The sequence below is a fragment of the Phymastichus coffea genome, unplaced genomic scaffold, assembly GCF_024137745.1.
Source record: "Phymastichus coffea isolate CEN01 unplaced genomic scaffold, Cenicafe_Pcof_1.1 PCOF00048, whole genome shotgun sequence".
Lineage (NCBI taxonomy): Eukaryota > Metazoa > Arthropoda > Insecta > Hymenoptera > Eulophidae > Phymastichus > Phymastichus coffea.
This window is the reverse complement of record NW_026706859.1, coordinates 773,701-1,053,263: the sequence shown is the minus strand read 5'-3', so window position 1 is coordinate 1,053,263 and position 279,563 is coordinate 773,701. Positions and strand designations below refer to the sequence as shown.

At 41.7% G+C, this 279,563-nt stretch overlaps 1 protein-coding gene across 1 annotated transcript; it reads right to left on the bottom strand.

Annotated features, from left to right (window-relative positions):
• Window positions 1-44,399: 44,399 nt before the first annotated feature.
• LOC131665217 (uncharacterized) lies at window positions 44,400-163,571 on the bottom strand. The gene is made up of 4 exons (XM_058936961.1): window positions 163,507-163,571; window positions 156,144-156,258; window positions 50,724-50,852; window positions 44,400-44,570 (listed from the first exon to the last, which is right to left on the bottom strand). The coding sequence occupies exons 1-4, from the start codon at window positions 163,569-163,571 to the stop codon at window positions 44,400-44,402; spliced, it is 480 nt and encodes a 159-aa protein (XP_058792944.1).
• Between the last annotated feature and the right edge of the window lie 115,992 nt (window positions 163,572-279,563).

The following is a 279,563-nucleotide window of genomic DNA, read 5'->3' as shown; positions in this document are numbered from 1 at the left end:
CTTATTGTTTGAATCATAAAAAACCCCACAATAATTTGTTCTATGCCATTTGAATTATTGAAGTTTGGCTGTTATTAAATGAAAGGAAAACTCTAGACAGTCTCAATAACCCAAAGTGATAATTTGATAATTATCTATAAAGAGAAACATCTTATGTGTCGTACTCAACACATAAATTGTATAAAGCTTGTTGCACTATTTGCGTAAAAAAACACATCTTGCGTTAAGTTACGATATTAAAATATAGAATTTTGTAAGCGTATTATTGAGCAAGAGTTATTTTGAAATATGAATCTTTACAACTGCTTTTAACGAATTGATTTATGATTTAGAAATGGTAAACCTGGTTGATTTCGATATATTTAGAACGGTTATCGGTTTAATCGACCTAATATAGGTTTGAATAACAGATATTCAATATATAACTATAGATACATAAATGTGAAAGAAAACGATATATATGCGCGTTGAATAGATGAATTAGTGAGACCACCAGGTACCGATTACGTGGGATTGTTATCGCATACTCACATAATTATTCCTTAAACGTTTTTTCCCCTCAAATTCAATTATAATCAAAATTTTAATTGCATGAATAATTCATCGACCTTTTCCCCTATCGCTGACAAGACGGAGAGAGAGAGAAAGATTGGCGTGAGGCGCGAGCGCGCGTACGTTTAACCTTGGCCGCATCTCCGATCTCGCTAGCATGATTGCAAACTGCAGCGCGAGCCTGCTTCTCTGAAAGTCCGGCTCGCTGCAGCGCGCTCCCGTTAGGCGCTTTTACGAATCGGATCGTGGTGCAATTGCGCGCGGAATAATAATTTGTTTGCTTTAAAAATGACAAATGACAGTTTAAGTGCCTTGGCGTTTTCATTGAATGATAAATGCCGCTTAGCAAGAACACCCGATAAACTGTCTCGGTTCTTGAAATAGCTCAGTTGTGAAAAAATCATAAAATCGAATTTTAATCAATCGTAGGCGTGTATTGCGACATTGAACGGCCGATAGTTTCATGTATCAAGGAGTAAGAGAGCTGGAGATAATGAAATGTCATGAATCCGGCGTTTAAAGCTTATCTGCAAAGCGTAGTCTCGGCAGAAAGAAGCATTTTATAGTCGAGATTTCCCAAGAAGGATAGGAGAAGGAAAAGAAAATGGTAGCTGAAAGGCAGAAGCGCAGCGTGGCAGAGCGATGAATACGAGTGGCGTCGCCGTCGCTGTCTTATCATGCGGTGATCGCTCGAGTTGGGCAGTAGCAGCAGCAGCAGCAGCAGCAGCAGCAGCTATAGATTTGCCATGGCGATTCGAAGCAGGCGAGATTCTTTGACAGGTGCCGCGTCGCGCAATTACGCGAGAACGTTGACACGGGTCAGCGGAAAGCCGTATCGTATAAGGAAGCCCAGAAAAAGAAGAGGCCGAGGGCAACGAGAGACGACGGCTGAATCCGAGCGTCCGCGAGTACGAAAGCAAGCAGGATGCAAGCTGCCTTCTCACAGACAGCACCACTCACATTGCTTTCTGCAATTCTTTGCTATTCCTTGAATTGCACTTTTCACGTTCGAATTTGCTTGATCATTCCTGCTCTCGTACCTCCGAGACTCTTATAGAACACTTTCCTTCTGAACGATTCGGAAAGTTTAACATTTTATAATCAAAAAAGTTCTTGTTTCATATCATTAGCGTATTTCCAGTAAAAGATGGCAATATAATACCATTAAGAATGTCATTCATCACCGATTACAACGTTCTTGATGAGTTTCAAACTAATAATATGTGACGGATAATGTTTCAACGTAAATTCCGTACAGCCATTTATTTCGGTTGCACGAGAGGTTTGCGCCTCTAGTAGTAGCTGCAGAAAACACAAGTATAAATGGAACTTGAATGAAATTGACTTACTGACACGGACAATGATTTGCAGATAAAAAATGAAGGTGAAAATGGGGATGCTGCAAGCAGTTAGCCGTAAAATGTTGATCAACTAAAAGCCGAAGTGTGGGGTTGGCAAGTATATAGGATCGTTTGGGAAAGTCGAATAAAGTGGTGGCTAGTTTGCACTCGGGGAAGACGACATCTTTCGTAAATGAACGGCTTAAGAAGTCAATTCTCAGTAGAAGCTGAGTACGTCTAGGGCACATAAAACAAGCAACTAAAGAGCGATGAAGGTGGTAAGATAGCTGCAAGTAAGAATATCTGTTGCTGCTGCTACTCGTCGAGATTAGCAGCAACTCTGCAGGGCACGCGTGTAATGCCTTTGCGATACCGAGTATGCAGCGGAGCAGCAGCGGCAGCAACAGTAGCGGCAGCCCAGTAGCGAGCGGTAATGGGGCCGTAAAAGGCCTCCGCGCTCTCGCCTAATCAAAAGCGATTTTAACGAGCCGACGAGGACTCTTATAATACACCGCCACCGTAGCCGCTGCAACTACTCTCCCGCGCTTACAACTGTATTACTGCCATTGCGATTATACGACTGTTCGCGCGTAATAATACTGCAGGGCCAAGTGCTTTTATGACTGACCCTGAATTTTCAAGACTTCTTTAGATCCCTTCTTTATCTTTCCTTCTTACTGTTCGCGAAGATGCCTTCGAGATATTCGCTTCGATAGATCAACCGACAACTTTACAGGCGAGTACTACTGGGTGGCCTTTTCCTTTAAGCTATCAATATATCCAATTGATTTTTACATTTATCTAACGAACGATTTCAAGATTTATTTTTCATTTTTCCGCTAAATCTACCAATTAGCTTTATTCATCAAGTTGGCCGATGTTTCGGAGATATCAAGTATCCCCCTTAGCAAAACTCATGCAGAATAAAGACTTAGCTGGTTACAAAGTGAATAATAATTTTGACAACTAATTTCCATTTCTATATTTTCTGTAATGTGTATATATAATTTTATTAAATAATAGCATGATCTTTATAAAATTGTACTTTGTAAAATTATTAAATTATTAATTGACCTTTATAAAATTATATTCTTCAATGAAACTGAGAGTTAGCATGTATCAATGAAATTAAAATTTCGCATCTTGTTTAATAAATGATTTGTTTAATCACTTTTATTCAACTAATATACATTAAAAATTTGAAATTTCAATTCCATTTATTAAATTGTCAATTAAAATTGCATTGTGTCGTTAAATGATATTATTGTAACATGCGTAGAACTTTGTATGTTGTTAATTAATTAAACGTACTAGAAAACTTTATAATAGTACACATTGAGCCATCTCTCGAGAAAAGAGTTGAACTTGAACGTGCCCACCCACACATCTTAAAGCCAATCGCGCTTCCGGCCAATAGGGATCTTTCCGCTATTAGACGGTTCTAGCAAGCGAAAACTACAAAACACGTGAAAATTGTATCTCTATATCTACGGAGTACGCGCGTATCAACAAATAAAGATATGTTCACGTTCTTTGATTATGATTATAAAGATTATATTATTATTATATAAAGATATAATATATATTATTATATATATTATATTATATTATTATTATTATTATTATAAAGATTTCGCGTGCTAAAGCCATCTGACAACAGAAAGATCTTCGTTATAAATCGATATCCTTTTTCCGTAAAGCGTAATTTGAAAATTAGTTGTGTTTATTGAACCAGTTGCGATCAGACCATCTAATCAACTTCCAGATAAATTGACAGTAGCAAGAGAAGGGACGTTACCCCTTCAACTGATAACTAATAAGAGGTCACGCGTACATGGGCGAAGAACTGTCCGGCCTAATTTATAAAACGTCAATTTTTATATTTTATAATTGCAGAGGCGAGTCACGTTCAATATTTCTTAAAATCGTGCAAAGCTCTATTATAGAAGAACCAGCAACAACTGTGTCAGTAAGTTTCTCTTTTCTGTTCTTTAGTTAGTTAGCGAACGCACAACCTATCACAACAATTTCTTAATTCCTGCAATTGTCAGGATCAATATTAGCCTTAAGATTAGCTAAACTCGGTCCCTGCAAGTGTCTGGAATAGAGTGTCGTTGTAAGTTTGGTCTCTGCAAACGTCTGGGATAGAGCTACATTTACTAGGGAAAGTTAAGTTCCATAACCCATACCGCCAGGCTTTTTGGCTGATTAGCAAGACTACTCTGGTTCCGGTTTTATCACGCGAGAGTGCAGACTAACAGTAGTCTAATTAAACGTGTCGTCTTTTTTAACATCACAGATCTTTATAAATGCGCTATTATTTTTTATTTTACCTAAAATATTATGTGAGATGAAACGATCGATAAGTTGAACTAAAATTAGATATCTGGCAAGGGTATTTTTTCCGTGTGGTATTTTCATGCTATACGAGTATAAAGAAGTAAATGTACTTCTGTAACGAGCAAAGATTCGTTTCAATATTTCTGTCTTTGAATCATGTGTAGTATATAGCATAATTTTCCCAACAAATTAGGCAGAAGGAGAGTAAGAGGGCAAAAAATTGTCGGATAAATCCCTCTGGTGCAGCTACTCGTTTCTTCGGTTCGGTTGTTTGGCTCTCAGGCCAGCAGAAATTTTCCTTATTAGCTGAGCTCGGATTTCGCCTAATCCCACCACTAACTGCTCGCTGAGGGGCTCTCGCATCTCGTCGTTTTCTCTCTCTCTCTCTTTTTCCTTGCCTGGATTAAAAATAAGTAAGGTTGAATGATGGGGGAGAGCGATGTTTATGGCTTAAATACTTGAATTAGTTTGGCAAAGTTGGGCTTTTCACTGAAAATGCCGGCTCAGCTCTCCTCGGCATTTTCTTTGAATGTTTTCGTAGTATTAGCGGACAACTTGACTTTTGCTCGAAAATAATAAGCAGCAAATTGAACTGCGATGCATTTTGTCAAGAAGAATCGTCTATTGGCGAAATTATTTAATGGCTATTGAAAAAACTGGCGTGAGTGATTGATAATATTTAATGGAAGAGTCGAGCTTTTGCTGATAACCGAGCATCCTTACGGCGGTATATTTTCATTATTCGTGCAGAAAAGGGTATAATAATAAGTATAGCGCAACTTCGTTAGTGTTTGAGGAAAAAAGCAGGTCAGAATAATAACACCTCGAAGTCAAAAGCTGAAGTAACGCAGGCGAGTGCTCTCGACGTCTCTCTCTCTCTCTCTCTCTCTCTCTCTCTCTGACTCCTTGCTCGTCCTCGTTAAATGAAGCATTGCCAGCTCGCAAGAATCATCAGCCATTAGAAGTCTGCGCACTTTCGACCCTCCGAGAGAAGCAGCCCGAGATACACACACGTAGGCGCGCGCGGGCGCACACACACACACAACGCGGCGGGGCAAAGAGCGCGATTTATAAGGGCTGCGAGTAAGGCAAGAAAATTGTATACGCCCTGGTATAGAGAAGAGTTCCAAGCAACAACCCTTTGTGCTTTCTCGTTGCCTGGGCTGAATAATGCCCATGCCACTGCTGCTGCTGATGAGAAAACCAAGTGGGTTGGAGATATTGAAGTATTCGAGGTGGTGCGCGCTCTCTCACTCTCCTTTTCTCCGCTCCACGATGAAATACCTTCTGGCACGGTCTTTGATTTTTCGAACTTTATTAAATTGATGCGTTTATTATGAAGTCCTGTTGTGAAGTGCGAAGCGCATTGTTTTTTCTTCCTTTTCTTCCTTTTGCGGGACGAGCTTTCGTGCAATTTATTACAATCTCTCTACTGGACTGATCAAAGCCGAAGATTTTGTTAAAAAAAATCAAATTGAAAATTCCGTGCTACAAAAGAGTTTTCCTTTCCTATCGATACTCGAACGTTCAATAATTACGCTCAATTGATTAATCGTGCGCAACAAGGCTAATTAATTAATAATTTCCATCGGGATAAGTTCGAATTGGACGATGCCCTTTCATTTTCATCCGTCGCAATAAGACCAAATCAATCTCTTCTCCATCCGATTATCTCAAGAAATTTCCTTCCTCCACACTAAAATTCTCAAATTTGTAAGTTATTCATGTCCAACAAAGAAACACATGTCGATTCTCTTCCCGTTACGGTATATATCTTGGGCTCGAGCGTACGCTCGGTACATCAATCAGCGTACTCAATAAGCTCACTTATCCCAATACAAAAGATGAGCGCGATCTCTCTCTCTTTTGCCGACGAGTGGCATAGCCAATCCACTAAAATACAAATCAATTTGCCGAGCAACGTACGTCGAAGCCATAAATCATGCGCGCGTTTAGCTCATATCGAGCAGCAGCAGCAGCAGCAGCAGCAGCGACCGTACAAAAGAAAAGCGAAGAGCTTTCTCTCCGCGCACCGGGGGCCTCGAAGAAAAGGGTTAATTAATTTCATTGTAGCAGTGAGCGAGAGAGGTGGCTCTTCGCCATGTGCTCTCGGACACAAAGAAAGCCTGCAGTTTCCGAGGCGCGGTAATCAGAAGCGAAGGAGATCGATCGCACCTTACTTTCGCTCTAAAGAGATGGATTAGCACAGAGCTACGAGGATACGTACGTACGTGCGAGCGAAATTAATTATTGTATTAGAGCTACTAAGCGCGCAGCGCCCGAGTAGCGAGAGTCCGAGTCTTTTTGCTCGCAGCGGTGATAATTAATCAAATCGTCCTTAATATTGGCTGTACGCGAAAGAGAAAAGAGGATGCGAAGTGGGAGCAGCTACGTACACCGGAGTTTTCATGTTTAAATTAACCCGCGAGAGGGAGATGCACTGGCGCTGTTGCTGCTAGCTGGCGCGAGAATCAATCACTTTTCCGAGGGAGTATTATGAGCCCGTCAGCGAGTTAGTTATACATATCGCACGGCTGATAACGGATCGCTGTTGTGCTGTCGCTGCTCATGCGTCTTTTCACATAACTTCACGTCCTTCGCAAGTTAATTAGCATCCAATTTCCGTGTAACGACTCGCTTCCAAAACGAATGGTTCTAGTTAAATTCCAAGGCTGTCCCAGGGGCAGGAGCGGCATTGATAAAATTTGCACGCTTGTAAATTGAGCCCAACAAGGGGAAGCTTAAAAATTTACAAGCACGAAGGTGCGAAGTAAAGCTGTTCCTCTTTTCTTTTTCTTTCCTTTGTGCGTTTCGTTCGCGGTAAAATATACACGGCACGTCGTAAAATTCAAATCTCATATCCCGTTAGCGTAGCCCTGGCGAGCTACTCCCGATTTATAAACTGAAAATTATTACAAGAGCTCGTAATACACAGAGACACACGCGCTCGCCAGGGTTTATAACCGATAAATTCAATTCCTATTGAAAGCGCAGAGAGAGAGAGAGAGAGAGAGAGATAAGCGCTGCTCGTGGCTTCGCGCGCTATGAATTATCATACGTACATTCGGCTTTCGCCATGGGAAAACGGGAAAACTAGTCGAGCTACACATGCATGCACACATCTGCGCTAAAGTCTAGTCAAAACTCGCGGAATAATGTCCCAGGAGTGCACCTGGCGCTGCAAAAGCGTGCGCGCGTCGCGGCAAGAGGAAGACTTTTAAGGACGGCGAGCTACGGTATCAACGCGCGTACGCTTGCCGATGCTTACTGTATCGAGATCACTCGATGGGTCTTGTTCGTTGAAAAATTCCTTACAGGAGACCTATCATGCATTTAAAGACATACGTATCGAATTAATGAAATGACTACTCTCTTCACGACTACGCGTCAGCTAACGTAAATTAGAATGCAAATCGTCGCAAAGGCCTTTGAAGCAAGGCACTCGACTATTCCATCAGCTTGCAAGCTTGTAAATAGAAAGGTCAAAGGCAATCAATTTCCGATGGAAAATTCATGAACGGCTGATGTTAGGCGGTGCATTAAGCCACGCAGCATATTAGATTAGTGATTGCGCGAGGCACTTGGAAATCAGCACGCGGTGCAGCGGCGGCTTTCAAATATGAAAACTGTTCCCTCGCGCCACAAAGGTTTTGCAATGTTCAATCGCAATTACCGACCCGCCAGGCATCCAGCAGTTCGCTCGCCGAGAGCACTTTTTTGAATTAATTAGTAGCTGAACGCGCGTGTAACTATCTTGCGCGTTGCAGGCGCGCGCGTTCAATCGTTGGAAAATTCAAGTGTCGCGCCCGCCGCATTGCTCGCGTGTCGCGCGGCAATTACGGCCGCTTCGCAAGCTTATAAATATTTGTCGCGGGAGTACCCGTTAGCATTATGCTGCTTTCGCAGTCACATTGTGCGCCGCTCGAGTGTGCTATTGCGTATTTTCCTTGCCGCGAACTTTCGCGCGCGCCGCGGCGAAAGCTTCGCCGTTTAATCGCATCTCGTCGCTCGCATCAACCAGTTTATTTTCCAGGGCTTCGAGCTTCACGCTGCTCGCTGTCGATACTTGACGCGCGTCTACTTTCATTAGAGCGTTTTGCTCGGAATCCCACGGAAGATTGCATTTTCTTATTCCTTTCTTCGACGTTCAATGAGTAATAAATTTCATTTGTGTCACGCACAGTGCATAGATAAACTTGCGCTATATTTTGGGATTATGCAAATAACAGTCTCGTCGATACGGGTTTGCCCATAAACCTAGTCACGGAGGCTCGCGAGTGTATCGCTGCGGGGCGACCCCTCGTTCTCTCTCTCTCTCTCTCTCTCTCTCTCTCTCTCTCTCTCTCTCTCTCTCTCTTTCTCAAAATTGACAATTACATCGCGACTCTTCAGTCGACGGGGTTGGGTTTGGAATTCGCGCGTATACGAGGGTGCGGAGAACGGATCGCGTGCTGTGAAAAGAGGCTCCTTTTGGTAATCGCTGACGCGCCACCGACGGCGACGTCAATCTTGCTACTTTTGTCAATACCCAGCGAGAATTCAACTCTCTCCTGGCTCTTTTAAACTTCCATCAAAATTACATTCCATGCAAATCCTTGAAGAGAGCGATACCACGTTGAAATGGGCTGTCGGCAAGCTACTTTTTTCTTCTCGTCGGAGCTTTGATGTCGTTGCCGGCTGCGAAGCAGACTACTCATTTTATTTTGCGATCCGAGTATTTTTCGAATTGAATTTTCGTCGCCGTCATTGCCGAAGCGTTCAATTCGATTGAATGTCCTCTGAATCACCGTTCGAACGATGAATATTTGTCCGTGACGGAGCGATTCTCAGTAGCTGGATGGATCGTGCTCACAACTGCTTTCGAATATAAGTTAGCTCGAGAGAGAGAGAGAGAGAGAGAGAGAGAGAGAGAGAGAGAGAGAGAGAGAGAGAGAGAGAGAGAGAGAGAGAGAGAGAGAGAGAGAGAGAGATATTGCTCGTCGAGAGGCCAAAAAAGAAGGAAAGAAATACAAGAAAAGAATGTTGACAGAGGAGGTGCGGGCGCGCAAATTCTTCTGAAGTATGACTCCATTTGTGAGCGCTGAATAAGTATCTGGTGTCCCAATGACATAGCTTTTGTGTGTTGATGGCACTTGGCCGACATTTTGCCAGGGCAGCTATATAGAAGAGGGAGGGTAGCAAATAGCATTTGTGCTGTGGGGTGGCTCTCATTCTAAGAGAGAGAGAGAGAGAGAGAGAGAGAGAGAGAGAGAGAGAGAGAGAGAGATTCAACACGAAGAGCGAGAGACATAAATGGGGAGCAGTTCAAGGCATAGCGAGCGCTACAGGCGGTCGTTACTTTATCGTCGGGTTTTCGGGCTGAAAAACATCGTTACCGGCAAATGACGCAGAAACGAGCTAAGCTTCCCAAAAATGCCCGCCTCGCCGGCTTTCCATAAAGTACGCTCGCGCTGCGATGTCTTGCTTGCATGTGGGTGCGCGTGTGTACGATGTCCCGTCGTTATCGCCCGACAGAGACTTCCTCGCCCGATCATTTTGTATACCTTCTTCAACAAGTACTCCAAACAAAACGCGCGCTCTCTCTCTCTCTCTCTCTCTCTGCACTTGACTCCGCCTTTATTCCTTTTTTCTAGCGGCAAGTGGATTTTCGGTCGAATTGCCCGATAACCGAAAATGAAAATAGCCGGAATAAGAGGATAAGGCGTATATCTATAGCGTAATCCGTGCATCTGACCGTTAAGGCTTGCGCCTTATTGAAAAGTTGGCCGAGGCGACTGACTTTCTTTTTTTATCAGGCTTTTTTCTTTTTCTCCCCGGTTCCCGTATCAAGACGCGCATTAACATATTTCCCGGCCAGTCGGTACGCCGCGCGTTGCACGCGACAGTACAGAGATCTCTCTTCCTTTTGTGTCGCTTTTTTCCCTTATCCTCCCTTTTTTGCGGTCGCGGGCAATGGGGGTGATTTACGCGATGACTCGGTTATTCGATCTTCGGGCGAATAAAGAAAAATGCAGATGCCACTATGATGAATTGGATAAAAATCTTGAAATGTCCGTTGATTTATCGTTTTTCTCCTGACTTATCGGTACATGGGGATTGTTATTGAAAAGAAAAAAAAGATTATTCGGAAAACTTTCATACCGTTACAGTTTTTTTTTAGCTTTACCGAGAGAAAGATGAAACTCGTGTTTCCGAAGCCAGAGGCGTGAGTTCTACGCGTTTGGCTAACTTGACTTATTTATCGATCGAGTCGTCCTATCTAGCGCTAAATGAAAATACAGCTCGTCGCTGAGCCTGTAACCGATGAAGCTTGCAAGCCAGTTTTGCCGATGAAGCCAATCGACTTTAAGCTTTGTGCGGATGCATAATATTCTCTCGGCGAATACTTTGGAGGTGAAAGCCGCCGGCGGAAGTTTTTTTGTTATGCTTTATAAGGCTCCTATATGGTGCACGCAAAAATAATGGCAATAGTTTTCCCGGAAGCGAAAAAGTGCAATAGAGCGGACTCGCACGGCGAACAATATGTTTGTCGAAAAGAGTGGCGCGCGTCACGGGCGAGACTTGCGCTCTGCTCAAATTCACAGAATGCCTGGGAAACTTGGCCGAGGTTTGATTATGTAGACGAGCGCGCGAGATTTCCTTCGCTGTATATGCACACTGCGGAGAGCGTGCAGTGCTACAACCGCATATTCTTCAGTTTTCGTATGATATCGGTGTGTAGCAGCGAGTGGTAATGGTGATATAGAGCGAGTATCGTACGGCAGCGGCGGCAATCCGGAATTTGAAATTATGATTTGTTTCGGCTACATAATAACATTCTGATTTAAATACTATTACGTAAGACGTAAATGGCGCTGCGGTCTATATGCAAACTCGTTTCGGGAGCGTATCTCGTAAATCTAAAAGATCACGATTGCCGTTCGCTGAGAGAGGGCATTTGTCGATGATAAAACTGTAACATTTTTCTAGAACTGCCTGCGAGAGTTATTCGCTAAATATTATATCAATATAATCTGTACGAGATAAAGTAAAAGGAAGCAAGCTTGTATCAAAAAGAGTATATCTTCGGTCGGCGGGCCAGCGACGAGTCTTTATCGAGGTTTTTCACTTCATAAATTCGCAGCACGAGCGGCAGGGAGAAAACGGCTGTATAGCGCGCTTCACTAAGAAGCCTCTCTCGCGATGTAAGCGTGTGTACGTAGCAGCTGACCATTGCCGATAGCAGGTTATATTTTCCGGCAGCGCCACTGACGACGTGAACGAACTCTCGGATACAGGCGCACACGTAGACAGGGTCGAAAAAACCCAAGTACGAAAAAAGAGAGAGAGAGAAAAAAAGCAAAAAAAAAAAAAAAATAAAAAAAGAAAACGGAAAAGAGACGGGAGAAAAAGCGGTGAAGCTGCTGCTACACGATTTCTTTACATATTCAAACGCGATATTTCAGCGGAAGAGTGGCTAGTGGGCCAAAGGCCACTTGGCTCTTATTCCTCTACTAGTCGAAGAAAAACAGCGGCCAAGCGCTCTGGAAGGGTAAATATGCTTGCAGTCTCTGTACATATACCGCGTAGCACCCAAGCTAATATAGATCGGGGATTGGACGATATATGCGTTCTCTCTTTTGCACTGATGTATGTGCCGCGATTTCCAAGTCCCTCTTTTGCCAATAGAGTGAGAACAAAAAATTGCTCCCTGTACTCGTTCCTGTATTAATCATGTCTTCGTTCGTTAGACTTTTTCTGATTTTTGCTCTTTTATCGCAATCTTTAGCACTAAATTATTATTTTTTTTATTTAAGGAAAAGAAAACGCGTACATATATTATCTTAAGAAATTTCTGATTTACAGTAAAAACATTTCTCGAAACAAGTAAATATTTTATTCCCTATTCGCAATGATCACCGGTAATTATTTATGTATCTGACCGCAAACGCGGAGAGAAAGTCGTGAAAAATGTGTGTAATGATTTTGGAATGGGGCGCAACGTTATAAAGCGATAAAGCGGATGCGAGGGCGCGAGTACAGCAACGCGAGGTTGAATGGTGTGTTATCGGCTTGGCTTTTGGATGAAAAGTCCCAATCAGCATCCAACAGCATCTGATAATTGTTTAAACTCGTGAATCAGTACGAGCGAGCGAGAGCGGCTTATACGAGTGAATTCGGAGCTTAATTAGATTTGCTGTTCTTCCGCGGTATTATACAGCCAGCAGCAACTCACCGCACACACGCCTATACATAGTACGCTGGGATGAAATCGACAGAGAGAGAGAGTGAGAGAGAGAGAGAGAGTGAGAGAGAGAGAGAGTGAGAGAGAGAGAGAGAGGGCCATGGCGCCGGCGTTCTCTTTCTCATTATCTCTATTATATTAGCTCCACTATGCTACGTGCGGGGCTATTTTGCACGATTATTGATGACGGGTGCGTCCCAGCTGCGTTTATCGCATTATTTATTCGGGCGCGCAAGCGCAGCCCGCTAATCGCGTCCGATGATGGCGACAATAAATCGACGTTTTCTTTATAACATAAAGCCAAGCAAGCCATTAACCAGCGGATGGCTGCTTTGTACCCGATGGTAATTTGGTTTAATAAGCGCTTCCAACGTAAAACACTGTTGCGCCTGCTGAAAAATTCTTGTGATTAATCATTTTGCCCCCCCCCCCCCCTCATTCTGACGCTCTACTTCTTCATTTTGCCGCTACGACGACGACCGAAAATTTATGCTCTCTTGATTAACATACTCGGTTAACAGGTAATTCGATGAAGTCGCAAGCTGCTCGAGTAAAGTCTATTGCCAATCAAAGCGCCTCGTTCAGTAATTCACACTTCTTTTTCTCACCCTGCCTGCTCGTAAACAAAAACTGTTAAAACGGTTAGTCGGTAGGCACTAATTTTCGAGAGGCACTATCGCGAGCTGGCGAGGCAGGGCGTTAATTTGATAATAAAGTTTTTCATGCCAGATTAATTGCCTCAAAATTAATTCTAACGTATACATAACTGCCGTATATCATTTGCACATCGCCTAGCAGCTCAATCTGATTTATAATCGCGCCTTTATATCAATATTCATGTTCGTACTGTGTAAAGCGTTATTAATGACAATGAACGCGATATTTTTTCAACCTCATTATTATACTGTTGTATAAGATTGTGGTTTTTGCAGAAACGTGACATGTGATCGATATTCCTCAATCGGTATAATTAGTAATTATTATTTTAGACAAAATGTGTTACGAGAAAGCTCGTTTAGTCATGGAAACTTTGGAATTCTATACTTGTTCTGTACTCACTTTATAAAAGAAAGTAATTCCTTTTCTACGAAATTAACTGTCGGATTTACAGTTCATTCATTACAGGCGACTTGTTTACGAGCAATTCAAAAACGAGCAAATCTCAGCCAGGTACAAACAAGTGTAAGCTGGTGACTGAAGGTCGAAGGGGGATGAAGAGACGGCGATTGGCGCGCGACTGCTGTCCACCGCCACCACCACCATCGCCGCCAGTCAGGGGCGGACGGTCCCATTAAAAGTTCCTAATGGTCAATTTCCAGTCAAATACACTCGAACGGTGTTGGGCGGCAGGCCGTCGCACCACCACGAGATCAATATTAAAGCGGTCGAACGCGCTTAACGAGACGCGAATCTAGTTGCGAGTCAAGCAGGGAGAGAGTGTCACGCGAGCATGGGCTGATGATATGTATTTTTATCCGCTTTTCCGACAGCTTCACGGACTCAATGTGCATGCGTTTGAAATGGCTATGTTCGTATACAGGGAGGGCCATTTCAATCGATCCACTCAGATTTCTCTGCTTAGTTAAAATTTAGTGAAAAAAGTTTCAGACCAAAGTTGCTGGAATCTGAGGGAGATATATTGTGATCACCCTGTCTGTGATTGTGAAGGTCATCTTTAAGGTCATTTTAAAGCTAATTTTGTTTTTTTAAATAAAAACCCCTACTTTTAACCCCGGATTTGTCAAGAGCGGGAAATTCTACATTCAGATGGGGTAATAGTGGTTCAGGTTATCCCCCCGTCCTTCCCAATGTTACGTAGATGCTGTTCAATTTCTTTCTTAATTTTTCCACCTGAATTACTAAGAAAGAGTAAGGTTTAATGGAAAATGTTTGAAACCTTAGTTGTTGGAATTTGAGGGGAATATGTTATGGTGATTTCAAAGTCATCTTTAGAGTCAATTCACAGTCAATTTTTTTTAATAGAAACCATCACGCCAATTACGTGAATTTACAATTTAGGAACTAAAAAATTTCAATTGGTTGTTGAGTTATTGTGGTATTGTATTTGATTGTACTAAGTTTTAAAGGAAAAAAGTAGATTATATTGTAAATTGAACAAATGTCAGCAAGTACAAAACCCAAAGATAACAAAAAACGTAAATTTCATATAAGGATGGTCACAGGATCTAGATCTACAAAATACTATTAAGATAAATGTTCTAATTCATTTCCTACTTGCTTAATCTAAAGAAATATGAATTTTTCTTACGAAATTGTTTACTATTCTTCATAAAACTTTGCGAGGGATGTTTCTGCTAGTTAGTCATAGTTTTTCTATTATATTTTCCCTTATATTGGATTCGTGTTCGAATATTACATATTTCAAATAACCGCACAAATACAAATTTGAAGAGGTCAGACTTTTGATGACCTTGCAAGCCATAGCATCGATTCGTATGAGCCAAACCAACGATTATGATAGTGGTTGCTTAATTACTTTCGATTTCATCTATAATTATGTGTTGTAACTCTAAACTCCATCCATTTAAATTCATATATATATGCAATATACATTCACTACATACATTTACATACAAGTTCAGCAACTTTGATCTAGAATATTTCTTACTAATTCTTACTTTTTTCAGATTATAGGAGAGGAAAGATTAAGAAAAAAATAAGTTTTCACGAACTTCGAGTGGGGAAAAGGTCACATGGATCACTATGATACCTCATCTGAACGTAAAATTTCCCGCTCTTTTCAAACTAAGGGTCAAAGGTAGGGGTTTTTTTGAAGAGGCAAGCTTGACCTTGAAATGAACTTGAAGATGGCTCCAAGTTCACAGTCGCGGTGACCACGAAATGACTCCCTCAGATTTCAGCAATTTTGGTTTGCAACATTTTTTACTAAACCTTACCTAAACGGAGAAATCTGGGTGGGTCGATAAAAATAGCCCACCCTATATATGCGAAGATGATTTGGACGGAAGTTTGAAATTTCGTTTGTCATTAGTGGCGAAATTTCCGATGCTGGTGCGCTCACGCTACGTAGCTATTGAAAAGTTAGACCCGTCCTGTTTCATCAAGTTTTAATCCAGTTACCAAGGGATTTCCAACCTTTTGCCAGAGCCTCTTCATTTGCTCATCAAGTTCTTTGCTCAGTTTGCAGACACAGACCTTCTAAAAATAATAAATGAAGAAACAGACAACTGACAGTTTAAAGTTTCATTGTTCAGTTTACGCTTAGAATATTAAGGCAAGCGCTTTTTAACTCTTCGTCGTTGTTATCATCCCTTTTTTTAACAGCCATTTTCGGCGCGTCCTCTTTTTCCGTATGAAAAGGCTTTTATCAATCATTCATACATTTTTACTCTGCAATTTCATATGAAAAGAATTCAACAGCAGCAGTAGGATCAGGCCGTCGCATATAACATTTTCCCGGGAATGAAATATCCAAAAATTGCTCGTTCTCTCTTTTATTTTCTATTCATGCGTTTTTCAGCTCTCTCTTTCTCACTCGACCAATGGGCAATCCTTTTTTATCATTCCCCTCTCTATCAGCGGTGCTCACTCCGTCAGTCAATGCGAACTGCGAACGTTCGTATGTGTGTGGGAATTTTTTTTTTCATACTTCTCGCTTTTCGTGCGGACGATCCTCCGGCTGATGTCCGTATATATGTAGGGAGATTCTGTGTGGCGCGGCAACTCGTCTCTCTGATAAGCCAGCAACCGATGAAAGTTTCGATTGAATTTGACAGGGCGCAAAATTGTTCCGTGTACAAATGCCGTAAGCGCGAGCCGCGTGCCTCGCCGATGAAAGCTCTTTTGTATTTATGGAATCATCGAACTCGGATTTTCGAGGTTACCATTTCTTTTATTTTTCGCTTCGTGTTTTTTTTTCTCTCTGATGTCGTCCACTGTCGACGTGACGTTCGATTGAAAGCTTAATTCATATCGAAAAGAGGACGCGTGCGCTTTGTACATATAGCATATTTATTATGTATTGGATCGGACGAGTGAAGAGGTCTTTTAGCAATATTAAAATTGCATATTGAATTTTATGTTTGAACTTGATGAATGGAAATTTAATTATTTGAAACCAGGCATTTCGCGTGAAAAGCTTCGTTTCATGCGCGAGTAGATGTATAGCTTTCGTGGTTATGAAAATTAAAAATTCTCAATTGAATTTACAGTGATGTATTACGAAATTCGCTGACAGCTGAAAAATAATCACTCTAAGAAATATTTTTACGATAAGATCGCGCGGAGAGATGGAGAGGAATAGAAAGAGAGAGAGGGAGAGAGAGAGAGAGAGAGAGAGAGAGCGAGCGACGAGCTCAAAACAAGCTTAACGAAGCTTTCAGACACGTGTAACGTTGCACATACGTCGGTTTATCCTGTAGACACGTGCGCGCACAGCAAGCTACTGCTTTGTGAAATTTAACATCGCACAGTTACGTCAGTGACATAGCACGTACGCAGTTCAATGCTTTACTATGGGAAGAGATTTTACTAAAACATTGCGTTATTTCTTATGCATGTATTTTATGCATTAATTCGATGAATAAGAAAAAGGATTTGGCATTAAAATGAGTATGACGGAAATGTATAGAATGACTTTCTGAAATATTGAGCATTTATGAAGGAAAGGAGCGCATTTATTTTTATCACTAGAGCATATTACGGAATAAAAAAAAATATTTTTCAATGCACTTCTTTTTAAACTTCAAATTCGTTTATAAATTAATTTTTATGTTATTGGCCGAATTTATGAACGGGATTCGTATTAGAAAATTCAATTTCGAAACACGAGCCTACAGTTTATATGTATATAATACCTCGCATAGATGAGTAGAAAGCCAAACTGATGAAAGTGTTATGATACAAGATAGAAAAACACGAGCAGAAAAGCTCGGAGATTTTGGACGTGCAAAAAGTGCAAAGAAAAAAAGAAGCTTCTCTCGTGGCTGGGTGTTGGACGGTCGCTCATACGCGGGCAACGGCCGCGGCGTTACTTGAGAAAAAGAGAGAGAAAAAGAGAGAAAGAGAGAGAGAGAGAGGGCTCTTATAGCTCAGCAGGTTCAACGTACAGACAGTGGCAACAACCCCCAATGCCCTTCGTCCTCCCGCGCGCCCCCGTCGAAGGCCGAAGGCCCCGTCTTCTCTCTCTCTCTCTCTCTCTCTCTCTCTCTCTCTCTCTCTCTCTCTCTCTTTCTCTCTCTCTCTCTTCTGGCAGCGAGCGCGCGAGTATATGCATGGAAACAGCCAGGGGTGGCTGACTTCGCGCCCTCCTTCCTTCTCTTTACCTCTCGGCGACGACGGCGACGCCTCGCTCGCTTGTCAAAAGCGCCCGATGCTCTGCGCTTCGGTGCTCGTTTTCTTTGCTGATTTAGGCTCTGTTTGATGGATCCTCGACGACGACGCGCTTTACTGATCGGCTTGTTTTCTCACAGGCCCATCAACACGCTCAAGGTAGCTGTCTGCGGCGACGTTTTTTTTTTGTTTATTGAAAGGTTTACGACGAGAGGGTTATTGATTGCTGTATACTTACGGGAGTGATTTCATTTTTAATTATACATTGGCTAGATATTGTCTCTCCTATTAATTTAAAATAAATCATCTATGAAAGATTCAAATAAAGTAAGTAATTAACTTTAAAGAACATATAAATTATGTATTTTAAAAGCCAACTGATATTTGGACTAACACCCTGTGAACTTGATTTAATTCACCAGAAACTTTTTAATTATTATGAACGATAATGACATGTAAATTAGCTCGAGCCAATAAATTTTGTTGCAACAAAGCACAGCCATCTGTGAGACACAATTAAAATAATACAAGATCTATTATAACTGAAATTAGTCATTTAAAAATTTGGAGAAAGTACAATGTTGCAAGAAAGTGTAAATTGACAAACGCACTTCAATAGATAGCGTTGAATTTAAAGTTACTGTAATAGTGAGCTTTCGACGTGTTTTAGATTTTTGCCGCAGATATAGAAATTTTATCGATAAATCAATATAATTGAGTGAGAGCAATCAAGAAAAATCATAATATCGGCAACTTGAACCAACCCTGATCCTCGCAGTCGTAGCAAATGCAATATTAATCAGAGAGAACCGGCAACTTGTCTGGTTGGTAATTCGTGCGATCGCGCCAGCATCCTTCGGAGAACGAGTGAGAGCACTCGACTCTTTAATCGGCGCAGTAGTCGAATTACTCGGATGGGCCACAACTTTTGGGATAGCCAAGTCGAATTGCCCTGCTCACTCTCAAACGCAGATGAGCAAGGGAGAGGAAGGGAGCAATCTAAAGAAAGGCGTCGACCTCAGCGCGCGCGAGAAAATCGTGAGAGTAAGACTTGGCTGTTGGATCCATAAAATTCATGAGATATATATGTGCGCAAGGGCGAGCGAAAGCAGTGCTAAGAGCCCCGGAAACGCGAGATTTTATATTCGTGTGGCTTGGCTGCTTCTGCTTGAGAGAGTGCAGGGTTATATTCCACTAGAAGTGAGAGAGAGAGAGAGGGAGAGATAGTGGTGTGGCAGCAGCAGCAGCAGCAGCAGCAGTCACGGGTAGCTCTACTGGTTTCTTAATTAGTTTCCATAATTTAACTTCGTTAATTAAGAGACCGCCAGTAACTGCCTCATGGAATAACGCGCGCGGCCGAGACATTCTTTCCGAGTATACACTTTGTAACGTCTGCTTTCCTCTTTACGCCGCTTTGCACAAGTCCTCGCTAATTTTTCTTTTCTTTTTGCTTCGCTTTTTTCCAGCTGCATGTACGCTTTTTCGCTCTACATTTGCACTCTGTGAATGTGCGAATCAGTGCCATTCGCGCATTACTTTCAATTGGCCACGCTTCCCGACTGCAATTAGGATTATCAGAAAACAACTTGACTCGTAAAAAATACGATTATCGTGATGTTCGAGTACGAATGTTTCATCTATATAGTTGTTTTTTTTTCAGCACATTCATCCATTCCACCAGTAGTATAATCGACGGACAGCTGTGTATTTTATTTCGTGCGATTTTTATACGAAAGCAGAGCAATAACTAGAGCTGCAGAGCGCGCAAGTGATATGGATGTCCATAAAAAACACATGTCATTACTGCGCTGCAAAAGTCGTTTAAGAAGACAAATGATACGTTCGCAGTTGTATGGGCGCAAGAAAACGCAATTTATGTCGGGGAATAGGCAAAAATAAAGGGCGCGCGGAAACTAGAGAGCCTACAATTCACGTAATCGTATTCAATCAAAAACTTTTCTCAGTTTAGCCTGAAATGTTGAAGTGCTAAACCCACTCACGTAGCCAGATGAAAAAGCGTCGTAATCGAAAGGTCCAAAGTTAAGGCATTCGTTGGGAGCCCTTTGACGTCAAGGAATTAAGCCGAAGAAACGCATTGGAATATAACGCGAAAGCGCGACGTCGACGGAAAAAAACAGAGCGTTACTATTCCGTTTTTAAAGGCAAAGTTTTTTTTTCTGTTTCTCTCGGTTGGCGTGACCGCGCCGCGTCTTATTTTCTTTGCGCGCGGCGCAAGTGGGCTTCGCTCCCTTCCGCGTCGATCCCTTCAGAAATTGCGAATTACTTATTCCCACTCGGCTGCCTCGAACACGTCGTTATCTGGCCGTAGGGGCGAGGGGTAAGCTGCGAATTAACCTTGCAGTGTCTTTCAAAGTTTCATAAATCTTGAAAGGAGCGCGGGCAGCAGTTGGCTTCGAATCGAGCGAGTGAGTGAGAGAGAGAGAGAGAGAGAGAAAGAAAGCCGCTTATTTTTTCAGAGGGGAAAAGTCATTCGAGCGAACCAGAAGTGGCTTGTACGTGAAAGTGGCGCAACGATTGGATAAATTAGAAAAAGTTGAGAGTGCCATGCTGCTCTGAATTTAAATTGTGTCAGTTTGGAACATAATTACGTAAATGCTATTTTCAATATAACTTAAAACTGCGAATTTGCTAATTTTTGCAAAAGTTATAGAAACGTTATCTCCTTCTAATTGTTATAACTAAATTATATATCAGTAATATGCATGTAATCGTTACAAGTCGTTTGCCATGTGAAAATACTTGTTGAATAATTAGTTAGACAAGTCAACATGGAATTTCTCCACGAATACTAGTAATGTACATATCCCAAAGAATTTAAATATGCTGAACACGAATTCGTCTTTGAAATTGTTCTATCACACTTTCGAGATATCCTAACCTAACAGTGTAAAAAAACACGTTTTTTTGGCTATATTTGAGCTTTTACTACATCACGAGGACATTTTTTTTTTCTTAAAACGACTCATACCATCTAAAAGTACCCTTACCCTTCAAAATCCATTTTTCAGATTTGAAATACCTTTTTTTTCATCAAAACACTAAGGCTCTCAACTATCCTGAAAAAAACTGTCAAGAGAGAGCGCACTCGAAATGTCAACCGAAAATAGAAGAAACTTCCGACTATCCTAAAAAGGACTGCCGAGAATATTGCACTTGATTGCCAGTGGAAACGCTGAAATTAACCACTACTTCAATGATTCGATTGACAGTTGTAGTGCTGAAATCTCCAACTACACTGAAAGAGGCAAATGAGCGAAAGCGTTGCTTATATCATGTAAAATCGGATTTGCCTGTGCTGGGGTTATCGAGGGGTTATTCAGGGGTATGCGGAAGGTATTAATCAGAGGGTATGAAAGTGGGGTTAAACAGGGGCTATGCAAATGGTGTTAATCAGGGGCTATGCAAGTAGTATTAATTAGGGGGTATGCGAGAGGATCAGGGGGGACTTAGGGGGTATTCCAGTGGAGGTCATCAGAGGGTAGTCAGAGGCTATGCAAATGGTGTTAATCAGGGGGTATGCTAGTGGGGTAAATCAAGGTGTATTCAGGGGCTATACAAGTGGAGTTAATCAGAGGGTATGAGCGGAGTTAAGCATGAAATATGCAAGTGGAGTTAATCAGGAGGTATTTAAGTGGAATTAATCAGCAAGTATGAGTAAACGATATACTTGGATTCTAGGATCCAATAAATATACGTTTAACTTTTTTCAGATTTTTTCTTGAATAACGGCGATTTGACCTTCAAACGACCTTGAACTTGACGTGATAGGTCAAATGACCATGGATTCGTGATCAGAGATTCAAAAAAACCTTTATATATCCTTACAATGTCAACTATAAGGTCTGGTGCATCAGCTAAAATAAAATAATGAAATGTGCGATGTTAAGATACCACTAAAATACTTAACTTCAATTGACGATATCTCAATGAAAAAACTATATTCCTAATCTGAAAAATGGATTTTGAAGGGTAAGAGTTGTATTTTTATATGGTATGAGTGGTTTATAGAAATAAGAATTTTCTCGTGTGTAGTAAAAGTTCAAATATAGTGAAAAAACGTTTTTTGCACTTTTAGGTTAGGTCATCTCGAAAGTGAGACGTGATAGAGCAATTTCGAGGCCGGATTCGTGTTCAGTGCATCAAAATCCTTTGGGATACATTACTGGTATTCTTGGAATAAAAAAAGTCTTTTATTTTACAGACATGTTATTATTCGTGCGATTTCAAAGAATAGGGCACCTTATTAGAAGACCTCAACGTCCAAGACAGTATACTAATGAAAATAAAGGATTATTCAATATTAAAAAAATATAAAGAACAAAAAACCACCCGGTTTTGATAATATTACAGGAAAATGATTAAAAAGCTACCTACTATAGCAACAAGATATTTAACCATTATTTTTAATGCATGTCTTCGTCTGTGTTATTTTCTCACTCAATAGAAAATGTCAGAGATTATTTTGATTCCTAAACCTGGTAAAGTAACTGAACTAGTGACGTCATATAGACCGATTAGTCTTTTGCCTGTATTATAACAATTTTTGAAAAAATAATTTTAGCAGGAATTAACACAATAATAATAAATAGAAAACTTATCTCAGACGATCAGTTTGGTTTCAGATGCAACTACTCCACGATAAAATAAGTAAACAGAATAGTATCAGCTGCAAGGTAATCTATAAAAAAAAACAATATTGCACCTGCATATTCCTTGACGTCGACCAGGCTTTTGATAGAGTATGGCATAAATGTCTTCTACATAAATTAGAAAAAAGATATTTCCCACAAAAACACTATGAATTACTTAAGTTATATCTACAAAGATAGGGAATTTCAAGTTAAAATAAATTAAAAAAAAACATCAAAAAGATAGATAATAATAGCAGGAGTACCGCAACGTAGTGTATTAGGACCAACACTGTACTTATTATTCACCGATGATCTGCCAAAATATCCAAACATCATGACAGCAACATACGCAGACAACACAGCCATTGTCACATCACACTTGGAAGTAAAAATTGTAACAGAAACGATACAAAATTATATAAATAATTATCTACACAACTGGCTAAATTCATGGAGAATTAAAGTAAAGAAAGTAAATCAACACATACAAATTTTACATTTAGGAAAAACATCTGACCACCTATTAAACTCAACGACAAATACATACCACAAAGCAGTCATATGAAGTATTTGGGAATTCATTTAGACTAGAGGCTTACGTGGAAAGAGCATATATTGAGAAAACGTAAACAACTAGGACCGAAATAAAGAAAAATGTACTGGCTCATTCGAAAAAAATCAGAGCTTACTACAGAAAATAAAATACTGCTCTACAAAACGATAATTAAACCAATCTGGACTTACGGAATTCAATTATGGGTTGACACTTCAAACTCAAACATTGAAATCCTAGAAAGATTCCAATCTAAAGAATTAAAAAATATCATACGGGCCCCATGGTTTGTACCAAATGACATCATCACGAATGACCTACAAATATCATCAGTAAAAGAAATCAAAACGTTTTATGAAAAATACAACACTAGATTGAAAAATTATTCAAACAAACTTATTAGCAAACTTCTCACGACAACGATCACTACTACCAAACTAAAGAAACATAAACTAATCAATATACAATAAAACCAAAATTAATAAAATTTAATACACAAAAATCAAAAATAAAAAAAATATTCACTTGCGTATTATATTTTAAACTTTGTTAATTTTCATAATAACAAACACATTTACTTATTGTCTCATTTCCATAGATAGATTGCAAATAAACTTGGAATAAATAAAAAAAATTCGCTCGATTTAAAATGCAGATGTTAGTTTTAGAAAGTCGTGACATAGCTAAAGGAGGTGTTTCGACACTGACTACTTTAATGTAGTGTAAATAAGCACTTTAGAAATTATAGACGAGACCAAAGTATTCGATTTCAATCTCACACGCCCCACAAGATATATAGGTACGCGTTCGATTGGACCGTGAGTGGATTGAAATCGGCCATCTGCTCTTGTATATGGGCCCGAGTATATCCGAAGAGAAGGAAAAAAAGTACAGCATGCAGGAAAGATTAGAAAACTGTACCAGCATGACACAACTTCCGCATGATTGCCTTTATTACTATAATTGTCGTTGGCATGGCTACGCTGCGCTATGCTCGCTCATTCTCGGCATACATACGATAGAAAAATGACCGAGGATCAGATGGGTATATAGATGCATTGAACGATTGCGGCGTACGCCTTTTCGCCTGAAACCACCCCCTAACTAATAGACTCAATTATGTCTCTCGGCGAGTGGTACTTCCCTCTCCTCCCCCTATTGCGTTCGTCTTTGTACGCCACTGGCGAGTAATGAGCCGCACACTCTCTCCTGCCCACGGAAAGCCGATAATTTCGCTAAATCGTTCAATTTGTCGCTGGACGTGCTACAGATTTATTTTGGAAAAAAAGGAAACATCGCAACCACACCCTACTCGACTATTCCTTTTCTTCGTCTGCTTTCCCTTTCTCTGCGACGCCAAGTGCCCAGGACGAGTTCCCTTTTTTACTGCTTGAAGGAAAGTCGCCCTGCTTTTTATTGCTTACTTTGCATTTCTTTCCACCTCACTAAGAGTGAATTTGGCAGTTTTAACGCGATTAATTCTATTGGCTCGAGCAACTTTTTATTTCAATCAAGATAATAAAGCGCAGCCGTTGACGTACTTTTCTAATGGGCTCCTATAATTTTACCAAGATACTTTAACAGAATGTAAATGTGTTTATTCTCATGTTTTTTAATCACATCATTTTTACCTTCAATTTGTTTTTGTAATAATAAAACAAATAGTAATGTAAATTGACATTACAGTCTGTATAAAATAATTAATAGAAAACTCATATTTGATTAATGACATGCTTAATATTCAGATGAGTTATTTTTTTGCTAATGAGAGAAAACCAATCTAACTTAGACTCCATTTAGTAACGACACAATTATTGTTTGTTGAAGTTTATATCTATCTATTTATTACTCATTATTTAGTTGAATGATTGTGTATCCTTTACGCATCTGTTATTAATACTACAAATCTTTCGTTGTCGTTCATGTCACTGTGATTCAATGCATTTGTTCAAATGAAAGCTAATACATACGTATAACAATAAAAAGTATTTTTGTCATAGATTTATGAAAACACAAATACTCTGGCAGTTTGAAATATGACTGTTATTTTCTTCCAATTTCTACGTTTCAAGAAAAGACAAATCAAGTGTCTAAATTATATTTTGCCATAGTTACAAGTCGCTGTTGATTAGCCAGATCGGACTTGATTATTTTCTCCGCTGAGACTGCAGCCTCGCCGCATCTTCGATTTCTCGTTGCTGGCAAAACGAGCAAGAGGAAGAAAGGAAGGAAGAGCCAAAACGCGTCGTCGACGAGGCACCAGCGTAACGAATTAACAGCGATGCACCCTCGTTCTTCTGTTTTGGGGGCCAGCCAGGGAAAAAGAGAAAAGCCGATATTGTCACATTCGTTACGAGGTTCTCCAGGCAGTGTTACGAAGTGCAAGCGTGATGCTTGAAGGGGTTATTCCGCTTTTTTCCTTAACACACATGCCTCATTGCACCCTGATCGATCTCTTCTAATGGAGAAGATATGTTCTCGGTACATCTGCTTTGCTTCTTTATTCTTGCTTGCTCTGTCGATATCCCATGTATCGTCGTTGAAAATTTATTGTGACAAGAAAGTCTGCTCGTTATTTTATGAAGCTGCTGTGAAAGAAAAAAAGTGAAATTTTTCGACAGAAATTTTCTCCGATGAACTTCTTGGATATTTAGCTTTTCCAATGCTATTTTGATTCGAATATTAATGTATGTACAACGGAACGTTAGATTATGTCATAAAATATAGCGATTTCGCTCGCTATATCCTGTTGAGTATTTGATCTGCTATATCTATATATTAATCTGATATGTCAGACCAATATATACGTACACATATAATATGTCAAGATCTATATCAGATGTTTCAACATTAGTTAAATCAATTGTTAAAGAAGTACATTACAAGTTAAGCAAATATTATTAACTTTTTCAGCTCATTTTTATACTGTAAATCTACAAATCTTTGCCATTACTTGAAAAATGTATTATCAGTATCATCGACACTATTTCAAGACCAGAAATACCTTGTTTTTGAAGCTTGAAGCTTTCGCATATCGGCAGTCGTCCTTTGTCGGATCGCTCGTAAATTTGTGTACAACAGCGCAGTCGAACAGCGTCAGTATTTGAAGCCGCGAACTTAAAACTGCTGGCTCAAGTTCGTTGGTCTGTTAGCTGAATGTTGTCGATACATATAGCGAGTGTCGGCGCCTTGGTAAAACACGCAGATGATATATACACGCTGTGGCAGGTTCGCGCGACGTTTTCTCGTTCTCCTTCGCTGCTGGCCGGCAGTGGCTTGCGAGCGCCCGAGTCAATGAACATTGGCTTTACGATCAATCTATCGGGAATCCGGAGGATTACGGCTGGCGAGTTGCAGCAGCAGCAGCAGCAGCAGCAGCTCAGGTGGTGCGGCGAAAGATGAAAGATATCTGCTCGTGCTATGGCTGGACTCTATACTCTCTCGAAGGATTATATTGCTCGCTGCTGGCTTTTATGGGCTTCGACTATAAACTCGAGCGCGCGAGCGCGCAACGTTGCTGCTGCTGCGGGAGATTTTTCCCGCGGCGCTGATTTTCAAAGGTGACTCGCGTACTCTCCACGAGAGCCGCGAGACGAGGGCGTCTTCACTCATCTTATTTCTTTTTCGCTCTTTCTCTCTCTCTCTCTCTCTCTCTCTCTCTCTTTCTCTCTCGCAGGCGAGAACGAGCGGGAGCTTGCAGCTCTGTAATACTCCTCCTCGTTGGCACATTAGTGGCATTATTATAGCTCCCGCAGATTATCGCACACCAGCGGTAATTGTCAGGTCGTTATACGGGAGGCTGTGCTACTGCCATCCGCGAGCGCAGGTCGCTTCTTTAATGGCATTACCGGCACAATAAAAAATGCAATCTTTCCCCGGCTCCGTGGCCGTAAATTTTGAAATCGAGAGCGTGCGCGGCCGCTACCGCGTTTACGCTGATGTGCCGCTGCCACGCGGCTAATAAATGCCCTCTTTTATGTATATGCCAATTTTCCTCGCAAAACCTCCCCCCCCCCATTTCTCGCCTACCAACTTAAGAGATTTATGCCGCTCTATGTGCTTTACTTTCATGGGAATATATCCGGCTTGCAGGCTTTTTTTTCCAATTCACTTTAAAGCCTCATGATTCTAAGAAGCTCTAGTCGTTTAATTTTTTGATCAAGCTCCGGACGCACTATAAAAAATTTCACTTGTAGTTAGTGATATCAGTCGCTGATAGAATGTCCCCCTACACGCACACACGCACACAAAAGAAAGTACCGATTAATGCTCAGAATACGTAATTTGTTATTCGAAATGAGTAAGTTTCTCAAGTTAAGTAGCACATTTACCGAATGAGAACTGCCATCTATTGGATCGATGAAGAACGTTCACCTACGGAATCATCGATTAATTCTATAATTATCTATTGAAATACATTTAATTGTATCTATTGTTCCATTGCATCCTTTGTACAGAAAAATATAGTTAGCATATGACGATTAACGCTGCAAAGATGTATTAATTTACACTACAGATCCTATAAGAAACGCTTCCGTGCAATCGATTGCTTGTACGGCTTACCGAAAAAAGTACTCAAGGGTGTTTATCCAAGCAGAAGCCGTTTCCCGACGAAGCCATCGCGTTGCAGCTCCCGGTCGTAGCGCTAGAATTTACGTTTGCGCGTTACATTAGCGGTACAACGTTAAAATCCTAATCCGAGCATACGAGTGAGCACTCCTCTCCGTATCCTTTTTTCGCTTGCCTCGTGGCGCAGGCGCGCGTGATATTGCGCGGAAGCGCCGCGTTTATCGTGCTAATAAAGTAGCGTCGACGACGGGCGCGCGCGCGCGGGCATAAGAAACCACGGGAACAACGTCGAAAAAAGGAAAAGAAAAAAGAAAAAAAAAAAGGAAACGCGGTCCTCCTCCTTTAATTGCCCTAAACGCTCGCTCGCGCCCGTTAAATCGCGAGCGTATATGCTTTTTCACTCGTAAAACCCACGCCGCTGCGCGATACAGCCTGTTTATTATGAGCTTTCTCGCTCTCTCTCTCTCTCTCTCTCTCTCTATCTCTCCATCTCCTTTTATTAAGTTATTGCGCGCGCTTTTGCAATTAATAATAGCGCGCTGTATATATAACCAAGTGAGATTCAGTTGCGTTGCGCCTTCTCTTTTATGGACTTGCGCACAGATTAAAGTCGTTTCTTGTAATTAGAGTTCTAAAACGCGTCTCGCCGGGCATCTACGCCATTTTATTAACAAACCCAACGTTTATTGCAATGCTAAAATATGATATGCTGTTATCTTTGGCTGCAATTGCTGCTTTCGCTTCATTGAATCCCCGGATGAATTGTAACTACTCGCTGATTATTCAGTGATTTGCTCTGATATTTTGCCATCGCGAAGTAGAGAACGTGAAAATTTAGTTCGAAAATATTAATCATCGAAGGTTACATCTTTAACTTCGTGGCTTGTAACGTAGCCGCCTGCATTGTACGGATACTAGTCTGAGCCACGGGTATCCACGGTCGAAAGATCAATGCTGTGCGCATCGGCGAGCAGCTGATAAAAGCAATTTCATTACAAGCTGTAACTTCACGGCGCTGCGTCCGCGGTTGTAGGGTCTGTCCGTTTATACATCCATATTGCGATGGCGTGTCTCCTTATTGGTGCTGCGCCTGCACTTTATATATACATCCGCCGATAAATCAAAGTACTTTTGTGAAGTAGCAGCGAATTCGGAGATTACCTCGACTGAGAGAGAGAGAGAGAGAGAGAGAGAGAGAGAGAGAGAGAGAGAAGGCCACCTGCGCGACGTAATGATGATTAACGAGACAATCTCGGGGTTATTAGGAGCTACGTGCACTTTTTCGCCCCCTTTTCCGCTCGCGCGCGCGTCTTTTCTTCGGCTTCTCTCGGACAGATAATAATAGAATATTACTGGTGTCCGCTTCCAGGGATGATGCATGGCCGTTGTCACAGAGACTGGTGCCGTCGTACTGCTGTGTAGGTACCTACACGCAGCAGTTCGGTATTGTCGTCCATGTGCGTAGCCGGAGATGACGCTTGATTAATACGATTAGTGTCAGCGTGGCTCCCTAATGTCAAGCGCTGCCACGTGACGCATCTTGATGCTGCACTTGGTAGCCGTGTGTGCTTTACTATCCTGCTTCTCTATCCTTCGCTAGTACAGTATTCCAAATCCATTTATACTAGCCTCATTACCGCTACTTTTCTAATGTTTGCTCATTTCAAATTTTTCATTATCGCAATACGGATTTACTGCAAGGGATAAGTCGCTAGACACAATCAGTCAATCTATAATTGTCTAACAATAATTTAAGACGAATGTTAATGATACAATAAACGGAAATTTAATTAATAAAATCAAAATGAATTTTCATCATTTATAAGTTAGTGAATCTGTTTTCTTTTGGGATAAGCGACTATCTATCGGATTTTAGTCGAACTACATTTCTCAAATCAAACATTCGGTTTTTATAATAATTCTTTAGTAATAATACATCACAAATCTGTTTTACTCTTTGACATTGCCAAATTAAAATTCTTAGTGGTATTTACATTTTTTTTCAAAATTAACGCAGGGTAGTTGTGAGAAGCTTTGCAACGCACATATACTGCCTGTGAATAAATATATCAAAGCGTGTCCACGATTAACGCAAAATCTCGATTAAACCTCCTTCATTTATCATTGCCTCTCAGCTCTGTGTAACCAGAGAAATATCGTTTCCCATTGACAGCTGAATAGTCGGGTGAAGCCTGTTTCTCGCGGGCGTGACAGAAGAGAGAGAGAGAGAGAGAGAGAGAGAGAGTGAAGTCGCAGCATTCGCTTGAAAAAGTATTTCCTCTTGTATGCAAATGCTACCGGACGAGAATCGCATTAGTGACGAGCCGTCTGTTGACGGATTGATCGATAATCGAAGAGTTGATCGTATGAGCCAATAAATTTCGGGGCTGGCGTCGAGCGATTTGCTAATGACTGTCCTTAGAATACAGAGAGAGAGAGAGAGAGAGAGAGAGAGAGAGAGAGAGAGAGAGAGAGAGAGAGAGAGTGAGAGAGAGAGAGAGAGGCGAAATAGTCGGGAGCTCTAGGCATGAGTAATGAGTAATGAACGGAATTTTGTACTATCGAGTATTTCTACAAGTATGAAGCGTGTATTTAGTGTACCCCACTGTAGGGATGATTTAATCGTACACGTCCGTTCTTATTGTCGTTGTTTATTTACGTAAAGTGAAATAGGAATTGTTGTTGAACAATTAAGGGAAATATAGAGATAATATTGGCGTGACACTAAAAGCAAATTTAGCAAAATTTTTCTAGTCAATGGGTATAGAGAAACGTGTTTTTAGTTTACATACAATCTAACATGCACCAACGAACTTTATTCAATCCAATTCAATTCCATTATATTCCATTTCGATGAACGAAACGCGTCGATTGGAAAAAAAGTTGAAAAAGCGGGACACACCATTTTCAATACATCATTGAAAATAATTCGTTCAATTACGATAGATGAACGCAGAATATCAATAACAGAATGATTTCACAAAAGAACAGGAAGACTTCGTGTGCGATTGACTATTTGATTTGAAAATTCAATTTGAAAAGATTGGTAGCGGCAAAAGCGCTGGAGAGCCTTAAATCCCGTGAAATATTTGATGTGCAACAAATGGCATTTCGTATGAAATTCATGACGCAATATAACACTGCGATCTGCTCTATATAGCACCGAAGTATACCTTTATTTATTTACTTATTTTGTTTTTTTTTTGCGAACTCACTTGCATTTCTATCATTATATATACTCGTACGGCAGCAGAGAAAAAAAGCAGCACACGAATGTCAAGTCCCTGGAGTGCGCGCACTGCGAACATTATCGATGCGATTTAAAGCGCAAACGATACTAGACCAATATGCCGGAAATTGGATTGGCCTGGAACCAAACTTCAATCGAGTTCACGTCACTTAGGCGAGATAGAACTACAGGGAGAGAGAGAGAGAGAGAGAGAGGAGAGAGAGACGTCAGGTTGTTGACTTGTATAGTATTTATACGTTTTCGCGTGGTCTGTATGCGAGAACACAGATTTTATCAATGTATTTTATCGGTAAATCTAGTGACACGCATGTTTCCTTGATTTTTGATAATTTACTTTTTTTAGTTGACTGTGTATATCATGCTCGGTAAATACGCTTTTCATCGATTTATTTATAATTATATTTTAACCACCCGATCCCGCGCTAATGTGATTTACTACTTACTATTTTATAGAATAATTTAGTTTGTTCTGTTTTAGTTAAAGCGCTAATTTAGTATAATTTTACGGAAATGAATTAATAATACTTTAATCGTATATTTATATTTAGTATGAAATGTACGATACGATAGAATTAATCATCATTTAAAATATATCAACTAAATTCTAAGTGGTAAATCGTCGATATGTAAAAGAATAATTAAAATCGTGCAAATGCTGGCTAAGAATGTCTGGAGGTAGAAAGTAATACATCATATTTGCGTTGTAATATACATTACTGTATATTTGTTTTTATGAACTTATTTTTTATAATCCAGAAGAGATAGTCTAACGAAGTAAGCGCGAAACTCTGGGCATGAATAGCGAGTAATCTAGAGAGAGCCCGTGGGATTCAGTGGAACAGGGTGCACAACGAGCGAGCGCAAGAGCGCATATTCTCAGATATGTTTTTCGCCTCACTGCACTTGCGAGTGCTCTACTCGCGTTTGTTGCGCGCCAAGCAGCGACGGTCCTCTCTCGTTGCGGAATATTTGCATTTCACGAGGGAGAGGCAGAGAGGACCACAAAGACAGGCAAAAAAAAGAAAAAGGAAAAAGAGAGAGGCAGAACGAAAAAACAAGAAGCTCCGTTGCGGCGAGGTTTCCGCCAAGTTTTCGCGCATAATTTACCAACCTTCGCCGAAGAGCGCAAACTTTAATATAACTTCGGCTGGGACTACCCGCCAGCAGCTCAATTAAGGAAGGACTGCGGAAAAAGCAACCAATCTATTTACGACAGGTATAGACGCGACGCTTGATGTTGGAAACGACGTTAACGCGAAAAACAATCAAGGTGGAAATGAATTTTTTATTAGAGGTGAAACTTTTGTATTTTCAATCGACCTTGTACCTTTGTGAACTTTAATTTTCTGTTGGCATATTTGAATGCTTATTAAAATAATTAGCTGCAATGTATTGTTTTGGAAATATACGTAGCAAAGTTTAAATTAATTTTTAATCGTGTTCGTTAAATAGTTTATTATTTGAAAGGTGAAGATCAATTTATTCTTGATTTGATTGATACGGACATTAGAAAATTAACGATGTGAAATGGAGGAGTCAAACAAACAACTTCACACGCTGTCAAATTAAGATTATTATTTTTGTTATATAAATTTAATTCTGACGCGATTTATGAACTCCATTATGAATCATTCGAATAGTTTTATTCAGTCAAAAGACAAAAAACGAAAACACATCAGTAACCACCAGGATTGATAGATGTCACTGCAGATAAGTAATTCCAACACAAAATTTTTTGCAGTAAATAGGTTGCATCAGACAAATGTAATGAACACATCTTAAGAGGCATCTACAGGCCAAATAATGTTCACATCTTACATATCGCGATTGGCTTTTATTATCGTCAGGATGGAGATTCTAGAATGATTCACAAAGAATGAGCAGAATAAAAATTGTTTCGATAAAAACCCTATGAGTAAGCAGCATAAATGCTTTCTCCGCGGGAAAAGCATCGCGCAAAAGGTCGAGACGAAAAAATAGAGTAAGAGGGCAAAGGGGGAGAAAATAAAGCCGTCGCTGGCCAGGCGGGAAATGCAATTAGCCCTCGAACGCGCGCGACGATGGTGGTCGGGTCAGTTGGAGCGGGCGGCGCGCGCTCTTGAGAGAGGGAATTTGGCCGGGGACGCCGGATATCGCACGCGATGACTCCGGTAATCAATGCGATTTCTTCCAAGTTCCCTTCGCTGGCGCTGCTGCTACTGCTGCCGCTACTCTCGCCATTTTACTTTGCTCAGGCCGAACTTTTACCCTCTTCGTCAGCACTCCTCGAATTACGCCCGAGCAGTACCGCAAGGCTGCCTCTAATATCCTACCTTTTGCCGGGGATTTAATACACTTTCCAGCTGCAGTAGACCTTTCTTAAATCTGTTAGCGGATTTCAACCCCTCCCCACTTCACCCCTACTAACTTTCTGCGTGACACTTTGCTTTTTAATGCCCCAACTTAACTTGTTGCTCTCATTTGTATAATTGAAACTGGCGTTAAACTTCCGGCTGACGTCTTCCTCTAATTATCAAAAACTCTAGAATAAGTAGATAATATTGCAAGGAATTAAAAGTACACATATTGTAGCTTAAGTCTGATAAGGGATTAAGTCATTTATCTAGACAAAGTTTTAGCAAGTCCAACTTACTGTCAGCAGTTGACCATGTCTGACCGTAAGTGGATACTACTACTTGTTTTCCAGCACAATTCATCGAAGCTCAACGTCGTTTTAAAAAAATTCTAATTTTCGTTGAAATTAAACTAAGATTTAATAAGACCGAAGGAAAAAGAAACTCTTACAAAAAGACAATTAAGAAACATGAAATATTTTTCTGTCAAGTTTTGATGCAGAAAGAATGAGCGTGCGAGAGGGAGAAAAGTTCGTTAATTCGGTCATTATTGCAGCAAGTCTTGCATAAAAAATAAACCGATTATAATAAATTGTCAAAGGAAAAAAATACAGATGACAAACAACATCCGCTAATACGAGAATAAGAAAATATTTCACAAAGCTGTCTTTTGTCGAAGTTCATGCGCGAGGCCTGGTAAATTTTGAGCATTCGATAAAACCGACGACGGCTGAGTCGTTAGAAAGAACATACCTGGAAGCTTTATTATTTATCACAGCGAGTACTATGTTTAAATTAGATTGTTTTTTTTCCGTCTGCCTTAATAAAAATTAAAGAAGTTCTCGCGTAAAGAGGTTCGGCTGGCCTCCTCTTTCGACTAATTAGATCGCGGAGGAGGAGATAAGAAGTGTTTGCGCGCGTACGTGTGCTCCGATAAATCCTTTTTCTTTCAATTTCCATCAAACGAACAAGCTAGCTTCTCCGAGCTTTCTAACTCGACAAATGCTCGAGCAAGTGCTTTTCAATTCCCGCCTCGGCCTTTTTCCTTCTTCAACCTTCGCGAGCTTTTCTCTCTCTCTCTCTCTCTCTCTCTCTCTCTCTCGTACTCGCGCATTATACATTGCCAGGGGGCTAACAGATTTATATAAGCGTGCATACGGCCAGCTGAAATATCCGATGGGTATTTATGTGTACGGATTCAGTCTGTGGCTATGATTTTTTACCAGCGTGGAAGCCGAGCTATTTCAAAAGATTTCGTTTTTTCATCAACATCCGTTCGGGACTTCTCTGTGTGCATTGATGGAAAATTAATTTAATCTTTATCAATCGTGCTGTGATTTGATTTTGATGCCACAACAATGAATAACTTGAAAATGAATACCTCATGCGATATTTGATTCCACGTATTTTGTTGGAGTTTATTTCAAGTTTTCGTAGAACGATCAAATAATCATTACGACAACGCCATTGCAAACATCGAGCTATATTAATTTTCCCTGTTAAATCCATTAATTATTCACAAATAAGCATTGCGCCCTCTACTCGCAGTTTTACGAAAGCTTACTGGTTTGTTGTGCCGCGTTGTACCAGATAATTATCATAATTACCAGTACTCGTAACGAATCGAGAGAAAAGGTCGAAGTATGCGTTGAATGCAACCACGTAAAAGAAAATGGACAGAGAAGATGAAACGAGCCAAATTTTTTATTAGTGAGTATCCATTAGGTCGGAAGGCAAACGAGTTGTACTAATAAAAACTTGTCTGTCGAAAGCTGCAATCGGTAGCGGTTAAAGTTCATTTGCGTAATTAATTATAATAATTAAAGGGCGTTAGCCAAGTGCAAAAGAAACCGAAACTGCAGGCGAACTCATTGACGCAAAGTGAAATCATTAAGGGGAGTGCAGCGTGCGCACGTAAAACACCCGGAGAACCTAGCAGTGTTTTGTTAAAGACGCTCCCCGGAATCAATAAAATCCTCTGGCTTAAAGGCTTTTCTATGTGTTGGTGCATTATCAATCACTCGTGCGCGCGGGCAGGCAGGGGAAAAGCGCCGCAAGCTTTAATGTACAAACGTCCTTGGTTGCCGCGCCCGCGCCACGACGTCCTGCCCTCTTGCAATTTCTCTTTCGCGTTTCAACCTCCTTTCTCTTTCTTTCTCATTCCATCCTTCGGCCGCGCGAGTCTTTTTTCGCTTTCATTCGATCCGACCCCTGGGAGAGAAGAAAACGAGACGAGATCACTAGCGTTTCTTCAAGGGTACGTCGCCGTATCGTCCTCTCTTCGTCTTCTTTCTATTTTCTCTGTCTCTCTCCCTCTCTCTCTCTCTCTCTCTCTCTCTCTCTCGTTCTCAACGATACGCTTTTAACTCTGCGAAAATTCACCTTCTTTTTACCTCCTTTTCTCCGGCTTACGAGATATTCTCAATTGATTTGGGGAGAATAAATTCGATTCGTGGAAAGGAGTAAGTATATCCGATATTAGAAAAGTTTTATTGCCTCTTTGTTGTGGTTGTCAGACTGTCGTAAGCGAAAAAAAACTACTTGTAACTGGTGCGGATGATTTTTCTTTATTCGATCGTTACGGCGTTTCTTTTGTGCTATTAACCTTATCTTCCGACGAATAAGCTAGACGTGTATCTTGATAACTACATCCACGTATGATGTTTTGCAAGTATAAAATAAATATAAGTAGATTTCATTTGAATTTTTTTATTTGAAAACACACAAGATAGTTATTTGCACACAACTTGTAATCATGCCTTACGTTAACAAATATAAACAATCGGTTATTTTCATATACAGAGCTTAATGTATTACAAATTGCTAAATAAATGGAACTTCTATTTTTTATATCAAAACATTAAAAGCTACGTCAGATACAGAGTCATCTGTTGTAAATGGATTAAAAGATTTTGTTAAAATTATTCTTTAATGAGACCTTTAAATGATTCTTTTGATTGAACCTATATTTCAGAACCAACGATACTTCAAATGAAGTGAGCATTCGAACGATGAACTTTCATTTAAATAAGCAGCAAAATGTAATAAGCAGTTCCAGTGTTACAGTCGATGTGTAACGGAGTCAATATAATTTATCGATTTGTTTTAATATCCATTTCTAAATAATATTGAGTATCTAGAAAATGGAATGATATTTGAGTGGGCAAGAGATATTAATAAGCTTTGTTAACGTAATAAATGTAAGAAATATAGAATTTGGAACTCGATAATCTTGTTAGCACGAAATTTACATGAAGTAACGAATGCAATAGGAGACTAATCAGACAAAGTTAACAGGGCCATAGGCAAAACAAATAAAATGTCCGATGTAAGTTGATGTAAAGCAGCAGAGACAAAAGTGAGGTTGACTTTGTGAAATTGAGCGCAAAATCGGCAAGAAGAGGCAAGGGACGAAGAGAGAGAGAGAGAGAGAGAGAGAGAGAGAGAGAGAGAGAGAGAGAGAGAGAGAGAGAGAGTTTGTGTGTTTGTCGGTGTCAAAGGCTCAATGCAAGACAAATAGCACCGGCGAAATTTGCGCTGCAGGTCGAGATTAGAAGTGGCTGAGCAAGCTACTTCTTCGTTTCTGTGTTATTGGCGCCGCTAATTATGTGTGCGGAGTCTCGCTCTCTTGCTTGCGCGTCTTATATAGCGATAGACAAACTCGGCGGAGCCGGGCAAACAGCGAGCGAGCCGGGGCGAATGATCGACGCGCGAGCTGCACCAAGCCGACTTCCTGCCGAACGCCTTGCCTGATGAACGACTCTGCCAACGAAAGGTGCGCAAACATTTCATCCCTGGCGTTAGCGGCGCCCGCCAGCCCCGGACGACCAGCCATAGAAGTTTAGAGAAGGGTCATTCGAGCTGCCTGCTTCTTTTCGATAATTGGAAAACTTGCCTTATTGATCGCCTTCCCAGTTACAGCTCATTCGCCATGCAACTCATCCTTGCTTTCCTACCTCTGACACGATCTTCTTGCAATCATTACCGACAATACGCAAGATCCACGTAGTCGAATCGAACGCTTATTCAAGTACTTTGTACACGAAATTGTGTCTTTGTACTGATATTGTGTCTGCACTACTAGCTGTTTTCCTAAATATTTTTACTGTGCCACCTGAAGTATGCGATTTTTATTCAAACATCTGACGCATGCAATATTCGAACGAAGAGACATTGCAATCCATCGACTTATCCTCAGCCTGTCGAATAAATATAATATTCTAGAAATATGTTCTTCATTACTGATGTCGCTAACGTTTGAAACAGGATGTCTTATGAGTAAAACACTTATTTTTACCAATATAAGATCTTAACGATTACTCCGAAAACGGCAAGACTCTGCGCAACGATGCCATTAGTACAGCATAGACTTACCCTTCTTACGAGAGCACGTCGTTTTGGCAAACAGTGAAAGTTTAAATTAATTTCGGGGTAATTTCCGCAGGGAGCAGAAGCACTTCCTCATCTATCCCCATGCTTGCGTTATCAGGGGAAAAACAATCGTAAAAAGGGACTGTCAACTGCCACGCGGCGAAGGCGGAAACAGGCAAATACAGGAGGATATACCACCAAGATACTTCACTTGTGAGAACTTAAGAATGCTAGCGCCTTTCTTTATTTATGTTTTAGTCTTCGATTTTCCAATATCTTACCTTAACAATAAGGCAAATAAAGAATGAGTGAGCAATATTTTTGGCGATGGTATCAGTAGATGTATTCAAAATTTTAGTTACGTCTGACTTAGGCTTTATTGATATTCGATCGAGTATAAATATCTTTACTGAATGTATTTGTTGACACTTATAGCTACTTTAAAGACACAACGTATCACAGAAACTCTCAACTTATTTATCCAAATACTTGTACGAAGTAGTCTTAGATGGTAATTAGTTCTTGCTATTTCTATCATATAAAACTGTTGAACTTCGTGAATACCGCTTGGGATTATTGTGTCATGAAGTTAATACTCGTACTTCACTCGAAAATACTGAAACTCAGCGTCTAGTTCAGATCGGCAAAGTCTTTTCCTTTTGTTTTGTCACTCTCGAGGCAAGAAATCAAAGCGAGAAGCGGTAACGCGAGGCACAAAGGATTTTCCACTCTCTCAGTCTTTTTTTTCCTACGAGTCTTTCTTTCTGCAAGGGGGAAAACGACGTAGGGAGCGCAGCTACACATACAGCGCGGCCCGGATGAAGGACCGGGTCAAGAGAAAGGACGGATCAATTATCCGTCGAGGATCGCGAAGGGCTCGCCTATTTCATTCTTCTTGCTCTCTCTCTCTCTCTCTCTCTCCGCTCGCGTCTACTACGATTCCGCTCTACTTACACAAAGAGCGCGCGTGCATGCGTACTTGTCTGGCCCTGCAGTTGATCGCGGAAAATCCGTTACGCGATACACAATGCTTTCTCTTCTTTTCTTACATTGCTGCCACGTGCGTGCGTGCCACGATCGCTTCACCCTATCTTCTTCGCGCGACAACACTTTTTCCTTTCTTCTACTGGAGATTTGTGTGTGTCTCTCTCCCTCTCTCTCTCTCTCTCTCTCTCTCTCTTTATCTGTCTCCTGTTTTCACATTGCTCTGATTCAATTTTCCGTGCTATTCATCGCTGTACTACGTAAAAAGATATTCTTTTACCCACTCGTATATGATACTTTTATTTTTGGAAGACTTCGTATTTTACGAAATGCTTTGGTCTGTTAGTTGATTTTTTTACCAGGTATATGATGAATACAGCTTGTTTAGTTTTACTTGAAACAGAAACAACGAAATAACAAATTCCCAAGATTATACCTTAGCATATGTGTATTCATTACGTTATAAAAAGTTGGTTGATTCAGTACTATAATGCGATGTGATGAAACTGATAAAGCATTTATTTTTCATTAAATCATTGTGAGTGACGTTTGATAACAAATTGCTTGTTAATTTGTCATAAATCATTGAAAATCATATTGAATAAAAAAATATTATAAAATTATATCGTGGTTTTGGCTTTTCATTTTTATCGAGTCTCGTAGTTTCAGAATCGAAGCAACTTATAAATATTTATCAAAATAACTTGGTTTTCGAATAATCAATAAAATGTAATAAGGTGAAACTATTCGCGTAGTTATATACCAGTCGTAAGTAGCAAACTATTTTTGTTCTCTAATTGTATTTTGTACCTACACATTTTATCGATCTGGAGATGTACATAAGTGAATATAAAAAACTTGTACCATCTTAGTAGCAATTTGTAAGCTAATTCGACATGGTAGTAACAAAATCAATAAAATCCCTATTGTACAAATCTGTTGGACTGTTGTGCTTTCAGTGAAATAGATTTTATTAATTAATTTTTGGCGTAGGAGGCTCTATCTCTCGGCGCAGGAAGAGAGAGAGAGAGAGATAGAGGGTTATTTCTATATTTCGCTTTTGCCGCCTTGATCCCCAGTTGTGTGATCGTGCACACAGGTTGAGGGAATAGAAATACATCTAAGTTGGGCAAGCTATAGCTCTTCTAATCTGGATCAGCTGAGATGAAGTAATGGGCAGAGAGCGAGATGGCGTGAGCACAAGCATCCAAATACAAGTGCGCTCTCTCTCTCTCTCTCTCTCTCTCTCTCTCCCTTTGCCGCCAATCTGTATATATCTGTATAGTGGCTAGCGTCCTTTCGACGAGAGCTCGAATTTCATTTTCACTGTTGCATTCTCGAGTGGCAGTACAGCCGAATGTAAGCTCTCCCCCCTGCTCTGCTCGCAACGCAATATACCAGTTTTTCTTTCTCTTTGTGCCAATCGCGCGGATTCGTCGACTGCAAGCGCAGCTGCTGCGCTCGCGCGTGCAAATTTCTCTCGGGAAATGTCCAAGTACGAAGCTTTTTCGGTCTCTACTTTGGTCTTTTCAGCAATTTGCTCGGCCATGCAGGCACGCTTTACTCTCTCTTTCTCTCTTTCTCTTTCGATGATTTGTGACGGACGATTCTAGCGGAGTTTTTGAAGGCCTTCGATCGAATACCGTATGATATTCTTATTCGTAAGCTTCGGTATTTTCGTATACACGATCGGAACATTGAATGGTTCATATTGTATTTCTTGGGAATCGATTTCAGGTGGGCAGCGACAATGGTGGCACGGTCTCTAATTGGATCGATACCTTTGCTGGCATACCTCAAGGCTCGTCATTGAGCTCCTTTATTCTTCGCTACATTTACTAATGATCTGCCCTTCGTGTTGCTCTTCTCTTGATGTTTTTAATCAATGCCGATGATGATGTGACAGCCATCTTCCACTGGGTACTGGCCAATGACCTTAATTAACTAGTGTTGAACCTAGGCTTCGCATCCAGCCTAGCCCTCGTTAACTTTGCCGAGCTCCCACGCGTCTCTATCGGTCATGCTTAACTAGAATGCGCCACTGAATCGAAAAATCTCGGCATTTGGATGAATTCACAACCTATGCTAGAAAAAAAAACGCGTATCTCGTATGCGTCAGAAAATCTATCGAACGCTCCCGCAGCTTCGTCCCCACGAACATGCGTTAAGTTTCCAAGTCCGTGAAACCCTCGCGCGAGCTTTTGTACTACCTTTACTACTTCAAGCTACCAAAAATGCTGGTACTCGTTTGGTACTTGGCGAAAATAGATCATTCCACGGATTGTCGCAAGCAACTAATCCTTCGTGAATTTCACTCTACGTATCTTGACTCTACCTCTATCTCCGGGTAATCGATGCACTCTTTTCTTTGTCTTGTACTACTACGCGTTGCTTAGTCGTCTTCTCATATGCGCATCATACAATCTCTTGTCTATTTCGTATTTCAGCTCTGCTCTTTATTTTACTGTATTTATTGTAATGTACTATGTATTAATTAATACGATAACATTTATATATTATATTTGTTGCCTTGTAGAACTTTCAGGCGAAATAAATCACATCTATCTATCTCTCTGCTATAAAATTTTACCGCTTGCTGTCTCTGTGCATTTATGTGCTGCCCCTTCACACGTATTTGCTTAATTACATTTCTACTGCGACTTTCATTACGACATTGAATGATGAAGTATTCACTTGTTGAAAAATGATTGATATACCGCTCGTAAATTTTAATTTTTTCTGTCCTACACTATGTGTAATAATTATAAACGTCTATCGATTGAAATTCACCAAAAAGGCATGCAGCGGAGAAAAAAATTAATAACAATACGTTATATGACTATTCACAATAAGCTGCAATTACAGCTTGTGAAGCTTCAATTACTTGGTTCTCGATCTCATCCATTTTCCACGAAACCTCAGCTACAGAGTACAATGCAGTAAAGCGAGAGTGCAACGTAATTCGAACAGAAGACACGAATGTCCTCCGCTGCGAATCGAGACACAGCGGTCGCGTAACTGCAAAAGTGCGTAGGTCACTCCGTGACGAATAGCCTATTTCATAAATAACGCGCTTCGCGGTGGCGTCGCGCCAGCACGCGTGGGATGTCGCCGCGGGATGAGCCATTGCTGCAAGCGCAACGAGAGGGTAATGTGAAAATTCGCGACGGCGCGCAGGCATACGGCGCCGATATTGTTTTCCGGCGAGCGGGTAATCTGGGCCAAGCCAGAAAACATTTCACACCGGTGGCGCGAGAGGATCGCTGTTGGATTAATCCTCGCCCGCGAAACCTATTACACGTGGCGAGCGTGCTCGCAAGCCTCTACGTATATGCGTACATGAACGTATAGTCACGGTGAAATATGATCGTAAGCCAAGGAGAGAGAGAGAGAGAGAGGGAATGTACCATTAACCATCGTTTCTTGCGAGGCTTGGTTCGCGAGTGGTAGTAGCGCGCATTATGTGTACAGATGCGCGCGGCAGCGGCAACCCTAAGGGGGGACTCCTATGCGCGCGCGCGCGCGCGTGTATATGTATATTATGAGTTGCGAGCTGCCGTTGCCGCGGCTGCTGCTGTTGGCGTGCTAATGTTGCCGCCTCTCGCGTGGCTTTTTCTTCTTTTTTTTTTTCTTTTACCATTCGCGTAGCTGCTTTACATTTCGTTTTTGTCTTTCGACGACGCTGACTGATGCCCGCGCGAACCTACCACTTGCAGGACGGCGCGCGCGCACAGAGAAATTTAATTTATGAATCGCGCGAGAGCGCAAGGAGGGGAAGTTTAATGATATGAATTACCTTGGTTGTTTGTTGGTAAACTAATCCGACATTAATTGTGGCCCGCGTGCCTGCGGAACGCCAGCACTTTGTCATCGAATTCATTTCGATGTCATTTCCTACGGCGGCAAGATTGATGAACTTTTTAATTTATTCGATCGTTTTATTACTTACAGGATGTGGAGCAATTTTATTTCTTCGGTTCGCGCGACAACGCATAAACTTACAAAACATTGATAAGATATATCGGACGCGATACGTACAATAATTTTCACGAGCGTTAAATAACGCTCATCAATTATTGAGTAAGCACCATTAATACCATAAATTTCATTCTCTTCCGCCTAGCGAATTCAATTCAAATTTATACCGGCAATCTTATTATTCACACTTTCTCTCTCTGCATGCAAGTTATTAATATCAATGTAAACTTACGCAACAATAGATTATTTTCTATACGGATTTACTTTTCTATTGAACTTCTTGACGATTTCACCTTTATTCGTAGATGCGCTCATCAACGCACATTTTCTTGTTAAATTATTACGTGATAATTGCCACAGGCATTGAGGCCAGATCTTCCTTCCGCGACTCGCATATATGTGTAACGAGTGAAACGATGGATGATTTGGTCCGCTAATCAGTGCTGACACGTGGATTGCAATTTTTTAACAAGCTACGCACGAAGCGTGCGACGTTTATTTATCTGCGTGCTCTGTAAACGAAAGCACGTATGCAGCGGAGAGACGCCAGAGCGACAATGCATCAACATCAAGTCGGAGATTGAGATTTTGCATTCGGGAAGTAGGAAAGAAAGGAGGAAGAGAGAGAGAGAGAGAGAGAACGTGCGAGTATAGCACAGGCGCATCGTCGTCGTCGTCGTCGTCGTCGTCGTCGTCGTCGTCGTCGTCGTGATCGTCACCCGGTGCGAGCCTGTATACGACGCAAATCTCTTCATTCCCCTCTCTCGTTCCTTTTGAATTTATAGCCCTGGGGCTCGCTCGCTCGCACGTCGACCCTATCTATACGCGCTACGGCCAACTTTCGCATACTTTTCCTCTCTCTCTTTCTTCCGGCTGCTGACGTTCTGCTTGATGCCTGCCCTTTTCTTCCTTTTACTACTTGCACGTTTTTACCGCTTACTTTCATTCCATTACCTTTCCATTTGCATTTTTTTTTTCGTCTTCTTTTTTCTTACAGGCCGGATGCCCAGCGCAGCAGGCTTTTTTCGCTCTTTGATCAATGCTACTTTTCGATTAACTTTCAGATCAAGATTGAAAGGTCAGTTTTTTCGTTACTTATCTGCAAACGAAGTGATTGTTTCGGTGGGATTTCTTATTTTGTGTCTTGAGGCTAAAGGCGTAAAGATTCGATTGGTGTACGTAGAAATTTCTCGGCGGGGCACGAACGCCGACGAGGTCTCGCGTCACATGCTCCGTGCATTATGTGTCAGTCGGGCGAAAGACGCGTCGCGGGATCTTTTTGCCGTCAAGTGCCACTAGCGATTCTGCGCTTGTGCGCCAGGGGAGGCCGAAATTTATTTTGTACCTTGAGCGCCCGCGTATCGAAATTCGCTTTTCGACGCCCCTTTGGCGCCCCGCAGCCAGAGCACCGTCTTCTCTCGTATCATCTTTCACATTATATTGAAATTTCTAGCTGTTGCGTCGTACAGATCGCTTTCTCCCTCATACTTTTCTTATATTAAAACTGAGTTACGATTATAATTCACCCTGGAAATTAATGTGTAATATGGCTCGCACGCGTTATTTTCTCTTTTCAGGGGACGAATATCGAGAGCTTTCACACTTTGAACTTTTAGTAATGGCACGAGATGATATTTTTTAACGGTAATGTGATAAAATTTATTGCATACACTTTCGAAATGGGCGTTTTCATGTCCGGAATAAGGCTGTCAATTTCAATAAAAGTGAAATGGTGATTCAAGTGTAAGAGATTAACAAGATGAAACACCTACAATTTAATCTATATTTTATATGCCTCCATGTTCGTATTAAATTGTTATTGAATGCGTAGCTATTCCAACACATATTGAATATATACTTTAAATAAAGAAGCTACAAGTGTACGGGCAGAAGAACCGAAAAAAGGAAGAGCTTTGTGTACGATAACGAAAAAAAGCCACTCACCGATGCACGATGTTTTTGGAGTGCATGTGCTGCAGACCATCCGCCAGCTGGCGAGCATAACATCTCGCGCTGACTTCGTCGAGGCGACCGCCCGGCTGGCTTCTTACGTGGGAGCCGAGGTCACCGCCTGTCGCAAGCTCCGTCACGAGGTAGTACACGGCACCGCACTGTTGGATTCAGCATTTAAACCATGAATTATTATGGCTGATGCGGTTTCAATACATTTTGAGGATAATTGTCTTGCGGATTAACTAGTTCACTTGACCTAATTTCAAAATCAGAATCAACTTAATCGTAAAATATATATTTGGAATAATTGTTCTTTTTTGGTCATAATATTATCGAGCAACTATCACGATTTCATAATTACTTTGTATATTTGATGCTTTTAACGTCTGTAATTAAATGAAATCACTTTTTCGTTTAATCTTCGCTAAGTGTACATTCAATACTTAAAGTATTTGTAAATATGAGATATATAATGAGCAATAAATTATATTTAACATAATATTTATAAAAAATAGCCTACTCAAGTGTATTATTGCTTAATTTTCTGGACAATTCTCTAATTAGTGGAAACTTGAAACTTTCAGCTATACCTCATTGAATTTTAACGTATAATTTATTTTGATGAAATAACAGGTTATTTGAAACTACCACCGAGATAAATGATAATTATATTCAATTTTATTCACTGATTTCATTGTAATTCACATAACATTCCTGTATAAAAGATAAAGATATTTTTTAAGCTCGCATACGTATATTGCATATGAACTAGTAGTAACGCTGTTCGTTAAGTCGGACTGGATTAGAACACTCTGGACAAGTTATATTATACCCCAGTGTAACCTAGATTTACCGATTTTTTTGTAACTTATATCGCTTTCTTTAAACTTTATAAAAATATGAAAGATTATGTATGGTCAAATTAGTTTCGCTATGTGAACCTTGCAAAAAATATTGTTCTATTCGTTTTCATTTCTGATGTTTCTTTGTTATCCTTACTAAGTGATTCACTCTCCATATTGTACAATAAATAATAATGGTAGAGTAAACCTAAAACATTTTAGTTTATTCTATCATCTTTCTTATCCTATTACTAATTCAAAGACAAAACTGTGAGAGTTCGGATAAATCAAAATAACAAGTTCATTTTTACTGACTATTAGTTTAATTAATCAATTAAATTCATTATTTCGCATCATGGTATTTAATCGGCGGGAGTGTCGTTTTTTATACATTTTGTATAAACTTATTATTCCGCATTTTTTTCAATTTCTTCATTAAACGAAAGCTGTAACTGCTACCATCATGTAGACGTATCTTAGCACCTTCTCAATAAAACAATCTTGAATGCTATGTCAATTAATTACATTCAAGATAAACATAGGTCTCTGAAAATGCGGTACAAAATTAAAATTGTCGTTAATATTACATATAAGAATGTATCTGTCGTGTTGATTGCGATTTATGAATTTCTTTCAATGCATTTAATAATATATTGTTGAGTTTGATAATTATTTTGGTAATAATAGATTATTTTATTGCGATAATATCGCAACACAGAAAAAACATTTTTATTAATTAGTTAAAATTAACTTTTTTCTATATTTTTCGTTGAGAAAATGAAATTTATATATACTCTAGTATTGTGTTGAAGTTTATCGCATGTTTATTTTTCAAATTTAACAATGAAAAATAATATACCTTATTTCTTTGAGTAATATTATAGATACGTATAGGTTTTCACAGATGCTAACGAAAGCCAATCTTTACTTACAAGTATCAGCACTTTACTCTGTAGCAATATATCTCGTGGGACGTCAAAATTGTACATGTAAAAAAGATCCCTTCATATCACAATGGAACAACGATGACATGAATATGATATGAAATGGGGGTTCAGTCGTCATTCTAACATCGTTATTACTCGATTGTTATTTGCTAAAATTTACTGTTCTGCTTCTTTGCATCTATTCAACTCGACCGTATAAAAGAATATCTAACTTTGTAAGCATCCTGTCTCATATTTTATAGAAGCAGTCTTGTATATATATATATATATATATATATATATATATATATATATATATATATATATATATATATATATTTTATATATATATATATATATATATATATATATAAAATATAATAAAACTTGTTATACGTAATATTTATTTAATGGAAGTCGATGAAAATAATAATTTCTTTTGAGTAGGAAAAACTCAAGCTTAATTAATGCTTTTGCAATTGAGTTTAATTCTAGCGTATCTTGCTTCTGGGAAATCCGACTATTAGCTCTTGTTTGCTCGTCAAACAAGAGCTTGATATAGAATATCACCGAGCGTCGAAGAATGGCAATAGGGTGAGACAAAAGCTCGATTGTTAAAGGGTTAACTAGGCTTACAGCTATTCTTTGATAGCAGTTTCAATGGCATCACGAAGAACCTATCATATTTTAATTAAAGAAAAAATTAGTTGTTAACATAATTTTTTTTCATGAAAATTTATTATCGAATGAATCGCCATTCTTAATTTTAAAAAACTTGTATATATATTCTTGACCTTGCTAAAGCTTTAGACACAGTAGACTATAAAATTTTAGGACAACTAGGACCACTGCTTTTTATAATCTACATAAATGATATACCATTATTTCAACTGGAGAAAATTGAGCATTAATCAACTTATCACTCAACATTCACAAAATAACTTACATTGAATTTGGTACCAATTGCAATAGTACACCAATAAATTCAAAAATTAATATACAAGATAAAAGAATAAACAGAGTGCACAATACAAAATATCTAGCTGTGACGACTAAACACAAAATGAAATGGGACCTACATTTACTACATTTGTACAAGAAAATCAAATATACCTTTATATTCTACAAATCATTAAAAATTAGAAGCATAGAAATATTAAGAACCTTTCAGTATTGTTATTGTTATTGTCATTGTTACTTCAAGAAGTACGTCCACGTGGAATGCTACAGAGGTAAACTAAGTACCTGTACACATTAGTCTTCGTTCCCTATAGTCGTGAATATGCAGACTACCTCCTCGATCATTTTTTAAATGGTGTAGGAGGATAAAGTTTAACACGCATCATGACAGTAGTATGCACTATTCAATAGTGTTTACTCCTACGCAAAAATTGCACGGGGAGGAACTTATTTAGGGTGAATAAAAAAGACTACAAAACTTACAAACTAGATTACTTAAAATAGTACATAAAAACCACTTTATAGTAGTTAAAAACCTAATTAATATTGAACAAACTTTTTTTTCAAATCTCTATTATACTATTATGAAGAACTATCCCAAACATTCAATAATAAAAACTATATGCATATAATAGCTTACAGGACCCCAAAAGAATAAGAAAAATAAGTTTTAAAAATAGTTATAATATAAGGACATTATAACAAACTATCAAATGAACTCTAGATAGTTGAAAACAAAAATAACAATGAAATATCAAAGATGAATAAAAAAATCCTAACAGGTGTAATACTATAAACTAATATTTTGTTAAAAGCTTTATGTTCTACATCAGAATCTACAATAAATACAAATCTGTGGAAACTGTTTTTGACATAATAGATAATAATTGAACGTAAATTCAATTGAAAGAAACTTATATAATTATTAAATAGAAAGTTCAACGGAAATTCATATCTTTCAGTGAAAGTCTATAAGTATACAAATTATTCAGTCAAAATACTGTTAGATAATAGGGCCTGTACATGTGAACGTGAAAATTCCAACTTATATCACAATAGGTTTCATTCAAGATTAATATTAGACAATTATAATAAAATGTAATCAAAAGCCATCGATGCATTGAACAAAATAATCATATTTGCAAATGAAGTTATTGAATCAACGAAGCGACAATATTAATAAAAAAAAGCAGAATGACTACAATGAACTCTATTGCAAAGATTACAAACTAATAAAATTTACAAAGCTTTATATTCTAAATTCTAACAACAAATAATAATATTCTTCAAAAACTATAAACCTATCAAAACTATTTTTAACGTAATTGAGAAAAAATCTGAAGAAAACAATATCAAGGCAAAAGTGACTAAAGCAGAGTTTGTTTCTAAACAATCAATCCAGCATCCAGACTGTATTCAGATGACATACAGGAACATAAGCTATTTTTAAAATAGAAAAATACTACTCTATGATAGAGACACGAAATGAAAACAAATTTTTTTTAGCTCGGTGTATTTACTAAAATTATAATCAAAATACAGAGATCTAATAGTTATTGATGATATAGTTTTTACGTCTTTTTGCAAACGTAACTCAATTTTACAATAATAAATAATTTTTTCACACTATAGAGTAACATATGTAGTTGGACTTATTCGTGTAGTAAAAATTAATCACGTAGAAAAGATCATTTATATATTATTTATTTTTTTAAAGAAACGGAAGTGATCGAGGGTGTTACTATACTACAGCTAGTGTTGTACAAATGTTAATCAGATTCTGGTGAAGAAAATAACAGTCCAATAATTCGTTATTTGCTTGACATTTTTTCTTTTAATTTTAAGTTTCTAATTATAGTCCAGATCAGCGGACATGAAACTATTTTCTTTGCTGCATGATAATTTTTTTCTAATATATGTGTATAGTTATTGCAATTACGTAATTTATATATACTACTCTGCTTAATAAATAAATATATTTCGTTTGTTAGGTTTTACGAAAATAGATGTAGTTAACGAAATACTATAAATCGTATGATATTCATGACCTTTCGCAACAAAAGGCATGATGTACGTAAGAGTCCTTTTGAAGTTTTAAAGTACCAAGGGAATCCCCGTTACATATTGAATGTACAATTTTTCATGGAAATCAAACGCTATCCTGCAGTTTAATAGTCTTGATGGAAGTTATGAAAGTTGAAACTTTCTTGCACGACTTCATCCACGTGCAAGCTGAAGTATAACTGGAAATTCATACTTCGCGTTAACGCCCCCTTTACTTCGCTTTATACGTACGGGTCTTGGCAAGCATACGATTACCTATGAAGCTTTTGACCTCCTCTTTCAAATTTACCTTTCTCATGGTAATATTTTTGAACATATGTAAATTACAAAATTGATGATTTTGAGCTACTTTAGAACTTTCGAATAGAGACAAATGTTGGAGTATTACAATTGAATTCGATACTATGTCTTTGAGAATGGTTTTAAAAAATGAAGTTAAAAAATTTTGCTGTCATCTACATCTGAAGATTTCACTAAAACTGCTTCCATCGGGTAACTTTGTTGTCCCTTTGTCGCAAATCGCATTGCTATGCCCGTACACAGTTAAGTCGAGACGATTGAAGTCTAGTTTACACCAGGAGAATTCGCACCCTTGCACCCCAATATCGAGTCTGACAACAAGAGCAGACTATTAGAGTAACACGGAAGGGTTGAATATTTTTAATTACAACAAAAGTAACACTCTCGTTACTTGGGGAAAAGAGGGTCAGATGAAAAGGGCAAACGCAAGTAAAAGCTGTTGCGCCATTGTCCACGAGCGTATATACATATGTGCGCGAGCGAGTGAAAATGAAAAAGGGAAATAGAGGTGATTTTTCTCTGTCTCGCTCTATCCGCCAGTCCGTCGGTCCTCCTATCGTACAAAAACAATGGGGAAAAGGAGAACACGAGGGAGGACAAAAAAACGGCTTTTTAACGTGTATCCCCATCACGCTTTGGCGCTCACCCGTGTATAGTATGGGACAGAGAGAAGGGGAGAGAGAGAAAAAAAATGCGCAAGAGATAGATTTTTTTCGCCCGCATTTTTCAGTTTGTTCCGTGTCGGATACGTGGAATTGACAAAACTCGCCGTTCAAAGCTTGCAAAAACGTCAAAGCTAATTAATGCGAGCTTTTGTTTGATTTGCCTCTTTGCATTTTACGTTTTTTCTTTTGATTCGTATTTGCGAATCACTCGAATTGCGCCAAAGCTTGTTGCCTTTTAATTTAGCCGTGCACAGCAGTAATTTTCGATGAATTTAAATATAATTTGATATCTACATTAAAATTATAATCTAGAGAAACAATCTTTTAAGTGCAGAAATTGGGTTACGAGTACACAATAATATTTAACTACATCTCGAAATATGTAATTAACTTGAACAATGCATATGACGTCGACGCGACAGAGTTCTCAGAAATCTCAAACCGCTAAAGGCAAATAGTTAAAATATGCAATAAAGAAGGTACGTGTGAGTTCAAAGACGCTAATAATAAACTTGAATATGAACTTGAATATTGACAGTAAATGTTTGACTTACTTGGATAGTCTCGTACAGTCGAATGATATTTGGGTGATTTAATTTAGACAGTAGTTTTGCTTCTCTGTAAAGGTTCTTCAGCACGTATTTTTGTAATATTTTATTCGTGTCTATAATCTTCACAGCGACCTAAAACAGCAACAATTTTTCAATTTAAATACTTGAATTAACTGGACTCGGTTTTGATATAAAACCTGATCAAATAAAACAATTGGTAGAATATGTGATCGTGATTGTTATGAACAGACGAGACATAGATTGTCTACTGAAAAATCATTCTTAACGAAGATAACTTTTTTTTAAAAGAAAAAAATTATATTGTGGTAAATATTTGCTGTTGATTTTCCGATTTATGCTTCTGAAATCATATAGAGTCGTTTTATATGTATTCTGTTGCATCTGTTTACGTTGAAAAATGTTTTCGTCACCAATTTTCTTCACAAATATAACATATCACGATGTTCGGTGTTTGCACATGTGAATATATTTTGTCAAATTAACCAGCCGAGATAGACGTTGGTCATAGGTCTGTATAAATAGTTTAGAGTTTTCATTTTGTAAGTATGCTACTTTATACTAATAGATAGCCAAATAAAACACAAAAATATATTCATTTTAAATAATGATGGATCGACTGGCTGTGTCAATTAGGGGTGCACTTCACTTGTAATTTTAGAAGTTAAAAAATAGAAGGTCTATTCATCTCTCGTATGCAAGCTCTTTTCAATCCAACTAATTTGATTTTGTTGAACGGATCGATCGTTTGATTAAACAAAAGCTATTTGATACTTTGATCAATGATAATGTATATGTTTACAATGCATTTATTCAATAAAACACACAAAACTAGCTAAGAATGCGTCCGAATCCTTCTCGACGATGGAATAATGGATTATAAACATTGAGACTTTGTTAGTTTCACTGTTTTTCAAATATGCATTTAGATGTAATAGATTGCATCTAAATGCATATTTGAAAAAATGTGCAAAATGACAATTTAATATATAAGTAACGCATGGATTGACAAGGCTAATAAACCTCACGATAAAATTCAGATCATTACTGTGCGATATAGCTCCCATTAAAAAGACCGATGATTTTCATCTTTTCTTATCTGAATATTTGAAGTACTTTTATTCTGGATAGCAGAAATACGTTTTCACATTATCATGTAATAAAAATTGCATGCAAATATCCTATTACCAAGGGATTAATAAGCTTAAATGCATTAAGGGAGAAGAAGAGAAAGAGAGAGGGAGAGAGAGAGGGAGAGAGGGAGCGGGTAACACGTGAAACGCGAATTTAATACTTGAAAGTATTAGGATCGAAAAAGCTGGGTTTGCAAGTTTTTAAGGCACATATGGCGTGGTCGGAATCACGCATTCATCACTTAAATAATTGAGCCAGAGCTGACTTGCGCGCGTGCGCGGGGAAGAGTTCGCGAACTGCGCCGTGGTAGCGTACACGCTCGAGTCTTTCGTTGATCGCGCCGCGACGAACTAAGTGATAACACCCAGGAGGAGGAGGAGGGAGTCTTCGGCAAGTGGAACTCGCTTTGACATACGGCCGACCTAACGAGAGATAGAGAGATAGATCGAGCTTTGATATCATGCAGCTCTCAACCCTTTTGAGCGCGATTAATATTTCAAGCTGCGATCGTAGAAGAATAGATTAAAGCCATCTCCACAGGGTACATTTTGGTGAGCTCTCTGTCACATCGTGAAGATTCTTTTTAATCGCCACACAAAGCTCAGTCATATCGATAGATTTGCAAAAGTATTCGTTGTGCGACCGTGCAAGATTTATCAGAGCCATGAATGCGTGGCAATATTAATGATCGATGAGGTCGTGCGCAGAACGTGTCGCAGAGGCAGAACTCTGTCCCTCTCTCTCTCTTTCTCTCTCTCTCTTTCTCTCGGTAGCACGTTTCACGTGCAAATGTTTCGCGGTTAAAGCTCGCGGGGACGTGATTTAGACTTCGGGACATCCGATGCTTGACATGCTAATGATTTCCACGACGTGACGGATGTACTTATTCAAGTTGCACAAATCATTGCTGATGTACGAACCTTCATTGGGCTACACGTGAGTTGGGGTGGCAGAGTGCGTTTACGCGCGCTCTCCTCTCTGTGTACCCGCCTATTTGCAAGTCTTTGGTAAGCCGAGAATTTACAACGCTTCCCCCCTCCACTTCCCCAACGCGGATTAATTATTACTCGCGGACGATTTGTAACTCGCGTAGTTATACGACAATAAATTCAGCGTCGCCTTGATTTACACGTTAGGTACATCTGCGTTCTCCATTAATTTGGTTCTACGCACTCGAATCTTGACTTTTGAGCGCTGAGCGTTGACAAGGTTGGTGCTTTGTTTATTTTTATTTTGCCCGAGTAAATCAAGGTATTTTGATTGGAGCACACGTCAAATGAGCCATGAAGTAAATCACAACGTAGCGTGGTGAAATAAAGCACGATAAATCGCTGCTCGTAATGAGGTGATTATTGGCAACGTATTAACGACTTGATCACGGTGCATGCAGCACGCGGATGCACGCAGCTATCATTTAAAAAGCAAGCGTATATATGTATGTATGTATATATATATATATATATATATATATATATATATATATATAAAGCAGTCGGCTTCGTATATTACGTTGACTTTCTTCGACGGCCCTCGAGCGCCTTCCGGGCTTCTCACTGGGCTTCCCTTGTTCTTTTTGCCTCGAAGACTCTCTCAGCGGCACAGCGCGTCGACGCGACGACGAGGATCGGCTTTTACGAGCCAGCGACTTGATTGCAGTACAATTAAATGCTGTGGTTGGCAATGAGCTCGATCAATTGAGCCGCGATTCATACCGTGGGAGAGCGTCGGGGCGTTTTGTCTCGAGGGGACCTCTTGGAAAATCCACTTATGCATATATAGTAGGACTCGATGGTTATTAGTGGAGCAACGGGAGTTCACTCGACAGTAGCGCCGACGACGACGTGCTCGGCCACACCCGCGTCTCTCTATGATAAGACATCAAATTGATATATACGCCTTAGGCATAATTAGCGGCTGTTCCGTCCTCGCACGCGAAAAGTCTGTTTAGGTGCTATTAATCAATGGCCAGCTGTATACAGTTGCGTAATTGGATGCGTGCGCCAATGCTGCCAGCGTTTCCCAATATTTCTTCCTGTCCGTTCTTCGTGCACCGCTTTTGGTTGGTTCTGTATTCATACTTTTTTAGTAGTCTCTAATAGTACTGATCAATTGGAAATAAATACGCAGTAATACTTAGTACAGCTAAGGATTTCTTATTTACAACGATATTATTTGTATATCGAATTTTTTATCGCATTTCAAATATTATACTTTAATTTTATAGGGCAATACGAATTTACTAAAGATAGTTTCGATAAATAAATAAAATACATTTTATCAGCTTTTTACTTATGTATAATAAATATGTTTGATTGATTCACGATTTGATCTCCTAATTAAGTGTCTTTCAAGCTATCACTCCTTTTCTCTATTATTATTTAACTGGAATCAAAGCTTTAAGTCAATTTCTTGTAAATAATCAAGTGTAAAAGTAAAACTTATATTAGTTCGGCAATAAAAAATACATATCTCGTTTGTATTTAGTTATGTACGTGTGTCACTCTCTGATGATATAAGCTGTCATTTTATCGGATTGAAAACGTTTTGAATATATCCGGAATATCTTGTAATAATTTTTTAAATAGCTTGTAAGATTCACTTAGGTTGAAATAAAATTCATTTAATGAATTTATTAGAGATCGATGAAAACCAAACAGTTGTTATTTATTCATTAACTACAGTACAGAAGTGATCGTGACTGTGAATGCACTCGTTAAAGCAAGAAATGCAACACGAGGTTTTGGAACATTTGACGAAACTCGCTGGCTCGCACGTTAAAACGATGCATCCGATAATGCGAGTATCGGGCAAAGTTCTCTCTTCAAGCTCTTCTCGCGCCCGAAATTTTCGGCTACTGTTGCTGAGCGACGCCGCCCTTCTCTCTTCGTCTCGACTCGACGTATTGGCAGAACGAACTTTACGCCGACACGCCGCTGATACATTATAGACCATCTGCCGCAACGCTCGAATTCGCAAAGTACTTACTCATGCCGCTGCTTCCTCGCTCATCCTTTCTCTCTGTTTGTATCCGTTTATCGACGTTTCCACTTTCTCAAACTAAATAAGATTATTCTATTTGTAAATAATTATCTAAGCGTTTTATTGCATTTGATTTATTTTTGTCACTGTAATCATATTTCGATTCAGATCAGTCAATCGTTATCAAGTAGTAAAGGAACTAGATATCCTTGAAAATTTCTATAGATTACCATTTGCATCAGAACAAAGAAACTCTTCACTTAAAATGAGCATTATAACAGTGAAACAATGCAGTTCACTTCAATAACTTTTATTTTAGTATACTCGTATTTCCAATCATTTTCGTATTTATAAGTCAAAATTGAATCTGTTTGCGACAATGATATTTGACTAAATAAATATCGCCGTATAATATAGTTAAAAAGTAACAAAATTCGGGGTCGTCCAAACTATTTCACACAAAGAAACAATTAAAATTCATGAGATGAATGGAAATCGGCAGCTGTCGCTATATAATTCGGCAGATCGGAGTGTTTAGGTCGGCGAAGTTTTCGAAATTAAAGCCACGCGCGAAAGGTAGGTCAACAGCAGTCGAGATTCCAATTGATCGAGGAACATCTGCGAGGCACGCCGCAGAAAGACAACGTAACCAACCAACAGCAGCAACAGCCGGCTGTAGGTAGAGGCGAATTCAAAATCGTCGAGTGGAGAGAACCCGGAAACGCAGCGCCTGAGGGCCTCATCTCGACTAATGATTTATCGGGTGAACTCTGAGACGAAAACAAGCAGGCACAAAATCTCGCGGCTTCGACACATACACACTCAGGCATGCACACCTCAACGTATAATCTTCGTCGAGAGAGAGAGAGAGAGAGAGAGAGAGAGAGAGAGAGAGAGAGAGAGAGAGAGTGAGAGAGAGAGAGAGAGAGGCTTTTTCGCGTGCCACGGCCCTACAACTAAATTGCACCTTACGGATGACACGCTCACGATTTATCGTTAATACCAGGAAGGTGATTCGGCTGCGTTGCGGATGTACGTGGGAGACAGAGAGAAATAGCTCAAGTGTCCTGCTTTATTGCTTTTTTTACATGCTAGTTTTTTCAAGTGCCATCGATATTCTGTCACTTCTGTTCTAGTAAATTAATTATTGTTTTTTCAAGTGATATCACTCATTATAAAAAGGCTTGCCAATAAAATGCTATTTTCGTGCATTTTTTCAAATTATCTCTCCAATTTACTTTTGGACATAAGTTACAACACCTGCGTTCTGCATAAGCTAGTTCATAGATTTTAAGATAAAAAATGGTCGCGTCAATTTACCGATTTTTAAATTTCTCGAAGCTTACACCATTGTTGGTAATCGAAAGTTACTAAACAATTTTGATAGAGGGATGCTTAAACTAGATCAACTACAAACGAATTTACTGAGAAAACTATATATTATTGCTGGTATTGCAGGTCGATTTACGTCAATTCTGCCTAACACGATGAATCGTAGTAAATGGATTCTCACGAAAATAGTTAGATATATCCGAATTAAACGGTCACCGAAAAACACTGATTTAATAAATAGAAGCAATCACCATTCATTATTCAATTGGCGAATATTTGTCAGCCTCTTTAGGAACTGAAATGTATTTTTTATTAACAAATTTGTTTACAATGAAACATCATAAAAGTTATCAAGAAAACAGACTATATCAATTCTACACATGTATCGGTAAGCCTTAGCTTTTTCGTTAAATTGTAGTCATAAGGCTAGGGGAGACCTGAGCAAGACGGACACCTTACATTTTTTATAAGAGACAAAAGAAATGGAAGTAAATAAATAAAAATTCATTTATCATATTTTTAACGTCAAACAGGCATAACAACAAACAACATTGACAGCCCTGTAAATTATTTATAAATTAACACAATAAATTGATAAAAAATTAATTAAATTTTAAAAGCTTCAAAAATTGCTGGATACTTTAAGAAAATATATTAGATGAAAATAAATAATCTTTTTGTTATTTTTAAAGTAAAATAGACTATAAATAATTGATAAGATGCATGTGAAAAATTCTTTAAACAAATAAATTAATATTGTTTGGTAAATCAAATTGCAAAATTTTCCAAATAAATAAATAAACGAAAAAAATTTCAATTTTAGCGATGCCCATCTTGCCCGGGACCGTCTTGCCCAGTACAGGCAAAAAAACTTTTAAGGTTATAAATGAAGTAAAAAAGAAGATAATTAGAATTCGAGTTTACGGATGGGTTAAATATAAGTAAATACTACGTAAATATTAAGTATAACCTTATACTATTTTTAATATGTTTAAATTATTTGGTCGAATAAATAATACACTTTGATACGTGACAAAAATCATAAGCCAGCCGACAAAAGTAAACTATGTCGTTTAGACTCAATGTTATCATCGAGAGTACCGTGCATATACTGAAATTCCTATCATAATACAGAGAATATTCGCTATAACTGATTCCCAAATAATAGGCTATGTCCGTATTGCCAAGAGTATCCGTCTTACTCAGTTCTCCCTTACATTGTTAAAGTATGTCTAATTGTACATTATTAGTCTAAAAATAAATTTGCACATGTTCAGTCTTATAAGAAATGAAATCATACTAATTCATATTAAATGCACGTCATAGTTTGTAAAATGCATTGTACTTTCTACTGAGAGTAAACATAGACTGGACATAAAAAGAAGTAACTGATCAAAAAAACAGAAAGAAAAAAACAGCATGAAAGTCATTATTCACGGGCAAAATTTTTAAAATAACAATGTTATCAAAATGGAAAGATTGATAGGATAATAATATGGTCCTGTCGATAAGACTTGCGACTTTGTTTTGTTTTTATTTCGTATGATTTAGCGTGATTTCATTTCATAACAGACTAAATATATTTAGTCTTGGAACAATAGTGTACCATTTCATACTGAGATAATGTAGCCTTATGATTATATGAAAAATGTTAATCTTACCGTATTTACGTATGTATAATTGATATAGTCTGTTTATTTTCTTGATAACTTTTATAATTACATTATACGATTTAGTTCCTGGAAAGACTGAGAGACATTCATCAGCGAAACGTTGAATAATGAATGATGGTTATTTATTAAATCAGTGTTTATTAGGTGAGCTCCTAATTCGGATGTATCTAACTAATTTCACATGCAAAGTATGTAGGGAAAGAAAAATAAACCTGCATCCATATGGCTTACCCTTATCCAATCTAGCTAACTACATATGAATACAATGCGTCGATTAAAAAGTTTGAAACAATTTGAATAACCAGCAATTGGTAAAGAAGCATCTCTTAGGTCGCCAATTGTTTTCGTACAAAGACCGTAATAAAGAAGTTATTATCGAGTCCGGCAAGACAAAGTGGAATAAAGAAAGGGGAGCACGGGCAAGATCCCGCTTATTTTCCGAAGAAACGAGAATAAGAAAGTTTGCAAAGAGATTTTGTGTTCGGTTAACCGAGAGAGTCGTAGCGGCGGCAGCACCACGGATATAAGAAAAATAAAGGCACAGGCGTGCACAAGCCGCGGAGGCGAAGGAAGGGAACGAGATGGAAGCAGCGTATAGAATTCGCCAAGGCAGCAATCTGCAGGAAAGCTGCTCGACGCTCGATCCCGGGGTTTTACCGACGCTCTTTTTCCTTTGATGTGAAGGCGAGCGAGGAGTGCCAGCAGAGAACCCCGGAGGCGGTAATTCGCGCGCAGCTCCAAAGCATTGAAGTATCTAGGGCTTTTGTAGTCGCAGATTCAAGAGCTGGTGCTGCGTGCGCTTCTCGCCACCGACGCTCTGGCTAGGCGAGTCCGATATAGTCTAGTCATTTTATCATTTAGTCGCTAAGATCCAAGCTATACCTTCTCGCTCAACGCTTGCAAATAAATTCTCGATGTAATACCACTGGAAGCTTTAAAAGGACTGGATTCCTCTTGCCTAGCTTCCGTCACAAGTCCGACTTGAACGTGCACGTTCTACTTTCCCAAAGCTTTTCAACTCATAATTCTCTTTGATATTTTTGTTCTGCCGCCTCCATGTCAACAGATGACCGCGCGATCTCTTGAAATTTCACGTTTATTTCACTCTCGTGCTTCTTCCAAAGAGCCGTGATCTCCGACAGATCGCATATCATTAGCGAGAGGCGCCGGCGAGCTTTGATCTTTTGCCGCGAGGTATACACACAAAGTTGCACTCTCTCTCTCTCTCTCTCTCTCGTGTCTGTATCTGGCAACGTGTGTGAGCGCTCGCCGAGAAGGGCTCGTATATACCTTGACAATCCACCGACAAAATGATTTGTGACTTTCTGTCGCTCAGATACAAGATACTAATTCTTAGAGGAAGTCAAGGATTGCCGACACTGTTGAACATCCAGCTACTGTCTGTCAATTTCTGCACTGTCTCGTTTCATACTCATTTTTCATTTATTGCGGAGATTAATAGTTTCAGCATATTTGTAATTAATCTTATTTATGACTAGTTTAAACTTTTCTTTACATTTTGCTTTCGGTTAAACTGCTTGTTTTGTAAAATAAATTGCTTGAATGATAACGTTGCAATTAAAATATGCGATACCTGTAAGCTCTATACGAATGAGCGACGGTTTTGGTAACGCTTGAATGTCAGTGTCAGCGTTGAATTGGACTGACTGTTGTTTTAATTCAAATTCGTGTTCTATTTTTCTACAGTGCTTTCAAATTTTCATAATAAATAAATTTATATTTAATTTTGGTCAAATTGCATCAATAGCGTCTGGTAATTATATTTACATATAACAATCATTTGTTCTAAATACGGTAGCGATACTGTGATTACTATATTACGTAAAAGTATTGTAAATCGACCTGCTTTACTAGAGAGGATCGAGAAAACTGTTCACCTAGCGGGTAACAAATGAACCGACAACTATAATCAGCAATATTCTGTAGTTGTTAGTGTGCGAGACTAATCGAGTTGATCGTAGGGTAATCTGAAACGATGAAAATTGAACGAATGTTTAAATGTTACAATGAGTCAGTTGACTGTTGACGCCTTCAGCGTACAACTACCGGTGATTTTGAAAGCTTTTGCGAGTGGCATCACTCGATTCGAAATCACGATGGCATAGCATGCACATAGCAGCAAGGGGGAGAGCCAGCGGTTTTACGAAAACCCGTGGGAGGAGTGTGGAGGGGGACAGGGGTGGAGAAGTCGAGGGTAATATCGTTTATCAGGTGCGCGTGCATCACGTATTCGCAATTTTCTTTCTCTCTCGCACACATCTTTCACATCTGGCCAAATCAAATTATACGCCGAATGCCTCGCGCCGCAATTCGCAGATGGAAAGCTGATTAAAAAGCTTGTTAACGGAGCCGCCCGATTGCACACGGGGAATTTACTGGAAATTAGGACTTGCGATGAAATATTCCATCGCGTGCGCGGTGCGTACTCTGCCTTCATTTTTCAATAACGCTGCACTAGAAGGAGAAGGGGAGTAGTTGCGTTAATGAGGCTGCATTTGAAAATTATGCGATGCGTGTTTGGCGGAGAATGTGGGTGCGCGAAGGTAGAGAATAGGAATTTAATTTTCATTCCGCCAGTCCGCTTTTTTGCATAGCTTCGCGGTCGACTTGACAGCAATTGCAATCCATTTCGCGCAATTGATGGCGATTTTAATTCAAGGAAGACATTTTTCCTGCTCGCATAAAAAGCGCGAATTAAGTCCATTTCCGTAGAGAGTATATGTAGGATAGTGCTCGTTTATTACGGGCATTAAAATAGAGGAGACATGCGAAAGAATTCCACCAAGTAAAACGGGATTTAGGCAGCTCCGCGCTCCGCTGGCAAAGTTTGCTTGGGTTAAATGAATTTGGCTCGGTTGATAACGGAATTTATCGTCAGACTATATACAATGTCCTTTCGGCTACGTGCGCGACGCGCGCACAAGGAGGAAGAAGAGGAAAGGAGGCGCAGCGCACGAGCGCAACGCGACGGAATTTTTTTAAAAAGAGCAAAAGTTTCGCTTCGGATAAACGTGATCCAGTGTTTATGCTTCCGGTCACCGCAAAAAAAAAAAAGAGAGAGAGAGAGAGAGAGAGAGAGAGAGAGAGAGAGAGAGAGAGAGAGAGAGAGAGAGAGAAAGAGAGAGGCAGAAAAGATATCGTGCTGCGGCGGATTCGTTTGCTGTGTCACGGAATCCATATCTTCATCGATAAAAGTCGAAGAACTTTGCGCCGGGCATGCTACATAAATTTGCGCAATAAGTTCACGAGGTAACCCGGCATAAATACGTCGGAGGAGAGGGGCTGGTCCTTGCTTGCAGATACCGATTTTTATCACGACCATGTCGAAACTTATTATAATACGGCGTCAAGCGTACGCCGCTGCCGTGTTGTGACCCTCTCGTGTGTCTCTGAAATCTAGCGAGCTGATGGCAATAAGTCATTGCTGCGGCTTATCGATCGATGCTTAAGGAACAACCTGGCAAACCGTATTTCAAACTTTCCCCCCCTCCATCGTGCTCGAATTATGAAATTCGAATAATTTATATAATCAAAGTTTAGCACAAGATTGCAGTGCAGCGGACCACATATACGTAACGAACGAGTATGTAATGTCGCTCGTAGACAGTAGACGAAGGGCGAGCAACCGTTCTATCAGCATGGATCGCGTTCAAACGAAAATGGACAAGTAAGAAGGTTTGACGTAGCAAAAGCACACACGTAGGTAATACATGTACGACGTAATCTGTCAGCACGAAATTATCACACGCGAAGCCGAAAGAAGAGCCAGGCGCCGGGGCTTAGGGTCGAACAGTTAATAACCGCGCGTATCGCGCGCACAACGGCAACGGCACTTGAGCGTATAATCGAGGTGGTTTTGTCGCGCGTGGCCGCGAATGAGTAGTCTCGCGATAATATGTCTAGTGTGCCGCCACGTATATATCCTCGCTACCCGCATATATTCGCCTCCTCCGAGCGAATGTTTCTAGTATGCGTATTCATCCGAGCGAATTGCGGCTTAAAGCTCCAACGGACAGAGTTTCTGTATGTTTTGCCGGGAGTCCGCATATGGACAGTTTTGCCACCTTGTATATACAAGCATCGAGCTTCTATGTATGTGCAGCTATAGAACTTTGCTCTCTCTCTCTCTCTCTCTCTCTCTCTCTCTCTCTCTCTCTCTTTCTCTCTTACCGCTGACGCACGAGCGTGTGTGTACGTGTTGTGCCGAGGCGCTTAAGCTTTTCCGCAAACACTCGTCTGTATTGACAATGGCTATAATGATGGCGTTTCAATCGAAAGTTTTCATTAAAAATCACTGGGTAAATTGCAAGCGAAATCCTGCCTAGGTGCCGGTAGGTTTCAGGATATACGCGCCGCGTGCCTTTTTTTGTTTGCACTAACGAAAACTGTTGGGTTGGCGAGCGACTTTTATTGCGCACGGGAAAATATTCATTTTCCACTCAACGCGGTTGCCGTTATTCGTGCGCCTGTGTGTAAACTCGCTGATTAATTTTCCCAAGCGAGTTTGAAATTTCACGCAAATATATGTGATGAAAGCTCGCGTGCTGCATTCTCCGCCATCAATTTTGCTGCGCCGGTATACATGAAGCGCGTTCATACAGAGAGGATTTATATTCTCTAGCTGGGCGAATGGATATTAGAATTGGTTAGCGGGCAAGTTTTTGATTTGCACTCGTGCCGAACGCGAATGGATTTTCAATTTGGAAAGTGTAACGATGAGGAAAATAATGGGCAAAAAAAATATTTGGCTCGCTTTGATTCTACAGATGCGATGCAGCGAAACATTCGGCAACGAATGTTTGGCTTGCGCAATGAAAAGGCCCGCTGTGAAAGTTGTGTTTTGCAAAAAAAGAAAACTCTTGAAATTACAGTCTACTACACATGATGTTTGCATATGCATCCACCAACAAATAGCAACACGCAACATTGCCAGTTCCATAACATCCTGCATTGATATGACGAATGTTTCAATGGCTTTTCACATGGTGATAGAATTTGCTGAAAGCGGAAGTTAACTGCAGTCGATGGATTTCTAAGCTCGCAATGAAAGGTCTTGGAGTGATGCATACGCGCATCTAGCGAGAACGTGGAATGAGCGTTTGCCCGAACAATTCCGCGAGAATGTACGGTAAGTCGACGCAGACGGAGCGTGCGCGTCTAGCCGCGACGACTTAAGTCGAATATATGTTTGTACAGGTTCGTACAAGTGGAAGCCAGCGAGCTTGGCTACTCGCTGCAGCAGCGGCAAACGCGTACGCACGACGGTCCTACCTACATGCCCCAGCTGAATGAGCATTACGTTCAGCGAAGATGTGCGTATATACGTGCGCGCGCTCTCGAGGGTTGCCTGGCGCGAGAGGAGTATATTGCCGGGCTATACAGTAAGACAGAAGAGCGCGAGCGAGCATGCCAAAAGCCCCCCGAGACATAGACTCGAGATCGTGAGCTCGCAACCAACCAAACTTCGTGCAAGCCCGCGCCGCCGTGACTCGCAACTCCGATACGTGTAGATACACGCTTTACCACCTCTGTTGACATTCTACGTGCATTACCAGTCTATTTATATTGACTCTTGCCGTATGTCTGACTAGTTACCAGTGCTAATTTCGAGTAAATGCTTGCACAGGTCAAAATTTGGTAGGAGTTTCCGGAACTTCGACAACACGATATACGTCCGGGTTTTCCCTTCTACTCGTAGTTTCAGTGGAGAATTGTACGTCTTGGAAGCTTGTGCGATCGTTTTGTCATGCCTTGCTCCGACATATCGGGATAATAATGAAATTATGCTAATCTTGACCTGGAAAGCCTTCAAATTAAGTAACGAAAAGGAAGAAAAATTACATTTTTCTTCGCCTCTCGAAGAAAAATGTAAAAGATAGCTTTCAATATATATATAAAGCTTGAAGCGCTTAAAAATTCACGAGACGGCTCGCGTAAGTGGCAGCGATTCCGCGCGTGCTATCGAGGCGCTATTCGAATTTCGGCGCGTCCCTGGGGCTTATAAGACGGACGTCGAAGTACCTGCGGAATCAGCACTTTCAAGAGCACACGTCTTTCTCCGTGCTGCTCCGCAGATAAGGGGGAGAACACACTCGCCCCGCGAGCATAAGACGACGGTTGCTTCGTCGAAATCATTAATTTGCAAATCAGCAAAGTTTGTACTTCGAAACTGTCTTGCGCACTTTTATTGAGATAACTTCCTAGTTAGATAACTTATTATGTTTTTAGTTATCGGTGCAAAGATTATATTCATAGGAAAACTTTTAATACGCTTTGGGAATAACGATAATTAAATTAACGATTGAGAGTAATGCGGCAAACAACTGAAAATTCAGTGTAATGTGTTCGGTAATGCATCACAAAAAATATTCGAAATTTGCATACAATGACGAGGACAGATTTATTTTTCGAAGACCGTACAGCAAAAACAGGAATATTAAAACTGTAGATATTTCTGTACAATAATATGAATTCATTGATTTTACTGCAGAAAGATTTGCTGTTTTGATAAAACAACGATAATCTTACTTTATATAGAAAAATAATCCATAAAAGATGAAGACTCGTTAAGAAAGCCATACACGTGAAAAGATTTGATGTACCGATTGAAAATTGAAAGATTCTTTGAGATTCAGATAAGGCTGACGGCTCTGAGTTCATTCAACTATCCATATGGTATTTACCCTTTCAATAAACCTCAACAGTTAGCGCAGGCAGTGCCGTAAGTACCACCAAAATAATCTTAATGCACTCTTATTAAATAAAGCGCGCTTAAGTGGATGAAGGAAGAAAAAATAAGGGGGAAAGCGACCCTTTTTAGGCGAGACCGCTGTGGATCGGTCTTGCCCGACAAGTATTGGGCAAACATTTCCAAGCGCTTCCGATTATAGCGAGCGGCGTAGGCGCGCGCGCGCGCCTAGCGGTGCCAGCCGAAAAAGAGATATTCGTGCTGAGAAAAAAAAAAAAAGAAGCGTATCGGGCGTGGAGTGCGTCCCGGTCAGAGAGAAAGCGGGATGAAGGAGCGGGGCGTTGTGAAAAGACGGCTTTGCGCTCGGGCAAAGGACGTGCAGGGGGCGGTTCGCGATGTGTTCGGGTACTTAGGTAAATACATAATGCGAGAGGCCGGCAGAGAGAGAGAGAGAGAGACAGCAGCAGCAACACAGCAGTCGTTTGTCGTGAAAAGTGGACCGTGGCGCGTGTCCGAGAGAGAGAGAGAGAAATAGATTTCGCCTAGGGAGCCGTCGAAAAAGCAAATTTCCGGACTACGCCGAGGGGTGTGAGCGGCCTTCTGCTAAATATTTTTTCTCCACGCGCCATGCGCACGGAGCCGCGTGATGGGCATTCGACGGTGAAGGAAAAATGCTCGCTGCGCTTCTGCGAGGATTACGATTCGCTTGATTTTATTTTGGCTGAGAGGCTTCAGGAAATTGGTTACCGATACTTGTCGATTTCAGCTGAATCACCGATGTGCGTTAGGCTTATGAAAAGATTAGATCGATTGTTCAGTTCTACACACCTTTCAGATGTGCTTACTAATTGTGAAGACCGGGGGACAGCGATAGATGGCGCGTGAAGTTCGCTTAGCAGTCGGCGCTAGATTGCTTGTCTTGTCCTCGTTCGATCTGGATCATGAATCGCGCTGTTGTCATAAATAATCAATTCATTGTTGTCAGAGTTCAATAAAACTCTATTTGTCAACGATCAATTCTCTGTTAGTTAATTCGAATATTACATATGTATATTTGTGAGCTAGCGCATTAAAGCAAAGTGGTTTTAAGTGCTCTCAAACTTGAGATATTGAATTTTATATTAAAGTAAAGAGTTTTATATTTGACATCTCGCCTACCCGTGCTTCTTTTTTTGGTTTTTCTTTTTATTCGGTTTTGACGGATTTCTCAATCACGTCAGCAATTTATTGGAAACCAAACAACAGTAGATATGTAGCGTTCTTGAAAGATACTGATTATCGGATTACAAGCGCAATTTAAATTTCTAGTATCCTGTTTATCGATGCTATGAAAAAAGGAATAAAGCTAAACCAAGCGAATTATACTTAGTCGACAATCAACAACTGTTCTAACAAGACGATGCCACTCACTGCACTTATCTATAAGTAAGCTCAATCAACATTCATATATGTTTGCATCTTGTACATCCATTGTTGTTTGGTTTCCAATAAGTTTCTAAAGTAGTCAATTCAAATAGTTGTCCAATTCACCAACGAGACGTCAACTAATGTTTAACTGACCTCAATTATTATCTTTAAAATCGAGTAAAAAAAATCCTTGACTTATAAATATTCAGCTTAAAAATTTATCTCGGCTTATTCATTGCTTTACATAATTTATAATTCTATATATTAGAAACGTCATCTGATAACGATATAGCTAATTAATATTTTTTTCAACTGATTAAAATATAGTTGTGATTGTTATACCGAAATGAATATTTTTTTAAACTTGAATGAAAAATTTCAATGAAAAAATTCCATTTTTATTGAAAAAAAAACGATCGACCTTATCCATTGAAATTGCAAAAGCAGAGAGGTAGCATCGATAAAAAGAAAAAAGCAAATGTATGCAATGCATGCATGACCCGCGCTGGACCCCTAAACTCTATGCGTCACATCACGTTTTTCGAAGGAGTCGACCGCTCGTGTTTGCGTGATGTGTGCATGTATGTATACACCTTTTAGGACTTCCCCGCGTATGCATAGAGCAGCGGGCGATTTTTCAAAGTGCGAATTTCTATGCGGGACTCAATGGACCGCACCACTCATTGTGAGAGCTGTTGAATTTATGGGCCTGTAATTTATCGCGCCTAGGATTTTGGCGTGGTTACGCTTTAGGTTTACGTGCCCTGCTTCATTAGAGTGAAAAAGCGCCTTTTTCCCTCGTACATGCTATACACATCCGATTTTTTTTCTTAAGAGCTGTCGTTTGCTTAGTTTTTTTTTGCTAGGGTGTCCATCGTGCCTCGAGCGGTCACTTCATGTACGAATGCTATGGTAATTTAATAAAAGCAATGGAGTGTATTTTCCTTTTTTCGCCTGGCACTTCCAATTATGATAAATAGGTGGTCATAAACAACGTCTACTTTCTAAAAAGAGCGCGTTGAAAGGTTTTTTTACTCGAATCACTAAGGGTACTTCGCGTTTTCAGAATTTCAGAAGAAGACATGAGGTTTTACGAAGAACAAACATCAGGATTCTTTTGCAGCATCAGAATTGAATGAAATACATGCGTGATGAGCGAAAAAAATAAAGGGTACCAATGAGCGAACTTTTCTGACATCAAATATTTGCTCGCACATTACATTGCTGTAAGAATAGATGCGTCCTAAGCAAACGAATCCAAATCTCATAACGCATTTGCACTCATGTGTGCATAAAACGTGACTTTAGCAAGGATTCAAATAAAATAAATGTCGAAGAATTACAATCGTATCATCTTGGTTCTTCGCATTCTTATTTATGTAGTTCAGGAATAAATCTAGCAGAGAATTCTTTAAACAAACATATATTCCGATTTTCCCTTGATATATTATATAAAGTTCAAAATTCAAAGTGAATAGCGCAGTTGCAGAAGTAATAAAATATAACATTTATGGATATTTCGCGCACAATCCGACTGCAAAAAGCGTCCCAGTATGAGCTTTTCATAGCAACACTCGCGGTCAGGCCAAACACCTCATACGTTCTATTTCAGTATCACTGCCTGTTGTATGACAGCCGGCACTTCGGTACCGACATCGATATTATGTTCAGAATCGTTAGCGTAGCAGTCTGGTCCGTAATGAATTTAAGCCTATCGCGCATCGAAAAATCAGAAAAGTCAGGTCGTTTTCGATCGAAGATAAATGACAACGACGGAAACGGAAACGAAAGACAAAAGACAAAAAGAGCAAAGCGTATTCACACGACAAAACTACCTCTGGCTTTAATTTCGTAATGATAGTTTATGGTGCTTTATTGGTGCGCCTGCATGCCCTGTACTTCGCGCTTAAGTGCTGGATTTATCGTCCATCGCAGGTGCGCGACGTCGCATGCAAGCTCTCTCTCTCTCTCTCTCTCTCTCTCTCTCTTTTTGCTTCTGCCGTTGTTAGTTTGCAAATTGTGCTGTGTTCTCGCGAAATTGCCGAGAATTTCGTTTGTCCGTGGCCATTTATTTATCGCTTGGTGCAACTTGTTTTCAGGCATATTTATTTTGGTCATATCAGTCGCCGCAAACGCACAGTTCCAATGTTCTTTTTTTTCAAAAGCAGCGCGGATGATTTGTATGCGTGACAAATTGATATGGCGGGAAGAAAGGAAGTAAATGCGACGCTTCGCATGTGTAGATTATTAGGAAACACTCGAGCTATAAATAAGTGCTCTCGATAAATTCAAGCAACATGTCGAAGTGAAAAGGGTCGAATGCTGGCGCAGCTATGGAAGGCTGCGTAATGCTCGTAGCAGTGAAAAATACGTTCATATGCGCAAAGCGAGAGAAAGCGCGTGCCACCCCCAACCGAATGTTTTGAAATAAATCGAAACCGCCTGTTTCCAAGAGCCACTCGCACGAACGGAAGCGATCCTAATTATCGCTCGCACGCGCGTTGCTCCCCTCCCTGTATCGCGTATTCTCAACCCCCTTTCAATTTTCAGATTTCAACGTCCTGTATACCGACAGTTTCTGGCTAAATTATGGCGCTTTTCAATTACCAGTTGCATTTCCATGAGCCGTAAAATCTTTATCGACGATTTGAGAAATAGTTTGAACTAATTGGTAGCAGGACACGAGAGTTGCATGGGGGGAGTGCATCGCCGTGCAAGCGAATGTACGATCGAGGCCAGTGGGTCAGTGGGTTAAATTTGTTTTGAATACGCGCATCACTGCCGAATTGGCTCACTCCTATTTGCGCGCGTCCTCGAGTGCGAGTAGACGCGCAGTGTATTTACACTCTACTCGATACTGCATTTCACCGTGTCACGTTGACGAACACAAAGCGGATGGAGGTATGATTTTTAGTCAATAAAAATGGCCCGACCGCGTAGATAAAGGCATTATAACTGGCTGAATGAACACAAAGCGAGTTTTTCTCTCTGACTTTCCGCGTCCGCTTTTCTTCCCTTTCACGCGACAACTCGAATTTAAATCCCTCTTGTTGCTCAGCAATCTCCATCCCCTTTGCTTCTTTTTTATCTGCAGCGCACGGCTACAGCCCCTCTCGTTTCTCGTTTTCTCTCAGTGCAGTCTCCCTCGGCAAAAATGTCAGCCCGCGCGCGTGCAGGAGAAAGCCAGGTGCAGTCGACGAAGCGGAACCGAACGGCCACGAGTGAAACTAATCACGACATACAGGGGTGCGTACACGCGCTCGCGCATCGCGTCTTTTCCATTTTTAAATGCGACTGTGGCAAGCTGTTTCACCGACCTGATGGCTTGGCTGATGGGCTATTTACCGACACAGGTGATAATCGACCTAATGTTCAAGTATTTCAACTGGAACCGAGTGGCCAGTACGCTATTGCACCGTACATAGGCTTGAGTGCACAAGGGGCTACTATACTATCAACTGCTGTGTGCACGCAGCTCTGGGAAATGCCTGGACGCTGTTGCTTGCTTTTCCGGGTTTGCGCTGCTGACGGAGCTTTCGACACTTGTGGCAGTGAGGCTGTTGCTCGGGACGCGCCGGTCGAGGGTTCGTTTGTATACTGTCCCAGTGAGAGATAGACTTTCATGTGCGTCATTTGTCAAATGCCCGATTCATTGCTCGCTGTACTTGCTTCTCATATTTTTTTTTACCTGGTGTCGCGTCATTCGATTCTTGCTGCTCAGTCATCGGGAATTCATTTTCTTTGCATTCCTGCGCTCAGATATTCTCAGCAAAAGAAATAATATCATAGATTGATTTTTGGAATTTATTTTCATTTGCAGTATGTACAATTTGGGGAGCATTGTTTTAATCTAAAGATTTTCTGACTTAAACGGTACCATGCAACGACAATAATTCAATAACTTATTAAATATCATAGAATGACATATGCGATTAATCAACAATACGAATATATTTATTCAGTCGACTGCGCGTCGTGCGGTAAAACAAGACGCACGCACACTTATAGATAGTCACGGTCATTTCTTTGCGGAGGTGTGTGTGTGGAAAAAACATATATATATATATATATATATATATATATATACTATTAATTAATTGTTCATGTGTAAAAAATTAGGAAAGTTAGGAAAAACGTTTCATATCTGAAATAAAAATAAGACACTCGATGCAGAGTTTCAAAAACTAGCTTGAGTTGTCGCACCAATCCAACAATTTTCTAAAAATCATTAGAACATATCGCGCAACGACTTTTCATTTTGGCATAACAATGTGCTCGACGTGTTTGCAGCTGCGCATTGAATCCATCGAGGAACGAGCGCGCGTATAGCGAGTCGTCATACGGAAGTATACGGTGGTCGGGTCGTGCGCTCTTAAGCCGCATTAAGAGAGCATGTCTCTTCGAGTCAGGTCACGTGCGCGCAAGCGAGCGAACAAGCGAAATATTTGACAGCTTCGAATTACCGGAACTGACGTATGGGCGCATGCAAATTTTTGCCCGTCGCCACGTATAGAGTTACACGTGGTCCGAGTGGAAGGCGCCAAGCGGGGCTTACGTAACACGCGCCAATTCCTCATACGTTAAACCACCTCGTCAATTGTCCATTCTCCGCAAGCAACAATTAGAGCACGGCAAATTCTTTTCTCAACGTTAACGCTATTCGGTGATGGCGAGTGGAGCATATTTACATGCAGAGAGAGAGAGAGAGAGAGAGTGTGCGAGAGAGGCTTGTTATGCTAATCCTCATCGCTCTCTGCATACAAGCTCTGCGCGGGGGCTGCCGCTCGCCTAATTAATGGACAAAACGAGCGAGCGGTAAGTGCTTATACCATGCGCTATCGGATTATGAATGGATTGTGCATGAATCGCGCGCGTTAATTAACATTTTGGAGATGAGTATAGGCTGCTGCTGCTCCTGCATTGTTACAGAAAATTCGGAACAATTTAGATATTGTCTACTTATGGATATGGCGCGCGCGTTCGCTCATGCGTATGAACACCGATAATCATAATGCCAATATTACCCAATCAATCGTCTCTTTGGCCGATAACTAATGTGCTTTCGATTTTCGCGAAATACCAATTTGGTGTAACAACATCGCGTTCGCGTTGATTTACAAGCTGGTCTTCTTAAAAATATGCAGAAAACGCGAGGCAACAATGCAATGATAAAAAGTAACGCGACATCGGCGGCAAACCAGTCTAAAGCTCTACTTAATAAATATCATTGCCAGGATTTTACTTTTACGTGGCCTGTTATTGTGCCAGTGTAGTATACGCGGGGCATTTGTATATTTACCGCATCTCTCTTATGCTCGCTCGCTCGCCCGTCCCGTGGAGAATAAAACAGTAAATTGTATTCAGCCGACGAGGCGACTTTCGACGACGCTAAGGTTTGCGACGCTTGTGTACAGTGAAAAGGAAGAGAGAGAGAAAGAGAGAGAGAGAGAAAACAGCAAGCACCACCGTCGTCTTGCACGTCATGCCTCTTGCCTCCTTCTCTTACTCCGGCACCGATGTTTTTCTTGTCGCTTGCAATTTCCTATCAAAGAGAGCAAAGATGAGACGTTCGCCTGATATTGGACATTTTTATCTCGCTTAGATTTTTCTTGCTCCTTCTCTTTCTTTACTGTCTGGCGTTTCCTCGATCTGTGCGTACGTTTATTTCATGATTTTTATGGACTTGTATTGGCATTGAGATATACAATTGTATTTGAGGCGTGTTTTAACTGGATTGTATATTTATGCATTACAAACATGTGCATAAATAGCAGCGGGGTAAGCAGACGGACGGTTTACGCACGTCACTGATCTCTCACGAGGCACTCGGCAACAAATGTATGTAAAACAGCAAAACAAGTCACGCACCAATTATCAAAACTTATCATTTTCTAGATTACATTATACAATTTGCAAACTGTACTATATCGGTATCAATAATTGCGACTGCGCGTGCACACTGTCAAATTCTATCACGCTGTTGCTCCCGTAGCGAGCCAAAAAGCAAATCCACGCGCATCGAGCGCTCACGCGTATATGAGAGAATCGGTCGGGCAATAACTCAGCGAGCATCGAGCGGCAAGTATAGCACGAAGCCCGGTAGCCGCGAAGATAGGTATAAGTCGCTCATCTCTCGATCGATCATCGCTCGATATCAGAAAACATAAAAAAAAAACAACAAAAAATGGTTTTACTTGCGATTCATGGCAAATTCCGTTATTGTCGGTAGTGGCCTAGTGGCAGCGGTAGTAGTAGTAGTAGTCGCATAAAAGCCGAGTGGCGCAACTATTACGCGAGCAAGAGAGAAAGAGAGGCGGAAGCAATATATCGTAGCGAGGAGCGTGGAAATCTACTCGCTCGGCGATTGTATCGAATTGCATCGGTGAACTGGGGGTTCTCTCTCGCATAGGTCGAATCGCGCTCTCGCTCTCGCACTCACGCTGTCCCCCTCGGCTACCCCATTGATTTCACATGCTTAGCACCCTTGTCTCCCCTCCCCTCGCAATCTTTCCTCCCATACCGTCCCGATAGCGCGCGGTGTTCTTTCTCTTTCTCTCGCGAGCGACCCCCCTTTTTTCTCTCTTCCTTTATTCGGCTTTTCCCGCAGTTTCCCTTCTCTCTTTATCTCCCTCGCTCGCTGCTCCACCTATATATGTGTGTGTGTGCGTGTGTGTGTGTGTGTGTGTGCGTGCGTGTGCGTTTCATCGCGGCACGCTCTGCATTTTTCTCTTTGTTGTGAAGGATAGCTGCGCCACGACTCGAGGGCTGTTGCTCTCGCTAGCTGTCAGCCTGTGTGTGAATCTTCTTACGTTTCTTTTATCCTCTTTGTTGTCCCCGCGGAGCTTGCGCTTATATTAAGCTTACATTTTTCTCGTAATTAAATTCAGTCAATCAGCATGGATTTTTTTCCATCGACCCCCCCCCCTCTCTCTATATATGTGCTTCCTCTTCACATTCTAATTGTTCAGGACCTCTCTTGTCGACAATGCGGTTTTATATCCCCGCGGGTGTGCAGTATGAAGGGATGAATTCGTAGCGACTGTGTACCGATGCCGAATGGATGGTCTTTTTTCTTTGCAATTTATTATCACTCGCGTGGTAAGTGATTATTGCGAAATTTTATCGAATTGGTAGCCAACATGTAATTCGAGAGAAAAGATCTACATTTTTATCGTTTGGTACCTATTTCAATTAGTATAATATTACTCGGTTATTTGCTAGATGTTCTGATGCATTGTCTGAGTAAACTAGTACGTTATTCATTAACAGCTTTTCATCGCATAATTTTTTTCAAAACACTATTTCATGGTATTAAGTGACTGTGCGTAACGTAGTTCACCTAAAAGTTTTCGTTGTCATTATACAATAATCCAAGAACTTCAGCATGAGAATGCTGTGAAAATTTATGGAATAATGAATTCAGTATAGACCGTAAAAGTAAATGTGGCGTAGGAAAGTTGAAAGGTACGAAATAATACAACGCCATATTTTGCTAATTACCAAGGTTATTAATTAACGATTGGCTCATTTTTCTCACCTTATCGAAATAATTCAAAGAATATTCATTTGTAACACTGGTTATCATCAAAGTATAAATAAACTTTTATTTCACATTTTTCGTTCGTAGTTCAGCAGCACATCATTTGCACGTTTGCGTTTACTGACTGACATACTGAATAAAATTAATGTTATCCCCTCTTCGCTTTTATCTGGTGAAAACATTCAGTGCAAGTATAAATATATCCGATGAAAACGTAATTTTCAAAATGAGTAAACATTATAATTGGCATTAATGCAGTTTTCGATGAGTTTAGCATTAGGAAAATATTTTGATAAGTCTTTTTTGTGAAAATCGATCCACAGTATCCGAATAGAGTAGCTAATTACACTGACTAATACGCCAGGATGAATCAAATCCCAGGAGCGTGTGGCTTGGGAGTCTACGGGTTGCGTTTCCTGTTTACGCTTGGAAAGAGCTGCTCATCGTGATTCGTGCGCTCGCTCGCTGCATTCACCCTACACCCAGCGCCGCTCAACCTGTATAGCAACCAATATTCGCCTCTTTTCAAATTCATCGATTCTCGAGAAACTAAAGAAGCCATTATATTACACGCGCCGAACAGAGAGAGAGAGAGAGAGAGAGAGAGAGAGAGAGAGAGAGAGAGAGAGAGGGAGAAAGAGGGAGAGAGGGAGAAAGTGAGCGGCGGTATATCCCGAAAACCGGGTATTCATCGTGCTAAAGCCGCCATGAATTACGAGAGCAGAGCAGAGAGAGAGAGAGAGAGAGAGAGAGAGAGAGAGAGAGAGAGAGAAAGCCAACAGCGTATGTATAAATATTGATTCTAACGCGCTCACCATTCAATGCGCGCTGGAATTATATCGGCTCTGAAAAATCGGGAATTCAATGTTCGAGAGCCCGATAAAAAAGGAAGGGAACGCTGAAAAAAAGGGTTTTGATGCGCGCACCCCATTTCGATAAGTGTTTGCTGCCGTGCGAGCGTGGCAAGAGAAGTTTAATGTGAATGGTTTTCCTCCACAGTAGGTAGGGGACGACGTTCATGTCGAAAATGTTCATTAAGCGAGCGATGCAGTGCGCATAATAGATCTTTTGTAAGTTTGGTCAATGCTTAATGACGATTTAATTGAATTTTTCACGGAGGGCGCGGTCAGTGACGTTTTGATTTTCATCTGTTTTTGGGGACAAACACGTATCGCGACGAAACGTCATCGCAGGTGAAATGGTATTTTTCGCGAGTCATGGAGTTTTTGTCGATTCATTCCTGACGCTCCATCCGCGACGGCAATTGAATGCGATTTCAAGCTAGAAATATTCATGGTTTGTGCAGACTAAAGTGGAGTCTCGTACAATAGGGTAGGCTCTTGTATTGTAGTATTTTTTATAGAGCTTCTACAAATTCGTTCAACCGAATAAATACTATCGATATGACTATATATTTGACGTTTATTATGATTGAAAAGCCTTTGTTAAAGGTATATTATTGTATATTATTTATAATGTGAAATGTACGGTAATATAACGATTTATATAAATATTTCAATATGACATTTCTCGGAGAAAACCGCGTGTAAATACCTTTTACACGTCAATTTAATGTGAAAATTTTTATAACGGAACTGTGAATAATGAAGTATAAAAATAATTTTTTACATATACATAACTCAAAAATATTTTTTAACCAACATCGCAGTAATTCCAAATACGCGAAACATAAATATTTATGTGTCAATAAAAATGGTCATTAATAACAGAAAAAGCCATTACGTTAGCGGGAAACCATCCGATGCCATATCGTTACTTTTTTTTACCATAATCGTTTAGTGGTCATAAAAGCATCACTTCAACACGGATAACAAAAAAAAATCCCATCAGAGTGACAAATTATGTTTGACCAGACGCAAGTGAGTCTACGTGAAAAAAGGCTATCAAGATAAAGTCTGTACACATTCACGGAGCGGGCAATATATATATATATATTAAGTGTGTGTGTGTGTGTGTATACGTATACATCTAGCTACTCCGAGTTTTCGCCGGCGAACCAGAGATGTCACTAGGCTTAGCAAATTGGGGGATTTTGGCGCTTATTACATTTACACAAACACGCGTGTGTGCGCAAATGTACGCTGAATACAGGAAATACGTACACACCAGAAGGACGTCATATGCATATAATACAAAAGGCAAAGCTATAAGTTATCAATGGCGGCTTTCGGCGAAAAAGATATTGGAGCATTAGTACCAACTGCGTCATCCGTGCATAAGCGCCCGATTTCCAGGCAGCGGTTGGAACTTTTTAATGCGAGGCGGGAAAGGCAAAAAGGTCAATGTGTATATGGGAGAGCGAAGCAACAAATGTGCAGCGCCGCGGCGAGAAGCGCAGCGCGCCTTGTGTGCCGCGCGCGCTGTCGATAAATTAGGCAAATATGGGCGGGATGTTGTTATTGGTATGTTAATGCGGAATGGCTTTCGGGGACGGTGCACGCAGCGTGACCGCCAGGCGACAGCGTGCAGTCCCGCGCGTTATTTATTACTAATTATGCTGGCTTTGTCGAGGGAAATCTATCCTGCCTATCTCGCATAATAGATTCCTCGGCTTTTTGCCGTAGCGCCGTTTGCCTAATTTTCCGATTAGAATTGCCATGCTGACGTCGTTAGTTCTCGGCTGCGTGCAGGAAAGAGTTCGGTGTGAATCCAGGTCCTTTGGGCGCAACGCGTCGGCTTGAAATAAAAAATAATAGTAAAATGAAGTGCATTGAAATTCAAAAAGGGCCGCCGTGTAGTTACCGTTTTGGTATGCGCCTGTAGGTGCACACTGATAAATATTCTTTTAACAACGCCAACGGATTATATTCGATTCAACGCGTACCCACGTGCATCCAAAAACAAAAACAAAATCACAACCTGCTCTAATCTTCTTTTTTACGCCGTAAGGTGCGAATGAACGATGTATATCTGGTGGATTTTTTTAATGCGATTTGGACTGACTATTTCTTTTTTTTAGTAGGGGGACGTGATTATAATCTCTCCCTGCTATAGCCGCAGCTTCTTTTTTCAACGTAATACGTAGCTGCAGGTAGGATTATCAATTATTTTTACGTACTCAGGGCAAATGTGCTTCGGGTGAAAGAAAGAGCTCGTCTAATGGCATTAAAAAGCCGAATAAGAAAAGTAAACTCGCACTAATGACATAATACCTACACTGTCCTGGGCTAATGTGAAAATCAAGTTGCCGATTTTATTAGCGAGTCGTACGTATAGGCCACTGCTAGAAAAATGGAAGATAATTTTTCTTTAAAAACCGACCGAAGCTTCATTGCAAGGTTTGGCGATGCAGTAATGAGAGGCACACACGTTGTCAGTAGAAGTAGACCACCCTGGAAGGTTCAGGATCGCAGGTTAATGGAAAAATCAATTTCGCGCGAAACTAGAAAGGCTCAGACCGTCATCAAGGCAACGAACGTGTCTGCGCGTGGAGAAAAAGAGTGTCGAGAGTCGCTTCTCTTTTTTTCTACTTTTTTTTTTACGTGCGAGTATTTCTCATGTGTGCGCGTGTCGTGTTCCCAGAACTATAGAAGGAGATCGCGCCGCCCGAGCTTGACGAGCATCGCCATCAGACCACTTTGTCGGCGAGTTTATTATTCATAACTCTGTGCGAGCTCGCTGTCGCTGCATGTACGACGGCAGCGCGGGTCCTGCGCCCGCTCTATTTTCGGGTTTTGGCTGTGTTTGTTTTCGGAAGCGATATACGCGTACCCCGTGCTAATGAGATATTTTGGATGCATCGAGCTGCACTCGTAAAACTGAGGCTACCCCGTTGAGGAATTTTGTGCTTGTTGCCGAGGCCTGCTGTGTGTAGATTGCCGGCGGAGCCTTTTTGCGAGTCCAAAGTTTCTTTTTCCCGCGCGCAAGGTCTGCAAACATTTTTGGACTTGCGCGTGAAAGATACGATTACTATTTTACTGATGCGCGTTCATCCGAGAAATGGATTCCGATACGTGCAAAACCGTTCGCGTTATTCGCGCGGAATCTTATTAAAGCCGTGAAATTTAGTTTATCTGGGGACTGATAGGATAGGAGAATCCATTGACAATGAGATGATTCCATTGTGACTTTGATGTCTGTTGTGCTCGTGAAAATGAAATACCGTTCGTCGCGCGAAAGCAAACGAAGTACGTACTGCGCTATCGCGCGATGAAAAGCTCGAGGGCGAAGTGACAAAAGGGATGCGCGCGGGGACGGTCGCAGACACGCGCACGAAGCTTTCGTGAATGTAATTGCGAAAATTAGTGGAATTTCGGCCGAGAAGCGTCCGACCGCGAGAACAAACAGCATTCTCGAGCGGGCAAGTTTAATTAGCGGACGGACGCTCTTTGATTAATAACGTTTAAGCGCGTGTTTTATTGAGGCAGCGTGGGGGCGCGTGTGCGCTGCTTTTCTTTTTCTAATATCAAATATTGCGCCGCGCAGTCGAATAACGTGTCTCGACTGTCTTTCTTCGTTCTGCGTGCGTCAGTTTTCCACTTTATGGCCGAGACAGAGCGAGAGAGAGAGAGAGAGAGAGAGAGGGAGCATAAATTAATTTTTTGCCCGGCATTGCCGCGAACCTTAAAAAGCAGTGCAAACGGGAAAAAACTTTAAAGTATATTGCCACGGTTTATCTCGTTGGATAAAAATATACGCGCTTTAGTAATGACGCGCTGTCGGCTCAGCTTCATACTTACTTTACTCGCACCGAGGAAATTATATTTGCTTGCTACTGAGATAGAATAAACATAGAATCATTTTCATTCCAGTCCACAGTCACTGTTCGAGTTTCTTTCAAACAAGTATGCTTAAAAAAGTAGCTTGGATAAGACAACTAATATTATCTTGTAAACGTTTGTAAGTCCACGGAAAATTTGCCTCTGCAACGTATACATAGAACGACAATTTATTCGAAAGTACCGATCGATAAAATTCTCGAGCCGTCAGTGCGCGCGCGCGCGCACGCTGGGTGATTGATACAGCTGCGCGATTTGGAGTGATTTACGATAGAAACAGTAAGTAGCGCGTCAAGAAAAAAAGTCAAGAATTTTTCTCACCTCCTTCTCTCTCGCTCTCATAAAAAATAAAAGGAGTTGAATGTAAATCAAGGTCTAAGTAAATCTTGACTAGCGCGGCCAGTGTGACGGCATACACAAGATGTTTATCGCGATTGGAGAGTATACGTATGACGAGTTAGAAGAGGGCGATCAAAGCACAACGTAGGCAGTAAGATAACATTCGGTCGTGAGAAAAGCGAATGTGTAACAACGATTCAGCGCGAGTGTCGCCTAGACCCACACACCGCCGCTGACAGACTTACGACAGAGAGAGAGAGAGAGAGAGAGAGAGAGAACTGCGCGACGTGCTACTGCTGATTGACAGCCAAAGTGACAGCTCCTTTCAGCTTGGCGCGCGACTTTCTTTGACGATCTCTCTACGAGGCATTAATGACACACGCGAAATTTACTGATCTGTCTCGCGCACGACACCGATATCGCTTACACGCCGACAGTAGTAGTCTATTTTCGGCGGGCGCGCGCGAATTGCACCGGCAGTAGCCGAGCTTCTAAAGTTTTCGCTCTATCTTTCGTCTTGTTACGAGCGACAGTTGCCGCTCGTTGCCTGCTTGGTATTTGCCTCCGCTTCGGGATGAATTATTGCGACGATGCTCTGTATATGCACGACGGGTTTCGCATTATTTTTTCCCTTCCGCTTTTGCGTTTCGCTTTTCGTTCAGGTATACAACCACCCTCGGACGTCCCGTTCGCGATATCGCGGACGCGGCCAGCTAGCGCGCGCCGTTTGCCGAGCGAAAATTCACAAATCCAGTCGAGTGTCGTTATACTTGACGTGCGGCCTCCGAGAGTTTGTTACTCTTGCACATGGACTATGCGTATTCCCAGCTGTGGTGCGCGACTGCTGCCCTTTTATTGCCTCGCAGCTCGCGACGAACTGCTGTGATCTACCGGCAAACGCGATCGCTTATCTGGATCTGCATTTGACTTGGCAGAGGCGAAATAGGCGGCTGCAACTGAATTTGTTGGCGCGAACTATTTTTTGGAATTTCGTACAGCACCGCGCAGTTTGATCGATTAAAGCCAACAAATCGATTCACGATATAGCGTCGAATTTCGGACTCGCAACTCGGCCATTTTAACAGCCCTAGCTAGAAGTGGTAAAGCCCAAGATAACAAAGAAGAAATAAACGAAAGCTCTTACGCGGACCAATGACGCATCTCCCACGTTTTGCACAGAAAGGTAAGCAGTTTCACACAGCGGGTCCTCGGTCCCGAAAATGACCTACAATCACGATCTTCATTCTCTCTCTCTTGACGAGAATATTTTCTTTCTCTTCTGCAGATTACAATCGAGCGTCGCGCGCTACGCACAGCTACAGTTGCGGGCGCGAACGTGACGGCGATCTATCTGACCGATATCAACTGCGCGGAACAGATAAGACTCGCAGATGGACAATTTGACGTAAACACACAGCATGCGAGCACGAAAGCGTTTGGGGTGCGATTGTAGCTTTTATACGGGAGAAGAGAGAGCGTTTGTCGTAAATTCATTGGCTAATTTGTCGAGCTTCTGATCGAGCGGATTACGACCTGTCCGCGAGTTTATATAGCTTTTCCCTCTCGCATACCTCATTTATATCGGTCTTTGATGCTCGTTAGACGCCGCGCTAGCTGGATGCTTTTATGATGGAGAAGATTAGCGATCAACTTATTGCAGTTTGAGCTCTTCTGTTCTCTCTCTTTTTCTGTTCTTGTCCCCCGCGCGGGGGTCAAAGGCGCCGTATATACACGAGAGACAAGTGTGTACGAAGAATTTCCAATGGCCACGTCTGCACAATGTCTTGATCCTATTATCAAAAGTAAAAAGTTTAAGCCGCTTACGGACTTTTCTCGGCATTGTTATAAACTGGATGTATGTGCGAATGCGGAAGTTTGTGCATTCTTGCGAACTAATCTATTATTTGCCCAGTGCCGAGAAGGCCGGCGGCGCACTATATTGTAAATCCAACCCAACAAATGAAAGCGCAGCCGTTGCTGCGGGTTATTCATTCGCGTGCATTATCGTCGCAACTTTCCAACGAATGTAGCAGTTCCACGATACATCGGACAATTTGATGGATTAATCCATGTGTGGCAACAAATTATACGTGCTAAATCCACGTGCGAACGCGACGCGACGCCGACGACATCATCATCATCATCATCATCATCATCATAATCGCCTAACAATCGCGCATTGTCGCCCAAGTTGGGAATCATCAATTGCGAGGGAAAAACCGACGACACGCGGTAATCCTACGGCCTCGGCGCAATATTCTGGAAATTCATCGGTAAAGTCCGGTGTAAATAGGCGCTGTAGACAATAATCGGGAAGGACGTCGCGTTTGAGATTGATGGATCGAGCGACAGAAGAATAAGCATTCCTAGGTATTGCGTTGGTGTGATCATTAGGCACTTCGTTCGATCATTGTGCATTGCGCCGAAGTGGGCGTGTTTCGCCTCGGCAGACCGACTACTTTTTCCACGCCGAGACAGAGACGTTGACACGTGCGCTCAGAGCTACTTGCAATTTGTCTTTCAATTAATGGAAATTGTTCACGCGTCAGTCAGAACATGCCTGGACAAAAGATGCGCGAGAAAAGTCAATTAGTGGCATCTGTACGGCCGTGGTCAATAAATAACGATTACAGCATAGAGTACATTAAAAAGAAAGCTCACGAGCCCACACACGTTAAGAGAGAGAGAGAGAGAGAGAGAGAGAGTGAGAAAGAAAGCGTGCAAAACTCGATAAAGCTCACTTGAGAACTGTGAAGCGAGTATGTATTCAAAATCTCACACTGGCCGTAGCGGCACCCATAAATCGAGCAAATCGATAAAGTAATTTCTCGCGCTAATACTCTCTAACACTACTTTCCCCCTAAATTTCAGTAACACTGTCTTTGTTCTCGCCTGTACGATTTACAATGACACGTAACACTAGTCCGTAGACTCCTTTGGCCGATCCACATGTATTTTTTTTCTCTTTCTTTGGCTCTTCAACCGACTTGTTTTCCGCGGCTGTAATGCCGGCTCGTTAACCGATTCTCTCTTGGAGGATGTGCAGTGCGCTATAAGTATCGCTACGGCGCGGATTTAGCGAAAGCGGCGCCGGTGATCGCAATCAGTGAGCTATTGAAATGGCGCCCAGCTTATATGCGCGCGCGGCTATCAGAGCACACTCTTCTTTTGCGTTCGTTTAGAGAGCGAAAGAGAGGCTTTTTAGCTTGCAATTGCCAGTGTATATGAAGGGAAGCCGGATGCCAGCGTTAACTTCGGCTCTTCTGCTCTTCTCTTTCCCCGTGTGTATCGCTGATTTATGTATATTGCTCGACCGATAAATAGAATCCAGCGTGATGAGGGTATTTATCTATATCAACGCGAGCGCAAACCTCGATGAGCCTTAGCGGGGACAATGATACGCTTTTCTCAGATTTACGACATATTCCGCAACAACGTGTGCGCCACGTGTCTTTGGCACGAGCATACTGGAAATACGGAGATAATGCCTAAGCTCGCTAATCGCGTTAGACTCGCCGCTCATTGATTTACCGCTTTCAAATTTTTATCCAATAACGCCGCGCCGAAGGACTAAATTTACGCTGGTGACTTGTTTTTCATTCACACGGCTCCAAAAATAACCAGATTTCAAAACAAATCATCTTCATTAGCTTACAAATTGCATGAGATCCCGTACGCTGATTCATCAAAGCTAAAGACGCATTGCAACATCAAACGTCGAGAGAGAAAGGCTCTTGGAATTTTTAACGACTGTTTAAACGTTAAGCTCCGATTGCACTTGTTTATGCTAGCGTGAACCCTTTTTCTGAAGCTCGCGCAGCATCGAGACGTAAATTTCCCGAACCTAAATCTAGATGGAAAAAAGAGGATCGTAGCCCCGTGAGAAGCGACCTGCTTTGATCCCACAATTGGAGCAAGTTAAGTTCCGATTTTATCCTTGCAGTGTTTCCACACATCCATACGTACGTGCGCGCGCGCACACACAAAAGCTCGGGAAGCGCTGCTACGGAATTTAAACGAGCGAACCCGCTTATTACGCTCACACAGGAAAGGCTGTGTGTGCGAGGGCGAAGCGGAAAAAGTCCCCGGGAGCAATTACAAAAATAGCCCGAGTTTTGTCGGCGAGCCCATATGGCTAACGTTACGCTTCGCGAGAAAAAACATCGTAATTAAGACTTTTGCCTGCATCTTTCGCGCTCTGCTCTCGCTGCATAAGTGGCCTTTTTTATTATTTATCGTGCCGCTTCAAATATTCTGCGCTAAATTAAAATTTGCGTAAACTTCCGGGCACCGTGCCGTTTATGAGCTTTTTTTCGAAATTGAATTGCGCATGAGATGTTCAAATCGACTTTCTACACAAAGTTCAGAAAGAACATTTTTATTTTTATGTATACGTAAGTTCTGCGAGTCTTTAGTTTTTGCTGTTGAAAAACTAACTAAACAAAACAAATAGTAAGAAATTACTTTTGGGCTTGGTTCGGGCTATTATGTTTGGCATAAAAAGTGACATTTTTGTAAATTAAAATCGTATTGATCAACATATTTAAAAGAAAGAAGTTTTGTACAAAGCAAACAAATTTATGTTAACGTAAGTACGATGTGTTATTGATATGAATATCAGTAAGGCAATTTTTACAGTAACGTTCAGTGCTTTCAAACTGAAGTTCATGAAGTGACATCTGACGAGAATCTTAATATATATTGCTATGAACTAGCACGTTATGAGTTTTCAAGTAATTTATATTCATTCAAACTTTTCTTTAGATTTCCCTCCAAATTTGAAAATAAGTTCCTTTTATCGTAACCTACCCAGCAGGAAAAAATTTAATATAAATCTATGGAGGCAGCTATTTCAAAACAAGATATTCATCTTCACATTTTACTTTTTTATCACATGTCAAATAGATTCAGTTAATTTCCGCGGTACATTTCGTTAGATTGTAAACTTAAAGATTCTGGTATTGATTGAAAAGTTATTGCTATTAACATTTCTCCCACTGTGCTAATAGTATACCTGTACAACGGTATAGTCTGCACATAAGTTTATAACATATTATGCTTTTGTTAATTTTTTCATCTTTTCCAAACAGTTATTTCATGTTTTAATAACTATATGTTGTCTTCGAACAACGTCGATAATTTTGACGAAAATAAGCTTTCTAAGGTAACGGTTTTAAGATTGCACGAAATACCTATTTTATTTGAGGTATCTGCTATCTCACAGTAACCTAAAGCACGTTTTTCGGAGTGACATTTCCTGTTTAATATTACAAATCACGATATGAGTCGGCAGAAATTGAAAGAGTGGATAATGAATATTTGATTAGCAGTAAAAGTAGATAATTTATAAATTCTTTTGAAATACCCCGTTAAATCCGAGTGTGAGATTAAATAATTCGCAAGAATTAAGAAGTGTCAGCTGTTTTTGCGAACATCATTAAGAAGAAAAAAAAAAGAATAGAGTATTAATAGCTTGCATGGCAATTCATCAGACTGACTTGAAGAATCGTCTTCTTAACGATGCTACAAAAATCCATCACAGTCGTAAACGCGAAACACTAAATGCGCGTAAAATGTCAAGTTGACGATCGTAACGATGAGCGTAACACATCTGCGAACTTTTCAGCTGCTGTATTGATCTGTTTAGCAGTCTATTTCTTTTGTTTTTCTGCAATTCTTATTTCAACGAGTGAAAATTTGGAAGCGCAAATCCGAGCGAGAGCGATTTACAAAAGACGACACGTGTGTCTTGTATGTACAAGAAAGAAGAGCGATTAAGGCAATAGCTTCATTAGAACTTGCAGCGTTGCATTGGTAGTTATACATGGGAGAGCGAGAGTGAGAAAGAGAGAGAGAGAGAGAGAGAGGGAGAGAGGAACGAAAAGAGAGCGAGGGCGAGGCGTACAACATAAATCTCGATGATTAGCTGCCCGGGAAACGAGGCGTGGAGTCCTTCGCACTGCATGTCTTTTGCCCTTTCTCCTCGCGTTTCGATTTTTTTCTTTTTGATACGATGTGACTAATACTTCTTCTCTCCTTTCCATCTTCTTTTACTACTGTGACTTATACTACTGACGGGCCTGTACATGGCTACTATTCTACATGAAAGACGCTTTGATTTAAATCGTCGGCTTTAAAGAGTTGCTAGGCGCATACATCGTATTTTAGTGCACAGTACTGTTACTACCATTATTATTATTATTATTATTATTATTATTATTATTATTATTATTATTATTATTATTATTATTATTATTAGATTTCTCACTCAAAAAAATATTAGAATTCCTTGGTAATAAATATTTACCGAACGAATTATTTTCTATCACATACATATCTTCATGTTCTTCTAGATAAATAATAAGTAGATATATTTCAATCAACATCAAATATGAGTTTATGCATGTGAATTATTTGATCATCAATTAAATGTTTATACGACATTCATTTACACGGTCAGCGCAGCATAACAAATATATAATATTCTATTTATGCGTTAAATATTTTCACGTAACGTCTACAAATTTGATGAACTTTTCAAGTTAAATATGTATGCTACGGCACTTAATGTATTGACATTATTTTTTTATAAAATATTAAATTTTTTTCTTCTGAATGTATTAATTTCCTTTTAATTTTCATATTCTGAATATAATTGAATAAAATCATAGCAAACTCATGCGTTGAAATTCGAATGCTTCAATTTTTTCATTCATAAAAAATACATCGAACACTCTTCTCAAAGTTTAAAAGCGGTAACAGCCTATTTCTTATGGATGGCATCATTTATACACGCTTAAATGAATGAGTTCACCATGAATAAAAAAAGATGTTGAGAACAATTGTATGAAATTATCGCCAAATCCCAGCAATTATAAGAGATTTGAAAATATAGAAAGAGACTGATGTATGAATGTATGAATAAGTATACTCACAGTTACGTCTGTTTAAGCTTGTCGATGCCAAAGCATACGCGAGCGTTCGATCAGATCGTGCTCCGGAAGCCAGCAAGTTGTGAGTGGCGTGGCAGCGAGACGGAGGTAGAGAGTGCGAGAGAGTGAGAGAGAGAGAGCGAGAGAGAGAGAGAGGACGAAAGCTCGAAGCTGAAAGGAGGCCTTCTCAAGCTGGTGCAGCGCTAATTAACTGAGGCGCTCACACACTGGGGAGTACGGAGCAGCAGCAGCACGTATGTGCTACTAGCGTGCAATGGCGGTGGCGGCGGCAAGCGAGGAAAGGAGCTTTCGAGCTTAGATCATTCTTCACTTGACGCTTGTAGCTCAGTTCATAAAGCTTGCCAGCAGCGAAGACTTGCTCGAGCTTAAGTCCTCTTTCCCCAGCTAGGAATTTCCTTTGACACGGGCTGTGCGAATTTCGCTCGCATTCCCTCCCTCCCCTTCGCTCCTCTCGCTCTCTCCCAAGAGGAGGCCAAATTTCCTTCATGGTTATTAAAGCATCGAGTATTAATGGATCCCATTGAAACTTACAGGCAGTACGCTGCATAATTAATTTCCCTGCCTACCGAGCCGCAGCCGCAGCCGCCGCCACCGACGACGACTTACCAAGCTCTGCTCGCTCTCGTACGTAGCCAAAAAGCCAAGCTTTCTAAAGCCTTTTCTTCTAGCAGCCGGCAGCCGCGAGCTTGCTCCCAAGCTTCCTTTTTCAGTTGATTAATTTTTTAATGGATCGCCTCGGCCGCGCCACTCGAGGCATTAGCTATTAATGTTCGCCGTTTAGTCATTGAATGGAAGCAATTAAGGGTTTCGCTCTGAACCTTGTTCAATGTGCTTTTAAAGTGGTCCCACCACAAATGAACGCTAAGGCCTTACATTTTCTCATATAACCTCGGCTGCTGCGCTATCTCAACTCAAATACATTTGTCCCCCTTTTAGAACTTCCTTTCTACAATTCTTGGCAGGTTATAAACATTAAAGAGACGCAAAGTATGCCAACGTTTTCTTTTGTCATTGTACATAAAATGAAGATATTAAAAATGTATGTAAACACTGAAACCGTGAGGTAGATTGATATAGCGTCTACTAACCGAATTATTGGAATCTCTATGTGCAGTTTCAAATGCATAGAATTTCGAGCTGCGTAACGATACTGCGACGTCGAAAGCAATTTAAACAGTCAATATGTAACCCACTTCTCGAAATACATTTTTAAAAAATGATCATAGACTTAGTTTAGAAGTAGAGATTTGTGAAAATAAATCGCTACATCCCGTGTAATTCGTTCCAACCCTATGAATGTAAGGTACTCAATCCCAAAATATACATCATCTCTATTTCCCGAAAGCGCGGTGGCATGACAATGATTAAGGGCACAAAACTCTAAAATACATAATGTATAAGACTCGTGAGTCAGTTTACATCAATTGCAGAAATGAACAACGAATTCCAAGTCATTTCCGAAATCTCTTTCTCTCTCTCTCTCTTGCTCTCTTGGAGCTGTAGTGAAAGCCATTTTTCTCGAAATCTCTGGACGTGTGCTCTCCACCCTTATACGCCCACTCGTCCCTCGTAACCCACAAAAGCCAAATTTTTCAGCGTCCGCAGACGGTCGTTTGGAAATCAGGACCAATTTTTCACCCTTACAATACGATAACAAGCTGCATCTCATTTCTTACAAATCCTCATTCAGCACTTTATCCGCAAAGTAGAAGAAGGTAAACATATCGTAGTTTAAATTTCATAAAGTAGTGGCTGAACGAGAAGCTTGGACGACGTCATTGTTAATGCATGGCTTGTTGTGATCGCCTCCCATAACGCATCAATCCTCGAGTCCGTCGCGACGATCCCCAAAGGGATTCTCTCTGTACAGGGGAGAGTGAGGTGTGATGCGGTTACTGTATGCCTGTATATGCCTTAGGTGTCTTGTCCAATGCCTGCTCATGCTCATCTGTCATTCGTCGCTACGTTCACGCCTATGGCATTGTTTCCATCGACCTTCTCCCGCTTTTCTATACTTTTTCTTTGTTTTCTTTGTTCTCTGTCTATGTTTTTTGGTGTCATCTGGCGATCGATCGATACGCCAGGCAATCCTTTGACATACTTCCTTGTACAATACTTGCTGCTTTTAAAACCGATCAAATTTTATTTTTGAATTGAATGACCAATAACTTTGAATAGCTCATTGCCAAAATTAATCAAGATATATTTATCCTTCTTCTGCTTACTCGCATAATGTACAAGGTTCTTTCTCTTGAATCATTCAATAGTTTCCGCCTTCTCATTATCATATTGTACGCAAACGCTCGTGGAGAATGTTACAGATAAATCATACGGCGTTCTTCTTTTATCAATAAATTGTCCTTGTTTTACTTGCAGGTAAAAATTCACATAGCGAATGTCGCCGGGATCATGCACATTATACGAATGGGAGGGCGAGAGAAGCGATATATTCAAAGACAAAAACCCTTTAGCTACAGAATAAAGCTCCATTTAACTTTTCCGCAGTAAAACTCCCGACTTTTGCACAGAGAAATAAACGTCCCATGAGCGCCCGAGTGCTCGACCTTTGTTCGCTCGCTACACCACCCCCTGTAAGTATCAGCCGCTATAACGGCAAGCTCGCGACGCATATATAGCCTTCGTACAATAAAGTGGCTTAAAACGCCACACCCCCTCCCCCCTTCCAAGCGAATACGTAGGCGTCGCGGTCGAAAAGCGATTTTCCCTTTTTATACTCCCTCCACATGTCCATGGCATGCGCCTATGTAAATCCCTACGTAAGATCTGGGTTATTTGGTCATCGAGATGAGCGTATCAATGGGGTGGTACGTGGCGGCGTTTACATGGGTACATATTCGACCAAAGCACATCACGACTGCTGCCGCATAACAAAGCCTCGTTTCTGACCTTTTCAGCGCATCCAGTGTAGATTTCCAATGGAATATAACCGCAGGAACCTGGTTTTCTATATATACGCGCTTGTATCGGTCTAAATTTGACATGGAAAGCTAGCGATGGTGTGTATATACGCGAAAAGCCAGCGAGCGAGAGAGTGCGAGAGTTTGACAGAGTCGGAAGGGGGCGAACGTATATATATATATATATATATATATGTGTGTGTATGTGTGTGTGTGTGTATGGCAAACGAGTGCGCGAGTGAGCGAATGGTTGATCCTTGGAAACTATCGGAGAGCGTCCACGGCATAGTCTCTTATCTGCATAACCGTGTTTACATGCGCGCACAGCACACCGCCCCATTTACATGTCGGCCATGTTGCGGATCAAGTCCATCCGGTCATCCGAGCAACTTGAGCTTTGAATGGTCTAGCGAAAATACGAGCCCTACTCTCGTCCGCTCACTCGCGGCTGCCTCTCTCTGGCTTTGGAATTTTAAATTAGCGCTCGATTGCCACCGTGTTACTACGGCCGCTCCCCTGCTATATACAGCTCCAAAAGGATTTTGACCGACCAAGGGGCAAGTAATATCGAGCATGCCGATTATATTGCCAAGAGGCAAGATATTATTTCGGCTCGCTTTCTTCTTTTTTCACGATGAGTTTTAGATTTGGCTTTGTTTGAAAGAGTTTTTTGTTAGTAACGAATCACTTATTGCTCGTAGGGCATTCGGTGTCGAGCACAACTCTGTCTACAATAACTGACGGTAGATATACATATGCGAAGTTTGAAGAAGCAGCCTGGTATCAGTCTATCAGTTTGCTGACAATGGAATTGCTAGCTCTAATTATATCAAGGCTTCTCAGAGGAAAGAAAAGCGAGTTAAGTGACCCGCGCAGGCATATAGAAGTTGAAGGACAATTAATGCCAGCTACACGGCACTCGAGGCAATTGCAGCACGCTAAGATTTTATCGTCAGGAGGAAAAAGCGAAAGGTCGCGCGATTGGCATCATTAGCGATGACAGTTCGAGAGGCGTCAGATCGTTCGAGCCCATCGGTCTTTCTTTTGATCGCGCGTGTCCGCCCGTAATTCCTTTGACAAGCGCCAAACTGGTTCTCTTTCTCGTCGCACCCTTGCAGCGTGCTGTAAAACGTGGAGGGGCGCACGAGGCCATGTGTTGTAAGAGCGGCTAACAGCTTGGACTTTACGGAGACAATATATTCGTGGGCGGACGACAACGACTCGAGTTAGATAAGAAGCGCGGGATTTTCGACGGTCGACGAGGGTGGTGACACGAGGCTTTTGCCGTATTTTTTTTTTCTTTTCAGAGATTTCAAAAAGAAAACCACGCGGGAGATTCGCATCTCTTGGACGATAGCTGCGCGCAGTCAAACGACAACTTTAAAGTCCGTGCGTGAGGCGAAGCTTTACGATTCGAGGAAAATCGCATTTCACCGATAAGATTGCCCCGCGGGTATTCTCTTGTTTCTTAATCCACGACACTTTTCTTTATTTGGCAGCTATATCCTCCAGTGCGCGTGCGCCTTACAGAGAAGGGTGTCGTCCACTGCCGATCGGCGTTAGGATGTGCTTGATAAATATTTGAAAAACGTTGCATGCATACCTTCGCGTATGTTAGAACAATCGTATAAAAATCGTCAATGTGGAGCGTAAAGCACGAAAACGGCGAAGAGCGATTATACTGGCATGGTGAAGCACGCACAGCAATCTGAAAGGTTGAAGAAAAAGCCTTGACAAATATTTTACGCGTTTTGAGCTAAGCCGAGTAGAGAGTTGCATCGACTGTGGTGTCGTACGAGTGGCAAGTCTGTTGCGGCTGTTGACTAATTAATGTTTCGCCATCTAGTGCCAAGGTGACAAAACCAAATAACGCGATTATTCCTTTCTAAAAGCACACTCGATCAAGCGCTCAGAGAAGCATCGCGTTTTGTGTGCCAACGATCAAATTGGAAAAGTGAGCTTAATGGAACACACCTCGCCGGAGGCGTTTAGACGAGGCAAATTAGCATGTCTATTGGCGCGACGCGCGCGCGAGGTTGCCTAATTAAAAGTATCGTGTGAAAAGTTGGCCGAGCGGTATGAAAAGCGATCTGCGTGAGAATGAGTCAGGCGAGTTCGATCGTGCGCGGCTGAAGCGATCCGTAATCGGCGCGCGGGCGCCTCTCCTTCGCTATACCTGCCGATCTTAATCTTGATCGCGGGGCGGCATTAAATCTGTCTCAATCAAGCGAGCGAGCGGGCCGCGATATAAGGACGAGCCTGGCGCGGATGATTTAGCGCGCACGGTAGCTAGACGGAGCGCTCGGCTGCCGTGTAATTTCCGAGTCGTTTTTCGCGCCGACCTACGTATTCGTTGCGAGCCGTGCGTGCACACGCGGTTATCACGCCCGTAATGTATGCGATCGCGTCTACGCGCGAGTGCCGTGCATATGCATGGGAGGCCTTTCGAAAGTGATTTTCAACGGTATCTCGCCACGGCTACCGACCGCGCCACGTAAGATCTGGGAGGAGAGTTTAGCCGGGATTTATTTCGAGAGCCACTTATCGAGGCTTGCCGCGCTTGATGCGCCGTCAAGCGTATGGCTCCACGTCGAATCCCGAGTTATATTAGAGTTATATCTCGCACGGCACACGGGGACTCGGCGATACTTTGCCATTCTCAAGCTAATTACTTATCGCGGAAAATCACCGGATTATTTATCGAGAGCCGTGATAGCGCGGCAATTTGCGAGCTTAACGGGATGGCGCAATTGCCGGCTGCACAACACGCCACGATTCGCAGTGGCTGTAAGCGTCTTCTTTTTTCTTTGCGCGGCCGACGAGAAAGGAAAAGAGAACTGTAATTGATTACATCAGCTTCTTTGAGCAAACGAAACCTTTTAGCCTGGCTAATTATGTAAGGAAAGAAAGAGAGAAGCCCTGTCTCATTAGGATTATGAGACGCGCGCGCGCGCGCAGCGAGGCAAGCCCTCCGCATACAATAGAGCCATTTAATCGGCTAAAAAGAAAGAAAAGCCCGAAAGATTTTCCAGGCGAAGAAGCACGAATTGCCGCTCGCTCGCGCAACCGAAAGCGAAATACGTATACACGCGTGTATAGACGGTCGCACGAAAGAAAGAGATGAATGTGCACGAGAGGCCGGGGTAGCGGGGCGCGGAATCGAGGAATCAAGCCTACCGGCGAAATAATGAAATTGCCGAAGGAAAAAGGCGCGCATGTATATCGCTCTGCCAATGATGAGATCTCGGCGAGCGCGCGCGTGCACGTGGCTTGTAACGTAAGTAGCAGACCGCGCGCGAGAGCCATGTGCCGCCGCTGCCGCCGGCGCAAAAGAACAGTGTTGTACGGTTTGTCCATTAGGCGAAATGACGGCGATAGGGTAGCCGCGGCTATTGAAATCGCCGGACTGCAAAGTGCGATCGCACGGGGCTGCGAGAGCAATAATAGTAATAGAATTCTAATGTCAGGGAGGCGATCTCGGGGCCGGGACTCCGTAGGTACAGGCAGAGATGAAGCCGCGATATTAAGTAGTCATCGGGTGATTTGCATCCGCGGTGCGTGCGCGCGGGCTCCTCGGGACTAACGAGTGAGCGAGCTCAAACTGATGGCTGCGCATAACGCGCGGAATAAAGCCACCGGCGGAAGCTGATGGGCAACGCTGATAGAGCACGCGGTTCGGCTACGCGACCTCGCTCCGAAGCTCAATCGACGACAGACGGACGAAAAAGCGCAAGATGAGCCATGAATGTATGATGCTTTCTAGCGAGCCTGCGGCACGCAAGCGAGTGACTGACGTATCTCACTCGTCTACTCGTGCGTCCAATGAACAAATTTTCGCCGAGGTTCATCCCAAATCTAGAAATTACATCTCAAGAGGACGTTACTCCACTAAAAACACAATGATAATTTCAACGTGTTGTAAATAACGATTGATGGACAATCATTTAAAACAATAAACTCTCTTTTTAATTTACTGCGTGTGTAGGCCACTTGGTGGCCGTAACAGATTTTTTTTTTAAAGTTCGAACGCAATAGCGTCCCACTATTTATAACTGATGAAAAAAACAAAGAATTTACGGAATTCCCTTTGTAAAATCTTGAATGAATCGGAATGCCAGATGTTTATTTTGCTCAAATTTATATATCTATACTCAGTTTTACTATTATGTTCAGAGCCGTAACTAGCGCGACATTAATGCAGATACATTTTAACGATAATGGCAGCACTGTCACGAAATATATTAGCGCGAGATTATCGAGCATAGTATTAATAGATTAGTAAGCGTGGCTTACTGGCAGTATCACGTTTGCTCTCTCTCTCTCTCGCCATATCGGTAATTAACGAAACTCGCGCGCGAGCAGTACAGCGACAAACCCGTAGTTCACGCCTGATCCCGGTTAATCTAATGCTACACGTTATCCACGTGCAGGAGTTAGGATGCCGAGATACACGACTGCATTTATCATGGTTATAGGCTGCGCTGCTACTCCGCGCGCTCAGTAAGGTCTAACGAGTGTCAGATTTGATCTCTCCGCGACGACGACGGCGGAGGCCTATTATTCATCGATCACTCATGCGAGCTCAATATTCTGATTTATCCTCTCTCCGCCTCCCTTTACGTGCCTACATTAACGTCCTACGTGCGAGATGTCGAATCCGCTATGATATAGCGTTGCTCCCGTCCCTCTCTCCGCGCCTTTTTTTTCGATCGCGGGCTGCACACTCATTTATAAGTGAAATTACGCAAGATGTCTTAGCGTAATAAGATGCAGCAGCCCTACCACCTCCCCCCCTTTCCAAGACATCGGCCAATCTGATATCCATCCGCGCACGATTGCGATGCGCGCACGCGCGATTATTGAAAATTCGATTCGACGCGCGGATGCATCATTCGCTCATTTATTTCTCGAAAAAAAAAACCTTTTCAATATGCGCTCGCGTGCTTCTTATTTACGACGACTCAACTTTTATGATGCCGTACTTTATTGCCTTCGGGATTTTCATCGCGGATAACGAGCTTTATCAAGATGAAATTGCCAAGAAGTCCCGAACAAAGAGGCAGTTTTAATTAAATGCTCGTATTTGTTGGTACTCTCAGCGGTCGAACTCCTCATAGCAGGTCGCTCTCTGTGTTTTCTCTTTCCTCTTCCGAGGGGTGAAAAGCTTAATGAAGGGATGAACGGTAGTTGGATTTGACGTAAATATACGCGGATAGCCCATTGTTTCGCCCTAATCTCGTGTCTCGATCTCCGCGTGTAGGCAAACGGCTCATTATGGACCATTGGATAAATCTTGTGGGTGACCGTAAAGGAAAAAATCGATGAAATTGCGTTTATCGCGAGCAAAACAATGAGAGCGACCCCCTATGGTTACTCGAGCGGCAGATTAGCGACAAATCAAACGTTATTTGATCCTCTCTTGACTTGCCGAGTCGCGCGCGCGCGCGTACGCCGGACTGCTGCTCACAGCCCCATACAATAGAAATTGCCTCTGTGCCTGTGTGCACGCGCGCGTCGGTGTGTACGCAACACGGAAAACTAACGTGTCACGTGCTTCAGAGTACCTCCTGCTAACGACGGAGATAGAAGCAACTCTAGGTTTTCGCGATGAGATTGACTTTCAAGGTTTTTTTTCAAGCCTAATCGAGCATAAAATTAACTGGCAACGATTCAAAGTTCATGCGTGCAACTTTTGCTCGTTGCTTAATCGCAATCGCATTTACATCTGTGCTGCCTTTAAAGAGAGTGAGAAATGTTTTTATGCAATTTTAAAAATGGGAATGAGCGATTACAAATTATGTGCATTAATTGTCTCCCGTCAAACATTTCACATGTTTCTTTGATACATCAGAATATATACATCAAATTTAAGTTGACTATTCAATTGCTTTGCATAAAAGTCTCGTACGAGTTATTATCTAACTTTACTGGGCATCGTGAAAGAAATACCGTTATAAGCCTGTGCATGACAGCTCAATAAGAGGACTATATGATTGTTGGCGTTTCAATGTCTGCTCTTGGCTTGCTAACATGATTAACTTTTCCGCAATGAGTACATTGCAAAAGTACAGTCCATCAATTCAATCTTATGCTTTTTATTTTTTATGCTGCTTGTTAAAAAAATCTGATATTCAATTTGTTTTGCGATTGAGCGCAAACTGTTTAGCGTTCAATGCCACATCTTTTTTATAATATGCCATTTGCCAGCTCGTATAATAGACACATTATAGTGTACAAAATTATACAGTTTCGCAGTGATAAAAGCCATGTGCTATGAAAGAAACCCTTTATCGATAAATTTATATGTTCTATTTTATGAAATAATACAAAATTTATACCGATACATTGCGAGCGAGCTTGGTAACGATGTGAGACAATTACCGCACAAATGACTCCACTGCGTATGTCGAGCTCGTAAAGCCGTCTGTGTAAATAAAAGGGGTCAGCGGCTGGTGAAAAAAAAACATAACGACGTCCTTTTTTTACCCGTTTTTACCCCAAAAATACATAAAAACGTCGGCGCATACGTGAAAATATAATTCGGGGCTGCAGCAATTTCCAACTTTTTTGTCCACACAAGTTTACGGTAATTTAGAGGCTATACAATTTGCTCAATTGTTATAGTACACCCCGGTCGTAGCAAGTCGCTTACTGATACACGACGGTTGTCAGGCGCAGGAAAAAAAGTGTCACAGTTGACTCGGAAAATTCGGACACTAAAAAAGAGGGGGCCACAAAGCGCAATAGAGACGTAATTGTAGATGAAAAAAATGGAGGCAAAGAAAGAAAGAAAAAGAAAGAGAAGGAGGGAGAGAGAGAGAGAGAGAGAGAGAGAGAGAGAGAGAGAGAGAGAGAGAGAGAGAGAGAGAGACAACACGCGCAACAGTGTGGTCACGTGGCGAAATTACGAGCATCGTATTTTCCAGAAGAGGAAGCGCCGGCTTTTCGCGGAAAATAATTATCCTGCGAGAGTCGTATTTTCGTGCGGTCGTGCGTCGAGGAGTCACAATGGTCCACCCCTCTCCTTGTTCATTGTATAGATGTCACGTGTGTTGTGCAGCTTTCGGATCCCACACACCCTTCATATATACGTAAAGAGCCGCCACGTGGCGACGTCTGTTGCTGTCACACCTTCTTCTCGACTGTGGGTCCTGGGAACCGCGGGACCTACTGTTAATGCCCCAACTCCCAGACCGATAATTAAGTCTTTGATTTCGGCTGTGACTCACGAACGTTCGTGCGTCTGTCGCTGTTTTTTTCGTCCTCTATATCGTTGGGGTGTAACGACGGTGTTGTGTATCGCTTCTACATATGCTGTAATTTTTTAATTTGTTAGATCAAAAGGAGAATATATGTTGAGGTTGAAGTTGTAATTATACGATGCTATATTTTTACTACTTGGGTTCTGTGATGCAAATATAAGAACATTATGCGATGGACCACGCAGATAATTAAAGATTTGTGTAGATTACTGATGAAAAAATTATTTTTCGAACAAATCGATAATGGAAGCATCGAACAATTGATTCGCGTCTGCGCGCGAATTCTATCTCTAGTAAATCGCGGAATCTCAGAGAAGATATGATTTATAAACTGACCGGAGCTCTTCAATAATTAATATCGATGATTAATCGACAGTACAGTTTGTGCCTTCAAGCCTATAAAATTCTTTTGCACGCTCGAACGAAAAGCAAATAAAACGCGACAGTTGTGTATTATCTTGACAAATGGACGGCAAATGGCGCAAAAACGCCAGTCAGTCGGTGTATATATATATGGGCTTTACGAACTTTCCTCTGCATCAAATCAAACATATAGTCAGAATGACACATTTTCCATGGAAAGCCGCACGCAGGTCGTGCAGTATGCGGGCGCCAACCCCTTTTCTCTCGTTTTTCTGAATGACGGGTGAGACTATAACGACGTCGATTTTCGATGGCTGACCGTGTGGGGCGGTTCCGAAGGGGGTGAGCGGAGAAAACGAGAACGAGCGGCCTCACAGATTCGTCGACCGCGTCGTTAAAGCTGAACGGCAGGTTGGCCATCTACTTATTTTTCAATTAAACCGACAATTAATCACGCGTTTTTCTCTCTGTACCTGCAAACTTCCGTATCTTTGCTTCTCCTTTGCTCTCTCTTTCCCTCTCTCTGCGTGCCAAGTCGTAGCTAGCTGCAGTGATATCGGAAAGGGTGGCAACCAGAGGACTTTTAATGAAGATTAAGCGAGGCATTGGCCTTTTTTCCGTGAACGGAAGTGTTTTCTCGTTCTTTCGACGGCGCTGCGTACAATCGGCAAACCGCGCGGTTACGGAAAACTTGTGAGACGCCAAAAGTTGCTGGCTACAAATCATCAAGCTGTCCAAGAGAGAGACAGAGAGAGAGAGAGAGAGAGAGAGAGAGCGCCTCGTTACCCTTTGGCTTCGGGCTTTGGGAGGAAAGGGACGATGATGCAGCTCAGCGCGCACTGCGCAAGGGAAGACAAACAAGAATTGGCAGTTTTGAAAAATGAACTGGAAATATTTCGAGGTCGTCGCTGCAGAGGCGTGAAGCCAGTTTACCGCAGTCCGCGTATGTATACACGCGTTTACCCGATAGCTGTTGCAGCGTCATTCTGTCAATTAGCCGCGCGTGTAGTGGATACGCTGCTACCGCTGCTTCTGCTGCGTCGAGCTTCGAATTTATGGCTGGTTCGATTCAAGACGAAAACAAGTGCGCGCCCGCCACTGCTTTTCTGTTATTGTCCAAATTGGCCTTTCGCACAAGTGACAAGCTATTCCGCTCAATACGATCATAAGAGTTTCTGAGCAATAAATTTTATAGTATACAGAGAATATGATTTGGGGCACACGCGAACCACTTGGTATTTCGATATTGTTTGTCATTGAAAAATGTGTATATTTATCGTTCTCTGCCGTGGCTATGTTGCATTTATCACTTGTACGTTTCTTATTTTTAGTACCAGTAAGTGAAGATATATTCGATCTAACCTGTCATCCGAAGCATGTATGATTCGGTAAAAGGACAATCCAACAAATGAACCAACTCGTACGAATAAATGTAATAAAACCGAAGTCGTATTGATGTGATATTTCGAAAAGTGGCGGTCATAAATCTCGTAAAAGCGAGCAGGATAACAATGGACACTGCAGAGAGAAGAATTTAATTAGAAAAAATGCACTCTCTTTTCTCGCAGCAGATACATCGAGCGAGCAAACACGATAGGCGCGCGCGCGTCGAGTAGCTTGGGCTTAGGGTGCGGGCATTCATCATCCTGACATTTATCATGATGATCCTCTCTTTCTCGACGAGGAACCTCGGGCGACAAACTCGCCTGTTTACCGAATGCTTTTGCGATTATTGGGGACATATCGTGGAGATATATTGGCACATCGCTTGAACCGAACCAACAGAGCTTTCTCTCGCTCCCTTTTCATCATAACGCTGCACTCTCGCTCATCTTCTCTCGTAATTTCTCTCGTGCGTTATGTCGGCGTGTGTATTGCGATGCCAAGGCCGTGACACGACACAACGCAGGAGTGTAATAAGGAAACACAGCTGACAGTGGTGCGTACGTATATGTATTATATTGGCCAAAAGCAATTATGAGGCTTGCTGTCGTGGTCTCCGGAGTGCACGATTTCCAGATATCGGGCATTTCGGGCGCTCTTCTCTTCTCGTCGCCTCGTGTCCGGGGCAAATGCCAACTCGCGCAATTACCTCGACCCCAGCGGACGCAAAAATTGTACAACGGTTTTGAACGCGAGCTTGAGCTTGCAGGCAAGCATTTCCGGACTTTGTTCGAAATGGTAGGTTGCGCGCTCGTTTAACTGCCTATTTTGCTGCCATCGCAACTGTTCTCGCGACAGTTTGGCCGTGCGGCAACGAAAGCTCGATTACCAGTTTAAAGGCTTTCAATGAGCTTTATCAGAGTTCATGTGTAATACGGCCGAGGCAGAGGCGACTTTGTCATTGTCAAACTGTTATAATCGCGCCGCCCTCTCCTTTGACATTCCGTTCGGAATTCATTTGTCGAACGGAAGTTTTGCTTGTTGCTATTACAGCTCTGATTACATGTCCGATCGGTCAAGCTCGCGTGTAAATTTCGTTTAGAACTTGTTTACACAATTAAATTCAATTATCCATGAAAATTATACGAATCCTCGATTGCGCGCGCTTACAAACTGTAAAGAGTTTCAATTCGTTCGAATTTCAGGCTCGCTCCACCGAGTTCCGGACAAAATTAAGCTTTCGCGCGTCACGTATAATCCAAGATCGATTGTATTGCTTCAGCAAAGCAGCGTGTTTACATTTTGAGACCAAAAATTAACTGCAACTGTAAATTTCATTCAATTACCAACGTTAGAGTAACGTAATTATCGAAAGCTACATCGGGGCTGTAGCTGTAGCAACAGCGCATAAATCAGCTTGACCTACATCCGCATTACACGACTTTCCTGCTTACGCATAAGCGATCTCGCGTCACGGGGTGTGTCCCAAAGTGAAATTACGCGCGTTGACCATTGTCGCGCACAGACAAACGAGAAAAAAACAAGAAGCCTCACCAGCCATTCGTACAGGCAAAAACAACATCAGAAGAAAGAAAGAGAGAGAGAGAGAGAGAGAGAGAAAAGTCGATGCCGTATAATCGCATTGGTCCCTGGATGAACGTGAATTCTTTCCGCAACACACAGTGAGCGACACGAGTGAAATTTATGTGTTGGAGGGTCCGGCCCCATCACATAGGTGACCTCTCAACGGACCTTAGCGCGCGGACCCCGCTAAACTTATCGAGCGAAACGCTCATTATTTTCTCTAGGCTTTCTCTTCTTTTTTTGTGCGTTGGATCTTTCCTAATTCGAGAAGAAGCCCGACGCGAATAAGCGTGGCGTCCTTCAACACAATCGCTATGCACGTGCGGCGCAGAGCTGCACGCTATAGATATACGTGCAATAATTGCTCGGTACTGGCGCGGCTGTAGCGACATGAAATTGGATCTTCGTGCGTAAGCGCGATGTATATAATAAACGTGAATTTGGGCTGAAGCTGACCGATTTATAGACGTAATTTATTGGTCCACTGGGGGCTTATTACGTGACGTTTCTAGGATATACAATTCGATGCCGACTTTCCTGCGGCCGGATACGCGATGCTTGTGTATGCGGCTCCCACGGCAACTGCATTTTGCATTGGACGCTACACTCCCCAATTCTACCGCGACTTTGATATTTACATGCGTATCGATATCGAAATACATGCTGATGCCTGCGCCAGCCAATTTCTAATCTCGGTTGCTATCCATGCGCGAACGCGCGACAATTCGCGCGCATCCTACATTTTCCAAGGACCTGCACTTTGCGTGATATGTCGACTACTTTCCGCGAAAGTTCATGCTCAGCAAAGCCAACTCTCTGTCACTCTGTCATCGTCTTTCATTTTACCAATGCTGAATCCAAGAAAAGTATGCGTTTCTTACAAACACAATTTGGGGACTGCTATTACGATAACTTTATGTCTTAAATCAGTCCTTGTTGCGTTACACAAATTTGTCGCATGGCCAAGTCAATGATTATTTTCAAAACTGATCAACGTGACTTTTCAATTGTTTGGGCAATTAGCGGAATGGAAAATGAAATGGAAACCCGGCACAATTGCAAAATATTTTAGTGTAGAAGCAGAATATCAAACAGATATGCCATTCAATTAACCTAGTTTCAATTATTTGCCAGCCGATCACAAAACTGTTATTTCAATTTTAGTTGGCAAAGCGCCCTTGGTATTTAAATAAACAGCTGTGTACACGTAATTGCCGCATCGCTGCGTAGAGGTAATCGCATAGCAATGAGCTTTGAGTAAATATTCTCGTGGTGTTCCGAGAGTAGTAAATCTATATTTATCGGCGAAATAGAAAAAGAAATAATGGTTTCTCTTTCCTCTTTTACCCATGAACTTTCCCAAAGCACACGCTCACAACGATGCGATACACGATAGAATCCTTTGTGACGAAATCGTTATAAATACTGTCGTTTGTAAACTAAATATAAACACTGAGCGTTGCCTCTGGTTACCCCCTTCAAATACACTTCACGCGTTAACTCATGTTTGTGGCAACTGCGCAATTGGATTCAAAGAGAAAGTGATCATCTCTTGTGGCTTGCTTTTTTGGTGAGCAAACGTTCTCATCTGAGTATTGTGCGCATATAGAAACTTATTTTTGTCAACAGTTTTAATTATAGTACTTTGATATATTAGGCAAGTTATTACTAACTGTACTAATTGCACGTAGGTTGGATTATTGCGAAAACAATTTTCAAATCATCAATGCAGGGCCATTACATCAATCTCATCATATTTAAAATTTGTTATGACTAGCGTTATTTAGCGCGCTTCGGGCTCTGGTTTTGTTTTTTTCTTATTCATTACAATATTTGTATCACGCAATAATAAATTTACTCAATAGCAGTGGTTCTCTACAGCTTCGGTATTACGTTAGTATTACATTTCAACATCACATATTGCCTTGTTCAAAACACTCATGAACAATCTTGAAATTGAGTATTCTAATAATTAATTTCCTTTTCCCATATTGCTCTCGCTTTAAAAAAATTAAAAAGTAATTGCATCCATTTTATTCTATTCATTTTTTCTCTTTTCCAATCTCGTTTTAAGACGACATTAATTTTACAGATGCTAATGAAATTATCGATTCGTACTAATTATTCTGGCGTAATTTGAAAAATTAAATTCTTATTTTTTTTACACGATTTATTAACAGCATATTTCCATTTTTGCAGATTATTATCCACGTTGATTATTCATACATTGAATCTACTGCTGAAATATAAATCTCACACTTCTACGATATGTAATTTTTGCGCTCTTTTATCGTATCAACCAATCACTATGCTGCATGTCGACGACTCATCAGTTTTTTAAGATAAGAATGAAAAATAGTTGTACTTTTCTATTTCATATTTCTTTTGTACTATTATTTTTATTTTGCTACAATTACAGACCACACTAAATGTTATTACGATGAAAGTTTCAGTTCAAATGAAGGAAATGTTTCAATCAATTGGTCTATTTAATATTAAATGAATTATAAGTATGGCCCAACTGTCATCACTATAATTATTCTAAATTGAAATTTTTAATTTACACACGTTGAAAATGTGTATGATACTTTTTCATATAAATAATAAATTTATTTAACTTACGGGAAATTACGACCGAATTTGAAACTACATGAATATAAAAGTACATTTTAGACTGTCAAACTTCTGAAATTGTTAAACGACGAGTGCTCACAATTAAAAATGTCTTTTCGTGAGTATTTATTTTAAATAAATTCGATGATGTTTGATAAATTATGTATAATAACAAATTTGACTTTAAAATGCAATGAAAAGGTTATTTTGTAAATTATTCTACAATAAATGTATCAGCGAATTAGAGTTATTTTAAATTCCCGTTGAAATATTTACTATTGATTCAAGTGACCAATATATTTCGCTGTCAGTGTCAGCACCTCGTGCGAAAACACGATTTCGTCGCAGAAGCGCGGGCAGTACAACTTATTGCAGTAATGGGAGAATCCCGCGACGGCAGCCCCAATGAAAAACAAAAATAAAGAGGAGCAAGTCACTACTTGGCTCCCTCGAGTTGACAAAGACGCCACGACGAAAAAGAGGATGAGTACAACGACTGCTTAAAACATACAACGTAGAGGAGAAGAGGGAGTCAGCACGTGGCGTTGCATCAGCGTCGGTGAAAATGTCCACAAGGGGATTTGCCAGTAGAAAAAAAACAAAACAAAAGAAAGACAAAAAGCACAAGAGTTCGTCGACTGTCATCTGGATGGCAAGTGGTCTGACCATTTATGTCAAACGGCCAGGGAGAGTAAGAAGCACTTGACATAATATAACCGCGCGTTACCCGCAAACTTAAAGCTCCGGAGTGGAGCGCAAGAAGCGTTCTACTGACACTTACTCGTGCCAAGAATACGTCGCGTTGCCTTTTTAAGGATTAATTTTATGGGGCGTGCTGCACTCGCCGATAAGTAGTTGTTTTCAGTGATGGATTGTTTCGAAAATATAATTTAAACTGATTTATTACGCATTCAAGTGCTTTTCTTTTTGCACATTCAATCCTAATAAAATACTTAATGTATCATTGAGCTTTATCTTGAAGACGTGTTTAGTGTCGAAATCAACTGTATCTATCGAGTTGTATGACTTAGATATTTCAATTATTATTACGTAAACTTACAAAAATCTTGTCGCGATGGAATATTTGATCATTTAATTTTCATTTTAATAAAATAAATCTGAAAGATTACATAAAATGAATTCAAATTTCAATTCCAAATTCAGCAAATCAGAATATTCATGTTTAAACAGCCTATTCGCTTGTCCTAGGTGTTAGACTCGTTCACTTTGTTCTAATTACCAGGGACACTAATAAATAATAAAGTGGACACATTTCGAATCTATATTTATTTCAATGCATTGAATTTGAATCTGAAGTTAGAATATATGAAATACTTTTCATTTATTTTATTATTATATACTTTTCTAAGGTATAAGATCTACAGGAGAAAATTATTTACTACATTATTGTTTTTGCCACCTAGTATTGTTGATATAAAATGTTTACATAAATACTCTTGAAAATTTTGTGGTCTAAGACACAGTGAAATAACTTTTCCACTTATAATTCCATACATTTAGAACGACTTTTCAAAAGATTATATTTACTATATTTACATTAATTATTATATTTAAATTATTTTTTGTTCCCAAAGAAATGTTATCAGTTTTTCCTGATTCAAACAGTAATAAAGCAACGATCGAAAGCGATTGACAAATTTAACTTAAATTAGTACAATCTTATGAAATAATATAAAGCAAAATTGTACATACAAACGTATGTAATCTAAAAATTTTTATTCATTTTTAGTTAAGAGAGGGCTCGTACAATAATTCAGCTTTAAATAATCTTTACTGTGTTGTGATATTGCAGTTATTTCTATTAGACAGCAAAGAATTTCGGTAATGAATACGTTTAACAATGAACTGAATCTGTATCAATTTACCATATACAGAAATTGTGAAAATACTCTTAAAAAGCAAAATATATTCCTTCAAGAGTTAATAGCAAACGCACCTTTTGTTAACATTATAGAAAGGAATATGACAGGTAATCAATCAATGACCATAGCAATTCATGATCCTAGAGTATCAAGTTTACTATTTATAGTTTGGAATTTCCGTTTAGATTTGAAAGTATAAACGCCACATTTGGCATTATCATAAAACTCATGCAAATTCAAAGCAGATCAAAATATTAGCTAGTACTTTTCAACTAATTTTATGACATTTCGGAAAAAGACTTAAAAAATTGTTTAGTGTTTGAAGTTTCTTGAATCTTCCGTATTATACTTGGGTAATGATGAAATTTACTATTCAATTTATGTCCCGTTTTCATATTGAATGAATGTAAGACTTTGTAATTTTAGTAGTAACATATTTCCTAATGAACTGCATAATTTTCAAAAATATCAAAATGATGGTTTTTTTTATCTTTTTACAACCTTTCTTTATTACACGGGTTGATAACATAATTAGCATAAAAGAAGCTGGGACAGATTTTTTTTTGGGAGAGCTATTGATAACTTCAAGCGCGAATCTTCAACAGAATTTTTAAATATATACAAAAATAATTATTGTCAATTTATTTGTGTATTTCTTCATACAAAACGATATACCATTTTAGTGTTTTCAAATAAAGAGACGAGTAAAAAATATACCATAATTTGTCTTTCTTCTGTTGTTCCTTTTATGTGTATCGATTTTATAATTCAATAATGAAAATTATGCGTTGTTAAAAATATTTTAGTGTGATTCAAAGATCTTTTTTTTCGTGTAAATTTTCCTTGTAGATAGGTAGGAAAATAGTTTCTCATATTATTATTTATTATTTAATTGTTACTTTGAGTAAATAACATGCAAAATGGATGATTCGTTATTTACAAACTGTTGTTACTAAGATGAAAAATGAAAGTTAGAAAAAGTCTCACTATTTGAACTTATAGATCGTTTAAATAAAGCAGTTATATGATAGATATATTTATTCTATAAAATTGCCCGACTTAAATAATATCAAATGTAATTTCACAAGCTCTTTCATAGTAATCAATCGAATGCGCAGCATAATGAAATTCTTATTTACGACTTCACTCCCCCTCACGGTATTATAATTCCGAGGCTCATATATAACGTAATTATAAGCGCGCTGTTCACAATGACAGCAGTGGTAGCATACTGCAATTCGAATGGCAATTAAACGCGTGTCGTTAGTAGCAATGTAGGGCAAAAAGGTATCAGCGTCAACGCGTGCACGCGCGCTTCACCCTTTGCCACACATAATCGCGTGGGATGATGCACGGTGATTCTATGGAAATGATTGGGCGGTATAAAGACAAATTAAACTTGACAGCAGTCAAGGAGCAGCCAATATCACGCTTCTAATGTCAGAATTATGCTGATACGCGTAGTTCTTTGTGCGAGTTCCGTACACAAAAGTACGCGTAAAGCCTGTAGCACTAATAAATTGGTGACGCGTCAAGTTTAGCTCGTCACTGCTGCTTTTCCATCAATTGTGCACGCGCGCCTCTCTCGCTCCTCTTAATGGTCCTTTGTGCGCGTGTTTTTCCGAAAAGCCCCGGGCCTTTCGCTCAAAAGTCAGTCTCTCGTTTTCTGTCATTTGTCAAGACACTCGCTGCACGCGTCTCGTGCCATTCCGAATCATTTATTTTTCGGCTAGTTCTTCACGAAAATCCCGGGTAATACGCCCAAATAACGCGAGCAGCAAAAGCCAAATCGCCTCTGCACGCGTAGTTAGGTGCCGCGCGGATTTTTCATTGTCGTCGATGAGCGCAACAAGAAAGAAGAAGGAAAAAAAAAACGGAAAGGAAGAAAAGCCTACGCTCCTAATGGCATTTTACTCGATTACACTTGTTACAAATCGACGACCTCCGAGCGCTTTTTTTTATTCTTTCCTCGCCCCTCGTGTGAGACGAGTTCCCCTGCGGCCTTTTTCTTTCTATTTACTTGTTCTCTTCTCGCAGATGCAACAGCCGCGCTGTCTCCCTATTCCCGTGTGTGTGTGTGTGTGTGTGTGTGTGTGCGTGTGCGTGTCTTACACGCGACGAGATTCCACATTTCCGTGATTGCGCGATTCCACTGGGAGGTGTGCCTGTGCGCCTGTACCTTATGGCCGCGCGCTCCAGTTTTATTGCGCGACAGCAGGCGCGTGTAACGAGTTCTAATTGGGATGCGCGCATCGAGTGAGCGCGTGCCGCTTTTATGTCTCGCATTGACAAGCTGCCTCGTCACTCGATCGCTGCTCGATCATCTGGCCTTTGAAAAATTCAGACTATTGCGCGGGGGACGGACCTTGATGTGTCGTTGTGATGTCGACTTCGTAATTCTGATTAGAAAAATCTTTTTCAGTCGAGTTATCCTACTTTATTTTTATTATTTAGCTATTACTTATTGCCAATGGATAAAACTAATTGGATAAAACTAATTACTCTTTGTCTCTGCGTATCAACATTATATATTTATAAGGATTTAATTTTTCTGGAGTAAGTTTCTGTTTTTTATACCGTTATCATATTCTGACGCTTGCAGAGTACTATGAAAAATATTCCGTAAGTATGTAAATCTATGAGAATTTACGTTGAACTTGTCGAAAATTAAATTTTTTACCTTTTGTAGAGAGACAATGGTAGTCTTCTTGCTTACAATTCCAATACATTTATGAAGGAACGAGCCTTATGAAGAATGTGATTGATAATATGTATTATGTTGGCTTCGAAGGCGCGTGGGATTAAATTTTTATTATGTAGAAGCATATTTATTTGTTGGAAATTGCTTTACCACGAAGTTATTACGTACTATAATTAATGAAGCCTTAAATGGTTCTGCCAATCATCATGTAAAATTTAATAACTACTTTTATCCAAGTACCACAAATGCTGAAAATATCGTCCTTTAAATAGATAAAAAATTACTTGTAAATATAAACAACGTAAAAGACTTTAAAATATGTGAAAGACATTTCACACCTCTTAATTTACGAATTTTTACACCTCAGCCATTTCAGAAGCCGAATCTCTACTACCCCTGTACGAATAATAATGCAAAGCAGTACAATGGCTAAGGCATTCGGAAAGGTAGGCACGTATTCCCAGAAAGTCGCTTGTCAAATCGATTAAATTCAAGCGTCCAAGAGAAAACGACAGAGGCCCCCGTGAAAAATCGTTGCGCTTTCTGATTCTAGGGCCCCTATCAAGCCCTTTCATGCTCGATTGTACGCTCACAATGTTTTTTGGCCTATTTGCAATCTGTAATGTGGTCGTGCACTAATGCCTGTAGAATTGTCAGGCTTCTTTCAGGTTGATTTCCTCCGATGAGAAATTACTAGGTAAAAACATAGAAAAACTTGCTTTACTGTATCATTAGACAAACTAAGCCAATTGCGCTACTTGATTGATTACTCTTGGATGTTTGCTACTCGTGCAATCAAGAATACTGATCTTTCATTCAGTAATTCCTTTCCGTACATGTACATACGATGACTGTATTTAATAAATAATTACTAGAATTAAAGGAATTCGTGAAGCCAACTTTCTACAATTGAGCAAAGCAATGCATGCCAACATTAAAAGACAATTATATGGATGATACTGTAATACGTCAAGTGTTTCAAGTCTAGGGTCCTCCATATTTTAAATCTACATAAAATTTATGATCGGCTGATAATTGTTTTTATGAACATTTGAAAGCACTAACGGTGATGAAATTAAATTTTTGCCTGTTACACTGCTTCACACAAACGAAATTAGTTGAACGCAGACCTCAAAGTCACCGGGTTTCTTAGAGAGTCAAAGAAAATAGAAAGAAAGTGCTCTCGAGAATACTAAAGTGAGCGAGCGATGAACAAAAATATAAGAGAGCCACAAAGTAAGTACAAAGAGGACTTGCTTTTGAGCATAGGCAAGCTCTGCTCCCGCTGTTCCCCCTCCTTCTCCAAGAGTGGCACAGCAGCGACTCTTGGCCGAACGATAAGGGCCGAGATTAGGCACGCGCCGTGTCCTTCGTAATGAGCCACGTGGAATGCAGCACGACCCGCGCGCACAAAAGTGTGCTCGAGAGCGCCTTACGCGGGTGCGAGCATTGCCTCCGTACTCTCTACGTATATACTTATAATTCTCTTTTTTCCTTTCGGGACGCGCGCAGGCAGCGAATATCGCATGGGCAATCTCCCCCCCCCCCCCCCTATCTCTCTCTTTAGCGCGTAACGAATTCGAGATATTCAATAATTCAGCGCTCGACCTTGATATACGTGACTTCGATTTTATTAGCGATATGCGTCGAATTCATTTGTACGGTCCTCCCCGCGAGCTAGTCGTTACCTTTTCTCCTCCGCTCGATAGGAATGACGGATAAATTATGAAGATTTTATCGCGGCAGAGCTTACGACTTGTTTTCAGAAAAATTTCATTTCGGAGACAGCTGCTGTTTACGCCCCGGATTAGACGACGACAAGCTCTTTGTGGATTCATTTACGGATGGCGTTGAAAGTAATAATGTCGGCTTAAATGCGCGCTTTTGATGAATCTTAATGGAAATTTGGTTACGAAACAATGATGTAGGCTTGGAGTGAAAGTAAAGGATATATCAGCAGTTGTTAGTGTTAGTTCAATCGCACGAAGTTGAGCACGAAGCTGAGCACACGAAATGTACCGTCAAAATAGTGACTTGGTAATGTAACGAAATATCTAACGAAAACTCGATACTCTGAGCTGGCTTGAATTTCCTACCGGGGATCTGCCTAGTGAAAGAGGCGGAGAAGAGAGAAAAGAATGAAAAAAAAATGTCAACTTTTTTATCGGCCGGTGAATGAAAGACAGAGTTCGTCGACCCTCTATAAAAGTTCCAGCACTCGATTTTATATGGGTCGCTGGGGCCGACACAGATGGCTAGCATGCAAATTGAACCTGGGGGCCTTGTCAAGTTTCAAGAGAGCTACCGAACGTGACAGTGTCAAGCGTTAACAGTTGGGAGGGCAATAGATCGAATTATGCGTCGCGTGCTTTCCTCGTACGCTGTTCTATAAAAAAATTTTACGATCTTAAACTGAATTAATTGTCTCCAGATTTGACGAAGGAGGAGAAAGTCGCGTGCGAGCGCAGTAGAATCAGCGGTTCGCGCTAAAATCACGTAGTAAGCATATGAATCTCCCGGTCCTCTTTGTTATACATTTTATTGCTTCAGCCGTAAAAGTCTTTGAAATATTACTCTCTGCGGTTCAAAGGATTAAATACTGAACTAGATTTGTGGCCACATCCAATTTAAATAAAATACAAATTAAAATTGTGTGATCTAAGTAGAGAATCATGCAGATCACGTTTTACGTATAAATAACACGAATGATAGGGTTTTTCATTTCAGAAGATAATTTATAATTTCTTTTGTACTGTCTTGTCTACGCACAGACTTGAATATGTCGATGGTCTCCCTCTGATTTTCAAATTTGGATATCTCATAGAGCAATTTAAATAAAACACGTTTGTATTAAAAATGTAGAAACATTGTATCTAATTATTGGTGTTATTGGTGTTATTCATGAAATCTAGTAGGCAAAAGTTGTGAAACACTCGATCAAAGTCTATGTCCAAACACACCGGTAGGCGCCAATAATAACGATAACATTCTCATATTTGTTGAGCGCGAATGAACTTGACTGACGAAGCCTTACCGTGGAAGACAACCGATTGAAAACGATCTCAGCGAGCGGTTCGAATAATCATTATGGTAATTAAGCTGTTCGCGAGCCATCCAATGTGGAGAGCTAGCGCAGATGGCGCAAAGGTAACTTACTAATCATCGCACACTGCGGACGAGTGGATACGAGGGCACGCGTGCACACGGTACATCGCGCGTAACGAGTCCACGTATAGTTGTCTCCACTCGCCAGCACAGCGCAGCTAGAGAGAGAGGGGGGGGGAAGCAAGCGAGAGATTATAATTCCTCGTGTTGCGCTTCGCGCGGGCGGGAGAGGGGAGACGACGTATGCCTTACGGACATGCATCGCGAGTGCACTTCCAGGGTGTAGTTCGCACTGCCCATGTTGCTGCTCGGATTTACTTTTGAAAATGGAAGTAACTGATAGGGCCTCCTACATTACCCTACCGATTTTCTTTCGAGTAGGCGCGTGGTTGTGCGCGCGCTTGACTCTTCTTTCTCCGTTTCCGTGATTCCGGCGAGATTATAAATGGCACTCTTTCGCAAAAAGCGTGTTTTAAGTATTGCCAATGATGCGCTTGAAAACGCTGTCAACAATGCATGGTTATATCCGCAATGAAGAATTGGCCGACAAGTTTTTGCAATACGCGCAAAGCGCAGATCAGATATATGCCACGTTGCCCTTATTCATTTTCGTTAAATCCGACGTTAAATCCGAATCAACTGTCAGGACGTCCCAGAGTTATGAAAAAAGGTATGCTTTCGGATCGGATTAGCGGGCGCGCATGAATTTCGAGGGACTATAGATTTGCACGCAAAACTGCTCCATCATTGTTCAGCATTCAGTTTTCTCTTCGCAAATTCAATCGGGTTATTTTCGTATCCCGCCAATTTGAAAGATTCCGAGTATGGTCTATTATTTCAAGCAGTCGACCTGAATTCGACATCTTCTGAGTTTCCTCGCGAGATACCGTTAAATAACGCATTTTGTTCAACAGAAAAAATAACCAAAAATACAACCATTTTATTAATATCAGTATTTACAGCTTAAAATAATAAAATATTTTTATTCCATTAATATCAATGTTTATACAAATGTGTCTATTACAACCTAAAATACGTCTCCCATTAAACAAATTAACTAAATCAATAGCTTCACAGGGGGCTCATGTTTTTTGTATGAATATATCATCAGGAATTTAAACACTAGGCGTCGACTGCAACTGAAACGAGAATGAAAAAAAAGCTCGGCTCTCACTCTCTCACGCTGGCGATTTACATAACTTCCTAATGGTTCATTGCGGTGGTAAAATATCGTATGCACATGGGTACAATGCATCCAAGCGTAGCGTATGTGGCGCACCGAGAAGACAAAAAATTGCCCCCTCCGAGCAATTATCAGCTTGTCTTTTTTTCCAATGACGCCCGAGCTTCGTACCGAGGCAAAACGACGAACGGAACCTCGTGAAAAAAAAAAAAAAATACAAGCTTCAAGTGAAATACGGTGAAAAAGAAGAGGCGAGGGCAATCGTGCTCTGGCGCGAGCATTCCCATACTTATCAGCCTGGGAGAAGGAGAGGAGGTAAAAAAGGATCGCGCCGAGTTGTCTCTCATTGTGCCAAAAATAATGCTTCGATTCGTCTTATTTCCGAGTTGCCGCGCGGTGCCCATTAATCAAGCTCGGCTTTACTGCGCGTCGGGCGCTCGCCGAGCTCGCGGCATCAGCTGAAAGCCATCGCACGGCGCTCGTCGCGCGCGATACTGCGCAGTTGGGTGCGCGCGCGCAATCGCGAAACGCAAGGGAAGAGCAAGGAGGCGACGTACGCGCGCGTATACGTCGCGAGGAAGCGTGACACACTGGGCAAACTCTCGGGGATTCCCCTTTGCGCTCGGCTATACTTGTGCGCGCGCGCGAATGTTGCCATTAGAATTAGATAAATATAGCCGGCGCGCTGCGTGTCCCGTGTGCTCTCGTCTCTTACGCTGCTGCTTGTTTTTTTCTTCTTCCACGTGCTGGCAGGTTGCAGTGCCACGGTACGAGAGCGCGCGTGCATCCAAGGGCCCTTTGTTGACGTTCACCCTCCCCACAGGCAGGCCAGGATAGTGTTTTCTTCTGGGGCGTTCTCTCCTTCTCTCTCGGCAATCTAATTCTTCCGTTACGCCATGCAAATCGAGGGTGCGAGCGCTAATTGTGGGAAATTTACGTAGGAGACTCGTTCGATGAGTCGGTTTTTTTCGTTCTTTTTTATTTTTTTGCCTTGCCTTGCCTCTGCTTTGCGGCTGCTGTGTAAACAGCATCAGCGCGAGACGAGTTTATTCAGTGACGTATAAATTTCAATTCGAGAAGATCGATAACGTGGACTTTTTGCAGCTGTGACGACCAAGATAAAAGGCAGCATTGGGATTGCTAATGGTTTTATTGCCGCGAATGAAACGCATTGTACGACGCTAGGCCCATTATGGCTTTAATACTAGCTCGCAACACCCATTTACGTCGGTAGACGCGCTCGCATCGTCGTCTACGGCCGAAGGAGCTCCGACACACCTTGAGCGTGTGCCGCGCACGCGCACGAGCAGCGTGCGCCCCTATAAAGAAAACATTGAAAGCGCAGCGGCGACAATATTATCGATGGCTTTGATACTTCTCGCCGGGACGCCGCGCGGCATCGAACGCTAACTTTTACTGTCAACGCCCCCCGTAGGCGACGGAGTAATGTACAGACGCACAATGCGAGTAATAGGAGCGACGACTGCTCTAAGGCCGAGAGACCAATTTTAAGAGCTCCATAACTTCGCGTCTTGGAAAACGCGACAGCTGTCCCTTTGGCCCTATACGCGCGCATCGCGACGACGCGTGTCACCGACGTTCAATCTCATTCTCGTACGCTACGTCTTCGTGCTCGCTTATTTCCCTGCCCTGCAATATGTCTCTCTTTCTCCACGCGCGTTTTCCTCGGCTTCTTTCGAACGCTGCGCCTTGGCCTCTTTTATTTAGCCTAGAATCTCGGTATTGTGTGCTGCTATTTGTGTACATCACGTTATTCAAGTGGAAATAAAGATACAAATTACGATACCTTTTCCAAATGCGACCAATAATTTTATTAACTTTCGTATTCTTTCTAATTCATTGAGGCTATAGAAAAAATTACATGTTTTCTTTACATTTTTCTCAGCTTTTCTTATTTATTATAGTTAGCAAAACAAGCAGCAGCGTAATTATGCAACAGAAAGTTATTAATTTTATAGTTTATCAAACAAAATATTTCAGAGTGGTTGTTTTAACAATGTCCAACAATGAAGTTTTAACAGAATATCACTTGCAGCGAAGGTTAATTCTGAAAGGATTAACAATTTAACTCCTTTGAAAGTTATGATCATACTAATTTACAACAATGTGATTCACAACGCAATAAATACGACTCGAAAGCTGCTGTTAATCAACAAAATACAATTTTGCTGTTTATGAGTGAAAAATATCGTACACAATTCATTGACAAATATATCGGATAGCTGTATGGATGGAACCAAATGCCAAGAAAGAGTGAAGATGTAGAATGTTATACGGAATTAAAAGTCGCAAGCAACTATAAAATTATTAGTCTACGGAGAAGAGAAGGTAGCGTTGTGAAAGCAAATAGTATGGTTACGTATATTTAGTCGAAAAATATTGACTCTAAAAATGTTCTCGCGGTTTCCGTTATTAGACATTACTCTCTTTCGTTACGCTCGCGCGCTCGGGTCATTTATCCCGCGGGGAGCGTAAGCCGCAGCAGCATCGCGCCGAGTGATTCACGTGTGTATTCACGTGATGTTGCTGTGCTACTGCCTCAGCCGCAGCGGCGCACGACCAATGGGAATAAAGGAGAGGGAGAGAGCTTGCGCGCTAAAAGTGGCCCTACGGCGTGCGCGGCTATCTGGCGTGCGCTCGCGCGCGACTCCCGATTGCCATCGCTCGGCCAATTAGGGAAAACCCGCGATCCAAATAGTCCGGCGCCTGGATACCGATGCGTCCGCTGGGCTGCGCGACTCCCGCGCGCATATTCACGATTGGCAAACGAGTGGCGCTTTTACGACGCGGCTCGCGGACTCGTCTGCCGCATGTGCGCGCACCAAGTTCCAACTCGAAAGCGAGCGCGAGGAGAAAAAGTTGATCGAGCTTCCGTACGGTCGTCGCGAATCAATTGATGCCAGCGCAGTTATTAATTACCATCCGCGCGCGTTATCGCCTAATGTTTGAGATAAGAGAGCTAACGGGCGGTCAGGCAGTAAAGCGGCATCGCTGAAATTTATAACCGTGTAGGTTGCAAAAACATCCGAGCCATAAAGGCAAGCTTTAGCACACCGCGCCAAGTGCAGTTTATCACAGGCGTAGGTTCAGTAACCGTTAGGCTGCCACTCCAGATACACACATATACACCGACGTGTAACAGTAGCAGTGGCAAACTGGAAAAAGGGAGCGATGATGTATGAATTGCGGGAAACCGGCGAGCCAAGCGCAGTACGCAGAGAGAAAGAGCGCTTTCACCTCGGGGCCTTCGAAAATCCCGACGGTGCGATCTTATCTGGTATTCGCGCGTGAGATCGTGTAAAGGCGTCGGGAGGCCTAATTATCCGCGGCAAAACATGATAGCCGTCGTCGCCCATATTCACTTGTCGTAACGCAACTTTCCACGGAACAGAGAAGCGATGCCGGGAGAAAAAAGTTCGATAAATTCTGCCCTACACCCAACAATAGCCTCTAATCGCTTCGAGTGCATGTACACGCGGATCGGGTAAAGTGCAAGATAAATGTGAGAACGATCACCTCCGCGTCCCTGTACGTACACGCCTTGGCAGTTTTATCGTGACCGAAAAATCAAGAAGCGCATATATGTGTTTAGCTGAGCTGCTGATTTATCAAATATAAATGTGAAAGTCCAAGTGAACGCGCGGAGGTAGAGGAAAACTCGATACAAACGCGTACGACGTGTACATAACCGCCGCTCTTATCTAGCATTGATATTCCATTGTTATCGACGCGATATTCCATTGTTACCGTTCTATCGGGCTTTTGAAGAATCCCATTTGGCGGCGAGCTAAGATGAAAGAGAGCCAGGCTGACGTCGTCGATACCTTTTGCGAAATACATAGATGCATGCACGTCCCATGCGAGAACGCGAGAATATACGACTTACAGCCTGATCATGTTTGCGTATGATTGTTATGGGATTTTTTCCTTTTTTTGTCCGCCTTGGATTTCATCTCCGTTGCGCAATCTTTATATTGTCTTATTGAAGTCTCTCTCTCTCTCGGCAAATTGCAAAAGCAGCAGAAATAGGAGCCTCGTTTGCGAATAACTAATGGAATGGATTTTTCTTTTGCAAAAAAATTTTAGTTCGCGTATTATTATAAAGAATTTTTGCAATACAACCAATTGAATATGACGTTACACAAAGCACGAGAAATATTTCAATTTAACGTTTGGCTTCTGCATTCATACGCACTATTATTGAGGAATCGTATAACGAGGTATTTACTCAACAAGCATCACTGAAAATCCAACTAATTTTAGATACTTGAGAACTGACTAAAGTAATAAAAATTTCTTCTACTCGGCCATAAAAATAGGTTACGAGCGAGCTAAGTTGCGAATATCATTAAGCTGTGATGTTAATGGTCTTTGGATGTTTTAGCATGTCAGATAACACGTAATAAATGTGCTGCTTGACGATTGCGGAAGTTATTTCAACTTGATCAGATTTAATGCGGTAGACATTAAAATCCTTGCGAGCTATTATAAGAAGACACGCAGATTGTTTGAAAATGAAAAGATAGTGAAAATCTTCAAGAACGGGGGAGAGAATAAAAGCGCCGCGATGGTTCAATGAGCAAGTGATCTTCTGCCGACTTCCGCGGGCGGTTCAGCATTAATCGCGTGCACTACCGTCGTCGCTCGCCGGGGGTTCGCCGACCGTAATCAAGGAAGCCACGCGAACAAAAAAGGAAAAGAAAGCGAAAGTATATTTAAAGGGACGAAGCATTTTTGCCCGCTACGAGAAACATCACAGCCTCTCCCCCTATACGTTCGAACCACAACGCATGGAGGTTTATTCTTTGCTCAGCAAAAGTCTCATTAAAACGCTCCATCAGCGCATCTTTAATATCAAGCTGCGGCATTAAGGGACTTCCTGATGACCCCCTTTTTTCATCTCCTCGATAATAACCGCTAATAATTCGTCGGCTGCCCGCGGGGGTGTACCTTTGTTCCCGAAATCCGCGCGCGAAGCGAGCGTCCCTTTCACCTTTTCCGGCTGCCGCGCAGTAGCAGCAGCAACGACCGCGTCTGCGCCACCAGTCTTTTTATGGTTGCGCGCCGGGCGCAGAGTCCCGCGATCCCGCACGCCTTCATTGTTATTGAAATGAGCAAAAAATTAGAGCCTATCTGTCAAGGATCTATTGTGATCGCCTAACAATTTTTTTATTTTATTGTATTATTATGTATAGTCACGATGACTGTTGACAATTGCGATGCGTTATTGGCTCACTTTTAATCGGTTGGATCTAGGCCACTTCCACATGAAATACTTGAATTTTCTTCCTTTGTGAAATCAGTACGTGAACTTCTCCACACGCTCGCTTCTTTAAGCTTGACAAGTGATACATGAGTATGACGTAATAGCAGCATTATAAAATAAGTGTAGGCAGGTTCAAGTAAAATATAACAGTTGACAGTAGTTTGCCGTCAGAACTACTGGCTGACTTGTACAATCACGAAATTATAAAAAGAATATTACAAATCACTACAAGTCATTGTGAATCATTAAAATATTTTATGAGTACATACAATTGAATCAAGTTCAAATTTGCAACCCCACAGTTGATGACGTTATAAATATTTTTTATCGTAAAATTTAGGCTCAAATTTATTAGATTTTAAATCAATTTTAAATCGGTTTAACAGTTAGTATTGTGAATAACTTTATTAATCGAGTGTAGAGGTAAAATGGTTTGCCTCTATGCTTTATTTGTAATTAGAATTCTCCAATATTTTTCTTACTTGCATTCATCACGTTTACTTTGAAACGCTTTAATCCAATTACTTTCATATTATCTAAAATATTATTTTTGATACGACTATTTTTATTTAGAGAAAGATAAAATCTTGTAGTATTGAAAAATGCAAGCCTCGGTCGTATAAAATTATATTATTCTTATGTATACTACCCCTAAAAATAGATGCTATAAAAATTTATCTCTAAATTTTTCTGACGTGCCATGCGTTTGAATACCGCTGACATGAAAAGTGAACGAAAATACGTAAAAATTTCATACAACTTTTCATTGTATTTCTGATGTTTTGTCTAGCCTGACACCTACTTGGCATATGTTGCAGCAGCATTTGGTAGCGGAGCACGTAATATAGGTACAAAAGAAGCGGAGCATTTGGTCAAAATGCGGAAACCCCGTGGCGCGAAAAATATAGGTAATATAAACACGTCACGAAATGAATGAAAAACTAGATGTTTTTCAAGTTTCATGATTGATAGTACCGATAACCTGTACATGATCAGGTGAGAATATGAATGTGAAAAATGATGTTCACTACTGAAGTACTTATGCTATTTCACGCTTTAACGACAACTGAAATTAAAATGATTTGTTTGTGTCAGAATGATAAAAGGGCGTAAAAAGTTTGATGATACATTTATTGAATATTAGGGATAAAATCAATAACTTGGATGCTAAAAATAAAATCTTACTGTTTATTTCCAAAATTAACCCAATACTCAGTTGTACTTATAAGCTGATTATTGGTAACTCAGTAATTAACTCTGTTGCTTCTGGTTCGTTGTATATTTATTTTATTATTTATTTTTGCATAATATGTGTGTTTATTGAAAATAAGCGGATTTTTTCAACAAATATTCTCTCATTCAATATTTCCGACTAATAGCTGTTAAAAAAATCAACTGTACGATTGTGAAGAATTGCCATATATATATGCAAAATGAACGCTGCCAAAAATGTGAAATTAAAAATTCTTATATATATATATACACGTCTAAGGAAATCTTTTATATAAAGCAAAGACGCCGCAAGGCAAAAGATGCTAGCTCGTCCTTTTTTCCCCACTCCTTTTATGATCGCTGACTATGGAATCTATTTATAAGAGGTCAACCATTATCAAAGAGAAGCCTCATACCTTTACTTCCAATCAAAAGACATGCCTGATTTTTTTTCAAAGAAGCATAAAATTTATATTTAATAAAAGAAACAATAGATCATTTTAACACTTGAAATCAATTAAAGAGACGTTCATAATGTAGTTATACGTCGTAGTTATGAATCAGAGTCGATGACAAAGGGCATGTTTTCATTGACTGTAAGCTACCGCTTTTTATTATTTGCATTTTATTTATGCATATGCACAAAAGAAAACATATATACAAGGGCACGATACGGGAGAGAGATGCATTGTACCATCCACACATTTGTGGACTACCTCGACTTATCACGCGCCACTGAACGGACAAAAAAAGCAGCTTCAGACATAAACTAGAAAAACAACAACACACCGGCTTTGCGAGCGTGTGTATGCGTTGTCTCGTAGCGCGTTGGAAATTCGAACGATTTCACGCTCGTTTAACAACTGCATTTTCCATTTTTTCCGCCAAAAGTCTCTGGCTTTGTCTCCGTAGCTATTCTCTCACTCTCCGAATGGAAGATGCTAGGCATAATTTAATTTACAATTCCAATTCGATTCTTTTCCACGCAATTTTCCGCGTACGATATTTTTTTATCATCCACCATCACTCGTCACACAAAACGCGCGTGCTGCTTTATATTTCCAGTGCAATCAGCATTCGACATTTTTTGCGCCTACTCCCCCCCCCCCCCCCTCTTCACAATTCCGACCACCCTGCTATTTTGCTTTTCGCTTTTTTTCTGCTCTCTCGTCTCGCTCTCTCCGTCGTTTTTTCATTATTTCGCGTTGAATAAACGCGTCCCACTGGCGGGACATGTGGCAGGTTTACGAGCACGAGAGAGCGAGAGCCTTTAGGTCTTTGGAGCACTCGTGCGCGTTCTCTCTCTCTCTCTCTCTCTCTCTCTCTCTCTCTCTCTCTCTCTCTCTCTCTCTCTCTCTCTCTCTTTCGCACACGCACAAACGTTCCGCTGACGGCTGTTAAAAAGCAAAGCTCTAGCGGGTGACGAAACAGGGACACTACACGAGGAGTGGCTATTGTCTGAGAGTGTGCGTGCTCTTAGCTGGATACTACCGGTTCTCTCTCTCTCTCTCTCTCTCTCTCTCTCTCTCTCTCTCTCTCTCTCTCTCTCTCCATGCTATACAGAACCATACGTGACAGCTGGCTTCAGGGCTATTTAAATGGCATACGCGGAACACCGGGCATTCTAAGGCTGCTCTCTGCGGAGGTGTATCGAGAAATGCGGAGATAGATATCGCTCGGGCGATGAAACGAGCCTAAACCGTCATATACGATCAACTGGCGAGTACCAGCTGACAGCGCGTTCAAATTCAGATCGTGTCTTGGACCGATCACACGGACCGTTTGAAAAGCAATTTATTTTTTTTATTGTTATTTTTAACATAAGATTAATATTTGGATTCTTCATTTAGAAATTAATCCATTTTGGCTAGCTATTATATTGTAAAAAAAAAATCATTAATTCGAAGCTTCAGTTGTACCTCTAGATACTGATCAATCACATTGGTCCATATCTGCAAGCACTGGTTTTAAAATAAAAGTAAGGTTTTCCATTTATCTTTTTCTTTCATTTTTTCAAATTTCCTCTTAAATAGATTTATAAGATTCTCTGGACTTGTTCTATATCTTAACACAATCTATTATTTCCAATTTTTCTGATTAATAATATAAGTTTAAAGCACTGTTTAAATACTAAATCTACTGTTTAAATACTGTTTAAATATAAATTTATTTAATAATAAATCGATAGAGTGGAAATATAGAATTTATAATTTGCTCTGATTGTATTCAAAATTATTTGAAGTATTAATGATTATTTTGAAATCCAAGTTTAGTACCGTTCAATATAGTTTATTGATGCACTTACTTTTGAAATAAATAGATGCATTTACTTGCTTTGCCCGAGCTGTAGTACGAAAGCATTAACTCAAAAGACAGCGAATAATTATTATCATATCATTGTTTTCATTTCATTTATTAAAGACTAGACGTCGTACAATCGATACATAATAAGTAAAAATATCCTAGCAAATTGAGTGATTATATTTATATGCCTATATCAGTTTATACATGGATATAATGTTTAGAACTTTATATTCATTCGACAGATGGGGCATCGTTGTTTCTGACATTCAAGAAAGAGTTAAAACTACATGGATAGTTCTTATTTTTGTTAGTTGGCTTTTGTAATAATTTGAAATCTTATAGTTAGTTAATTTCGTTAATTTCACTTTTCAATTTGGCTCTTTATATAACTCTGTTAATTGATATATTTAACCAAATAGTTTGAGCAGATAATCAATAATTTATCACTGGAAATATGTTGAAAAGAAATAAACAAGCGAAAATTGGAAGAAAGTGTACGAGTGTTGGAAAGGGACGATGGACGATTATAAATATAGCACGATCGTGTACTAATCGCTTAGATTCTCACGATTGAATATTCTTGTACAGGCGCGTTCCGGTCCTCCTATGGACTGGTGAGCTGGCAAACATAATGTTATCGAATCATCGTCGTATATTCGTTCTCCAAAGACGAGACGCGCTCGGTCTGCTGCTCCGCTACGCGATGTAAATCACGAGGTAGCTCAGGTGAGAGATAGGCGTTTTCAGGCGCACAAACGTATCTGATGCGGTGCCATTATGTCGATACACGCGCGCGAGACTCTGGAGCACATCTGACGTGGGAGAAGGAGAAATTCATCCAGCCAAGATTGCGCTTGGAAACCTCGATTGCTTTTTAATTACCACTCGAGTTAGTTTCGAGAACGGCGCTGCAATTATCCCTGGACTATTGTACCATTGTTAACGTTGTGTTAGGCATATCGCGGCTGCTTTCTGACAATTTTACGTGTTGGCTCAGTATATAGACGCTCCGTTGCCCAGTCCGTAGCATTGTCCTGCACTTTTTCGGCTCATTGTTTTGCTTGCGGTTTTTTTTTGACATTTATGTAGAAGAAATTTCCTAACGCCAACTCGATTTCGTAGCCAATGTGGAAAGTTGCGAAATCTCCAACTATATATTTCTTCATTATAGAGCCGCAATAATAAGCTTCCAGTGGCAACAGCTTCTGACACTCGCTACCGCGTGCTGGGTAAAACTATAAAAATAAGATTCTTGAAGACTAAAATTTGCATATAAATTAGAAAATGTTACAGTGCACGTAGACACAGATTTTTGCTTTTATTGTCAGAGGCAGGCAAAAAAGGAAATTTTAATACCACGCTTCATAAGTTTTACGCACGAGTATATATACGGGCGCTGTAAGAAAGCGCGAGCGCAAGCTTTGATAGGCGAATTCGAAAAAGCATTGTGCGCCGTATAAATATGGAAATTCAAGCTGAGCTAGAGAGAGAATGGAAAAGCCCTCCCCACGGTCGTATCGTAATTTCCTTCGTTTCTGTCTCCTGCCGCGCAGTGCACGTAGCACCTTTCTCTCTTCTCCAGCTTCTTCCCGCGGCAACAACACCGTAACATTTAGCCAAACTTTACGAACCGCGATTATTGCACCCCAAGCTTCTCCGCGCGCGTATACACAAGTATTTTATGACGTAGAGCGGATTTTTCGGTGTGCAAAGACCTTTGCCGTGACTTACATAAAGGTGGAAAATCACCGAAACGGAATCGAGTGTAGTGGGATTAGGAAAAGCACGTAGGCTGCAACAGATAGGAAAATATAAGAACAAGGAAAAGAAGAGAAGCTTCTCCCGTTTCCTTCTCCGCTTTGTTTGCAACCTTTACGCTAGATTTAGCTGGGTAGTACAGCAATGTTTACGTGTCCTACAGTTTACATCGATCATTCAAGTCCGAAAATACATTTTAACTTCATAAATAATTTCGAGAATAGATTCAATCGTTTCTTTTCCATTCCTCTGTCCATCTTAGAAACTCTTTCGTCTATTTGTAGTATTGTAACTGTATTATTACAACTACTTTAGACTGATAAGAGTGTCTTACTTAACAGTCGTGCTTGTGAATCCTGTAAAAATTCATAAGACTATAGGTTGAATTAACATGCAGGGGAAAAGTAAATGAAGACAGTACAAACCATGAGATGTAAGCAGACGCGTGAAAAGGGAAAAAATGTAAAAGCACAGCCAAACGTGAAAGTAATAACAGAGTGGGATGAGGTACTGGGTGAATCCCCATATAGCAGGGGAGAATCGTGAAAGAAGCGAAAGAAAGACGTTCAAAAGAGACGTGAAGAGTGAACGTGCATTTGAAAAGAGAGAAAGAGAGAGAGTCGAGAGTGAGCGCATTGAAGGGAGAATGAGGGAGAGCCGAGCTGACGGGATTGTGACAAGGAGAATGAAGGAGAACGAGAGAGCGGGCGAAGAAAAAGAAAAACCGGATAAGGAGGTGCGCAGACCGTGCTCTTGACGCATTTTCCGCCTAGATATCTTGAAAGCCGAAAATATCAAGCAGCGAACAGCAGCGTGTGGCCATTAAAAATGTATAAAATAATTTCTCGCTTGGAAATAACTCTCAAGAGCTGCGGAGCGCTAAGATCTTGAGAGACGTTACATAATTTTTTACGAGGGGAAAAAAGATACGACACGAGGGAATTAATTAATGTAATTAGCAATAGCAGTTTCGGTTAGGATTTTTAATCTCGTTGATGTTACTTCAGTTTTTATAAACATATGAAGCTTTCATGACAATTATACCATTTGTCTGGTACAACTGTCACGCTTTAGAACAAGTTAGTTACTCAGAAAAAGTTTTAACTGAGAAAACATTATTATGCAATACACATGGAAAATCCACGCGTTCCAATATAAAAAAGTTACACCCACGTCAAACTTGTAAACTACGGCTAGAAAAAACGAAAAAAACGATCGGGTAGCCCTTCCAGATGTATAGACACTACAGTGAGATTGAAAAATCAAAACATGAAAAATGTGTGGTACACCTCCGCACCCTCGGCTAAGCTTGTATTATATGCATACAATTTACGGATGACATAGGAGAGAGAGAGAGAAACTAAAAATGAAACAGTGCCGGGATATACGTGCACAACCCCTCGATTCTGACTCCTCTATCTATCCATGCATCTCTGCGCCAATCGAAAAAGCGCCGAGGGTGATCCTGGAATTCGGCCACGGACGTACGCATACGTAAGTTGGGAATGAATCAGTATATCACTGGATGGACGCTGATCGCGATACGTTTTCCGGGAAATTAATCCGATGAAGCAGAGAGAAAGCGTGCAGGGCGACTAGCAAATTCATCATGCTATCCGATCACCAGCGAAACGCCGAAATATCTAGAGGGTCTATATGGGTGATACGCCCATTTATGCATTGGCAGTATGTCTTGTTTGTAACAAGTGCGCCTGATTCGGTAAACAGGAGTGGCAGTAGCAGCAGAGAAAAAGAAAAAAAAACGTCAGAGGGTAGAGAGCTAGTGCCGGGGATTCGAGGTAAATAGTCCGAAAAATTGGTAGTTTGCTTTTTTGCTGTCTGGACATAATGGCTTGTACGACAAATTTCGTACATGATTGGAGTGGATTTTCCGCAGATGAATTGACATTTTTTTCTCTTCGCAAGCTTGGAGACAGAAATATGGCAGGTCATTGGGGGCTGCTTGATTTTTATTTGATAAATTACAAGTGTCTTCAAACAAACATTTGCCTATCTATTGCCAGGCTAAATATTAATGATGCAAAGTGGAAGCTGTATTGCGAAACGTTCTGTTCCATTTAATCTTATTTATGTTCGCTTTGAACGTTAATATGAATATTGAATCCAATATACGATTGGATAATCTAGAGCAAAAGGTTGTTAATCATAAAAATAGCTAGTTGAAGCACACCATGATCTTCAAGTACTCGTAGTTATTTTTGTTGCTTATACACACTCACAATAATGGAATTCATGGAAAGGTTGTTTGCAGAAAAAAAATTCATTAACGACGTTGATCCTCAGTACAGACACGTTTATTAAATTATACACGACCTTTGAAAATATGTCAATTATATTAAATGGCGAGTGACCAGGACATCTAAAAAAGGACACTAACGACATGAAAACAGTAAATGGTTGTCTTTTGACGTAAGATAATTTTCATTCTTCTGTCACAACGATTTTTTCTCATTTTTTCACATTGCAATAACATTATTCAAAAAGTTTTTTTTCTCCATAGAGATACCTAATTGCAATCGTTGAAAATAGGATGATGTATAAGCACAGACATGAGATTGTATTGACCTCGGACTCCAATTGCCATCAAAAAAGTTTAATGATATCGTTCAACATAGTAATAATAAGTGGAAATAATTTTGTTGTATCTGTTGAGTGAAAAATTGTTAAATTTAGCTTTCATTCTTTTAGCTTGTTAATAAGAATGAATCATAAAAGTTTCTATGCTCAAAATGATCCAGATAGTTAAGTAATTTTATAAGCACCTTACCACAAAGTTAATTATTAGGAGTGAGGAGTGGTGTAACGCATGAATTGCAATAGCGGTTCAAAAATATATTGTAGTAGTATGGAATCACTTGTAAATAATTGTGCCCTAAACTGTAGATACGGCAGCTCATTATTCGTTAGCGACAAGCTTGAAACTCATAAAATAACTTTGAAAGGCTCAAGTGGAAAGAGCGTGGCAAGGCGCAAGCAGGATTTTCGAGAAATGGTAGAATCGCAGTTAGAGAAACGAGAGAAGTTGTCGGTAAAGGGGTGGTCGCTCGCTGGCGAGTTTCCGCGCGTGCAAGTTTTGCTGGAACAGCGTCAAGATGCCGGGGAGCCTTGGTCGCGCGGTTGGAGGTGGAACGAATCTGCGTCGATCGCGCAAGCTGCCGCCGCCGCCGCCGTTGCCGCAGCGTAGCGTGCAGCTCGCGTTAATTGCTCGTGGCGAGAGTGGGCTTTCACGCAGAATCGGCTTGCGTCGTGCAGGTAATTACAAGGGGGCCGATTGTCGCACGAATTCGGCTGGCGCTGCTGCTGGCCTCGCGCGATATTTATGCGCATGGCGAAATACCAAACGGCCTGGAAACAGCTGACGTTTACGGCCAGCTTCACAGCCGCTGCCACTGTGTGCGTACCTATAGCAAAGCCATATTCAAGATTTTCGAGAGGCAAACCACCCAAGCCCACTCGCTCGCTCTCCTCGCTCTGCTCGCCTATATAGCGATTCGAGTGGATCAACGCCGATTAACGACCATTCTCCAATCTGGCCATCCGCGCGCTCGTTGTGAAAGGGATGGCTGAGCATTCGAGTGCCTGCCTCGGCGATTTCCGATGCTTATTTCCTCAACTACCCGCCAGTCAATTATTATTCACGTGCACTTTCGTTCACTGAGCACAATAACAATCACCTCGTTACGCGCGCGTATTTCAATTTTTCTATTTATCCCATTTTTTTTCGTCGCTGATTCGTTAAACATATGCAGCTGGACCTTGAACATCCGTTGCTTTCACCGTGAGACAACGTACTCACACCGTTACTATTTCGTTTCCAATTGTTTTTCCAACTATTCGGTTCTAATGTTTTGTATTCAGTGTTATCAATTTTCATTTAGTTAGTATATTTTTCTACTGTAGAACTTTTTCATCCCTTTATTAAACGTTCAAGTATTTCCAAAAATTTATTTTTTATGATAATATATTTCCACGAATATTTCTTCTCTGTGTCGTAATTTCCGAAAATATTGTTAAGCCATTGGGGCGTAATTGTCGAATTTAATGGGTCGCAAAGAGAAACTGAAATCGATTTTGCGGTTTCCTCTATTTCGTATTTCATACTTTTAAAACTCCAAACAAGCGTATTCTTTCCCATCCCCCTCTATGAAAAAAAGCGTTGGGAATGACAATATTATTCATAAAATATTAGCGTTACATATTCGATTGGAATTAGTCATTAAAGTCATCGTAAAGAACGTCAATAACAATAACTGTAAAGTACGTAGCGTGAGTTTTCCCAAAATCCTTGTCATTTCGACAAAAGCGGGCAAGCGAGCGTGACGAAAGATCGTGCGCGCGAAAAAAGGGCGGAGAAACCGTTTGGAGCATCCGCGCGCGGCGTTTCGTGTCCTTTGAGGTAAGGAAAAATTGCCCCATTCGGATCCATGCGAATACTATCTTTCTATGGGTGTACGTTGCGTACACACACACCATGCGCCGTGGCTCCCTACCGCAAGAGCTGCTGCACGTGGCAACGCGTCATATAATAATAACAGGCATTGGGGAGACGACGACGAGGACGCGCAAAAAAATGGACACCATAGAAAATTCAAGTTTATGTTGCAATTCGATGGGAAATTGTACTCGGTCGCTCTTTCGATGCTACACTATGGTGTAGCTAAAGCTATAGCTAAATCAAGATGGTTGTACTTTTTTTTATATTTATCACTTATATCACCAATGATTATATAAAAACAAATTCAAAAATAATTTGGAGGAAACTGTTGTTTCAAAGATTACATTCTTGATATAAACTAATGTAGGTTATAGTGTTACATAAAAAATACAAGTTTAGAAGAGGATCACGTGTGCTCGCATGGCGAGACGTGGCGACTTGGTATAAAAGTACAGTATGTAAAACAAACAGGATGTAATTAGTCAAAGGATGGTAGTTATAAGATATATAAGAGTTCGAATTTGTATAATAAAATCGGTAGTAGCCCGTGGGTGAGTGCACATAAAATTGTGAGAATTGTAAGTTCAAGGCCACGTGTTCGAGTCCCGGTTCCGCTAATTTGTATATTAATTTTAAGATTTTATTCATACGTAACACATGTACCAATTATAAAACTTGGTACATGTGTTAATGTTAATGTTAAATTTTATGTTAAATTTTATGCTTCAATGATGTCCTTTCCGTGTACTTTCAAATCTTCTGATTTTCTTAGTCTACGTGAAACACAATTTCGATATAATTCTAAACGCGGCAATAAAATTGATACTTTCATTATACATGTATGTAAAATCAAATTTTATGTTATACATTTTACTACCATTTATGATTTACTAAATCACTAATCTTTATGAAGAACAAAATTAAAACGATAATTATCACAACAAGAAGAAGCTACAAAATAATTTCTTTCGTTAAACATACTCGCAACGACATGTACAAATTGACTTCATCACAAATTTTTAGTTATCGACGTTGATGGAATTCTACCAAACTATGTAAACGATTTAATATCAATAATATGTTTAATAAAAAATAAATTATAAAATCTTTCAATATCTATTGGTATTAATCTGTACAACTTTCTCGAAGAACAACTTTAAAAACTACGAATTCAACAGTCAATCAACCTTTTACAGTAAATTTCTCAACTTCATCCCCCTCTCCCCTCACGAGAGCTGAAAATTAGTATTGCATCACTCACGTATTCGAAAACTTTAGGATTTTTATGACCGCGATATCTCATCATAATAACCTATGATAAATCATCATTTCAAGTTCAAAGGGAAAAGTGCGCACAGTGAGCAATGAGCACAAAGCGGAAATTTATTGAAACGCGCGCAATTATTATTTCTAAATGACCCGTCGAGGGGTGTATTACGCGAGGAGTTTGTTTTCTCTGTGTTGAAACTTGGGCACCCCAACGCCCGTATCCTTTCCCGGCTTACCCCATTTCGCACTCGCTCTCTCAAAAAGTTTCTCCGTCAGTTGTACCGTCGCATTTCCCAAAATCATTAGGACCGAGTGCGCAGTTGCCTGTTGCCTCCCCTTATCTCGGCACCTTACCTCCAGCGCGTTCAACACGTTGAATCATCGCCTTCCCCGCATTTTTTTTTGTGCCGCGCGCTGTCGTCGCGCAGACAGCAGGGTGGGAAAGAAAACAAAAGTAGCAGGCACTTAGCGCTAAAGGCTTAGCGATTCGATTCACGTAGACACGGGCACGAGCGCCACGTCGATATATATCTCGAGCTTGCTTATACTTTTATTCGAGAAATATGATTTAGCGCTGCCGATAAATCCTGGCAAGCCATGCGGGCCCCTCGCGCGCGAGAACATGTGGCGCTCGCTCGGATTAACATTGCCACCTTGTATATAAGCAATCGTCGACGCGCATACGCGTCGCAAACAATGATCCTCGCGATGAAAGCGAGAAAGAGAACAAAAAAAATCAGGGACGACTTGTTACTCATTGCACCAGCCACTAAATACCACCCTAGTTTTTTTCTCTTTTTTTCATTACGCGCAGACTGAGGATTAAGAGTAATTTTTTTTTATCCCGCGATGCAGGGGGAGATTGCTCCTGGGGTGTAGTTAATTTTCTTATGTATGTGCAAATGAATTACCATATGTTAATAGAATATTGGTATGCAATGATTATCTGGTATTTGATAAGGTTTACTCTGCAACTGCGCAGTCACATAAATTCGGATTTGTCTTGTCTTAGCGGTCAGCCAGTTCGATGAATTCTAAAAGCTTTTTTTCAGATATATGGACAATTCTTCGCTAATTCAAACAGGTTAAAAAATCAAATCACCAATTTTGTTCAAAGTTGGTAAATTTGTTACCTATACAGAGGTCAACATCTGTGCAGAATTTTAGATCAAAATATTGATAAGGGGCCGACTTATCAAAAACAAATATTGGACTTTTTTTTATTAATTCGATTTCTCGGAGACTAGTAAAGATATGGACATGATTCTTTTTTTAAAAGACGCGGAAAGAGTTTCACTTTTAATATATAAATAGTAAAATACCAAATCATTTATTTATGTCATTGTTATAAACAATTTTTTCAAAAAATCGACGATATCTCAAAAAACGATTTTTTTTTTCTTTTAACTTTTGCACCATCGTGTTCCTTGTCATTTTTTACATAAGAAACCGTTGAGAAAATCAAGTGTCCGCTATTAGGATTATGACAGCACTAAAATGAAACGAACCGCGCGCTAGCCGCTCGAACGTCCGCTACTCGCGCGGTTCCAACGTTGCTTGCTGCAATTGCCTTTAACGAATAAATAATTTCATATTCTATCAGTCTATATGTATTTATTTAAATAATATATAAATTTATTGTTTAAATAAGTAATGTAAATGAACTATTTTTTTATACAATCTGATATAATATTGAAATTAAATATTTACTCTCTGCGTTTGATCGGGCTTGAGACCGGTACATATTACGAAGCGGCCGCATTAAAAATGTTTTTTTATCGGACCCACACCATAATACTCTTAATAAGTTATTTACAAGTAATTTGTTCTAACCTATTTTCTACCATATATTTTTGAATATACGTCATTCTCACGTCCGATCAAACGCACAGAGCAAATGTTTCATTCAATGTTGTGTCAGATTGTACAAAACAATAGTTCATTTATATTACTTATATTAAGTACGTTATATTAAGTAAATAAGTCATTAAATTTAATTTAAATTTACATTACTTATTTAAACAATAAATTTATATATTATTTAAATAAATACATATAGACTGATAGAATATGAAATTATTTATTCGTTAAAGGCAATTGCAGCAAGCAACGTTGGAACCGCGCGAGTAGCGGACGTTCGAGCGGCTAGCGCGCGGTTCGTTTCATTTTAGTGCTGTCATAATCCTAATAGCGGACACTTGATTTTCTCAACGGTTTCTTATGTAAAAAATGACAAGGAACACGATGGTGCAAAAATTAAAAGAAAAAAAATATCGTTTTTTGAGATATCGTCGATTTTTTGAAAAAATTGTTTATAACAATGACATAAATAAATAATTTGCTATTTTACTATTTATATTTTAAAAGTGAAACTCTTTCCGCGTCTTTTAAAAAAAGAATCATGTACATATCTTTACTAGTCTCCGAGAAATCGAATTAATAAAAAAAAGTTCAATATTTTTTCAACAGTTGATAAGTCGGCCCCTTATCAATATTTTGAACTAAAAGATGTTGACCTCTGTATAGGTAACAAGTCTACCAACTTTGAACAAAATTGGTGATTTGATGTTTTAAACTGTTTGAAATAGCCAAGAATTGCCCAGATTTGAAGGAAGAGAAAACTACGAAAAGAGCATTCTCATGAAATAATTGCGAGAAAATTTGCAATGTCGTGATATCGTGATAATAATAGCAGCTCAATATCGTGATAATAATAGCAGCGTAATGAAATCATCATAAAGTTCAACTAACCTGAAAACAAGTAATTATAGTTTGTTTCCAACAGTAGAGCAAAAGCTCGACTTTATTTTCTATTTAATTACCGTTGATGAAAAATTTTCGGCAAGAGCGAATTAGAAGTTAGAGAGAGAGAGAGAGAGAGAGAGAGAGAGAAAAAAAAGAGAGAAAGCATGCAAGGGAGATCGCACGAAAAGTCAGACTAATCTCTCCAATCGGGATAGGCAAACACACGCGAGGGTTAACGAATCGCTAATAAATATAAATCGACGTCTGTCGAGCTACTCTCCTCTCTCTCTCTCTCTTTTTTTTCTATCTGTCGGTGACGAGGGCGCGCGTTTACGCCCCAACGAATCATCGGCTAACTTTTTTCCCCATTCTACGCTCTTTCTCTTGGCGGATTGCTACTTTTTTTTATCTCGCGATCTAGCCAGGCGCAGTGTACACACGTGTACAGAGGGCAGTCGTCGGCCGGCTTCCCAATTCCATTAGCGAGATGGACGAGAAAGAGAGAGAGAGAGAGAGAGAGAGAGAGAGAGAGAGAGAGAGAGAGAGAGAGAGAGAGAGAGAGAGAGAGAGCGAGGGAGTGAGAAAGAGACAAGTGTGCTGGAAAACAAAATGAATGCAGTGTGGGTAGCGCTTGTTCGCTAGGGCCTCCACCTTCCCCACCCCCATGCTCTCTCTCCCTGTCTCTCTCTCTCTCTCGTTCGTTCTCTTTACCTTCCTCTACAGCAGGCTATTTTTTCAATTTTTTCGTTCACCTGGCTCTCGCATTGATACACTTCTCCGCTCTCGTGTATGAAGCGTGTAATTCGCGCACACAATAGGGAGATGGTCGAGCGAATAACAAAAAAAGGCTTCGGAACTCGCGTTGATTCTAACTGTAGAAAAAAAATGCGCCATACGCGGACGAGGAGCGGGCGTGCGGCCCGAGGAGAAGGACAGAAAAAAAGACAAGCGCCCAATGTACGTATATCTTTTGTATGTGCGCGCTTGCACGTTTTTGAGCATTGTACCGGGGCATCGGGCTCTCGTTAATCAATTTACAGCCGACGTGTTCTGTCTGGACTCTCGAACGGTGTGCGCGCGCGCGCCTGCGCTCTCCTGTTCAATCGACAGATTGTTAACAGACTGAAAAAGCTCGCCGTTGACCTGCTACGCTTATACAAGTGCGCGCTCGCGCCCTTCTACAACCTTTTATTCCCTAAGAGTTGTTTAAAAAATCCAACGAATTCTTCTTCCTCTCAATACATTCGGTACCTGAAAAATTTAATCGTACGCGTAAACTCAATATTCGGATTTATGGTTTCGCGATCCAGTTTCATTGTTTTTATTTACAATTGAATTACAATTAGTTTCTCTACGCGATTCAATTTCTTTATCATCACAAGTTGTTAGAAAGTCCATTGAGTTTGTCACATCTTGGTTGATTAAAATATCGTGGCCGTTTCCCGATTTGATGAAATAAAGCGTTTATTTGACAAAACTCAAGTAACCATCAAACGCAATGCCACTATATTCTGAATAAAAACTTACAGAACCAATTCTCATTCACAGGTTATTAAAGGTTACTGAACAACGTTTCTCGTTGATATATATGTACAATGAGATCAACCGCCGCGTAGTAAATAAATATGTAAACTATTTCATAATAATCTACTTTCGTTTCTATAACATACTTTTCTCATCTTAGTAGCAGAGTAAAAAAAAACATCGTCAAATTTAAAAGATACGGGAGCTTGGGGTAAAACTTATATCACGCATCTACAAGCACACGAGGTCTCAAGAGTGATGTTATAGCGTAGCCATCAACGAATGTGAAACGAACGTAAAGAAGATCTTAAGAGTGGTCTTTAATCTCGCACATACGTACGTATAGCCAGTACTAGTGCTTTCTCATCCTCCCGCTGGATGACGTGTATTCGCAGAGGGCTGGAGTGAGAGTATCCTCCGGGGAAATACGCTTAGAAGGGGAGTCTCATACACACATTTCTGCAACCTTAAGGGCTTGAAGAATGCACTAGTAGTACGGCGTATGGACATTCACAATTCAGCGATACGAAACGACATATAGCACTGGCCTGAAATTGTGTCAAAATTCGTCGTGCCAAACAAAAAGAACTTGCTTACGATTTTTTTTTTCTTACTCTCGTTTACTGGCGATATATGTATTTTTTCCCTTTACTTTTTAGAGGGGTTCTGTGAAAGCAGAAGAGAGACCCTAACGAGGTGAGAAACAAGCCGTCAAATTAACGAATGCTCGAGTGCTATACGTGCGGTATATGTAAGAGGCTACGCTCTTTTCTTCTTCTTCTTCTTCGCAGCAGCAGCAGCAGTAACCTCGACGTTGAGCGCGAGCGCAGGAATGTTAATCAGGCAACGCTCTCGTGGAATAAATCTCCGGGATTGTTGGACGCCCTGGCGCTTTGCAATTTTTACGCAATTTTTTTCTTCGCCCCGCGCGGAATTGCGCGCACTGCTATAAATGGAGTGAGAGAGCAAGAAAAGGGGAGAAAAAAATAGGAAAAGTAGGAAAAAAGGAGACTGATGATTCGAATTTCCTTGCAAAACAGTGGCTTTCTTATGTTGATTGCGGTCGCATTAGAATCGCCAATTGGATAATTTTGAGATTTTAAATGAGTCACTTTGTATGATAATGAGGATCTTTCTCTGAGTGTATTCTCACGCTCAAAGTTATTCTGCGACACTTTTTCTATTGAGTATCATTTTCATTCTTTTTAGCGTTGTCTTTCACCCGTTAGTTTATCTATTTTCGCAATTAATTGAAGCTTACGCTGTTTTAATGAAAAAAAATTGATATGTATGTTAATTACTTTAGGATCCGCGATGATTCGAATATGAGAAAATAATAATATCCATTGTCGAAAAGCTTTATAACTGGAAGTAAAGTTACAGTTCACTAAGCACAGAATCTTTTCCGCTTGGCGTTTCAGTGAAATTGGATCGGTAGGCCAAGTATAAGAAAAGGAAGGGTAGGTTTTCTCTTGCCGAGCAAGCGAGGGGTGAAACGAGGAGTACAGCGTGCGCGCGCGCGCTCCTCGTGGATTCACTCAGTGTAACTCTCGCACCTGACTTCCTTCTGCTCGCTGTCGAGTTTCCCTCGCGGTCACCTATTCCCTTCATCTCGCATCCCTAGAGGAATATGTTATTAGGCCTTCAGGATTATGTACTTCTCCGCTAAGAAGCAGCGTGGAGAGAGGCTTATATATAAGGGTGAGGGGGGGGGGCGGACAAGAGTTGCTACAAGTACTGAAACTCTCGCTCAGTTAGTTGGCACGACCAAAGGGATGCATAACAATGTAGGTATTTCCAGCGAGATAGAGAGAGAGAGAGTAATTTTATCTACACGAGTGAAGCAACATTTGCAAGTGCAGGAAAAACGTACAGTTATCCAAACTATTTTGAAGACTTGAATGATTACTAATTCTATGCATTATTCAGTCCTTCCATGGCGTAACGCTCCCTGCGTGCAAATTGAACGGAGAACAAGCAAAAACTAAGGACCACTTCCTCGCGAGCAATAAGGGCAAGGAGCTATTTGCAATAAATAGTCGAGCTCCCGTCAGGCTGCGTAGTGCTAAGAAGTAGCGGTGAGCGCGCATTGCGTACACGCGCATCTCGCAATATGGCGCGGCAGGAGCGTAACGCGGGCGCGCTGCTGCAGCGGCAGCAGTAACAATACTGCCGTGGACAGATGTGTGTCCGCGCCAGAAATGTCAATCAGCACGGAGTGTCGGGGCCCTTGATCAACGTTTTGTTTCGGCTCAGCCGAGTGGACAGGTATACCGCGCTCGGGGAAACACAATCCCACGCGAAGGCCTTCTCTTCCGCTCGGTCCGATCGCCTATTACATTATGCTTTGCGCTTTGCTCAGCGAGTCGCGAGCTCGGTGGCCTTTCTTTGCGCGAGCTTAAGCGGATTTGATCCAGGCTGCGTTGCCGTTGATCAATCCGCGGCGCGCGCGCGCTTGTTTCGTTGGTCGCGGGCGCGAGCTTCTATGTTTACGCCCGACAAGCGGAGCGCACGTACGCCGAGAATGACTGGCACTACGGTGATTGCATTTGTTGCGTGGGGATAAATGTACCGCGGTGCGCAGTCGTTAGAGTCTGCATACATGCGCGTGGGTCACCGCAGCCAGCAGGTTAGGTCCTAAATTACCAACCGTCGCTACGAGAATTATTTGTTAAGTAAACTTAGCATTCGACTAACCTTATACCTCTTTTCGATGGTGCGCAAATGATCAATAGTATCCTAATTTCATTTCATTGTGAGGATTCACTCTAATACTTTAGAAAGGTACAATTTCTTTCAACTTTCTATTAAGATTATCAATTTCAATCTTTTCTTCAACTATAAATTTCCTATCATTATATTATCTGCTTGACACGCAAGCTACCAACAGTGAATGAAATTCTAGAAAAAAAAGACATCCTTTATTCTGTGCTCAAGGATTTTGAAGAAGGATTTATAGTACATTACCTAACTAATGCGGAAAAGTAGATTCTTGTCTCGTATGAGGTATACGCTCGAGCGAAGCGTGGTTGGAAAGGCACACGAGACGAGAATCTTTCCCAGACATGTTATATATATGTAGGGTATTTTTCAAAACAACGCGTGGAAAGCACCACTTTGACCGTACATTTTTCGCCGAGCGTGTAGTTGATAAATTAAATTAAAAAGGTAGACGGTTTCAACAATGAGGAAAGGAGTTGAAACGTAAAGCAAAAGGGTTATAACATCAAGGTTAGACAAATATATAAGAACAACTGGGTCCATTGATTTCGTGACTCGATTAAGGTTTACCTAAAAAAAGAAGGGACGATGAAGGAAAGACGGGAGGGAGGAGGGAGATTCAGGGTCAGAGAGGGAGAAAAAGGAGAAAAGATGGGAGAGAACTATGCGGAGGGGTGAAATAAAATAGAGACGATGGTATGTGCGGGAGAGTAAAGCGTCTGACTGCCGGCAGCAGAAAATTGCCTGTATTTTTTCGCCGGGACACATTCGCGACAGCTTTATTGCCGAAACAATCAATATATCGTAGAAAAGTGCGTGCAGATAATGTCCAGGATGGTTATTGCCTTGGACTCTCTCCCTCTCTCTCTCTCTCTCGCGCGCTCGCGCTCTCTCCTTCTTTGAACCATATATCAGCCTTGAGTAAATTGCTGCTTGTCCCGATTAGACGCGTTTAGATTTGGTTTACGGCAATTATGTCTCGATGAATCTTACATTGATTTTAATGTTCATAAGAGAAAATAGTTAAGACTCCCAAAATCGAAATGCTACTTGAAGGTAAAACTATAACGTAGGAATGTATAAAAAGTTGAATTCATATTTTCCGCGAAGAAAATACATCATGGGAAGACGCACAGTCTCGCCGAAAAGTTTGCCTCATATTTTTTAATACGTAATTTATGGGTGTTTATTCAAGGTCATATCTTCGCTCGGCAGATACAAACACATAGAAGAGAAAAAAAAGAAGATTCCTCCGTATAGCATAAAGGTAGTTCGATAACCGTTTACGAGTGTTCTGTCCTCGGTTCTGGCAGAAGACGAAGGGAGGTTAGTTATTGCCGTCAGAATTAAATTGTCTCCATGGGTTGTGAGGCTCCCTCTTTCTTGAGATTCTAGCGCGCACGCGCGTGTAAGTGTGTGCGTGTGCGTGCGTGCGCGCGTGCGTGTGCACGTATGTGTGTGTGTGACAGAGAGAGAGAGAGAAAGAGCAAGTGAGCTGCTTTTTACCCTCGTTGTGTATCGTGGCAGGAGACGGTTTTAAAGGCAGAAAATGCAATTTACGACGCGGCCAGAATCAATGCGCAAGAGACTGTATGTGTGTGTGTTCGTGGACGCGCGCGTGTGTGCACGTGTTGGCGACTTTCGATCCATGCTATCTTGACAGAAAAAGGGAGGAAGCCTAAAGTGGAACGTATATATTTTTCGATGTTTCAAGGCGCTTCAGAGTGAAGAGGAGTTTCGTTAAGGTTTCAACGTGATTCGAATTTGGACTCTTCAGTTAACTTTTAAGGATTAATGTCGAATGTGAATCATGATATTTTCTAAAGAAGAATCCAAGCGTATTTTATCGACAGATATGGAAAGAAAATTATTTATAAATTATAAATGGCAAGAAAATCTGGGCGAGCTCGCACGCTTTAGTTTGGCGTTTAATCAAATGTTTCCCATGTGCAGAAATACACACTTAGCGGCGCAGCAGCACCAATGATAATCAGTTTATCCCCTTTGCCACGCCAGTCGGTATAACCAGCTTTCCCAATCCGTTGGAGTGTTTTTCCACGGCGGCAAATGTGACTCTATTTATTCACCTATCAGGGTCGGAGTTATTTATACTCGATTACTTAATTCGGAAGCTAAACAGAAAGCGGCTGCGAGACGTAAGATTGCGCGTCAGTCCTTCACAAATTTTCTTGTCCCCCTTTACTCGTCCATAAGCGATTGTATATACATCTCTCTGTTTTCCTCTCTCAGGTTGGGAGCACATCTGCGCGCAAATACAATGGGGTCGAAGATGTCGAGATGCGGGTCACGTGGCGAGTGTAGTGCCGCCGCAGTTATGCGTGGCCCGTGTCGTGCCAGCGCCACTACCAATTGGAGCCCCTCATTGCAATTGACCTACCCCTCTCGTCCCTCGTCACTCGCGGGATATGAATGAGACAGCCTTAGCTCACAGTATTCGACGGGATAAAAAAAATAATATTTGCCATTTTTCTGGAGTCAAGTGTATACTTTGTCCCAAGTAGGCTTCGCCGAATATAAATGAGGGAAAATAGGATGAGTTTAGGTATAAGAAAAGATAAGAAGGAGAAAAAAAATTTATTTTCGGTTGAAGAACTTCATTACGCGGGGGTGACTCGCGGATAAGCGAGTCTCGTGAACTTTTGCAAGTAATATCAGTAGATAAGCTAGGAAGGCTCATTGGCTACGGCATCATTGTGATGTCGTATTTGTGATGTCGTTTCCGAAATCACACCTGATATGTATGCGTAAGATCGGTGTTTGAATTTCGGAGATAAAGCTTGTTAAGAAATGTTGTCTCTCACGTTGAAGCGTGCAAAGCTATTCTTGTATTGGTGATTTTAATAGCCGCTTACTCTATGTAAATAATTGTATTAAGAATTTCGTAATTTTCAGCTGTCAAATACGATCATTTGACTCATGGAATTTCTACGTACTGGTTAACTATAAATCATTAAATATAGTACGTAGTACTTGGCGTATGAACAAGTGAATCGGCGATCAAAAATTTTTTAGGACCTAATGCCATACAAGCTTGCGAGTTCCTACACAGTGATCCGAAATCTTCTCCGGTAGATCTACGCACCAATTTTACGCATACATTAGATGTGATTTCAGATACGACTTCAGATAACAAATTGATATTTACTGATATCAACGCGTTCAGCTTAAAAGTATGTTTCTTAATGTTTTTTGACTGCTATAAATTACATGAACATTGAAAAGTTCGAATAGCAAGTGGGGATGAAGAGTCAAAAGATAGAGAAACTGTAAAAGAGATGTATAAGGAGACAGATTGATTAACAGGGTCTTATGGTCTTCCAACTGGCAAAGCTCCAATAATCACCTAGAAGCCATACCAGTTAATCCTGAACTAATTCTTGGCGTGGTCGGGAATTCTTACCAAGCAGCTAACTCGCGCCAAACTGTATCTTCATTCAACTTGAAAATCTCTTGTTTGTTTTTGCATCAGTATCTATCTTTTCTATTTATGTTCATTTGTTTCTATTTAGACTTAATCTCATCTATTGCTCTCTCTTCTTGCTATATATTTTTTAATTATTTTAGAAATCGATTTTGATGAATATTTTAAACAAAAGTACATTTTGTAAACGTTACTATAAAATCAACATTCTTTCAATTAATTTTCCTTGCTGAATTGAATTTTCTAAAGCGAACATGAATGTTGACCATTCAATTAATTATCCGAAACAAGGAAACGTTAGTCACCAGTATTTTTCCAATTTTAGAAACACGCAGAGCTGAGTAAAGAGAGGAATGAGCAAAGCGGATAGAAGAGAAAAAAAGGGAGACATAGCTGGTGTGCGAGCATTCGATTGATCAGAGTTTTAATCGAGGACGACATTGGCGTCCTCCAGCTGGCGTCGGAATGTCATAGAGAAAATCGCCGTACTCATCGAAACCCGAGGGGACCGAAACAGTTCCACAAGGGAGAGGCGAAACTCATTAGGGGAGGCTGTTAAGTCATCCATAGCACTTGTCGATCGTGCGCGCGGAGAGAGAAGGGAAAAGAGCGTGCTCGCGCGACTTTCTCCTAGATTAACCCATTCAAAAGTCTCGTCGGTTGGAAATTGGCGCTTTTTTATCTTCCGAGATTTTTTAATATGCCCCAATTCCTTAATCAGTCGTGTTAATTAACGTCATTATTATTCAACCCATCGGAATTACCAATAAAAAACTTGATCAGATTTTTTATTGTTAATTTTGTATACTTTATTCGATTGATAAACTTCTCCACGAAATAAAACGTTCAACTAGAATTTTCACTGAAATTTTCTGTAGCCAAGGCCATCCATCAATTTTGCCTTCAATTAGACGCGTCGCTCGAAATAAATTCCATCCAATGAATTGCAAGCTTGTGTGCTTGCGGCAAACAAAGAACGGGGAAAAAGTAGGACGACGCACGTCGACCGCGTATATGGCATCACTATTACCAACCACACAAAGAAGCTTCTCCACCCGCTCCTTCCCCGAGAGAAATGGCAAAGCTCCCGTGGCCATACATACTGACACGGGCGCACGCAACTGAATCTCACGTTTTGTCCCAATCGCGGCAAGGACGCAACAAATAAAGGCGTTAGTATTGATCCCCGAAAAATTAATGAGGAAATCAGAGACTGGAACGATGGCGGAACAAGGAGAAATCTTTTCCCAACTGCCATTTGTCGGTTGGCTCCCCGATCGCATCTTCCTCCTATGAGATCGCGCCGCTGCCGCGAACGACGAACGTCCTCCTTTTTCATCTCTCTTTCTTGGTCATGTAGCTCATTCCTCTCGTTAATTTACTCGCGACGTTTGCCTACCCAGAACAAATGCTGCAGGCTTCGCGCTCACGACACTTTGCCAAACAAACTGCCCGCCCTTGCTTCGCCTCGGGACTTTTAGCTGTGGAGGCTGACTTGGCACTGTTCTTGCGGGAGGTGAGCTCGTGCCAGGGGTCGATGCTTGATTGATCGTCCAATGCGTTGATAAATACATGGCAAGGATACATGGTATCCTCAAACTGAATTAGACATTTATTTTTTATATCCGTCGATAGCGTTAAAACAACTATGTAACTTTTTAGTATTGCAACTATAATAGATTCAAATTCAAACCATTCCTTTCAACATAGAAACATTTCTATAACGAAAGATATGCATTTTATTGGAATTCCAAGTCGTTATGCACTTTTACAAACTCATATGGACACGAACTGTCGCAGAGACGAGTAAGCACAGACGCAGTTTTGACCTGCATTCTTATCGCATTCCTCCGACCCATCGACCCTCGAAGCTGAACTCAATTTGACACTTTCAGCTTAATTCGAAGTATCTAGCCGAACCGCTAAGCTAATTACAGCCTTTAGGCATTGACATCAAACGTGCGCACTTTCAGTAATTTATAAACATACTAAACAAATATTATCTGCATAAAGTTTTGGAACATTTGTTCATAACTAACAATAATAAGAACAAAAAAATCGAAATAATCTACAAATAGATACGTAATTGCATAACGTATTTTTGTTGATGGATCGTAAGAAAGGTGTAGATAATGGCGAAGAATCTTAGATGGGAAATCTCAATATCTGGAATTGTTCACGGCCTTTTAAGAAAATAAACAAAATCATAGTCTTTTATTGCGATGACAATCTAGCGAGTGACTCGTAGACAGCGTCTTTTAATAGTCATCACGGGGGTAATCGCTGTTAGAGTAAATGGCTTTATGCAAAGTGCAAAGCTTTCCCGAAAAGCGAGTAGTCCATTGAGCGCAAAGCAGGAGCTCGAAAGAGAGAGGGGGGGGGGAGGAAGGGGTAGAAGCAACCCTCGTCAGCGAGTCAGGGCGAAAGCGATGTTTACGCAAATCCATGCAAAAAGTAAACGGCCAGAGCAAGATACCGATCGCCGGAAAGCTCATTCAATCCGGACTCGAGAAAACTTTCCAAGCGCGACAATGGCGCTAAGGGCTGGGCTCTCTGCACTGCACTTTAACGAGGTTTTCAAATCCCCAACCCTTACCCCCCTCTGCTCACCTTCTATTCGTACGATCTCATCTAAAGCCCGTGTATGTGTGCGTCTACTTTGCATTATTAAATATTGTTGCGTCATCGCGCATGGATCAACAACGCCGCCACTCATGCGAGAGAAGGGTGGGTGAGTGACGCGCTCTCTCTCACTCTCTCTCTCTCTCTTTCTCTTTCTGTTTGACCTACAGGGCGATATGAATCGGCTTATCTAATGCTGATATCATTCCAAGGTATCTCTACTCCGTTCGATTTTGCGTAAGCGATGAATAATTTATAATACATCTTTTTTAATAAAGAACAGATTTACAGAGATGATAATTTCAATTTGCCGATAGACGGTGGATCCTTCAAATTACCGACTTCTAAAAATCTTTTCAATGAGTTTTCGTTGTTACTTCTATTTATTTTTCTGGCGTGGAATGAAACGTACACTTTATCGCGTTCAAGTTTCACCTCTCCCACATAAATTAGGAAATAATGTGGGAAAGATGAATATACGTTGGTAACGTGGAACTTCCGTAATTTGATGACGACCTAAACCTATAAATATGCATTGTGCTTAAAGTTGCGCGCACGCGCGTACCACTTTTTGCCACGGAATAATACGCGAAATCCACGTCTCGTTGATGCCATTATTACTTTCTCTCTCCGCGTGATATCCATTGTATGCGAGGCACCGGTTGAATTTTCGGCGGGAAACACGTGGCGATGAATGGCTGCTGCGCCAGAGAGAGAGAGAGTGAAGGCGGCGATATATAGTAGATTCGTTTCAATGAATCATCTGCCTATGACAGCTCTTGCTTTCCCATATGTAGATATTATACACACGTACACAATGGCTCTCTCCCCATTGACGTTCGCTCTTTTGGCGTTGGAAAAACGGAAAGGGAGGAGGGGGCGTGGGGGATGCTCGAAAACGTATACTACTGGCCTTTCGAGCAAGAAAATTCTACTCTTGTCGCCGACAGAATGGCGCGCTCATCCTTGCAATTGTGCGCTCGCGAGGGGGTGGAGCAGAAGCTAGAAGGGTCAAAGAAGAGAGAGAAAGAGAAAGGAGAAGATGGAGCACGAGCGCAGGCCTCGTTGCGGACTGAGAATAGAAGAAATGGCGCGCAGACGAGGATGCTGCACGCGCATAAAAAGAAAGATTGCCAAGAGTGGACTCTTCAGACTGACAGGGGAATAGAATTTTCGCGAGACGATGGGCCAAGAAAAAACGAGAGAGGATACGAGCAGAGCACAGCTGAGAAAAGCTTATATTTTGTTTTTCGAGGAACGAGATTTGATTTAGCGCGACTTCGTGCGCAAAAGTTCTAATGAAATGAAATGTTAAATACGACGTCGGCCGTGCAAAATTTGACGTGCCAATGAGCTTTTTATTTCAGTCACTGAAGTAACTTATATTAATCAGCTAATATGTTTTATTGGTATATTACTTTGTAAAGTAAAAAGTCAAAATTCGCGTTCACATGTATTTCACGTTTGTTTACGTAATGTACATAAGCTTAGTGTCGATAAATACGAAAATAGGTTCCTCTTCTAATTTCCCAGTACAATGCCCACACCCTACATCTCGTTACTGGTCTATTGCGGTCCGCGTGGCTTCACTTCTCCGCGATAAACATCGACCACATATCAGAAGCTCATACTCTACTATATGGGTTTACACATGCGGAAAATCCCCGCGGGGAAAGAGAGAGCGAAAGAGAGAGAGAGAGGAGAGAGAGAGAGAGAGAGAGAGTGAGCAGAGCCTTTGAATATGCGTGCATATTTTGTACGAGTTGAGTGTGCATATATTGTTGCTCGAGCTTCTCCCTTTTGTTGTTACACGATCTTCCGCTACGCTGCGGAAGCCGCAGCGCCAGTCTCGCACTTTCGCAATATTGGAAAACGTTTCACCCGGAAAAAAGTAGCTGTTACAATTTTCAATAAATTTCGTGTTTTAGCCGCTACAGCTGCTATTTACTTCAATTTGTATACAAGTAAGCATGAAGAAATAAGTTTACCGACGATCACGTGAAAATTTATAATGATTTATATTTACATTTTTTCGAGATCAATGGAGCATGTAATAACTTACACATAATTTAGTTTTCTCATATGCATAACACTTACCAAAATGTTTTTAAGTGTTGAAACTCCGATTGAGTGCGATATTTTAAATTAAGATCTACATAAACATGAATTGTTTGTTTATGAATACATTTATCATGAAAATAAAAATATTTGCCTATTCCAAAAAATATATATTCATTGCCAATAAGAGAATAATCAGAGTCGTAGTCTATGCTAAAAAAATAAGGGAGCGATTTCAATTCTAATTTTACAAAATGATCGTAAGTTATAGTTGAGTAAAGCCAAAAAAAGTGTAGGAGCCAAGACGATACTTTAGCAAGAGACTTTTTTTCGTGTGTTCGCGATTATGTTATCGATGGGGCCAACGTCGTCGCCCCCGTCACCCCATAGAGTTATGGTTTTGAAAATCAGACGATATGGATCATGGCCTCGTCGTATTTTTGCGCTTTACAAGAAAGTTCGGTTAGGGCACTTTTAAAAGAACGAAATTTATTCTTTGAAGGGTAAATCCAAAGGGACTACTTTTTATCGGCTTTATTGCACTTTAATTTCTTACCAGCATATATCAATCGTAAAAACCAGCAAGGGAGAGATTTCCGTTTTATTAAAATTTAATGAGTAACATATAATCCGAAAAAAGCGTGACAGTTACAGTATTAGTGTAGTAAAATTTTCATGAATTTTTATAAATATAAATGTATTTTGATGAAGTTTTATGAAATATAAAAATTTTAATGAATGTTATAGCACTTTTTCGGAGTCATACGGTATTATTTCAATGATTGATTTTCCACACACACACACGCGCACACACACACACACACACACACACACACACACACTTTTACAGACAAAATTGACATTAGAATGTTTAGTTGTCATAGAAACAAAAGTTCAAAAAAAAATGAAAATAAACAATCGAGCAAGCAAGCGCTCAAATGAAAATCAATTAATTGTCTACGTCGAGTGAAACGATTAATACGTGAAAACTAAATGTTTTTTGTTAATTTATAATAAATTGGGGTTTCGTGACACAAGTCTTTTCCTAAAATGCTGCAATTTATGTATTATTAATTCTTATTATTTTCGCACATGCACTATAGATTTTGAAACCAAATAGTAAAAATAGTATAAATGCTTCTTCATTTTATATTACGTAAGACTTAGAGCAAATAACTTATGTGTTCATAAGACTATGCTTTGAGGTGTAAATGAGTACCCTTGGTTATAATTCCTTCAATTTTTTGTTAGGCGAATGAATTAGTTATTAATTATTTCTACTCAAAGGCTCTAAACATTTCAATTTCCAGCATCTAATGTGGTACTTAATAAAAATTCATCAGGATACCTGATAATTTCATAACGGCGTACTCTAAATACCACAATACAATGACAACCTACGCGTATATATACCTAGAGTACGTGTTGCGTCAACAAACCTTTCGTTTTAGACGGAATTTCCCAGCATGAGGTGCGAATGCTTTTAAAACTTAGCAAGAAAATTACCAAACGTAGCAACAATAAAATATCAAAACTTAACGATCAAGGAAATTCCTATTGTCCATGCTAGGGAGTCCGACAGAAACTTGGAAAAATTAGTAACGGGCTGTTGAATAGAGCAAATGGATCTTAGCAGTTCGAGTGTTGAACTGATAGGGAAAGCGAGCGAAAAGCCGTCTGTTGAAGACGGCGAACAAGAATAAAGATAATCAAGTTGAAGATTGACAATGCGCTTTAGTAAATTATAGTTTTACAAGCTAAAGGCGCAAAAGCAGATCAAATTAGCAAACGCTGCTATACAAAATAACAAAGGTCAAAACGAGCATGAGCAGATTTGCGTGTTTGAGTGCTCAGAACTGAATGGTCTCTCCCTAGAAAAATTGTTCTCTTTTCCCCTTTCCATTACTGTGACGTCTAACGTGGGCGTTGCAATCTAAGCCCAAACATTCTCTTAACCGACTTTTCCGCCATTTCTCTTCTTTTCTCCAGTTCTCCCTCGGCCCGCCTTGGCCCGTTTTCGTGCGGATTTATCCCCTCCCTCGCTTCGCCGTCAGTTCGTTAGCGACCTCGGATCAACTTTATGTCGATTCCGAGACAGGAACCCATACTCTGAAACTGTTTGATGGTCAAAGCAGCCTCGAAAACGGTTCCCGAGGTAACGATCAGACCTCGGAAAGAGTTCTTCAGTTGGGGCATACAGCACAAGTCTGCTTTTTGGTGGCAGCCTGCCTGTAAGATAGCAGCGCGAGAGAAGGAGACCTGTCGCCAAAATCGATTTATTTGATCACAATTAAAATCGTTCGCAGATCGCACACGTTACAAGTTTCTTAGTGTAGTTTTATTTAACCTAGTATAATGTAGCACTTTATTTTATGTTTTTTCTGTTATTTATTACATTATTTGAATCTTTTACGTACCAACTCGAAGATTCTAATGAATACGAATAAGTCGTGCTGTTTAAAATAGACTACATACATCGATATTCATTAATGAATCAAAATAGAACTTTCACCCATTTTTTCACAGGAACCGATGAACTTTTACTTATTTCAATATAAATTATCCAAAAGATTAATTCAAGCTAAGATCGATAAAGCTATTATACTATTATACAACACTAAACTCTACATACTCAATAGTACACACACACACACACACACACATACATGATTATACCATCAATCGTATATTAGTATGAGTAATAGGTTTAACATCTTGTACTTTTTGTTGCCTCTATGAGAGTATCCATGAATATTCTTCAAATTTAAAGAGGTTAATATTCTGATAATTAGTTTCCATTGCTCACACACTTCTTAATTTACAACTTACAAAAGATAAAAATACGTTCTTCTCTATTTTATTCTATTCACATTCTTTATTTTTCTATCAAATTTTCATACGACAATCATTTCAGTGTCACAGGTGGTTATAAAATTAACGATCTGTAATGATAATTTCAAAACTTATCGTTTTATATTTTCAAAACGATTTATTAACGGCATATTTTCATTCTAAATTATAATTTATTGCTGAAATATAAATCTCACACCCCAAGATATTTATAAAAATATTTCAAAGTATACTGGATGTCGGCGAATCGTGTTTTTTAAGATAAGTTGACATCGCGTGCAACTTAAATTTACAACTTAAAGCACAGAAAAAACTTGCTTGTGACATTCAGTATTAATTCTGCCGCACGCTCTCTCTGTCTCTGTCTGTCTGTCTCTCTCTTTCTCTCTCTCTCTCTCTCTCTTTCTCTCTATTCTTTCTTTCGAACGCTAGTCTTGCGACTTATCATAAATTTGCAAACGCTCGAATATCAAGTGCCGAATGTTTTCGCGCTTGTTTCTCTAATCGCTACTACGTGCCAAAAGACTCTTTTTTTCGGCTACTTGTGCAGATAATACAAACTAGAATGAAAAAAAAAGAAGAGAGGGGAAAAAAATTAAGTTGTTTTGGTGGCGATTATGACGACACGCTCGATTTTATGACTTGATGATTCGGGACTCGGGGCACCGAGATTGATGATGATCGATCATCCATGCGTCCGTTGCTATTGTTTCGGGGCCTTTTTCTTTTAATAACGCGGCTGCTTACCTCGTGTGCCGTCCGTTGTTGATCGTATCTATCCGGGAACCATCCGTAATAGCGTCCGCCCCGATGCTTGAGATGTTGTTCGGCATCAGCTCTGCGCCGCACCCACAAAACTAGTGTGACACGACATGCACCAATCGGCCAGTCGCTGGAAACCTGCTCGAAGGCTAATGGCGGAACTTATGTCCGTAAATTCCACGTTGCATTGACTTCACGTCAAACTCAGATTTCCTAGCCAATCATGAGCTTGTTCATATTCTTTTCGATACAGACAGGAAAGATTAATTCATAAATCTGACGATGACAAATTTATCAATAGCTGATGTCACACAATGCATACACATACAAATTACAGTATAAATATCATAGTCAATTAGTCTTCTTTCTTCTCTCTTCTATTAGTTATTGGTGATCTTGGTCCCGTAATCCATGAAGGCGTTTAAAATTTCCATTAAACTCCTCAGAATACTCAGAGCTATCGTAAGCAAATTAGTTCTGCTAAATTCTAACTATTTCAATGCCGACATGGTCTTAGTTGGGAGAGCATCTTTGGAACAAAATACTAGTGGTACAACCTTCACAAAGTTCACTAGCCCTTTTAGCTCTAGTTAGATTTTTATTTGCCATTTGTGCGTTGTTTGCATCTGGTGTTGGGAGTTGCCTTTGCCCAGGTTGAATCAGTGCAGGTATTCTAAGGTTAATACGAAGGTGCTGCAATAAAAGTACCGAGTTGCGATAATCCCTATCTATTGTGTTATCCCCGTCCTGGAGCCAGTTTGCTAAATGATTGGCATCTTTTTTAAATGCTTTATAAAGAATTTTGGCATCATTATTACGATCGTCAAGAAAATGAAGTTTGAAAATAGTCGGAATATAGTCATTTGAGGTGTAAGGTTTATTTTGACTAGGATAAATACCTAGCATAACATAAACAATTATTTATTTATCATAGCTCAACCTTATCATAATCTTAATAAAACAGTATTATACAACAACAACAAAATCGAACGCTCTTATACAAACAAGTTTACAATGTAGTGATCTGTTTCCATTTAACGATACGCATCTTTTTTAACAGAAGGCCGGTCGAAATCAAAACAACAAGTATGTGAAAGAATCACAATGCGCAGTGAATCGTGACACAGTACTTAGCTTCGGCTAACGAGTGAGACGATCGCCAGCTGCTTGCCCAGATGCTATTATCAAATCTCCCCTTGAAGTATGATGATACGTCGCCTCATCGGTGCGAAAGTATCAAACTCAGGATGATGCAAGGTAAATACTCGGCGTCAATAACGGTCCATAGGCCTTGGAGTCTCGCAATGACCCGTGGATGGGAGCAATGATGAGGCCAACAACGAGCAAAGACGTGGAAGCCTCACAGGCAAGTGTCCAAGCGTTCGCTCAAGAAAAGCTGCGACTCTCCACTCTCTCAGTCGGATTCGACGCATTGATTAGCATAATACTTACAATTAGATTATTCGCCGAGAGAGGAGCACGCACACATCAGAATTAGAAGTACATGTGTATGGCGCGGAGACTTGAACATCGATTCACATCGTTACAGAAGTTCCTATGAGGGTTGCTTTTAATACATGTCTATTTTTGTAAATAAAGTATGATTATCACAATACACGAATGTCAGAATTTTTGGATATGTACGAATATGTGCTGTCAACTATAGTTCTTACTTTCTTTTCAATAGGGTGAGATTTGTAGAGCTTATTTGTATAATCTGTTACAAGCTATTCTATAAATTGATGTCTAGTTAATGAAAAAACCCTGATTATTTCTAGAACCGATCATTGTGGTTATAATGTTTTGACATATTTAATGACTGAACTGACATTTTAACTAATAGACTGATTAGAAATAATTTTTTAAAATTATTACTCAATCCCTAACTTATCTTATACAGAAAAATCAATAAATCTTTCTTGTAAATGTCTCTCAATTTTTCGTTTTGTACTACGAGATCACAAAATGTTAAAAGTTCTTTTAACTTTTGTTTATTGATAAGTGATAAGTATTCAAAATCATAATCAGTTTTACCCCTTTTTGTCCCTATGGTTACCCTATTTGCTCCTTCTTGTTGTTGATTTTTATATTTGTATTTTGTTTCTTCTTTTTGCCCCCTTTCGCCTGTAAGTTAAAGCCTGTTCATATTGTAAGAATAATAAAATAGCAAGTAGCTTGACACTAATGAAAAATTTTTGTGCAAATAAATTGTGAAGTTGTTGACACACGAAATTTTTGTTTGTGAATGCGCCAAAAATAGAACTCCATGACTTTCATGCGGGAGGTCTAGGTTGAATTTCCTGCAGGTATCAACAGCCTTTTTTCAAAAAACATGCGTGTTAAAATTAATACTATGTTTCTGGTTGTTCGGAATCTATCTTAAACGATAGAACTTCAGTTACCTGGAGGATTGGCGTCCTCTGGTTATTTATAAGGGGTTTATGCTAGAAATTATGTAGTTGCAAGTAATAACTGCTTTAGAACGTGGTAATTAGATGAATCTTGATGGTTCAAAAGAGGATGCCAATAGCTAAAAGAGGTACTAAAAAGGAAAACATATCTTCGCACATTACGGTAATGTGAGTGAGGCATCTTAAAGGCCCGAGAAGTGCATATGACGAACAGATTAATTGAAACTAATTATTCGCTGTTCGAAAAAGTCGTTGATAATTCTATTAACTTTTCCTGTCACACTTTCATTATTTAATAATTATAAATTGCTCTAAAGTTGTTACATCGTGTTATCGGATAATCTATTTTTAAATAGTGAAACATAACTGCTACAAATATGGAATAGTAAGTTGTCGAGCTATGTGTTTGAGCGTTTTTAAAAAGTACTCCATAACATTCCCACTACAATGCATTATAGAGCACATTTATTTTAGTTGTGATTTTTTTGTTTTTATTAATGTTATAAATTATTATAACAAAAAATTATCTAAACGACTGCTCATTTCTTTAATATAGCCCTTTTTTCGTTGTAGATAATTATTTCCATAATTTCAACTTTTGTAATATAGATTTTTACAATTCTACTTTTTATTATTTCTATGTATCTTTCTTTTTAATTTTTAACAAATCTCTCATAATTTTTTACTGTAATTTCCATTTTAACTGAATTTCCATCCATTTCATCATTAGCATACATCGTAAAGATAATTTTATATCAGCGTAACTAGCATCGTAAGTCCTCAACAAGTGGAGCTTCGACCCAATAACCATCATCCTCAATAACACCCTTCGAATTTTGTGGTTGGGCAGGCGTTTTGAGCTGGCAAAGTATATAGGCCAAGAGCAATACATCCGAGGGCATAAAAATATCAAGCACACTATGGATTTCATAAACCCACGTGGGTGCGTGCACTGGCAAATAAGTTAGGCTTTCGAGGTATAGAAAAGGCTCTTGTTAATCGCAATTTTTATGAATTTGTATGGTCCAGAAACTCGGGGGAGTTTAGCGATCGTAAAATCTCCGACCACACGCATATAACCATTCACATAGAGTATTAGTTCGTTCATTGGTTGTGCGGTTTGGGCAAAGTTTCAGTTTATTATCCAGCTTATGCATTATTTATTTATTATTGCAATAAAATGATGGCGTTAAATAGACTATATGATGTAGCATAGACTAATTGATCCGTATATTCTGAAGCTCGTGTACGCGCTTATTTTAGTATTAAAAGGGAGAGCTTACTAATTTCCGTTTTTACGACTTACACCATTTGCGATCATACGTTACCCGGATTTTGTCCGGCATTTTCTTTCTTTTTTTTCATTCTTTTATTTTTTGTTTCGTTGTTTGTGGTTACATAGGGAGACACTTTTATATGCTTTTTATGTGTTGCTTGATAGAATTTTTTCGTCAGTCCTGTGAGTTTGATTGGACGTGTGCATGTAATAATATTTTTACGATTTTAAGACGTTGCGCTTTTACATTTTGCGTAATTGGAAAAGTTCTCGAGGGGCCGAAAGTTGGGGAAATTATTATGTAAGAGAATACTATTTTTATATAAATATAAAAAAAGAAATGTTGGAATTTTATTATCAAATTTTTTTGCGAATAAAAGTTTGGGAATAATGCTTGGATAAGATGAAATAGAGAATGTAGCGTTAACATCAGGCCGTGTAAATCTTGTTGAAGCATCGAATCATTTGCATTAGCAAGTACATTTCTACAAAATATCACGACAATTAGCGCGAAATCGACGGTAGAACATTCTCGTACGAGCAACATTGCCAACATCGCTACGGATAGTAGCTGCGAGGGGACCCAACGCGTTCTCGCCAAGATACGAGTGCCAAAGGGCAAGGGATGCCATATCCTTGGGAGCCGCTGTTCGTTAATTATAAAACGGAAAGAGCTCTCGAGAGACTGCTCAACTCTATAGGATTGACCGAACTCGTATCAGCGTACGATTACTTTTTTTTGTCATAAGAAAATTAACGAGTTAGCAGAAGCAAGGAACGAAATTGCAAGCTTTGAGAGCTTGATTACCCTACGAGTACAATTAATTAGCATTACAATTTCTAGCTTTGCAGTTAGCGAGCCACTAAAAGTCAAGTAGATTCAGACAGCGCAACAGACTTTGTATTGATTCGTTTTAATCAATTTCTCTGCGTAATTCTCAACATTCCGCCGCGAGCCTCGTTGATTACGTCAAAGCTTAATTTGATTATGCAGATACGATTTCAGAATACTGTATCGCGTTTCCTCGACAAAGTGTCACGTTTCAATGGAATTTCAACGTACAATGTATATTTAACAGAAATTCCTTAGTTTACGTTTTACAATTATTTATTAATTATACGATCGATTCACTTCCGAGATCTGTATTTTTTCAGCAACTAAAGAAAGCTATAGTGCATTGATATTTTAGCAAGAGACTTCGATCAGAGCACAGGAAACAGGAGCCAATTCAATTACACCGTCGAATTCAATATTGCCTAGTAGCTTAGTAGGATGGGGTATATCGGCATACGAACCCAGCAAACAAGAGTGTGTGCTTTTACGTATGTATGTATGTAAGTGCAGGCTTTCGAGTTATCCCGGAAAAAAACTCGACTCGATTTTCATTCGCTGCAGGCTCGGCATTATGTATGTATCCATGTGGGTAGACATGTACGTGAGCATAATACCGCTCGCATTCATTGTGTCAATTCCTATTTTTTTCTCCTCCTTTTATCATACGAACGAACGTTGAATCAATTTTTCCATCTGCCGTTTCATTCAATCAGAGCATAAATGATTTTTTGTCTTTTCATTCCGTTAGGATGTTGAATGTAATTAGAATTATAATTAAATCAATGTGTATACTTTATTTTGTGAAAGAGTAGCTTAGCCCACTTTTATATATTTCACTGAATGGCAATCATAAGCATACGATTTCACATTCACCTGTTTTCAGTTAAACCGTGAGTTTTTAATTTTTTTCAAACTATTAATGTGTCGGATATTAAGATGTTTACTTAATTGATTTTATGTGTTCTAATAAATTAAATTAATTAAAATAAATGCCAAATAAATATAAAAAGTTTAATAATATTTTTAATTTCAACATTTTAAATATATACTTAAATCAAATAAGTAATATTTGTAGTCCTCTATTTATTAGTAAGAATAAAAACCACAATATAAGTGAGTTTATTTACTAGATTAACATGAAATTATAAATAATATCACTTATCATCTTTTAATGCTGCTTGCGATATTTTTAATGCTAAAAAGGACTGGATTCGCTTTCAATAGACATCGACTTTCATTGTAACAGACCGCTCTTTCGAAAATAAAGCTCAGTAAATTTTGACAATCAGGGCAATCCACTGTTAATAATTTACATAATTTAAGGAGGTTCAAGAGAGTCAGCTGTGGGAGCTATGCGGAACGACTCCTCTGACCGCGCGATCTGCTCCACTCGTTGCGCATCGCCCTGTATAATCTACAAACTCGAGTTTCCATTCACATTTTAATTGATAAGTTACAAGTTTCAATGGTGACCTTAGCTTAAACTTTGGATTTAGATTCTACAATAATTATTATACAGGTATGTACGTTTTTTAAAGATCTGTTCATGTTTTCTAAATATACACTCTATCACGTTTGATGCCGTTTTTTCCATATGAGCTCATGTGTAAGAGGTGAACTTCGTGATTACTTTTCTTTAAAATTTCGACGGTAATAAATATTTTAAAAAATTTAGAGACCTTCCAATTACTCTAACCTATCATAGTTTTTAATTTTATCACGATCTGTAAATTTTGATATATATCCGAAACCTCTACTGAGAAAAGTGTTGTAATATAATTTACTACATAGGTAACAAAAATTACTATTTCATTAAGGAAAACGTGAACATCTGCGATGTCTAGGTATTTTTACTATTTTAAATAGTAATTTCTGTGTTGTGTGAAAAGGAGATGCTAGGATAAATTTTACTATATAAAATAGCAAATTTTATTACGCAGAAAACAATTTTTACTACTACGACAGAAAAAGGCAGATCTTTATATTTACCTATTAAAGCCTAATTAAGTAATTAACCTAAGCTAAGACTTATGATTAGTACATAGTAGTTCAAGTAAATTCGCTGATGGGGAGAAAGATTTTTTATTCGAAAAATTTCGCCAGTGACTAGGTCTCGAACCCACGACTTTCGCTTTACCAGCCAGACACCTTACTGATTGAGCTATCACTGCTTCAATGTGTATATATAGAAAGGCTGTAACTATTCTTTCAGTCAATGTTATTGGAAGTCTTTTTTATTTTTTATTAAATATTTAACGAATATTGCTCGGACACGTCTCGCCGCTTGTGTTATAAAGATAAGCACTAGTTGCACACGAATATACAACTAAGTATATATAATTTTGTCCAGAAAATGCGACAAAATTATCAGCCGAAAATAAGAAAAAGTCATTCATTACCGTGCACTCACTTTATATTAATCATTCAATGTAATACTTGAATTATTGTCATAAGTTCATTACTGCAACGGTTTTGCCGGTAATGGCTTGCCGCTGTTAGGTTAGTAAACAACGTTAACAGTGACCTGTCGCAACAGTGGCGCCGCCATTAGAAGTCTGAAATCTTCCAGCAGTAGATTTTATTATATAAAGTAGGAAAAATCATGACTCCTAGGCAGCGCTTTTAGAAGATATAATTTTTACTATTTTATATAGTAAAAACTTTCGATACAATAGTAAAAGTTATTAAGTAAAGAGTAAAAATTATTATGTTGGTAGTAATAATAACTATATAAAATAATACATTTTCTTGAATTAATTTTTACTATGTAATATAATAATTTTTATTAATGTATTTATACTTTTTCCATGATATTTTGATAAAATTTATTAAATATGTAGCGATATCTGTTATATATGTCAGATGTCCACGTTTTCCTTAACTAAATAGTAATTTTATCTATGCATATTGTAAATAATACTACAACATTTTTCTCAGTGTCCTTAACCCACAATATAGAAGAATCTTGTAGAGTAAAAAATACTGGTTGCCTTTCTTGACATAAAGGTGTATTCGACAATTTCGATCACCCTGTTATTTTGCTTTTCGACCACTTTCTTGGAATTATTTTAGATTATCAGATATGTTTTAAAAATCATATAGATTAGCTTGAGAAAAAAAGCTTAAAAAGTCACTAAAATTATCAAATTTCTGTGAGAAAAGTGATGAGAATTTCAATCTTAGCACCTTGTTATCCTTACACAAAAGTTTTGGGTGATCCATTTTAGACTAGGGCTGTTTCGTATACTATTCGCCTCAAACTGAACTTACTCATGAACTAGAGGAAATTTAATATCTAGGAATTAGATTAACTTTTGGATATTAGAATAGTATTTGAATCAATATATTATACTCTGAATCGAAATTAGTTTCAATCAGATATAGGACGAAATATGTATGTCTCAACTATCTACATGAAATAATGTCAAATAAAAATCTGATAGATCACGATCATGAAACATATCAATAAATAAACCAACGAGTTGAGAAGCAAGTGCAAATTTTGGGAGCGCTTTGTAATTAAATATACTAAAAAAATCTACGTTAATTAATGATAATAGAATATTCTTAGACAAACACTACTATCTATATGAATACCATCATCAAATTCTTATTGACAACATTGATATCGATGTCAAGTTCGGCAATGTTGTAACTCCATCAACAAACCCTAATGCAGAGCTTGAAAAACTCAAGGATAGGCGAAATCCATATTTCATATTCACAGACGGTAGAGCAAGTCTGACAACTCGATGTTGGTAGTCAGTGCCTGCATTGGCAAAGATTTAAATATTGAAATAAGTAAAAACGTTGAAAACTGGGCAACCATCTTCACAGCCGGTGCATTGCGATACACGAAGCAATTAAATTAGCTTTTTGTTGTTTTAACAGAGATGCTTATATCTTCACTAACTCCTTTATTATTGTCACTAAAAAATCTCAGTTTTAGCATCAAAACGAGTCCAAATATTTAAAAAATGTAAAAATTAATTTCCGATTTTAAGTAAAAAAGACCATCCAATTTCATCCTTGAACGTTTTTGGATCCGTTCATCATATACTGGAATAAGAATCGGCAATGACAAAGCTGACATGATGCTAAAAATGTTTCTATAAATGTACCTTACGACTTCTCAAAAATATTATATATCTACTTACAGTAGTATTTAACAAATAATTTATAGTCTCTATTCGCGAACTTATATGCACTGAGAAATCCAGTAAAAATATACATTTTCTCTAAAATTTTCGTAATGAGAAAAACAAGTCTTAGTTTACAAATATCAATCTCTTTCGGATAATTATAGGAACTATCAATTGGTGTGAATCTAGACATTACAACTAGCTTATTCACTATCTCGTATCCATCTAAAAATTGTAGCAACTGCGAATGCGGATAGAAAATTCAAGACTTACAATTTAACCACATTCTCTGGCAATTTGTAATGTGTAAGCAATAGTACTCAAAATTGATGAAAAAACTTCGTAAACAAAAAATGTTCCTCTCCATAAGTAGTACGATAACAGCCGAAATGTGCACCAACATGTATAATTTTTTCTCTACTTGAAAACTCCAAACATCAATTTTAACTGACAATGTAAACCAACGTAATGTATTAAAATCTGTATATATCGGAATATTTTTGTACTATGTGAAATTAACCTCGTAATTAGATACTAATTGTCTAAATAAAAAAATGGTATAATCTATTACCATTCAAGTTGTTGAATTTAACTGATTAAATTTTTTCTCTCGCTCTTTATTTATTCACTTCAATTTATTTTAAGATTTGCACGAGGACAGTTGGTTCATCGTTGATTTAAATAGTGATGAGTGCTAACATACGTGTGCCATATGGCTTTTTTCTTTCGTCTGTCTATAGTATTGCACGGTACAATCAATATATACGTAAATAGCTGTCTTAAAAAGAAAATTAAGACGTGGTCGACGAACGTTCGAGAACAATCGATAAATATCTACATTTCTATTTGAAAAAAATACTTGTTTTTCATCAAAATAATCTTTCACGCTGAATTTGCAAGGGTCGTTAGTGAAATGAGCAAAGAAAAGTCAAAGATCAGTGCCACGCGCGCGCAATTGTCGTAACTAGACGGTGAATAAGAGATGAGCATAGACTGGGAGGAGGGTAGCTCGTCGCGCAAAAAGTATAACTAATCCTCGTGTCGCAGTAACGTGGGCTTGTATACGAAAGGCACGGGGATGGCAAAGTGTAAGTAACGAGGGGTGACAATGGCGAAGAACGGGGAAAATCTTCAGCAAGAAGCATCCCCGTACATTACGAAGCAGTGCGCGGAGACGGAAGAGAAAGAGAGAGAGAGAGAGAGAGAGAGAGAGAGAGAGAGAGAGAGAGGAGTTGCCGCGGCATTGCTTCATAATGCGTTTCTGCTCCTTCCTCCGCTGTCTTCTTATCTCACGTAATCCGTCTTGTTACTGCTCTTTGCCTTTTTATGTCGCGCGCTAGACAATGGACGCAGTCGCGCATCAGAGCTCAATTTTTGTTCTCTCCTTCCTAGATTATTCGTTTATTCATTCCGAGAACCATCGGTTCAGTTTGCTTTTTTTTTACGGTGCTGATGAAGATTATGAGAAAAAGAAAATGGTTCATCAGGCGATAACGAAGTTTTGCGAAAGGACGACGGCACAAAGAGCTGCTCTCGTATATAATACGCAGTTGTATCCCGAAGGATTAATCAGCGTGCGTTGCTAGTTAATCATGAAATTCCCGTTTTCTGGTTAGCAGGGCTCGACCGCGGGGAGAGCTGACCAAAGGAGACGCGTGTCCGCTCGCTCCTCTAATCCCTTTTCTACGCAATTCCCAAATCGTTTCTCATGTTTGTGCACGGACACACGGGGACTCATACTGTGTCACGGGCATGCGCCATTTACCTTTGCCTTTCGCCTGATCGACTTGTGCGAGCGTGCCCCCCTCGACCTGCATCTTTCTAAGCCATTAGCCAATCTGCACGCACAGCTTTGCCTATTTGTATTACCTCTTTCACGTCGAAAATCCATTGTTTCTTCGCGCTGCTCTCTCCGATCTCAATTTACTTACCCATGCAGATTGAACGTGAGTTGTACCTTGGATTTTATAAATCTGACAGATGTCGCGAGGCAGATGAACGTTGATGATCGCGTAAAAAAGAGACTGCGTAATTCGACTGGCAGCACTGAAAATAATAAAACCGTGAGATCATCAAGCTAAAATCGTAAGCGAAGATCTTTAGATGTCTTTGAAGTAGAGAATGAAATGTCTATAGGGCGTATTGGACAATGGAGAGAACGAGCGAGCGCGGAAAAGACGCGAGAAGGAAAGCACAATGAAAAAGAGCAATTAAAATGCAAAAAAGAGCGAGATTTATTCGTTTGCACGGAGCGAGAGCGCGCAGAGGTGGCGTATATATACTCGAGCACACGGGCCACTCGGTCTCTTGATATTCAAGCGCCTTTCATGTCCCTCGTACCCTCGTTGATTATCAAATGCGAGAAGGGGCTTCGGGAGGTGAGCGAGCGCGTGCACGCGTAGCACTCGCCAGTGTAATAATCATTCTCATTCGCCTTTCGATTCTTTGTGCTCGCTATGCTGCCAGTAGACCGCGGTAAAACCTAGCCGTCTTGCGTCCCTGTGTGTCCCTACGTAAACGTGTCTCTCTCTCTCTCTCTCTCTCTCTCTCTCTCTCTCTCTCTCTCTCTCTCTCTATTCGCACATCATACCCTTTTCTCGAAAAAGCTTTTATTCGCCTCTAGTGGATTTATCTGAATCTTATCTAGGTTAAAGCCACAGAAATTCTACGAAGCCTCTTCGACGCATTGAAACTTCTATGGTGGGATGAATTATACCGTGCAGTGTGCCAGATTTAATTATATATATAACTGGCACGTTTTGATTGACATTATTTCTCAAGTTAAAGCATTGACACATACGTCACCGATCGTTTCTATTCCTTATTAACAGCGCTTAGCAAGTTTACATAAAAATGGTATACTTATTGTGTTGAATTATTGAATGGCTCGATCTGTGATAAATCTAGACAATTAGATCTACCATTTCAAGGCAGTGATTTCGTGCCATCTTCTCAATTACGGATGAATTAAACTAATGAGTCATTGATATTACTTAAAATTGATTAGCGCACTGTGACGCTACTGTAGTTCAGTGCTACGACATAGTCAAACGAAGTGAGTTGTAATTTAAAATTTATTTCCGACGGGTGCAGACAATGAATATAAGTAAGTAGCTTGATCGCGGTGTAAAAAGTGAACTCGTGGATTTTAATCAAAATTATGTAGTCCGACGCCTCGGGGAGTGAACTTCCAAGGGAGTCAGAAGAGGAAAAGAGAATAAAAGTTTATCGACTTCGCATGCGCGCGAACGTGGATTAAGAAACTTTTCGAGCGATCGTTTTCGCGACGACGACCTGTCTCGAACAATCGCGCGTAATGTGTTCCGTCTCGCCAGAAAAATCGCGGTACTACCTTCTTATCCAACGGACTTCTTTTTTTTTCTTTTTTTCAAAGAAGATCTTTTGCCGTCGTGTCTTTTCTCTTCTTTCGCTTTTGCTCCTCGTTCGTTGCAATCTCGATTAGGAAACGGAAAGAGCTTTTTTTTCCGTTACTTTTATTTTAACAGCAGGTTCATGAGGAAAAAAAGACTATTTGGTCGCTAAAACTTGTATGGTTTTATTGTTGAATGTTAGGGGTACTTGGATTCAAGACCTTTCAAAGTTCGAAATTATCCCCTTGAGGCACTAAAAAACGACAGTTTCGTACACAACTTCAGAGCCAATAAACCTTTTCGAAATTTAAACTTTTTCGAAGTTTTAATTTGTTTTTAAGATTTTCGTTAAGAAACAAAAGTCGCTTGAAAATTGAAAAAATGATACAGCAGTTGGTTAAAAATTGATTCAACCATTGTAGAAAGATTCATGAGAAACTTATCCGTGGTTAATTGATGAAAAAATAAAATGAATCACAACCCTTAGAAATATTGGAGTTAATATCGAGTTACTCTGAGTAGACTCATATAAGTCTTGTTTCACTGTTATACATAAAAAAGGTAAGTCAAATGAAATTGGCTGAGCTTTCACAGAGAGAGAGAGCTTTTTTGCGGCAAGCGCTTACTCTCGAACAAATGTCTATCTTAGTAGAGCCAGAGCCTGGGATCTCGGTCTCTCATTTTTTAGATAAATACGGCGTTTTGTCAGGCGGGAGTTAGCCTCGAGAACCGAGGCGTGGAAACGGCGTGGAAACGGCGTGCATACGCGTGCGAAAAGTTAAAGGTGATTTTGAGCGATTTGAAAGTGGATGGCGAGATGAGTACTCGGCCTTGGCAGCTGTAGAACGAGACGAGGGCGGGGGTAATTTGGAGATGGAGTCTCGCGCGCGCGCGCGTGTGCCACGTTAGCAAGCCCCTTTGGTCCTCTCTCGGGCCGGCAATGCTGCATACGGGCAGAGTCGGGGATACGTGTATATAGCGCGAGGCATGGTAATGCAATCCTCGTTAGTCTGCGCGGGGCTCTCTGGAGGCAGAGTGAGATCGACTTATAGTTAGCGTTTGACGACTCGAGCGTGATCCGAATGCGCGAAGATCGCAGCAGCACGTGGTGGCCGCAGGGCAAGTGTCCGTGCAGCGACCAATTAAGAAAGAGTTACGTGACGCCCACGAGCCGAGCTCCAGCCAAATTGATCGACTTTTCGCAATCGGAGCGCGCTCCGACTTGTGGGAGAACGCTCGCGTGCGTGCTCGTGTGCGCCTTTGCCGTGATTTGTTTCCAGGGGGATTTCTCGTTATAATGTGCGCAGACTTGATACTTGGCTCGCTTTTTTCCTCCTCTTCTCCCTCTTTCCACACAGGCACGGAGACTGCCAGCCGTAAATATCCGCTCCAACAGAGTCATAATATTGCGAAACAATAGATGTATTAGACGACTGCTTTGCTGCTGTCGGCTTATAATCGATGCTCGACCATTACTCGAATAATTGAAATAAATGGTGACGAGGGCACGCCACCGCTGCTCTCCTATCCATATGCCAAATGCAAATTTACCATTACATTTCTGCGGGGGTTTAACTGTATAATCAATTGCGAGATTTTCAATTTGTCTTTCCTCTTTTTTGTGCGTCACGTAATCTAGCAACTTCTGCGAGCAGGAGGACTGTTTGTCTTCGATCAAGTTGTTGAATACTTCCTTTCGCAATAACACGATTCCTTATAATGAATCCTTATTATTTTTTGCTGCAAAGTAGTGCAGCGGCAGCAATTGAAATAATAGTTTCAAGTTTCTGCACGAATGCACTCTTGCTGGCTGGATTTCGCCTCAATTATTTGCTCCTACGAGAAAAAAAAGCATAAAAATCAAAATTACACAGGGGGAGAGAAAAACGATCGAATATAAAAATTTCAATCAACCTCTTACTCGCTGCAGGCACGAAACTCACCGCAAAGTTAAACGTACCGTTGAATTTATTTTCGCGGGCGATAGACTGTGCCTGATTCAACGATCGGTTAACACGTAACACCCGTATAAATAACCGCGATAGACGATTTCTGAAAAAGAAAAGAAAAAAGAAAAAGAAAGACAACAACAACAACATCAGCAACGAGAAAAAAGGCGGCATTCGCGCTCGGCAGAAAATGAAACGGAATAACACGAGGGACGATACGTAAAATTTTTATAGAGAAATAGCACGTTGTTGGCAAAAAGAATCTTTCGCTTTCTCCAACGGTTCGTTCATTTTTTCAGGCAGTGTTGATAGAGCAATAGCGGCAAAAAAAGGCTGTAAAACCGATAGTGTTCATTCGGTCGCCTCTATTTACAATTGTTTTTCCGACGAAACTATCTCGATCATGCAGTAATATTACACTTTCGATCGAAATACAATATTTACAATGTTATGTTGCAATTTGAAAGCAGCCGCGAATAATCGTGCAAGTTATTTTCTCGAACCGGTAATCGCATGACTTTTCTTCTTATCGTCAACGGCGAGAGGGATCCGGATGAGTTTTCTCTCTCGCTCTCTTCTGATCTCATTTAAAACTTTACGCGTTTAGCCTCGTTATGTGCCTATCACAAGGGCAGTGACGAGGATGACGTGGATACGTTCTCCTTAATTATGCGCACAAGAAGCTTTTCTCGCCATTGACAAGCGGCATTACTTTAAAGGGCTTTAATTTAGTAATTTGTGCTGCAAAGAGTTGAAAACGAGAACGAGAACGATGCGAAAGCAGCGTTAATGATCCGAGGAACAGTTCTCCACTCGAGACTTGCTAGGTCACCACTTACAATTAGCGGAATCAAAGCTTCAAATGCGAGTGAAAAGTGGTTTTATTTATGATTTTGTTTCTAAAGAAAACCATCATACCGTTTGTCATAACTAACTTTGTATACGTAGGTTCGTTCCGTCTAATAACAGTTATTACTGATAAAAAAAAAATTCGTTTATTATCTAATCACGACATTAATGATTCCCCTGTAAATTGCTAAAAATAACAACTATCTGAACGCATCGTATTTCATTAGTGCATAAAGCTTTTGTGAAGCCAATTGAAGTTCAAAAAATGCAATACACTGTGTTCATTATGTTTATCGCGTAGCATGATCGCATAATAATACGACGTAAAAGAGCATGCAAAAGATGCAAGAGAACCGAGATAGGATAGAGCAAACGCAATGAAATGAAAGAGAGGAAATGACGAGGAGAAAAGAAACTAAGGAAGGAGGAGAGAGAGAGAGAGAGAGAGAGAGAGAGGAAGGTAAATGCGTGTTTAGCGGCGCAGTTAATGCGCCAATTAACTACCCTCTTAAATGTCCCATTGAATGCCGTCGCTCCGAGTCTCATGCTAATTTATTTATACTCCTCCGAGTATAATCTCTGCAGCGCTTTTCATTTTTTTTTAAAACGTAGGTAGAACGCACTATTGTAGCTGCATCTCGCCAAGAGCTGTTTATCTTCGGTCCGATATCAATCTCCCATTCATCAGCGTTTCAAGCCGCGCGCACAGCTTTTTCTATCTGCCCCCGCGTATCTAAATGAACGCTTCTTTTGTTTTCGCAATTAGCGCTTTAGCTATACGCGACTTTTCAGATGAAACTTGCCATTTTTTAGGTCGCCGTCGCCTTATCCCATTCCACCATTTCACCGATGTGACTGATCGGACGAATGACTGGTCTTCCAAACGAACCTCAGTCGAGATCACACGATCGATCAATCTGATTCGATGCATACAGAAACGCCTGAGAAACTGGTTTTTCATTGATTTTAAAGCTCCGACGAAACTTGTTGCAGTGTACAGGCAAACAAGCCATCTAAATATTGAAATTTTGCGCAGTCTCCGCAATCTTGGCGCTGTCCGTAGATGAAACGCGCGGAAAAAAGTTTGACAATGAAGAAACAGCTTGGCTGCGCTCCTCAATGCAAACAACTGGGCAAAGTAAGAAAAATATTTGACAAGTCACACTTTCAAAGTAATTAGGCGGCGCACGAAATCCCTGGGCCCTCCGCGGCTAAACTATTTCGTCTTTGGCAAATATTTGCCGCTCTCGCGTTCTCGACAAATGAGCTAAGTTTAAGCCGGCGGAATAAACATCTCTCGACTGCGCGCGCGCCGCTCGTAATAAATTGCCGCTCTCTTTTCCCTTAAAAGCCCCAAAAACTTTTGCTCGTCAGCGCCGGGCTCGGCGCAACAACAGCGCCCGACATTTCCTCGGCGCGCGCAAACAAATTCCGCGCCCGTAGCAATTGACAACGGCCACAATTTACGCTCATCTTGGCTTTCTACGTTGTTGAGCTTGCGTCTTTGAGGCGACTGTGTGAGCGTTTAACCGCCAAGTTAGTGTACAGTTTCTCCATTCTCTATCGCGCGGATAAGTTTCGCGTGTCGCGCCGGCTGCCGCGTACGCGGCGCGCCAACCGACAGTGTAAAGTCGAGCTTCGCGCGCGAGCTACGTCGTACTTGGCGGAATTACTATTCAAACGTCAAAGGAGTTGCTGCTGCTGCTTCTCCTGCTGCTCTGCGTAAGAAGGCTCTATTATCTTGCTATCTTGATGGAGAATGCGATATCTGCTTTAGCTGTGATAATGAACTTTGTTAGACGAGCGCTACCAAGTTTGATGTTTGACTAGAATAGAAACTTTGATAACTTCTTGATTTCAGCGCATCAAAATGCTCTTGTTAAAAATCCTACTTAACTTGAAACCGCTGGCAAGAAATAATCGATAAACCATAAGCGTGCCGTATGCCGAGCGTGCTCTACGTAAAATCCTGGTTCCATCATAAATCAGAGGCGTCGCCTTCGATCGGTGGCGCACCCACTTGACGCGGCTGGCATTACGGTTGCGAGATGTACAGCGCGCAGCATATCTGGCTTTCGCAGCTCGACACACGTGCACGCATATGTTTGCCCAAGGATAAAGGGAGGGGGGAGGGGGGTGAATCGCCGAAATTAGAATCGCTCGCGGGCTTCGGGGTTTGATTGGCACGTATAGGCAGTTAAGGGGTTAGCAGGCCAGCGCCGCGCGATTTGGGTATCTGGGTTTTTCGGCTTTGCATGAAAGAGCAAGGCCGAAGGGGGAGCATACTTTTCTCGTAAAAGCTCGCGAGTCCAAATAAAAAAGGGCTAGGGGCAAAGGTTTACGTCGACTCTTTTGTATATATTGTAATGCATCGCAGGCTACTCGACTCTCCCAGCTGCTGCCAGGATACTCCCACTATGCATATATATATATATATATATATATATATATATGCTATCCGTTATACTGTGGCTGCGGCTGTTGCTCGTCGTCGATCGCTCTCCAGGTATATACCGTTATGTCGTTGATCCTTTTCTTCCGTATTGTCTGTTGATCGATGCTCGCTTTGCGCTTGAATGCTCAATCGAGTATTTTCGAAAGTCTATATCTTCGCGGTCGATGTTATTACCGTGATATTTCGGGTTAATCTTGAATTTACGTTTTTTAATTAACATTTTTCAACATAAAATATGCAACACTTTCACGTGGAAGTTGATTAGCCATTTTTTCAATTGGTTTCGTATGGGCGATGTCATCCAAAATAAATTAATAATTTTAGTTTATGTGCAATTTATTAATAGTTTGTTAATAGTTTACTATTATTGTTTTAAAGTTCCACACTGCATGTACTTTCTTCGAAAAAAAAAGAGTATTATATTTTAATAAGCACGAAGAGAATAGCATACATTATTTTTATCGTCGCCTGATAAACACATTAAACCAATGTAAATAGAAGACATCGTGTTGTATTGGAAGTAGAAGTAAAATTAAATCAATGATGTCGCTGCAATTTTCATTTACAATTTTAATAATCAGACCAATGAGATTTTCCGTAACATCATTATTTCTACTTTATACACTTATTTTACTATTTATGAACTATTAGTGAGTAATACGCCACGTACTTTTCCAGATGAACAAGAATTTTGACGTCATTGTATACTAGGACTTCGGTGGTAATGAATGTCATTGGTGACTTTATATTTTAAATATATAATAATTATCGTTAAAATTTGAATTATGTTCTGTTGCACTATATGTATGAATACTGTACTGCAATGATACATACATTGCATGCAATATAATATGATTTACAAACAATATGAGTGATGATATAAAAACAATGAATTAGAAATTCAGGCAATTAAAGTTTTTTGGAATTGAAGAAACTTTTTTTAATAACGGTTTTTACTCGTACAATTATATTCATAGTAAATGTAAATATGCTGTTTGAATACTTTGTTAAAAGCAAAGATTTACTACACTAACATCTCAGTAAGTATAGATTATCACAAAATTTGTCGAGCGAGAGTAAGAATTAGACCAGAAAGAAATTAGTAATTTCTATTGGTATTAAAAATGTGCAAAATTTATTTTATAGGAAACTAGGCGGTATATCGAATAGTTCTCGACAATGTGTTTGATCGTGGAAATCTGAGTGTCAAAATAAACTATTTATAAAATCAAATGCAAGTATACATATAAATCTTGTTTCTATTTTTTAAATAAAAATTCTGTGCAATCATGTAACATTAATTACAGTGTACGCTAAACTGATAGAAATAAATGAATAAACTGAAAACTTCTTAAAAATACAATGCGCCAATTGTATAAAAATTAATTAATTATTAATTGTTTCAGAAAGGTGCGCAATCGTCATCGAACATTTGCAAGATTGAATTGATGGTTACGTAAGCGAACGTTGTTTTCATGTCAAAATCTAATTTGACGTAACCCGAGTAAGAGATTTAACAGTACCGGTAGGTGTAGCATAGCTCGTTGTCGTCGAAGCCGATCAATTGACGTCCGTTCGAGCACACACAACTGCACGCGATGCACACACAATCGCGCATGATGTAGCGTGCCCCGTAAGTGTATTTATCGAAGAATCTACAGTGACGACGAGCCGAAGCCACTCCAACTACGTTTACGTGCCTACGTCGACGGATTAGCCTCGTCGCATTTAGGGGCTTCACTTCTACGTATGCTAATGCTAAGCGGTATGTATTTTTCTTTGCTCCAGCTTATGCTCTTTTACCTCGCTCTTTCCCTCTCGCTTACTCGCTTCTTTCTTTCCTTTTTTTCTTACATATCATTTACGAAGTCTTCGCATTTTTTTTGTTAAATCGCATATTTCGGGTTTATTTTCGTGATTCTTTAAAGTATAATATTTTCATCTCGAAACGTTATCGACGTTATCACTTGCACATATTAGTAAAGCTTATTGTAATCATAAATTTTTATTCTTGTATACAATTAACTATTTTTTCTTACTCCTTTGCCTTCACCATTATCGAGTTAATTAATTCATAGCATTGGTAATCTATTCTAATTCCAAGTTTGTTGTAAAATAACAATATAAATTTATACAATTGGTAATGATTTGGCTTTATTGCAATTTTGTCATTCACAAGCGACGTATATAGCGTATGCCTCGTACCTTTTATTCATTCTTTTTGACTCGTGTGAGGTGCTTTCTCATTGTGAGAGAATAGCAACGGCCGAGAAAAGTTCGACTCTACGCGGCTAGACATAAGTCTCAAGTGTTGCGGAAGAGACTATTTTGCGTGCAATTTGAAAAATAAGGTGTACTTCTTTCGGTTTTCACTCGCGCGCACCAAGCACAATAAGGAGGAAGGCGCCTCTGTAGTAGCGTTTTTGAAATAATAGGCCCTTGAATCGCAAGCAACGTCGCGCGATTCTCGTCAAACCTGGCATTTGAAATATTCTACAGGCCTCGCGTGAAACGAGGGCTTGTTGCTAACCGTGAAATTGCTCTTTTAGTTACAATTTTTCACTTGCTAACGTTGTGCTTCGTGCCATCGAGGTAAGCAAGGCAATTTTACTATACAGAAAGCGTAAGAAATCAAAATTATGTCCGCATTTGAGAATAAAACCAATTTTTAGCTTATCAAGTTCAATATATTTATAATGCACGTCATTCAATTGAAGTTACTATATGCATTAATTCGTAACATAACGAATTTAGTTAGTACGCATATGTGACGTATTACGAAAAAGAAAACAAATGATTTTAGCAGGATTATACTGTCTCGCCAAAATAAGTTGTGACTATCGGTGTCGAGCGAGACAGTATTATTAAATGAAAGCACGAAAAAAGAGGACACTCGTGCTGCGGGGAATTAAAAATTGACGTGGTTTTTTGTCGGGCACGAAGCAATCTCGTTGAATGCGATGTAATAACGTGTAATGCTTAGGCCATATAGACGAAGGAATAGAGCGAGAAAGAGAGACAGAGAGAGGGAGAGAGAGAAAGGCAAACCCAAACGGAAACTGCTTGAACTTTGGAGTAAAAATTACCCCTATCATTCACGACGTCGAGAACTCGACCCCACGACTACGACGACACATATCTCTCTCTCTCTCTCTCTCTCTCTCTCTCTCTCTCTCTCTCTCTCTCTCTCTTTCTCTAACCCTTCGTACTGCGAGCTTGGCGCACGTGTGCTATTAGCTAAGTAGAACGATAAGCCTTACGTGGAAATTCTAATGAATTTCTCAGCTAATTCTCAAGTTCTCTCTCGAGACTTTAACAACCGTTCGCTCGGTCACGAGTCGCCCGATTACTTCCTCGTCCATTTTACCTGCATATATGCATTGTCGTTCGGTCGATTGTCGCAATGGTGTCCGTCGAATATAAAATTTATTTGAAATACTTGCAGCTCGAGGATTGTCTTTGGTGATCCTCATTGCAGATTGAAATCACGCCGGTACACAGGGAGTCAATGGAGTACGCAATCTTTGCGATAAAAAATTCAAGTGTAGACTGAGATCCTCGCTCGCGCGCGCGTACCTTCATATTTCTCAATTTCTTCAAAGGCTACATCATTCAGCACCTCCAGAGCTCGACGAGCGAGCCTATTATCTGAAATTGACTGTCCGTGCGCAGACTACTGCGTCTCCTATGAATTAGCGCGTGGGGGCTAGTTCAAAAGCTCGACTTTGGGGGCAAAATTATAGCACTAATGGTGAGAATTAGAGTGCCCTCTCTCTCTCTCTCTCTCTCTCTCTCTCTCTCTCTCTCTCTCTCTCTCTCTCTCTCTCTCTCTCTGCTGTAATCCGTCTCTGACTATTTGGAATTGGACGGAAGCAACATCTCATGCTCATTAGGTTCTACGCTATAGTGTAGCGCGCTGCGCATCTACGTGCTCATATCTCTCGCTGAGAGAAGTAAGGGACATCGGAGCTGTGTGTATATATAGATAATCACAGTGCAATTTCAAGGTGGCAAATTAACAAGCAGTTCAAGTGCTCTCGACTCTCTTACATTGTAATGGTTATACCGTAACCATTCGTCCTCGTCAAAGCTGTAGGGATCACTTCAAACTTGTGCTTTCGCATTATCTAGAGCTTTCGCTTTATCCCCGTTTTGTATAATACTTCCTACAGTTCGGAGCGATGCCTTAAGTTTCATTCATAGGATTAATTCATCGCTTATTAAGTTTTCTAAATTATTTTACTAGTTTTATACGCAAAGTTGTTTTATGTATTTAGATAAAGATTTCGGATATACAACTGAGTTAACGAAGAAAAAAAATGTAATCGCATTATACTGTACTAAACTGGCAGTAAAAAGCTCAAAACTGTTTTAACTTGTTATGTGTCACGCGTATACTTGGATTGCGAGCGCAAAACTCGCTAGCCTATACTCGAGTATAACGAGGTTCGTGTTAACCTTCTTAGTTTCATCACGGTATTGCACCCAATGGAGTTTGTGTAGATGTGTAGTATGCTAATCGACGGTAATAAGCTTATGTATTTAATGCGTTGGTCGAGCAACCTACGCTATCCATTAAAAGCGTCTTTCTCTCTCTCTCTCTGCCCGAAAACTAAACTAATTTACAGCTCGCCAGAAAAAATAATAATCCAAAGAAGCGATAAGTTTATTATTACACTGAAGCTGCTTAGCGAGGCTTGGATAGGATTCAGCTGGAGATCCGTTATTATGCCGATTGCATTTATCGAGATGTAAAATGTAAGATTGAAAAAGCAACGCGTAGGTAGATATGTTTACGAGATAGATCTGGGTAGAAGTGTGCAAAGTAGTCTGGGGCGCGCGCGCATCGGAAGTTTTCGCACGTCTCAAACGGCGGATTTATCTCGGCGGCAGCAGCTCTCTCGATTCAGAAACAAATTTCAAATCTATTCAAATCGCGCGCTTGAAAGCCCGCTACGATACCGCATGCACGCCGTATATATAGACGGCAGTAGCTTTATCACGCCACTTGGCTTCTTCGCTCTCTCGCTCTCTTGCGTCTGTTCCTCGCTCTTCTATTTTTCTCCCTCTATCTTACTGGCGGCCAATCTGGCGAGAATTTGCATGAAGCCCTTTGGCGCAACCCCTCTCCAACCTAATGTAGACGCGTTGGAACGAGCCCAGGGAGATGAAATATTCATTTAATTATGACGGATTAAAATATAGATAGCGAGCGTTGCTTCACGCGCTCGTGCTATCCTTTTGCGAGGTTAATTGGCTTCAAGGGCGCTAAGTTACTCGCGATGTCTACGTCCTCGATATTATACCGACTGCCCGCTAATCGATGGACGGCTGTGTCGTACGAGTCGCCGTGTCAGTCACAGCAAATGTCGAGCTGGTCGTTGTCGTTCAGACTGAGCGTAGATTAGACAGCTTCGGCGATTGTTTTCTTGGGACCGTGAACGAAGTCGCAATTCGCACGTCGACTGACGTTTCCTCGCTCTTCTGTATTATTCACAATATTACATTTTTTCACGATAAACTTTCTTATTAAAATTGTATGTGACGGGCGCACGTGGTGGTTGTAAAACGTTGCCGTCAGATGCGCTGTGAAATAGGCATTGTACATAAATCATAATCGAGTATCAGGACAAGATTAGAGCTAGTGAATCAATTCGATGCAACACACACGTTGCACGCTCAGCCTCGCGTTAAATATGCTAATCGGCAACCTTTTCATTTTAATAATCTCGCTGTATACGTAATACCGCGCCGCGTAAATTGGCTCGTGCGAATGCTTTATGGAAATAAGACGTCATGATTTGTGCATCCGTAATATGGTTTCAGTATCGAGTATAATTGAAAACAAACCTTCACGATTACGAAAGACGTTCAAGAGTCAAATTACCTCTGACGGAAATTTCTCTCGTCGGAATATTCAGAAAAAGCAGGGATTCAAAGGCTGCCGCTCGCGGCGGGCCTCCCAAAAGATGCTCGCGCCTCCCAACGCGAAAGCCGTAATACGCGCCATGAGCGGCGCGTCGACAGATTTTTCTTCCTCCATAGCGCGAAAGAAAGTCTAAACATGAGCATCCATAAGCAGCAGCAGCAGCAGCAGCAGCAGCAGCAGCATCAGCAGCAGCAGTGACCCCGATATCTCGAAGAAAGAAGCGGCCTATTCCAAAAATACGCGCCTCTCCTTTGATTTATAACGAAGCTTGGTGTACACGCGCGCTCGACTGCAGCGCCGCGCCGTGACACGTGTGCGAGCAGCGACGAGTTTAGTCAATGCAGCGAACGCGCGGTTCTCCTTTGAGATGTCAAAAGGCGCCTCAATGAGCATTTATCTTGGAGGCATATACGAGTCGCGTGTCTGTGTGCGCACGCGCGATCGACGTACATCGCGTTGCGGACGTCATTAATTAAGAGTGGGCCAGGTTTCCCCTCTGCCCACGGCGTCGCACTGTAAGGTCGCTTGGCTGTCACATGCATTAGGCGTATTATCGAAGGGTGCGCATATACATACATACAGAGAGAGAGAGAGAGAGAGAGAGAGAGAGAGATGGAGGGTTCGCCGCGAACAAACCTCGTGCATGCGTTTATGTATATGGATGCGCGCATTGTCGTCGACGAGGGGAGAGAGCAAAAGTCGCTCTGTCAGGGACGAAACAGCCATGGCGAAGGACGAGCGTCGAAAAAAGAAGGAAAAAAAGTGAAAAACCTTCATCTCGTCACTTTCTTACGTGATGCGACGACAACGCATTGTTGGACCTAGACACACTTGTTGACTTGCGAGCCGAATCGCCCTGGCACTCCTGTCTCATAAAATAAGTTATCCTTGACAGATTGAATTCACGACATACTGTGCTGTGCCTGTGTGCCTGTGTGAGGTATATATCTGTTGAATTTTCTGGGAGTTCACTAATGATGATGTCTCACGTCGTCTCTCTTTCTCTCTCTCTCTCCTCTCTTAGCAATCATTCATTTATCACTCGACACAAAGTACTTTCCATTTTCTTTGTTAATCGAATTGACATTATACTTTCGAGATGAAAGTCGAGGAACAGCGGATGCTGTTAGTGAACTACGTAGTTTGCGTGAATTCTCAAATTGCTCGTCTGCTAAAAAAACAAATAAGACAATTGGCTTTCAAGTCAGAATCCACCATGAAAGCTTGATGCTTTCGCGAATCGTTTCAAAGAAACGGAAATTCCGGTCAAGAGTGGCATTTGGAATAACGATATATGCCATTTGTTGCATGCGAGGGGTGCGCGTGAGAAATAAATGGAGAGAGCAATATAAGAAAACCCCGAAATTCGTCAATCAGCGGAGGTGACGCTGTTTGACGATGAATGTGGTACGTATATGGATGCACTTTGTGTCGGCATCGAAGTGAACAGTCAGTTTGCCGCCACCCCTCCTTGGGCCACTACGCACGCAGTGGAGAGTAGAGTGAATAATAACAGCTCAGCAATAAAGTATCGAAAGTGCGGAATCATTAATTTTCACTCAAGCTGTACTCGACAATTACGGGAATATATCCCTGGGGATGCCAAGAAGAATGAGGAGAGCGACCGAAAAGTCTCGTCAACGACGCGCCCTAATTAACTATTCTTCATTAATATCACTTAACTTTTTCCAGATCCCAAGGGTAACTGCTGCGGAGAGCTTGCGCTTTCCCGCGTATTCATTTTTCACATTTGGGATCAGCGCTGAACGCGCGCTTACTCGGCTCTTCGTCTCTCCTTTCCTTGCGCACTTTTTCCCAGTCGTCTTGTGGATCCGCCGTCGAGGAGCGCCATCTGAACTAGGCACACGTGCACGCTCGTGACGAACAATCGAGCCCGATTCGGTCACCGCGGCAGACGCAGCGCCAGTACCGTTTCGCCCGATGAAGAACAGTTTCGCGGCGAGTTAATTTGCAAATGAATTCACTTTCTTTGCCGTTTGTTTCCACGCACGCAGGCGCCGCGAGCAACGACATGGCTGACGTTCGTACATGTCGCGTGTCGTCGGTATCGATGCCCGATAAACGGCACGACGTTCATGCAAACTGCTCGAGCGCTCTTCAAATACGTCAATATTTCATGCATTTGGGGAAACGCCGCTGTAAAATTACAGGGTAGTAAAAATAAAGAAGCTCGATTCAAAGAAGAGAAAGAACTGAGAACTAGGCGTGTGTGATGTCTGGCTGGCGCAGGAAGAGGCAATTTTCGCAAGATGTCTTTTAAATCCGTGTTATTTTCGAAGCTCGTACAAGACGTCGACAAGTACGAGGTATCGCTAAAATCTAAAAATATACCGTCTCAGTATATGTGCGCGAGCGAGAAAGAGAGTGGAAGCGAAAGAGAAGCCGCAGCGTAATGCTCTCACATTCTTCTCTTTTTACGCCCTTTTTCAGCCCTGTCTCCTCATCTTTTTTTATTTCCATCCTCTCGTTTCGCGTCCCTTCGCAGTCTCTCTCGCTCATTCCGCCGAAGCCGCGCCTTTCCTCCTCTTGTCACATCGGCAACCCCGTACATTTCTGTCACCTAGCAACGTATTATCGATCACCATCATGGCCAAGCACTTAATAATAATATTTGCAGTCCATTAAAATTTCAAGCTTAATCCCCCCAATGAGATTTGACTAATGCTCATCAAACATATTATTCCTGTTGTTTGGAATATTAAAACGATAGTCCATTTAATTACCTAATCAACAGTTACTTTTTCAGCAATTAATTTCCTTCCAAGCTATTATAATGTAAACGAGATTCTATTTTCAAAATTACAGTTTCCAACAAACTATGTAACAAAGTATGCTTGATTGCTCGGTAGAGTATAGCGAGAAAAAAGTCCTGAAATATAACGCTTTATTACGTTTATCACGCTATGTTAGGTATCAAGTAACAAATTACTTTAGCCGTTTTATCTGAAAAGGCCTAAACGAATAAGGGGTTAGTATAAGTATATTGGTGAGGCGACACGGCAAGGGTCAACCCGCATAGCAGAGAGGACGAGAAAAAAAACTAACGAAACCAAGGCTAGAGTTGTTTTGAAAATAACCCTTGCCCATAATGGTGGTGAATTAGCAACACCCTTTCTGTCCCTCTCTCTCTTTTTATCCGTTCGATCTCTATATACTTCCTCAGCGTTTCCCCCCTTCGGTTTTTGCCTGACGAGAGTTTTGCTCCTCGGAAAGATCTACTCCCCCGAAAAAATTTTTATCCGCGCATCACCTTTAAATTACTACGGATTAGCTCAGGGTTTTACGAGCAAGTTTTTTTTTTTTTTTTTTTTTTAATACCGAGAGAGCAACAATCGCGTGACGAGAAGCTTTGACGCCACGCCGGCTGCTGGATTAGATACCTTTTTTGCATTTGCGCGCCTATCCTACCCGAGGGAAGGGGGGAGACATCCGAAATTTATAGCCATTTCGACGCACGAAGCGCGTACACGTATGTATGTGCTCGGCTGTTGCTCCCGTCACTTTTCCATTATCCCTTAGACATCGCTCAAAATTGAAACACGGAGAAAATAGATACACCCTTCGTACCCTCATTGTAATGAATTGTAATTGTAATTCCATCCTAAATGTAGTTGCTGACTGAGCATCGAATTTAGATGCATATGTTCAGCACTTTAATTTCAAGTATAAAATTTGATACCGCCACCTCTCGAACTTTTAAAATACTACCTATTGCAGATGCTATGCACTAAAATATGTATTTATGCTGTGTGTGCATGTTTGGTTGTTCCCGTAAAATACAGATGGAATAGAAAAGAGCTAGCCTATGTTTCAAAACTCGCGAGCAATATATTTACACTTGCCATCAGCGCGTTTTCTATTTGCAGTATTCTTAACGTTTGATAGATAACCCCATTACAGCATCTGTTCGATGTTATTTTTTTTGCGCTCTCTTGCTTTTATTTTCTGCCACTTCTTACAATTTATGATTATCGCTGTACGCGCGCCCGAGCAGCCTGTGAGCTCCAATATTGACCATATTGACCTTGTTGAAATGAATGTATACGGGCTCGCACACGTTAAAGGTAATATTCCAAACGAAATGGGGGTTGAAACTTTCTGTGCGTTGTGTATATACGCAAATTTTGTGAATCCACATTCATTCTTTTATTGCACTTTGTTATTTATGTGTGTGCACTGGAGTCATCCAGAACGACAATAATAGCCAACAGAAATGAAGTTCCACGTCGGGATATATGTATATAGAGATTGTTCATGATATTTATTATACACTATGATATAGAAGAGCGATTGAAACATTCGGAATTTCAAAATGAATTGAATATCCGGACACGCGTGCATAATTTACGATATTGATGCAAAGAGCGTTCAAAGTTATCGTATAGTATGTCATTGCTATAGAGAACATTTTCCGTGAGCATTCCAAATTATGTGAATTGTTGAAAACAGAATTCATGCTCGCACCGCTATTCTAATTTCCGTGCTGTTTTACATTCCACGAGAAGAGCTTTCTAATGTGAATTATCTTTTTCATAATTATCTTTTAGATCCACTTTACCCGAGGCTTTCCAGCACACATTCTTCTTGGTTACCCTTGTGTAAGAAATTTCTTGCATTATTTGGTTTCCAACCAAATCGTTTTCCTCGCGTTAAATCTCTCTTTTACTAACATTCTAGCGTTGTAATAATATTAGCCGAGTTTCTCTTTTAATTGTAAAATTGTTTCAAACCTACAATGATGTTTATGAGAATTTTAATAGTAGAAAAGTTAATTATACCTAATTGCCTGTGCAATAGTGCAATAGTTTCATTATTCAATGAAACGATGATAAAAGCAGCAGAAATAAAACATTTTATACTAGCATTGGTCGAGTAGAAATTTATCGTTATTGCAATAATTAACGAGTTGGGCACAAGAGAGCTACCGAAAAGCAATTGGCCACTCACTCGGCGCGTGCTGCTGCAAACATTAATTAAGTCAATCAAATGTATATACACGTTTCGGCGCTTGAACATAAAAATAAAATAAAAAAAAAAAAAAAAAAAAAAAAAAATACAGAAAAACAAGATAAGACATGTTTATGGTCTCGCGTGTAGCTTTTAACTGGAAAGTATCTTTTCGTGTCGATTCAATTTATATTTACGGTATTTTCATGCATTACAACCGCTCGTAATAATTGTTTGTATTTTATCACCAATGTACACGTGAACGGCATTAATTTTCCAACTATTTCCGAGAGCTTATACAACCGGTAGAACAATTGATACAGCGCAGTAAGCTTTAACGCTGAGTTATTTACGAAAAACAATCTCATGGCTATATTAAACAAATTATCAGTTATACTATGGAACGTGAAATCACGTGAAAAGCAAGTATAGCAAGGCCAAAGGATGGCCAGAAACAAACGTAAGTCGAGCAACTAAAGCTCGGAGCAGCGTCGCCGGGGCGGTATTAGGAAACAGAAGGATATATATGGGGGACGAGAAGAGGAAGGACTGGTTTAATTTCGGTAATCCAAATGCGTTTTGCCGTGGCTTCCGAGAGAGAATTTATAGGAAGACGCTAAATGGGCATGGCGAAACGTACGAGAATCTACTATTTTCCCCGCGCACAATCAAATCGATAAAATGAGAGAGAAGTACAAGAGTGTCGAATATTGAATCAGCGAATTCGAGGAACCATGAGAATTGCAAACCAGGAGCGAATGGAGATTATTAGGAGTTAGTTGACTTCTACGAATGCATTTGTAGCTAAGCCGAAACGACATGAATTAGGGAGATCGATCGAGTCATCGTCGTTGATTGCCGCGCAGAAAATCTTTTCCAAGAAGTTTGAATGTTCGATCGCATCAAAGTGCTCTATCAAATTTAAAAGAGAGAAATCAAAACGGGCTGGGTGATATCGCAGGCAGAGCCATATATTTGGCGGAAGCGAGCAGCGGAACGGTGGTACATTAATTGCGGCGGTTATCCGAGTACATAATTCCTTATTCGCAAGAGTAGCCGAGAGTTGGGGCGAGGCATTGTAGTCGCGGCGAAGACTACCAAGTCAGAGGAGCTGCAGCAGCAAAGCGAGAGAAGAACTGGTTTACCTCGGGTAATCCCGCGGCTGTTTCTCCCACAGGATCTACAGATAAGGAGAGCAGCAAGCGGTAGCCACGATAACTTTGAGAGAGAGAGAGAGAGAGAGAGAGAGTGGGACGCAGGTGGCCATTTGAACCGCGACTGGCACTAACTGCCACTTGGTTTTGCTCCTGTGCCCGCGCGCCTTGTCTAATTTTTATAGGCACAAGGACACACAAGCGAGCACTTGTACGATTTACGGGCAGCCCGACCATAAGGAAACTAAAAAAATGCAAAAGTAATTGCCGGCTAAATGAGACAGGAAAAGCAGAGTGAAAAGAGAGATTACGAAGAAAGAAACAGTGCGTGGATTTATTATATCGGGCATGCCAAGCAAACCGCCTCATTCCCTTTGAGCGATTTGCGGATTTAATATGTAAGCGCGCTCTTCTTCTGGCTCTGTAATTTTCCGTTTCTTTTTTACTCGATCGTGGGGTCAACTCCCTCTCAGGAGCTGCTTATTATCCGTAGACGGTAATGATTTATGCAATTTCATTTTTCAATTATATCGCCGAACCAGTTCCTTTTCCCCCGCCTTCATTAAATCTACGCGAGACCTTTGTGTTACGCTTGCGACTATTTTTCACCTGTTTATTTTTAGTGGATACCGAGCAAACTTGAAATTCACCTTTTCTCCTACCAATAAATCAATTACATTCTAGGTTATTTTCGAATCGGTAGAGCGCGTAAATTGTTAATATCGCGTGCAGATAATTCCAAGTGCGATTAAAAACGCCTTCATTACCGAGAAAATACAGCTCTCGAGTGTTGTCGATGTTGCGGAAAGGATGCGCCACTTTAGAAATGCAATAACTGAAAAATGAAAAATTCCCGTAGTTTGTTTTATTAAAGGCAAGAGCTGGCGTACGGACAACCTTTGACGAGTCCCCGAGCGCACGGCATGTAATAACAAATATTATTTCCAGAGGCGGCGGCGGCGGCGGCGTAAGCGCAGTCTCGTTGAGAAAACAAGAGTCCTGCGCGCGTCGCGCGTCAGTTAGCACAAAAATACAAAGATCGCAACACTCGGCGAGAGCCTACGTTTGGAGTTTTTTCACTCGCTCGTCGAGATTAAAAGTTGGTTAGCGCGCGCGCGGCTGCGCGTGCGCGTGTCTCTTGCTCGTTCGTTATTTAATAAGGTTTCGCGCACGACAGCAACTAGCTGCGGCGGCAGCAGCAGCCCACGGTGGCGAAGATCGAGCTAACAAGCAGAAGCCGGAAATAATTCAAGACGCTGTTTATGGAGTTTTAAACTCGCGATGCTCCGCTCCGCTCTGCCTAGGCCAATTATTAAGGAAAGTTCGTTTGTTTTATTATTCCGCCCGACTTCTTGCGCGTCGCGCCCCGAGCTTCAAGCCTCTAGACCGTTTGAGCATTATTTTAATAACTTTCATAAGTCAACCCCCTTCCAAGGCGTCACGTCTGCTTTTTTTCCTTCTTTTTCCTTTGTTTTCTGGCTTGGCATTTACATTTTCGAATGTCGAGCTTCATTTCAAAGCTTCTTTTCAGTTTTCATTTAATAACACGCAAGAATATTGTAAAATATATCTTTTTTCAGGCATCGTGTGTTCAGAAAATGACCGTTAGATGGATTTTACATAGTTCAATTAATTTGGCAGCACATCATTTAAAAGTCTTTCAAAGAGTGTCCAGTGCAAAAAACAAAACGATGAACTCTGCTTTTGATTTTTATATGACGCAAAGTTTTACAATTACTTTGGAAATTATGTTATTCAGTGCAATATAAATTTGATTGAATTGGTAAAAGTTTGTCGCAAGTCAAGTCGATACCAACCGCGTTTTTACATTCTTCAACGTACGTACGACAATGATAATAATGATAACTTATCGAGTGAAAATAACAACGACTAACGTAGCAGGTATTTAGAAGTTCTACCTTGTTATGTTGACTTATTTTTGCTCTAGAATAACAGCAGTTCGAGGAGGAAGTCATCCGGCCCGTATCTAGCGATTCGCATCATCAATCACCCGAAGCTTGGTTTTGGTGGAGGCGCTTTGAAAAGCACCCCGTGAAACCACTCTCGACGCGCCAGCAGCGTCTGTCTCGACGCCCCGCTGCTCGACCACCCAGAGCTCAACCCTTTCCAAAATGCCTCGTTGCACCCAAGCTGGATTTTCGTTGCGAAATTTCGACGTAGCTGGATAATTGAAGAGCAAAGTGCCTGCCATCGATATAAAGTCGCGCAACAACGAAAAACCAACAATAAATAGACTATCGCTGTGTGAACACAAAGGAGCTCGTTGTTGATCGCATTTAACGAAAGTGCCACGTCAGCGATGCAAGACGGGAAAGCAAGTATTTGTCATAGCTGAATGCCAGCGTGTTGGCAAACATGTGGGATCAGATTTTTTTTTCTATTCCGTGAATTTCAAAGGGGGGAGAAGAGTGAGAGATCCGTCAAAAACCTTGATGCGTATATTGGAGCGATCGGTTGCACGCGACTATGGGGTATTACCGGGTCAACGTCGCGTGCACGATACGACTTGACATCTCCGCGATAGTTAATGACCGGTTTTCAAGCCCTGATTTTTCGAGGTTAATGCCGATGCGAGCGGATTTTGCACGCACGCGGAGATTAGCTTTTTAAGAGATGACGGGCAGCTTTTTCTCTTTCTCTCTCTCACTCTGCTCGGCGTAGGGGAGCAGTAGCAGCAGCAGCATTGCGCGACTCAACTTGGCATTGCAAATTAGTGGGGCAGCCGAGGATTTCGAACGAAGCCATGGGAGCTTAGGTGACTTGTATACCAAATCAGGGGTCTACACTTTTTTCTACGGAGCATAGAACAAAAGTGTTGGGAAAGTTGAGATTTACATCGTCATGACGCGTGGACTCGGTTGGAAATTTCCCACACTGTTGCACTCCAATTTTTCAAGCTCAGTGGACCACTTTAAATTGACACGATTAATACGGCAATTGACTCGAATCAAGAAATTATCATCTTTGAAATGAAATAACTCGAGTGCGCTCCAACTTTAAAAGTAGGTTAGAGTTACAGAAAATGAAAAAAAAAGAAAAAATTTTTTTCCGCTGCTCGGGAAAAAAAGAAAAGGCGAAAGAAATTTAATCTCAAGACCTAGCAAGTCCGTAATTATCTCTGCTCAAATTAGTCACTTTAATAACCGACGCACAAAGTCCCTGCTAACTAACGAAAGCCCGCAAAAGACAAGCCGTCGTCCAAACACGAGCTGCTCGGCGAATTTTTTCCTTTGACATCGAGAGCTGCTGCTCGTCAGACCATCCGAGTCAAGTACCTTGCTTCTCTCTCTCCCTCTCTCTCTCTCTTTCTTCTTCCCCGCAGTATAGAGTGCAGCAACGACGTCGAATTAGCTTTGCAAATCTGAAAAAGAAACCCGGCTCCGTCCCTCAAAAAGTAAGCGACGCAAGAGCTCGTTCTGTCTTAAATATATGTATATACGTATATATATGCCCACCTATATTCCGAGTGCGCTTGAATTCTCTGAATTTCATTTCAGTCCGGCGTTGACGGCGGCGACGCCTCGGCCCCTTAGACGCCAATTTTGACGCGACATACTTTTTTCGTGTCAGACAGTAGGATGAGCAACGCATGGCAATCGTTTGCTCGGATTTTCTCTTGCTAAATGTAACCAGCGACTCAAGGGTTATCCCTTGAGAAAAAGTTCGAAAAGAGACGCACAGACAGAGCAGGGGAATGATAGATCGACCTTACGAAATTTACTTACGGAGAAAGGAAGAATTAATGCCTTCCTCTGAAAGATACTTCCGTCAAGATTGTATATGCACTAAAGATATACACTTTGCGAAGCTTACATAATGAACACCCTTCAACGAATTTGTAGGTAAATGTATCTGATCAATCATTTCATAATCATGGAAAAAAGAAAAGAATTATCGAGATGTGGAACTCATGTCGGTGTACGGTAGATTTTTTGTCAAGTTCCACGGAAATTCAACTGCCTATCTCTTTACTAATTCTACGTCGACAAAAAATACTAATATTGCTTATGAAACCTAGATTTTTTAAAATAACTATTATTTATTCGTGTACGGGCTTTAATTGACTTGCTTTGGCTGAGCTTTCCATTAGAGAAAAGTAGGCTTTCATGTTGGCACACATTAATATCATACTGTAAATTTTATCTTCATGTTTAGTTTTATTACTTGTTTAAAACTATAGTTACGCGCTCATGCATGTTTGAGTTATTACCATGTACTGATTTTATCGATAGAGGGTGCCGCGCTCGAGTCTTCCGCGAGTCTCACATCCCCTTAAAATTTTCTTCAGAAGACTACACTGTACAAATCTTTGAAAGGTTTCTGAAGCTTTCATAACTGAAAGGGCCTTATATATTTTTCTCTATCTCGTCGACAGAAGCGGTGACAGCATGAACCATCCGACACTGACTAATGATGCCAAAAGTTAACGGTTAATACGGCGGGGTTCACGTGGTGCCTCACCCTTACTACATTTTTTTAATTCTCTCTCTCTCTCTCCTGCTTTACGTCATTCTTTTTCAATCGCGATCGTAAGCGAAAAAAGTTACCCCATAGTGATGCGTACGCGTGTGCTGAAAATTGCCTACAGCGAAATTCGAAACACCCCCATGTCGAATGGCTTATGGATCCCGCCTGTAAATAAACATCGTTAGCCGATCCGCGTATCGTGACATTGCCGCGCCTGGGAATTTTTACTACGCATAGTTTCGATTTTTGACGATTTGAAGGGCGAAACGGAAAAATCACACTTGCGCGCGTTCACAAATGAAAACAGCATTTTGATGATGAAAAATGAATTTTTCCATTTTATGTCTAAACTATCATTTTTTATCGTTATACACGGTTGTTTTGTAAGACCATTTTTCCATATCTCTTTTTATCCTTTTAAAAATCCACTATTTATTTTTTCATTTAACGCGAATAGAGCCACGGAGCACGATTTGAGAATGATTATTCGAAACTGATTTAAGTATGCCAGAATATTCTGGTTCCACTCTCTTCCATTATGATGCAAATCTCTACGATGCTGCATTGAAACGAAGGTCTTTGCCCAAAGACACTTTTGCATACAATCTTCGAGTCTTGCTTCAAAATTAAATATTTAAATGCTACCGAAAAAAACTTGTATGAAGTATGACTTATCGTAGACCTCAGTTATTATTACGAATGATAAGAATAATCGTGCGAGCAACACAAAGAGATAAAGTCATATTTTATCAGTGGAAGCGGAAGCAAAAAAGAATATAATTTAAAGTTGAGATGAAATTTCGCAAATGGTAGTGAGGTTTTCAAACTGTTCCTCTGTACATATACACTCACAACTTTTGTGCAAGAAAGAAAGAGAGAGAAAAAGAGAGAGCGCGGTGCGCGCAAGTTGAGAAGATAAATTATTTTCCGATGTTTTTGAACTAATGATTTCTTATTTGCTGAGTCGTTACTGCTGATAAGACCATTAATCACGAATCGCAGTACAAAATGGCACGTTTCGATTGCCTGTACCGTAACTCACCGCTCGTGCGCTTGTAAACGATCAAAATGTGATTTGTTAAGGGTATAAAAACATCAATCCCCGAGCTTCTTTGTTAGATTCTGCGTACGCTGGCTATATGGATACGCGCAAGTAAATACATTTCATTTTCGAACCTTTGAATTTTCATTTCTTTGTTCGGCGTATACGTTATCATTCATTTTTCAGTAACTTTCGCTATATTGGTTCGCTCGCTATAATTCTACCGAGTAAATTTCAGATTATGCAATTCAAATCCAACTGACTAATTACGGAAATTTGCCGTATATACGAAGCTCTGCTAGATAAAGAAAAACGCACCGAGATTCTTCCGTGAATCCGATATTTATATTGTCGATGAACAGGAAATACATTTTAAAATATGTAAATGACTCCGGGAGAGCGAGAGAGAGAGAGAGAGAGTCCGACAAAGCTACGGGGATCAAAATTTAAGCTAGCCTGCGACTTCTTTCATGGCTTTACTTGCGAGCTGAATGGTCCATTCCAAAGTATACTCGACAGTATATACGTATTTAGTAACAAAGACGCAAACAAGTCGTACCAAAAAGAAGTGCGTACACTGTACGTGTGTACACGATACCGACGTTGGCTCTACAAATTGCATCGTTCTTCAAGCTGCCGTTTCAACAAAAGCCAAGCACACACAGACACAGAGGAAGGAGGACAAAAGGCAAGCTCTCCCAATAGTATCGTCGACGATTCTCGCGGCATTGGTATGTACACGGTCGATCGCAATATATATCGGCGGCGGCGTCGTATAGACCGAGAGAAGAGAAGGTGTGAGGTCTCTCGTTTCTGGCGTACAGCCTATTGAGTTTGCCGCTCGCTTTAGCTCAGCAGCAGCAATGCGCAGCCTCGATGCAGGCTTACGGCTCATCGGAGATCCATACAGGCGGCCGTATAATAAAGCTCTGCCCCGGCGATTGCGCTGCAGTTTATGGCGCGACTGACTTGTGCGCGCGCGTGGGCGCCGCGAAATAATGATGATTGATCCCGGCGAAAGGCTTCACCGTTGAGCAAAGATTGGTTCACGCGTAGGCACCTTGCGTGTGCTTTTTCTCTCCTCGAATCGCATCTCGAGTGTCTAATCCCCCTATCGTGCCTGCAATATCCCCGACGGGAAAGAGAGCTAGAGACCTTACGATCGCGCATCGTTTACGCTCGTTCGAGCCCTACACTCCACTACTCCTCGTGCGCTGCGCTGTGCTGCTGCTGTGCGTGCTGCTCTCCCTCACTCCTCTCTCGTGCATCGGCTTTACATGCCTGTTAATAGTGTCTGAGCTGACGCGCGAGCGTGTTCACTCGACTAAGTGAGCCGTTCAGCTGTAACAATGCTGCTCCGGCTAAGGGCGCATCTTGGACCTTCTCGCTCGTTTCTCCCCTCCTCCTGCGCCGCGCGTTGCGCAACAGTCGTTGTTTTCGGGCGGCAGTCTAATTGGAGATATCGTGACTGCGAACAATTATATTGCGGAACGCAGGGGGTCGTCAACAAAAGGACTTTGTTTAGAAGATGTATAATAAAAGCTCGGCTCTCGCGTGCAATTTTCCTTCAAGTGCAATCAGTGCCGCGTAGCGCAACGTCTTGTTTATCCGAGAGATTTTCGACACTGCACATACGCAGATGTGTTATTAAAACGAGTTTTTTTTTCCTCTTTCCTTTCGGGCACACGAAGCGAGCGCGCCCGATGAAACTGGAAATGCTAAGTAAATAGAGGCGCGCAACGGTAAGGCGTGCGCGCGCGCGCGCGCGCGCGAAATAGACAACCTGCTTGAAAGGCTTGAAAGGCTTAAAAGCCGAGAGCGAGAAGGAGAGATAGATGGACGGACGCCTCGGTCGCCCACGTGCACGTGCGGTTTTCTCGCGAGACAGCCTATGCGAGCCAACGTGAGCTATCCAAGTCCGGCACTTTTCATGATTGCCAATAGGTTTATAGGCGGAGTGGCTGTTGTTGCGCGCCGCTTCAGCGAAATAAGCGATTGCCCGTACGGAGAGATATCGAGCCGTACATTCGCAGCCGGCGTACTCGCATGAATTTCAAATCGATCATACGACAGCTCGGCTTCGCGCGCTACACCGCGGCGGACGAGCGTTCTGGTTGCAAAGTGCGAGCTCCTCGACGAGACACCCGAATTCACGCGTGCGGTCACGACGTGCGCGCGCGCCGATGTGCTTGGCAGCTCGCGTGCACGGCGACGGAAAATTATTACGTAAGCGAAGCTCTCTGATCGATCGGCTGCGATTGATTTCGAATCACTTCGCGCGATCGTAAGTAATGTAACGTCGAGAATCAGCAGTGACTCAATAATTCTCAAGGTAAACAGAAGAACAACAATCTCCCGGGGATAATCGCGATCTGTTCGAGAATTAATTCTCCCGCGACTCACGACTTGCGCCCATTACATAAACATCATCTTTCTCGCTCGAACAATGTGGCCCGCATGCCGAGCGGCGAGCGCGTTGAGCCGCCGAGCGCGCAAGTGCGCGGCAAAAGTTATAGGAGCGATTTAGCGGATATACGGGCTCGCGATAGCCAATAAATAAACTATCGTTATCATATCATTAATTGAAGTGTGTAGCCGTGAGCGCGCACTTACTCAGAGTCGAACTGCCAGAAGAATGCGTTGCCAGGGAGAAAGTAGCGAAACGGCAGCGGCGGGCGCCTCATCAATTTGCGAGCGTGATATCGATTAAAGTCGCGGCGCAGTAGCTCATTAAAAGGCGACTACGCAGTTGTCTGATATCGAGCGGCTTCAGCGGCAGCGCCGGAATTGATTTACAGATGCCGCGCGAGCGAGCGCCGCGCTGTCCTATCGCGCGCTGCGATACCATAATCCTCTGAAAGCTTCGCAGCCATAACGTTTATCGGATCTTGATTTACTTCTCGGGTAATATAAGAGAGAGAGAGAGAGAGAGAGAGAGACTACTCGAGAGAGCGGCTTGGGCTCTGCATGCGCGTCGCTGTACATAACGCAGGCCGGAGCGAGGCACACCAATATCGTAGCCGGTAAAACATCTTTATGACTGGAGGGGACCGCGCGCACTAGTTCCAGCAGCAAATATTGTCCGTCGTTCTCAAATAAATTCAATTTACTTGGCCGATGCTTCATAGCTTTTAGCGGGATAAGTATAAACCCCAGAGAAAGTATTAAAATCCTCGGGCTACACTTTATTATCTTCCTCTCGACTCTGCGCTTACTGTGCATTTAATTGATAAAACTCTTAGTTATTCTCTCTATCTCTCGCAGCAGCTCGCCACTCTCCGACGGGGATACGTAATATATACTTTGTGCATCGACTCCGCGCCAAAACAAATATATTCATTCCGTTAGGTAACATTGCATTGGCCGTATGGAAAATTTTCACTGCTCGCGCGCCGCTTATCTCGAAAATATGCATTTGCGCTCTTTGTATCCCCCCCCCCCTCCTCAACCCACACCCCCACGACAGAAATAAAAAAAACTAGGCTTTAGAAACTCTCCTTCGATTCGCGCATTGAAAAATCACGAATTTGCATAATCCTCGCGCTTCGGTATATCACGTACTCGCAGAAGCAGAGAGAAAAGAGATACGTAGCTCGAATTCTGCTTTTTTAATGCATAATAATGGACAAACTTGTCCATTTTAATGTGGATCGTGTCGCGCGGCCAAGTCAAACAAGAACGTTCATCCGAGTAGCCGTGATTGATGAATCGAGTCGCTTATGTACGCGGCGCGCCGTGTGCAAGTTAACCCTTCTTTTCCTTTTCCAGGTTGTATCTTCGGCTGAGCCAAGTCGTGCGTGCAAATGAACCGCTGCGCAGCGCGCAAAATAATTTTTCGGAACTTGGACGAGGCGCCAGTGGTAGTAACGCGCCGGTAAAAATAATCCAAGACAGATGAATCAAACGTAAGCGCGTCCTCGACAAAATCTCAGACGACTTAATTAAACTTTTCGGATGTTTTTTGCTCAGCCGGCCTCTCACCGGAAGAGTGCAAAAAACGAAAATGTAAATTTTTTCGTCCGCCAGAATGGCACTGCACGCGAAATAAATCGCGCGCGCGTGAGAAAGAGAGAGAGAGAGAGAGAGAAAGCAAACAAAACGTCCCGGGACGTGGAATTTATCGCCGAGCTTAAGTGTCTCTTGGCTTCGATGCGTTTTTTTGGCGCGCGTCGTCGCCGTCGCCTGGAAAAGCGCGATTAAATACGTGTACACTTTAAGGTTTTTGCTCCTCCGAGTAATTTATATTGGAGTTCAAGCCAATTTTTAGATAAGGCCCCGCTGCCTCGGGGCAAGAAAAATCTTGTTCGCGAAGCTGCCACTAGACCAGATTATAAAGCGTGACTTCTTTACATAAGCTTACAAGTAATATTTCCTCTTGTTACGGTTTAAATATTAGTTTCGAAAAGCAATTTTGCCATTCATTACACATCGGCGTAAAAGTAGAGGAGGACTTGGTCTCGTGATAAATTGATAAATTCAGGAAACTGGCGTGAATTCAGCAATTATTGCAAGCGGAAAATCGCAAAATTTACTTAACCAGTGCATAACTCGGCGAGCGCAAAGGAATTGCAGAAAGTGTCACCGAAGAGGCGAGCGATAATTTCTTCTTTTTTTTTTTCCTCTTCAACGAGGCTTGCGTGTGCGCGCATCGTCTAAACTTTACGATCGCAGCCACTTTTGCCGCAGTTGATCGTGATAGCGGTGGCTTTCGGTATACGGCTTCGCCAAATATCTTCCTCCACCCCGCGTGCGCGCACGACGGTTCCGTTCACCCGTCTCCCCTTCTTTTTTTGCCACTCTTCCTTCGTGCCGCGCGAAGCGAGGTGTTTGCGAATTGCTCCAAAGCTCTCCCAGGGTTTGTCTATTTTAACATCGGCTCTCGCATTTTTCAGGAAAGTAAAACGACTGACGCGAAAAAAAATGGAAAATGGCAGCGCCACGAAAAACGGGGAGTCGCCGCGCGCGGTAGCTCGCTTTGTGTGTTTGTACATTCTTAACTTTTGTTGGCATTATTAAAGTGATTTGCGTGGCACTTTGGCGCTTGGGAAAAACTTTAAGCGCGCGCATTTTTCAGCGGAAGTTAATAAAATTCAGCGAAAGAAGAAACAATCGTAAAATAAGTCAAGTGTATTTGAGGCACTTAAAGCCATGTAATACAGCATTGTTAGCGATCTTACGTATATATCTTGAAAAAAAGAAAAAACAGTCTCGTGCTGGGTAATCCGTTATCCATCGTGAGATATTTGTGAATCAGCAATAAAGGCTTGCTTCGAAAATACTCGGCTTTCTTTCGAACGCTTCTTTATACCTCTGCGCAAATAATATTGATATTTCTAACATCAATAACACATCGACAGGCGCGAGCTGTTAGAAAAACCGTTAATTTCACGCTAGATACGTATGTCAGCGTGCGATATTGATGAGAAGCTATTAAAGCCGTAAGATGAGGTGCTAATTAGCCGTGAAAGTTCGAGCCTGCGCGCGGACGCCGGGCATGTTTTTGCACAATATTTTAAATTGGCACGTCTCCCCGTGGCTAATAAATCATCGCGCTACCTATTCGCGGACGCGCGTTTATTTTAAAATCGCACGCGTCCCGCAATTCGTCACGCGAACCTCGGATTAATTTTACTCTATTCTTTTATGCCTTGTTTATCGCACGGGAGGTGGGGCAGACAGGGGTAGAAGCTGCAAAAAGATAGGACCTCGCACATTTCAAAATGTTAGAAACTAATTTGGAATAACAGTGCTTCATTTCTACGCTTCCATTATGTCCGACTAACTTTCATATTTTATATATTACTCGTAGTAAATTTTTGACTGCTAAAATAATTTATTCGACAGTGTTTTCTATTTTTCATACACTTTTTAGCTAATGTTTTTAATGACTTGTTACAGTTTCAAACACGTAATTTTAAATGCTTCAGCGGCCACGTAACGGAATAGTATTTTTCGAGCTGCATATCGAGTGTGGTGAAAAATAAAGAATGCAGACGGCAGCTAACTGCGCACATGGGTCTAAAAACCTCCCCTTTGCTGTCACAGCAATCGTCATGCACAATAAAAAATGACGAGGTCCTTTGTTCGCGCGACGACATATCCGCGGAGCCCAACGCGTGAGATCGTTTTTTTTTCTTTTTTCCGCACCCCGATGTAGGCGAACAATTGCTCGCGAGGACTTTACAGAAAGAAATCGAGCCCAATTGCGAGTCGACGAAGTTCGGGCGCTCGCAAGAAGCCCACGAATATAATTAGTTCTCGGAGTGGTCTCGTTACTCCCAATGTATCCGTCTACGAACGCGTGCGCGCAAGACTAATTGCCATCCGAGTGCGTTTTCAGAGCGCGCGATCTCGGGTCTTCGTATCCATCGCAAACGCCTCCAAATCCATGTCGGCTTTATTCGCGGGTGCGTTTATAAGCCATTCGCAGATCTTTTGTGGCGCGCTGCATTCAATCGACTCTTTTCTTTTTGTGCACGCGCGAGCATCAGCCCCATCGTCGGCGGCTCCTGCGGGTACAGTCTTTTTACCTGTGACGAATTCAAGGGACGGGGGCGAGGCGTGTACCACCGTGCTTTTTGTTCGCGCACAGAAGAGCGCAGCGCACCACCGCCACCTATATGCCACTCGCTTGTCGACGTAGTTCGCACACATTGGTGTTAACAAGGAAGAGGGCGTTTCTAGCTCGGATGATTATGTAATCGGTTTTGTGCCACGAGCACGTGACCTTCGTTGTTTGCTCGCTGATTACAGAAGCGTGACTGGGTAGACATATTGGAGCGGAAAAACGACTGGCTTTTGTGCTGAATCGCTGACAATGCTTGATCGATACTAGCTCGTGCGTAATTCCACAAGAAAACTGCTTGGATTCAATCGGACAGACGCAGGAAAGGAATACGAGCTCGTGCATATGGTTCGCGTGTCGGCTCTCAATAATTAAAACCGATCGTAACGATGAGCAGGCTGCGTGTATGGTTTATGAAGCTCCGCGCGGTTCGCAAATCACGAGGCAGATAGCCAAGTTCACCCGAGGACAATTAGGCCGCGAGGACGAGGGCAATCGGTTTACGAGTGAAACAATGTCCACGACGAGAGGAGTAAAAAAAAAATCCGATCAATTAGGCCGCGCGCAAATCATGCCGCGCGCGCGGGCTTCATGAGCGATCGCCAGTTGGCCGTAAAGTTAACCGTGCCGCGCGCGATAAAATCAGCTTCGTTAAGCGGCCAAATCATTCTGCTGGCGGAGCGTGCAAACGTTTTTATTAGGGGGCCCCTCTCGCGCGCTAGCGAGACGTGTATACGCGCGGTGTGCTTTCGGCGTGAAAGAGGCTCCTGTGCTACGGCCGCGCAAGAGCCAACGATTCAATTAGATTGTAAATTCACGTAGGCACAGCAGATCGACCCACGTGTTGCATCGGGATATAACGGTACACAACGCGCTGGCTTTCTCTCTCTCTCTCTCTCTCTCTCTCTTTGATGCACTAACAGGAACACCTTGCTGCGCGGCTCCTGCTAACATTTGTTCCGTGTTATATGCGCCGCGCACGAATATATATTGGAATCACGCCCGTGGCGTGCAGCATTTATCTACCCATCAACGGCTTCGCGCGCCCGCGCGCATTTCACGTGTTAAAGCTCACGGCACCCATACATATTGCACTCTTTACCTACCGCATGAGTACCAAATAATAGTTATAGCAAGCTAATTCCTCTAGTGTTTTATATTATTCCGATTGGGAAATGTAATATTTGGATTTAATATAATTTGATTTTTGAAGCATTCAATGGCGATACCATTTCATCCAGCTAAATTTCAAAATGCGAATGCGAATGAATTCATGACGGTGAACGGACGTTTTAGCTCATTCATAATAATTTTGTAATTCTTAGTTTTTCTAAACTAACTTTCAATTTACAAATTTTTCATTACAAATATTCGGCATGTAAAGGCGATGAATATTCTGACGATCGAAATAACAAAGTCAAAAACGACACCATTATTCAAGAACGTATATTCGTTCTATTTAGTAATATATAGATACGTGATTACATTGAAATTAATTGATTAAATAAAGTAAATCGATATACGCATTTGAATGATAGTCTGACCTCGTTACGGCAGTACTTGAAACTAAAAAAATAATGAAATCATTTTCACGTCTATTTCAGCACTCGTAGTACAAGTAAATTGTTAACGTAAATCTAACATTTTTATAAATAAATAAAATTTTAATATTTTTTCATGGCGCACAAGCGGTGCAAGTTTTTTCTTTTGTTTCGCTGATTATGTAAAGTTCAAACAATTTGATGTACATTTGTAGAAAGTTGTTCATGAATGAGGGTATAAAAAATTCAAATGAACCTGTACGAATAAAAGAGCAAAGACCTCGAGCTTTTAAACCAGTAAAACGAATGAACGTTAGGGAGCATTTCGTCGTCATTTAAGAGCCGTGCGTGCGAGTGAATTTCCATTACCTTGCAAAAAATGAGCTTGTCAGGTGAAAAAAAGGAGAGAGATTCGCAGAGATCGCGGAAACGGATCGCGCAGCGTAAGATCAGAAAAAAAGGAATATAGTCGGAGAAGGAACGAAGAGCGCAAGCTTATAAACGTGAAGACGAAAGTACATTACGAGGGATAGGGAAGAGCAGAGCAAAGCAAGCACGGTCTCGTTCTCCTTAAAGGCGCGAGAGAGCGAGAGAGAGCGCGGCGGCAAAAGAAACGAACGAGAGTACATCCACGAGAGAGAGAGAGAGAGAGAGAGCGAGAAACTTTGCATTCGGAAGAGAGAAGAGGAGGCAGAGGACATAACTCCTGGGAACGAGTTGCAGCCTACCTATTTTGTATAACCAGTTACCGCCAGCCAGCCAGATCCAGCCTAAAGATTTACGATCCGAATAGTGCACAAGCGCATACGTCCACAACGAGAGAGGGAGAGAGAACTGCTCCCGCTCGATCTGCACACTCTACACTCACTGTCCCTTCCCTATGGGCCCTCTCGCGCGCCGCTTACTAGTGTCGCTTCTAGCGATCTGCTGCCGTATGCTGCTGCTTCAAGTTTTTATCTATGCTGAAAGTTAACTTGTTCACCGCATCATTCAAAATGAACTTCCGCTGACACTTGACCACGCCTCTTGTTTCATTACATTCTCGTCAGTACGCAGACGCTCAACTTATTTCGTTCTAATGATAAATTTTCTTCCGATGTTAATTGAACGAACGAAAAGCTTTTAACTGCATAGGCGTGTTACTATAATATTGCCACGCAATAGCAGGGCTATGAAATGAAACCGAGTGAAAAAATGATGACGCAACATTGCTTCTAGCAATTGCCATTGCCGTAATACAAATTACCAGGAAAAACAATCGTAAAGACTACGAGGTAGACGAGAACGGGGCACTGCTTTGTTTCTTGTCGATTAAAGCACATGAATAAACGAACGGACGAAGCTCGAAAGGCAGTTTAATGGAAGTTGAAGCGTGTCGAAAGAAATCTTTGGATTGATGGTGTTCGCATAAAAGCGCGTGTGCTCGCGTCGGCCAAAGTAAACAGCTCCATTAAGTTATCGGATCGACGCGAGTGCGCGCCATACAATGGCCTTATCGAGCGGGCCGTGGCACGGAAAACGCAGCGCGAAACTAACGAACGCTTTCCCACAGGCGCGGCGGCGAAAAAGAAGCTCGCGGCGGCTGCGGGGAAAAAGATGCGTGCACATCGTTCGCGGCGTCATAAATCATCGGCGGGCAGAGCGCGGCGAGGCTCCGGCAATAGCGCGCGCGCCCGACTGCCGACGCACCTACGGACGTATACCGCAGGCCTAATTGTCATTACAAATGAAATAATTTCTATCGATAAATCACCATTGCAATTGCGGCTCATCATCGTGTGCCATTTTTACGAAAGCGCGCACCGCGACTATTAATCAAAGCTGCGCGTCTCGGGCGGAGAGTAAAAAGGCGAAGGCAACTGCGTATGTAGTCCGGCGTGTGGCTAGTTGTTAAGTGCATCTCTCGGCCTATCCTCTCTCTCTCTTTCTCTCTCTCTCTCTCTCTCTCTCTCTCTCTCTCTCTCTCTCTCTGCTTCCTTCTACGAGACTTCGCCAAGATAGCGGGCTTTACGACGATCGAGCATTAGCCCGAATTTCTAAGCCAAGCTTATATCGCCTTATTCCCACGTGAAGGCGCCTGCTGCTTATTGACTGATATATCGTTGCGTGGCACCTGCTGAGACGCTAATCGAGAATTATCGCTCTGAAAATTAGATTAAGTCCTCGCGAGGATGTACATGAAAACGGGAAATCACGCGTCAAGCGTTTCGCCGGAGTTCTTTGCGAAGAATCGCTGGCAAGTGGAAAAAACCAGATGTTATCCGACAACGACGACGTAAAGCGAGCAAGTAGAACAAATCGAGTACCGTCAGACCGCTAGGCTACTGTCTAGTACGAGGCTAAGTATCGATAAACCGGGCGAATTCAATATTTCGAGGCTGAAGCGGGAATCTTGTTGGCGAAGGAGGTTATCGCGGAATATGCAAAGAGTCGAGAGAGAGGCGAGCGCGCGCATGACTTAGGCGGATGCGCCAACAGCGGCTGGAACACCGATAACTCCTGTTTTCTCACGCAAGTAGTTTCCGGGCATACACGCTCTCGTCTCTCTCTCTCTCTCTCTCTCTTTCTCTCTCTCTCCGGCTGGCAGTACGGACTGCGCTTATGCAAAAGCCGGCAAGCCGCTCGTCGGAGTCTCGGAGTTGGAAATGGCCGATTAACGGGGAGCGTGGCGCGAGCAGGAGATGGAGGCGACGCACAGGGAGCCACGAGCCAAGCAAAAACAGCGCGTGCACGTGCAAAATAAAATATACGCGTGTAGGCGAGAAAGCGGAGCAAGCGGTGAGAGAGAGAGAGAGAGAGCGAGAGAGAGAGAGGGAGAAGCCTGAGAATATCGCGATCGGTCGAAGGCAATGCGGCACCAGTGGCGCTCGCCGATAAATAAGGCGGCGCGCGTCTTCATTTAATGATGGCCAATAAAGGGCGGCATGTAATCAATCTATTAACCGGCCACGGTCTTTTTGCCAGCGAGAAGAAAGATCCCATCGCGCACCTTATACGCGGGGGGGGGGGGGGGGGGCAGCACGTACTCGCCGGAGCTCCGATCATTTACAAGATCATTACAGTGGGACTGCGAGGGCCCCTCGCTGAGTGCAGTCAGTCGGCGACGCCGAAGCCGCCAGCGCTCCTTTCATCGAACGAATCTATTCCGCGATGCAGCGGCACTTCACTCGTCCGCGTCGTTGCTGTCGTCGTCGACGTCGGGATAAGAGCGCCGATAGATGGAAAAAGTGCTGCAGCACTGCTCTTCCAGAGGAAATGCACGTGCGCAGAATACGCAGTTACAGTTATAAACAGACCGACTTGCGCGTTATCGAATAACAGCTGTTTTTATTAGATTACCTTCTAAACGATACCTTAGATAATTATTTGTTGGCGACAATGGTCGATGAGTGAGGAAAATACTTAGTTTTTCGTGAATTCTCATGTGCAAAGTCACTATATTATGCTGAGCATGCAGTCCTCGTAATAATTAACGAGCTCAACAAGCAAGAACGAGAAGTATCAAACACCCGGTGTATTATTGGGGCAGGCTGATAAGGATGCACCGACAGTAGCAATCGCAGTCGAATGAAAGCGATGAAGAATTAGCGAAGCTGTACGTACAGGCTTAACGTTATGCAAAGCACAGCAGCATCCGCCTATACTCCAACTTGCGTCGTGCTACACATATAGGTAAAAGCGATTACAGTGCCCCGCTAAGCATCAATCCCTCGGATCCTCAGCTTTATCGCGCGTCCAGGAGCTGCGCTGTGTTCGTTATTCATCACGAGAGCTCACTGCTGCTGCTGCTGCTGCTGCTGCGAATTGCATACATTAGCCAGATTATGCAGGTGCATCGTCGCCGATCCGTCACGCCAGCGCCTCCCGGTAAAACGATCCCCCGGGACATATTAATTCGACGGACACGACTTTGAAATTTACGCGCGCGCTTGCGAGAGAGGCAGACAGAGGGAGAGAGAGAGAGTGCGCTTGCCTATCTGCTCGCTTATTGTCCTTTGGCGATGACGAACTCTCGAGCCTCGTCCTCGCTTATAAAGCACGTTGCAGTTGCACGTCACTCTCTCACAACTGACCGCTATAAGCGGAACGGTTAAGTTGTACTAGCTATAGACACCCTCAGCCTTGCACAACGCGGCTAGGCTTTAAGTGTAAATGCAAACAGAGATTGTGAGGAAACCCATATTAGATTTGAGCGATGTACGTGAAGATCGAGATAATTTTCTATATCTAGCTACGACTCTAGCAGATTATTTAAATATTTATGGTCCAAAAGTTTTTAGATAGAACTATTGTCGTATCTTTAGGTTAATTTTGGATCATTTTCTATCTGATAAAATTATAGTGAATTTCTACCTTTTAATTATACGTCTTATTAATATCATAAAAATAAAAGTTATTAATAAACAATAATTGATGATCGCTGTTAAAACATATTAAAAATATTCAAAAATATTTTTATTCAGCGAAGAATTACTTTTTTCACGTAATTTTAAAATAGCCTCATCTATAGTTTATAAACTACCAAGAACAGAGAAACACTAAAACAGTATTTTTAATTTCACTTTATAACAGTAAGCCACCTGTCGTAGTTTTTGTTTCCAAATTTATATTTGTCGTAATTTTTATCTCCAAATTTATTTGAACAGGTGGCTTACTGTTATAAATTCAAATTAAAAATATTGTTATAGTTTTTCTTTGTTTTTGGTAGTTCATAAGATGAAGGTATTTTAAAATTATTTGAAGGAAGTAATTCTTCGCACTTAATAGTCATCATCACCTATTGTTTATTAATCGTCTTAGATTTATTTATTTCTTTGTCAAATATGCCAGATTTATTTGTTTGTCGTAATTTTTATCTTCAAATTTATTTAGAGACAAAAATTCTTCTTCTTATTTGTTATTTGTTATTCGTAATTAAATACGTAATTATCTTGATAAAACCATTTGCGGAAATTCATTCATAACTCGATAGCTTACTCTTTCTTTACTCTTTACTTACTTTACTCTTTCGTTTCTTTCTCGCGTGCCTTTCTTTATACAATAATTTAGGAAGATACAACAAAAGCATAAGCTTTTACAATGATTGATAAAAAGTCGCATTATAGAAGATAATTCAAATGTAATGTACGATTAGATGATGATACGTAATAATAGTGTATAGATTACCATAGTTCTTCAACAAAATATAGAGCCTCTTGCAATGTTCAAACTATAAAATTTTAAGTCAAACAGCTGCTTTCAATTTGTGATGAATCGAGTGTCTACATTTCTATTAAGAGCTACACGTTCGTGAAAATATCATTGTGGATCTCAATGGAAAGCAACTAGAACTAATGATTTTATTATTTTTTAGGATACATGATAAAATGTAATATTAAAATAGAGTCCAGCGATTGCGCATACTAAAGTCGGTGATATCAGTTGTATAGAGTATAGGAGGGAGAGGGGGCAGGCCGAATGCCGGCCTCAGTGCAGGGATAAAGCGCGAATGGTGATGCTAATCTTAACTATTATACGAGCGGAATAAGGGAGCGTCGGATCGGGCAGCCAAGCCTCTCTATTCGGAGGGACAGCGCGCACGCGTTAACGTTAAAGTTATAAGAGCAAAAGCCATCTTCAGAGTGTCCGTCCGTTTGCTCGGCTTCTCCGCGTCCTTTGAATTTTAATGGGACGTTGCGCGGCTTCTGTGTACCACCGCACCGCTTTCCCCCTCCCGTGCCTCCTTTCACCATGGCTTTTCAGCCTGATTTTACTTTTTGCGCTTCTGCGCTTTGACGAAAGCTTTGCGCTTTTTTTTTTGCCAACGAGTTTTTCTCTTTGCCCGCTCCACCACAGCCGCCAAATCGCTTCTGGAAATCGTAACTTTCGAGTGTTTTTTTAAAGGTATCTCTTTCTCTCTTCAGAAGACTCGACGTAAAATTTCTTTTTGATCATGATAAAACATCTTGTAGATGTGTTGTAGGACGTCTGTGTGCTATCAAAGTAGCACTTTCAGATAAGTTTTATATTCGCGAACAATCGATCTGTTCCTCAAAAAACATCTTTTCAAACGCAACCATACATATCATTATAAAGACTTTCCTTGGCTATAAGCAACAGGATATTAGCTTCACACACAAAACACTTTACCAGGGTGGATGTAAAAAATAGCTTAATGCATAGAAAGAGGCCCATTAAAAAGTCTAGATTCTTGGTGCGCGATGAAGAGAAGAGCCGCTGAAAAAAAAATAAAACAAAAGCAAAAAAACGCAGCTACCACGGCGACAAGATAGCAACAGAACACCCAGTCGCAACGGTAGCGTCGAGGATGGTACGCGGTTGCAACGCGTGGGAATGAGCGGCGACCGAGCCCAGTCCAGAGCGCTGTCGCCGATTATCGCAAATTCGATCGGCACAATACCCCTTTGCGAGCGACGAGTAGCAGCAAAATGGACCGCACGCATGAAGCCCAAGTAGCCTTCTCTCAGGTAGGTCCATATGTATGCGAGTGTGTGTGTGTGTATGTGTGTGTGTGTAGCAGTGCTGTGCACTCATGTGTGAGTTGAATTAATTGCACGCCGCTACCACAGTACTTTTCTAAGCGCATTGCTGCTATCCATCGGCTAATGACACTGAATCGCAAGCGGTTTGTAAGCCTTCACCCCTATGTAATCTAACCATTAGTATGCTAATGACTTTTGTTACCAATTACAATTAGTCGAGAAAAAGAGAATTTCGACTGTATGGGAGACTGCGCATTGCTGTGACCAATGCTCCATTAACTATGTACACTGTCGAGCGGACAACCAATAGAAATGCCAAATGTAACTGACGGTTGAATCTCTTGATGAAATTTTTCAAACATTTTTAGACAATATAGTGTCATGTTATAAACAAGTATACGTATGAAGGATGTGTATTGGAAATTTCATCGAATATTCGATCAGTAGTGTGAGAATGCATCCTTGTAGCAAATTATAACTTAATAACTAGAAAATCAGTCTTGTGAAATATTTTCAATCAAATCTATCCACATCGTACAACGAAATCTCTTTTTTCTCAGAAAAGTCAAATGTGAAATTTCAGAAAGTTTTCCATTAAATTAATATAACACGACAAGTTCTGTTGACTTTTGGGCAAGTTTAATTCAAGTCTATTGTCATTTCTTATTTATTTGAAATTTGATAAAACTGTCGATTAATAAATACGAAAGTTATTCACAGCAGCAAATTTTAATTAAAACACCGCTCCTTGTATAAGGTCCAATGATACTATACGACTTTAAAAAACATTAAGTGCTACCGGAGCTGAATGACGCAGTGGTGCTTCAGCTGGGTGGTTATCGAAAGATAAATAGAAAAGCTATATCCAACGACAGAGTATGGGAGTGTGCGCGAGTCACCAAATTTGATAACGGCTAGTAGCAGCTGGGCGTTTGGCCATTACGAGAACCGAGCTATATAACGCCGCGCGCACGGCTTGAATTTCCGGTCAACTCTCTCTCGCCCTCTCTCTCTCTCTCTCTCTCTCGGTCTCTCCGAATCTAATTTGCGCGGCCGTGATTTTCGGGGCTGCTGAAGCGAAGCGGCGGCAGCGGGCAGTGGCCCTCGGGGGGCCGATTGCAAAATAAACGCGCCGCGTCATCGTTGCTTTTGCGCTTGACTGCCAATGCACTCTGTGTGTGTGTGTGTGTGTGTATATATATACCTGCACCGCCTGCGAAAAACAATGCACATGAAAGTCGCCGCGGCGGCGCAGATGCGTTCATGCTTGGCGTGTCTGCGCGCCACCTCAAATCGCGCCCGTTAATTTGTAATTTTAGCGCCCGATTCAATCGTTCTCGCTTCATACGCTCGTTGCGAAATCAACAGCGCCAGATTTATTTCGAATGCTAGCTCTCGCGTGCAGCTTATGTAATTTCCTTCATTTAAATGATACGTGTTGTATTACTATGGGTACGTGAGTGATTTACTCGTGGCTATTTTTTTTTAAATTAAAATTAAATTTTTTTCCCTTGCAGCTGCGATTGTGTGAGTAGAATTACGCCAAGTTTCGCGCTACATTACACTATTAGATACATGTGCAACACGGAGAAAGAATTTCAACGTGATTTTCAATGGTGTGAGAAATACCAAGGCTCAATGGCTTTCGAGATGTGTATAAACGTGTTTTCAATTATATCTAATTGATACTCTTACTTTGCTCTTTTTCTCGTCAGAAGAGATGAGCATACCGTGAAAATCATGGATTACCGAATGGATTAACCCAATGAACAGAAATAAAATAAAAATTTCAAATATCTGTCATTCGTTCTTTCTAAAATGATAGTTTAAATATTATTGGTGACTGCTACTTAGAACATACAAAAAGCAACTAGAATATTTGATACAGTACTTCTATACTTTGCTGCACCTTATGTTTTATATTAAATTAGGTGACGTCGGAAAATTACTCGTCAACTTGAAACTGCACCCGTAGTCACCTAACACACACACATTAAAGTGTTTATGAAATCTACGACAAATTCCATGAGTGCACAGTATCTAGTCTAAAAATTAACGCCAACAACTTGAAAGCTATTTATTTTTATATAAGTGAACGATGATATTAAAAATTGTGAAACACCGATCCGACAATTTGTATCACATGCAACAGACAATACTGAAAAACGCAAGAGAGAGTATGGAACTACGTTGGCAGACAAACGGCTAGTTTAACAGCATCAATAAAAGCCTCTCGTAGCTAGAACCCTATCGCTCGGGCGGTCGTAAAGCAATTGGAACTCGCAGATACGGTTCACATAGCCGCTGCGACGCGCACGTGAGTGCGCGCGCGAACTAAATGAAGAGCGTAGGATTTTCTTTAAAGCGCTTAAATTGATGTGCAACAAAGACAAAACGACAGTTGCAAAGATAGAGAAGAAAGCGAGTGCGCGGCGTGCGCTCAGGCTTATAAGCGCGCCTCGCCCATTCGACTCGTTATTTTTTGCCCGCGCGCTCGCGATCGCGCGCAATTGTGCAACGATCCTCCTGAGCGCGCCGCGAGACGCCAGGGCGACTCGACCTGGTTCCCATAAGACCCGGCTCCCCCGAGACATACACACAAGCACCGACGTTACACACTGCGCGCGAGCAAGTGAGAGAGAGAGAGAGAGAGAGAGAGAGAGAGAGAGAAGAGCATCCGGAGACTCCTCCTCTCTATACCCCCCCCCCCCCCGGACACCGCACGTAGACACAACAGTACACAGTCATCACGGCCGACTCTTCTCCTACTTCTACACCTCCCATCCCGGAGACAATCGAGCGCATCGGCGTCTCGGTCACAGGCACGATCGTGACCGATCACGACTCCCCGTCGCCTTTGGGCTTTCACGCGATGCCAATATATATACGTCTTTTGCTTGCGTTATGTATACCTGCACACGTTGTTTTTACGACGACCAGAAAAAAACAACATCCCCTATATAATTGATCAATTAAGGCTAATTAGCGTCTATTGCTTAAACGAATCGCTCCAAGCGACAAGTGTACAGCAGTTCGAATTATTATTTCAATGCACCTCGTTGTTGCCATTGTTAAAAGCATAGGCGCGTACCACAATGTCAAAAAATGTCATTGCGATCGAATGACTATGCGTGAATGTATCTCCGATAAATGTGCAAAACCATGGCATACGTTCTAATCGTTCGCGTGACGCGTTCCACTTGTTTGGCGCGCGCACTCTGGCTGCAACAGACATTTTTCTCAGCCAGAGCGAGGCAAGGATTCCGCAGTATTTTATGCCAGTCAGAGGCAGCGACGCGTAAAAAACAATGCACGATTACCTCCCGCTCTTCCACGCGTCTCGCGGCAAGCGAGATCTATCAACTTTGAGAATTTACTTTGCAAGTTAAAGAGGCGCGATAACGCACGCGCGGGAAAAAAATGCGAGGAGAAGAAACGGCCTCTTCGTGCCGCTTTACTTGACAAGCGAATGTCCGACGCTAAGTGAACCTCACTTACAATTGAATTTGTTGTGCGCGCGCGACTGTTCTAGCTCGCTCTAGAGCCCTGGGTGACTAGGTCAAACGCTTGTTTACCAGCGCGCACCCGCCACCACAAATTGTTCCGTAATTGCCTTTTGGCTGTGATTTCTATCTCGAACAATTGTTTTCTCCTCGCGTTCGAACTTCGTTCCAGCTTTATTTTCAATTTAGTCCACTATTTTTAATTGAAAAACCAGATTTATAAGAAGTCGGTGAATTGATTGTCATTATTGCGTGACCAAGTACCCGTGCCGGCACAATTTTTAATTTATTGCAGTTGCGACTCTGTCGGACGACCCTGATTTTTAAATAAACTCATTAGCTGGTAAAAGCTGGTGCAATCTCGCGTCGTATCTCTCGCTGTGTGTGAACGGTCTCTCGTCGTGTTTTTTTTTTCTCTTATGTCTTTTTTTTCTTTTTTTTTATAAAACGAAAATTGACAGATTGCGCAAGGCTGCGGTGCAATGTAGTGATGCGATTGGAGTCACCGTAAAGCGAGAAATAAAAAGTCGATTAACTTTTTTATTCGGTGGCAATGATTGGCGCGGGAGCCAAATCACGTTCTTGCACCACAAAATATGAATTTCGGCAATATACCCTTTTGCTGGCTATCATTTGTATGGCAATCTACCGGTAGCCTAAGATGCCTTCCTCGAAATTGCGCAATGCACGGCAAACTTTTCGTCATCGTAAAACTTATCGATGACGAGCTGGATGCCAGCTGGATCTTTGCGCAGTAGCTCTATGCGAGTTGAGAAATAGGCATATGAAAAGGAGGGAGCAATCGCGTATTAATTTGACGTGATAGGAGGGCGAGCGCGCTGGCGAAATGCGTTTTCAGGCAATTTCTCGCATTGCATCAGTCGCGAAATATGACAAGCATCCGAGCAGCTACCTCGGCAAATCGACTTAAGACTATTATACAAGTCAAACTCGCTACGATAGGAGACTGAAAGACGTTATATGTGCAATTCGCCGGTGCCACAATCATCTCCGCGGGCGAAGAGTTAAACTCTTAATTGGACTCGAAATACACTAATCCATCGTAGGCTGATGAGCAACGCATTAGAATTAGCCACGTGATGCGCGTATGTAAAGAGCTGCTCTCCTAAATTTCCATCAGTCCTCCTTCTCTTCCTCCTCATCGTCACCGTCATCGTCATCTGCGCGTACGAGGAAATGAAGCACTTTTTGCCAAGTGCGCCAGCGCGTATAATCTCGCTTTTCTCTACCTGCTTGGAGACGTGAAAGTTTGCATAATAAGGGGCTCTAAGCCGTCTTGAGTAATCGGCGTATGAAAATTAAATAATGTATTCGCGCGCAACATCAGCGGAGTGAAATATTTATAACGTAATGCACGAGAATTAACACTTTCTAGGTCTTGTACCCGGTTGAAAATTTTTTCATGCTGTTTAATCGTTACCGTATTGATTGAAAACAGTTACGAATGAAAATCGAAATGCAATAAATGTTATATAAGGAATTCCGCAAAAAAGGACTACGGCCCGATACGATCTGGAAATATTTTCAATTTAATTAATTTTATATTGTATTTGGCTTACAGAATCAAAAAAACTCTTAGATTTACGATATCAAATGCTTGTAATGTCCTTTGCCCTATATAAAAGTTCGAAAAGTAATTTAAAAAATGAAATAATGATTTCATGCTTTTTTGAATTTATTAAAAAACTAGGAGAGAGATTATTAATACAAACTGTAATTAATACTCTACGTTTAAAAAAGAAATCGATGTCATGTAATTTTATGGAATATTGGTTAATATTTAGATATATTAACCTGTATTGAACTTTGAAAACTACAGTATCACAAAACTCTCAAAGAATGTAAATCTGTTACGTGAATTAACATTTTCACGATTCAAGTCAGGGTAAAAATTTCGAGCAGTGTTATAATTAAAAATAAGATTCTTTGGTGTGTTTGAAACCTAGGAATTCGAATATGAGCTCCGATTAACGTTACTTCTTTGAGGAATCACACGTAGCAAGCGCACATGCAATGCAGAAGATGTTTCAAAACCATTACAAAAATAACGACCAGGGCTCTTCGTGTACTTTCACGCGCATCCTTTGATGAAAGATCAAATCGTACATATGAAGCTTAAACGCACGAGAGAATGCATATAGTCAATCGATATTTCATCGAAAATTGCTCAGAACCTCAGTATTTTTGCCACATTTACGAAAAGTAAAAACCTTGGTGTGCCGACACATTACAAATTACCTATGATGGGATGTTGATAAAAAGTTATATAAATTATAGCATTGTATTTTTCAAATTAAACGCCGAGATAAATTTAATGACAGTAATTGTGAAGCGAAAATACGGGGATAGATCTCCCGCTGTCGGGTTATGTAATACTTGGCACGGTACTAATTTGGTGACAGAAGATATGTATCGCAGATCATAAATCATTACGCAACTCAATGCAATGATAGCTAGTCCATCATGAACAAGGCACAATGCAACTAATTAAGGTGTTTTGCATTGGAGACTTTCTTTCAGCAGCCAGTGCTGAACAATAAAAGCATTGTTAATAAAAGCTGGTTGTCGTGCAAAAGGAAGACGTAGGCAAGACAACACTGTATCAGCGGTGGCGAATGGCGCGGGGAAATTGAACGGAATCGAAGTACTTACGTAATGAGGTACGAGCGTTACTCCGGCGAGGCAGTAAATGAAAACATAGTAGCGAGAGAGCGGAATGCACTAATGAATTAACGCAGCGTTTATACGGGAATCGCGGGCGAGCGAGCGTCAATGAAAAGAAATGGAGGCGTCCGCTGATGGTTAACGACCGAGCGGCAACGGCCATTCAGAGTTCATCGAGATCGTAAAGGCCGCTTGCGCGCGTGGACTTGAGGCTCGTTTCGCCGACCAAATTAGTGCGGCACACGCGGCGCTGCAGGATTTTATTGAGGCGAGCGGTGATTAGTGATTCGTCCCGTGTGTTACACACTCGCGAGCGCGCGCGCGCGCGCCAGTTGATATCCGTGGAAATGGACCGCCAAGGTCTTAACCCTCCGACGATAAAAGCTCGTGAAAGCCGTTATATCTTATAATACTCGCTAGCAAGCGGAGTGCTCCGAGATCCTATGATGGAATGAACAAACGCGTATATATCTATATGCTATTCCGAAGAACCAGGCTTTTTTGATCGGATGCGCATCTCGTAAACTTTATTGGCTCGGCGCGATGCCTTCGTTTAGTCTTAATGAAATTTAGTTTTACCGCCACGCGCTTTTTCCCCGTAGATATAGCCTCAGCTATTTATCGCCGGGAAATTTAGTGCTTCGCCAATTAGCCTCGGCAGATTGAACGCTGTACGACACCACAGTCAGGATTTTCCGACTGCGCGCGAGCAAACTTTTACGTTTTCAACTTCTATATATTTACGAGCGATGCTCGTAAACATAGGACATTTTAGGGTTCCTGGATTCTTCTTTTCATTATTTGTGTGGCCGTTGCAGTAAAGCTTTCGTAAGACATTTTATTTGGTCGAATTAAATTTACGTGAAAACTTGTGAAATATAAATCAATGGAAAAAGTATTGTATCAAATTGAAACTTTCAAGCCATCAATCTAATCGATTTACCGGATGATTTGTGTATCGTTCTCTGATAAGAATTTGCGTGATTAAAAAAAATCACTCCTATTTGGGCTAAACTTTCATGAATGAAATTATGTCTTTAAAATTAAATCTATATTATTCCGATCTGACAAGTTGAAGGAGTCTACGTTATAAATCATGATGTGGTGACGAATTTACACACTCTAAAACCAAGACCAGGAGACCAAATAGTCTTTCAACGCTATAAAAATGGAGGATATGAATTACGGTTCATATTTATAGACCCACGAACAATAGCACGGGATCAAAAAGTCATCTAAGCATGACACTTATTAAAATAACGTACGTTGCTAAAAACGCTTTCATTTGGTTTAATTGTGCTCCACGAGAAGTCATCTTATTCGATGATAGGCCTCAAAAGCAATATATCAATTTTTAGATAATATAAGCAGTTATGAACTGATGAAATCCTTGTATTGGAATTGATATTTTGAAGAAGGAAATTATTGTTACTCTCGCTTCCGCCATAACTGCACAGGATGCTTACCTGCAACAAAAACAGTCAGCTCATTGAATTGCACATCCGAAGAAGTAATACTTAAAATCCTGGAGAAGCCAAGAGAAGTGTTGAATAATTTGAAAGAGCAGAAAATGAAAGCGGCTGCATAAGAAAGAGCAGCTTTGGCGCTTTGTGCATGTGTATACGACGTCGTGTCCAAACCGAACAGCAAATCAGTTTGTCGGGCAATGGTATAACGAGTGTCGAAACGCGAGTGGGCGGCTAAGTACGAGCATCCGTAGCGAAAAAAATCAGCCAACGACACAAAGCAATAGAGTCTTATAATGTATTGTATTTTTTTTTTCATTTTCCGCTTGTTGGTCCATATGGTCGTATTCCAGACACGAATACGAAATGTAACGTACCCACGCAGTCAGCTTGTGTCAGCGAAATTGGTCGCGTTATGTTACTCTGCCAGGCAGGCAGGCAGGGTGTGACACGAGTCGAGTTCGACGACTCTGGGGACCTCCGAGAAATTACCGTTTTTCGTCTCTTTTGGCTTTCGTGTCTCTTTTTTTCTCCCTTCTTCTCCTTCTTCCTTTTCTTCTTCTTCTTCTTCTTCTTTTTTTCGGCCAAGCCATTGTGTTGTTCGAGGCCTCATTCTTCTTTCGCGTCGCGCGGGTGTGATGAAATCGCTTTTTGCGTGACGCTGTGCAGGCTTTTATTGCCAAGCTGTACACAATAATCGGTATTGAGGTTTATTTAAGTCTGCTCTTTATGCCCCATAAATCTCTCTCGCGTCGTGTCTCTAAATTATTTGATTGTAAATTACTATGCATGCTACACGAGAGATACATGGAATACGTATACTGAAACTTAATAGTGACTTTTCGACTAGTTATGCAAATGTCTAGACGCTGAGAAAACATTTATCTGATAGCTAGGTAAATATATACACTGAACATTGGTGAGGGGAGAAAACTCATTTAAAAGGACCATTGTTGTATTCCTTTTTTTTATTTTTCAACAACTTAAGCGTGCATTGTTGAAATAAGTATTGTAAGGATGGTAATAAACTTATCAAATACCAATTAGCAAAACATCGCCGCGAAGGCCGTAAGGAAAGCACGTACAAATCACCAGCAAGACAGCGAGCAAACAAACGACACATAACTCAGGTATAGTAACGATTGAAATAGCCTGATGAAATCTTGTTTCAGGCATTTTCTTCATCTGCGAGGCTCGACCCCATCGACGTATAACAATTAGCGCTGCGATTGTTCGCCCGCATCGATACTGTCTCGCTCATTAAAATACCAAACTGGGAATATCCAGCGGAATCCGAGCAGCGATGACCGCGAGCACGCGGTGCAGTAGAGAACTCGTGCGTGCGTCTGCATATATACGGCTGCCGGCAAACGCGAACGGAAAACACAATAAATCGAGTGCAAGTCTATTTCGCAAAAAGGGTAGTGCGAGCTCTCTGGCTATACGTTCCACGAGGCTGTTTTAATTTAAAAATTGCTTTGAGCTCGTTAACAATCATACGAATTCGCTAGCCTGCTTTTTTCGTCGATGCCGAGAAGTGTCAATTACGCGACAAGAGACTCCATTTCTAGCGTTCGCTGCTGAGCTCTAGTCAGCTCTCAAGCGAGAATGAAACGTGATTATGCGCGAAAACCGATGGCCAGTTGTCGCTCTCTGTATCTGTTTCCCGAGCAGCTCTGATTTATGACCTTAATTTTATTTCATTATTTTCAGTGTCACGACAGAGATAATTGTTACAGCGCTGCGCGAAACTGGTGATTAATTGCACTGATCTCATTCCGGGCTGATTATTCCGCGGTGAGTTTTCATTTGCGATCTCTAGCAGATCGCTGCTTCTCGTTTTGAATCGCCGACCTCGGCAAAATTAGACAATCTCCGCGAGCGCGCGAGGGGCCATTGTATATTTAATGGATACGACATTGATTGTAGAAGCTGCCACTGTTGCTGCTGTGAAAGTAAATTGTGTGAAACAGATGGATGGTTTCGTATCAACGGCGGCGGCAGCGCACGCGCTCGTACAGCTTTAGATATTGAAGTGCGGCCTGCATACGCTATTGTTTGGAAAATTAATGGATCATTATTTGGCATTCGTTGCTATTCCGCATTAACTTTCTTTTGCTTTCTGTCGATTATTTTCAACGGCCAAACAATTATATTTAATTGTTTCGTTATTACCTCGCTCGTATCATGAATAATCATGTTTGCAACTTTCATTGAAATATACACTCTACGGTAATTACTCGGATGCGTCATTCTGTTCATTGTAAAAATAACGAACAACGAACCTGGAAGATTCCTTATCAAAGCTATCGACTTTCAAACCAAATGTTTTTGGCGACTGAGCAAATGAAATCTTATCCCCGAGACAGTGAAAGGATTTCGAGCAGATTTCAATCACGTCTTATTTGCATTCTCGGAGTACGTATTAGCATAAAAAGTGAAATATTTGAACGAAGCCACGCAATTTCGTGGTTTTCCAAGCGACTCTGCTTGTCGTCGTGCAAGGGATCAACACGCGTGTTTATTTTGTATGGAGATGAGCTCGAGAAAATCGAATTGATCTGCGTATATAGCACTCGTCGAGAGGCGCGTCGCCGACAACGCGCCTTTGAAATTCGACGGGATTTCACGCTCTTTTCACCGTTCAAGAGAGAATAATACTTTTTACATATAGCACTGAAAACTCGCGCTACCTCAAGTGGCTGGGCAAATGCCGGAAAAATGTTTTCCCTATTTGATTTGCTCTCCCAACAAAGTTTTTTTTTTCAAATCAATCTCCAATCATTGCTACGCGAATTGATATTTTTACCTGCAACTTTACAAGGAATTGCTTTCTTCTACAAGAAGCAAACGCATTATTGATATTGAAAAAATCATACACGGTACTACTGACGTGAAATTCGGTTCTCGCAATCAACTTTCTTACCAATACAAAACATTCAAATAAGCAGCGTGCTGCATACGCTGCTCCCGTTCATACGAATGTAAACATTATCAACAATTGTAAATGTTTATAACACGTATAATTTTTTGCCCCCATTAACTCTGCACCGTGATATGAGTAGTATGGATACTAGGCAATATTATTTATGAAAAGGGTTTATCGGATATTTTTGAAAAAAAAAACAAATAATAATAAAAAGCTGCCAATGATCAAAGGCGTGCAAAATTATCTTGAAAGCTCGAAGCAGAGGTAATTTCTCAATCTCGAAATTGGCACACTTTATCAACGTACATTGAAATTATCTTGCAATCTGCCTCTCTGGCAGCGCAAGAGTGAGAGAGGGAGGGGGGAGGCGGAGAAACGAAAGCGACTACTACAGCCACGGCAGCAGTTCGATCATCGGCGGAATTTGTCAGGCAGCCAAGGCTTTCCAACCGAGTGGATAATTATTCGCTCTTTAATCACGCTCCGCTAAAGCTTACGTAGCGAGCAAAATCTGCGTCGCCATTCGTCGAACGGGGAGGAGAGAAGGTAAATCGCCAATTAATTATGGCACTTGGCCTCCGTAACGAATTGACTCGTTAAAATCTAATGCTCCCTGGCACCGGTCTAAAAGGAACCGGAGCTCATTGGTTATTTCGTCGCAGAGCCGGTTAATTAGTCACTTTCGTTGGCCTCTCCTTTTACGCCCTCGCTCTATCCGTGTTATCATAGAAAACCTAAATCCTTTTATGAGAGCGGACCATTCAAAGAGTCGGCGCTCTCCTCTACGCCGGCTGGCCGAAAAGATGAAAGCACTGCTGGGCGCGCTCGCGTCAAAAGCATGATTTGCATTCGAAATTGGCCTTTTAATATTTGATACAGTTTATAATCCTTTCATTGCAATCTGTGGTCTACCGCGTCCTGATGCTCTGCTCTTGCGTTTTCATTTTATATACTCTTGCCGCGCGCCGCCTTTATTGCCTGATGCGTGCGCGCCCCAAACCTCCATGATGAATACCTTGCTTTTTCGACTTGCCAATGCAGTCAGCATCCTATGAAATTTCAATGAGATATTCAAAGCTTGCCTTTGATGAGTTCAATTATTTTTGTTAACGACGTTGCCGCACGCACGCACGGAGCCCCAAGAGCGATAGCCAGCGGGTCTCCTTTATGCGTCGTGCAAACGAGGTACAAATTTCGCCACTGTTCAAAACGCAGAAACCAAGCAGCCCGAATCCCTGATTCACTTAATTCGCCAAAGATAAGCGGCGGCGCGTGGGACTTTCCAAATTGCCGTGTCGATTCTAACGCGTCTCGTGAATTTTGTCTTCCGACCCAAACGACCCAAACGACCCAAATCTCGAGCGCTGTCCCCGACGCGAACGAGCCTCCGGCAGGGGCAAGAGTAAAGTCGACTTCCGCTTGCGCGGATAAGACAGTAAATTTATCAATATCTGCGGCGAATCAGCGCCAATACATCACCAAAATTTATTGCTAACTAATTGACAGCGGCGAAAAGCGTACGTAACGCGCGATCATTTTACCTCGTTATAAGCTACCACCGATATCTCGGCTGCTAAGGCTCGCGCTCCTTCGCGTGATTCCGCATATACGCGCAATATCTTACTTCGGCGGCGGCGCTATCGGCCAACGATATATCACAGAAATTCGTTACTCTTGCTATAAAACGCCGCTGCCGCTGGCGTCAATTCTTTTATTTGATCGGCCGATTAGCGCGAGTGCTCGGAAAAGGAGAGAAGGAAAAACGGAAAAAATAGAGGAAAGGAAGAGAAAAGATAGGCGAGCGTATCGATCGTCCAATTAGACACGGAGCGTCGATACAAAACGAGAAAAGCTTGCGCGGCTCATTTCAGCGTGGACCCGTGCGGTGCAAAAGTGTCGGTAGAAAAGAGAACTCGCTCGCTCTCGAGAGCAAGCGAGAGAGAGAGAGAGAGAGAGCGGAGAGCTCGGCGGCTCTGGATTAGATTTATGGCCCGTGGCTGGTTCGTGATTCGCCGGGACGCCATATACGAGCGAGGGCCTCGCGCTTATATAGGAAACGGCCGAGGCTTGCAGCAGTTACGACGGAAGAGGAAACTTGGACTAACGTAGAAGGCCCCCTTCGAGCTCTCCGCGTTCCTTTTGCTCTCGCTTCTCGCGGGGGCCGATGAACTTTTCCAGAGAGCCGCGGCCATGCCCCGGGACTCGCGTGTATTCTTTCGAGCGCAGGCGTTAAAACCGAGAGTGGTGGGCCGCCGGCCCAAGGGTTTTCGCTCTCTTGCTCGGAATAACCCGCTGCCGAGCATTGTTTATTATGTTGCTGCCTGCTATTCGTGAAGAGAATAGGGCGAGAAGAGCGAGGTATTTGTTTCTGTGCTTACGCGCCTGCCACCGGCCAACAGATGTATTATCTTTCTGCTGCGAGGTTATTATTTTCAGCAGCGAAGAAAATTGTTGTGTGCATTGCCGATCGTTGCATTACGCCAGGAATCTCTGGCACGTCTGGACTCTCTCTCTCTCTCTCTCTCTCTCTCTCTCTCCCTCTCTTGCCGTGTTTGTCTGCATGTGTCTGTTGATTTTATTGTGAAGGGTGTATGCTCCAACTGGTAAATGCTTGGGGTAATGGCCACTACCTCCATATGATGAATAGCTCTGCCGCAGCCCCCATCTCCACACGCAGGCCAGAAATTGTGTCTGCAAATTGAATGAAATGAAACTTTCTCTGCAGCGGCTTCAGCGGTTTGTTGTTTTACCAACGTATATACATTCACTCCGACTCGGCAATTCTCATAAATAAATTATCGTTACTCTGGCGTCTGCACGCACTTGGTAGCTTTGGCCAAAATATCATGAAAATTTCATCGCGAGTGATTTGAATAACAAGCTTGTAAAACAGTTTTCATTCCGGAGGGGCAATTCGAGCTTATCGGAAAATTCAAAACAAATTGTCACATTTGCTGTACTGCTGCGGAGAGAAACCGTAGGCGTCCGAATGTAATCTTTGAATCAGTCCCATCTGGCGTTTCTCTCTCTTTCTCATCGACAAGAATCGCACGTTGTCGTACTCTAAAGTACCTCATTAGTAATTCATAGACTATTCATGGTATGAACTTTCGGCATAGCGACAACGTATATTGACAGTTCCTACAAAGTAAAGAAAGTGCAAACAACTTTCAGCACGTATATCCGATGAATAGATTCTCTGCATAACGTTGATAAAAATGAACATCGAAACAACGTGCAAGTCAGCCCCCAAAGATCGATAAAGTGCCCATGAAAAAAGTGAAAGAAAAAAATGATCGGTATGAGCCCCGCAGTCAGTTAATCCAATTGGGAAGAGGTTACCGCACGAAAATCCCCAGTCCACTGTGGTGGCTCGAGAGCATATTCAGCGGGGACTCAAGGGAAAACAACTGACCATGAGACATATTGGAGTAGTACGACCTTCCTAAATCGAGCATGCTTCGCGCACGCGTGCGCGTGTGCCAGCTCGTATACGGCCAAGAGGCGAACTTACCGTACACTGAGCATATATCGCCCCAGGGCTCTAGATTACGCGCCTCAACGTCGAAGATCGCGTTAACCACGCTGGCTTAAGCCAGATTCCAATCAGCGCCCGTCCGCGCACTGGCGGACTCGAGAGCACAGCCCGCGGAGCTGAAATTTCTCGCGAGCCAACTCGTCGATATACGCAGCCTAACTCGACTAACCAACTCCGCAGGGGGGGGGGGGAGGGACAGAGGGTGCAGACGACGAGACAAGCTCAGGGGCTAAACTAGCTGCCACTACGTGCACGCGTACGAGCTATTGCTACCGAGGATTACGACGCCGCTGCTGTGCGCGCGACAAAACGAGCTCGCGCTGAAAGAAACAAGAACGCCGCGAGCAAGGGAGACCGAATGAATCCATTGTATTCTGCATTCTGGTTAGCTGTCAACCGAGACAAACTTGAAAACACCGCACGCGCGTGTCGCGCATTAAACGCGACACATGGCAGCGATTTTTCCATATTTACGAAGACTCGGAGCGGGAATGACGCGTGAGTGTCGAGAGGAGGCTTTTCCTTTTGCCCCCGTGTAATTGCGCGGAAAATCGACTTCCATTGCTACGGCTTCTAATAGCGAGCTACTTTACGAGCTGCACCTACTGTATAAAAGTATGCCCCCTGCTTTTGTCGGCGAATGATAGACAGTCGGAACCGTGCCAATGACCAAATCGACAAAAGATGAGAATACGAGTCCGAAAACTTTATTCAATTTGTCATTTGTCAATAAAGTCTTTGGGGAAAACGGATCGCTTTCTTTAGCGGCTGACCGTATTTCGTGTATTTTTTGTTTGTTTTTTTTTCTGCTATCGCGCTACAAATGCTAAAGTGGCGCGGTCTATCAACTGACTCGTAATGCGTTTGACACGTGCCCGCTACTGACAACAACCGACAACCAATAAAGACGAAGAGAGTAGTTTTTTCTTCACTTTGGGCAGGAGATTAATTTTTATGTGTCGACTTTTATGAGGATTATTGAGAAAAAATTCTTTCAGGATGATTACAGTAATAAAAAATTCCACGGTAAAAGACGAATAGACTCGCGCATAAAGTTCTCACTTTTTGTTGTTGTTATTCATCAAAACACAAATGAAACGAACAACCCAGTAGCTCATCTCGTAAAATTTATGTATTCGGCGGTCGAAAAGAATTTATCGCTAGTGACACACAAAAATCTTTATGTATACGTAGCTTGGTGGAATTTCATCTGCGGTCGCATAAAATATATCCATTGTTTATGAACTTGTATGCTTTGCTTGAAGGAACTCAATTCTCAAAAATGATTATTATTAATTATTTTAGGAAACCTGAGTTTACGTAAGGATAAATTTGAGCGCTCAAGTACAAGCTTCCCGCGAGTTAACGAACGCATCAGCACACCCATTCCATTGATTTTTCTTCGGAAAATCTGTAAGATCAGCACTCTCTTCGGCTCGCTGGCATCATCAGGCTCAATCTTCCGCGTATACACGTATTTTTTCTCCGCAGTTCGCTGCACGATTCTCGCGTATAGGCTTGCGCTTTGATGATATACAGCCCGTTAATATTCGCGAGCCTCATATTTATAAACACGATCGGCGAGAGAGCGAGCACTTTACGTCTCTATATAGATGTCCGAGTATGTATAAGGGGGTCGAAGCAAAAGATAAAAGACGGCGATATCGCGAAGGTGGCGATTTGGTGAAAAGGCACTGTGATAAACCGCAGCAGAGAGAACTATATAGCTCTGTCAGCTCCGTCGTAAATCACGGAAATGAGCATTAATATTCATTAGGCGTGCTCTCGTGCGCCCAGGACGCGCCGACTGCAAGAGAGGTTGAGTATCTCACTCCTTTGGTAGTCCTGCGCTCTCTGCTGTGTGTCTTCTCACCTCTCCTCGCGCGCGCTTTATTTCTATTTCTTGCGCAACGCTCGCCAGCCAATCTGAGCTTATGGCTACAGTCCTGTGGCCAAAAAGTGGCGAAAGAGTGGCGAAAGAGTGGCGAAAGAGTGGCGAAAGAGTGGCGAAAAAGCGGCGAATACGTGTCCCAGTCAAACCCCGAAGGCGCAGAGGTGGCTTTTATTTATAGATACGTGAGCTCCAGGTCACTCGGCGACTTCTTAAGCTTTCTCGACTGCCACTTGCCTAAACGCATTTATGTTCAAGTTTTGTTTTCGTTCTCATTCATTGCGATATTTATAAAAGTAAAAGTATTTTATTGAATAAGTAATTCCAAAATATATATTTCAAGTCAGTCGTGCAGCTGGAATCCGCACCGAAAACGTGACGCTAATTAGCGAATACAAAACAGCTTTGAAATTCTCACGAGCGCAAATAGATGCTGAAATGGGAATCGCTCGCGCGGACGTTAAATTAAAATATTGCAAGCCAACTGCCAGCAGTCTATTCCGTTGGCAAATTCAAACGAGGTACAGTTTGAGTATGGGAATCTGTAAAACGCCGCGCAGTCGAACGATTCAAACAGATACATATAGCCATGAAGTTTGAATCGTGTTCTTGGCGATGCAAGCTAATGAATGCGCATTGATAAATACTCATTAACCCATTGGAAATCAATACGGCAAACGAAAACAATCCGAACGAAAGCGAGCGCTCGATCACTACACCGCTGGCCGTAGCTTGCAAGTCCCATTCCGATGCGCGCGCGTAAGGCAATTAACATTGCAAGATTGATTGCGGCCACTCATTAACTCGCGCGGCACCGACTCTCCGTATATCCAGATAAATGCCGCGACGCCGTGGATTAATTCATTCGTGCTCGGCTCTCGGGAGGCGCCGTAATGAATTCGGCAGAAGAAAACAAAGATCGAGAAAATCGCGACGCTGCAAAAATCAAGCGTCGCGCGCAGCTGCCGCGATGGCCCGTATTCGCTTTCCAGAGGCAATTCCCTCGTGGAATTTAATTACTTTGTCGGATTTAATAACTTTTAATTCGACTTAATCGGAGCCGCGCGCACGGCAACGTGTTTTATCGAGTCGTGCCCCGAGTCGTCGCTTGTGCATATGGGGGCGCCGGATGCCATTTTTGCGTTTTAATAAAATTACACGGCATTGATCATTTTTAAAAGCGCACACAGCAATTTGTCGTATTATATCTTATAAATGTTACGGAATGGAGATCGCGTATTTTATTTGATAACATCGAATTTTGATAAGCAATCGTTTGAAATCGGATTGATACGCAATAATTGCGTTCCAATGAAATTACATCGCCTGCAACGTAACTTTTTGAAATACTCAAAGATTAATGCAGCAGACAGATAATTCTCGTTTAACCTTCGCATTCGTGAACAAATAATTTCAAGAATTTGGCTGGTAATAAAATTGTCGAAAAGTTTGAACGCATCATCGTGTGGTTTTGACGTGTCGAGCTTCGTGCAACAAACCGAAAGAATTCCAAGGGTAGCCACATAAGAAAAAAGGCGTCAGTTGTGTTGGTCAAAGAATCGCTCTTTTCTCGAAGTTTGTTAATCCACTTTACGTCCGCGACACGATAAAACAGCACGTTAAACGTCAGTGCGGCAATAAAGTAACATTATTAATCGTCAGCGTGGCTTGGTGTTTATACCCGCGTACGCGCCTCTCTCTCGCGGTCCACTTCACTAAATTTCGTGGGTGTGAAATACGAGCTTCCTAAATGTCCGCCTGGAAAACGAATCTTCTTGCGGCTCATAAAAACCATCGCTCGCTTGCAATTCTTTCCACTCCTCATGCTTCCAAGACGTTTCGCTCGCGCGCGCGCGCTCACACACGCACGCACGCACACACACTGGTAAATCCAGTAATTGTGCACCCCCACCCCCTGGATTACGCCTCAGAACCGCAAATGCGCTTCTTTTTTGAATTCCACTGTTCTTTACGAGTGTGCTTATTCCATCGGAGTCTGAGTCAGCTGCTAGTTTGTGCAACGTCTTGAAGATTTGGGTGAATACGCGGGCCGAGGATTAGTGTGACTTGGTCGCGCATTCGATGATTTTTTTTTCGTCGTACACCGCAAGCGCTAAATTTAACGTTCCCGTCATTTGGCCGTGAGAAAATTATCCCCTTCGTTTGAAGAGTTTACGAGCGACTCTCTCGCTCTCTGGAGCTGCTATGCTTTTTGTGATTTACAAAGAGATGCACGCGCATCATTAAAAATCTTATTTTATCGGTCTGCGCGCCACTCGCAGTCGATAAGTTTTATGACGGATTATCTCCTCTTGCGTGTTGTATGCGCGAGCGCGAGAAATCCATTTACATCGATTGCCCAACGAATGTCAAATTGAAAAGTTACCTTTGCAAATTTCGCCGACATTAACGTCACATTATTTTGGGATATAGATTTTCGATTGGTTTATGCGCTAATAAAAGTGCAACAGTTTAACGATTACACATTTTTCTTGGAAGAACGATGAATTTCTTTTTCATATTGAAGCATGCGAAACGACCGCTTGTGTGAATAATAACTCGACAAAAAAGTTGCCGAAGAATTTGTCATTTCTAAGTTATATTTGCAGCTATAAATATGCCATCTCAAAAATAACAACCGTCACTGTAATTTTGATTCATGTTTTATTTTGTTTCTTTTGATTCACGCGCTAAAATAATTGTTGAAGATCAAAAGAAAGCGAACCCGCTTGAAGAGAAAGCACTTTAATTGCGAAAATTCATCATCGTTTCATTTAGCTTGGCAAACAATTTTTCTGATCAAAGTCAAAATGCAAGTGCATAGTCGATGAAAAGCTGGCGTAGCAGCATTTATCAATTCGCGTCAATTTGTGCAATTAATCAAAGCATCGAACGGACAAAACAAAGCCCTTCGGAACTTCAAAGCAACGGGCGCTCGCATAGGATTTACGGCGCGCGCGCGCCTGGCTTGGATTTACGCAACCAGCTTTTCCACTGCAGACATTAACGACGATTTGATCCAGTCGCGCGACAAGCTCCTGTTGCTCCGGCAAGTACGACTGACTGTAATCATGACAGCGGTCTAGTGCGAGCTTTGTACTTTTCATATGGGAAATATAAGCAGGTGTTTCTCAGGGGAGGGTCACGTATATATCTTTCAGTCTCAAAATATCAATAATCTATTGCCGCAAGGGACGATCACGACTCTTTCCCGTGCACTCGCGTAAGCTTTGCTCCCGTGCTACAAGTAGTTGCTTGGAAAAAGGGCCTGGCTACCGCAGTGCAAAGGGGGATGAGAGGATTTGCTTGGTGAGCTTGCGATGAATGAGATATAAATTTCTAGCGAAAGTCTGTCTGCAAAGAACACATTTCAAATAAATTGCTTTGGCTCGTTTCGATACTGCCGCGGAACAAAATCGCAAAAGCTACGTTATTTGCTATATCGAGTATTAGGATTCATTTCGAGCTTCTAAACAATAGAGTTGTTCTTTTGAGATTCACCGAAAATATTTGCCAAGCACGAAACACGCGTTATAAATTAATTCAACGGAGAATCGTATACGCAGATCGCGTAAAAAGAAGATCAAGAGAAGGATCGATCGTAATAAAGCAATAAAATTAAGCCCGGTTGCAATAGAGAATACGGCCGAGTGTTATCGTTTCAACACCCTCAAAAGTACAGCCCTGTAAATTATCCGGGCAGTCGTGTCTTCTTAAAGTCAGGTTTTGACAGGGAGCACGAGCCTCGGGAAATATATGTGAAAACTCCCCGCTCTCTCGCTCACTCGTACGTCAGCAAACTTTCACCCGAAAACCCGACAGAAAGTGAGCTGTAGAGAAAGAGAGAAAGCGTACGGTACTTCGAGCTCGTCCGATTGACCCCGAGTACAAGCGATTAATGAAAACTTACTCTGCAGCCGACACAGCAGCGGTGTAGAGTAGGGGGGGGGGGGCGAATAATAAATAAAGTTTCCGCGAAAGCCGTCTCCCCTCAGTCGCGCCGCGCTGCATGTCCATTTTCGCTTTTACGGTGTCCCTGATTATCATCTGCCCATCTGTTTGGGTCAGGGCTCTCTTTCTCTCCGCGCTCAGCATTCATTGCGCGAAATTTTTCGGGCGCGCCATTAAATCCCGACGGGGTCGCCGTCACCGCCACCGCCACCGTCGCCGCCGCCACGTTGTAATACGGGCAGAAATCGGGGGAGACCTTGAAATATGATATACTTCGATCGTTCGACCGGTGCAACAGTGCCACCAATGGCTATTGAATTTCCGAAGCGTGCACGCGTGCTGCACAAGCGATCGGACCGGTGATATAATACTTTTACGAGCGTTGTCCACTGACAGCCATCGAAGAACGTGTTCTGTGTACCTTTAATTCATATATCAGAAATGCCGCTCGTTCTAAAAATCTGACCCCATTCAATTCGTGTTTATCCTAATAACAATTAACAACTTTATAGTTACGGTAACGGCATTTCGATTGACCAACTTTTCTGCCCTTTCAGATATTAAATTTTCAAAGAAACCCCATTGCGTTTGAATCAAATAGTAACATGAATGTCGTAGTTCTTTTAGATTAAAATAAAAATATTTACTTTTCGCTCATTTAAAAAGTCAAGCTTTCCGAACACATCTTACCTTACTAAAAATCATTGTTTATTCAACGGTAGATCTTGAAAATTGAACGTGAAAGAAAGCTCGAAAATCCGTGTATTTCTTTCGTATGTTATGTCATCGCGTATTCTCTAATTGTCACAATAAGGCGCGAGTGAGCTTGTTTGTTTGCCAAAACTACAAGCTTCGATGTCCTACAAGTCGCATTACTGTGCGAATTTGTTTGTTTCGGATATTCATGAAAAGCGTGATAGCGGAAGTACGTTCCAACGGAAAATCGTAAAAATGTGGAAGAAGAAAGGGAAATAAAAAAAAAAGTGACGCATTGTAGAAAAAGTGCAACCACATCCTTATCCTTGCACGTTAAATTACTTCTTTGGAGTCACCGTAGCGTTATATTGTAAAAAAAATTAGCTGCATGATGAAATGTAACAACGAAAAACTATCCTTATCTCGCACTGCTTTTAGATGTAAATAAAGATCTCCAGAGAAACGTTTGCGCAGGTTTCATAGTGTCGGTATCTCACTCTAGAAACTCGGACGTGGAAGTCATTTGGCAGGTGCAACGTGCGCGAGCATGAAAACTTCACACGACGCTTGGCTTTACGAGTTTAGCGTAAGACGCATTAACGCATTAAGCAAGCCACACGAGCCAAACCATTTCGTAAGAAAAATAACGATTCTTTTTTTCTTTGCCTCTCGCTCACCTCTGCTGAGTGCTCAAGCAGCGTTGCACTGTAATAGTGAAAAAGAAAGGCGAAAGAAGGCACTCCTGAAGTGAGAAAGCCAACAATGGCTATAGCTGCGTGGCCGGAGACGTATAGGGGAGTAAATGCGCCAGGCAATTTGCCATTCCGAAATTGCCTTTCTAACTCATCTTCATACAATGAAAAGTGTCTTGTGGGGGAGAGAGAGAGTGAGAGAGAGAGGAATCCATAAAAAATATGCGAGGGAGTCATTAAACTGAGACTTTTAAAAAGAAGTATATGCAGCCGGTAAGCCAGCACACACACTCTAAAGGCGATGGCGAGTAGCGTTGCAGTCATAAACTTTCGTCGCGGAAAGTTTGCGCTAGTCGGGCGGAAGTCGAGGCTCGGTTGCACGAAAGCGCCGTATTACACGCATTACAGGTCCCGAGACGGATAGAGATAGATATGAGTTGGAGCTGGCCGCGCGCACACACACAACGTATACGCACTCACACGTACAGGCGAAACAGCTCAAGTTAGAGACGTATAACTTTTAACGGTTCCGCGTGCACCTCACCAAGGTAAACTCTGTCCGCCACTGCCGCCCCACTATGTATTCGAGCGCGCATCCACATTGGGAGTTCCATGTCGAGTAGTTCGATAAAAAAAAAACCAAGTTTCCTTAACGTTTGACCCATGGCGAGGCATTCTTGCACGGTCTTCCGAGATCAGCGACGACTTCTGCGGAACAAAAGAAAACGGTATTAATACGTAAATCATCGATCATTCATTAACACTGGCCGCGATCAAGTGTCACGCGGAGATGTCGGCCGTTGAAGATACGATCGCGCTGACGCGTTCATTTGACGGGATGCACACAAGTCACTTTGGCTTCTTCTTAGTCTCCGGATACATCATTTTCACGCCTGGCCACAAGTTGTTGAACACAGCTTAACGAGATTCAACGAATGCTATTTGTTGTACGCAGCGGAAGCAGCAGCAGCAGCGCACATAATTCTCTTCGCAGCCAGTCTGTCTCGTCGGAAGTGAGTAGCCTGTAACGCGTATCGACGCATCGCGGAAGTTTCGCGGGGAAGGCGAGTTCTTTGCTTCGTCGTGACAGACTCCGGCTCTCGAGAGGGCGAGAGAGAAGGATGTAAACTTATGAGTCTGGAAATTGAAGGCGAAACTATGGCGTAGAGAGCACGCCAAGAGAGAAAGAGATTAGACAAGCGCGCGCGCGAGAGCGAGAGAGAAAATAGAGCGGAGAAACGAACAAGACAAAAATGACCAAGTGGAGTCGACAACTTACAGCTAACACACCAGTTATAAGAGACGATCGAAAAAGAAACACCACTTCAAATTGCGATATCGCGTTGTCGAAAGTTCAAAGGAGGAGGCGAGAGACACGAGTTGCTTATAATTCTTAGAAAAACAAGCTCGAGGCATTTATCATTTTCAGTGCCAAGCTCGACGGCGTGATTCCGCGGTGCGCGCGCTGTGTTCTTTCGCCGAACCGAGCATAAAATACACCACGCGACAACACTTTTGATGTGCTTCCGGAAGAGGAAAAAAAAAAAATTATTCGCAAGCGCCTCTCTTCGCTTCGGTTTTCGTTCGCCGGGAATCAAATGTTGGCTCCGCGTAACGGTCCTACTCGTCTCGATGACTGCTGTTTCCTTACGCTTATTAGGCCCGACTTTTTCACCACTTTAGAAAACTTATCCCAGCGGAGATAGCTCGCTTTATAATTGACGTGTTGTTGGAAAAGCATTTCATCCACGCGCTATTTATTTTCGGAAAGTTTCGAAGAAAATTATGACAACCGTGCGCGCACGTGAATCATATCTATTAGTTTTTGAAGCGACGATATAGTTTATATTACCGATAAAATTTATGGAAGGAACTTCGGCTACATCGTTATCTTTATATTGCAGTCTTTTTTTTACCAACGCTAGATGTAATGGATCGAATGCTTTTCGCCACGTAAAGATTGAAAAAGCATGGTCAGAAAATTCATCATCTCAACAATTGAATTGTCTCCTAAACGTTGGCGGTTCAAGCCGCTGAGTGGCACTAATGAGCAGTACAAACTACATACGCACGCAACGATCTAAGCCAATAAACAAGATCAATTAAGAGTGTCGGAATGGAAAAGAATATATAAAGCTCGTAAATAAAATCGAGCTACGACGAGGCGAGTGAGAGAGAGAGAGAGAGAGAAAGAAAAAACTAACGCACGGGCAAGAAATGAAGCACTGTGAAATAAAAGCCGACCGGTTATGGTATTATTTATGATTGTCTCGAAAAAACATACACGCAGCTCGGTCGTCGATGTGCGCGGACCTTGAGAGAGCTTTTGTGAGGCTCGCCGTCGATTTCGGGCGCTCATCATTTGTCAGAGCGAGAAATAGAGCGTCGAGAATCATTTGCGGAGTTGTACGAAAGCGAGAGAGCAGCAGTTACAGCTCTTTCAACGCCGTGATAAATGATCACTGCCTGGGACCCGATCGCCGCACGCGAGAACAATTATACGAATAACTCGGACCTCCTGTTCGATCGCCGATTTTCGCCATCGCGTCTGTATGTATCCGAGCTCTCGCGCGCGCAGGTCAAGAGCGTAAACGAGCGTGACGGCCACTGCGCGAACAACGACGACGACGACGACGACGACGTCGACGAGGATCTCGGTGGTGAGAAATCGATTTTTTGACGTCAGTCAACACGCGCACGGCGCCCGGCTCGGCCGAGTCGTCGAGTGCCGGAGTTGTCTATATCGCGCGACAAAGGAATAACGCCCTGGCGTGGATAATGAAAATGGAGTCGCGGTCGCCAGCACTTTGCTGTCCATACGAGAAGTACATTAATTTTCGAGAATCCAGAAATCGCGCGCAGCGAATTTCTCGTGATTTACGGCCCCTTTTGACCCGGGAGTTACGTGAAAAGTGATGCGCATTAGAAAAAATTAATGATTCGCAGGGACAGCTGATGCCCGCGCACGCATGCAGAAAGTTCGTGCTCTTAGGGGAGGTGTGTATGTATGCGTGTGCACTTGAAGGACCATTAGATTAATGTATTCATTACTTTCTGTATACTGATGTTCATGGTCAGTCGACTATGGAGATGCATTCACTCGAGTTTTCTATCACATTTCATGAATATTTTAATAAATTTGAATGAACGTCTATCATATCGTATTGCCTGTACAAATCCTATTGAAAAGTTTGTTCGCTACTTAAAATGCATATTCAACTTGATACGGGTGCTCTGGCGGCCACCCATCCATTACCTTTTTATAAAAAAATACGATTTTTTACAAATATGAGTAGCGCTTGTGAGAAAAATCCATTCAGTAGATTATCGTATTTTTTAATAATAGTCTCTTCGGCACTCGTAATACCGTCAACTGTCATAAAGACAGTCATTGTTAACACATTTATTGACGTGCTGTGAACGAAAGAATGTTGCGTACACGCACTTATCGTAAAAGCCAGAAACAGGACAGGAAAAAAAAGAAAAACTCCCACTGTGATTTACGTTCGTCCTATCAGAGCGTTTGTGTGCGCGCGATAGCGTTATAGAGTGAGAAAAAACCATAGCATGATCATTCGTATGTTTAACGTTGTATTCGTGCAACGGCCAAGTCGCGGAGGTGATGTACTCTTCAAACTGCCGATGACACAAATACAGGCTCATTTACGCACATTTTATAGTATATAAGTTAGCCTATCTGTGCGAGCAGCTTGTGGTGAATATATGTTCATAAATCCAATAGAGTTCATAATTTTTTATAGCACGTTTGTGAGGCGATTGAAAACATATGTATTGTCGATATTAGTCGATAAAATTTTGTGAATTCATAAAAATAATGTCTGAAGTTATTTCTATCTACACATTACATATAGAGAATAGTGTCCTTTTGTGACTTCAGTTTGGATGATTGGTCCAATCTTTCTTACTTGTAGATCTCCGACGACGACGTAGCTATTAAAAACGCGGCAGCGAGGGTAAGACGATGACGCGTCCGCTTAGAACGGCGTTTTCGCGACTTGAGGAAGTTTTACGACTTGGCGCAGAGAAAGAAGAGAGAGATTGGTAACTGGGTCGTGATAAAGTTGCCATGAGGAGACTTAGAAGAGAGAGCGAGGGAAAATGTCTGCTCAGGAAGATGCGTGACGAAACGAGCGGAATCTCGTCGGATTCCGATGATTTTCACTAATCACTACTTTTATCTACCACCTAAGTATATATTTGCAACGACAGTTGGCTCTTATAACTAAATGTTTCGTTAATTAATCGATGGTCAGCACTATTGAACAAGTATCTTGATTGTACTGAAAAGTGAAATGGCTACGTCGAGATTCGGAACCATGTATAAATAAAATGCACAGCATATAATTAACGTAAAATTGCAAGTATTTTAAGAAATTAATTTGTTTAATGGATTCAGTTTGACACACAGTGTGAAATTCTAGACTAACAAACAGATAGAGCCGGAAATGGACAACAGGAGAGTAATATATAGACATAAGTACGTTATCCAGGAGAATATTTATGCCCCACAGATAGTCTATAAAAACAGGACCAAGTCACTCATCATTTCCAATTTTTTAGCCCATCGCACAATGGAGAGCTCACAAGCAGCATCACGCGGCCACGTGGCGAACGTGAGAATCTGACTTTGTTTTTTCCCCGAATTCGTGAGAATCTCTCTCACTTTCTCTCTCTCTCTTTCTCCCTTTCAATCCTTGCGTCTCTCCCCCATTGTGCATCACCCCATACATCTCCGCCAAACTTTTTTTTTCCTCAACTGTTTTTTTAAATCGCTGCACCGAGCACAGTATCCGACATTGAAAAAGCATCGGCTCGTGTCGCTTAATGGTTAATTTACGACGTATATGGAAGCCGCGGTCTCTTCTCTCTCTCTCTGTTAAAGAGTTCACGGCTCATCGATTCATACACGTGCCGTGTTTAGAGGCGGGAAATGAGAAAGCGCAAATTTTCACACTAAGCGCGGTTTCCGAGGGCTCGACTTAAGTGTACATATGTGAAAAATTGCTATCACGTGCCTGTTACTAGGCTGAATATATACTTGTGTTCACGCAATCTAGAAGATGAGAGTGCATATATACGACGTCGTAAAGTTGATGTACATATCAGTTTTCAGAAATAACGAACGGTAATGAGGCATTACAACAATTTTACTTTTCCATTCACTGTTGCGAATATACTACTCCAGAGAAACAATGCAAATGGAGCATGTACGACAAAAATCACGAAACGGTACATGCGTTATTATAGATAACGTATATCATATAGCAGGGACTATTTGAAACACTTTCATTTAAAAAAAATTGAGGTGGGCCGAGTGTTAAAGCAAGAAAATAATTGCAGAGTGAACGACGAAGTTGCGCGCGAGTTCGCACATAAAAAGTAGTAGCTGCCGCTGAAATACACGTGTATTTTCTCATCTCTCTTCAACCTACATCTGTAGAGCGGATCCGTGCAGTCATCCATCTAGAAACCTATCTGAGTTTTCCAGCATGCACGATATATAATATGCATATCGGTGCGCGCACATAATAACCGGGGCCGGACAAGCACATGAGCACAACGCCGTCGGTGGCGCGGCGAGCCTCGTGCTCCGTTAGCGACCCTCCTACTCTAATAATACGTGTAGTGTGTGCGCCTGTGTGTGAGTGTGCCGCTACGAAAAATCTGCGAGCTGCGAAAACGTGGCCGCGATACATAAACCCACGTATGTACGGGAGCAACGAGTTTAGATGAATAGACGTCCCGCTGACACGCAATGAATGGATCGAGCAGCACGGTAGCTCGCACACTATTTACGAGCGAGTGCACAGACGTACGCACACACGCACGCACAGCACCGCTGTGCCGGGGCCCCTCGTTGCTTCTGCTGTACAACGCGTTGGCTCTAGGGCTCCGGGGCCCCTACTCTCTAATTCTCTGCGCAGCGTGCGCACGCGCGCGCGCGTATTACGCGTTTCAAGCGCGCTTTCGTCATTGCGTGATGATTCTGCAGTTCTCCTTTAATTAGCGCCCAGTACAATGCTTTACTTTTCTTCTTTCTCTCCATTCTACTTTGTTTTAAATTACACTCTACGATTAAGGGAGAATCCATTTAGGAAGAGCTCGCATGAATAATTTAACCCAATATTTTCTTTCAGCCTCGATCTACCGAAGAAGTTTAATTGAGAAGAGGATAATTGATACACGAGACGAAGAGTCCATGGAGATACAATTCTGAAAGGCTTTTTCTCTAGAGAAAAGGATCATCTTCGATATTAGATCCGCGCGAGCGTGATCGATCAATCAAATAAGAGATTGAATGTATGTATGTGTACAGGCTTGAAAAGCAACGTATATACAAGTAGGGACTGAGTACACGCATAGTACAGGTAGTCTAGTTTGTTGAAGCGGTGTGTAATGCCTCGTGTTCTTACGCGCCTGCGAGGATCTCTGTTGCTCTCTCTCTCTCTCTCTCTTTCCTGTTGGAAATGCTTGAAGATGCATTGTTGAAAGCGTGTACTTAATACCCCAGCGGTCTCGTATATATACACCAGCACGTTGTCGCGGCACACGCGGACTTTGATTCATGATGAAGAGCGTTTTGCCTTCTATAACCAGTCGCCAATGGGATTAAAGCCACTCTGTGTGTTTTTTAATGTGTTGCGATCACGATAAGTGAAGCGCAAGTGCGATAGTTATTTATAACATGCATGATATGCAAGAGAAAAAGATTCCGTTATGAACTCTAAAGGTCCTTGATAGGGAGTCATTTTTTTTTGTCCTCGCGCGCTCATACATTATGCCTTCGCGCGAGCGAGCAGAGGCAGTCAGTGACAGATACGACGCTTTCCTCGGCTCACCTAATGATCATTCAATTAATCTTCAGCAACGGCAGCAGCAACCCTCGAGAAAAAGTACAGCTCGAGTGAGCCAATAATTATGACGCTCGGTTACTTCGAAACTTATTTCATCGAGCGCACATGACGCATCCTAAATGATGTATACCTGTTATGCAATGAACTCAGCGTAATCTTGGAACGTGCTCTGGAAATGATTAGACTTGACGCGAGCAGTCAGCAAATGCTAATGATTTGTTTGTTTCCAGTCACTTTCGGAGAGCCCGTAATGCATAATAATTACAACGGTTCGTCAATCGCGAATGTTATTATTGGATATTTCAGCTTTGAGAATAAGCCCGACACAATGTTCTGTGTTGAATGAGCTCGATGGAACGTTCGAGGGAATGAATTCGACGCCAACGGAGTATTGAAGGCAAATAATGAAAATCGTAAAAAAAAGAAGAGATCTGAAAAGGCCGAGCAGCGAGAATGGGTAGAAGGAGGGCCGTTATTGCAGTTAACCGCGCGTCTCGGTAAATTTAGTCCACAATGGCGGCGCTCTTTTTTTTCTCATCGTCACCGCCGTCGTCGCGCTCGCTTGTGCACGTCGCGCACTCTTTACAAAACACTTTATGGACTATCCATCACTCTGATAGCTCGGGCCACTTTTCTGAATGGCCCCTCGGCGCGCTTTTCTCGCCCCGAGTAGCCCGAGAAGGGCTGCCGGCCGATATTTAACTGCGCGAGCGCGCCAGCCAGATCCGTGTGTGCAGGCAGCCAGCCAGCCTCTTTATGCCGCGCGCGCGGCCGCGAGCAGCTTGTCGGATCGTAAACTCACCAAATCAATATGTCGAGGCGGCTCGCGGCGGCGCAAGGAGGTGTGGAAACTTGCGACGACCGAGAGAAGAAATAAAAAGCGAAGATATGACATTTGCCCCGCGGCAACGGCGTGTCGGCCAAAAACCAACCTCCCTCTCTCTCTTTCTCTCTCTCTCTCTCTCTCTCTCTCTCTCTCTCTCTCTCTCTCTCTCGTTCTCTTCCTTCTGAGGACAATTTCTACTTCTCGATTCTTTTTGTCTTGCTGTTTTTCAGCCGTGCGCCGTGGCAGCTTTTCTGCTTATCGTGCTGCAGCTGTATGGCTCGTAAAAATGGCAAACTCGTAAAGCGACGAATGAAAATTATCCCAAGACAAAGTATTGACGTGTATCTGAATCTCGGGCTCATCATATTGCTGCTCTCCCTCTGTATATAAAAGCTGTCAGGGTGTCGGTGTGATTTGTAACGGCAGGATCGAAAGTCGCGCGAGCGGCAAATTTTTGAATCATCCTAAACTTTGTTTTACGATAGCGCGCGACTGGCTTATTTACATTTAAATGCGCGAGCGCGCGAATGCAAATTTGTTTACCGAGCGAGAGAATGAACTTGTATCGCGCGGAGACGCGCTAGTATAGGCGGATCGGGAACGCTAGTGAAGTCGTCGATCCGCGTGAGCTACGAAGGTAATTCAAGTTGCGTGCGCGCCGCGCGCGAGGCTCATTCACTTAACCGTAAACGGTTTTCCAACCAGTTGCATGTGCACCAGTCCGCGGACGTTTCTTATCCCTCTCTGATTTAAGCACCAAATGCTCGAAAGAGCAGCTCGCTCTCCTCTCTCTCTCTCTCTCTCTCTCTCTCTCTCTCTCTCTCTCTCTCTCTCTCTCTCTCTCTCTCTCTCTCTCTCTCTCTCACTTGGTTCTAGGCGCGTACGAACATCTGTAAGCAGTCTCGAGCTGGCCAGTGCTGCTATCTCTCGGCAAAGTAACCCTTTCGTTCGCTACGCCGCCAAGCACAGGCTGGCGGTGCACGCGCGTGTGAAGAACAATTATTATTTTTTACCTTCGCGGGCCGTGATCGTAGCTCAAGACCGCGACACGTGCTCGACATTCGTTTGCGCGGTTAAACTTGCATCCCAGCTTGTTGTCCCCTAATCTTTCTAGGTGAAATGAGAGTGTGCCTGCCGCAAGAATTAATTGACTCGTCGAATATATTTCACTGGTCAAAGCATTTATCAAGGTTTAAACGAAGACAGAAATCAGTGAGACGTATTTTCATTGTTTCATGTAAAAACAACTTTAGCTTAATTCAATTGATGAGAAAAGATGGCATGCTGGCCTTCGCTGTCAAACGAAACGGCGTTCTTTTCGTCGGTTCCAGGAAAACAGACTGAATAATGCATTCATACACAAAGCGTAATAATTTAGCTGTACACTGAAACGTGTATATACAGCAAGAGAGTTGCGGACACGCGAGCGAACGTATTGAAAAGAAAAGAAAATGAAACATGTACGAGTATAGTGGCAAAAAAGAGAATGTGTGTGTGTGTGTGAGAGAGAGAGAGAGAGAGTGAGCGTAATAAATATATTGAGCGCAGGTAGTGCAGTGCGCATACTATTGGTTTTATTCGTTGCGCGCTGGTCGTCAAACGGGGTGCCAAACTACAAATAATGATAGCCTCTTGCAAACTTGTTATCGGCACTCGATCCTAAATCGGCGTGAATTCGCTTGTTCCAGATTCCACTCCACTGTCTCGGAGACTTGGCTACGCGTGCATTAATATACGCGGCGATGGCGCGACAAGAGCGCGGGCCCTTGAATGTCCTTTTCGACGCGAGGGCTATACATAAAAACACGCAGTTAAAAGTCGCGCGCGCTCGCGAATTATGGCCGATGCGGTTTTACGACAAGTCAAACAGGACCAAGCTGCGACGGCTGAATAAAAAGAATAGCTTTGCGCTGTCGCGCGAGCAGAAAACGAGAAAGTAGAGAAAAAAAAATATATTTACATGTGCATGCGCTACGCAGAGAGGCGGCGCGAAAGATGTTCGTATAAGTCGTGTTGCTGCGGGTTGTATACATACTCCAGCCAAGATTGTATAATCTTGAATGCCGAATTAAGACATTAAACTATCTCACAGCTTGAAACAACGTCGTGCGCGGTGGCCTCCTTTATAAAATTGTTTTAAACAGTTTTTTTCTTTCCTGCCCATTCTTACAAGTTACCCTTTTAATTTGATTCGGCAATTCTAATCAACTCGGTTTTTTCATTACGGTTAATGTTCGATTATTGCTCACAGTGCAATATTATGCAGATTGAGCAACTTAGTTGTTTTCTAATACTAGTTCTACTCCCACTTTTATATTTGCATATAAAGTCGTGTCTTTGGATAAGAACAATCCGAACATTATTACAATAAAGTGTGCACATCTGCCTTCATGGTCGATTTGAAGTCTTTGAAAAAAACATGCAAGGTCTCCAAGATACCTCCCACATCCTGTCTTCAAACTGCCTTCCTGGTATGCACAGTGCTTTTCGAAACGAGGGCATCAAAGAGAAATTTTTATGAGCAGGCGGATGACGTCCTTTCGAAATTCAGCATAAGATTTAGGTGACGTCTCAATAGGGCGCTTGCTGGTATGTCTTCCGCAGGCAGAAGTGGGGACGAGACGGGACCGTCACGAGCATTGACAGCCATCGAATTCGGGTGTTTTTCGTCCGGTACGAGATGAGCGCGAAAAAAAAAGTTTTAGTGCTCCAATTTGAAAAGGAATTCTGAGGTAACCAGGACTCACGCGCGTCGAAGCGAGAGCTCGTAAAAGTCCTTTGGACAGCTGGCCGCTAGCTTTTCAATGACGACTTTTTTTTTAATAGCCCGTGCAAGAGAAAAGGTTCTCGTTGAAAAATTTAACTTTGAATGCGGCAAGATTTTCCTAGGGACAATTTTACTGTTTACCATGCTTGCGACAGCTGCTGTAACGTAAAGCTGAATTTTTTTTTTATGTTGCATTCAGCAGTTTTAAGAATCTTATGTGTGTAAGATTTTTTATTTTATACGTGCACATTCGGTTGTTAACAAAACCTTAGAGAATTTTTCAACAAAATATCTCAGCCATTAAATTTTAATAAATAATGTTTCTGAATATCTTTAGAATCGCGCCTAACAACAGTAATAAAATAAGGTACCAGATATGTACGAATAAACATGAAACACTGCCATAACAAGATTATTAAACGCGCATACTTCAATAGCAATATATTCACTACATTCGTACTTATTTAATTTCATTGATACCAAAATACAAATTGCCCTTTTAATGCAAAATAATTCATCGAAGAGGCATTTAAAACTTCTTAAATAATTTTATAATCTTTCATCGACCTTTCTGCAGCGCTTACTATTTTAAGCGATGTTACATTAGATATCTAATAAAGATTACATTAGAAAAAGAATTTAAATTAGACAGAAGACCACAGATAATTTGTACAAAAGTTTCCCTTTACCGATCATTTGGCAAACCTCATTACGCGCTGAGCGACAAAAACACTGATCCTATTTTTACAGTTTCGTGCAAATGTACCTTCTCTTCAAAGCGTCTAGCTCCCATGCCTCAGCGCTACGCTTGGCTCCTTCCACGTGACGCGCATCCGAATTTACGACGAGCCAAAGTGCGCGTCCTGGAAGTGAGAGGAAAAAGAACCATCGAATCATCCCTTTTTCCTCGCTCGCCACGCGCTCGAAGACATCGCTACTCTGCACATGATTTCCTTCATTCTCTTGCTTTACTTCCTCTTCTATTCTTCTGCTCTTTTTATGCTCGGCTTGGCTAGCTAAGGTCGCCGAATAAGCAAGGCAGCTGTCGAAACGTTGCGCGCGCGTGCACGCGCGAGGATCGACTTGAGGGATTCAAACGGAGGTGGCCAATAAAAATTATACTGCCAGGGAGATGTCCAAACTAAAATGCCTAGCCATGCTCGTGGATTAAATACACATACATCCGTAGGACTTTTTCCATGTCAATAAAAGCGATAAGAGGATTCATTGAACGAGAGAGCTTGCTCGAGACTGCGTTGAAAAGAGAAACGGGGGGAGGGGGGAAGGCAAACGTGAGCTCGCGTATAATGAGGCTAAGAGGATGAAATGTGTTTTGTAGATACTTCGTGTTAAATTTAGCGAAAATTTCATGAATGCAAAAGCCCTCTAGCTCCTTTTTAGATATTTTCTCGGGATGTTGCTACGCTAGGCTTGAAAATAAATCACGCTACAAGTTGAAATTTAGTCTGAGGAATTACAATAACGCCATGAAAGAAAATGAAAAATAATTATGAAAATTATTTGTCGTTCCATCATTATTATACTGTTATAACAGGTAAAAAAAGCTCTTCTGGTAGAGTCTGGGTTAGCTTGCATAACCGGTTTACACCCTAGCAACTCTGCCTTGGTACACTATCAAGCGCACCTGACGAGTTTGTAAAATGACCCGATGTAGTTACTTCCTTTCCAATAAGAAAATAAGAGATAGCGCTCGGTGATCGTACTCGATAGAAGTGATAGGGAACTATGTACCGACAAATTGATTTTTGAATCCTTATTAAATACTGAATATTTCCGTGGCGATACGTGGACTCATTATGTATAGGATCGACGTGATGTGTGTGACGAGGCAAAGGGAATTAACGTGAATAAAGTTCTATATTGAAATGGAAGAGGAATTCGTTACAACTTGAAAAGCGTGAGCATGCATGTGCACTATGCAGGGGCTCTCTAAACACTGACGCTAACTGCGCTTGTCGATAAGGATTTCGCTCTCCGCTCGACCGTCACTCCGACGCTTTTCCTCCCTTTTTATGACATTTCTCGAAGTCCAGTCCCCAACCTGTTAAGCAGATGTTGACACAAAGCACGCATACTCTGCTTGTTCTTTGAACTCAGAACTACACTCTGACTACGCGAAAACTCGTAAACACTTGACACTCTCGCCCTGCCCATTGCCCACAATTATGTTGTTTCAGTTCCAATTTCAGGATATCTCAGTGCTGCGATCGTACATTTTGCGCGCCTCAATGGAATCGACACTTTGGCATCGGAATTGTCCGCGTGGCAAATGAATACTCCCCGCAATGCTGGCACGCAATCGATACAAAGAAAACTGGATTGGAAAGGAAAGAAAAAAAAAACGAAGGAAAAGGGGGCGAATAAGAAAGGAAGTTCAAGTACCGTGGGGAATCACGAGTGGCGCACAACATAAAACTCGAGGCGCAGCTCGATCGCGGACGCAAAAGTGAATCAGGAAACACTCTCGATTCGCCGATAAAAATGCGAGATTAGAGTGCGATATTACCGCGCGCGCGAGCCGCGCCGACTCTCCATACAACACGCGGTACGGCAGGCATTACCACGAAATGATTCGTGAGCGAGGCCGCGTGATCGAATGCCAGTTGAATCCCGATGTAAAGGCGAACCTCGGAAAAATTCGCGGGAGTAAGAAAAACAAAAAAGACAAAAAAAAAAGAGAAAAAAAACACCGATACTACAGCTGCGCGGCCGGAGAAGTAGCGGAGAAGAGGAAAAAAGCTCGCGAGAATTGTTGTATACATAGGAAGTCTAGGTTATGTACGAAGGCGAGCTGGTATAACGGCACATCAACAGCAGCACCAACAGCAACAGCAGCGGGGCACGTAAGTGCGCCTCCTTCACCACGGAATAGTAATTTTCTGTGGGCGCTCTCTCTCTCTCTCTCTCTCTCTCTCGTCCGAGAGGCTGCATCCGATATTTATTGCGCGAAATCGCTGCTCGATAATGCAGTCGTTCGCGCGCGCAGCTATACAGCTGTACGAGAGAGAGAGAGAGATGCTCTGCCCTCCCTTTTTCTCTCGCTACAAACTATAGCTTTGATTTAGTGTGCGTTGTACAGCTTTATTTACCGAGGGAAACCGCAGCCTCGCGAACTTCAGCAATCGCATAACGTTTTCATACGATAGAGCAGGGTATAACGTACGGCGGCGTGTCACCGCAAGATCGGCCTAGACATAAGCATTGACATATCAATCATCCGTGTGAGCCGCGCGCGGCTCGCGTGAGCGAGGTATAAACGAGCCCAGGTGGACCGAGCGGTACGGCACGCTGAAACAAATGCTCATCCTCTCCGCCGCCGCTGCGGCTGCCCGCTGGGATATTATAATGTTACAGTTATCCGGCAATGTCGAATATCGCGAGGATGATTTAGAATCCGAGGCAACACCCGCAAAGCCTGTAGCAGGCTCGAGCGCCCGATGCAGATGAAAGCCCTGGAAAATTAGCCGTGCCGTGCCGTCCGTATCTCGTGCTTGCCGGGACCGTTGTAGTGCCACCTATATGCACACCTCGTGCACTCTTCTCTTATCGCGCGAGCTCCCAAGTCGTCGCGATTTACGGCCGAGCGACTTGCAAATAGATGCCCAAGTGCACGCTACGAGCTCGAGAGGCAGGCGCAGCACAGATTGAATCGACGTGCTTTTAGTCGGCTGATATCTCCCGCCGATGTCAATGCCGCAGCAATCAAAGCCAAAGCTTTTAGGCCATGAAGTATCCGTACGCGGACGAGGAGCAGCAACGCGAGCTATGCCAACATAGCTGCAGCGATGTATACGTGTGCGAAGCCGGTGCTCGCGCATAGCTCATCGGACTTTGGCAAAACGCGCGGCCGACGTGAGCGCGGCACTGGCTGCGACGGAAAATCACTTTGGATTGCACACCACTCACCCGGCGCGATCCCTCGGAGCCCCTCTCTACGCCAGAGCGTAGCACGCGACTATCATCTTGGAGTGGTTTTTAATAGAGGTGAATTTACGAGGTCATTCGGTGCACGCAGTTGCTCGAAGCCGCCTATACGCCGTCAAATGGCCAAGCGCGACTTTAATGACGTTCATCGCCGAGGCAACTCGCGTCGTAGCCGCTGTACTGCTCGCGCGTTCATTTGCATATCTCGACACCTCGCGCGCGCGCGCGCACAGTTGAAATGACCACTTGGAATCTGATATACGCGCGTGTTGCTACAAGCTACGGTTAGCCTGGCGGCAACCAACTTGGGCTGCTGCTCTTGCTACTGCCGTATGATATTTACGAGCCGCTTCAACTTCACAATCATTGGCGCCAGTATACACATATACACGTGCGTTATTCGAAAATAGCCTTGGCTTTGCTATACCTGTGTGCTCCTCGGACATCACGTGTCACTCACAACTGCGTATACGTGTGTACGTTCAGGACAAGCGAACTTTCGAGAGCGAGAAGTTGAGATGTGTGGCTCGTTTGTCTATATGTCATTCAGAGAATGATTACTTATTGACATCAGCTCATTTATCTTTGTTACATCCTAAATCGTCGATGGATGAAGCTTCAACTGTGATCTACAGCAATGGCGTAACATCTTTTTATATTCATAACGTTTTACAAATTATCTTGATGAAATTGAATAATGTTAGAAAAAGATTACTCGCCCGATAATATTTAAAGTAATTAGTTATGAAAATTCTAATGCTACCTGTATGCATCTTTGCATTTTTATTTTAATAAATAATAAGTTATTTATAATCCTATACTTATAAGTAAATTAATAAGAGTTGTATTAGCAAAAACGCAGAAATTAATACACGCGTTATAAACAAATATGCTCACTGCGTATCGTGAGTCTAAAGGGACTATTTGCGATAGTATTAGCGAGGTATAGAATTTATAATTGACTAACTAATTTTATTCGAATTAACCTTACCTATTTTTTTTACGATTATTCATGTAAATGAGGTTATTCATGAATTCGATAAGTTAAAAATTTGCCATAAATTATTAATGTACTAAGTATCTGGGACCGAAAGAATGTCATTGTGAACATTAAAATTAAATATTTGTATTGAGCTGTTTTCATTTTTATACAAATTTTCATAAATAGTAAGCATCGTGTCATTGAGTTTACCAAAGTCTTCGAAAAAGCTGTTCACGCACATATTATCTTGAGAGTTTCTTATATAAACTCTAAAGGTAAACATCTCATTAAAAAAATTAACATAACTACATGGTCTTGATTGTGAAATCGAAAAGTTACAAAAAGCAATATATTTGTGTATATTTTTTTTATTATTTTCAAGTAACACAAAAAACATTCGTGTATGTCATTAAGACAAATAACCATCATCAATTCAACGAAGGTTTATGTATTCTATCGTCAGTAGACCAATGAAACGGACGTAAAACGCGAGATAAGCGTCACATACGTTGAAATAAAACCTTTAATATCTAAACGTCTACATACAAAATTGTGGCAACACGTAAATATATTCCTGCTGGTAAACGGGAGCTCGCGACGTGTGTAGAATTTTATAAATATCTGCTTTCAAATACAACTGCCATTACGCCCATGTAAATACGAAAAATTCTCCGGACCCAAGATACAGCACCTGAAGCACGAATTTAATGCACTAACGACCGGTCCCGAAGGGCCAAAAATCTTCCTGCATAAATAGTTTCTTATGGTCTTTCATGACTGAAAAATTTATATTAGATTACTTAAAATCGGAACAGTTGACATTTTATTATAAAACGCTGTACTAGGTAGAACCGAAATATGGCCAATAAACGAATGAAATAATTTGTACTATAGCTAGAATGCTGGAGGTTTTAAAGGTGTATTAAGTAATCATGTATTCACGGCTCAACGTAAATGTGTAAATAAAGTGACGTTAGAGGAAAAGAAGGTAACAAGAGGCGCAGGCACTCGAATGCACATACACAAATGCAAACACAGGTATATATAGGCAGAGCGAAAGAGAGAGAGAGAGAGAGAGAGAGAGAGAGTCGAGCCGTAGATTTGTCCAGTGACTCTTAACACGAGAAAGCTCTTACGTATGGTCAGGCAGCTTCGTATTTCAGGTTCGATGAGAGATAAAGGACGAACTCGACTCCGATGCGAGTTCCGTATATATAAACCTTTGCTTCTCCTGCTTGTCTCGTTGTTTGTTTCTTAAATCACACGGCGTTTTAAGCGCCGCAAGAAGGAGGATTGATGCTACTGGCCACTAGTGAGGAGAACCAAAAAAAAGGTGCAGTCGAAATAATGAGACGTGTTGCCATACGTTCAGTACACGCGTCTTTGCGACGAGGCAACGCACGAAAATATAACCCTGGAGCGATGCCAGCGAAAGAGAGAAAGAGAGAGAGAGAGAGAGAGAGAGAGAGAGAGAGAACATCTACCTCTACAATAAATGCATAGGGACGTTCTCTCTCTCCGGAAGATATTCCTGAAATGTCAGCATAGTTGGCTACGGGTCACTTGATAACCAGTATATTTAGCCACTGCTATGTTTGAAAACAGATGCTCCGCGAGCTTACACCGAGCTGCCGCTCGAGAGAGAACTTTTAGCCGCGTACGTGAGTTAAACCCAATACAAAGCTTTTTACTTGTAATTCCCTTGAATTTGCTAAAAGACATAATTATTGAATGAATAGTTATTAGCGATGAACTTGAAATTTACTCGACTATCGTAGAAGCTACGAATTTTTATTTAATGATGCTTGAATTGCTGGATATAAAAAAGTCAAGTAATCCAGGCATTAGTTGGAATAAATTAGCACGAATTTTGGGAAAGCTAGATTGAGCAGGATTAGCAAAACAAGTGAACCTTCTGCTGAAAAAGGGACTTGGACAAGTAAATTCGAGAAAAATAGAAAAAAAAACAGAGCGGCCGTGAGTATTTCGTGGCTGAGCAGAGAGGGTGGCATAAGAGGATGAGCGCGAGGGAGGCGGTGCAAAGATCATTTTGGCACTTGGCGAAAATGTCGACCTGACGTCAGCAGCAGAGCGCAGCAAAGCGCGCGGCCAGGGAGCAAGTTAGGTACATAAGTCGCCGTAGAGCAAAAGAGGAGGAAGGGAGGTAAGCAAGCGAGTGAAGCTCTGAAAAAGGCTAGTTAACTCGAATGTGTATCTGCTGTTTAATCTTGAAATACGCACTTAAGCGCGTTGCAATTTCGCTCTCGGTCGCTTGGACGAGCGCACTATTTGCATTTACTACTGGTCTGGGCGCTCCTTCTCCCTGGCGCTGGCAGCAGAAGGAGGCGAGGGCGAGCATAAAAGTGCTCGAGTGCAAACAATCCTTTATGCGCGCGTGCATGGTGCTGAAAAGGAAGCGAGTTTTCGCACAGAGCATTATGCAAACAGCGTCTTAGGTTGTGCGCGCGCGCGCGCGCGAGAGCCGGCACGGAGGGATGGCGCGCGGCCCCCGCAGGATGCAGACGAGAGGTGTAGTCGGAGAAACCATGAAAAACAGAGAAAAAAAAGAGAAGCTGCAGATCGCTTGCACGTTTACTCATAAATTGCCGGTAGGCTAGGGAAAAGCAGCGGCAGCAGCGCCAGCAGTAGCGTAAACTCGGGGCGATCTTAACGATTTCCAAGTCTTTGGCAATCTTGTCTCGCTCTATCTCTATCTATCTCGCTCTCGTCTCTTCCGATGTTTTGCAGCCTGCACGTTAATAGTCCTCGCGTCGTTGTCGCGCAGAACGCATTTTTATCCTTCTGACGTACATGCCTTTTCCTTTACCCCCCCCCCCCCTCCCTCTGTCATTGATCGTAAATGTAAATGTTGACTCTGCCGAGGATTGGTAGCGCTGATATTATGCGACCGAGTGTCTGTGCGTGTTTTTATTTAAAAAGTGCCGCTGCTGCCTCTGCTGGCGCTGCTGCCCCGAGGAAACGAGCTATTCACGGACTCTTTCTGCCCAGCTTGATCGTCTCTTCTTGCTCGCATCGTCTTTTACTTTTTGGCGTCGTTCTCCGCCAGTTGTGTACTAATTGGAAATAGTAGAAGCCCGAGTACATAACTTGCCCACTATGTTTTGTGCGGATTCGCGGAGCATCCGTTTATCCTGTACAAACAGCCCGCGATTCCTTCCTCATGCAGTGCATAGATATCTATTTGATAAAACTCGATCTCGATAGCAGAAGCGCGGCTTTTCATTGGCAAACTAATGAATCGTGCGATCAAACAAAGATCCGCGCGCCAACATTGTCGCGGCTTATTTGTTTGTGAAATTCAGAGAAATATCAAATATCCAGCGAGCCAGTTGTTTTCATACGGAACAGAGAAAAAGACGAAGAAAATGAAGAAAAGAGATTTAGCTGGCTGCTCTCATCAGTCAAGTAAGCGAAGAGTGTATTTCGGTGAAGCGCAAGCGCTCGCAGGCAGGCATTATTTGAAGACAACGCAACATACCGTTCGGCTTCCCATTTAGCCGTGGAAATTCTCGACAGTAAAGGCCGCGGGCGCAAAGTCTTTGCACTTTCGAAGGCTCTCGCTCGTTTAATCGTGTGGCACATCCAGCGGCAGCTATACACACACATATCTCTGCGCCGACAAGTAAACTCGCAGCGGCGGCGGCGGCGGCGGCGGCGGTGGCGGCAGCAGCGGCAGAAGCGGCAGCAACGGCAGCAACGAGAGAGAAAGAGAGAAATCCGTAATGTCATCGCACTTTGGCTCGTTGCCATCGCCTGATTTGCGAAGAATTCACGGTTTATTGCCGCGGACACATAGGAATAAACTCAGTCACTCTCTGGAAAGCGAATGAGTGACCTTGCAACGCCGATCTTTATTCCGTGGCTCTGTTTTCTCGCTCTCGTTTTTCTCTTCCGGCGCGGCGGAGCGGCGTTTTAAACCCGTCCCTGAGCAGCAGCCTTTTCGAAACGACCGCTTAAACTTGAACTTTTGCAACTGGTTTATAGATCTCGACAGCGAATGGACTGCTGTGTTGGGCTGTGGATGCTTTTTCCAACGTGTACTCACTCCCTACGCGAGTTAATTTCGTCCGAGGTACGATTATTTTCGGAGGGTTAACGAGTAGGGAAACATTGCCAGCGGATTTCCATAAGTTCTAAATGCGTGTGCGATTTTGTAGCGATAAATATAGCTCGATGCACTTTGTCTCTGCCTCTATCTCGAATGCCGCGAGGCACGAGCGCGCGACAGCAGTAAGAACCCATTTTCTAACGCGAACGGGGCGATTGATCGGCTTCAAGACGCGTTCGTAAAGTCAGCGCGGAGCAAGTAACGTTGGGTGTGGGGCGCGATCGACGGCAAATGAAAACGCGAGAGAAATCGATGACGCTCCGCCTGCCCGATTGTCGAGGGCGAAATCTAACTCCGGCAGCGCTCGATAAAGCTCGCGGCGCGCCGCCGGCATACGTGGATTAATGAAAAATTAATTAGATCAATCGATCAAGCCCGGCAGCCGCTGCGTAGCGTGCGCGGGAGCAGCGGGGCTCTCGGCGAACGAGAGTTCAATTTTTCACGAGGTTTAACCTTTTCTCTCCGACTTCGGCATTCGCCCGGCTTGGTAATATCACTTCGCGAGAGCACGTATATATCGATTAAGCGAGTGCTATAGCCCTCTCTGCCTTTCTTCGACGCATTTTAATGATTCGTACATAGACGTGTTCTGCCCTCTCGGCAAGCTAGCCAGCCTGATTGGGTTAAGTGAATAAGTAACGAGGGTTCCGTGCTCACTCGCCTCATCGGCACACAGTTAGTGTGTGTGTGTGTCTGCGGATCGCGCCTTTTATACGAGCATTCATTCCGCGCTTGATCAGCTATCTCTCAGCTATTTCCCTTGAAGTACTGATCGATGATACCCCGATGACTCGACACGTGCTATTGCTGACTGCTACTCCTGTGATGCGGCTGATCTAGCATGTGTCCTTGTGCACAGACTCGAATTTCACGCGATTCCTCGGTCCTTTGTGCGGCTGTTGCGCTTTCATTCAATCAGTTGATGCATATGTTTTTAATGTAACTGTTTGATTACCACTCGATTACACGTGGTGTTCAACATAACGTCTCGATCAATCGTGAAGCCTGCGTTATCAAGTGTAAAATCTTACGAGAACAGCGGTGAAATAACCACACAGATGCTGTGCCAAAGGGTCCAAGGCAAGCATTTTCATTTGCACGTAAATTCAGGAAATGTTTTCATTAGCTTCAAAGTTCAATATTTAAAAGCAGAAGGGCGCAAGCAGGAAAAGAATGAGAAAGCATGGGCAAGAGCACGAGTGTATAGAGGCGAGTATAAAGCAAGAGCTCGTGCGTAACTTCAAGCCTGATGGCCTGACGGGAGCATCTCTCTTTCTATCTCTCTGGCTGGAAGGGTCGAACAATGAAGCTCTGCCCGGCGTCTTGATGATAATAAAAGCGCGGCTTGCGTGGCAGATAAAATACGAAAAAGGCGCGGCAGCGATATCAATTTTGGCGCGCCTCTCTTCGACGAGGAGACTTAACGACGAGCTTTATTGGCAAGAAAGCCGCTCGCTCACCTCTCTCTCTCTCTCTCTCTTGAGAGAAACGAACTTGCTTGCTCGCTACTTCGCTCTCTATCTTTTTATTGCCAGTGCGCGCGTGAGCTGATATAAAAAAATTGATTTCGTTTCCGCCTCGCAAAAGCTTTAATGTTCCCTTTCTCTTTTTGCTTCATGAATTTTATCGGAAACATAATTATACAATGCCCATTTATATTTGCAGAAACAATAGTTGACACTATGATGATATTCAAATAAGTTCACATTTGAAGAACATTCATTTTTTGTCATGATAGCAGTGTTTACATTATTTATTCATCATTATACATATACTGGTGCTTATTTATTTGCATATTTTAAAGAACAAAAGCGTTATTTGCCTAAGATAAATAAAAGCCAGCATAACAGCTTCGTTTAAAAAGCTCAGTTGGCAATTCCAAAGTAAAACAGCGAAAGATCGAAAGAGCAGAGTATCTCAAGCGGAATTCGGGCTCGTTCGCGTTTTGAATCCCAGGGCTTGCACGACGCCAATAGTTTATAGCGTCCATGAGTTTTTCCTCTATCCTCGAAGGTATTCACGCGATCGGTGAAAAGCGCCTACCCTCTGATTTAGCGTGTTGCGTGTCTTTTGCGCACTATCGAAAGTAAAAAAACAGAAAAAGAGGGGGGGGGGGGGGTCGATCACGGAAAACAAAAAACGAAGGCGAAAGAGAAGGAGATGCCTAGAGGAACATCTGTAAAAGCACTCTCGGTAATTTGCCCGTGGCCGAGAGCTCAAGAGCGCGTTTCCAGTTTAACGACTTCCCCGTCCTCGGCGAGTAATTCAATCATCTACGTACAAGCGCCTTCGTAGCAGCTAGCAGCAGCTTGGGACCTGCCTACGTGCCATGGCACGGCTATATTGCGTGGCAGCCGCGCGCGCGATACTTATTTATTCGGCGATTATTTCTTCATTTATTTTCAGCCCTTGCGGTCAGCGTGGACTTTGCCTGCCTGCCTGCTCGCCTGCCTGCTCGCCTACCTGCCGCGATGCTGTTTATACGAAGGGAAAAGAGGAAAAGACCATAGCGTTGGCTTTGAAGAGGAAGGGAGGGGGGGGGGGGCGAGGTTGCTTTAACGCGTATCTTCGAGCCGCGGAATTGTTGTTGTTACAAGCTTTCCGATAAGCTATCGCCAGGCTCGTAACGAGTTCAACGAGTTTTCTTCGCCGCGGTATTAATAACCGCTTGCGTCACTTTATTTCGTACTTAAGGATAAGAGAAGATCTCTGCCGAGAGCGCGCCTCGCGTTTCCAACAATCTTTTAAATGCACTTTTACGCGCGTCGGAATCGCAAAAGCAAATTGTATCTTGGCCGATGCATTTTAATTTGACAAAGTGTTCGCGTCCTCTTCAAAGCGTTCGCACATCTCGGTAATCCTTTTATTTAATAAAACCATGTCCAAACTGCTAAGTGCTTGTCGATTGACGCGCACGAACAATTTGCTTATTCGACGAACTGAGTGCTCAATGAAACGCGATAGAATTCAGCTTGCACGAGATAAATCTGAAAAAATAGAAGAAATAAATGAATTAATGAAATTCCATCTGAAGCTGAAAGAGCCAATGGCATAGCATAACTTTCTGTCGGCAGGAGGAAGTCAAAGGCAAGCAAGAAGGATATCTGGAGCGACGGGCCCGCGAAAGAACTTGCTTCTTTATATACGTCGATACAAGATGAAGTCTGTATATACAGGCCAACTCGCTCTCCTCCGAGAGAGAGAAACGCGAAGGCGCAGAATTTACGGGCAATGAAGAACTAGTTATCCTTCGCGGCGGCGTTCCGTTGCAATATCGACGTTAATTAAAAGCCCCGAGTGTCCGATCGCGAGAAATACAGCGAGTAGCAAGAGCCGAAGCAAGAGAGAAAGAAAAATCTGCCCCCTTTTCGAACTCCCCCGGCGGCAAGCCGCGGCAAGGCGAAGAAAAAGCAGCGAGCCAAGCTGCTCCGCGAGAGGGGTCCTCTCTGCGCGATCGATACGGCGCAACACCGGAGTTGCACTTTATTTGCATATCGGGCATCGATTTATGCCCATTAGCAAGTATCGCAGTCTCGCGCCCTAAAATTAATGAGAGAGAGAGAGAGAGAGAGAGAGAGATACAGAGCGCTGGCTGTACTATGAGAGCACGCGGAAGAAGGGCCGAGCTGCTGCGATTGTAAAATTCAATTTACCGACGTGCGTGAGCTCCGGCACTTCTGAATTAATACGAGGCTATCCTGTTACCGCGCTCTCGCGAGCAAGGTGTTTGCGCGCCCGATTATTTCTAGGATTCGCTTGATTGTTCCCCCGGCCGAGAGCGAAGATTACTTTCTTTTTCAATTCGACTAGTCGCGCTTTCGCCTCTCTGGATAAACTTTGCTTTCTCTCTCTCTCTCTCCCCTCGTTTCTACTCGCAGCGCAAGCGCAAAATCTTATTTCTTACGCCGAAAATAAATGACTCTCGAGGAAAAGGAAAAACATAAATACACGCGTCTATCGAGAACACACGCACGCACACATGCACGATTTTATTTGAAATGGAGTAATGGTTGATTCCGATGATCACTCGAATTGTAATGGTGCGGCGCGCGTTATTTTCCATTTGCAGGGAGCTTGCGCAATTTGTGCGATGCCGCTGCAGGGTGTAAGTTGTTTACTGTCTGGCAGGATCTAGTATATATATGTATATATAGACGCCCGTACTATTACCAGCACTGTACGGGCTCGCGCGCGATTGAAACTTAAGTGATAAATAAGAATAATTTCAGCTGAGTTTGATGGATAATTCGCCATTTGCAATAATCTCCTTTCTCAGCTGCCTAAATAATTGCTCCTAGTTTGCTTGTCTGGAGAAAAATCCTATATAGCTCACGGGCTCACCGTGCACGCTCATTACGTCTTCGCAGCGATATTACAAATGTGCAGAGGCATGCGAGAGTAGGGATTCGAAGAAAAGAAAAAAGGAAAGGGGAGAAAAACACCTTGTTTTGATCCTCGAGCGGATATTTCTTTATCGGGCTTAATTAAAAGCAATCAAAAATAATAAGCTATCTCGCGCAAGAAACAAGATAACGCGGTGAAAAATTAGTCGGTCAAGGTTTCGAAAAAAACATGTATACGCGAAGGAGAGAGAGAGAGAGAGAGAGAGAGAGAGACTGCGGTGGTATCTCTCGACACTTCTCTCTCTCCTCTTGAAATATTAAGGGATTAAGTATCTGCCGTTGGTCCTGATTCGCTCGTGTTTTTTCTCTCGAGCTCTCGCGTTCATGTTCCCGCCAAGATAACGTAGCTTCGTATACACACGCGTACATCTATCTTGCCTGTCCAAAGGCAATCCAAACGTTCGTGCTCTTCCACGCGTGCGTTTTCAAGAGGTACCGAGGAGGAAGGGGTGTCCAATGAATTATTTAGCTGATTATGTCACGCTCAAACTCACCAGCTAAACCCTATTCCTTTCTCTCTCTCTCTCTCTCTCTCTCCCTCTCTCCGCCGCGCCGCCGCTCATCCCGATCTACATTATTAATTCGCGCCGCCAGAGAGGATTTCCGAGGCGTCCGCCCTTGCCCTTCCCTAGTCCTTGACCTTACTTACTACCTTTGCCTCGCTATGCAGATTAGCTTGTTTGCCGTTGTGATTAGTGATGTTGATGCACTATTACCTGGAGAAACTTCGCGAGAACACAGTTGCACGTATCAAAATTCGCCTTCAGTAATTATGAGATTTCTATTGTAGTCTTTTTCCAGTTAATTGCTAAAAAAAATATCTTTTTAATTTTGACAATTATTCATGCGAATGTTTACAAGAACATCCGAATACCCGAGGATCGAGTCGATTGATGTGATGACGTAGATTGTTCACCGTTAACCGAATACAAGGTGTCATTTTTTTTAACGAGCTTCAGAAAAAAAACTTGAGGCAAGCCCTCCTTTGAAAAAGTAATGAATGAAAACAGCAAGTACTTTTATTATACAAGCCGTTAGTTTTTACGATCTTGTGAAAACAGGGCTAGGATTATGCGGCTTTACAAATTATCACTCTATTACCTTGGTTCTGTGGAAAATAAAATAAACTCAATCTTGCAAGAAATTTATGTTCAGAATAACTTTTATGAGTTATCGAGCATTTCAAAATATTACAACGCTGAGTTTACATGCGAAAAAAGTTTTCATTGGGAATAAAAAGCAAAATGCTCTTGCGATTTAAAATTTTGCAACGCGTAAAAAAGGATATAGAAAAGCATTCCAGCGTGATAAAGCATTCAATTAAAAAACGGATGAGTTTAAATTCTCAACGGTGCCAAGAGGCTGAAAAAAAAGACGATCGTAATTAAAATGACGATCAAAGAAATGTAAAAGTCGTTGGAAAGAGGTGCTTTAAAAGCAAAAGAGCCCGTATAAAACACTGGGTTTAATCGTCACGCGGCATTCTGTAGGCAAACCCTGCAGCCGTTAATCTTTATAAGACTAATCTGCGAGGAGAGAGATTCACTCGTACATAGGTTCGACGCGTGCGCTGCGTTGCAAGGGCTGGGTCAAAAAGGCGTGATTCCCGCACCGCCGCCATCGGTAGATTAGCCATTATCAGTGCTTCTCTCTCTCTCTCTCTCTCTCTCTCTCTCTCTTTTGACTTGCGAAGGCGCGCGGGCACGAAAACGATGTCGTCTTCGCGGATTACGCTCTTGCTACTGCTTCCTCAGCAGTCTGCCAAAGCTCTCGCCCTTCGTGCTCGCGCAAGCGCTGGGATCAAGCATTCCCCTTCATCTTGTGGGCGTTGTAACGAGGGAATTTCAGTATGAGCTACCGCTACGTCGATATGTACAGACGAGCGACGTCGCCATTTTCGTTCTTATTCATTTTCTTTCAATGCTCCTTTCAGCGATACACAGCCAAGGACAACCGTAGCCGCCGGCCACCGCGGTCCTTTCATTTTTTTTTCTCTTTTTTCATTTATGTATTCTCTTTCGAACCGTACTTTTCTCTTTCTTTCATTCTCCAACTTTTCACGGGCTTTCAATTTTATAAGTTAAACTTTTCTTCTTTTCTTTTGTGACTTCTGCGATCATGTAAGTGACTTGTTTTAATTTCCGCTTATTCAATCGTCGTAACACATGAAAAAAATACAAAGATTCTATAAATTTCTTCTTACGGTCAATAAAGTCATGGCGTATCAATAAAAATCTATCATCACACGCACATGCTTCAAATCTCTTATTATCAGTTTATCTTGTCGTGCTATCAAACGTCTTGTGGCCAGCCACCACACATCAGCGGTATAATCATGAATGTCTGAAAAATTTCGGATATCACAGATAAGTAAGCCTCCCTCATAAGCCGTGTTGGTCGAGCGTCGCAAATCTTAAATCAAAATCTTGCCTTCCCGCACCGATTTCTTCACATCTATCCGCATTCATCTCCCGCGACGACCGGGCAGTAAATTACGATAAAGCAACGGGTCGAAGGAAGCGCGCGCGCGAAAGAGAGAGGGAGTAACGCGGATAGATCATTTTTGCTGCTAGAGGGGTTAGACATCTCGCGCCGATGAATTTAATCCTGACATCTGCGTGATCGAATGATGACTCGATCGCTGACTTTATCGGCTAACGGAATAATGGCCGATAAGGGGACGAGGAAGGGAGAGAAAACTCCTTTGGGAAACTCGCCGAAAATCAACAGAGAACGGGGTGATTTCATATGATTTTATGAGTAAGGGTTGGGAATCTCGTGATCGCGCGCGAATGTATAGCGTGTACGAAAAATAAATGTCCAAGATTATTCCTCTACTGCACGTGGGCTCAGTAGAAATGAGGAAGCTTCGTAAGAGTTTTATTTTTTATAATACAAAAAGAAGGAATAAAGTAGGTAGAATGATTTTAATAAAACTTAAATGGCAAGCGTAAGTCTGCGTACGTGAGAGAAGGCAGCAACATAGGTATGATTTTCAGATTTGAAATTCAAATGGCCGTAAATTTCATTGGCGAAAATACGTATAAGAATTTGGCTAAAACCCTCATCTGAATTCGGCGGTAAGATAGCTCGGCAACTTACGAGATAGCCGAGGAAAGAGCTGCGCTAAGGGAAACTGTCTTGCAGTGGTCGGGGAGGGGCAAATCGTATCGCATGAAAATAACAATTTTACCGTTCGTGCGAGGCGAAAAACAAGGAGGTCAGCGCGCGGGAAGATAGGCAGGAAAAGGTATTATCAAGCGAGCTCATGAGGGAGGAAACGAGCGTGGCTCAGCCTTTCAAAAATCGTTTACGGGAAAATTTGTTTCTTCCTGCGCCGGACACTTGGGCGGAAAGGGAGAGGGACGAGGGACGAGGGACCTGCACGCACGCGATCATGCGGCAAGGTGGAAAACGACTCTCACGTAAGATGACGACGTGGACGACGTCTCACTGAATTCTCGCTCGCCACGGAGACTCGGCTTTGCCGTTAAATTTCTTTCAACGCGAATTCGCGTTGAGCCTCTTACGTACTCGAGACTGACGCGCAGTTGATTTTATACTGCGTGGAAAGCGTGGCAGTATCCTCGGATAAACAATTGGTTTTCGCACCTTCCTGTTCTTTCAGCAGTTGCCCTCTTGATACGACGTACTTTCGGTTATTAACCATGAAAACAATTCTCGGAAAGCAACGACGTAATTACAATTAGTGGAATCAAGTGGGGGCAGCCATAATTTAACATTGAGCGATTCTGAATGCCCCGTGAAATTAAACGCTTCGTAACTTACACGAACGTAGTAATCGGACAATTTGACAACATAATTTTCTAGGCAATTAAACCGTCAAATTTCACGAGGCTACCTTGGCGTTTCTCATGTAGGCGTGACTTGTTTTTCTAAAATGTTGCGGACGCTGCCACTCGTTCGACGAATCCCCGAATGGAAAAGCACACGGCCCGTCATTATATAGTTCTATACAAAGGCCACCTGCTATTATGAACCATCATACGGCCGACATCGATTCCAAAAAAAAAAAAATAAAAGTCCACGCGAGAAAGGAGAGTGGGAACAGCCGTGTATATAGGTACTCGCACAAACATCGAAGCCTGACAGAAGCGTGACCGGGTATCAACGTCAAGCAGCATAGACTCGCTCGTCAAAGGGTATCGCAGCGCAAGCAGAAAGAAGAGAAAAAAAAAAGCAAAGAAAAAAAAATGAAGTGGACGGTAGCGCTCCTCGCGTGTAGTTTTCAAGGATGCAATAGTCGGCGCACTGCTCGCGATGCTCAGTGTTTTACAAGCTCGCTAACGATCTAGCCGCATCCACGGGCAAATGAAGAAATAGACAAGCTTATACATAGGCCGCGCGCGCGTGCGCTTGCGCAAGCGTTCGTAATAAGCCCGCTGAAAGGAGAGTCCTTGCGCCGGGGAGGACGCGCTCTTGCGTTTAACGATTTAGCCTGCATCTGCAACTTTGATCGTAAAGTTGACTAGCGACTATGCTTGGCTTCGCTTTAACGAGCTCAACAGAGTCGATCTCTTCCCTTTCGTCCGTCAACTGCGTCTTGTGGAGCGTCGCGAACGTAGCAAGCCAACGAGCCAGCACGACACAAGACTGCTATAACTTGGCAAAATTAAAAATAACGAGCGTTCTACGAGGCTTCGATCGTCGAACCCAACTCGATTCTCGATTCCCCCTGCAGGAATACATCCTAGTCAAATTGGACTCTGTGAACGCTCGAATTATCTTACCAAGCTCGTATTGTTGGAATGAACGTCGCCTACGTGGCCGAAGAGCTGTTAAATGAATGCGGATAACGAGAAGGTAAGTACGAGTCACCTCTCGGTCGCTTTGCTGCTGATCCCGATTAGAGACTCGTTAAGGTACAAACGGAGCGAAAGAGACGCCACAGCAAGATAGGAAAGTGACTCGGAAAGAAGCGGTCAGTCGGCAGCTCGTACGCCGGGTAATGGTCTCTCAGGGCGATATTCGCGAAATTACCTCGGGGAATTGCCAAGAGGGAGGCTGCTACTGCACTCCCTTACTTCCTCTGCGCCACGGCGACAGACCTACGTGCACACATTCGCACACGGGCAAGTGTGCGGATCATTTCGAGGGACGCGCGTCCAGCGGGATGAGCTGCGAGTGTGCATGCATGCGTATGCTCGCAGGCTTCGTGCCCTTGCCGGAAATAACATGGCCGCAGACGAGTATCCAGGTATTTGCGACAACATCTGCATATCACGCGAATCTGCATCCGTGCTGCAGTCAATCTCTTGTTCAGGCGGACACCTCATTTTGGCTGGGAAATAGCACCGAAAGACGATGTAAAATTTTATTCCTGCTCTCGAAAAAAATTTCCTCTTTTATTATCTCGTTTAATATCAGTACTCAATGCTAGACGCGATCGCTCAGTGTAAAATTAACATTTGAAATTCAATTTATTGAAGAGTGCGCTATTTGATGTCAATGGCGATAAACCTTATTTTAAATTGATATCGATAGACGCGATGACGTCGATAATGAATTCTCAGAATTGAGAACAATTTATTCATTTGCAAGATTGGTCTCGTAAATAACAGTAATCAGCAATGCTAGAAACTCAAGACTATGGTAGGTGTGAGACGTATAAGCGATACAAAATGGAAAGCATAGAAAGTAATCCTCTCCCTATAAAACTATAAACGAGGGAAAAGCAGAAAGTTTTAGCCACGTAAATAGTTGGCGGAATCAACCTAAAGGTTACTCGCGCGTAGCCTTAATGTTTGCGTATTATCCGTTTTCAAAGTGCACGTCCAACGTCTATCCTCTACCAGACCTATCCATTACGCTGGCACGAGACACCGCAACACTCTTTGGCTCTGAGCTTTTCGAAACTTTTAAATCAATCAATCAATTGACTTGTCACTCGATCGAGACCGTCTTTGAAAAACAAGTTTGTAACGTAGCAGTCCCACCGTTGATGTTTTCTTTTTCGGATCTCATTTAAGTATTGGTTTTCATGGATAAAGTTGGAAAAGTCACCTTTAAAAATATTCGAAAAAAGGTTTTATACTCACAGTTATGTCATCATAATGCTTTTTATGTCAATTGTGAATATGGGAACATTATTTTTCTGACAAATTTCTTAAAGAAACGAAACAGTCAATGTCTTTTGGACAATTTTTATTATTAAAATCTTATGACTTGAAAGTTTATTATACGATCTTGAGCATTCAAATATTATTATCGATATTTCAATCCGTCTTATTGTTTTCCGTACTATTATCTAGATATCGGTATGGCAGTTTAATATAAGAAATATCAAGAAAACGTGATTTGACACTGGTGAAATTAATTTAATGATCACAATTCAAGTCACTGAGCAAGATTAATTATTAAATCTTATTACACGCGCGGGTTTCATGGTGTAAATTTAGAAAGAACATTTCTTTTTTTCAAATTATTTAAGACAATGAACATTATTTCCAGTCAATATGGCATTGAAAACTCGAGGCTTATGCTAACAACACAATCAACTATATTACGTATTATAAGAGATTTATCCTTCTTACTCAAAATAGGTTAGTAAATTAATTAAAATAGAGTATCAAAAATTTATATGAATATACAAAAAACACAACATAAAAAAATGTTTTGATGAATAATACAATTTGATTTTTTCTCGATTTAGAACCTTAAAGTTATCTGAAAGCTCGAAAATAAATTTATTAAAATAAGTTTAAAAAAAAGGTGAAAAGTTAGTAAAGGAAATGAGAACTAGTATCTCAAATTTCTAAAATATACTAATTCGAATGCAACCGATCAAAAACTCTGACACTTCAATTAACAGACGCTGAGATGAGGGCTTTTGCAAGCTTGAAAATTGCTAACTCATATGAAGACTGAATTCTTACATACAACTGTGATTACAAAAATATTTTTTAATTTTGATCCAACCAAAATGTTACAGTACGTTTATTTACCTATATTTTTACTCACACCGGTCAGTGAATTAATGTGTCCTCGACAGCAATCGGCTGAAAAAAATATCCTTATTTTGCGTGAAGAAATTTTATTGATTTAAGACAGAGCGTATTTGATGTTACTGATCTCAATATGGATTATACACGAAGTATACGACCTATCATCTTATATTTATTTAAATAATTTCAGTTATAGTCAACTCGCAAATATTCATTTAAAATAGAGAACGGTGTTTTGAATATTTTACAAAAAAAGTTTGTTTACAGGACTTCTACGATATAACATCTATCGTTATTAAAAAGGCCACATCTCGAGAAATCTGGCGGTATGAGTATACATTTATATAAAGTCTGAAGATTATTATAATTTTTACATTAAAAAAATTATAGTTTAAGAAAATCATAAAAGAAACAATGAGTAATTCGAGTAGAATTGTACACTGTATTCTTATATTTGTAATTCAAACATTTAGTAGACCACTACCACTTTTTCAGAAAGACGTGTCGAACGAATTTAGTATCTTATGAGGATAATCTTGAGAAAGAAACGATTTCTGATGTCGTGAACTTTGTCAAAGTATAACATACTAAATACATTGCAGTTGTTTCTATGAATTATGTATCTATGTATATTGGTAACAATATTTTTCTACACATTAAAAATAACAATTTATCTTGTGACTCTTCTATAAATTTATATGAAATTTCATATTTATTTCAAATAAATTTAAGATCTGAATATTATATATTAATTATTAATTTAGTTTTGCAAACAATATTTATTTATTAATACGTGTAATAAGATATTTGTAAAGTATGAATTTATTATAGTTTTATATTAATTGAAAACATTATATGTTTATACAAATTTTTAAATAACCAAAAGAACAACTTCTGATAATAATATCTTATATAAATTGGAAGTTAATAAAGCTACAAATTAAAAAAAAAAAAATATCTTATATATTTGTATTAGTATGTATGTATTAGTATGTATTACAAAATCATAAGAAAGTAAAAAAATATTTAACTACACTTTGTTATTTTAATAGAGAAGCATTTTACGATGTACTTGATTTAAAAATAAATCGATGACGGCTTGCCGTTTAGATGTGAATTTCTACCTGTTCTTTGTTTAAAATTAAGGATTTCTGGCCGAATATATACGACATACTATATATAATAAAATTGCTCGAACTCATCTTTTTATATGTTGGAAATATATTATTAGAATTCATTTTATCGAACATATGAATACATAAAAATAGGAGATAGTAATGATTAAGGACTGGAAAATACATGCCCGCGAAATGAAAGTACTGGTTATAAGAAACTTCTTATAGACTTGAAAAATAAAACTAATTGGTGCGAAAACAGCCTACGTGCAACAAAAGCGTAGATCCATCTAATAGAGGTTATATTAATCTACGGTCTTTTTTATCTAACATATAGACAACCACGGATAGGTATAACTGTCATACAATAGGAATAATAATATTGATATTGAAAAGAACAATACTCGATAATTAAGAATATTTATGTATGGTTTTTCGGTGATTTCTTATTTTTATCTTATCAAGTTTATATTTTTTATTTAATTATGTGTATTTTTTACTAAAATAAAATGTTTCTAATTATAAGGATTGATAACTTTTTTAATAGGGTTATTACTGGAGTACAGACAGCCAATTGAGAATTGATACACTTGTAAATAAGAGATAGCGAAATGGATACCAAATGGACGTATCGATCCATTACCTGTAAAGTGTCTACCTATAAAACATTACTATAAATTTAATTAGTACATTACGCAACAAGAGATTACCACCTGAGCGAAGCGAGCTTACAAATTTGTTTTCTTACGAAAGAGTTTGATCTAAATTTTAATTTGGTAATATTGCAAACTCTAAAATGCTTAAATTACAAATAATTTTCATTTCAAGAGTGTTATATATTTTCATATACGTGCGGCAAAATCAATCCATAATTATGAAAATATCATACGTTATGATGACTTTCCTTATTTTCATATTTCTTCTGTAAATGGAAAGAACCCAAAAGCTAAAAGTGAACTCGAATTAAATAATAATAAAGTAATGTAATATAACAAAAATATATCAAATAAATGGGGTCTGTTTCTTATAAATTTCTACATAAAAAAAAGATCCCAAAGTTACAGACGAATCGGTAATTCACATATGTAATAAACGGAAAGAGATTTTTCAAGGTTTTCTCTCGACCAACTAAATTAATTACGTTAAACGTTTTCGAGGGTATTCAATGCGCATGAATAAATCGCGTTCAACTCAAGAGTTGAGCACGGTCTCTTTATACATAATTAATGTTCCCAAAAAGTTTCAATTTAATTTATTTGTTTGAGAGGAAACCTTGAAAAAACTTTTTCAGCTAAGTCTACAGCGTAATAAAGACGACCGGAAAGGCTTCGTACAACAACGAAGACAATTCCCGAACGTATGTAGTTTGGGCAACGGCTTGTGGTATAGCATTTCAAAATTTTTTTTCTACATTTAGCTCTGAGGTATGAAAAATAATAATTTCAGCCATAAAATGCAATTAAATCATTACTAAATTTATAGAATAGATATATAATTACATAAATTTATGCACATGGTTTTCAAAATAGTTTACTTTTTTGTTCAAACTTCAAATATTTGAATTGATACTTGAACTCTAATTTTTAGAAAGTGATTTTTACGTGCAATTTTCTGAAAAAATGTATCTAAAACTTTTGTTAATGTAGAACTTTTTTATTCAGCGGAATATCATTTAAATTTTTATGTTATGTATGAGTGTAATCAATTTAAATTTCAATATGGTATTTGTGATTTAATTTAATATAGTGGTAACTCTATCCATGAAATATCTTGATATCCTTAAATGTAATGCTCCAAAACCCGTCAATGTATTGAATTTCACACATGTAGTTTACAAGATACTAATCAAAACATTGTACTATAAATTGACGCCATTAAGATACAATTTTCAACACCACTATCTTGAACTGGATTCTTTTTACGTGGAAGCGATGATATTAGAGGATTTTTGGCACTGAAAAGTTTCTATTCAGTGTTGAGCCATATATGAAAAAACCAGAAGAATGGACAATAAATTGAAGTAATTAACGTTGCAATTGAGACAATTTAAATCTAATATTGAATGGAATCTGTTATTTAATAAATTATCTTTATTTTTACAAACGTCATGATGTTCCTTATTTTCATATTTCTTCTGTACATGGACAGAACCCAAAAGCTAAAAGCGAACTCGAAGTAAATAATAATGAAGTAATGTAATATAACAATATACCTTTCATGAATTATTAGGATATGAGTTGAGCATGTTATAGAAACAAAAGAAGCCAAAAAAAATCCAAAAAGACATTTGAAATTCAAAGCCAAGTCTGAAAAGCTCCCAAGACGAGTCGAGCGTAGGGCAACTCCTCTAAACAGGCTCATTTATATGTCTGCCGAGCCTCCTGCATTATGGCAAGCCACTACCAGCGACACCCGAGGGGATACAGCGAAGGGAAACGAGCGGTTCGACTCACGTGACCCCAGTCGTCGCGTGCCCGAAAAATTCCAAAGTTTTCGGACACTTTCGTCGATTGCGTCCGCGTACACACACACACACACACACACACACACATACTCCCACACATACACATAAAAATACCTCCAAGGGGTGTCCCACATAATGGCCTCTTGCTCTTTCGTATCGTGTTCGGTCATTTATCAAACGCCTCCTCCCGGATCCCAGGATAATTAAGCACTGCTCGTGTTTTCTCTCTCTCCCGCTTTTGAATCGTAATAATTATGGATACTCTGTGCAAGAGCAGCTTTGGGTAAGTGATTGCTTTTTACGTACTTAGTGTCGGGCATTCTCTCGCCAAGCTAATGTCTCGATACTGTATTTATGAGAGGGATGCATTAGTCCGAATTGGTGGGGCGTCACTCAAAACGATTATTTGTTCGAATGACGATTTAATAGAGAGGTATATTGCGTGCCCTTTATTGAATCGTTGATCCGCAGCTTTTATTTGCTTTATTTATCGTGCGTGCCCTCGATGATTTACCGACACACACTAACTTTTAATCATCAAACGTTGCCACAGATAGGCCACTAATTATAACGTGTTAACTGATATAGATACCCCAAGTCAAACGGCACTAACAAACATTTGAATACGATTATTTCAAAAGTTTATGGGCAAATTCTTACGACACTTTTATTTCCAGTTGACAGTTAAATCAGATTTCTTTTTTTGAAGCAGCTAATACATCGACGACAACTTGAGCCCATCTTTCCTTTCTATAAGCCGCAGCCCCCCTTTTTTTCACTGAGCGAGTTCCTAAAGCGTGCGCGGCGTTTGATTTTACTTGATGGATCGACTTTTTGAAGCCTATACATGCGAACTTTACCAGTTATTTATTTTGGCTTAGCAACTCCCATAATAATCGATCTTGCTCTGTTTGAACTAAAAAGAATGTATAACCTTACGTAGATATAGACGCATGGGTTTGAGGCCTTGATTGTGAGAAAGATGCATTGCACCAACATTCGATGACATCGAACGCTGGAAAATAATCCAATCTTGTTTTTTATAAGAAAATGTCAGCCAAGGGTAGATTGGTCGCTATTATATTCGAGCAGAAATTCATTACGATAGAGAACAAAGTCTACTTTTTTCTTTCAATCATTCAATGAAAGAAGACTTCTTTGTGAAAGTTTGGCAAGATTAATGTTTGTACTGTACAGTAGAAGGCTTTAAATGTAAAAAATAACATCAATCATTCGATTCAGATGCATTGGCAATGATATCGATTGCTGGAAAATTTTTGTAATATAACAGCTAAGACATTTTTTCGTAATGTTTTTAATTCCAATAAGAAAAGGTTCGGTTAATAATTGGTCCAAATTAATGTTCGACATAGCCTTGGCGAGATTGCAATTAGTCGAGGACATGGTAGAACTTTCGAAAGGGTGTGCGCAAAAACATAATTAATACTCTTTAAAGACCGGGAGAAAAAGTTCAAGTTCCAAGAGGCTGGCGCTACAAGGTTAACGATCGGATTCCTGACTAACAGGAGCACCAAAATAAATTAATCACTTAAAATCTCGATTGTCAAAGAGTGGCGAGCTGACGGGAGGGTCATCTTTGAAGGAAACTGCTTGAAAACGCGCTGAAAGTAACACGCGGAGGTCTTATCTCTGCTAGAAGTTTTCCTCGTCTGCCTTGGGCATGAGGGAATATCGAGGTCTTTTATCCGAATCATTAAGCCAAAGGTCAAAGAAATTCGCGCTATCGATCGCGGAGGGTGAACGCGCCTCTCTCACGTAAGGCTCGCGCTCTCGGGACTCTGGCGTTCTTTTTCCCTTTTTTTTTTATTCCTCTTCGTATCCCTTTTTCATTGGCACGCGTTCGATGGAGCTTTCGATTTCTATGGCCGTACGTCGGCCATTCCGATAATGCTCTTGCTTTACAGGCATGCGGTCACTGTAAAAAGGTTTTGCTCGCTACTAATGGGAGGGGGGGGGGGTACACTCGACACATTCGAGTACAGCCATTATATAGAGTCTGACAGGATTTTTGAAACTGAAATGACTTTTTTGATGTTATGGAAAGATATACTTTGTATCATTTACAATTGTATAATGCTTTATTTTCTGATATTTCATAAATTGTCACGATAAAAGTGGCGACATGTCATATTTTCCATGTGAATTTGAAACTGAACAGAAACAATTATTTTCCTCGATATAATTTCTTCCAAACTAAAAATCGATTTGGCGGTAAAAATTTAAGCAATAGTAATTTTAATAGTAGCAAACAAAAAAATATCAGTAGATACTATTGAAATAAAAAATATATTCCTGTCATCGATTGCAAAAGGGTTGGATAAGTCAGCTATATCTAAAGAGCCATAATTGTCTTTGCGTTTTAAATTCTTCTACGCGCAAAACTATTTGACAATAAAAACGGATCAACTAAATGTAAACCATCGGTCAAAATTTTACAAACAAAAGATTTAATTATACTTTGATACCAAAGAAGAACTAATGGTCTCATTTCAAAAGCTTAATTTGATATACGCAAGTTACAGAAGAATGTGACAGAGGTAAATGCAGATGCGTCTTATCGAAGCAACAATTAAGTGAAAGCGTACGCGCGCCTAGGCGAATGCTAGAAATAATTAATAAAGTTTGAGGAATCCGGGGTACAAAACCAAAATCCCTTTCTCTCTTCCAAGTACTTACAAGTTACTCGACTTGGCGCGGGGTGCGTATTCAACTCGTAAACAGTTTAATACGACCGCAAATGCATATACAAAGATACAAAGTACGCAACTCAAAGCTACGGCAATAACCGCGAACGAATGCAATTAAAGGTTAGCCGATCCCAGCGAGCTAAAGACTATACGCGAGTAATAGTGCGTACAGAAATCTAAATTATTTCGAGACGCGAATGAAGTAAGTATCTGCCAAGCGAAGCAATTTTATTGTTGACTCAAGCACGTACTAAACCACTCGAAGAAAGAAAAAAAAGACATTTGAATGGAGATACTGGTGATTTTCTCGCATTAGTTTCTTACTCTTTTACCCGATAGTCAATTATCGCTTATTGCTCTACAGAGTTGCATGCTTTAGTGTCATTCAAGAGTATTTCACATTGTTCGCGAGTCAACAAACACACGAAAAGGAAGCTATACAACTGTTTCATCAGCAGCAAGCAAGAACCACCGTCAACTGATTGCCAGCTAATTTTCGAATTTTTCGAACTACTCCAGTCTATCCGCTGAATGCCATATAGGGTAATTCTCATCGCTGCGATAGGCCGGAGATGCGCAGTGGCGAATCCGGAATCCGGAAGGGAGGGTCGATGCGAGGGTAGCAGCTAGCAGCGAGAGATAGAAAGTGAAATTCAAGAGCAGACGAGGACGAGTCGACTATATACTCTCTCTCTCTCTCTCTCTCTTCTCTCTCCCCTTGCCGAGCCATAGTGGGTGGCTGGAGCTGGAGAGATGCCCTTGAACAGGACGACGCAGTATCGATCGGCTGCGAGCTTGCCAACCCTTCTTTCCCTTCTCGCTCCCGCTGCTGCCGAAAATTCAAAGCGCAGCTATCTCTCTCTCCCTCTCCCTCTCTTTCCACATATATATAGGTACTCACGGCTTGCTCTCTCGCACTGTATATGTATGTATATATACATCACGCCCCGCTGATTTTGCGCGCCACCATTTTACACTCGATAAAGCGTTTTTGCTACTCAACCCCCTGAACCCAGCCATCGACAAACGCTAACGACTAATAAAGCCCAAACGTAAGCGTTGCGCGATATTGCAAAATGTCAGTCGCGCCGGAATTGTGTTTACGCTGCTGCAGCGCAGCCTGTGTGACTTGTGCACGCGTGAAAATTGCACCGCGTCCCCCGCGCGCGTGCACGCTTTATTCCAGCGGTTTAGATAGAGCACCACTGCACTGCTGTGCGCACGGTGAATTATCAGAACGTTTAACGCTGTTTTACGCACTATGAGATGTGATTAAATGTTCCGTCGACGCGTGGCTCTTATATTTAATGCTTCGCGCGCTCGTAATTATTTCAATTGTTACGCTTTGTCGCAATTATCGAATCGTTGTGCAAATTTACTATAAAAGACGAATATGCGACGGGTTTTGTTGAAGGCACAATAACACATTCGTATGCAAGAGTCGCTAAAAGGCGTCTAAAGTGTCCATCTTGACAAACAATTTCAAGGCTTGTTTTCTAGACGATCCGCATTTATTTTTCCAATGACGCCTTCCTGGCGCCGAATCTAAAGCGCAAGGCACACACATGTAGAGAGACGAAAATTCACGTGGCGGGTTCGTGGTGTTTTTACGTCGTGCTGCGTGCGCACATGGGGCCAATCGTGCGGCTGGCTGTTGCCGGTGAGACTGCTCATCGTCGTCGACGTCGTCCCGAGCCGGTTGTAAAGTATTTTCAGACCAAACATTTTCCTCGGAGAAAGTATTCTCGTAAAAAGCCAAGATATCGCTGATAAGTGGCTCTTTTGACATAACACCCGCTGCCGCCTAGCTTGTTCTGGCCCTCGGAAGAGAGAGAGAGAGAGAGAGAGAGAGAGAGAGAGAGAGAGAGAGAGAGAGAGAACAGTCTGACAGTCAGCTTCTACCATCTTTACCTCGAAAAAAAAACTTTTACGGTCCTCTTTCTCTCTTTTGCCACGCTAGCCCTTCCCATCTATTCCTATGTTTTCTATTGCGCTTTTCTCACACTTCTTGCTTTCGCCTCTTTTTCTCTCTCCCTAGTTTTTTTTTTCCAACCAACGAGCAGCGATGATCTCTCTACTAATTATCTTATGTTGTACTGACGTTGTTGAGTTCAGATTTTTTTCTTCTCTCAGCACGATGATTTTACAAATGAAATATCTAAAACGCTCTTTGAATACCAACGAACTGTAACTTGAACATCAGGTTGCCCCTCGCAATTAATCTCCCTCTAGGCTTTAACCCTTCTCTCTGTCTCTCGTTATCTTAATTCCTGTAGCCTCCTGCTACGTAATCTTGATCGTTTGCTGGCATTTTCGCAAGTCCCAACTTTTCTACTACTCACCTCGTGGTCCCGTTGCTCACCTCGCACACGCAGCCCATTCCAAAATTGCCTGCGCAAAAGCTTTTCTCCGCGGAGCTAAGTACAGGACAGGCTTAGAATCGCCCCACGGCTACATAGTGCGGTAAGCGTCACGCGTTCCACCGACGTCATAGTTTTCTTACCTACGTGTACGAGCAGGCTGTCTATGTGGATGGCTTGCCTGGAATCGATCGGCGTGGCTCAGCGAGAAAATCGATCCCGACGATCGCACGTGTACATGTACATAAGAACGAAAACGTTCGTCGTAAAGTTACGTCTAGGTCGGTACGCCGTGTGTGTAAGTATTAGATATGTGTGCGAGAGAGAGATACAGGGGCTGCGCGGACGCGTCGAAAATCGTACAACGACTCCGTAGCGGCTACTACGAAATCATTACGCGCTCTCGCAACATTCATCGTTTATTACTCGAGTGGCTGTCATCGTCGAGTAAAGGCAAGCGAACGACTCGTTGAGGCTTGGCCAAAAGGGATTCATAAGAGCGTTGGACGTATTTATGACGGTCGCTGTGGATGATGTGAGAAAGAAAAGAATAATGCGGAATGACTCTGGTCATTACGAGGATTATCTGCGCTCACGGAGAAGTACAAGAAAAAAATAAAAAAGGAGAGAGAGAGAGAGAGAGAGAGAGAGAGCAATCTCCTGACGTAACAATGGGAGATGAGTGATCTTCGCTACCAAGCAATTTCAGCTTCGATGCTATACTGGTGCCGCTCTTTATACTGTTCTTGCCTGCCATCGGCTTACTTTTTTTTTATGCAAGAGCCTTGATTTTTATGACGTGAACAACTTTAACTGCGCTGCCGAATCAGGCCGTATATCCATAATGGGATAAATGTAGCGCAAAGAGATCGAAGGATTTTAATGAATCCACTGGTTACCAATGCCTGTGCCTTTCTCGCTGGCTAGTACTTACAATTACTTGAACTTTAAAAACAAAACCGCGAATGATCCAATAAATTTTATTATATGGGCCGCTTATTCCATTGTTCATGCTTTTGGTTCCGATGATCTTCGAAAATACGAGAGGTAAACGTCAAAACCATTGAAAAGCTGCAACATGACAATAATAATGTCAGCCTGGAAATTCGTTGAAGGAATTTCAATGCAATCGGTGACTTGTAGTCAAATGATTTGAAAAGACGGCATAAAATTCGTTGCCTAAACGACTTAGAAATCGTTAAGAAAATTAAATCAACACGAAGGAAAAGGCATACGAAAGAAACGCAATTATATGACTAAGGGCGTTTAAAAGAAACGCGCTCAATTAAAAAAAAAAAGAGAACACAGAGAGAAAAGGGTGCATTAACTTTTAACAAGTGCGGTACGCGCGCAAGACGACGAGAGAGTACAGCGAAAGAAAAAGAGAAAAAGAAGAGAAAAGGAGGAGAAAAGCTTGCCCTGAGACCTGATTAAAGTAGGAAGCACAAAATGAGAGTAGAGCGTTGACGGAAAAACGGTTCGCCGAAGCCAAGTCGACGAAAGCTCCCGTCGTGCGAGCGCGCGAACGTTTCGTAAATATACACCGATTTCGTTAGAGTATAGGCTATTTTTTCGCCTATCCCCTGACTTCTATTTTTTTGGAGATACGATAGCATGAAAGAAGCTTGTTTATCGCGCGTTGAAAGAAAGTGGCAACGTCAATTTTCGTAATAAGCAAAGAGTTTTTTTTTTTTTTGTTTTATTTTTTTTTCGACGAAAATAGAGATTGAACGATTGCGTGATACATTATTAGATCGAGTCTTACTTCACACATGTGACTATTAATCATTTTCACTAGTATCATCATGAGATGGTATAATGAAATTTATTGAAAGCACACAACATCGCATCAATTCTCTCAAGAGCCAAGCCAATCAATTAACATATGGAGTGTTTTATAGGATCCGTCATCCGAATTTCCGGCCAGGTATAGCATCGTAGCCCATGGTCGTATTAGTTACATCGACCAATTAAAATTGCCCCGAAAGAAACAGTAGGACAAGCCGGCTTCCTCTGACGTGACCAGGCACATTCGACTGGCACTGCAGAGCATTCTAGCCGAACGTCATGTTTCCTGGGTGCGCTAGCTTCGCTCATCCGGTTTAGTCGGTACGCCCGCGCGCGCGCGCGCGCACACACACACACACACACGCGCTCGCGCGCGCATCTTTAGTGTAACGAAAGAGTTCAGTCGTCCATCATTGGCGTGTCTGCTCTTAAGCCCGACCAAATTAACGAATTACATTAGTGTGCAGTGCAGCGTGGCGCGCGCGAGCACAGGGTGGTGCGGAATAAGGGAACCGCTATCTGTACGGGCAACACGCAAGGACAAACAGTGCCGCAGGTGCGAGCGCCTCCGAGATTCCTCGCGTTGCGCGAAAGCCCCTCGAGGCGCGTAAACAGAGTCACGCGGAGACAAAGGATTTTCAGTAGTCGGGGCGAAAGTAAAGGGAGCAAGAGCTTCGGGTGTAATTGATTGATCGGCACTGAAAGGCGAGCTAGGGGAAAAGCTTATTAGGAGTCCAGGTTTGCAAAGACAGGTTGGCAATGGCGAGAGAGATGCGGTTACAGCTGTACAGGGGCTTTGCCGCGCGCCAGACAATGCAACGCGCCGAGTGTTTGGATTGGAGATTGTCCGGAGGGTGAGCTGTGGCTTCGTTCGACGGTATACGCTGCGACCGGGAACCTCAGTCGTGCCTGCGTACCTGCATAGTTGAGTCGCGAGCGCTCGCATTACACAAAAGCTGCAACTGTGTTTTCCACTTCGTTAACGAAGCTTAAAAACGTCGGCAGCGCGGATTCGAGCTAGCACGGAAAGTGATATCGAGAATCCAGAGAATAGAGTGGCCGACCAGCGGAGGCTTTAATGCGCGAATAAACGGGCCGAAGGCGAGCTCGCAAATTAAACATCGGCCTTTAGCGTAGCCAAATAAGGCATGAATAATGAAAAGCTTCGACATATATGGAAAAAGTGCGGGTGACCAATGAGGTTAAATCTCGAGCTCCCAGAGCGCTATTTATTTAGGTTCGCAATCGGCTTCGCTCTCTCTCTCTCTCTCTCGCTCTCTTCATTGTAATCCCACGATTTGCTCTGCTACCTCTGTCTCTCCTTTGCGCGCGCTTTCGCAGGGGAAAAGCTCGCGACGGCGAAAGCTCTATTCCCGCGGGGCCGCAAGAAGAGAGCAGCAGCATTGCTGCGGAATTGCAAAATCCATCTGGATTTTTCGCGAGCAAACGCCCGCGGGCGATCGTCGAATTGTCTCGTCCGTTCGTGACTTGGGCATTAAGCTATGAGCACAATCTCATTTCTCTGTCTGTCTGTCTGTCTGTCTGTCTCTTTTTCTCTCTCTCTCTCTCTCTCTTCCTCTCCCACTTACTCGCTACTCTGTCGACTGATTTATATTTTCTTATTGAAGGAAAAGACAGTTGGGAGCTTGAGCTTTTTCCTCTTGGACGTGTTCCTTCAGTTATTGATTTTACCTTTTTACTCTCTTCGGCGAGAAGAAGCTCTTGCTGATGTTTTTTTGCTGCCGTCGATGCCGTCATGTTCAACGTGAGATTTTTCAATATTGAGCCAGAAATCCTTCATTATTCAGTTAAGCCAGTTTAAAAATGCCTTCATTCTCTTAAAAGTGTTATAGATAATCGATAAGCAGTAATAGTTAACTACATATTAATGGTTCCGCGAATTAATCACATGTTGCGATAATATCAATTCATAATTATCAAGTTATTTAGAGATAATGCTTCCTTTGCAAAATATATTCTGATATAAATCCAATAATATACGTTGAAACAATTCAGTGTTTGCTGAGGGAAATATCCAAGCGAATATTATAGATCATTAATTAGATGTAAACCCAATTTATCCAATCCTCGTTGAATAATCGAATAGAAAACTATAAACCCCAAGAAACATTTACGACGTAAAAAAAATACGAAACTCCGGAAATCCTCCATTCCAAGTAACTTGTTCGTGGCCGCATCGCACCGTCATCCGCAGCGGTCGCGACGGCGCCTCATGGCTGTTACAGCCGAGCAAGGCACGGGCTGGCGTCACGCGGGTAAAATAGAAGCCAGTGGTAGCAGTTGGCGAAGCAGAGTGTGACGAGGACGAAACAAGCTCAGAGCCGCGCGCACACGCGAGATGCGTCCAAGAGCGCGCTCGACAGAAATAAATATCGAAAGGGCGGGCTAGTCGAGATATAAGCTGTTAACTTTTCGGCGGAAGAAGCAGCAGCGGAAAAACGTCCGAGAAGGGTCGAGAAAGAAAAAAAGGAAAATAGGGTAGTAGTTGGGCGGATAGGGTCAATAGGAGCGCCGGCGTCATGCATCACTAGAGACAAAATGATGGGGCTCCTTTTTGGCCACCAACGTCGTCGTCGCTCCATGTTTTCCACGCCCTTGAATATCGGCTGACAACTTAAGACTTAAGTCCTATTCGTCTCGACATTTTTTTGACTCCTTCTACGAGTCTTTGATAAGTGTATTCTTTTGTACCATCGATAAATTTGAAAAATTCACGACGATAACGAATATAACTGCGCAAATTTACATGAAACTGCGCAACAGTTTTTTCAATTTTTTATAGCACTACTGTAAGGTAGCGCGTTTTTCTAACTTTGAAGATACATACTAATGAACACCGATAAATCATGCTAATAAAAATACACTACATTCTTCAATATTTATTGATGAATAAAAATAGAATTTGCATACATTTTACAAAAACCGATCAACTTTTACTAATTTCAAGATGTATCGGAAAAATTACTCAAATGATTGATGAAACCTATAATTTATAAAATGTACCAAGCTATTATACTATTATACAATACCAAAACTTACATATTCAATAGTAGTGGTTACGGTCCTAGTTTCATATTAGTGTGAATAATACATTTAAAATTGTATATTTTCTTTTTGTTGCCTCGTTGAAAACACCCGTAAACATTCGTCAAATTTATCGAGTTTAATATTATAATAATTAGTTTCCATTACATGCAATTAATTTACAATGTACAAAAAATAAAAATGCCTTTTCCTTTATTTTATTTTATTACTTTCTCTCTTCCAACCAAACGTCAAGACGACAATATTAATTTAAGTATCACAGAGATGGTTATGAAATCATCGATTTGATGGACTAGTAATTTCAAAACATAACATCTTATATTCTCAAAACGATTTATTAACGACATATTTCCATTCTTGCAGATTATTATTCATATGAATTATTCATAAACTGAATTTACTACTGAAATATAATACAACTATTTCAAAGTATACAAAAATTCAAAATTTTGAGCTCTTTTTCAGCATCAATCAATTACAACGCTGAATGTCGGCGACTCATAATTTTGTTAAAATAGGATAGGATAGGATAGGATCGTCCGTACGAATTCAGTTATGATATGCAAGAAATATTTACGATAGATGAGCCATTTTGATATTTGTCGGTAAGTTGCATGATTTACCGACAACTTTGAACGCCATCTATGACGCGACTAAGCATTAATTTAAAGCAATTGAATTTATATTAAAAAAAGCTAGTGGTTGGAATACCTAGCGAATACAGTATAATAACAGTAACAGGCAGCTGAATCATAACAATGAGCGTTGAATGTTTAATTAATTCGTGTAGCCGCGTACACATAAAGAAAAGCGACGCGGCAACGGCGACAACGACAGCGCAGTGCATAGTACGACATGGGGCGGCAAGAAAACGATCAGTAGGACAAAGAGATTTTGGGGTTAGTGTGTATGCCGGCTAAAGAGAGACAGAAAGCCTTTGGGGAAATCCACACAGGGGTTATTCGAACAATGAAGGGGGAGGAATGACGCGCAACGCGTCATGCGCTCAAGCGAAAATGGGCCAAAGAGACAAAGAGAGAAAGAGTCGGTATATATATCCGCGTGCAGTCTCGTATCGATGACGCGCGCGCACACGCGAAGAAAGTGCGCCCAAGGAAATACTCGGATGAATTATTGGCCCCCGGTGTACGCCTCTATGTGTGTGCGCGTGTGTGTGCGTGTAAGTCGAAGAAAACTAATAAGGCAGGAAGAAACCCAACAGCCCCGGCTCACTTTCACTTTTTTTGGTGTGAATCGTCGAAAGTTCTCTCTCTCTCTCTCTCTCTCTCTCTCTCTCTCTCTGACCACAGGCCACGTCGCTGAATGCGAGGATCGCCAGGCAGACGTAGGTATAGAAGACCAGTAGCCCATTTGCACCGCGAGCGAAAGAGTCGCGTTATGAAATTGCTCGCGCCGAGCGCGATATTGCCCGGAGGATTACCCGACTCGATGGGCTCTTCCGAGATTGCCTTTGATAACGCCCGCAAGCCATTTCACTCCGCACACTCCTAAGACCGGACAATAGAATAACGCCTCTATGGTAATGGCTATGCGCACGAATACGCGGCTCAGCTAACTTTTATATGCCCGTGCCTTGCGTAGATTTATTGCATTACTTTTTATACCGCGGCTCCTTTCGTCGAGCTTTCATTTTTTGACAGGGCTTCGGCGCAAGACTCTTTACCTGTCGTGCGATTGTAACATGAGAATTTAATATGCATTCGCGATGTCGTATTTTGATATATGAGTGTACAGATTTTAAATCTGCATGTGAAACGGAACGAATATTTATCGTGTTTCAAATTGAGAAACCGATCTACAGTTTATAAGCATCATTGCAATATTGCCGTGATCATTAATGATGCAACACTGCATTAATCAAATTTGTAAGCAATTTCTCTGGTAATAACAATTTCACTTATTTGACTATTAGATTATTGGAGTGCTATTGTGATACTTGTGTGCAGTTACTTCCAAGCCATCGAAAACTCGGGATAATCCTTGAATTGATGATGTTTACAAGAGAGAAAGAGCCGTGAAAGACATTAATCTTAATTTAGATGCAAGAAAAGCATCTTGACGTAGTGGGAGGAATCGGAAAAGCTTTGGAGTTTTTCTTCCGAAAAGCAAAGTTTATCGTCCTGAAAATTTCTGAATCGATTTTATCCGCTCCATCGAAAGGAGAGCAAGTAGAGGACACTCATCGGAATCTCGGGTGGTCGCATTGTGCTCGAGTGGCTCTCGGTGGCGCGCACACGAAAATACTCTCGAGAAACATGTCCGTGACCGCGTAAATCAAGCGGTGCCCACCCCCGCTTTCGAATGCTCCTCGTCCCTGTTCTCTCTCTCTCTCTCTTTCTCTATCACTCGTTCGAATTAAGGCCGGCGTCACCGGAGATTTCGCTCCGCGGCAAATGAGTCGTTCAGAAGCCAGTGATTTATATTTCATCCGCCGCTTTCATTATCCCTCTCCTGCTCTCTCGCTCTCTCAGTGTATTTCCAAGGCGTGAAAAATGCAGAGCTACCCACCGCAGAGGCTCTCTCGCTCGCTACGTACCGATCCGGGAAGAGAGAAAGAGAGACAAAGCGGAAGAGGGACAGAGCAACGCAGAGTTACCCCGAGTTGTCGAAGCTCGATAAATAATTCAACCACGACGATGCATAGTTAACTTATTCGGACCGAAGGGGATTAAGGCTTCGACTTTTATCGGAGAACGCTTCCTGTACACCCCGCACATACACACGTATATGTGTTCACTGTGCGCTCTCGGCGCCTTGCGCCGCTCAAATTGGAATCATGCGCGCTTAAATGTTTATGCCCAGTTTCCTCTGGCCACTCGAATTTTCGTTACATCGCTATGTCGAATGTACTATTGCGCGAACATATTGTCTGCAATATTCATCTTTATGACTGCATTAAAACTGCACGCGCATTTCAAAGCTTTATGAGCTTGCTTATTGGAAATTTCCAACGCGCGAGTTATCTATACGCAGCGTAATGATAATAACAAATTGATTTACATTTGGATATTGGGTTATTAAAATTCAAAAAGAATTGCTGACACTGCGGAGACGCTTCATCGCGTAATTTCATACAAAACCAAAGTGCCTATCTTACTTGGAAACGATTTTCCAGCATTACTTAAGATACTTTATCCAGCAAATTAAGTGCTATTGACACACGTGTTCAGCAAATCCCTTTGAAATTGATTGGGGAAAATTAGTTCCTAGATTTACCCTGCAGTTGTTAACTCCCACTTGGGTTTAATAGGCTTTTCCTTGAAAATGCTCGATAGAAAATTTATGTGGTCATGTGGTCAGTTGGCCCTCATATTTGCACGACCACACTATATTATTATAGCAATCTGTGCCACTCTATAAGAGCATTCCAAAGTAGGTTTATATTTCATTGCTATCCCATTGATTTTCGTGCTATAAACCAATGAAATTTTGAACAAAAAGAAACATTTCGCATTAGTTTCATAAACCAACTGCTCGCGCACATTTATGCATCATGTAGTCATGTTCCGTAAAAATATCCACAATTTTCATACGAGTCTAACACAGCCACTCTACTCTCTTACGGGTCGCACATACATACGGTAAGGTAATATATTGATTTAATGGTCACCGACGCCCCAGTCGTCGTGCATAAAATATTTGGACGTTTTAATGGCTAATAGGTTTTAATACAAGTTCCCCAATGAGCACGTGGCCTTGGCAATACGAAAAAGGCCGGAAACAACGATAGATCTCACCAGAGGAAGCAACTTCTAAGTTTTCTACCATGTACACTTTTGTCCTTTCCAAGAAACGCTTGCGTAATCTTTATTCTGACGATTAATTCGCACGTTGCTCAGTTTTTTCGTTCTAAAAGTACATAGATTTTCTTACTCAAGCTTTTGTTTAATTTTCTCATATTTACTTCTCGAATGGAATATCAGAGGCTATATAAGATTCGCAATAAATCAAAATGCTGATGCATATTTACTCGTATACTGACGGTGACGTTTTTGGAAGGAAATAAAAACGTAAGTATATTAACTAATAAAATTGATACTTCGAAGTTTGTACGACTTCCCGTTTATCGCTTCGCGAGGCATAATTTTCCTATAAATAAATACTCCTTCCGACTTTGTACATTCGAGTTATATGATGACTCCGCCATGCGATTCAGAGCATAAGCTTTATTTTTATTGATTGGAGTCGGATGAAAGATTGACCGAAGATATCAATATGATTATTCGTGATCCATTCGATATTTCTTTGTACGTGGGGGAGGGTAAGCCATAGCCAGAAACAGACAAATCGTCGGCACTATAACGTCGATAACCGTCAACAGCATTATTTTGGTATTTCGTCTCGGTGACGTACACAGACAAAGTCCAGGCACCCTCTCTCTTCTTTCTCCTCCACGCGCATACACACGCGCACACTCTCACAGAAATAGTATACCGATCAATATCTAATTTTTTTTTGTCGCACATTCACTTTTCCTTTCTTTTATTCTGCGTGTAGTTGCTGGTCAAATCTTCTTGTGATTAATTTTTATTTATCTCAGAACTTTTGCTCTTGCGATTACAGTAATACCATGAGACACCGATGTTACATATTCCCCATTCACATATCAAAATCGCTGGCCGAATTATTTATGATTTTTTTTGGGAAAATATTCGATCAATCAGTTATGAAAAAAAATTCTAAAACGGAATCATGTTATTTAATAAAAATAAGGGATCGAAAAATTACATCGATTATTTGTTTAAGAGGATGCATAAATCATATAAAACTGTGTACCACTTACAACAGTTGCACATAATGAACATTGCAAGTGTCATTGAAAAACTAAAAACGAGGTTTATGAAAGAACGTTGGACAAAGATGAAACAAAAGCTATAATGGGTCGACCCGCATAAGCATCATTGACAAGCTAAATTATACGTACGAGCATGCATCTATTTTATGATTGGAGAGCAAAAAGAAAAACTACGACTATACACGCGAGAAAATTTCGCCGCGATTTTGGGCAATAAGTCATCCTCGAGCGTGGGCTACTCGACGTATAGCCATAGCATCTTTTCATTAGGATCGCAGCTCTCATACTGCCCAACAGCCGAAATCTTCTTGTGTCATATCTGTCCAATGATATATAACGGCTATACCAGAGAAGAAAGAAAGAGGATGATGGAAACCGAGTGGAGAGAGACAGAGATAATAAGTAGTAAGAAAATCCAGTTTGCTCGCTCGACTATACATTGCAAAAATTTCTTATCTCTGTTTCCTTCGATATCAACTTTATCATTGACATACAAGTCATTTTCCAAATTTTAGCCATTATAAATTGTTTCCAGGAGACTGTTTTCACCCGCCTTGTAACAAATTAATCAGAGCGAAGGAGGAAGGAAATTTACATTCGCAAACAAGTGACTGCGCATTTTATCATCGCAGATGTTGTTGGCATGCCCAGAGGTCTAATTGTACGTTTAATAAGCTACTTGAAGCAGTTCAAACAGCTAATAAATGCTATTAAATGCGCAAAGCCAGATAAAAGAGAGAGAGAGAGAGAGAGAGAGAGAGAGAGAGAGAGAGAGAGAGAGAGAGGGAGAGATAGTCTGTAAAACGTGCACGAGCATTCAAACAAGATTGATGAGGGCCAATATAATGCAACAGGCATGCGTGCGCGAGGCTCCCGAGCTTCGCTAATGATATTGATGTTGTATTTAGTAGGTTTAGTTTTCGGTTCCCAACTTGATTCACGTCTCACTCCCTCCCTCTCACCCTTCCTCGCTCACTCTCTCCTGAAATATAGCGATTCATTTGTTTGTTCAACCGCAAGAGAAGCGGCGAAATTCAAACAGGTACACTGCGCGCAAGCTCTTGCAGTCTGCGCTAATTGATCAATACTGTGCTTTCTCTCGCGCGCGCTCTCTCTCTCCCCCTCTCTGCCTGTGAATAAGCAAACTCATTGACACAATGCGCCAGCTGTTTACCGTTGCAGACTGTCTGATTTCACAGATAACACTGTCAATTCGGGTTAGTCTGCGGGTTGTGCTCTATGCTTGTTTTCGATTAAGATTGCACACAGTTGTTTACTCAAATACTCTATGCTCCGCCAACTCAAACTTCAAGTAGAAATTAAAATAGTAATGTGATGTATATTTCACGAGCTGCCGACTTGCGTCTTCTTGCCGTGAAGTCGCGAAAGACAATCACCAAAGGGACTTGAATGTCTAATCTCGTACACGTATAACTACTTGATGGGATTGGTATTCAACTTAGAGCTCAACAAAACTATGCCACTCATGTAAATTCAACGATAATCCGTACACACGCACGGGGTAGGGGGAGGGAGTCGGGGGGAGAAGCGAATGTGAATGTCGGCGCTGCGGCGAGTTTTTAATAAGCAGCCCCCGAATCAGCTAATTACGCTGTTTCCATCTAATTAAATGTAAGTTCTCGTGCACAGCTTATTAACGCAGTAAATTTTCCAGAATAAATCTGTGCACGTCCCTTTCCCTTTGGCAGCGACGACGTCAGCGGCGACAACCCCTTGCGCCTGAGCTCCGCGAATGTGTCCGATCGAAAACAGCGCGCCTACGTAACTTAATTCGTTAAATTATGCCATGTACAACCTATGTATGCACGCGACCCCCGGCGATGACACATTCTTTTCACATCGTCGCGCCTGTCGACCTCCTTATTAACGTATACGTGCGTGCGCGCCTGAGGAATAAGCGACGCTGAAATCCTTTTTCTTCGGCCATAAATTTAATAATCTGCCAGGCGCAAATGCGAGTCGCCGTAATCCCGCCGCTTCCAACTCCATTCACGTTATAGCGTGCGACGCCAGCGAGGGAGCCGCTTTACTTACGCCCGCATACGAAACTAGAGAGAGAGAGTCAGGTCCGCCCCATATTTTTACCCTTGCGCGCGCGTGAGAGAGAGAGAGAGAGAGAGAGAGAGAGAGAGAGAGAGAGAGGAAGCGTAGGTGCCAAGGCGCTTCGTTTCGAGGAATTGAAGCTTGCGTGTGCATGCGCGCGTGTGTGCGTGCGCGCGTGTGAGTGTGTAGACCTGTGATGCTTCGAGGTAAGGTAAAGAGAGACATAGCCCCGGGCAAGACGATGATTGTGTGCCGATTGCCGATGAAATAAATTTTGACGAAGCCACCGCTCTGCCACCCTAGAAATTACGTTAAGACTTTTATCGCGTGACGAGTTTCTTGGCGAATCGAGTTAGGCAAATTTATCGAATTCCGTTGTAGTCGCTCTATTTGTTACACAAAAAATATTAATTATCCCAAGATTTATCAAGTCGACACTACATTTTTTCTCCCTCTATTTTGCGTTCCATGAACATTATCTTTGTGTGCGATTTGCTAATCGCTTTTCATCAGCGAGTCTGTGATTGACCATTAAAAACAAACTATTTTGATGAAGCCATAAGTCAATGTATTTAGTTGTTAATGACCATTAAAGTTGACTATACAAAAGTGAGACAATATGAAACGACGATATCGAATGAAATAAAAGGAAAAGAAAAAAGAAATAAAACTGAATTTTACAAGCTCGTCACAATTCACTGAACAATAGGCAATGCAATGGCGCAGCGAGCATTGGGCAAGAGCGCGCAATATCCAAATAATTGGGAAATGAAAGCGCGATAATGGGGTGCTGGCCGACTCGCGCTCGGCGGCCTCTAATCAGGCGATCAATTATTAAACGGAGCATTGCACACAAGCCAATCGGAGATCAGCAGCCGTGGTAGCCAGACTTTTACGCTCGCGTAAAATGCTTTGTCGTCCTTTTATTTTTTTTTCGAGCAATAACTTGACGGCCCTTGCGAAATTTTCGCGCGCGCGCGCCACGGCCACACCGCTGCTGCTGATTTCGTCACACTCTTTCGCGACAATAAACTGTCAGACATCGAAGGCAGCTCCAGCGATACCGAGCGTTTTCAATTTGCAGTAGCGCCGCCCTCGTTTAATTCGGCGCCCTCTGGCTGCGATTAATATCCGTGCTCGTTTTTTGGCTATTATCTGCCTCCTCTATTCTCCGCGAATAGGCGTTGCACGATCGTAAATACTAGCGCACAAGGGTCTCCCTTTCCTTTTTATTCCATTTATTTTTTTTCTACATGAATCCGAAGCGAGCACACTCGAAGAGAAAAAAAAAACAGAGAGAAACGGCGAAATAGGATTGTTATCAGAGTATGCTCACTGGCAATGGCCTCGCTCCAGATAGCGGCGCAGTGTAGTTAGCAGCGCGGATCTTTACGATTTGTTCGCGTGTCCCGTATTAGCCGAATGTGAAAGAGGAAAAAAGAAAAAGAGAGTCGCGCGCGACAATGATATTCCCCGGGCGCTGGCCTGGCTGTTAAAAAAAAGCCTCTATACGTACGGCAGATGGCTCGTATGCGCCATCAGTACGTAGATACGTACACACATACGTGCTTGCCTACTTGTATTACATATGTATAGATAAGTGTGAACGTCGTAGGCGTCTCGATTTGTGCAGCCTCGTGTTTCATTCGTATACGTATACGAGCAGCGCGCAAGTACACAACTACGCGAGTTGAGTGAGAGCGAGTTTAGCACGTATTGTCAATATTGGACTTGCGCGAGCGCTGTTCGTTCAATCTACGCGAGGCAGCTTCTCTCCCCCTTCATAATTGTCGCCGAGTAATTGAAAATCCTCTCGCCGAACGGAACTCAACCCTCGCCCGTGCAAACCCGAAGGATTAACTTTTTTCTCTCCTTCTTTTTTTATATATAAGTAACCCCCCCTCCCTCCCCTCTACCTTATGTTTATATTTGACTGTTACGCCTATACTATTCTTTAATGAATGCCCTTCGGGATTGATTCGCTGTCTTCGCAGACGGTGTTATTAGAATCGACACGATCAATTTTTCCTCTCTTGCTCTCATCCACCGCAGCACAAATTGGCCATTTCTTTGCTGGCTACATAAGCTACATCATACACGCTCGAAGGAACGCTCTTGAATGACGCGTCGTAGGGGGGAATATATATATAAATACCGAAGACTTTCCAAGCAAACGAGTGAAATCTGCCTTTCGGCAAATCTGAAGAAGAGCGCGCTCAACTGCGCGGCAAAGTCAATAAGACGATGGAAAGCCAAATAAAAAGCAAGTCTAGCGATATCCTGCTTTGAGTATCGGGGCTTTTCTTTCGACCACGATAAACGCAAGTCGATGCTGCCGCTGCGGTTGGAAATGAGTAACGGAATCGCGATAAGCCGTAAAAATCCGCCGATCAGTGGAATTTAAGGAATTCACGATTTGCTCAATGGGCACAACGTTGGGCACAGTGTAACGCACGGCATTACGCAGCGAGCGGAGTGGGAGGGTCGGTTAGCGACCTTGCCTTATCCGCGGCGGCGTGCCATTGTAACGCGCGCCAACTCCATCGGCGAAAAGCCGTAAAAGATGCGGCGGAGAGCACGAGCTCCTAATGCCGTTATCGTTCGAGATTTCAGCGCGACCCGATACCGATGCCGCGCGTTCGCTCTCCTGCGCCGGCCGGCGCTGCCGCGTTCGTGAGGTGCGAGTCGAATTTAACGATAAAAGTTATCAAACAGTTACGCGGCCTCGCTGCTTTCACATCATCGCTGCGCTTGCGCGCCCGTGCCCAGCAGCGACTGTTTATCATCTGGCCATTTCTTTCTTTTCTCTTTCGATTCGATCTTGTACAGGCAATCGATTAATTGCTGGATTTACATTTTACTTTATGCGAATGTGAATGTTTGAAATGTTTTCGCGCGCCTTACGTAAAGCTGGTAAATCGTGAAGGCATTTCCGAGCCTGCCATTATCTCTTGGTTATGGAAATTATTTGAAACGATGAAGCGCATACGCTGGTCTACGGTGAAATTGCAAAACGTTACCGCGCTGGCCAATTTCATGATCAGTCATTTTCAGATTGAATTCGCCAACGAAATGCGTTTCGCGAAAAGTTTAGCTGACGCGTCCGGCGTAACCGAAAGCACATCAGTCAAGTGCTTTTCACACCTGGGCTAGAATATTTAGAAGCCAAGAGGCCAAGAAACTTAGTAGGGTATATCAATTAAGTAGAAAGTAAAGTTGTTGAATGAGCGAGGGCGCGCGGGCTGTGTATGCAAGTTCGGGCGCAGGAAAATTGGATTTCTCGAAATTTGCCGCGGAAAAGAGCAGCGCAGCTCTCTATGCAAGAAGGTAGTTTGGACGCGGGGGGGGGGGGGGGGGGCGAAATGTCGCGAAGCTTTCTCGCGAAAAGTTTGGAGTAAAGTGCAGAGCGGCGTCGCGAGGCCATTCCCCGTTGGGACTCGCAGCACTCGCCGAGCGCGCAACAGGCGAGTCGTCTGACGCTAAGTAGATTCGCGCGCGGAGCAGATACATTTGCATTTGTTGCTCCGACGTAACTTGCCTCACGCAGCACGAGTCCGGGAATCTGCTGCGAGAGAGAAACATTTTGCATTATATGCATCTTAACGTTTATGACGATTGCCCCGTAGATAAATGTTCATCAGGAAATATTCGTTCTCAGCTCATGCAAATTTGCTTTACGCTACGCTACAATTTTTATCGAACACTGTACGAAACACGCCATTTGAAATCTTAGTTTACAGTCTGGTTGTTTTACTGCCATAAAGCGTGCGTGTGCGCGCGCGCGTGTGCGAGGGAGAAAAATATTAAAGTCGATGGCGGTGCAAAGTGCCGCCGACACGTAAACCTTCCACACTGGCACTTTCTTTTGCGGCCTTCTGGGTCATATACGTTTACGACTATTGGAACTGCAAAACGGGTGTAAGGTTGCGCGCCGAGTATGATTTAGAGACCTTTGAACCGTGTGCTGAATGTCAAATCGTTCAAGAAGCTTGCACGCAAAGAGCTCCTCTAACGCATATTCTCTCTATCTCTCTCTGTATTCTATGCATAGGAATCTATATGTAGTTAGCTTAAAATATTCCAAGTCATACGATGCTTCTTGCATATACTCAAAAAACGTTTCCCTCTCATTCATGCGATAATTATTTTACAAGACGCTCCTCGTTCAAACCGATAAATTCTTCGTTATAAGATTTTAATTCTCGTCCTCCTCGCTATATATTTATTTCATTTTCAATGCAATGAAAGTTATCTGTTATCTGCAAGTTTCGCGCTGGATAAATTAAATTCTTTAATTGCACAATGGATTCTGGCGATCAAAAGAGTTAAGAGATTAAAAGCTGCAATGGCCAAAGTAACGAACTTGGAAAAAGGAAAAAAAAATAGTAAAGAATGTAATTAGTCGGTCAAGAGGTATTAACATCGACACGAAGAAACATGAAACTTTAATTAAAAGAGCAGAAAAAGGATGAGAGAGTAAAAGAAAGGTCGTAGTCGAGTGGTGCCAATTGAGAGAGGAAACGGTCGTGCGCGCTCGCCTTCCTCAAGAGTGCGGCCGCTCTAATCGCTCGCTGGGACACTACATTCATTAGTGCCGTATTCTTCATTCCATTTTTCCTGTTCTCTTCTGTCCTTAATCCTGGAGTAGATTCGTTGCTGCTTGGAGTAGCAGCAATGACTCTCAAGCCTCTGATATTCATTGATTAAAAAGAGACAGACTCTGCTAGTCAAACAAATTTTAATCGAAATTTATTATGACTTTTAATGATAAAGACATGTTCACTGATAAAACTACACGCGTGATAGATTCTGTGCAAACAATTACGCCGCTTAATTAAGACAGCGAATACGTTTTTCAAGGAAAAACTTGAATTGAATTTCAAATTGAAATAGGTTGACTAACAAACGAAGCAATTGTAAAATTAAAGCGCAGCCATTATTTTTTATTCTTCGAGCAGAAAACACGTGAAAACACGTATTACGTATCATTACGTATTGTTCGTGCACTGTCATTCAAAACAATCACACCTGCATACTCGACTTGAAATATCAAAGCTACGTACAAGACTAACTGGAGAGTTTTCCCAGGCCTATTGTGTCGGTAGGTCAATTAACTTTTTCAAGCCGACGAAGAGGAGAAAAAATGAAGAACCAGCAACGCATAGCTCCGGGCCCTTCTAATAGCTGCTAAACGTTACGAGGGGCGATAGGAGAGATTCGCCATAGTAATTGTCTTGACACAGCTCGGGGAAGAAGGGAGATGTGTGGGGCGCATAGTCGTCACACAGGGTTGCCTCGATTAAGCGGCGCTCTCTCGGTGTAATATGGGAACACACTGGCAGCGTGCCCAGCCCATCCTGGCCGAGTTAAATTAAAGAGAGCCGTGCGAGCAATTTAAAACGACGACAAAGTGCTCGCGCCTTTAAGGAGCGCCACTCAGTCGCCGGCCGCGCCGCCGCGCCACTGTTTCCTTTTGCCGCCCGCATAGCGTTTCGCCACATGCATCGCGCGCTCTCGCGACGCTTAAAATTCATTTCCTCCACTTTGTTATCGCGAATCGTTTGACCTCCTAATGAGCCGCGAGCCGCGAGCCGCGAGCCACCTCGTCCGCAGCTGATCTACGCCGCGCTGAGACTTGGACGTCGGCGCTCGTCACCAGGCCGGGACCCATCGCGAAAACTGGCAATGAGAAAGCACGAAGCAGCCGCGCTCCGTTTATCAAATAATATAGGCTGGCGAGACGAGATCCCATTAGAAATGCATATCAGCTGCGAGCCAGGCGTTTTAAGCCGCAGCAAGGAAGACAAACAGTCGAGTCGCGAAGAACGGCGCAGAATGTGTAAGATCGTCCGGAGAGTTAGGCGCTATAGCGGAGACAGCAGTGACTCCTCGTTAAGAAGCTTCGACGCTGCGCGCTACGCCACGCCGGGCATTAACATACAATCCACGCCGCAGCTTTTTACCCGTGCTGGGCAATAATAATTGCCAGTTAGTCATACGGCCTATACACACATTTAATATGCCGTTTCTCGCTTCTTTTCTTCCCCTCTGCACTCGCACACCTACACGCTCGCTTTCGTTCGCTTGTTCCTCCTCCTTTTCCCTTTTTCTTCCCTTTTTTCTCTCGTTTTATTCCTTCTGCCATTCCATCCTCGACGGCTATCAAGGACTCGCGAGAGCCTCCGAACAATCATTACGCCTCTTTAGGAACGGAGCTGAAGAGAGACGAAGCATTTGCATAGGTAGCAGCGCGCCGAGAATTTTTATGCCGCCGCCGCGATGAGAAAAATGTGAGATGCGAATTACCGAACACACTCTGGATTTTCAAAGATGTCATTAAGAGTAATAGTCCTGGGCATCTCTCTCCCTCTCAACAATGGGTTGTCTGGTCTGCTATGCAGCTCGGCGGTTAATATGCGAGAAAGAGGGCCTCTCGCACAGCCTCATATGAATAAGATATTAAAGAGCATTCACACATTTCGAGATCGAGAGACAGCTCGTAATTTTTTTCTTCTCTTCTCACGGCGCTCTTACAACTGTTTGCGTGCAATTTTTTTATAATCGATAATGCATTTCCTCATTCCCAGACTTAAGAAATAGAGCAACGCCACGGTATTGTTCAATTTTCGCCTCGTTTATCAAGTGACTAATTAAATAATAGAGCCTCGAGCTATTGTTCGAAGCAACGGATAGTCGAACAAGAAGGCTTCGTGCAGAAGGATAAGCCGCGAGAGAGGAAAGGGTGTATCGAGAAAAGCGTCGCGAACGAACGAGCGAACGAACGACGCACAGAGCGCGAGTGATTGTGTTGGCGGGCGAGCCGGTCTGGCATACAAAAAGAGAGTTTGGCTCGGTTGCGCGATCGCAGATACGATTATGATCGAGGCTTGGCTCGTTGCATTTCGGTGGCGTTCTCCTGGCTCTCTCTCTCTCTCTCTCTCTCTCTCTCTCTCTCTCGCTCTCTCGGCGCAGCAGCTCCGCGAGCGAGCGCGGCGCATGGCAGCAGGGGACCAAAAGATCTGCAGTATCGATTGCCAGCGTACACGGGCATCGTGGAAGGTCACAGACCGTCGGGCGATCTGGTTGGCAGGCCATGTGTATACACAGCCGGAGCTAGCGAAACCGAGCGCACCTTGTTCCGAGGCTAAACAATGCTCGATACCTCGGCTTTTTAACACAAATCATCTGCGAAATCTGCACCGGGGCTGCTTTTGTTTCGGCTCTGATCTCCTTTTATACTCTCTCTCTCTCTCTCTCTCTCTCACTTTTTTCGCTTTGCCCCGCTCTCACCGTACGCCTCTTTTTGTTGTTGCCGTTGCGCACCCGCACGCATTACGATGAAGCGCTGATTTATTCACTTTTAAACGCAGGAAGTAGCCCGCGAGTGTAATTTGCAGCTCAAGACTGGACAAATCAAGAGCGCTTTTGCAATTTGCATTTGTGAATGCTGATTAATACTCGCGCGCAAGAGTTGTTTGCGTTATCTTATCTGCGAACGTGGACTTGAAAGCTTTTTAATAGTAGCCGCGTATTGTTTAAGCTTTTAGTGCACACGATAAAAATACTCCTTGCGTGTAGCGCTAAAAACTTGAAGACTCGTCGTAACTCTTGTCGTTGCGAAAGGCTCCGTTCAATAAAATTGTGATCCCTCGTTCGTAATAATTTCCATTTATTAATCCAGACTGATCGCAAGCTTCCAAGCAGCTTTCTTTTTCAGAAATAAGAACGTTATAAAATTAGATAACCTTGAGTGAGCAGAAAACACGTTGAAAAATTGCAAAGTTACTTCTGATGAATTTCAGTGTCAACACGTTGAAAGTCAAGTTTGGCCGCCTGCGAGTTTATTGCAGTTTAAAGCCGACTTTACAGGAAAATTGGCAGAACTGGCTAATTTGCCATTAAACAATAATTGCAGTTGGCGAGTTTATCAAGGCAATCGTGACAATTTGAATGCAAGCGGCATATTCGCTCTGATCCGCTGCGGCTTGGCATGTGTCAATGGGTTATTTCGCGCGTACGAGGACGATAAAGAGGCACTGACACCGCTCATAAACTCATTAGCTCGGTTGATGAGCGCGCACGAGAGAGAGAGAGAGAGAGAGAGGGGGGAGCGAGAGAGAGAGGGAGAGCGAGTGAGAGAGGCCCTTGACTTAAGCGCCGCGCCGCGTCCTCGCATGTCGTTAAATACCAGAGTTGACATCGTTTGACCTCATGCTTGTACCTCCTCCTCCACTTCATCTGACTCACAATCAGAGAATTGTCTATCAGCGCAGGAAGTCAATAACTGCGCGAGTGCGTGAACGTTTGGCTGGCTGTTGCGCGCGCGGCTATTTTTAAGCTCCGATCATCCGGAGCCGCCACTTAATACATCAATAAAACATCTGCGAGCTTTTCGCGCCCAGACAGACGCGCTGTCCGTCCGAATTAAGCGACCGCCGATCACGGCCGTACGCTGTCGCTCGCTGTCGAGTAAAACTGCGGCGTGCATTAAAATTAGAAATGCATTTTTCACAGTTTGTTACCCACTCAATTAACCCGATCGTGATTAACGACCTTCATTACAGCTTAATAAAATCCATGTCAATGATTTCCGTGACTTTCCAACTCTGGCCATCGTTAAAAACTCATGTTTTTTCAGCCGACTTTCAAGTATATTAACAAGAGCGCTTTTTTCAGTAACCGCGAGTCGGCATCATGATTGCACGGTAAGTCACGAAGTTCAGGTTTTCCAGAGACGAAAATTAAACTCGAAAGACGTACGGCCCGTCTTTTTCCCTTTGGCGCGACACTCGATCGTGATCTCGAGGGTGGCTGGTTAATTGGGCCGTCGAAAATCCTTTTTGGATGCGAGAATGGACCCTCGCTCGTGCTGGCGGTCGACAACTCTCTTTCAAGGAAACGGTGCTAGAACTCTCCGTGAGCCCGCAGACACGCATGTTACTTTTAGCTTCGCCCCATTAACTACTTCAACGCTATTTGCTGCGGGATATAACTTGCGAGTGTGAATTGCAAATACTTTGTGTATACGTATACATACATATATAAACGCACTCTTTCTCTTTCATTCTCTCATCCGGTATTTTTAAATGATAATTGTAATATAATATTCGAATATGATTGACGGTGCTTTACAACGGGATGCCTGAAACTCGTTTGAATACTTGAGCAACGATTAATAAAAAGATTGAAAAACGAAAATGATGTTGTAGGCAATGCTTTAATTTTGACAAAATGACTGCTAGAAGCTTCAACGACTGCAGACCCGCACGTTTGTGCATTAATGATCTACAGTGCTCAGCACTCCAAGCCCAGTAGTTTGCGCGAGAACGGCAGAAAGAAGAGCCACACGGCCATGAGACTCAAGCTCGTGAGCTTCAGCTCGTTTCCATCGGCTTGGCTGCGACTGTGGCCCCTGAACCGGATCGCGACGCGGCGTTAACCTCCCGCAGCAGTACATCGTCCCTTTAAGCTGTAGCTCTTCTCCGCAACCGACTCGTCCTTCTCTCCGCCTCGCCCGTTTCATAGCCTCCGCTCACCTCCACCTCATCAGCAACACCATCTCCTTCTCTTCTCGCGGCAGTCTTCTTGGTGGCTCTCTTTTCTTTATGATTCCACTCGTAGTTTTCCCTCGCAGACTCGTTCTATCTACAATTCTATCGGCGCTTTTTCTCTCTCTCTCTATCTCTCTCTCTCTCTCTCTCTCTCTCTCCCGCGCGAGGGGATTTCTCAAATTGAGATCGGCCATCGCGCGCGAGCAGCAGTATTGCAGTGTGCTGCGGCGAAAAAATTTTCTCATTATCTGATGCGCGCGCGCGCGAGCGAGCCACGGCCAGCAGCGTGAGCTTTGAGTTTCTTCCATCGGCTCCTCCACCTTCTTCTTGCCTCCTATGTTAGTTGCCCTTTTTTGGACTTGAATCGCGCACAAAACCGAGAAAATGTAATTCAAATGAACGCCACAATCATGCCGTAAATTAAGTGGTCCCTTTAACCACTTTAACTACCTTTCCTTCTCTCTCCCCATATCGCCTCGAGTGAGAAAAACTTGACGTATTAGCAATCTTAGACTCGACGCGCAGTTATATTAAACGACACACGGTCAATCAAACATTTTATCGCGAACGACAATCGCGACAAAAAAAAAAGAACGACGTAAAAGAAAGTGAATCGTAAAATTTTTAAAAATACGCTCTGCCGACGTCTGTTTGTATTCTAAACACTCGTCCTATTGTATTGTATTGATTGAACGTTACGCTCAATAAAGAATCGCTGTTCCGCAATAAAAACCGATGGTTTTACGTCACCCCTAACGTTCTTTTTTTCCCAGAACTGCACAAACGTCGAGAGACAAAAAAGAGATGAACTTGGTGTCATTCAAGCGTTACACCCTACTTCGATATCTAGTTGAAAACAGCGTTTTCATTCGTCTATATACTTTGTTATTTCGTGTTTGCATAAATGTGGCAGTGCCGTAGATTTTCCACATAGCCAATTGGCTTTTGGGCGTGTGCGTAAATATTTAATTTGTCGGTCCATTCAAATTTTGACACCTTTCGCGCCCCTTGTAGCTTATACGTCGAGCGCACACGTGCTCGGTATGCCATCAACGCATTCTCGTATTTTGATTGCGCGGCCGTCTGTATTTTCCTGATATCGGAGAAGCCTGAAATTCAATTCAACCATAAAGGTAAAAGGCTAATAGCTTTTTGTCCCGAAATCTGTTTTTCTTGTGACGAAAAAAAAAGACAAAAAAGAAAGAATGGGGCCGCGAGCGTTCCATTTGTGTTTTCATTGCGGTAAGTGACTTTCGTGAACTAGATTGAAGATTGGAAATCATTTGGAAATCAACTCTCCAAATGTTCAATCGATTCAAGCAAAATAATGAAATTCTAATTACTCAATCAAGAGAACATCCATTCAGGTCTGCTACTCTCACTCTCTCGAAACTGTAATTAACTCGATCCATTAGTTTAGCGTTCATTTTCCACATCATTAACTTATCATCGTCTAAATCACCTTAGTACATCTGCATGCAGATTAGATTTCTGTGCCCAAATTCGGCATGAATTTCTTCTATTTGCGAACGTCCAAATGCAAGATAGTAGAATGAAGTTGAGCACGCAAGGGAATTTATTTAGCAATAAATAATTATGTGATTACTCCGACAGGTCCGAGTTCAAAGTTTGAAAATTGTATTAAATTAATGGGCAAATGAAAGCAACCACAAATTACTCAATCAAGATAGGCAGGCGGCTCCACTAAATGAGGCCCGTGGAATTGAAAGGGAGAACGGCGGCAAAGGAAACATGTGGCTGCATTTGTATGGTTTGCATGAGAACAGCACTCAAAAGGTAAACATAATCTGCTATTGAACCGCAGCACTCCCGTCGAAATCTGTCCTTTACACAAGCATCACAGAAGCCGTGGGGCCCATTGATGAAATTCGGCAGTGCTTTTGATCTTGAAAACACCTGCCGTAGCGTTCGCGTACAGGCGCGCATACACACTCACACAGAGAAATGCATGATCTGCAACACGATCCAGGCAGCATGGGAAACGAGAGAAAGAGACGTCTCTATATAGGCAGAGCTCGATCAAAAACCAGCTCCGTTTGACTTTCCAAGTTGGCGGCCGGAGCAAGAAGTCGCTGATGTCTTGATGACGGTAACAATATAATTGCTCTTGTTTCTTGCGCCGCTTTGGCGCTCCGATCTGCGGCTGCTGCGGCGCACGATTGGGGAGAAGTGGCTCGTGTTATAAACCTTAATTCGCTTGATACGAGAAAATAGACAGAGAAAGAGTGGAAAGGCCTTTTTCGAGCGAGACCACCGGCGACTGTTATTTTAACGAAAACATCGAGGGGCATGGATTATTAGATGGCTTGTCAACCTTTTTAAACTGTTCGTTAATCACATTATTATATGGTCTTTAGAACCT

Bases quoted from the DNA above. Each gene is read 5' to 3' on its own strand.
- LOC131665217 (XM_058936961.1), bottom strand. From the start codon at position 163,571: ATGACATTCATTACCACCGAAGTCCTAGTATACAATGACGTCAAAATT. The intron at 156,259-163,506 runs GTACGTGGCGTA...TATTATTTTCAG, and splicing joins ATTCTTGTTCATCTGGAAAA to TGCTGCCAGTCGAATTACGC. The intron at 50,853-156,143 runs GTAAGTAAATTG...TTGCTGTTTTAG, and splicing joins CTCACGTTCAATCTGCATGG to GTCGCTGTGAAGATTATAGA.